General features: G+C 37.4%; 3 protein-coding genes and 1 non-coding gene across 5 annotated transcripts; 2 read left to right on the top strand and 2 right to left on the bottom strand.

The window, feature by feature from the left end:
* The first annotated feature begins 21,793 nt into the window (after positions 1 to 21,793).
* spg (dedicator of cytokinesis spg) lies at positions 21,794 to 143,708 on the top strand. 2 transcript variants are annotated; one of them, XM_089242571.1, is made up of 47 exons: positions 21,794 to 21,962; positions 28,184 to 28,267; positions 32,609 to 32,649; positions 32,786 to 32,841; positions 41,267 to 41,363; positions 44,573 to 44,721; positions 65,083 to 65,167; positions 66,865 to 66,900; positions 68,431 to 68,576; positions 68,688 to 68,763; positions 70,708 to 70,768; positions 73,391 to 73,456; positions 74,903 to 74,984; positions 75,670 to 75,761; positions 75,906 to 76,028; positions 76,542 to 76,666; positions 76,766 to 76,864; positions 79,141 to 79,204; positions 79,818 to 79,921; positions 80,271 to 80,490; positions 81,775 to 81,872; positions 84,285 to 84,377; positions 86,389 to 86,489; positions 86,617 to 86,751; positions 86,851 to 86,962; positions 87,102 to 87,288; positions 87,411 to 87,667; positions 91,062 to 91,273; positions 91,425 to 91,503; positions 91,642 to 91,742; positions 94,440 to 94,498; positions 94,579 to 94,727; positions 102,016 to 102,101; positions 103,450 to 103,467; positions 103,633 to 103,734; positions 104,538 to 104,598; positions 104,701 to 104,943; positions 105,042 to 105,131; positions 111,686 to 111,790; positions 111,945 to 112,086; positions 113,545 to 113,711; positions 116,593 to 116,940; positions 117,765 to 117,988; positions 123,417 to 123,681; positions 133,103 to 133,364; positions 141,570 to 141,658; positions 141,988 to 143,708. In XM_089242571.1, exons 1-47 carry the CDS (start codon positions 21,926 to 21,928, stop codon positions 142,342 to 142,344), a joined length of 5,985 nt encoding a protein of 1,994 aa, XP_089098697.1. In that variant the 5' UTR covers positions 21,794 to 21,925; the 3' UTR covers positions 142,345 to 143,708. The 2 variants fall into 2 exon arrangements, with proteins under 2 accessions (XP_089098697.1, XP_089098698.1); XM_089242572.1 differs by lacking the exon at positions 103,450 to 103,467.
* TRNAT-GGU (transfer RNA threonine (anticodon GGU)) lies at positions 127,899 to 127,972 on the bottom strand. The gene has a single exon. It is a non-coding gene; the product is annotated as a tRNA-Thr (tRNA).
* Positions 143,709 to 161,136: 17,428 nt separating the features above from the next.
* RpS23 (ribosomal protein S23) lies at positions 161,137 to 168,341 on the bottom strand. The gene is made up of 4 exons (XM_089242570.1): positions 168,241 to 168,341; positions 166,316 to 166,475; positions 164,943 to 165,063; positions 161,137 to 161,341 (listed from the first exon to the last, which is right to left on the bottom strand). The coding sequence occupies exons 1-4, from the start codon at positions 168,242 to 168,244 to the stop codon at positions 161,195 to 161,197; spliced, it is 432 nt and encodes a 143-aa protein (XP_089098696.1). The 5' UTR covers positions 168,245 to 168,341; the 3' UTR covers positions 161,137 to 161,194.
* A 20,137-nt stretch (positions 168,342 to 188,478) lies between these two features.
* LOC149075252 (dystroglycan 1-like) lies at positions 188,479 to 232,882 on the top strand. The gene is made up of 4 exons (XM_089242569.1): positions 188,479 to 188,614; positions 217,521 to 217,879; positions 219,572 to 219,710; positions 221,428 to 232,882. The coding sequence occupies exons 2-4, from the start codon at positions 217,664 to 217,666 to the stop codon at positions 224,409 to 224,411; spliced, it is 3,339 nt and encodes a 1,112-aa protein (XP_089098695.1). The 5' UTR covers positions 188,479 to 188,614; positions 217,521 to 217,663; the 3' UTR covers positions 224,412 to 232,882.
* Positions 232,883 to 233,381: the final 499 nt, after the last annotated feature.

The raw sequence follows: 233,381 nt of genomic DNA, 5'->3' as shown, positions 1-233,381 counted from the left end.
GCACATATTTTTTAATTAAAAAAAATTGCTCTTGTTTTTGTTGTGTGTTTTTCTTAAAATTATTTAATTTTTTCCTTTGATGTTTTCATTTTTTACCATATTTTTCACATATTATTTATTCTGTATTTTTTGTTTTATTAGCATAAATTAATAATTATAAATAATTAATATACTACACAATACATTAATTTGTTTCTTGTGTTATACATAATTTTTCAATTATCTGCCTCAAAATGATAAATATGTCTCACAATTTCTATTTTGTAACTTTTGTGCATACATGAAAATGAATAAATTTGATTGATAATACAAGTAAAAAAAATTAGTTACTTGTTAATTAACTTGTGAATTAATGTTATAATAACAGCTAGTAATCAGTGCTGTAGTGGTGGGTTGGTAACATGCTGGGTTAGAGATGGGTTTAGGTCACATGGGTTCAAACCCACCCACCTCCAAATAATTACACTTTTTTTTCCTTCCGAAAGGGTCAAAATTATTTGAATATATCTCATTCACGATATAGATCTATTTATCTCCGACTATGCCTTTTTTAGCCAGAACGATATCGTTTGGAAACTGAAATTTTACGATATAGATCTATATCTTTGTGCTACTTGGGCTGTTGCTAGCATTGGCGTACGGCGGGGGGGGGGTGGGGGGGGGTTTCTAACTCCCTCCCCCCTGAACCAAGATAAAGATTACAGTGTTGTTTTGCAGGAAAAAACATACCCCCCCCCCCCAGATGGAAAAAAAATCTGCGTACGCCTATGGTTGTTAACGACGTCATACGTCCAACTTGTGCAGAGAATATTATTCAAACGTTAAGCATTTTTTAAATTTAAACTATACCTATACAGTGGGCGGTTGATGAGATAAAGGCCGCATTATCACTTACAGGACACCGTGTATATAGGCTAGCAGAAATACCCGGCGCTTCCCGGGTTTTCTTCAATTATTGGGAGGATTGGAAAAGTGACAAACCGTTATAGAGGAATAAACAGTTATAATAACAGAATTAAAGGTGTGACAAACCATTGTAAAGGCATATATACACGTCTGAAACGCATTGTTGGAAACCACGGTAACCAAAGTAAACGTTCCGAAAGTAATTGTTGAGGCCCCAATACCATTGTTGCCCGACAGTTTTTCGCCCATTTCCGGCATTTGCCCAGCTCTGACGAACTTTTAAAGTAGCCTACGGTTCAATCCCGGACCTGTTTGGTATATATGCAAAATCTGGCGACGATCGGTCTAAATCTGTAGATTTGTATAAAGAGCATACATACATACATACTTTCACATTTATATATAAGACTAGCTGATACCCGGCGACGTTGCCCGCCCCGTAAAAAATTTATATATGTGTAGCTTATTAATTACTTCTTAATCAAAAAAATTTCTGCATCAAGTAAGAGAAAATTACTTTTATATTTAAATATTTTAATTAAAATCTTCAGGCAATCGCTTGTGGATACACAATATTTTTTCTTTTTCCATCTGGTGTGTAGATGTACAAATTTTTGCTATTACCAACACGCGAACAGGTGACTAAAAGGTGTGAAAAACAGGGCTCAAGTAAGTTGATACCTGCCACTGCTAACAACTGGCCTTGCACTTTGTTGATTGTCATGGCAAAAGCTAAACGAATCGGGAACTGTAATCGCTTGAAAGTGAATGGCATTTCTTCGGTGATGATTGGGATACGTGGAATGAAGACTTCTTTTTCTTTGTAACATCCAGTTAGAATCGTTGCTTCAATGATGCAATTGTGCAATTTCTTCACGCAGAGTCTGTTGCCATAGCAGAGTATCGGTGTCTCCAAATTTCTTAAAAGCATTACAGGTGCTCCGACTTTGAGGGTCAAATTGTGTGGTGGCACACCCGGAATATCCAAAGAGTTCAGAAATTCTGCAGGATACAGAACTGTCTGCGCTGTGTCTGTGACAGTGTCAACCGATTTGTAAGATGTGGAGTCTCCCGGAATAATTTTTAGATTTTTCCGTTGATCTTGTTCACACTCATTTTTCGGTGCCAGAATCGTACTCTCACAAAGCCACTCATGGTTTCGGTGATTTTGTTGAATGTTTGGGAAGACTTTGTCTGCAAGTTCTTGAACTGAGTTTAACAACTGGCAAAATATATTTGGGTACGTAATGAGTCCAGTGCTTGGGTCTCTACGGGAATTCTTCCATTGCCAAGTTTGATCAATTGACGTGAAAATGATAGCAGTGCTGAGTCATTTTGCAGTTGAACTAGCATGTTGGTGGATAATGATAATTTTTTAACTTCGTGCCAGAGTGTTGATGATTTGAGGCAAGCATTGAGTTCATCAGCTGGGGTTAAATATTTTTATCCCCAATTTTGTCGTCGTAGTAGTTGTCCTCTGTTGTTAGCGACGTCATACGTCCAGCTTGTGCAGCGAATATTATTCAAACGCCTTTTAAGCATTTTTTAAATTGAAACTATACGTATACGATGGGTGGTTGATGAGATAAAGGCCGCATTAGCAGTTACAGGATACCTGTATATAGGCTAGCAGAAATACCCGGCGCTCTTCCCGGGTTTTCTTCAATTACTGGGAGGATTGGAAAAGTGACAAACCGTTATAAAGGAATAAACTGTTATAATAACAGAATTAAAGGTGTGACAAACCATTGTAAAGGCATATATACACGTCTGAAACGCATTGTTGGAAACCACGGTAACCAAAGTAAACGTTCCGAAAGTGATTGTTGAGGCCCCAAAACCATTGTTGCCCGACAGTTTTTTTTGCCCATTTCGGGCATTTGCCCAGCTCTGACGAACTTTTAAAGTAGCCTACGGTTCAATCCCGGACCTGTTTGGTATATATGCAAAATCTGGCGACGATCGGTCGAAAACTGTAGATTTGTATAAAGAGCATACATACTTTCACATTTATATATAAGATATCATATCTTTTTTTTTTTTTTCAAACCGAGCACAACTGAGGTCTATCGCCATAGGCAATTTACTACCTAGTGAGTTGTGCCGGAAGTGTAAGTGTGTACCTAACAGTCTGCGTGCGTATCTAGTATATGTATGTATGATTTTCAGTGCTGCCATCTACATCTCAGAAGTGAAGTGAGTGATGTGTAGTGACTGAATATTTGTACCGTTTGTAGGACTGTTGCTCTCGGTGGCGAGACTTTGTAACAGGGAGATCGGCTCGCATTTGCGCCTTAAAGTTAGGAACCACAGAAAACCAACTTCAGCCGACCACCACTGTGGTGACGGTGGGGCTCGAACCCGGGTCCCCGCGATGCGAGTCCGTCACTATGACCACTCGACCACCACAGCGGCATCATATCAAATTGCATTTTTCATACGGGCGGCGTATTAATAAAAATCCGGTCGCTAAATTTTAGTCGAAGAACTGTAACAGTTTTATTTGATAGGTGGCGTAAGGGGTTCTAGCTCATTGATGTCTTTCTCACATGTAAAATATAATACTTTACTGAATAATTGTTTTCAATATTTTCTAGAAGGCATATTTTTGCTGATGAGATTTTGTTTTACCCGTTTATTGGTTGCGGACAAAAGTGTCTAAGAAATGCACCATTTACTTCATGGGGGAAAAAGTTTATCAAAAATGAATGTTTAGAGTCTGAGAATAAGTGAAGAATGCTCCCGCGCGCGTGTACATAGTTTTGCTGTGCAGAAAAATCTCCCATACTGTATAGGCAGCATGTTATTTTGTCATTCCACACAGATATCGAAATTTTTTGAGCAAAGAAACAGGCCTGTGCAAGTGAAATAAAAGTCAATGCGTCCCCCTATATATGGGAAAAACGTTAAAGGGTATATTTCACCTGCGCTTATTTATTCACTCTTGCTATTCCTTCAAAATTATTTCGATGTGTAAAAATTCGTGACGGGGAATAATAATAATTATAAGATTAATAAGATTAAAGATTATTAAGATTTATTACGACGGGACACCGTCGTAATAAATCTGTCATTTTTCTGTCATCTGTCTGTTCAAATTTCGTCCCTGTAATCACTCCGCCTTAAGACCTCGTCCACCTCGTCACTTCATGTCAGGCACCGGCCCTGCTCGAGGGCCTTGATCCAGGATGTGGGAGCCACAGTGGTCCTGATGCAAGATATGGGGAGGGCCATGCTCTCAATACTTCAAAGAGCCTTCAACCAGCACCTACACTGATGGTTTTGTCTATTAAGCCGGGTTTTCGCAGGAGCACGTTTTTCTGCGCCGCGTGACTCTTTTCCCATTGGTGAGTGGACGGCGTATCGCGCTGGGCGATTCACGTTTTACGCGACTCAAAACACCTGCTCCTAGAAAACCCAGCTTTAGCACAGGAATAGTTCAGAGCCGCCCATAAGGATGTGCGACAGAGTGGCCCCACTGTGGATAACCTATTCAATTTTTCACATTGAATGAATCAAGACCTCTCTCCCGGTCTATTCTGTCTATTTTCGAGAGAAAGCATAAAAATTTATGAGTAGGTAATTCCAGTTATTTAAAGGCCCGGAATATCACATTTCCCGGCACCCATAATGCTTATAATACGCCCTGACAATATGTAATATGTTTATGTAAATATTTCTTTAAAAAAAAATTTGCTTTTCGCGAAGGAATCTCACGATAATTTTCTGTTCAGGGTACCCCGCGGTCTGGTAATCCGTCCTAACTCCTACTGCTTTACCGCACACCAACTCAGTCACATCGCCATACAGCAATATACTCCCAAAAAACCAACCATTGCTCCTTTGCTCTGTCCACATACAATTTACTACTTATCGAGTTGGGTCGGAAATGATGGCGCCATCTATCGGTGTTCACCTCAGGTTCAATAGGAAAATAATTTGTTATATACACCAATGTTCAACCCCGGGGCAAAATCTAAGCCGTCTAGGAGTCGTTGACAGAACCCGCAGATGGTAGCGGTAGCCTTCACGGTATTAGGCGAGCATCTTACCACTGCAGCACTCCAGCGTTAATTCTTCCTAGCTGGCAGCTCTAGCAAGGAACCCACGGATAAATGAGCACTAGGGCAAGCCTTGAATTCTTGGGGGGGGGGGGGGCAAATCAAATCACTAAAGTTTTTGAAACCACTTGCCTCAAAAAGTAATCATTTTTCACAATTTCTTGCTATGTTTACAAAATGGGATCTTCCATTTTCCGCTTGAGGCACTGCCTGCCAAATATATTTTCCCCTGCGCTGACAGCATTGTTAACCAGCGACTGTGTTGGTAAATAAACATCATTCTCGACAACAATGCTTTCTTGATGACCTTGAGTAAGGTCAGCTTCCTTTTGACCCGGCATTAAACTTTATTTGTTTACATTATAACAGTGATTTTCAAAATTTTCCATGCATACCAGTTATTTTTTTCCAACAATGCCATTTATTGTAACAAGTCTTGACAGAAAATGTTCTTAGGATAATTAACAATTAATATCTTTCGAACAGAAACAGATAGAGGGACGCCAGTCGAGTTGTTAGGGAGTTGGCTTCTGACTATGCAGGTCTGGGTTCAAATCCCAGTCATGGATGTCTAGTAACACTTTAACAAATTCCCAGCTGGACAGATCATATTGTATAGATCTCCTCGGAATATGTAAGGACGGGTTTAGGTATTTTGCGGCCCAATGCAAAAACCAGCTTTGCGGCCCTCTAAAACGGGGATTCCCGATTCCCCAGTGCATAGGCAAATGGGGGTTTGGGGGCTCAACACCCTCAACTCCCCCCCCCCAGAGAGGAGGTAATTTTGTACTTTGCAGTAAGAAATTTCACTCCCCCCTTGTGATGGGAACCCCTTCAGAAAAATCCTACTTTCGCTACTGCCTCAGTGCCCATGAACATCCTGGTGATGCACCAGGGGCCTTAAACCCAGGGCTAAATACTCTTTCTATCAACAATGCATTATACCATCCCCCCAGATCCACCTACACCATTCTCTTGGCTTGGGGGAAGGTGAGTTCTGTTGAAACCCTAAGCCAGAGGGTTCGATGTCTGAATTTAAGAGGTTCTGGACAGAGTTTTAAGCTATTGTTTTTGTTTTTAATTTTAGTCAAAATGTAATCAGTCTTTTGTCCTGTTTAGCTGCCCAGTGTAGCGGCACCCTTAGGTACCCCGGAATCACCAAATATGGTTTCAATCACTGTATTAACACACGTTGTAAGTTTCGGTTTCTTTAATTACGCATTCCAAAATCAAAATTAGTTTCGGTTTTACTAAATTGCTACCGCGGGGAGTCCCCCATCGAGGGGTTAGTGTATTAACCTTAAAAATGATCGGTTTTACTAGAGGCATCCGTTGTCAGTTATTAGATAATATGTGTTTTATTTTTATGGCACGCGCGTGAACGATATTTTTTCTTTTATACATATATATAAAACACAATTTATTTTTTTTCTTCTCAAATATGCGCCTTGATTTATCATTTCAACAATATTTAAGGAAATTAAACACACTTACAACAAAATTGGATTCACCGAAACATCGGTTAATACGATTTTCTCTTGCAACTTCGTGAATCTTCAGCCACGAAACGCGCTGAGATGAAGTGGTTTTATTTTTCAACGTCATGTATCTTTGACTTTAAATGACACATTTTGATTTTTCACGCAGGAATTCTGGTGATATATATCTGCATACTTTCTATCGTTTCTTTTATCGAGAAAATAATTTCTCTAAAATTTACACGATACTTGATTATTTTGATAAGTCACGCCCACTTATGAAATAATCGGATAAAGTGAGATATCGGTTAATACGATGTCTCCTCCCCGATTAATCTCGGATGAAACGTGTTCTTACCTTCACCAACTATAGCATATTATAATAGGAAAAAAAAGGGGGAATGAACGACGCGCGCGCGCGTTACGCTTGCTGCCCGAGTAAAGATAATCTGGCTTAAGCAGTTTGAATAAAGAATTTACCTGCCATGTTAAGAAATTGGAGAGGGGGGGCAAACGACCTGTTTTTCCACAAATTGAGTGAGGGCAATCAACTAATTTTTTTCCCAAATGATTCATCGTGACCGCAATCGACCTACACCCAAGGTCGGATTTAGGCAAGAGCGAGGGATGCGATCGCACCGGGCCGCAAAACAGGATTTTAGTATATATATATATATATATATATTGTTTGTTTATTATATCTTCACTTTGCTCATTAAAATCATGACTTGTATATAAGTTTTATCGATCCATAGATGCTTCTTAGGAAAAATATGTGCTTTACGCCTAACTTATTAATCGGCACACATATTGACACGACCCATGGCTAGAGAGGGTCCTTGATTTTTGCTAGTACCCTGGACTAAAACTTTAATGGGCTAATCCTTATATTGATTTTCAAAAAAAAAATTATATATATATAGCGTAGTTTAAAGAATTGAAAATATCTAAGCTCTTTTACTAAAAGCCCCTTCTGCGCTGGTATCCTGTCAGCGTTCGAATGTGGTGGCCATGGTCTTGACAGTATAATGACCCCTCCCGGGGGAGGGAAGATTCTCTGCGGCCCTTACCAACAAACTTAAAATGCCAACCATCATAATTTAGAAAATTTACATCATGCATTGGGCATTTTCGCCTCGTTGACACGACCCGCCTCCATACACCTACATACCTGGTAGGCTCAAGCCTTAAGACCTGCATGCAGGATCCCCTCTCGGACAGGGTTTTGGACGAAGCTTCAAGCCAAAGCTTCTAGTGGGCCGTCATATACTAACTTGCGGTAGATGTATAAAACAAAGATAAAAAGTTAACTCAAGGTCTATGGCAGTGTTTCCCAAAGTGGGCAATATCGTCCCCCAGGGGGCGATGGAAAGGTCCAAGGGGGCGGTAGAAGCTTTGGATTTAGTATAGGATTCTATGGGTTAGCTTGATTTGGGGGGCGATGAGAAGAAAAAATTTTTGAAGAAAGGGGGCGATGGAACAAAAAGTTTGGGAAACTATGGTCTATGGGCTAGACAAGTGGTCATTAACCTTTCTAGAGTCGCGAGCACTGATTTACGGTCAGCATCAGAAAAAGCTCATCTTTTGGTAACTCAGACACATGCTTAAACTTAGGCCAACATAATGCAGCTTGAATGGGATGAACTAATTAAGTTGTTGTTGACCGAAGGCTCGTGGGAAACAGGTTCAAGATTAATGGACTAGAACAGTGTTTCTCAACCGGGGGCCATATAGCCCAATTGCGGTCCTGTGATGTTCTAAGGGTGCCACGGGTAAAAGTCAGATGAAAGGGGGAGCCGAAAAAAAATGCTGAGGGGTGGGGGTACAAAGGACTGTGAAGAAATAAAGCTTCCAAGTGAAATATGGTGGACAGAAATGGGACTACTTTCAGAATCTAGCAGAGGTGTCTTTGGTACCAAGGCAACCTTAACCCACATGTATCCATAACTCGGGGCTTCATGTCCATAGGGCCTACATGATGAGATATAGTGCTATGAATTTCTCAGCCACCTCGTTGGGCATTTTGCCTGTTGTGGCGTTGTATTTGTATTTGAATTTGAATTTCGAGTGAAGTATGCAAATATGCAAGCTTTTACCCAGCTAAGTATGGAACCAGAATATCCCTCTGCTTTGGCACCCATGATGTTGAGACTGCCATGCATAGAACCTCACGTGAAGGAAGCTTACTGAATCACGTGCCCAGGGTAGGCACGTATCCAGGGTGAGGACCCATCGGGTTGAAAAGTTTGATTTACTGCGTAGGTTTGTTGGATTGTTCCTATTTTACAGACACCTATTTTTCCCATACAATTCACCTATTCGGTGGAATGAAAAGTGGATCCGTGCTTGGCCTAGGGTTCCAGAGATCGCCTGTATTTACAAAATTTTGTTCATTACAAATTTAGTTCTGACTGAGTTCAAGTCAATAAGTAGAAAAAGTCTTAGATAAGGGTATGGGGGACAAGGGGAAGGGGGCTGTATAAGACTAGGGAGGCCACGAGAAGAAAATATTATCCAAAGGGGGCCACGCGCTGAGAAAGGTTGAGAAACACTGGACTAGAGCCTTGCCAAAATTCGTTATAGGAGCATGCAGTCACAACTCGTCTGGCGCAGAGAGGAAGCGCATATGCAGGGTGCATATTCATTGAGGCGTATGGCATTTTACTGGCGAACTATTGATCCTAGAGGCATACTTTCAATTAGAAAAAGTATCCAGACGATGTGTAGTACTCAGATACATCATGTTGCAAGGGGTTGTATAGTTAGTTATTAAAATTAAAAAAAAAAAACGTTTATACTGTCCCCGTGTGCCCCAAAACCCAATTAAAAAAGTTGTTGCCCTGTCTCTCCTGATGCCAACAAAAAATATTTCCACATTTCTAAGTGCAATATTTACTGAGATACTCGAATTCGAAAAAAAGGAGGAAAATTGAAAGAAAAAAAAAATGAGCATCAAATACGGAGAAAACGGTATGCATAATGCAATGCCCCATCACGCCTCCTACTTTCAAGCTTGAGTCCTACATATAAGGGACGAATGGCGATTTTCAGCCCCCCCCCCCCCACCTCAATGTTTCTTCATGTCGGTGCCTCTGTATACAAGCATGTGAGCAGCACCGTCTTAAAGCATGGGTCTACCCGGGCATGGTCCAAGGGCCTCAAGTGCATAAGGGGCCTCTTGGGAATGAGATTTGGGGCTATGATTTTCGAAAGAAAGCATAGCAGGTAAAAACAAAGCATTATAAGCAGGTATTTTCAGCTAATTAGGGACTCCAGCATATTACTTTGCCTGAGGGCCCATGGGGCTGTTAAAACGGCCCTGCATGTGAGTGACCAAAAGAGTAACCTAAACACAGGCGTATTACAGGGGGGACAAGCGGGTTAGAGCGCAGACTCGACCTCCTATATAACCCGGTTTTATAGGAGGTCGTGGCACAGGGCGACGAATTCGAGGAATGGGTAGTCAACAAAATCAGTCTAGACTGGGAGTAGGGCGGCGAAATTCGTGTAGCTCACAGGTAGTGAAATCATAAATTCGTCTCTCTGCATATCTGTATACGTGACTCATTTTTCGGGAAATAAAAAAGAATAAGTCATCACGACTTGCATTGAAATGACAAGGTAGGTTTGACAAATGTTTCACAACTACATACTACCGATACGCGCCTTTATTTAATAACTAAGTTGGAAGAGCGTGTGCGTACGTAGTGGTTGTTTTTCCGCAATTGAAACTATGAATGTATTTACAGTCACAATCCCGCTTATAACGTTTCCATTTAGAATGTTTTCCCGTTTAATAAGACTTATTTTCATGGTCCCAACTCAGGAGAATTCTCATTAAGATTTCCTGTTTAAAGCGTTTTCCCGCTTACAACGTTTTTTATGGCAGTTTTTCGAAAAACGTTATGCGAGATCTACTGTATATGAGAACTACGAATGATTCACAGAGAGCCAGGCGCGGATTTATGGGGAGGGATCATCCTGATCACCCCTCACCCACCAAGTGAAATGCGATATATAATTCTTTAACTTCTACTATATGATAATATTGCATTTTCAATCAATCCGTTGATTAAATGATAAATTCAAGAAATCTTCGATGTAATGATAACAAATGTAATGATAACAAATTTTGCTATCATACCCCGATGTAATGATAACAAATTTTGCTATCATACCCCGATGTAATGATAACAAATTTCGCTATCATACCACGATGTAATGATATAATGCATGTATGAATTATCATGTATACTATATCTTATAGTACGATTCATCATGTTTACCAACGATATGACGCTTGGGTATTATGCATAATCACCGGTAAAAGTGGTAAATTTAAGGAAATTTATCTCAATGAACATTTATTTCTCATAGTTGTGTCTCTCTTGGATAAAACAATTAGTAATCATGGTCAGAGGCGTAAAAAGTTGGAGGGGGGAGAAAGGGGCTCAGAGAGCCTCCCTCAAGCCTACCAAAAATGAAAAAAAAAGTGTATTTTCGTTTGATCATTTTTGTCGCACCAAGGTCGTTTTCTGTACACTAGGACTAATTAGACCGGGACCTACAATTTATTGTCGATTCCAAAAGGCATTTTTTTTACACTCACCGAGAGGTTGGTGCGTTAACCCCTCGGTGTGGGACTCCCTGCTGTGGCAATCTTTTTCTGTGGTCATGTCACCGTTGTACCTTTACGTCAGGAAAGTTTCTGACAAGGACGAACCAGGTAGTGAACTCGCGACACCTCAAAACATCCCTTGGTTTGGTACTTTAGGCGAGTATCTTATCGACCTGGGCTATCACGCCTTTTGTATTTTTGTAAAAAAAAAAAAAACTAAAATATTGAAAGAAAATACCTTTCATGTGGTCTTAATCAATTTCTGTTGATTTAAATGTTTTTTGAAGGGTGAAAATTCCGTAACTCAAAATTTCTCCGGAAGAAAATTTATGTCTCTAATAATCCAGTCTCCAATGCTGTTGAATTATAAGTAAGCAGAATTGAGTAAAAAAATCAAGTCTATCGTTCATTAAGAAAACAATTCGTACAACAGTGTTTCTCAACCTTTCTCAAACCAAGGACCAGTAAAATGTCTGAAACAATTCACTTGCGTCCCGTATTACGGGACATTTCTGTATTTTTAGTGGTTCTGAATTTCTTTTATACATACATTTGTCCCTTTTTTTCAATGATTGCTCAAATTTATAATGTTCACTAAAATCGTTAATAAACAGCGTTTTTATAACTCTTATGATAATTTTGGGTATAAATACAAATATTCTTCTCACATTGTCAAGTTAAACTGGTTTTTCCCTCAATTTTTCAGCAATTTTATCTACAACTGGGGATTTTGCTGACTTACGGCAACGTTTTTAAAGACAATTGGTGACGTCCATATTTTACAGTAATCAAGTCATTTGTATGTTTTTTCCGTCAAAATTTTGTTTACTGCGATTTGTAGCAACCTTTTATTACCCCCCCACAGTTAAACCCTTTCTCGCAGCAATTAGTAAATTTGTCATAAATTGCATTTTTGCGCTGCAAATTAGTGGTACCCCGTATTCAGGATCGCGATTTTCCTTGATGAACGTAAGTATGAAGGTACAATTTTTATTTGTGAATCCATATGTATATTACTATAATATCAATTACAACAACTGAATAATTTTCCATCCAGTTAGAATTGAATTATCAAGTCTGCCTGCGCGGACGACCTACACCATCGTCGCGGACCATAGGTTGAAAAACGCTGGTTTAGAACTTGTTTGCTTCCTCAATACCTTACACGTCCAACGTCATTGTACTGAACAGCGGTAAACAATAGCTTTTCGATTAGTACGTAGATGAATGATGTTTCTAGATTCCTAAGGGGTACCGATTACGTGATCTGCAATGAATTTAGCATGCGATTTATGGGCTTTAATGTAAATTTATAAATTTACGATAACGTAAGTAAGAAAAAAAAACAATTCGCAATAATTTTTATTAATTTGAAGATTATATATACAAGAAACACTCATAGAATAGAAGACTGTTGATTGTGAAAAAAACTGAAATCGTGAAACTCATTAATATTAAATTTTGTGACTTCTGAAAAGTTTCGGGGAAATGGAACGCACATTGGGGTCAATAAACGCTGGTGTTGAATAAACATAATATGCTTATTATTATATAATATTATAATTGAATAAAATATATTCATTTATTACTTTGAATTACTTTATAATTTTTACATATTATTACTTTGCCGTAAAAAGAAACAGTTTTATGTTTTGGATACAGAATTTTTAATTTTGTTCACTCGATTCGGGAAACAGATTTTTATGTTAGTTTCGAATTAACAAACTTTCATATTCCTTAAGATTAAAAAAACATCTGAAACAGGAATTTTTGGAAATTGGGGTGCCCTTCTCGGTGATCAATACTTGATTGTGCTAACATCTGATCTTTATGATTTTATGCTAGTTCTGCATCACCTTTTAAAGCAGATTTAGCTTTTTCAGCTTCGGCTAGGAGCTGTTCAAGTATTACGTCAGCAAATTTTTAACAACCATTTTTGATTCCCCCCCCCCCCCCCGTCAGCAAAATTTCGTCATCATCTCTGCCCTTCTGTATCCTGACGCATATTGGTAGGATCAGAGGCGTACACGGGGGGGGGGGGCATAGAGGAGCTCGTGATCCCCCCCCCCCGATGATAAAAAATTTATTTTTTAATGCACAAGTTTTTTTTAATTGAAATTTCGGAAGAAAATACCTTTATACGTTATTATAATCAATTTCTGTTATCTTTAATAAATTCATTGCGACTCACCCTCTAAGCTATATATGGTAAATCGCATGACAGCCCCATGGTCCTCGGGGTTATGTGATGCGGCCTGCCCTCCTCAAACCTAATTTTGTAAAAATGAACTAAGCGGCACATTTTTACAGATCACTTAAATGACCCGGGACACAGTTCCAGAACACTTAAGCGATCCGTCACACACTTAGAGAGCCCTTGAGTGACATGTGGCATAATAGCTTTAGAGCACTTAAGCGGCTCCCCAGTGCTGTTCTACATCACTCAAGTTACCCGCTGCACATTCTCAGATTATTTAAGTGATCCACGGCATATAATTATGAATGACTTGAGTGATGCTTGGCACAGTTCCAGAGCACTTAAGCGGCCCGAACACATTTCCAGATTACTTGGATCCGCGAAACATTTAGAGATCACTAAAATGGCTGTGTGTGTACGGCACTTATCAATAGCAAGGAATGTTACTTCAAAGCTCCGTTCACATGGGAAATAGAAAAAGCGGATTTAAAACCCACTTTTTTTTCTATTTCACGTGAGAGGGTTTAAAACCCGCTTCAAGAATTTTCATCGATGACTGCTCTCCATTTCTTCCCTTACGAAGAAAAAAGTCGTCAAGCGGGTGCTAGCACTCCTAATTTTACCGCAATATATGCATATGTGAACGGGGCTCAAGTTCTCACAAACTATCGAAAGGTTTTTCTTGTTTTTCGCGCAGCGAGTAAGATGCCATTAAGATTATTTCATATTTTCATAAAGGTTGGTTGATGACGTATAAGCATTATCAGGGCCGGTCTTAGACCTAGTGGCGCCCAGTGCAAAAACATTAGTCAGCACGCCCTCCCCCCCCCCAGGCGCGAATCCAGAGTGATGTGTCAGAGGAGGCAATTTTTGCTAGTCATTACTGTCCCGTAAAATACGGGACAGATTCATTCTACCATATTATCAGACTAGGTGTGGTGATCGTCCCCATCGCCCCCCCCCCCCCACCTCTTGATTGGATATTAAGTGGCAAAGAAGTCGGAGAAGCTTTTTGCCTAGAATGGGATTACTGCTATTTAATTTGTAAACATGCATAAACCCCCAACTTTTTTGATTTAATTATGAGATTTAAAAACATTAAAAAAGCAAAAAACGTCACACATTTATGCAGGATACTCATCACAAAGGATCTATTTTCATCATACTTATTTTAATTGAATTTTATGGTAAAATTCATGTAGTGCACGCATCACGGACGGGCAAAGCTGATAATAAAAGTGGTTAAATTAAAGTGATATTTCCGTAAACGATTTCTTTCATATTTATAAAACTCATATAAACTTCATTTGAAATTATCCCTTTCAGACCCAGTACTAAGAAACAGAAGGAGCAAGCAAACACCAGCTAAAGCACAGAGCCCTGCAACTTGGGCGGTGCTCCGAGCCGAATTGGGGGGGGGGGCGCTTGTAATTCCTCTTTTTTCTGAGCATAACCATTTCAAGGAGACTCCAAGAAAAGACTGCGCCCGAGAAAGCAGGCTACGGCCCTGGTGAAGGGGCAGAGAAGTCCTAAGAGCATCATGGGCCCCTGGGCCAAGTGATTTTTCTGAGGCCCTACCTATTAAATTCTAGAAAATTTTAACTAGATCTCATTTTCGTGAGGCCCCTCTACTCTTGAGGCTTCCGGGCCGCGCCCGGGTGGGCCCATACGTTAAGACGGCACTAGGAAGGGGTTGTTTTTTGTCTCTGTAGATTTTGTTTCTTAACCTCAGGGACTTGGGCTTTAATTTCAGCGATAACGCACAATTCTTGAAGTATGGGCTGAACATCCCTGATGTTAAAAAAATTATATCTAAAGTGAAAAGAAGCAACCCGCTCGTTTGTGCATACAGGGTCTAAAATGATTATGCATAATCACTGGTAAAAGTGATAAATGTTGCAAAATTTATCAAACTTATCGAGGCGATTGGTGTTTGTGAGACTTGTACAGAGCGACCTGTTCTGAAAAAGGAGTTAGATCTAGTTCTAGCATTTCGAATTTGCTCAGCTAATCGTAACTTCCAACTGTTCTTCCTACATCTTTTAATGGCAACAAAAGACCACTGAATCTGCTCCTGGAAAATCTCGCACTTCTCTCTTTCAGATGTTATCTTCCATTTCCTAAGAGCTTTTAGTTCTAGAACTTTTTTTTCTTGTTTCGCGGTGCCAATCCAAATGTTTTCCAATATGTTTTGTATCCAAATGTTTTCCAATATGTTTTGTATCCCACATGTTTTCCAATATGTTTTGTATCCAACATGTTTCCCGAATGTTTTCCACTGTGCCTCAAATCGTAATTAATATATAAGCTTACCTTACAGTTACAGGCAGCTAGATTAAGTTCACACTATGATTCGTATTCCCAAATAATGTATAACATAGTGGAAAAATAACATGTTTTAATAAACTAGCACACTATTTAATTAATAAATCTATTTAGTGAGACATATCATCGCTCTTATACCTAGTACCTTACCAAGGTGAAAAAAAATGCTGTGAAGCACATCTTAGGGACAACGATACCAATGGAATAAAGCAATACATATTTTGCACCTCAAACTTTTTTCTTAGTTTAAAAAACAGAATTGGGGGGGGGGGGTCATGATTGTGGAATATATGGTTTGCAAAGCTGTTTAAAAAAAATCAAATTGAATTTCCAACATATGTTCCTCATTAGTTTCTTGAAAGGGAAAAGACGTCTTTTTAGAGTCCCGTTGTGGCCACACCTTACCAAGGCCTCCTAGACATTACCTCTGTCTAGGAGGCCAAGCCTCATAGTATCTGGAACAAGATCCATGAAACTCCGAAAAGATATTCAGTTGTGTATATACGGTTTGTTACAATTTTCGACACACACATGCATTGCACTCGAGGACGGCTCGAGACAAAATCTCTACCCGAGCGGGACCTATTTTTGGCCCCCCCCTGACCTCCCCAATTAAAAAAAACTTTTGTTTTTGCCCTTTCACTTCGGATTAGACGCCCTTCTAGAGCACACCCTGTCCACCGAGCTGCTCCCGATTGAACAAATAGGAAAGGTTGGGAAGTCGGGAAACTGACCAGTGATCGGAGTCGCTAAAGTGCATGGGTTTTTTCGTGTGAGCACATTGTTTTTTTCTCCTCGTATGACAGGTAGGAACGAGGCCCAAGTGCAGGATCCCTATTTAAAATGGTCAGCAAATCATTGGTTTTTTTTAAATATTTATTCAATATTTTTTTTTCGAAATACTGTACTATATTGGTGATTCGATTCTGCGATTTTAATAAAAGTAATACAAGTCGGGAAAAAAGAGGAATGAAAGGCCTCTGGCTCAAAAATTTTTCCCACATCAGAAGACACCTTCAGTTCTTGTAATATTCCTCAAAACACAGGAAAACACTTTGGCTCTCGTTAGTAGAAAAATTGGGTGACCAAGGGTGATTCCTCCATTATTTTTTTTTTTACTGCACAATAAAAGAGAAAGAAATAACGTCTCCCCACACGCAAAATCTCCAGCAAACGAAAAGAGCTCGAGAGGGAAAGAGAGCGTGTATTTTTATCTGACTAATATGCACTGTACGTATATAGGTGCACTGCCCATCGATTCTTTTCTTTTGAAAAATAACCTTAATATTATATACACACAAACCTCCAATTTTTTTCTCATCTCGGTCATTTTTCATGTATATTTTATAGTTATTTTTTTAAATAAGTATCTTAAAGATATTTTCTAGTAATGTATATTTAACGCGTTTCGGCAACCCTTCTCATTTCGTGCCCGGTGCAACTGCCCTAAGACCGCCCCTGAGCATTATCCAAAAACCCCTCCCCTTTGTCATCAAAAGTCAGCAAGTCGGAAACCCCCCTCCCCCATTGATGCTGACGTAATACTTGAATGACCCCTAGGTGAATGTTGTGTTCAGTTTCTAAACTCTGCCTTTTGTTGCGCATCGTTTTCAATATTGGCAGCTTTGTTTGTACTTGACACAAATTTCGCAAAAATGTCTTAAGGCCTTCTATAATTCATCACCAGTCAGATACCTTTTCCTCGACATGGTTGCTGAGACTGGATTTTTACAACAACTACTAGTATCAACGTGGGCTAAATTAACTTAGGCCACAATAATTTCTAGGTTTCATTAACCGTTTGATTGATGGGTTTTTAATTTTTTTTCTGCACAGAAAAAGAAAATGTCAGGTTTTTTTTTTTACTTTTTCATTCTATTCATATGACTTTGGCTGGGAATAACAGACAATTGCAGAAAATCATACTTAATTTTCTAATTTAAAAATCTTAAAAAATTTTGATTTACTTATTACCTTTTTTTGAAATTATTTTTTTTCAAAAGCTGTTATTTGAATTTTTTTGGATGGAGGATATGAATACCTAATCTAGTTTTTAGATAGATTATGTAACACTGAACTAGATTATGTATCTATATGTAGATTACAAGGTATATGCGTACATCATTATTACTATTATATAAAGTAAATTGTGTTTCGTTTGTGCAAAATTTAGTCAAATTTTTACTTTTCGTTATCGCCGTCTGGGGACAAATATTGAGATGCCCGTGTTACACTCGGGCAAATTAGTTTCGGGAAGAAATGATCGAATGCACGTGTCTGACATGGGCAAGTCAGGCAAGTGGTTAAGTAAACAAATTGAGAGGTACTACCTGTTGAAATAAAATGGAACCACAGTTTTGACCTTTTTTGTACCTAACAGAAAATATGACCTCACGAATGTACGTGGTGTTAATCATTTCTGTAAAAAAGGAGTGACTAATTTATTTGACCACTTATTAGACCACTTTGACTTTCAACCCCTTAATTGTTTCTTATACAGAGCAGGGGCGTAGCCAGAAATTTCGTTCGGGGGGGGACCACTTTCATTTCGGGGGGGGGGACCAAAGTGACAGAACAATGGATTTGACCATCTTTTTCCCTTTTCTCGGTCATTTTCTCACATTTCGGGGGGGGACCAGACCCCCAAGTCCCCCCCCCCGGCTACGCCCTTGATACAGAGTGCATAACTAACCGCACGCACCGCAAATTACTGGCGCACTGTGATCCTAGGAGTTCATACTTCCAATTAGAAAAAGTATCCAAATAACGTGTATACATATAGATTACGCAGTAGTATCAGATAAATCATTCATATTCCGAGGGATGGTATATATGTAGTTAACAAAATAAAAAAAAATTACTTTTTATGCAGACAGTCTGTGCTCAAAAACTCGATTAGAAAGCTGTTGCCCTGTCTCTTCTCAGGAAAAAAAAAAAAAAAATCTACCTTTCTAAAATTGATAAGAAACACCATAAATGCGGTTAAAACGTGTTTTGCGAAGTGCTTGAGCAATGCTGATGATTATGCATAGGGTTACTAGATTCAAAAACTTAGAAACGAGGATGCTTTTTCACGCTCACTCTATAGTCTGTTTCAGGTTAACTTTGCAGTGAAGAGAAAGGTGGAGAGTGTATTCCTTCGCCGCAAAATATAGTTCTCATATATCGGAGGTTTAAGATGAACCTTTATACAGAATATTTCAATTTTTTCTATGATTTTGAAAAAAATACTGAAAAAACATCGTTTTGAACCGATGTTTACTCGTTTAAAATTTTTAAATTATAAACAATATTGGTTACCATTATCAAAAATCCATAGCAACGGCGACGACACTCTGGCGCAATATCCTAGAAATTTTCCCCGCCAATATCACTCGTGCTTTTTCCATTACACAATTGTATACTGTATATATATATTGTTTTCGTTATTTGGTTGAATTTTCCATAACGACACAATTTTTCATTCAGTTTTACATGCAGTTATAGGCTTACATAAAAACGAATATTCAATCAGTTTTATTTTCTCCCAAAAATAGGCTTCAGTGAGTTCAGATATTCACTCATAGATTACAAGAAGTGTTTTTCTTCCACGAGAGCACCGATATTGTTATGAGAGGCCCTCTATGGGTACAGAAGTTTTGGTTTTATGTCCTTTTTTTTAATTATTTATGACATGAATGTCGCTCTCCACTTGTTAATACAAGATATACAGAAGACTGGATGTTGTGAAGATATTTATTATTTGAGATGTTAATTTTTTAAGGAAGGAAAAATCTCATCTCTGCCTCTACCGGGAGTCGAACCCGGGTCCCCTGCAGAGCACTCGTCCGGCAATCGAGGGACCCGGGTTCGACTCCCGGTAGTATTTTTTGCCATGTTTATGAGATAGTTTTAGTTTCCGATCACGGAGAGTGTTGACAGAGTCGCGACTTCCACTCACACGAACGGACGCCATCTTCCATCCACCTGTTTCTCTCGATGCCCCTTGCTTTTAGTGTCTCTTCAGATAAAATAAATGAGGGGGGGGGTCCACAGTGGTTTGGGCTTTCATCTTTTATGTGACAGTTGTGTCTTTATTTTCACCAGAGATAGCCACGCACCACATCAACCGTAACAAAAGACTAAAGCTGTCGTGAAAACAAGTGGCATCGACGTATACCGTTCGGGGAAGGGGGGAGGTCGAGCGACGAAAATTTCGGCAAGAAAAGTGAGTAGAAAATAATGATACGGAAAAGTTTAGAATTTATTATTTGGTGCTATTCCTGCATTTACACGTGAAAACAGAGTTAATCTGTTTCTAATTTTTTTTTTTTTTTTTTTGATTGGCTTCAAAAATTTTATTTAACATTAATTTTTTCCATATGAATTGAAGAAAAAATTAAAAATCCCCAAGTTTTTGAGAGCCATGGTTAATATACAGTATTTTAACTATAGTCGTTGCTTTCATAATATTGTTTGGATTTTTTTTTGTAAATAAATTTCAGCTGAGGGAAGGGAAATATTGCAGAAACATATGACTGTTTTTTGAAATTTTTAGTGTTACTTACGGCACATCAATGAAGAGTAAGTGACACGCTGATAGAAGATAATTATTTTTTTAAAACACTTTCTAATCAAAAAACAAATGATTTCAAAAACCTCACTTTAATTTCTGCAAGTATCGGCAAGGGTTTTCTTTTAATTATATAATTATTACTAATTTAACTGCGCAATTACGTTACACGTAAAAAATATTTTTCTCAGTGAAATTGGCGAGAATCGGCTACACCTGGGATGACCATACGTCCCGTATTCCCCGGGACAGTCCCGGTATTTTGTTTTCTTGGCTGTCCCGCCTTTTTAGCAAAAGTGTCCCGGTTTTTCCCGTATTTTGCACGAAGCTTACTTGAATGTTTATTCTTTATTGAAGGCAAAGATTGAAATTATTTTCAACTTATAAATTATATTATGATAACTACAACTATAAATGAGTATATGAATCTCCCACATTTGTCTTAGTGAAAATTTTTTTTCGTGGAATTCATTTTAATCTACTGTGCAATTAGCAGTAATGCTGCATTTCTCGCCATCGTGATTTCTCCGTTGTTTCAACAATATTTGGCGACGTTGTTCGGTTTTGGCGTCATGTTTGGCAATAATTGGCAATGTCCCGTATTTCCCCGTATTTGGAATCCCAATGTCTCGTATTTCTCTCGAGGAAATATGGTCAGTCTAGCCATACCTTACAGAGGCCGCGCAATGATACATTGGTTAAGAGGCTTTCGTTCCCATAGCAACGAGTGATGCGGTTCCCTCGTAGCTTCAACTTCACTGCAAAGTTAACCTGAAACGGACTATAAGTAATATCACCTTTCCTAATTTCTCAACAGATGGTGCCACAATACTAAAAGAAAAACTGCCACCCTGATCATTTTTCCCAAAACAGAGACACCAAAAAAAAAGAAAAAACAAACACCTATCCATCGCACCTCCCGCTTTTAATGAATTTTTTCCCAAAGGCGGGTCAATTTTATTGCTTTGCCTAAAGCAGGGCGAGAAAATTTCTTTCTCTACCTCAGAAAATTTTTCTTTCGGGAGCGCTGCTTTTTTGACCGCGGCAATTTTGTCATAGTGATCCACCATTGAGTGTTGTTTGATTTATTCTGGGAATTCCGACGTGTTCAAAACGTGTAAAATTGTGTGAGAAAAAAATAATAGAGAAAGGTCTAGGAGTGAAAGAAAAAATTTCCCCGCGGAAAAAAAGAGAAATTCTGAAAATCTGAAAAGAAGGACAAAAGGGCAAATTTTCTAAAACGTAGCAGAACGTATGAAATGACATCAAAAAGGAGGACGTCCGGTGACCCTATTCATGCATGTTGTTTGTGGTGCCATCTAAAAATAAAGAAAACAGTTAACCCCGAAAAATACGTTCCGTATTTTAATTTATGAAATATGGCAACGCTAATTTCTCTGAATTTAAGTAATCTTTGTCGCATTCTAATCTTTTGCTAAAATAAGTGTTTTCCAAGCATGTTGTTTTTAGTTTTTTTGAACCGTTGTGCCAAGATCATCTACAAACGTAGTAGTTAGGCCTGTGTGGGGGGGGGGGGCGAACAAGCGGGAAATTCCCACATGGGATTTGAAAATATGTATGTCATCTCCGATAGGAGGCGTTTTACAAGTCATCAAAGCGCCATCTGTACGTAAGAGCGTAAAACAAAAATTAACGAAAAAAAGGGGCTGCAATATCTATGCCGATTGTGTGTGAGTGAGTGAGTGTGTGCGTGCGGGGCATGCAAAATGGCGTGTTTGTTAAAGGGGTGTTTGTTTATGAGACGAATAATTTAAAGGGCCGAGAAATATGTGGACTCCAACCAAAAATAAGAAATTGGGTGTTTGTAAGTATTGGAGAATCGGCGCATCTCATTTCATTTCAATTTATTCTCGATGTACAATAAATACCAAGAATCCACCTAGAAATTCACATCCCATTGAAAATTAAAAACCATCACATAATGTTAATAATGATGGGGGGTATAAGCTTAAAAAACGTCCACCGGCTACCGCATCATTAACATTGGTAAACGTCAATTTTACTCGGCTTTGGGAGAAAATATGGATGAAAATAGATCTCTTGAGTATGCAATAAACACAAAAGCCACAACAGGGCAAATTACCCAAAGAGGTAGCTGAAAAAATTATGCCCATGAAAAATATGGATGTCAATTATAACCAAAATATAGCACAACCCACTATAACAGCGTATATCATCAAATAGAATAATTATAAATAAAGATTATGGTTGTCTTATCAAGTATAGATAGCTTGATTTATCCCACCGTGTACTTTCTTTTCAAATGATTCATAACCTCCGGAGGTAGACTTTTCATTATTGACAACTCTATTCGGCAAAAACTCCTTGCAACACCACAATCTGGAATTGTCGCTTACTAAACGATACTGGTGTCCCCGCATTGATACAGTTGATTGATAGTGTATTAATAATGAAGTTCATACCTTTTGATCTGTTATGCTGTGTTCCAGGCTTCTTTAAAGCAGACTTTTCGTCCACTACTGTGGTGGACATTTTCAGTGCAGTTTTTGACGAGCGAAGAGATGAAACAAACTCCTTGGATGAGTTACTCTGGAGGGGTCAAACCTTGTCCTTGTGACTTCAAGCAAGTTACGTGTCTGTATTGGTGGGACGTGGCAGCTTCTGATTGGGTGGGTAGGGAACGGAGTATTCAAATTTTAATGGGAATTCAGAAGAGTTGATTTCCTAACTGTCTTGATCTTGGTTTTTTTTGCATTGTCGGGTTCTATGTCTTGCTCAATTGCATCTTTTCTTCCTTGCTGTTGAGATTATTTTGTTGTTTAACAAACTCTATAGTTTAGCAGCAGTTCAGTTAAGAGTAGAGTTCAGTTAGTAGTAGTAGTATCAATACGACCCATGGAAGGTTTCTTATATCCCTATGGGTCGAAAAGTGTTTGTTTTAATTTTTTTTTTTTTGTCTGTTTTGTCAATTGTGCTGTTTGTTCAATTAAAAAAAAAAAAAAAATGTGTTTTCAAGAGAGGATATCGGTGTCTTGAAAGTGGATGTCATGATCCTAGAAGAAGGCATGTTCAGCAACATGTATTAATAACGTTAAGTATTAACAATGATGTATGATTGTATATATGATGTATGATAACTCAGTTCATTTTATCCATCCCGTTAAAAATTTTAAACACTCGATCATATCCCTCCGACACCTATATTTCTCCAATGTAAACATATGCAAGAAATCAAGTCCCTCTTCATAGCTGAAGCCTTGTGTACCAACCTCAGCATGCGTAGCTCTTCTCTGCACCCTCTCAACTAAGTGTCTATGTCCCTCTGTAGATACGGTTTCCAAAACATTATGGCATATTCCAGTGCAAGATAAACTAAGTCTCTAAAAAGCAGAAGAATGACTTTAGGAGAATGGAAAGAGACCGTTTTAAGAATGAAGCCGAGCGTTCTATATTTTTTTGACAATGCTGAGCAATGTTCAGAAAATTTAAGCCACTCATCAGTGAGAATTCTAAAAACGGTGACCCTAGTTGCATCCAGGATAGTAATACCATTCAACATGTGGTGAAACGTTGGTTGTTTGAACCAAAATGAGTGACCCATATACTTTTCAATGCTAAAAATCATGCTGCAATAATATTCTAATTTATCTGGAGCCTCTTTCTATTGCTTTGATTCCTGACTACCCCCATTAGTTTTACGTCATATGTGATTTTTTTGACAATCCCATTGATACCCTCATCGAATTATCGATAAAATTGAGAAAAAGGAAAGGTAAGCTTAATTTTTTTTCAATGTACATAATCATTCATACATTTTTGACATTTGAATCCAATTATATCAAATTCATATTGAATAGTTTAATTTGTGTTCAACAGAACAAGGAAACAAAATGCATATGCAGTGGAAATTCTATACAAGATACCCTTTGCAACAATAGTTGCCTATATAACAATATTACTCTCTAGTCTGGATGCACTTTTTATAATATAGTATATATGGTGGCTGTGACCTGTTCTGCCAAATGAAAAGGGGCGATAGACAGACCCAAGTGGAAGATGAATTGCCCTACCAACCCTGACCTATCACAAACCGTTTTTGAGTTATGATGGATAAATCGATTATGGAAATGAAAGTTGTCATGTCTGAAAAACCCTAATTTTTTAAATTTCATATACTGAAACTAAGCACATATTTGGATAGAGCAGAAAAAATACTATAATGTTACACCAATTCCATCGAAATATCTGGATTCGATGGTGAGCTACAAGTGCTAAAAGATTCTAAAAGTTCAAAATTGAATTGTCGCCAAAAATTTTAATTGCCAAGTGAGCAAACATCCTTGTAGCTATAATTGGTCAAATTTTCAAAAAATTGGTCCATCACACCAGGTTTCAAAAGAGTCTACAATAACTGATATTGGTGTTCCGATTCAGGAGAATTCATCACTGAATCTCGGCATTTGTGGAATTAGATACTGTATTACGTGAAAATTTGTAATTGGCAATTACAGATTTCGACGACAATTTAATTTTGTCAAAAAACCGTATAAGGTTACATTATTTCTGTCTACAAGATATCTGTATTTAATAGCAAGCTAAAAGCGTTGAGAGATCGATGAAGTGGAAAATCGAATTGGCAACAATTCGATTTTTGACAAATGCAGGTTTCAGTAATGGGAAATCTGCATTTGTGAAATCAAAAGACTAAATTTTTCCTGAAGTAGATTACCGATATAGTTTATTATAAGCTCCTCTGAAAGCTGGTACGGTGGACAAGTTTTTTGGTAAATTTAATTGGTTGTAGCTAAAAGGGTGTTTGCGGAATCTGCGATTGAAATTTTTGGTGGCAATTTGATTTTGAACATTGGATTTTTTCTGCTTTTTCCAAATATGTGATTAGTTTTTGTGTAGGTCACAGTTTCCCAACCTTTTTTGCCCCATCGCCCCCCCCCCCTTCTGCAGAAATTTTATTTCCCCCCCCCCACACACACACACACACACACGCAATCTAACCCATAGGATCCTATGTTATACCCATAGCTTCTACCGCCCTCCTGGAACATTCCACGTTCGGAATCACTAGTGTAGGTGTTTCAGAAACTTCACAACATAACTTGAAAACAGTTTGAGATAAGACAGGAAAGGGATTTCATTTTCCACTTGGGCTCGTCTAATCAACCCCTTTTGTTTGGCAGAACAGGTTATGTTCACCCTGTACAACGATATTACTCATTGATCTGAGTGCACTTTTCACAACATTAATAGGCCTATGTTCCATCCATAACTGTAACTCCTGTATAACAATATATTTCTCCAGTCTATTGAATATCTTTACATAGGTGTTTTACTGTATTCACTTGTACAGCTAAATGTGTATTGATTTCATTGATTTATTACTAATATTTCTTGATCAACATCGCAATACTTTAGTTTTTAATTCCAATCTCATTCCAGTACAGCTCATTCCAGGGGAAACACCACTGATAATTGAAAATTACCTGGGTCTGGTGTTCTGGGTCCGACCTAGAGAGGGTGCAAATTTTACCCTTTAACCTTTCCTTCAATATTACAAGGAGGGGGTTAAAATGTGTGCTTGTCCCGGTTGACCAAGCATCTAGTTGTAGCCCTGACAATGTCTATTACTATGATGTGGTGCAACGGCTCTCAACCTTTTTTGACTCGCAGCAGAGTCTTTGCTGCATCTCAGCTTGCAAAACTGGCAATACTTTGGCTAGAAACTCTTGCCATCTCCCTTGTAATCAAGAGAGTATTTTCAAACTTTGGACAAGATTTTATACTGTAGCAAAATTAAATTACTGCCTAGCATCCTATAGGAGCAATACATAAATAATTTCACTCATTTATTCTTACTCATAATATATCTTAGAGCAAAAAATTTGAATACAAAATTAACATTTTGTTCTTGATAATTAAAATGAATAACAAAAAATAATGTTTATGGTCCAACATATATCTACTTGACAAAAAAAAATTTAATATATTTATTAGTTTTTTGACAGTTTAAACCGGTTTTTGATGCTTGTCATGTCAAAAACCCAACCTTGATTAAAAGGCTTAAAAAACTGAATGAAGCACTGTAGGCCTATAACAAAACTATCATTGACAAGACTGAGTGTGGTGGTCACTGCACTATACACACACAGACACATATAGGCTAGGCCTAATAAATATGGCTTGATTTTTCTTTTTTTTTAAATTCAGTGAAACTTTGGGAAACACTGATATAGAGTATCGTAGCAATATCACCCCCTGGGGGGGGGCCAATAAAAAAACGTTCTGAAAAAGGGGGGGGATTATGGATGGAAAAAGTTTAGGAACCGATGCTCTATATAATGACAGATTCTTCTATACAATAATGTTTATTAAAATCTTGTTTGGAATTGCCTATATTGTGATGTTAAACCCCTCTTGATACAACAATATCCTTTACTATGATAAATCCCTCTATGCCGATATTTTTTTAGGATATTTGAAACTGCTAAAACAATATTTTTTATATTTCACTCAAAATCATTTTCAGTTTATTTTCAAATTCTTCACCGGGATCATTCACATGAGATTGGACAAAAAATGAAAAAAAAGTTATGAAAAGAAATGTCAACCATATAAAATCCAAAAAAATTCTTAGGGACACCTCTTCACCTGCCAATAAATATAGTCTGCAGTAAAGTTTGCTAAACATTTGTGATGAAAAAAATTAAATTTAACCATGTTAAGGGATATACAAATCCGATGAGGCATTCTGCCTTTTTCAGCAATTTTATTGATATTTATTAATGCTTGAAAATTGCAGCATGTTCCATCTATTTTTGTAGCTCATTTTCAACTTGGATAAGCACTGATACTCTAGATAGGCTAACTTCTTTGTCAATTGTATTTTTCTTTCTTTTTTTATTTGTGTTTGTTGTTTTTTTGTAAAGTTTATGGGGGGGGGGACAACAGATTTTTAATTTGCCTTTCTTTTGTTAGAACACAAGATGCACCCTCGAGTCTTTAGATGAAACATTACAGCAGCTTGATGTTGCAACCTGGGAAATCTGAATTTTTTTAGTTTCATCCTCCCGCCCCTAACTTAGGATAAAACCTTCCTTTTGGTTACCTAATGCCAGGAGAAAGACATTTTTATATGTTTTGCAATGTTGATTAAAAAACTAAGCATGTTGAAAACGTGCTTTCCAGAAATATTAGATGTCTCTGAACTGAAACATGTGGTAAAATGAAAATAATTTTCAATTATGTATTTCTTTCACAAAAAATAGCGAGGAGAAGGACATTTAATAAAAACATTCACCTCTTTTTTTGAGTTTCGCAGGGGCAGTTGAATTTTCTCTCTTTCCAAAATATATCTTCACAACAGCCAGTTGTTAAAACCTTCGCAAGTTCTTATAACCATCTCATTTGCATATTTCCACCGAAGTCGCTCGTACCAGCGCCACCTATTGGCTGTTTTTTCCCGTCTTAAAAAAATTCATGTGACCTAGCAATGCTAACCCTGCAAACCCTTTTTTATTTCTTATTTTCCGGTTTTTATGCATTTTTAAATTTTCTACTGACTTTTTGCCCACCCAGTATATTCAATGTAAATTGCTGGGGACACAATTTAGGCCAATTTTGTCAGAATCACCCACCAGTGTTTTTTTCTTTTGACGGTTTTGAATACCATCAATGGCCATGCCATCAATAAAGGTAATGACTGTCAGCATTTCGCCTGTTGTGACTTTGTATTTGTATTTTTTATTTCCCACATTTTTCCTCATCTCTCTCATTTGTAAACTTTTGATTTTATGAACTAACTATCAGGTCTGTACAGGTTTATGAAAATGAGCATTGACTGGGATTATTTATTTCTGCAAAGAAATACTAGCAATTACTTAGAAAAAGTGTTTTGTTTTTATAAAGCAGTCTTCCAAACTTATTTGTCCATCACTTTTTTTACTAATCCAATACATAGGATCCCATATTGTATACCAGTCTTTGATAATTAGATATTTGGAAATACAAATGAAAGTCACTGCTGCTTATGAAATATATTTTTATTTGTAGGTGTATACAATTATGATGGAAACACCAGGTATGGACTTGCCCTTGAGATCGGGGAGACAGTACAAATCCTCGAAGAATGTGGAGGTATATTTTCAGTGTATTTCTTATGAATTTTTATCTTGAAAATTTGTAACAGTATTTTTTTAAAACAAAATTATAGTTTTCTCTCTCTTTGGTCGATTCAGTCTTTATTTTTAGAGTTCCAAATTTAAGAGTTTATTCTGAAAACAAACAATTTTTCCTTTAATATAATGCGCAGTGGCACAAGGAGTTACAAGTGTGAATAGTCCAAGCAAACCATACGAGAAAATCTCCATAGGCATCCAGTTCTGTTTTATGGCCAACCTTCAATTCGATCCAGTTTTTCTCAAAATGAGCAATGGGTTCCATAGATCCATAGACATTGGGCTAAAAGTAACTTAATTCTACTACTAATTTTACTTCTGGTCGGCAGCCAAATTACCCACTTTTATGAATTACAGCTGGGGAAAAAAATAAATGTCAAGTCCTTCTGAAGGGAAGGGGAAAAACAAGATGAATATCCTATCCAGTTCTGATTGTCTGATTGTCTGATTGTCTGATTTCTTAAGTCAGCCACCTCGTTGGGCAATTTGCCTGTTGTGGCGTTGTATTTGTATTGTATTTGTATTGTACTATCATGTATAATTAATTTTTGCTAAACAGGCAATAGAGGAGAAAAGTTGTGGTTTCATGGAAACTTTTATTGACATGGCTATGAAAATTGCACAGTTCCATAAATTCATAGAGGGAATAGCTGTAGCTGCATAGATCAGAGTGGTGAATGCTATAAAGAATAAGAATTCTAGTAGCCGAGATGAAATTTTCATCATCTGGGAAATGCTATATAATAGAGGACATGAGACATGACCCCCTAAACTTTGCTACAGAACTTATTGCAGAGATCTCTTCCAGAGCTGTAAAGAAAAACTTCTAGACAGAGAATAAAAGAGCTACATATCTACTTGATGCCTAAAAATAATGAAATAACATATATTGCCCCAAAAATAATGAATCTATATCATGAAATTAATCTTATAAATACTAAAATAAGATCCAATCACTATATGTTTACATCCTCAATAAACACTAGTCTGGGGAATCCATATTACAACAATAATAGATCATAAAAACACCACAACTACAGCAATTCATTTTAAAAATTTCAAAAATACAACCATACCTGTTTATAGAATGAACAATGCATATGAAAATATGATTGTACATGAATTCTCTGTATGTCAACAATATAATTTTATAGGTTTGCATTTATATATATATATATATATATATATACACTGCTGGCCACCCAAATTGCAACACCAAGAAAGACAAGAGATATCGCAACAATATTTATTTTGTAGATAACATGTTGACCAAGCATCAAATGATTAAATTTATAGACTTCTGTGAAGTGTGGTTCCCGCCAAAATCAGTAGCCAGAGTAGCCGCCATTGTTGGAGATCACCGCTGCCACACGCCTCGGCATTGATTCAAAGAGACTTTGGATGTGTTCTTGGGGTACAGCAGACCAAGCAGCTTCCACGCGTTGCCAAAGTTGATCTGGTGTGGCAGCTGGGGATGTAATCTGGGTCAATCGTTGAGCAACCATGGACCACATGTTTTCTATTGGCGAAAGATCCGGAGAGTGAGCTGGCCAGGGAAGCAATTCAATCTGGCGATTGACGAAGAACCTTTGGACAATGCGTGCCACGTGTGGTCGCGCATTATCCTGTTGAAATATGGCTGTGGGCAAGCCCTGAAGGTAAGGAAGGACAACTGGCTCCAACACCTCGGAGATGTAGCGCTGGCTTTTTAAAGTACCGGCAATGCGTACTAGAGGAGTGCGAGAGTGATATCCAATACCGCCCCATACCATAATACCCGGTGCAGGACCAGTGTGGCGGTGCATAACGCAGCTGTTCAGCATCCTCTCTCCACTGTGTCTCCAGACTCGAATCCGACCATCGTGGTGTTGCAGACAGAAGCGTGACTCGTCAGTAAAGACAATTTCATTCCATTGTGCCGTCCACATCCTTCTTTCATCGCACCATTTGCGGCGGAGACGTCTGTGGTTCTGCGTCAAGGGTAGACGAAGCAATGGATGTCTTGCGGACAGACCACTCTGCTGTAAACGGCGTCGAATGGTACGCAGACACTGGATGATGCGGTACAGACTGAATGTGCTGTGCTATGGTTCGTGATGTGGCTGAGCGATCCGTCACTGCCATACGCACAATACGCCTGTCATCACGTGAAGTGGTGCACTGAGGTGGATGCGATCGAACACGTCGGTCCGTCGTACCCTCCTGCATCCAACGATCACATATCCGCATTACAGTTGTTTGGTTTCGTCCAACACCACTATCGATTTCCCTGAAAGATAATCCACAATCTCGGTAGGCCACTATCCTTCCTCTGTCGAACTCGGATACTTGATCAAAAGATGATCGCTGTTTTCTACGAGGCATAATTGATCGTTTTTTTTGAAAAAACCACAAGAAAAACACAATTGCCGTACTTCAAATCGTCGAAATCTTCAAGCCTTAAATAGCGCTTTGAAGTGGCGCCACAGGCGCGCGTGATGTGCGTCTGCGCTGAAATTCTAATCATTTGCATATCTCACCTCCGCTAATGCATGTTGTAAATTTCATATTATTTGCATGCTTCCTTCAGGGTGTTGCATTTACGGTGGCCAGCAGTGTATATATATATATATATATGTGTGTGTGTGTGTGTTTTCTTTGTTAAGTTTAAATATACAGTCAGACCCACTTGTGTAATGAAATGGGGAAAAAACAGCAAAACTATTTGTTATATCTGTACCATGTTGAAAAATGATGCATTTAAGTAGAATAAAACATTTTATATGCATGATATGCACTTTTCAGTAATCTCAGCATTCTTAAAAAGAATAGATTAAAACAACATATTTCAATAAAGATTAAAAATGTAATTAAAATCTCACGTAATTGGATACATAAAAAATATGTGTCAATCATTGTTTTTAATCTTGATATTTTTGTGAACTTTGAACGTTTAAATCATTTTTGCCAAATAAACATTTCACATTTTTATTTGGCAAGTCTTGCTTAGTCTTTTCTTTTAGTAAGAACTGGAAATGAGACAAATTTTTCATCTGATTTTTTTTGAATCATTTAAAGAGAAAATAATGAACTTATAAATAATGATACTAATGAGTATTCCTGAATTTTTTTTGACACTTCATTTTTTTTCTATTTCTATTTTTGACTTTTAACCAACTGTATAACTACAATTTTTTAAGTAATGAGTACCTAGCGTTTTGCACTTTGACATTCTCAAAATTAGTTTGCAAACAATGAAACCATCAGAACCAATGTCCAAATCTAGTTCAAGAATATCAAATGTGCGCTGATGATAGTTTGGCGATTAGCTTCTTGGGAATAAATAACCTCAATCCATTTTTACTAATGAGGTTTTCTGCAAACAAAAGAATTATATAACTGAGAAAAATAGAAAAAAAAAAAAGCAAAACAGGATTTTACAGTGTCCAAAAAAGCTCTACTACAATGTTTTCTAGAAAAGATGCGTGTTGTAAAAAAAAGTTAATTTACAGATTTAGGTAAGATTACAAAAATAAACTTGTGATGAGATTCCATGTTTGAAAATTTTATGAAAATTGTTACAGGCATACTTTGCTGAAATTTGTGTTCATTATAAGCAATCAAAATAGCATAGATAAGCAATACAAAATAGCATAGATAAGCAATACAAAATAGCATAGATAAGCAATACAAAATAGCATAGATAAGCAATACAAAATAGCATAGATAAGCAATACAAAATAGCATAGATAAGCAATACAAAATAGCATAGATAAGCAATACAAAATTCACAGGACACAGAATAACTTTTGTATATGTAAAAGTCTTTAATATCTGGGATCGTTATAAGCGAATCCTACAGTTAAGGCCATAGGAAGGGGACTTGGGGGAGGGGAGGGGATCTGGTCCCCCAAATGTGAGAAAATGACCAAAAAGGGAAAAAGATAACCAAATCTATTGTTCTATCTCTTTGGTTTCCCTCTGAACAAAATTTCTGGCTATGGGCCTGCTGACAGTATGATTTTATTGCATATTAATCAGTACATTAACAAGGCTGTTATGTCTCAGCCACCTCGTTGGGCATTTTGCCTGTTATAGCATTGTATTTGTATTAATCAAATTAACTCTTAGATTGATTCATATTGACCCACTGGAAGGAATTTTAGTTCCCTGAAGGGTTTGCCAGCATGTGAATGAGGGGAAATGAATGAAAATAGATATGTTATGAATAAAAGTTTTTATTTTTGCTTTTTTTAACTTTTTTCATTTGTTATAATTATTGTATGTTTAATTCATTTGATATTTTTGTCCATATTTGTAGGGTGGTTCAGAGGTTTCTCCACCAGAAATAAATCATTGAAAGTAAGTGATTTTATTAATATTTCATGCCATTAAAGTTTTTTTACATGCATGTTTAAAATGGTAAATTTTCTCATAAACAAATTGGGGATCATGTTGAAAACCAATTCGATAATATCCATTTTGTTTTAAATTTTAGGGCATATTTCCAGTTTCATACATACACCTAAAAGCTTTCCACATTGACAATGAAGGGTATGTGTCAATCTTATTTGCACTTATGTATACATAAATTTCTGTGTTTCATATTTTTTATCTTTTAAATTAGACTGAATGACTTTGTTACTGAGTAGCTAACGTAGTGAACTTCAATTCATATTCTTGTTCCAACAGAACAAAAGTTCACTGTTGGAACAAGTGAACAAAAAACTTTCACTGTTGTTCAAATTGTCTCATTCCCCCTCAAATAATAGTCAAATTTTGAATCTAGATACAACAATATGTTGCGGGAAAAAGAAAAATATTGTTTGGAATAGCAGGTAAAGTTTGCCTAATAATACTCAGAAAAATCACCAACCAAAAAAGCAAACACATGGAAAATACAAAACTCTTTGTGTATTTTGATACACTGGGTGTCATCTTCACAGGATAAAAAATAATATGCTGACCGAGAATCCCACTTGCATTGATTGGTTGCTTGCGAACAGCCAATCAGGACATTACAGAAAACTTACATGCAGGCGCTCAGCTTCATTCTGGTCACGACATTTGACTTGGACAGACACATATTTTTTCTTTCCACTGAGCAACCAAGAGTTAAGTTTTGGTAATCAATCCATCAGCCTGATATTTTTTCCCCTCTGAAGATGACACCTATGGTGTGTCGAAATGCATAAGGAATTTTGTATTCAACTTGTATTTGGCTTTTTTGTTGGTGTTTTTTCTGAGTAAAAATATTATTATATGGAAAAATATAGCATCATCATCATGCACCACCGAATTCATGGTGCTGTTGATCTCTCTTCTAAATTACCATTATTGTCATTACAAAAATGCACTCTTGAGCATTTTTTGGCAGTGCAAAACTATATTTAATCAGTTAATAAAATTCAGTTAGGTGTTTTTCCATGTGAAAGAGTTTGCACTACATTTTTGTGCTTTACACAAAGAGCAACAACAGTAACATCTTCATTAATTGAAAATTTCAAGTCATTAATTTAATTCTTCAAATGGAATTGATACCAACTTACTACCATTGAATTTCTTCATTTTGCAAAAGAATTTGAAAAATTAGAAAAGAAATATTTTCGGAAGGCACTGATTAAAAAAAGTGTTCCATAAAGTGTGGGTCATACGTTCAAGGTTCGGCGGAGCCTTTCATGGAGGGAGTTCTGTATTATTCTTTCCTCTTCAGGCGCTTCCCGTCCTGCGCTGATATGAGATACCCTTATCACTCAGAAACATAAGAGAAGGGAGAAAGGGGATAGTTATCACAGGTTATTACGCTCATTTTTGGCCACTCTAAAAAACGGGCTGGGGATAATAATGCTGCCATCTATATTAAACCTTTTAAATCTAATTTTTTTTTTTTTTTAATTTATTTATTTTATCAGCCACCTCGTTGGGCATTTTGCCTGTTGTGCCGTTGTATTTGTATTGTATTCTTTGTATCTTTTAAGTTTGAATGTATTTGAGCTTAAAAAATAATATATATTTATAACTTTATCATTAAACTATACTACACCTTTTAAATTAGCATGTAATATTGAAAGAAGAATATGAATTTTCACAATTTGCAAAAAACCATTGCCGATGTCAACAGCTGAACTTGAATGATTTTCAACGGTGTTAAAATATTGATTAGGCTCACTGCGCAAATTATTTTCATTAATGTTACGTTGATAAAGCATTATTTTTGTACATCACCAATATGCAGATAATGTGAAAAACAATTTGATAAACAAAAATAAAAGTTTTGAATGCAGTGCAATACTTTTCTAATTGTAAATACTTGAATACTTGACTACATTCTTTCACCAATAAATGGCAGCGAATATTTCAAAATCTGTACCCCTCCCCCCCCCCTCCGCCCAGAATATCTGACCACGAGCCGCCACTCTGAAATTGGTAAAGGCAATTCTGAAGATTTGAAATACAGTATTATATATTTATGATATACAGTAAAACCTTGATAAGTCGTCACCTCAAGTTATCAAATAATTATGACGGCTTAAGCGGAGTGACAACTTAAGCGGGGTTCTGTCAGTTTTAATGTGCAATGTTATGAAAATCATATAAATTTAAAGTAATATGAAATTTATTAAAGTATGAATCAAAATAACAATATTAATAAAATTTATTGATTGCGAAAGAAATAATATAATAGCAATTTTTTATCTTTTTCATCTCTTATTACTTAAATTATTGTGGTAAAATGTACTGTACACTTTGATTTATACTTGAGTGATTTTTAATTTAGTCTAAAAGAGCAACTGCTACAATAGTTAGCTTTTCTTCATAATAGAACTCTCTATTGTACATTAATTTTAGATATGCATCAAATTTAATTTTAGTGTTTGAATTCTTCATCAGTAGTTCATGATGCAACTACAAAGTAATCTCGAACACTTTTGACTTGGTGGAGGGGCCCTGGGCAGGGAAAAGTAAACAGCAGACCTCAACTTGGGAAAGAATGTCTAATTTTTTTCAACGAAGATATTTTGTTTAAATTTCAAGCTCTAAATTAGTAGAGCCCATGCTTTCTATGATTATTTATTGCCCGTGTGCACGTTGCACTTTGACTTTAACTTGATTAATTTGATTCTTCGATTTACATAATTTTTTATTTCCTTGCACTATATGTAATCTTTGACGTATCAATAAATTTTGGTTTTGCCGGAGATCCCCTGCCCCCCCCCCCCTAGGGCGGTGAAGGGCTTACGTTGCTTTTTGCGCCAGAACGGGGGTATCTCGCAGTTTCTCCCGGAAGAACGGAAGAAGCCCAGGTAGAAATGAGATAAATGAGCCATAAAAATAGTCTGTTCCTCTTTCTCAAACGTTTTCAGTGACGACTTAACCGAAATTAGCGACGAGTAAACGAGGGTTTAATAACATTGTTGTCTATGAGAGCTGGAAGGGTCTGAAGAAAAATGATGACTTAACCGGAGTGACGACTTATTAGGGTGACGACTTAACGAGGTTTTACTGTATATGTATTTATCATCATATCAAAAATCATGGTAGCAAGGTCTCACTTTTTTTTTCAAAATTTTCATACCATAAGATTGTGCACACCTAGTAATAAAATCACTGTTGTGAATAATCTATAAAATACTTGTGATAGAGCATTACTGTGAAACCTCGATATAAAGATACTCTGCGGACCAAGAAAAAAATTGTAAAGAAAGGTTGTTATATCGAGAGGGAGCTTATCAGTCGGCACCAAATTTATGCTGTTGTTGATACCACCATAAAATGCATTTATAAGCACATTTATTCACAACAAAAAGTTATAATTGATTAATTTATTAATAAATTTCAGTTCCACACTCTAAAGTGGTTTCCACACAGTACTTTTATGTACACTCATGTCCATAAATTGAGGATAATGCCAGCTCCGGCAAATAAAGGTTCAGAAACAAAACAAACGTTACTTATTCATAAAGCCTATTTATTAAACAAAAGATAAAGAACAAAAACGATGGTGTATGTATGATACCATTCATAAAAACTATGATTTTTAGTCCCTGGAGCAATTGTAAAAAATATCTCCTTTACAAAAACGTACTATTACATGGTTGGAATGATGGTTAATACATTGTATGTCTCCCATGCGATGAAATACAGTCCGTACAAGGCCTAGGCAGGCTGAGTATCAAATTATCGATCTGATCTTGGTGAAGATCACTCCACTCAGCAAGCAATGCTCTCCGAAGTTCCGGTACACATGTAGGAGGTGGTTGACGGGCTGCAACTCGTTGGCCAAGCATGTCCCACACATGCTCTATCGGATTCAAGTCAGGTGAGAATGCTGGCCATTCCATACAGGTTATATCCTCAGATTCAAGGTATTCGTTTGCGATGTTTGCTCGGTGAGGACGGGCGTTGTCATCCATAAACACAAATTCTGCGCCCATGGCACCCCTAAACAAACTTAAATGTTGTTCCAGAATGATGTCTCGATAAATTTGGGCTTTCATGGTTCCGGTTTGAACATGCAGATCTGTTCTGGAACCCAGTATAATTCCACCCCAAACGAGCAATGCTGCACCACCGTAACGGTGTCGTTCAATGATGTTGTCTTGGTGGTAATGGGTACCTGGCGTTCTCCATATGAAAGTCCGACATGAATCAGACTGCAAGCTAAACCTGGACTCGTCAGGAAACATCACACAAGCCCACTGTGACGATGTCCACATTGCATGTTCTCTACTCCAGGCTAATCGCTGCTGACAGTGAGTTGCCGTGAGCGGAACACATCTGACAGGCCTGCGAGCATATAGACCAATATCTCCCAAACGTCTGTACACGGTTTGCCTTGAAACTGTGGTACCCGTGGCTGCAGATAGCTGACGAGACAGGTCGGATGCTGTGCTCCGTCTGCTTCTTTTGACAGTTACTGCCAAATACCGGTCTTCATTTGGCATTGTAACTCGGGGGCGACATGTACTGTAACGTCTACTGACATTTCCGTTACCTTGGAATCGTTGCCAAAGCCTAGAGATGACACTTTGGGCAATTTCAAGTTCCTCCGATACTTCCATCTGAGTACGCCCACATTCCAGGCAGCCGATAATTCTACCACATAAAAAATCATCCACATGTGTCCTCTGTGTCATACCTATTCGCTTATGGCACTGAGCGCCTTACAGAACTCTTGTGAACAATTTTACTTCTTTGCCACCATTCCTTATATACCCCCTCTTACACTCTCGTCATTGTGACGTACTATCGGCATCATCTGGTGGCTTCCTGAAATTTGCCTATCATTCATGCAGATGTGTGTGATAATTCTACAGGTGAAATTTTTACTTTAGATTTCGATTTCCGTCTGATTCTGAATTATCTTTAATTTATAGACATGAGGTAGTATACAGAAAGTAGCTTCACTGCAACTTCATTCACATTTTGGGAGGGTAGATGGTGCAAAATACTGATGTTATTAAACGCCCTAAAAAAAACAAACACTTATGAGGAATTCAAAAATACAGTAGACTCTGGACTATCTGACCTAATGTGGTGGAATGGCGGACAGGATAGCAGAAAAGCTGGATAGCCTGGAGTTCTATAAATTCTTACTTCCTTCTCCCACCCATAATATCAAAAATATTGTTTTACCAAAATCCCCTGTTATTCATATTTTCTGACCAAGTACAGGCGAGTACTTAATAAATGTTTGTTATGTACTTACTGAGAGAGAACTGTATGTTTCAAAAATTTGTTATAGAATAAATGGCACACATACGCACACGCACGAATAAATATTCATATTATTTATATATAAATAAAAATATAATTAATAATATAATATAAATAATAATAAATATTACACGAAAAAATATACGAAAAAATAAATTCTTTTGTCTACTCCAGTGGTTCCCAACCTTTTTCAGTCCGCGTACCCCCAGCCGGCTCGGTTCCTTTCCATGTACCCCCAACCTTTCGGGCTCCCCCCCCCAATCTGATTCACCCATTACAGTTTTCGGAAAACTTAAAAAAAAAGGTACATGTCGAATATTAAATTAAATGGTCTATTTTTTCATTATTTAGCTTTTTTTATTTTCCAAGTAAGCAAACAAATTAACACTAAGTTTGGGGGAAAAAAATTAATGTGATGTTTTGGACTGTATTGAATCACTAAGTTTTTTAAAAAATTAGGCTCAAAATAGAATAAATACAAACTCAAATCTGAGCATTCAATTTGCTTCTATATTTATTTTTTATGTAAGTATACGAGAAGAAAACGCCCGTTCAACAAGCTCAGTGCTAACAAACAGCAACAAAAATATTATGGCTTTTCTAGAAAGTTCAACATATTCGTCATCGCGGCAAGCCCAAAAACTCACTAGGTTCACCATCCCGTCATTGAAGAGGGTGTTCAGAGTGGTATCTGATTCGAGCTCCAGCGATTTATCTTTTTCTGGAATCGACAATCAAGCCGGTTGAAAATAGTCTTCTTTGAAAGGATTAGATATCCACCGATCACCCATTTTCGTCTCTGAAAAATATTTTTCAAACGAGGATTTTAATCCTTCCAAGTGGCTGACTGTTAAATTTAGCTTGGCTTGTGACAAGAAATCGTGAAGTGTTTTAAACACTTCCTAAAAAAAGGGCTACTTCATTCCGAAGTTCGAACAGCAACATTAGGACTTAACCCCGGGACAGTCACCTAACTTCGGTGTACAAAAGCAAAGCGTTGTGAAGGATGTCCATATCTTCCCACAACCAGGGCCGTCTTAAGAGTATCATGGGCCCCTGGGCCAAGTGGTTTTTCTGAGGCTCTACCAGGTACATTCTAGAAAATTTCAACCGGATCTCATTTTTATGAAGCCCCCCTCTTCTCCGTGCCCCCGGGCCGTGCGTTAAGACGGCACTGCCCATAACAATTTAAACACCTGTAGTTGATAGGATTCACCTTGACAAAATTGAAACCCTTGATCGCTTCATCAAGAACGTTTTGCAAATTTGGGGACCACGGTTTCGATGCAGGGATCTGTCTGTGAATATAGCAGTGAGTCCATTTTGTTTTGGGAGAGACTTCTGCCACGCGTGCATGATGGCCTGAGTAGCAACCTTCCATGGATTTTCCTCCATCTCTTGTGAGCCAAATGCATTTTGACCATTGAATTCTTTTTCAACGAGGTAATGATCAATTTCTTCAAATAAGTCTTAAACAGTCGTACGACCCCTTCAATGGGTGACAAATAAAAAGCTTTATTTCGAGTTCTCTTTCAAATACTTAGCAATTACAAGCAGCACAGAATATTGCGCAAAACGTCTGTACTTTCGTCGACTTGGATAGGAAAAAATTCACCTTTGACATGACTTATGATTGTGCTCTCAACATTGCCTGACATGTCCTGTATTTTTCGAGACATTACATTATTTGACAGAGATATTGAACTCATTATAAGAGAGCACTTCCCTCTTCAAACATGTATCTGACAGCATATTTTCACCAATAGTGTGATTTTTTCCTCATCTCGCAATACGATAACTAATGTAGTAGGAGATCTCGGTAGCTTTGATAGAATCACTTTTGGAAGATTCAAAATATGTTTTCATGTTTACAGGTGCACAGTATTTCATTTCAGTGTTTCAGTCCGCCTCTCACAGATCTAGTTTTTAGCCACTGATCCATAGCGCAAATCGCTTGAGTATTAGGTGCTTGGTAGAAAAGTTGACGTAGAGAAAATTGTGGGAATAATACACACACGCCTCAATACAAACGCCCACAACAAACGTTAAACACAACACAAATTAATTCTTCGCTTTTATGCACAGCCCCGCATGTGTCAACAATCAAATCTAAAACACAGAAGTAACGTGAGCCGAGAGGAAGGAGTTCACGAATGCCGATCATAGGTTGGGGGCGGGAGGGGGGAAGACAGACTCTTCCAGTGGACACAACCCCTCTGTTATTGATTTTATTGATAGGGAAGGCCAATATATTACAACTGACAATATTAATAAAAACCTCTACCTACTTTTAAAAAATTCGTTTTAATGTTTTTAATTATTTTGTTCTTTTTTTAGATGGATTGCCGCCATTACCATTTTCTTTTCACGTACCCCCAGTTGGGAACCAATGGTCTACTCGATTGCAGGAAACAAAATCATATCCACTGTACAGTATGACTCATACCACACACTTTAAAAATAAACAAACATGAACATAAGTTTAATTCTTACAAAAATTATTTAAACTTATTTCACTCTTCATTGATAAACGATAATGCTAATGTCAGAAAGTAAGCCTAAGATGAGTCAAAACTAAAGCCCAAGTCTAAGTCAAAACTTTGTTTTTAGTTTTTCAAGAGTCTGAGAGAGATGCACATGACTGAGGGCTTCTCCCTTTTGGCCCTTTTCCATGACACAATATCCCCCCAGGTACACTCTAACTTGCGCAAAAACCAGTTTTGAGGTGTGGCTAGCAGAGTGCAGGAGATTTTAATGGTCCATTTTGCGTAGTCACACCCCAAAATCAGTTTTTGTGCAGCTTGGAATCATGGAGGGGAGGAATTATTATGTATTAATTTTTTTAACTATGCCGGATAGTAGGGAGACTTGATAGTCGAAAGTCTACTGTATATCAAAGGTGATTTTGAGAAAAATATAAATAACATCATTGTAGTTTTGAAACATCATACAAAATATTGTTATAGAAGGGTTTGTCATAGTAAAGGGAATATCGTATCAAGAGGAGTTTAACATTATACTATAGATAATTTCAAACAATATTTGCAAAAATATTGTAGAGGAGTTTATCACTATTGAGTATTGTTATAACGAGGTTTTACTGTATTAAAATTTTATTAAAAATGAGAAAACCTGTATACATAAAATTGATTTTCTGTCTATGTGTATGTTCTCTATACAAATCTTCTATTTTAGATCGATCGTCACCAAATTTTAAATTTAATTTTTCAATTTTTTTTTTTTTAATTCTTTTTTTGACCAGGCTGTATGAAACTGTCACACCAGTTGAAGACTCTACTGTTAGAGAAGTCGCATGTGTTCTTCGTGAATGGCACACCATTTGGAAGAGGCTATATGTTGTAAGATTTGTTATTCAAACATTGTTGTTTTCACTGCATGATACATACAGTGCGCTGCAAAAAACACTTATGAAATTTACGAAGTACAGATGACTGGATACCGAAAAAATAGTCAGATTCCTCTGTGGGGAATCACACCACCAACCTCACACTGTCCCGTTCGCCCAAAGGAACAGTGTTCTTAGGAAAGAAAATGTCTGTCCTCTGTAGGTTAATGATAGTGCACACGTCCAGAAAGTGTGAGGTTGATGGTTTGATTCCACACAGAGGCATGTGGCTTTTCTTTGCAATTATCTTCACTTGGTATCTAGTCATCTTACAACGTCCCTTATGGGAGTTGCTTGCCCAGTTCAAAATATCCAGTAATTGTAGTGGCAAACGACAAGTAGAAAATTATTACAAATAAACTTTCTCATGAAAATATTATTTATTAGGTTCGAATGTATAAGTTAGACAATTTTAACAGTAGATTAATTCAACATAGGACCCTCTATTCGACATTGACAGAAAGATATGGTCTCACCGGTTTATGGTCATCAATAGTCAATCTTCTATGTCGATCGGACATCCAGCGTTGATAGTCACTTCGGTGTAGCGTATCCCAGTAAGTATCAGTGGAGGTCTCTCGGTTGAGAGCCGGATCGCTTCGATCAGCTCCAGGGGGGCCTCTCGGTTGAGAGTCGGATCTATTCCAGCAGTGGCCTCTCGGTTGAGGGCCGGACCACCTCGATCAGCTCCAGGGGGCCTCTCGGTTGAGGGCTGGATCTATTCCAGCAGGGGCGTCTCGGTTGAGAGCCGGATCTCCAAGATGTTACTTACTGCACGTAGCCTTGACAAGGCCATCTGCTACGTTACTTTCCGTCTATCATCAGCAATGAAGTATTTCGACTATGAAGATAAATTAATGCTTTCGATTCTGGACCTGCCAGGAAACAAATTCAGATACTATAAACTATTTCATTTTAAATAACTATTAGCTTATTTTCCCAGCCTAAGGCCAAATGATACAGTAGCAAGACGGAGAACCGTCCAACTAGAGGGCTTCAGTTGAATGAACAAAACAAAGGATGAGCACAGAGTCAGAGCTGTTACAACGTACGGCTGGTATTTAAAGGAAAAACTTCCGACCGCACGTGTCTAAACAAGCCAATCGGCTTCAAGGTCACCTCATTTGCATGTGATCGTAGGCGGACATCATCACGATTGGCCTTGATCGTCACCATACGATCACCGCTGCCAATGAATAGTAACAATATTTATGACAACAACAGATTTACGTAACGGCGACTATGGACTTTTACGCTGGGGGACCAACGGCACGTTACAATCTGTACTTTGTACAGTTAGCGGAGAGGTTCATCGTTTCATTAATTATGAAATTGGTTCTTAAATTAAAAAGAAGCCAAATTATTGAATAAAATATTATCAGGTACTTCTCTCTCTCTTTCTAAAAATATTATTCAAACATCTGAATATACCAAAAACAGTGTTGTAATGCATACAAAAAATAAGTTTTTGTTAAAAGAGTGAAATTTGGGAAAATTTAGACACAAAGAATTTTCACGATTGGTCATCGAAATATGCAAATTTGCCACTAATGATGTCACCACCATTCAGTATTTATGCTCTTCCCATGATAGCATCAATTATTTGAGTTGCGAGCTACTACGAGCAGTTCTGAAAAGGTATTCAATCATTACACTTCACTCACAATTTGAAATATAGATGGAATTTTTTCCTTTTGGGTGGAGAGAGCAGTTACCAGTGGCCTATCATCTCCAAATGCTTATAAAGAATAATCTTAGAGACAAGGATAATCAGAGCTATTTAAGGAAAAAAAGGGAAATTTCAGTACAACCTTGATGCTTGAACAAACATTGTTTTTGCTTCCTGCAATAAAAATTGGGAGAACTACTCACTGAGATTCGGATTACGGTATTTTACCACTCATGATGTCATTGTGCTTGTGAAAAATTAATTTTTTTACATTTATTTTTGAAAAAAAATAAAAAAACTTTCATTTTATTATACAAAAAGTAACTTTTTAGCAAAATAAATAGGCAAATGACATTTTTGCTAGCCAAATAAAAAACTGATTCACTTATTAAAGTGCACTCACATGAAAAAAGTAAAACTACTGCAGATGGTTGTACGAAAGGAATATAGGTGTTACATCAGAAGAAAAATCTGAATGAGATGAGGTATGATCTATTATATTCTCAAAACTATTGACCTCGATTAGTCACAATCCGTGGTTGAATTATAATATCACGTTTCAGAAAACTGCACAATTTGAACTGACCACAACTACTTTACCGTACATGCACCTCATGCACATTCCTCTATGGAATTTCTAGCGAATCGGCACATGCTGGAATGTGTTCTGCATGTATGTGTGGCTCTAACGTATTTATGTTGTTGAGTTGCATTTGTCTTGTGTTCATGCTACCATTTGTCTTCCATTTTCTGAAGTAAAGATGGAAATGAGTCATGTTATACCAGTATCGTGTTGTAGGTCTGCCTGCTCTCTATGAAGAGACTTTTCAAATGAAAGACCAGCTCCCATTTGCTCCTCAAAGCTGGAAAACCACAAAAAACCAAGTTCAAACCTAGATTTTCGGGATGAGAGTCCAGTTACTGGAATTGAGATAGGGTTACTTAACTTAATAATCATGTTGAAATATCATGTATAATGAATTTTGTGCTCCAATATATATATATATATATATAACTATGAATAAATAGTTATTTAATTCACATAAAAATAAACAGCTTCTCGTTACGCATATAATCCTCTGATAACCCACTCGAGTACAGTATGATAAATAATAATGAGGAGAAAGATGCCAGCACAACCATAAAGAAAAAAAATCTGAAATGCTTTTACTGGTGATTGGTGAGATGAAAGGAAAGATATTTCCCCCCTCCCCCCCCCCAATTATTGTATTTTCCTCCTTGATATCATGTGGCCTCAAACATAATTCTCAAAGGTTAACAGGGTTCCCTTTTAACTGTAATTTGTGGAACGATCATTGAGAACTGGAAATATGCGACAGCGTTAAAGCAGATGTTTTGGTGAGCCCAATTTTTTAAAAATGAAATTGCATTGTTTTGATTATTTTTTGTTAAAAATCATTTTCAACTGACTGTGATAATTATCATCATAGCGATGTTCCAGAGTAATTAATATTGCATTATTACCATTTCAGCAAAGAGATACAACTTTGTTTCTCCGACTACAAACTGTCATGCGAGAGCTGATTGAATGGAGAAGGCAGCTGATCAGTGGGACATTAACTCAGGACCAAATGCGTGAGCTTAAAGAACAAATAACCACCAAAATTGATTGGGGCAACAGGTAATTCAATTTCTGTTGTTCTTAAGTTTTGTCGACCTTGTCTTAGGTATTTATAATTCATTGTGACCATCTCTTACATTCAAGTTTATACATTTGTGCTGGGCATTTTGCCTGTTGTGGCGTTGTATTTGTATTTGTATAATATCAAGTATTTCAGCTCATATATTCAAAAGTTTTCATTCTAATATGGTTAGACTATTTTTATATGCTGAGATGTCTTTCCAGTTTGGAAAAATAAAAATATTTTTTATAGCTCTTAAGCAAATCCAGGTTAAGCAGTGTGTGTTTCATATATTTGTATCAATGTATATGATTATATTTATATACAGTGGAACTTTGGTTAACAAGAAAATTTTGAACAAATTTTGATTTGATTAACGAGCAATAATTGCATTGCAAGCAAAAATTTTGTAGTTTGTTTAGTTTCACTGGATCCAGCGGCGTTTGAAGTATTACTCCCCAGTGTAGGGTTACCAGGCATCCTCCTTTTTGATGTTATTTCAAGAGCTGTCCTAGGTTTCAGAAAATTTGCCATTTTGTCCTCCTTTCCAGGTTTTGGGAATTTTTCTTTTTTTCTGGAGATATTTTTTTCACTCTTGGAACATATATCTCTTCATTGATATGATTTTGTTTTTCATATGTGTTTTTTCTTTTCACACATATTTACTTGCTTTGACCGATCAACCTTGAAATTTCCAGAATATAAAAACCCAAGTTGCCTCCAAGCAGGATAAATGCTGTTTTATGGCCCAGCTTGCCAGATATGGAAAAAGATTGTCCGAGAAACAGCTTTGGAAGAAGAATATAATAATTTAAGAACATGCCAATTGCACGTTCACCAAATGCTGTGTACTGAAGGGAAAGGAGTTGTTGAGTTCCTATTCCATTCAGAAACAAAGAAAACAGGATTCAAACAAACTCAATGCTGATTCCCTGTGGCACCACCTGTTGTGAAAATTTGGAATGACATCATAAAGAGTCCTTGTACAGCTGTCCTCCTTTCTCAGTTTTTGAATCTGGTAACCCTACACCTGTGGGTGCTCTGCCTGAGCCTCATATGATATATTTTGATTTCTGAATGAATTCTGGGAGTGCTCAGAACAGTGGTACAGAATACTGTGGGGTTCACTGCACTTGATGCTACTGATGCTTTTTCTCTTTTGCTCCCCCACGTATGGGTAATATACTCTCTGATCATCTCCAGTCTGCGTGCCTCACCCTCAAAATGAACACAAGTGTTACTGTTTACGAGATTAGATGTAACATTGTAACCATGCACATGTGTGCTTAAAGTATTTTTTTTTAATTTCGTGTCAGTCTACATTCTTGATTTGCACAATATTGAAGAAAGAAATTAAGAGAACTAAATACAGCAAAAAAAGTTACAAGAGTATCAAAGCAACGGCCACATGTGCTGGAGGATATTGGAAAGTTGCTGCTCATGCGGATGAATGAAAAGCGACTAGCTGGGGATACTGTTACAACAATCCCCAGTTGCTTCAGAGAGAGTGACACAGATATCCAACATAGAGGAAATCTCCAACAAATCCCTAGCAAAGTTTTTACCAGTACAGCATTCATATTAAACTGTTCTCATCCATTTTAATAAACTGGAAAAAAAATCGCAGGAGTAGTATTTAAAACATTTTGATCCAATCAGATTCAAATAAATTAGTGCCTAGGATTTAGAAATTATCGTTACACATAAAAAATTTGCCCGCAGTAAATCGAATCATACTAGTAAGTGTGAGATTAGTGTTAAACTACTTAGAATGAAGAAATGTACATGTGCTCTTCTTATGACATATTTATGCACAACAGGAACAGGTTTGTTTTCAGCCCATTCGGACCATGCACATATTCAGTCGAGAGATGCGAAAAACTATGTCATCACTTCTTAATTTGTATAATCGTACACAACAATGAATTATCACATATCATATGTTTATTTATAGCATTATTGCAGTGTTTCTCAACCTCTGGGCCACGGTCTCTCACATCAGTCAAACTGGGACATGAATGATTCACCTTTTAGTTTTTTCCCCTTAGTTACTCATTAGTCATGTGTATGACCAGGTCGTTCACTCACAAAAAGAAATCATCTGGGCAGCTGGCTTCAAATGGTTAAGACCCACTGTGTTATTATATTATTTATTATACAGGTTGTCGTGTAAGTGCTAGCATTGCCTTTATCTCATCAACCGTCCATTGTAGAGGTATGATTTCAATCTAAAAAATACTCAACAGGCATTCAAAAATTACCCTGTACCAGTTTTGAGAGTGAAAATACAGTGTGCAACAAAATAAAAAAAATCTAAATTTTTTAAACAGTCCCTCTGTGCTCCAACTTCCAATGAAGAAGTAAGATGTTTTTCCTTCATTTAACGCTGTTCTTTCCCAAATTTACTTTTTTTTAAATTTGAATATCTCTGCGAATATTTATCTGAAACATGGAATTTTTTTTGTTGGCATGAGGATACAGGGCAAAAACTTTTTCATTGGAAGTTGGAGCACAGAGGGACTGCTTAAAAATTTCAATTTTTTTTATTTTGTTGCATACTGTATTTTCACTCTCAAAACTGGTACAGGGTAATTTTTGAATGCCTGTTGAGTATTTTTTAAATTGGAATCGTTCCTCTATGACAGATGGTCAATGAGTTTATTTTGGGATTGGATTAATATTTAGAGAGATAATGTTTTGAATTTTTATGGCATGTCATTTTTGTAATGGTCAGTTACAAACACACCAAGATAGTCAGTTACTATCACCTACAGAGGGATGGCAAAGCAATTGCTTTTTCATCAACCGTCCGACAGAAAAAGAAGTTTGAGCAATGTGTCATCAAACTCTGGACATGGCAAGAACTGTTATAAACTTAGTGACAGACCTCTCAACTCAGGAGCCAACGGTACTATCAAAAGGAGGAAAATTCGCAGTCATGCCTAAAACTGTGCCAATGGAGGACATCGTCATGAAGGTGGAAGCTGTAATCTGAAGCCTTCCTAATGAATAGGCCAAAGAAGTCAGGATTTAAACATCTCGCATTCTACAGAGAGCTAAAGTGCCTAGGCCAAACATGAAACTGGGAGAGCTATGAGCGATAAAATATTTTAATGCAGATAAGAACATCTTTGTGCTGCTGGCAGACAAGGGAAATACTCCGGTTATTATTAAATCTGAAGATTAAGAAGAAAAAATGCAGAACCTGTTGGACCCGGCCACATATAAAAAACTAAAGAGGAATCCGATGCAACAGATACTTTGTCAGATGAACCGCTATCATCAAATAAATCATTAAATCATTTTCTTTTATAGAAGACATCAAAAAGACTACCTGTAGATCAGAGGTAATTCCACCACGTATTTATGGATTCCCAAAAAGTGCACAAGCCAGAAGTTTCTCTACGCCCTATACTGAACAGCATTGGGTCTCCTACATATTCGCTTGCAAAACACCTGGTAACAATGCTAAGGACATACATCGGTGGAATGATCATCAGGGACTCCAAACATTTTACAGGAAGGATTGGTGATGTAGTGCTATAGCCCAACAAAATATTGGTTATTTTTGATGTCACATCAATCTTCACAAATGTACTGCTAAAAGATGTCATGGATCAGATTAACCAACTGTTCACGAAAGATATTGTGGACCTTTTCCACGCCTGTCTCACAACTGCATATTTCAGTTGGACTGGTGAATATTATGAACAAATTGAAGAGGTGGCGATAGGCAGCCCAATCAACCCGGTTGTGGCTAACTTTTATAAGGAAAGATTCGAGGCGCAAGCTTTGGTGACAGCACAATACCAGCCATCAACATGGTTTTGGTATGTGGATGACACATTTGTAATATGGGGTCATGGAAAGGAAAAACTTGAGTTCCTAGTTCATCTGAACAGTATACTACATCATAACATCAAATTTATAATGGAGAAAGAAAAAGAGAGGACCTTTCTGTTTCTAGATGTTCTGGTCATGAAGAAATGTAAATAGACTGTGGTCCATACGGTATACCGTAAAGAGACGCAGATGGACCGATACCTGCACCAGGAGTTCGATCACCATCCTGCCTAGAAGCAAGGTATGATAAAAGCTCTGGTAGAAAGGGCAAGAAGAACCTGAGCTAGAAAATTTTATTGAAGAAAAATTACACCTGATTAGGACCTTCTAGGCCAGTGGATACTCTATGGGGGGGATGTGATGAGAGCCATACATTCAAGAAACGCCTCCTTTTCTCCCTTACATTCTTTGAGTTACGGATAGAATTGGACAACATCTGAGAAAATTTGGCATTGAGACCATTTTCAAGCTAACCAAAAAGCTAAGTGAATGTCTCAGGTCAGCCAAATATCAACGGGACGTACTAAAAGCAGTTGGGGTTTACAGTATCCTGTGCAGTTGTGGAGAAGTGTATATAGGCACCACACACACACACACACAAAATCGATATCAACCAGATTATAGTCGAGCGCAAACAAAATTGTAGACTGGGTCAGGTTGACAAGTCAGCCGTAGCAGATCATGTCCTGACCAAGGATCACAAAATTCTATTCGTGAACATCCAAGTGCTATCCAATGACATAAGATATTTTTCACGCATATTTAGAGAAGCAATCGAGATGCAAAAGTGCAAGAACTGCAACAGAAAGGAAGAGAGGATGAAGATCAACAGTGCTTGGTTTCCCATCTCAAAAATGATGAGCAAATTAAAAAATGTTTTTCCAAAGATCTTAGGAACAACTTTGGCCAATGGGGAAAATCTGGCTCAAATGACCAATCCCGATGAAGCAATGTGACTCAAGCAGGGAGAAGACCTAAGTAGTAGCCTTTTGCCCGGAAACATAACAGAGAACACAGGTAATTTGAAATTAACACAGAAATAAAATAAAAAAAGATTGGATTCGGGTGACAGCTTTCAACGAGGTCGGACGTGTGCTATTTCTCTCCGCTGCCGTATCAAGAAATCGACTCGACGGGCGTTAGATGCATAACGCTACGAAGTTCCTGCGTTCGTCGATCTACGGATCTCCAGTCTTCGCCACCGTGCTACTTGGGAATCGCCTTGGATACGCACTCACAGTTGAAAATTGTGCTGCATCGAGGATTCTTCGAGCTGGTGTCTATGGATGTGACCTGTGCTTCGCCAGTGAATGAAGAAATGTGTTTCCCTGTCCCCAGTGTTACGTCTGCCCCTATTTCCCCCCCCCCTTGTGTTTTTCTTCTTGCTGGAATCTTCTAGGATCAAGGTAAGTGGTATTGTATGTGTGAAAAATGGGACGTACATGTCCATTTGCGAGTTCTGAAGTTGATGTTGTTAGGAATTTGTGTTCTTGGGCCTCTGAAGCCAACGAATCTAGCTCATATAGGGACAAATTTCAGTCCTTGTTATTGGACTTTGTTAAAAAAAAAAGGTTGAAAGTGATGATCTTGCTCACGTTGGGCAAAAATGCAAGCTTGCATGTGAGTTTGAACTCATTGTCATGAATGATTTTGTATTATGGGAAACCTCGAATATGGAGGAAAAGTCCCAAAAATTTGAGAATTTCATATTGCACTCTATTACTTATTTCGATGCACTCAATATTGAGTCTTGTAAGCATAAACAGGCTGCCCGGTTCAGAAAAAAATCTGATGCTGTTCCTCTAACCTCTACACCCAGGGAAAATTCTGACAGAATCAAGGAGCCTGGTGTTAGGAAAAAAAAGAAAAAATCCCCAGATAAGCAAAATGCTAAAAACGAATCCCCGACTGGTGCAAACTCTGATGTTACACATTCGCTACCCAATGATTGTTCATCAAGTATTGAGGATGAAGGCACGGTACATAGTGAAATTACTGACCAACTGTCCCGTATTTCAGACAATGTTGAGGAAAAGTCTTCTGTGGATGACCCTAACGGTTCAAATAGTGCTACAATGAGTAGTACTGATGACTCTTCGGGCTCTTCAACTTCAAATATCACTAGCAGTGATGGAACCTTAAATGGACTCAGTTCAAATAGCGAAGAGCATGACGGTAACCTCAGGCCATCTGTCCCGCACATAATTTCCCCAGAACCTAGTCCAACCAATCATGTTAATGGCATACAAACTGTGAATACAGATGCTAGCACCTCTGGAGCACACAGAGTTACACTAAATGCTAATGATATTGCTAACACAATTAATTCTGATGAATTACCTAATGACAAAGTGCAAACATTATCACAGAAGCCCCCCTTGACAAATAAGGATGAGGAAATGGACACTATTATACATAAGGACTTTATTACAGTTACCCACAGAAGGAAAAAAATTTCAAAACCCCCCATTGATGGAAGTAATGTAAACAATGTCTCGCATGGTGCCAATGGCATTGGGAATACGAGAAATAACAAACAGATGGGACACAAAAATATTCCTGCTATTGTCCTCTCTACGTGGGGGAATGATTGGCTCTCTGATTTCGCAGCAATTAAACGTCAATGTGCTGTACCCCCTCAATTTAAGACCACATCTAACACCTTAATCTTTCAAGTGTATACTGAACAGGACCACAGATTGGTCACTAAATTTTTCGATGAGAAAAAATTCAAATATTTCACCTACCACACACCTGGTGAAAGGACTATCAAATTTGTTATCAGAGGATTGCCGGCGAATGTAAACCCGGATGAAATCAAAAAAGACATTGAAATCAAAAACTTCAAACCTGTGAAGGTTACAAATATGAAAAACTTCCACACGGGTAGGGCCCTTCCTCTATTTCTGGTAGAGGTGCCGGTCACGGACAAAAGTTTTGCAAACACAACAGAAATCGCTGACATCACTATACAGGTTGGGAGGTACAGGGGGGTTCAGGGTCCTCTGCAATGTCGTTCCTGTCAAATGTACGAGCACAGCAGCTTTAGGTGCAGGAGAGACCCTGTGTGTGCTTTTTGTAGCGGCCCTCATGAGACAAGGAGCTGTGTTGACAAGGGCAATCAAAAAAAAATCAAATGCTATCACTGTGGGGGCCCCTCATACATCTACTTATTCTGGATGTCCATCCAGGCCCACAGTTGGACTGAATAAAGGAAGAACATTTATCCCCAAAATTCCCCCTGAACTGATGGATAATTCACACATGCAAAGGAATGTGCAGGCTACACAGGCTACTGACGGAAATCTTGATGAAAACACCATATTGTATAATGGATCAACTACAATCAGCCCCTCTACACAATCTAAGAGGTGGAAAATTATTGACACTGAAAAAATGGTGGATGTGAATCAGATTAAACTTAACATAGACAAACAAAAGGAACTTCATAGTGTCACTAGGCCTGGCACTCATCCACTTGCGCTAAAAAAAAACGTTAGTGCAATCGGTGTCTGAGGCCAAGCTGACCCTCACTGAAATACATGCCAGGATTTCATACAGAGAAGTCCTGCATCAACTTTTATTCTTTACGCACAGACATAATATATCTTCAATCTCTGATGTGGACACTGAAATTTCTAATCCCATTCTGACACCCTCGCGAACTCCCTCTTCAACAAATGAAGACAAGGATAAAACTGCTGGAGGGGTAAATCCTGTTGCATTATCCGATACAAATGCTGTATGTCTTGAAATTGAACAGGGAAATGCCCCTGTAACCAGTGTGTCACAAAAAATGCAAATTATGGACTCTGTCGAATACAAGCAGCTTAGTGTTTTTTTTACGAATTTTCTTAAGACTGCTGGATTCACTACTCACAAAATTAATTTAACACTACAAGCTCTGATTGAAATACTTCTTCTCCCCAACAATTAGTAATACACGAGATTCACTACCACGTCCTCTCATGGTAATGGCGTGGAATGCCAATGGCATAAAAAACAAAATTCACGAATTAAAAGAAGAGATATATAATAATCAGGTGGACATAATCTTAATAAGTGAAACATGGCTACTGCCTAGCCAATCCATTAAATTTAATGGATTTACAGGGGTCAGAAAAGACCGCACCTTGAATCGAGGAGGAGGTGTGGCAATTTTTGTGAGGAATACTTTCTCATTTCATGAAATTTCCCTCCCCTCATCTACACAAATGGAGGTAATTGCGATTAACCTGTACATCAACAGATCAACCATGACCTTTTGTGCAGTTTACAAGCCTCCAAGAAATAGTTTGGACATTACTCTTCTCGATCACATATTTAATACCCAGTTACCCACATTTATGGGGGGTGACTGGAACTGCAAGAATGGCATCTTCTACAGTATTGGATCCAATAGAGGGGGCAGGGTCCTCAGGCGCTACTGTCTGAATAATTTTCTCAATATACACTCTTCGGAAACACCCACCCATGTTCCGTCGCAAAGAAGATATAGGCCTGATGTTATTGACTTTGGCATATTGAAAAATTTCCTATTTGATATCAACACCTTTACAAAAAAAATTCTCAGTTCCCCGCATAACCCTGTCTTCTTTGTAATAAATTTCCTATGCCCTCGAAAAAGACATGTTGTGAGGAAGACAGACTGGAATAAGTTCCAGGAACTTTTACAAGTACAACCTACAGTAAACTATGATACAGATCAAATAACGGAATTGGACAGTGCGGTGTCCAATTTCACGGACACTATTTCTACTGCTCTGAGGAATTCATCCACGGAAGTCATTCGCCCCGAACATCAATTTGGTCTCCCGAGGGAAATCTTACAGAAAATTCGTCATAAAAACCGTATACGAGGACTATGGCAACGTTTTCGTCGCAGGTCTGATAAAATAGCTCTCAATAGACTTAACAGAGAGATTCACAATGAAACTCAACACCATGTGAACAGTAGATTCACAGAATTTATTGAGAATGCATCTACTGAGAACAACAACATCTGGAAGGCCTGGAAGTTGTGTAAACCCAAGGGTTTGAACAGTGTGAACAAGCTCATGGGGCCCCAGGGAATTGTTGTTTCGGCGGAGGATATTGCTGAGACGTTTGCTAGTGCATTCCAGAAACAATTTTCCCCCAACCATATACAACATATTGACACACAATACGAACTTAGAAGGAAAGCTGCCGAATACATCCATCATCACTTACATTCTAATCCCCAACATCTGCAACTTACTGATGTCATGGAGGTGTCTGATATTATCTCCAATCTCAATACAAAAAAAGCTTGTGGAGCAGATGGCATCAGTAACCTTACTCTTAAAAATCTTCCTAGTAACATGTTATTCAACTTGACGAACATTTTTAATGCAGCCATAAAAAAACATTACTTCCCAAAGCCGTGGAAGCATGCGATGATTAAAGCCATACACAAATCGGGCTCGGACCCCCCCAGCTTCTTTCCGACCCATAAGCCTGCTCTCCAATATCAGTAAAATTTTTGAAAGGGTCATTTCGACCCGATTGGAGACATACTTAACCACTAATAACATCATTAGACCCGAACAGCACGGCTTTCGCCATGAGCACTCTTGCGTAACGCAGCTCATGAGGGTCACTGATTTTATCACCACTGCAAAAAATAACTACGAGTTTGTCGCGGCGGCTTTCTTCGACATTAGCAAGGCTTTTGACCGATGTGATCACCCGACCCTTCTTGTTAAACTCATTGATCTTGGCTTCCCTCCTCATTATATACTTTTCTTTTATTATTACTTGACCGGGAGAACATTTCAAGTTAAACATGGTGATAGGGTATCCACAGTTAAAAAAATAACAGCATCGGTCCCTCAGGGTAGTGTGCTCGGCCCTCAGCTTTTCTTGATATACATCAACTCCTTTCCGGCACCACAGGTGGGCATACTTGCCCTTTTTGCAGATGACGCTGTGGTGCTGTGTAACGCCAGGAAAGCCTCGCAAGCCGTTAACAACCTGCAGGAGACAACTGATGAAATTATGGACTGGTGTGAAAAAAACGATCTAGTACTCAACCAGGAGAAATGTCAGTTTGCATGGTTTGCTAGTAGAACCAAGATCCCACCCTACAGACGATTATTTATTGGTGAGCACCCCTTGAGACCTGCACGAAAGGTGAAATATCTAGGGTGTATTTTGAATAAGACCATGACATTTACTCCTCATATTAAGTATGCCTGTAACAAGACCAATAGCATTTTGGGGGCTCTCAACAGGATTATTTTCCCTGAGGCGAAGCTCTCGATTAAGAATAAAATTTTACTCTTTAAGTCAATTCTTCGACCCACCCTCCTGTATGCCTCCCCTGTTTGGGCGCATGCCTCGATAACTAACATTCGAATTCTTCAACGATCTCAAAACAAAATCCTAAGGCGCTTTACCGGTGCCCCTTGGTACGTCAGGAATGAAAACATCCGCAGAGATCTTCAGTTAGACAAAATCTTTACCTACATTAAGCAGCTTAATAAAAAACAGTATGAGGCCATGGAAAGCTCAAATTTTGAACACATCAAAGAGTTGGTTAATTATAATGTGGCCCCTACCCCCAGAACTTCGGCCAGAAGAATCACCTTCCGTAGGCCTAAACAGATTTTCCATCTCCGATGGGAAAATCTTAGATAAATAACCGGCTAAGTTGACTATTGTACATAGCTCTTGTTTTGCATTATTGTAACTTATTCATATATCTGCATTTGCACTGTTTATCTTACTCGCATATACTCGCATTTACTCACATTACTCGCATTTATATGAAAAATTGAAAAAAAAACAAAAAAAAACTTCTCCCTTAATGAGGGGGACATGCTTTGAACTGGTGTAAATTATATTCTTTTTGATGTGGTGGACTTTTGTTTTTTGGAACTCGCAAATTTTTGTTTTTCACATGTACATGCTCACTGCCTCTTTCAGCTAACCTCCTTTGCTGGTGTGGGGTGCTTGTGACTGTTGGTTGTGGTGGCATATTTTTTGACTTCCTTACCTGGCAGAAAGATTTGATGACCATGACGCACGGATTTGTCCTCTTTATTCTACACATTCACACACTCTCACTACTAACAGACAAACTCTTCTCTCTTCATAGGCCTATCTTGGCCTGTTTGGACGTCCCACTATCAGCCCTTTGGAGCTGGGGATGGGGGTAAGCATCTGATGCTGGTCTGGTCTGGTGATCATAACGGATTCAGGTGACAGCCTTCGAGGAGAGAGGACGTGTTCTTCGTTGCTCCAGTTTTCGACGACGTTAGTATCATAACGCGTTGGCTCATCTATAGTAGTACGGACTTCACTTATCCTACGGTGTTAAGTGCGATCTGATTCTTCGGAGATAATGATTGGCTTCCAGCACATCTGCAGTGTGGAAAAACGGTCATCTTTGATCCTGAGTGTCCCATCGCTCTCAATATTGTGATATGTGTGTGTTCCCCCCCCCCCCAGTGCAAAGTCTGCCCCTTCTTTCTCCCCCCTTGTGTTTTTTATTGTGGATTTCAAGTTTTTCTTCATGAGTTTTCTCTTGGATACTTATTTCAGGTAAGTTCTGTTCATATTTGTGAGTGCTCATGGGGCTTATTTGTCCATTTGCAAATCCTGATAATATTTTGGTGGTTAAAAAATTGTGTTCACTTGTGGAAGAGTATCATGAATCACCTGATCAGGGTGAAAGATTTGAAAAGCTTGTGTTTCAATGGCTAAAAAATAGTTATGATGAGGGGAACTCACTTTCTAGAAATGATGAATGCGACACAGCTAAAAATTTAGAGGCTGTATTTTCTGTGTATGTACAGCTGCTTGAATCCACTGCTGAAGAAGAGGAAAAGTTGCATGAAATGGTGCTTAAGGCTGCAAAATCCTTTTTTGAGGATTTAAATGTTAGAACATGTATTCACAGCAGTAAACTTAGGTTCAAAACTGTAGTCCCTAAAGTCAGTGGAACCCCCTCAGTGGAACCTGTCACTAAGAAAAAGAAAAAAAAGGGATAAAAAAAAGATTAGGATGAAAAGGAGCTGTCTAAATGAAGCGAGAAATGGGGAACCTAATATGGCACCTCAAATTTGTGAATCACTTGATGCTAAAAATGATTTAATTAGGGAAAACTGTAAGAATAGTGTTAACAAGTTAAATAAAAAACTTGATTATGACTCGCTAACAACATCAGGGTCTAGTAGTGATTCATGTGATACTTGCACCACTAGCACAAGTAGTACTAGTAGTTCTACATATGAAACTTCAGGTGAAATGTCATCAAAAAACAACAATACTACTTTTGATTCGTTTGTCCCTAGTGATACTTCCTTACCCAATTTGGACATTCAAAATAGCACTTTGAACATTTCTGGAGATAATACAACTAAAAATATCTCCATATCCACTATTGAGGGGAAATCTAATTTAAGGGAAACTGCTTTGTTAGCAGAAAACAACACAGATGACTCTGGTGATAATGAACATAGTCAAATACTTGTTATGCACACTGATGTTAGTGATAACATGGAAAACTTAGCAAATAGGTCAAACTCAACTACACAATCTGGTGACATGACTAATAAAAAAGAACATAGTAATGATTCACAAGATGAAATTGCAGAGAGTACGGATGGATTTGCTGTAGTAATTTGCAATAAAAAAAGATAAGATAAATCTTCAGGACTGAAATTAAATCTTAATGAAGGTACAAAAGATAAACAAACTTGTGATCAGCAAAATAACTCTAACACAGGGAATAATGAGGAGGGATTTACAACAGTCACAAGGAATAGAAAGAAAGGTAATATTCCCCCCATAATTTTAACAGACTGGAGTAATAATTGGTTAAGTGACTTTAGTGAAATTAAGACAAAGTGCGAATTCCCTCCACAACAAAAACCTACGGGGGATAAGATGGCATTCCAGGTATTTTCGGAAAAAGATCATAGAGTAGTTACAAAGATATTTAATGAAAAGAGATTCAAGTATCATACCTATCAGATTAGGGGTGATCGAACTATAAAATTTGTTATAAGAGGGCTACCAGCCAACATAAAAACAATGGATATTGCAGAAGATCTTAAAAAACAGGGTATACAGACTGAAAAAGTAACAAACATGAAAAACTACTCTAGTGGTAGAATTTTACCACTATTTTTAGTGGAAGTAACTATTGAGTTCAAGAATTTTGCTAACATAACACACATAGGAGACATACCAATCAGTATTGAGAGATATAGGGGGAATCAGGTTCCCCTACAATGTAGAAACTGCATGATGATTGGTCACAGTTCGTATTTTTGTAAAAATATGCCCATCTGTTCATTCTGTTCGGGAAATCATGAAACCAGAAGTTGTGCTGTAAAGGGTGATAAAAAATTTTTGAAGTGTCATTTTTGTGGTGGCCCTCATACTGCTCGCTATCCTGGTTGTCGATCCAGACCGGGTTTTGTGACTAAAAATACTCGTACATTTCTGCCCTTGTTACCTACTGCACTTAAACCCCCTGTTGCAGAAGAATTTCCCTCATTAATTGGATCTAATGAGGATGAATTCAATATTGGAGGTTCCTCGCTTTTTGTGAGGTCCTCAAAAGGAATTTTAAACTCTGATGCTGACATGAAAAAACCCTCTCGTGAAGAACTTGAGAAGGAATTAAATGACCTCAAACAGAGGCAAGAAGAATTACACAATACTATACGTGCAGGTACCCACCCACTTGGTCGTGAAAAAAGTCACAAATCTTTAGAAGAGTTGCAAATTGATTTACAAAATCTGTTACATAGAGAAGTTTTGCATGATGTTATTACCCACACAGATGAAATTGATATGAGTGGTATTGACACTTCTCATGAAGAGACACTTCATGATTTTGAGGAAGGTAAAACAGCTATCCCAGTAAGAGACACTGAAATTACTAAAAACACATCAGTTTTGCACAATTCGGAAGTGCAAAATGAGGATGTTGAAAGGTGCTCTCCAACGGAGAACAACACACTTATCAAAAGTTTTGACAAATTACTTAAATCAGCTAGTATTGACCCTACTAAAGTACAGCTAATTATCGAAACTCTGATTAAAATTTTGGAAATTCCCAACAATTACACAATTAATTAATGCCCCCCCCCCAGGCCACTTTGTCTAATGGCCTGGAATGCTGGTAGCCTGAGAGGCTCAAAAGAACTTTTTAAACAAACTCTATGATTACCAGGTGGACATAGCACTTATTAGTGAAACTTGGCTCCTTCCGAGCAACAAATTTGATGTTAATGGTTATCAATGCATTAGAAATGATCGAACTCATAATCGTGGAGGAGGAGTTGCACTGTTTGTGAGAAATCATATCCCTTGTCAACAATTTCCTCTGCCAAACTCACATAACATTGAGGCTGTTGCAGCCACAATTTTTATAAACAGAGTCAAAATGAGATTCTGTGCTATCTATAAACCACCCAATAATCTTTTAGATCTGGAACTTTTGAGAGAAATCTTCAACACTTCCATTCCGGTAATGGCAATTGGTGATTGGAATTGCAAATCATCACTGTTCTACTCTAGAACTACTAACAGGCAAGGCAGGATTCTGAGGAAATTCTGTCTAGATAATTTTTTGGATGTCATCTCATCACCTGAACTAACGCACCATCCTCCACAAAATATTGGTCAACCTGATGTCATAGATTTTGGCATTGCAAAAAATTTTTTACATGATATCCAAATGCATGTAAAGCCTATTCTTTACTCAGCACACAATCCGCTTTTCGTGTCTATTAACTTTTTAATACCTAGGAAAAAACAAATTTTGAAACAAGTTGACTGGGCTAAATACACTGAAATTTTGGGAAACCTACCTACGTTAGAGCTAAATGAACCCAGTGCACATGACATTGATCAGGCAGTTGAACATATATCTGCACTTATCAAGAACACAATTAATGAGGTGAAAGAAGAGAAAGAGATATTAGCAATAAAAATTTTGGTATCCCCAAAGAAATTCTTGATAAAATCCAGTATAAGAATAGGGTGAGAAAGAGGTGGCAAACTTTTAGAGGTAACATTGATAAAATCATACTAAACAAGCTTCAAATGGAAATTAAAAAGGAAGTGGCTGCTCATGTAAATGAAAGATTCACGGATTTCATAAGTAACGTGACAGCTGAGAATGGACAATTGTGGCGTACTTGGAAATTGTGTAAACCAAAAGACATTAGGATTAATAAATTAAAAAATAATGCAGGGAATTTTGTCTATACAGATCAGGAAATAGCTGATTCCTTTGCTGAGGGATATGAAAGACAGTTCACTCATAACACAAATCAACCTTTAACAACTTCACAAAGAATTAGACACAGGGTTGCACAATATTTACATCATCATGGCAGTATCACAAACACTCTTATGGAACTTACTTCTACAAATGAGATTCGGGAAATAATAAACAAATTGGATGTCAAAAAAGCGACTGGAATTGATGGTATTAGTAATAAAGCACTTAAATGTCTTCCAGTCAATATTCTGAACTCTGTTAATAATATTTTCAATGCAGCAATTCAAAACAACTATTTTCCTACGCCTTGGAAAAAATCAATTATTAAAGCTATACACAAGATGAATACTGATCCCCTAATTGCTCAAAACTTTAGGCCTATCAGCCTCCTGAGTAATTTTAGTAAGGTCTTTGAGAGAATTATTGCCCCGAGACTAACACAATATATGCAAGTCAACAACATTATCAGACCTGAACAACATGGTTTCAGGGCAGAGCACTCATGTGTAACACAACTTATCAGGGTTACAGAGTTTATTACTGAGGCATTCAATCATTTTGACTTTGTGGCTTCAGCTTTTTTGGACATCTCAAAGGCGTTTGATCGCTGTGATCATGCTACATTTGCTGTCAAAAATGATTGATATAAAATTCCCGCCTCATTATATAATTTTCTTCTATAATTACCTCTTGGGAAGAACTTTTCAAGTGAGAATACAGGACAAATTGTCGGCTGTCAAAACCATACAAGCCTCTGTCCCACAGGGCAGTGTCTTGGGGCCACAACTATTTTTATTGTACATAAATGATATTCCTAGTCCACAAAATGGAACCATTGCATTATTTGCTGATGATTGCGCAATACTGTGTAGCAGCAGGGATGCCACACAGGCGTTAGATAACTTACAAGAAACTATTGATTACATTGAGACATGGTGTGACAAATCAGCCATTAAACTGAATTTCGACAAATGTAAATTTGTATGGTTTACGAGACGACGGAAACTCCCAAGACAACCACTCCTAATTGGAAACAGCATCTTGAGACCTGTCGGACAGGTCAAATACTTGGGGTGCATATTAAATAAAAATCTTTCGTTTACTTCGCACGTTGAATACGTCAAAAATAAAACCAATAGAGTTTCGGGGATGCTTAACAAGATCACATTTCCTCAAGCGAAACTTACGCTCAAAAACAAGGTAATTCTTTTCAAATCTATTATTAGACCAACTATGCTTTACGCGTCTCCTGCTTGGTCACACTCATGTAAGATGAATATAAGGAATATACAGACGGTGCAGAATAAATTTCTTAGAAGATATACCAGAGCACCTTGGTGTATTAGAGGAATTAACATCAGGAATGATCTTAATATTCCCCACATTTTTGATTATATTAAAAAAATAAATGGAGAACAGTTTGAAAGGATGAGGGAGTCAGAGCATCAGCACTTGAGAGATATTGTTGAATATGATATTCATGTGTTGGGGAAATACAGAAGACCTCAACAAATTTCACACTTGGACTGGAATCTATTGTAAAACTCATTTCTGGAACATTTTTGATAAATTGAAAAATTCTTGAATCTTCAGATTTCAATCCTCCTTCAGATGTTTTTGTTGTCATGATTAATATTTTCCAAATTCATTTTGTTAATTTCGATGAGCACTCACTGAACAGAACTGTGATTAGTGTTTTTTACTCTCATTTTCTTGTATGTGATGATACTATACATTGTATCTTTTGGAACTTCTTAATAACAACTGAGGTTTTTGCGCTGCGACACCCATGCAGTGTTTTTTGTCCTCTTTTTTTCCACCTTTGAACTTGAATAATTATTTGACTGATGTTGTTAGAATGTGTGCCTGCTTCTAGATTCAAAGATTTTGGTTGTGGTGGCGACTTACCCTGACTCAATTTTGTATTAGTCTGATGTTTAAATCCCATTTCTTTCCTCTTTTTTTCTTCTAAATTTTTTCATTTTTCTCTCTTCATAGGCCTTCTTGGCCAGTTCGTAAGCCGACAGTCATCCCTAAAAGGATGGGAATCGGCTCTAAATTCTATTCTGGTCTGGTCTGGTGGTGGCTGATCATAACAAAAATCAGTTTGTGCTGAAATTCAGAGTTTTTCATGTTGTCATACGTGAAATTTTTAACTATGACCGAGCACCAACTCCATGAATCTCGGCACGGAAAAAGACCTATAGAAGGCCACAGCAAATCTTTCATCTCCATTTGGGAGAACAAAAGATAGTATATGTGTGTAAATATTAAATATGATATCTACTTGACACCTATTTATCTAATTTTTCATTGCACCTATTTACTCAATTGTCTTTTTTTTTGCTTTTGATATGTATATTTTCATCATAATATTCTAACTATCTTGGCACCTATTATACTCTTTGTATTATCCTGTTAACTTATTTTTGTGATAAATATTACTCCATTTCTTCCTTGGCACCTATTTAATTGCATTTATATCAAAATATGTAAAAATTGAAAAAAAATTGATTGATGGTTAATTTGAGTGCCTTGTTTATACCATCTGATTACATGTGATATCGACTGGTAATAGTGAACTGTCTAAAATCAGTTTTTTGGTAAACATAAAATTTTGTGTAATAAAAATTTGAGGTTAAATTTAAATCCCTTGAAATCATTTACAGAGCTTGCTTTGGAATTCGCATGTGCATGTACATAACCACTGTACTGTTATTTTTTCTGAACTGTTTTTTCCTTTGGTAAAGAGAGAAAAAAAATTGTAAGAAGAAATGTTGTGGCAGCATTTCTCCAATTGAATCAACTGGGCACAAATTCTTTAGCAATGACCGACCAGGACCATTCCTCCCAAATATGACAAATTCTCCTTTTTTTTTTCACACATACATACACTGACATTAAAACAAACATTTTTTCCCTTCTTCATAGGCCCATCAGTAGTCCCACAGTCAGCCCTCACGGAGCTGGGAATGGGGGGAAAAACTTTGATTCTGGTCTGGTGGTGCATAATTCTTGAAAATGTTTGACACCTGTGCAAACAAAATGTTGAAAGACAAAAACGTCAGCCAAAAAACCCTGAACTGAAAACTTTCAAATTGAATTCTAATTTATGTTACTGTAATTAAGTTAAGTATAATTATGTTACTGTAATTAAGTTAAGTATAATTATGTTACTGTAATTAAGTTAAGTATAATTATGTTACTGTAATTAAGTTAAGTATAATTATGTTACTGTAATTAAGTTAAGTATAATTATGTCACTGTCAAATATTAATTAGATTCTTTTAAAAAATATATGCAAATATTCATTATGATTATGCTAAAAAATGGCTAACGGCCTCAATGATAATCAGTGAACAGGTTGTATTTGCAAAAAAACTATCAATGCTCTTTGCCAAAACCTAGTTCAGAACCAAAAAACAGTTGACTTACCACTTGGCTGCTGCGTGAAAAACACATTGAAAGTTCTTTGCCTGGGTTGTGGTGTAAGGATTGGTGCCCAGACATTTAAATCATAAATATAGATATCATTCCATTCCCACACTTCAATTAAATGAAATTAGAGTTGTTTTTGTAGCATAGAAATATCTCTTAGTTAAACTCACTTTCTATGCGGCTTTGCATGTATAAAGATTCGCATATAAGTAGTTCTCTGGGCTGCTCATAATTCTTTAGCAGGGACCCCCTTTTTAAAATATTCGAAATGTAATTCAAAACCCGTTTTGGCCTGACTCCAGCCGCAAGGTAAGATGGTGATGAGTAGTACCTTGGCAAGTCCAGTTTATTTTGTGTTTGTGGAATTGCAACAGTTCATATACTGATAATATATTCTTTTATATTTGTGAATCACTTGTTTTATTAATTGATCTAATTTTACCTCGGTACAAAATTGCAATTGAATATTTGGTTATAACCTTCTGCCTGAGTGCACCATATCCCTTGCACCTTTGTTTAAATAACCCTTGGATCAGGCTCAGGCTGAGAAGTCCAGTCTACCACGAGGATGCCTACCACAGATGTGGATGAAACATTTGGTAGTAATTCCTCTGGACCATCTCTTTAGTCCAGAATCTTTTGGTTGACTCAGATTGTGGAAACCTACATTCTTCTATTTCAAGTTTCTCATAAGATATCAACTTAGGTTCTGTCAAGTTTAAAAATATTCCAAATGTTATATTTCTTGTATTCTTCATTTTTTGTTTTTTGGGATTAAGATTTCCTGTGCTGTAATTAAGTGCTGCGTAAGTAATTTCCTGTGCTGATTAAGATGCTGTGAGATGTTCCATTGATAATATTTTATGTGTTGACCAAAGGGGGATGACTCTTCTCCCCTCACACAAATTTGGTTTCTTGAAGAGTACAGTCTATTTTTGACTATATTCAAGGCTGTGCTTTGGTTTTCATCTCTCTTGGAATCGCTACAAAATCAGTGTTCATGCATGTCATAATTAATGAACACCATCAGTCTCTTGGATCATAAAAGTCTTGGAAGAAATATCAATCCAATTATCCACCCAAATACTGGTCATACAGCAGGTGCTATGTTGTAGAACATATACATTTATTTTTCTATCTTTTTATCCTTCTCAGTCTTCAAGATTATTTTGAATTTTCAAGTTTTTCACTATTATTTTTAATTGTAAAACTGCCTAAAATTAGTTTTTGCTGACATAAGTATAAATACGTTTATGACATCTTAAACTAATTTTGAGGTCACTGCGATGATTTCATTCAGCTAAGTAGACTTTTTAAAGTGCGGTTTAGTGTCTCCCACAATTTAATTTCTTCACTTCAAAATATGGAAGACAGATGGGTGCACCAGTGAGAACACAGAGCAAGCTTAACTCTGACAATATATAGGTTAAATGCAACACACACTTGGAACACACATTTCGGCATGTAACGATTTGTCAGAAACTCTGGAGAGGAATGTGTACAAGGTCCATGTACAGTTAAGTATTAAGTGCCTCCTACAGGAAATACATAGTGAGGAGGTTATATAATAATCCTCCCCCCCCCCCTCCCAATCTCTTTTGGAGGCAAAAATTTGAGGAAAATCTTAGAAAAGAATATCATATGAACATGGTATATTTTTAGTTGATGTAATTTGAATTTCAAATTCAAATTTGTTTCACCTACACATTTGCACAAATACAGGAATTGATAATTGTTGATTCAATTCAAAACTCATGGAACAAATTTTGAAGAACTGAATTTGACTGAAAATGTTTTTTTGTTTTTTTCGCAGGCAGCTTGGACTCGATTTAGTTCCACGACTCAACAGTGAAGTTGTTGATTGTGAATCTTTAAGTCCAGTTGAGTTGCACCAAGTGGTACGTGATTCAAGTGTTTTGTTATTCTTTAACACAAATAAATGTATTAAAAGTACTTATATTTATTTCCCAATAAAATTATTAATAAAAAATTCTATGCTTATCATTAGAAAAAATAATAAAAATATATAAGTTTAATCTTCTCAGATATTTGACGTGGATTTTTACTTGGTATAAAAGTAAATACTAGAATGTCTCAGAATTTGTTCACTTCACAATCACAGTATCTATTCCAAGACCAAAACTAAGTACTCTAGGTACAGCTGGAGCTAACATGGATTTTGACATCCTTTATAATGTTGAGGTTTAAACAAGTTAAAGGGTATATTCATTGTCTCACCACCTCCATGGTTTTGGCCCTGGATAATATAGGTACAGTTGATGCCACTCATTAAAATCACTGATGTTATCATTTGGGTATTGTTATAACTTTGGCAAAGAACGAAACAAACCAATACCATGACATGGGAAAAATTTTGTTTATTGTTATCAGGACTTTTTTATGTTTTTTTATTTTTCATTGAAAATTTATTTCCACATTTTGAAGCTAAGGTTTAGCCAAAGTTATTTTTCCCCCTGTAAGTTATCATTATCATCCTGCAAGACTGTGAAAGAGGCACGAAGATGTCCTCGCTCCCTCCTGTCTTGTTGACAAACATTTTCACAATCAGTTCATTGTATTCGCAGTGACACATGTACCTGTTGAACTGCTTTTGCAATGGCTTTCCTATAGCGAAGGCAAACATATGAAGTCCTTTGCTTTAGTTCTTGATCAGTTTCTTTTAGTTGACCAGATTCAAATTTCTTTTTCCAAGAGACCCCTGGTAAGTCTAGATACGACTCTGACAGGTGACAGGTACGTAAGCATCCTGTCTGATCACCTGCACCCATTCATGTCCATTGTGCATTCTGACGGACTTGGGCAATTTCAGCAGGACAATGTGACACCCCACACGTTTAGAATTGCTACAAAGTGGCTCCAGGAACAGTCTTCTGGCTTTAGACACTTCCGCTGGCCACCTAAATCCCCAGACATGAACATTATTGAACATATCTGGGATGCCTTGCAACATGCTGTTCAGAAGAGATCTCCACCCCCTCTTACTCCTATGGATTTATGGACAGCCCTGCAGGATTCATGGTGTCAATTACCTCCAGCACTACTTCAGACATTAGTCGAGTCCATGCCACGTCGTGTTGCTGCACTTCTGCGGGCTTGCAGGGGCCCTACACGATATTAGGCAGGTGGACCAGTTTTTTTGGCTCTTCAGTGTATAATGCTAGTAGCTCAAAGCCCAAACAGTTTAGGTTGGGGTGACATGCAGAAAGTTGTACGCTTTCCTTGCCATCTTAGTTATAGTAGAGACCATTTTTATTTATGGTAATGATTTGGCAGCAACATCAGGGTGACATCATTCTTTGGCTGCCCCAGTTTGTAGAGGAAAAGAGGTCTTTTCCTCAAACTCTAGGATTAAACTTGTAGAATCTCACACTTCCTTTATGATGGGTAGCAGAGAGCTAAAATAATAATAATAGCATTTTTTTAACTAAGCGATAAAGTACTAAAGTCATTTTATTACGTGAAATTGTTTTTAGCATTTGAAATTTCAAGAATTTGCTTGATTTTTTCTCAAACAATGGGTGTAAAATATGCACATATTTATAGATTTTATATCATTTATGGTTTTTATTTTCAGCATTTGAGAAGCTCAGAAAATGTTGCAGGACCTTTAGTAAGTTATTTAATTTATTTGTGCATTTTAATTATTTTTTTCCATTAATTTATTTCTCACATCACTAGAAAGAAAATAAACATGTATTGAAGTAATTTGTCTTCAATTTAATTCAATGCCATTGTCTAATACAATTTAATTCAATGCCATTGTCTAATACAATTTAATTCAATGCAATTCAATACAATTTAATTCAATGCAATTCAATACAATTTAATTCAATGCAATTCAATACAATTTAATTCAATGCAATTCAATACAATTTAATTCAATGCAATTCAATACAATTTAATTCAATGCAATTCAATACAATTTAATTCAATGCAATTCAATACAATTTAATTCAATGCAATTCAATACAATTTAATTCAATGCAATTCAATACAATTTAATTCAATGCAATTCAATGCAATTTAATTCAATGCAATTCAATACAATTTAATTCAATGCAATTCAATACAATTTAATTCAATGCAATTCAATAAGAATGATTTTTATATTTGCTTTAAAGTTTTGTATAATTGTCAATTCTAATTGTTGATATGAATACAATTTTAATTTGTCAGTGACTCATGCAGAAATAAAAAACAAAGATGTGAAAAGTAATATAAAATGTGATATTGTTATTGATAATTAATGAATGCTTATTATAATGGATAAAAAAATTTTTTACCCACCATTCTATCATCAGTTTTAAGGTAGAAGATTTTCAAGCTCTTTGATAATCATGAACAAGTGCATAAATGATACTAAATGCATAAACTAAATTCAATTCATAATGAACACATCAGCTGTCTAATTAATTTCTTTTTTTTTCCCTTCTTTAAAAGTTTAAAGCTAATAAAATGAATTTTTCTGATAAAAAAATTTTATTAATACATTTAAACTGACTTCATGTTCTTGATTGTTTTTAAAATCACCCACAAAAAAAATTATGATAATTGAAATAATTACTAATTATTTTTAAAAAATTGAAATAATTAAATAAAAAATTGCTGTGATGGTAAATGCCATCGTAACCACCTGACTAGTTAACCAGTAATATATTTCTGTCAAATCAGACAATTGAATGTTATTTTCAGCACATCAAGATTTCAGTATACTGTTTTATGTAAGAATAATTTTACAGATGTATAATTTTTATTTAACCACTTCTCTGTTTAATTTGTTTTTTAAAAACTATCTATATGCTCATCCAAAATATATCTTATCGTTTTCCCCCAGAAATTACTAGATAATTGGCAAAATATGTGTGGAATATATCATTTATTGGCCAAAATAGTATATGAAACCAAATGTTCATTTTGAAGTTTGGTTACCTATCAATATCATCAAAATGTGATGATTGTAAACAGGAGTTTTGAATATGAGATATCCACATCACATGAATAACACATATGAATGTCTTGCACTCACTGTATACAAAACCAGTCGTTTGTTCCCTACAAGAGAGAAAATTTAGAGGAGTATTTTAATAGTTTTTTTTAATATTAATCATCTTTCACAATTTTTCTTTTATCTAAATTTTAGGGTAAAGGAACCACAAAAAGAAAAGAAGCAAAGAAAGCTGCAAATCATCATTTGTATCTTTGTTTGAGAGATTTTAGCTATAATTTAGGTGAAGATGTAGAAATTTTCTTCTCTCTGTATGATGCTCAGCTGGCTGAGTTCATAAGGTATACAATAGTTTATTACTATATTGAAAGTGTTATTTTGTTATAAGGTGGTTATGAAATTTAAATTTCTTTGAACATAATAATCAAATTTTCTAATTATTTTTTTTCCAGTGAAAGGTTTCTAGTCAGGTTTACGAGGTCTGGGATGTCTCACTTCATGTTGCATAACCATTGTACAGTTTTTACAGTAAGTCATTCTTTCTATTTTCCACTACCATTATTCTGAACAATATTCCCTCTAAGCTGTATGTCGGTGTGGTGAAAATATACTTTCACACAAACAAAATCATTGTATGTACTCCATTGTTGTGCCTAGCATATTGTAATTTTTTTGCACAAATAAAACAGGTCCACTCTGGTTAAAAAAAAGAACCAGAGATAACATTGATTTTGAAATAAAATTTTTCATATGAAAATCAGGCACTATATAGAGGTAGACATTTTCAAATCCGGCCACTGATAAATCTGGTTCCTTCAGATTTTCGGCATGAATCTCTGAGCACATTTTGTAAGTTTGAAACTGCACCAAGTTTTAATAACCTAGTTTAATCTTCATGTAATTTAATGTTACTCAACCATTAGTTCATGAATAGCTAGGATTGGTTAGTGGGAATATTCAGAAGGTTGGCTGTTTTTTTTTTCAAGTTGCGTTGTAACATGGTTTACAGTTTATTTTGAAGTTTGGGAAAATAAGCTTATCACAGATGAAGAGGCAACTTGCATATTTGTGGATTACTTTGCAAAGTTAATGATGAACATTTAAGTGCTAGACAAACTAGAATAAAATTTTATTTGCTTTCCATTTAATGTTTAGTTTTTTGTCTTCGAAATTATGCTACAGTTAGCATTTTTTATTATATACAGGGTGTCCACTCTTGTCGTTGTCCAATGACTATTTCCTGAAACGTTGGTTTTAGAGACAACTTTCAATAAGAAAAAATGTTTCAAATGATGTCATCCATCATCTTAAATGCCATTCAAATTAAAAAAATGATTCATAAAAACTTAAAAAATTTAAATTTTTAAACGGTCCCCTATCCTCTAACCTCCAATTAGAAAATTGTTGCACTTTCTCTCCTGAGGCCAACAAAAAAATTTCCATGTTTGTAAGGGCAATATTCATTGAGATATTTGAATTCAAAAACAAGGAAAAACAGCATAAAGTAATGTACACAATGTTCCTTTCCCCATTTATACTGTAATTTTCCTTTTTTTCTGAATTTTTAATTCAAATACATCGGTTATTTTTTTTTAGGAACGTGGAAATTTTTTGTTTTCCTCAAAATAGAATAATTGGAGATTAGAGGATGGGTAACCATATAAAAATTTAAATTTTGTAGATTTTTTTATTAATTTTCTTCATTTAAACAGCATTTCAGATGATGGGCAATATGTTTGGGGGCCGTTCAAGTATTACGTCATCATCGATGGGGGGGGGAGGGGGTTTCTGATTTGCTGACTTTTGATGACAAGGGGGAAGGGGGGTTTGGATAATGCTTACCTCAGCAACCACTCTTTATGAAAATATAAGTTAGAGAGAGGCAGAGCTGATGACGAAATTTTGCTGACAAGGGGGGGGGGTCAGTGTTTTGCTGACGGGGGGCTGGGGTCAAAAATGGCTAAAAATTTGCTTACGTAATACTTGAACACCCCCCCCCCCCCTGAAACATTTTTTCTTATTGAAAGTTGTCTCTAAAACCAACAGTTTAGAAAATATCCATTGGTCAACAATAAGAGTGAACACCCTGTATATAAACCACATATAACCATCGAAGATCTGCAGTTTTAAAAATCTGACAGTCTGTAGGTTTCTAGATTTTTTAATGTCATTCCGTATGTATACCAATAAAATCGAAATTTCTGCTGTGATTGATACTGATATTAAAAATATTCACATTATCATTAAAGAAACTAAAAAATTTGGGAAAATTATTTAAGTGGATTTAATTATTTATAAATTTGTAGAAGTTCTGTAATGTTAAAACACGAAAAATTCAGCATAATGCGTGTTTAATTATATAAATGAAAAAATTTATGTATTAACAAGTTATAATTTCCTTTTTTCTCTTTGTGTATGTGATTTATAATCAGAACGGTTGAGTTAAAAAGATTTTTTTTCTCTTGATTACAGGATCTCAGTTCAACAGATTTAAAGAAAGAATTGTATCTCTTGGCTCATATCATTAGAACTGGTTAGTGTATTTTTCAATACATTAACATCATTAGTTGATTAAAAATATAAATTTTAGTTTTTTAGTAATGTGGAAAATTTTCATTAGTTTATTTTTTTAGTTGCTGTACATTGTTTATTTTTAAAATGATTGTTTTTTAGTGAAATTTAAACCCTTTCATGGTTTTTTAAAAGGAATGAAAGTGTAGCACTTTTTTTACACTTCTTTGAAGTAAACATAACATGACAGCAGCAGTCTGTTGAAAAAAAAGTTTGTTGGCAATCCTATTTCTGGGTTGGACATAGGCATAGAGGTGGGTGGTTCCATGGAACCTAGCATTGTGACCAGAGGGCTGTTGTACTACAGAAGGACCTGTCTTAACAGACATTCCCCGTTAACAGACACTTTTAAAATTCTGTCAATGGCTTCGATGTATTTTACTACCAGTTGACGGATGTTACCTTTTAGTAGAAAAAATTTTCTACCCCACAGGTGTTCATTATTGAGAAGTTCTACTGTAATATGTTTGGCTTACACCTGTCAAAGTCAAGCTGGTCCAGTGTATTGATGTGCCTGGTAGATTGGAACAAAAAAAACTTTTTCTTGTAATTCATATTGCCCAAGTCATTAAACAGTTTCAAAATGGCTAGAGAAAATTTTCTCCAAATTTCAGCCCAACATTGCCATCTTGAGGTTCCACACCTGAAGGAAATATTTATATATTTATACTGCGACTTTTTTAAACGTTTTACGATTCAAAAAAATTCTTAATTATTATGTTACTTTATATGATAATTAATATCAATATTTATTTCTCGAAAATTGAATTGATTGATTATCAATCGAAAATTGAAGCTTATAAAAGAAAGACAACAAATGAGAGGAATATCGCTAAGCTAAATCAACAGAATACAAAGATAATGCTTTTCTGTCTGAGACTATTACAGATTTAGAAGTTTGTGCGGTCTCAAGATCTGATTCAGAATTAGACAATATCTGTATAGATAATGATTATATATATACATATATATATATACATACGATGGCCATGAAGCCAAATGTTTGGAAGCAACTGATTATGAAACTCCCTCAACCTCCCAGACAGGTCAGATGTGAATATCAGTCAAATTTAGCCCCTGCCTGTGTTAGAACAACAGTGTTGAATAAGTCTGCTGCTGTCATTGCATCCTCTGTGATTGATGGTATAGGGAAGCAGTTCTCAACAGTTGCTCTTCTGAACCCTAAGGGCTCTATGGCCACTCAAAGAAAATAACAAAAAGTAAATTTGAAAAAAATAATTATATTTTTAAATGGTAAAAATAAATCAGTCACTTTGTGGAATACATAAAAAATAGGCTTATGGGGCTCCATCATAAAAATTATATACTAGAAAGGGCTCTGCGAGTCAAAAAAGGTAAGAACCGCTAGTATAGGGGATTGTATCTAAACATACTCTGACTAACGTTATTGACAGGAGTAGGCTGAGGAGAGAACCTTTGAAAGTATGGTCCCAGCTTTACTCTACTGCAGTCTTTGTACGCCATCTACTTTGATGGAAGAAAGAAATTTCTTCCAGCAGGACTACAGCTGTGGAAGAGCATATTGTTCTCTTGTCAGAACATGTTTCTTTTTATATAGGTCATGTGACTGCACAGTCTGGGTTTAATGTAGATATTATATGAAGCATCATCTACTACTTCACACAGGAAGGGATTAAGCTTTCAAAACAGGTTGCTGTTGGGTGTGATGGAATGAATGTCAACATAAGGAAGAAAAATGATATTGTTATATGTCTTGAAATATTTGTTGGCCATTAGTTGCATTGGTTTGTATGCTTATTACATACCAAAAATCTACTTAAATCATTTTTTTCAAAAAGATTAATGGAAAGACATCTGGGCTACAACAGTTTTCCAGAACAATAGGAAAATCTCTGTAAATTTCATGAAATTCTTGTGGCAAAATTTATTCCAGTTGCTCTACCTGAAATTGACAAAACAGGGAGTGGCATCCAGATTTAGCAAACAGAAGCCCCGGGAAGATGGTTCACTTCAGCTTGTAGAGCAACTCATGGGGCACGTCACCTTCATGGAATGGTTAAGGAAAGTTAATTCTTGCCAGTAGAATTTAAGGCAATCATTCACAAAGTTATTCAGAGGAACTCTTATTTTGCTTGCTCTGAGAACATTGCACTGGCGATGCTTTTAAATGAAGGAGCATACATTCCAGACCTTGGCCTCAGTAGCATAATACTGCAAACAAGAAATACTGACTGGAATAGGAAAATCAATCTGATCTATACCACACTTAATACAAATAACTTTCTTCAGTTTCAAAAGATTCTATACTTTAAATACTTTTTATCAGGGGCGTAGCCAGAAATTTCGTTCAGGGGGGGGGGAACCAAAGTGACAGAACAATGGATTTGGCTATCTTTTTCCCTTTTTTTGGTCATTTTCTCACATTTCGGGGGGGGGGGGCAGACCCCCAAGTCCCTCCCCCTCGCTACGCCTTTGCTTTTTATAATTTAAATTGCTTTCTATACTGAAAAAAAAAAATTATGCTTATATTTCTGTGAAGGAAGAAAAAAAATTGTGAAGAAAATGACAAATTAATTAACAATTTTTTTTTCAATGTGTTCAGGTCGAATGCTAAATGATTCAAAGAAAACTGTAGCTCATTCATATCGTCGGCCTTATGGATGTTCAGGTATTTATTTGGAAAATATAATATTTTCACTATCACTTTATTTGTTTTTTTAAGAACTCTCAAAGTGTAATTTTTTTCAGTATAGTAAATGCTCATTATTGTGATCTCCTTTTTTTCCATGGGAAACAGTTGATATTGGGAGGTTGTTATATATAACTTTTTCAAAAAAATCATAAAATTTATCTTCTCCACATTTTCTAACTGTTGGAATTTCTTTTCCCATGATCGAGTATACAAGAAAAAGAAACCCCCAACTCTTTTGCTTTCATGATTCCTTCAGTTTTTAATTAGGTGCACAGTAATTGGGTACTCTTTGGAATATTCAAATGATATGGCTATTTTAACTTTCGACATCAATTTCTTCTTAACTTCCCCTAAAACTTTCAATTTGAGATCTAAAGTTTTTGTGCTCTGTTTATTTAAGACAGCCGTGTCAAATGAATAATTTTCAGAAGGAAAATATAAGTTTACTTGCCTGTATATTCTTTCATTAAGAATTTAAAATTGAGAAAAATCAAACCATGGGAGGGAGCCACCATTTTAGAAAAAAAGAATGGCAAACTGGGGAAAGGGGAGAAACATCAACATCATCCAGTAAAGTTGTGCGCCTTGCTATGGTTTGCCTGGTTTCCAGTGATGGCGCCACTTAACCACAGAGTTTTCCAAGAAGTGACAAAACACTATATTTTCTTCAAGCATCAAAGGTCATGGTCAAACCCACTCAATTACTATTGTCTGAAGCTTTCATGGCCAGCATTCAATGACTTGCAAACGATTTCCAGGCTATTAGGCCATGGTCTAAGAGATTTCCTTCCTGATGTTTCGCCCACATCTGTGGCAGGCATCATCTGAGGTTATTCGGACATAAGTCTCCGCTGCAAGGAAGAAAGGCTTTGTACATCGACTTGTTATCTATATGCACTTCCGAGACTTGATCGACCATAGAAGAACCGCATTGGTTGGCACGACACATTCACACAAGTCAACCAATGCAGTTCTTCTGTGGCCGATCAAGTCTCAGAAGTGCATATAGAGAACAAGTCTATGACAGTAGATGTACGAAGCCTTTCTCGCTTGCCGCGGAGACTTGCGTCCGAATAACCTCAGATGATGCCTGCCACAAATGTGGGCGAAACGTCAGAAAGGAAATCTCTCAGATCAAAATCACTGGATTGCTGAAAGTCAATTGAAAAAGCTCATTTAAATAATATAAAATTCTGCCGCTCTCAGACATATTGTGACATGTTTTCCTCTTCTATGCTCAAAGAAAACCTGCCTAAAAAATGCCGGATTATTGAATGGGCCAGATTATCAAAAGTCTACTGTACTAAAGTGTGGGCAAATTATTAAATGTCTCCATTATTTAGGGAAATGCAGTATGTTTTCATGTGTGGTCATATAATTTTAAATTCCAACATTTGTATTAATTCATTGTTATTATTTTAGTTATTAGCCTGAATGAAATAATGATGGAAAATAGTGAAGTAGCTTTAGAAGATGAAAAAGAATTGACTGCCAAAGTTTACAGGTATCCTTTCTTATTCCATTCATTCTAAAGAATGGGTTTATTGAATATTAAAAATTTTGTTCGTTCTCTGAATAAAAATTATATCATTCATACTGAATAAAAGTTACGTAAATTTTGTTGATATTACATTAAATCAAAGAGTATTGGTGTGATCATAATGAAAAAAAAAAATCACAGTTAATTTTTAAATAAGTGCAATTTTTTGTAGAGTCCTCATTACAACTGAAAATTATATTAAAATATTAAACTTTAACCAGCAGATAGAAAGCACGCTATCCACAACAATTTAAAATTACTTTAAGTTTTTAATCATTTCAAAAAAAGTTTCTATCCATTATATTTAATATGCAGGGACATCTCAGGAGCATCATGGGTCACCGGATAAGGTGATTTTTCTGAGGCCTTCCTGGCAAATGTACATGCTCACTCTCAAAAATTTCAACCAGACCTAATTTTTGTTAGGCTTTCGTGCCGTGCCCATGCGTTAAGATGTCACTGTTGATATGTATATAATCATTTAACATTTTCAGTCAGATAGTATCGTTGTGATCACTAATACATTATGTTATAAGAAATTGAAGGCTTTGGAATTGATAACTTCAAATTAATTTTTTTGCTGTAAGGTTCAATTCATTAAAGCTAAATAAAGTTCAGATTGAAAATCTATCAATCCATTTTGTTACAGCTGCAGTGAAGCAGATTTCAACCAATTGCATGAATTTATTATAAAAAAGCTCAGCAACAAGTTTAACTTGATATCTGGACAACAAAACTATGGTGAGAGGAATTTTATTACTCATTAGATTATCATTCAAAAAGCCATGCTTTATTTGTTAATAATGTTATTAAATGTTCTTCGAATGATTTTTATGGTTTTCCTAAAAGTATGGATTAAAATTGTTTTTTGTTTTTACTTTTCAGGTTTAGTACTCTCTCTGCGGATGTTGCATGGTGAATTATCCCAATTGCAACAAGAATCTGCCTTTTTGTTCAAAAACTTGACTATCACTCACAAGCAAGGCTTCTCAGATGTGATAATGCCTGGTACGTTCAATGTAGTTTGGTCAAAAATTTTTAATCATTTTTTAGATTATACCAGTTTTTGTGTTAGTTTCCATAAAGTTTTTTAGGGTTGTAGAACATTGCTTAATATAAGTATTCAACTTCAACAGTATTTTTTTTTTTTTGGTAACCCATGCCTTTGAGTTATTTGTTTAATTTTTATTTTATTGTAATATTTTACCAATGTCAACTGGGTTCTTACTTTCTATTAAGGGGGAAAAAAATTCAAGTCACTAATCAAGGTGTAATTTTGAGCAGGAATTCTCACCACATCTATTGCAGTATCAGTGATGCATGGTTTGCAAAGCATGAGATACTTTATTTATAAGTAGTAACAAATAGTCTAAAGATTTATTTCTTGAAATTCACTGCTAACATCCATTAACTTGGATAAATTTTATGTATTTTGATTTAAACACAAATTTCGCAAACTTTGAGATGTAATTACTTTTTTTTTTTTTCACTTATCAAACCTTGCTTCATTTATTAAATCAGGTGATGTGCGTAATGATTTGTACTTGACCTTGGAAAAAGGAGATTTTGAAAAAGGAGGAAAATCTACTGGAAAAAACATTGAAGCTACTGTTCTTGTAGTGAATCCTGAGGGACTGGTTCTCGAAGTATGTTTTCAGTGTTGAAAAGCAGTGTTGATTTCTTCTTGTATGAATGAAATAACAATAATGAGGACATAAAATGGATTTTTATGTGTTTTTTTTCAGAGATGTATAAGCACAGGTTCTAAACAAGAGAATGTTACAGAGTATCATTCAATAGTTTTATACCATAATAACATGCCACGCTGGGCAGAAACCATTAAAGTAAGTGTTTCCTATTTCCTCGATTATGAATACATAATTATTACCATTTACTTAAATCTCACTTGCTCCTAAATTTTCAAATTCAATGTCACTTGTTCTAATGCACAGCCAGATAAAATTACAGTTAAATGTTGTAAAAAGGTGGAAAAATGGTTTCTTCTAAGAAATTCAGAGAGTAAAAACATAAGAACTTTTTGTTATACAGTGATACTTCAACTAACAAAGATGATTCATTCCGAGATCATGTTTATTAGCTGAAATGTTTGTATGGAAAATCATCTGGTTCGTTCCAGGTTCTGCCCAAAATTTAAAGATAAGTTTTTTAACATACCAAAGAACACTGTAAAAAAGACAAAAGCTGATTAGAGGCCAAATGAACAACTTCAAAATTGAATAAATGAAAATCTACAGGATGATGAGAAACATTGCATATCTTTTTGTTTTACACTGACGTACACAACCAACACCAGCTTTAGTCTACTACACAGTTTGTAGGTGTCATCATTCATTAGTGATTTGGTCAGCTTATGTCTGTGTGTGATACATGCAGGTAGGAAAAAAAGCTCCTAGAATGTGCCCAGACTGTTCAGTTTGATGCTCAGAGTCTAGCACTGAAATAAAGCATTCTCTGAAAACATGCTGCTTTTTTTAATGCATTTTCTATTAGCTGGATTTTTTACATGAATTTACATTTTACATGAAATGGTTCAAAAAATTTCAGAAAGAGTAGTGTAGGTACCAGTGCCGTCTTAACGATTGGGCCCACCCGTGCGCGGCCCAGGGGGCCTCAAGAGAAGACAGGCCTCACAAAAATGAGATCTGGTTGAATTTTCTAAAATTTACCAAGTAGGGTCATAGAAAAAACACTTTGGCCCAGAGGCCCATGGTGCTCTTGAGATGGCCCTGGTAGGTACATCTGGAAAAAGATTCAAAGGTGAACAAGAATTATTCAGGCTTAAGTGACATTAATTCTGATTATGATTGGCACTAAAATTCAGCTCTTGACGTGCAACATCCCTTCGCATGACCCAGGTTCTGACTGTTGAATTTTGGTGCAAGAGGTACAGAGAGAGAGAGAGAGAGAAAGAGAAATAATTCAAGAAAGAGTGAATTTTAACAGAAGTAAACTTATTAACAATTTTAACACAAGTTATCTTGATTATGATTAACATTAAAAGACTTCAAAATTCATACTAGTCTTCATGTGAGTCCGATGAAATATCACAATGTGATCAGGCGGTTCGAACTTAACGGTGATACACGAACAACATGACCTGTGATGTCACTGACCTTGATGGGAGCAAGTGAAATCATGATCCGACGTGAGACTCCACGTTGCAGGGAGGCATGGTGGAAGCCTTAGGCCCAACAGCGAGAGCTGAGGTTATCATCCACACCAAGCGGAACAGCAGATAGCTAGGACCAGGAGCCGGGGTGACAATCAACACCAAGCAAGATGGTGGATGACTGGGACCAGAGACGAGCCAGGACGATAATCAACGTCAAGTGTAATAGCGGATGACTAGGAGTAACGAACATGAGAAGACATGATGGCCGAGAAGAAGAACCAGCCGGCAACGTGCTGAGCACCGGTGAAGTTGTTAGAGCATACTGCTAGCAGGATAGTCAGACGACTCACGAAGAGCTGATCACTTTACCGAAAGTGAAGTAGTAACTATTATTAAAACAAATGTGCCGTAACCATCAGGACTCAAGGTATTTATACCTGAAAAAGGAAGTGCAGTACGGCCCAACTCCAGGGACCAACCATCTCATAAAAAATATTAAAATATGATCAATAAAAAAACTGTATAACAAATTTGCATAACAAACCAGCATTGAATTTTATAGAAATTTTGCACTGTAAAGTGGCAACACAATAAACAATGGCTACGTTATCAATATCACTAATTTTTCCAGTCTATGGATAATGAAAATATCATTGATTTTAACCAACCATGCACGTTTATAAAAGGTAAGACAATATTTCACATCTTGTATGTAAAAAAATGACTAGAATAGGACACTTTCTGCCAGGGGGTCTATAGGTAATGTTACAGATGTGGCCATTTTATTTTTCTGCTTGCACCCATATTTAGCTGAGGCAGAAAAATCAGAAAAAATCGTAGTTAGCCAAAACATTTGTAAGCCAAGGTATCACTATATTCACAAACAAAACTGAGCAATCACATTTGTTTTTTAATATTTTTTTTTCTATTCATTTTCACAAAATGTAATATTTGAAATTTAGATATTCTAAATTTATTATTTTTCAGCTTGTTATTCCCATTGAAAAATTTGATGGTGCACATGTACGCATTGAATACAGACATTGCTCAAGTGAGTTTCTATAGGTCTCAGTATTTTTAAATATTACATTTTTGTTGTTTATTATATTTATATATTAACGAACATTCACAATCCTATCTAAATAACAGTGCACATGACTGTTTAGGCTGTTAAAATATATGATTGCTGCATGAGAGAAGAGAGCTCTTACTTCCCCCGCGGAGGGAAAAGATCCTCAGTATTTGCAAATGCTTAAATCTTTTAAAGATAGGTGACACTTCAAAATACATTAAATAAAGTGGAAATGAGAATATTGTATAACCTCTAAAAATCATCTGAAACTGCAGCCTCAATGTCATTTTCAAAATGAACATAATGACTATTTTCCATTATTTCAATTTTGAGGTGATTTAGGCATTACAAAAAATATCAGTTTTAATGTGATACTACTACTAGAGTAAATAAGAAGAACTTGAGAATAATTTTCAAGATTCCAATTATCTGTAAGTTTGAATTTACAAAGTTCCAGCGTAAATAGTCTACTTTTTTTCTCAATCCCAGTGAATATTTGTATTAGTAAGTGATTAGGCTAGTTTTATTTGACTATCAGTTTCTTTTGTCCAGAAATCATATTTTAACAAAAAAGCTTTTTTGTCATTATTAGCACGAGATAAAGAAAAAAAACTATTAGGATTCTCTTTCATTCAACTTATGGATGACAAAGGCACAATCATCAGAAACGGAACTCACGAGCTTTATGTTTATAAGGCGAGTATGGAATACCAAATTATTTTATAATGAAAGTAAAATAAAACCCTCCTCTTTCTAGAGTTACATGCATAAACATATAATAAAATGTGTACACACAATATTGTATAAGTTCATCATTGTCTTAAACTGAAAAAAAATCAAATTTTAAATAAATGAAATAATTAACCCATAAAAGTAATGAAGTTATTTTTATAAATAGTCTAGATTTTGCTTTGTTCCAAGTGTTGAATTTATTCCTAACACTACTGTGTGTGTGTGTGTCACAACACTTTATACATTTTTTAAACAACTGAGGTCTAATCATATATATAATTTTTTCCATTTGAAATTCTGTTCGACTTTCTAGTGCGAGGAAAGGCAAAAGCTTTCAGATCCTAAAAACTATATGAGTCTTCCAAGTGGACCCAAAGAAGGTGGTAGCATGACTCCAGGATATGCTAGTGGATCTGTACCACCATCTCCTCCTCCATTTCCTAGTCCAATTGCTGGCCAGTTTTTTGTTAGAAGTGTGAGAGAAACTGTGCATATCAAAACCCTTCTGTGCTCTACAAAACTTACTCAAAATGGTATGTATCTGTAACTTTCTGAACCCAATATAAGTTGACTTTAATCACCAGTAATAATAATTGTGTTATACAAGACTAATACTTGTAAAACAATTTTTATAAAGTATTATTAATGAGAGATAGACTCCCTTTTCCCTCAGCCCAAGATATCAAGGAAACATATTTTCTGGTTATAATACCAAGGTGAACTCAGAAAGAAAATATTTGTTTCCTTGCTTCAATGTTTACAAGGATTTTTCTAATAAAAACATTAAGATATATCTAAATATTCAGATTGATGTTAAAATTGAGCGTGTAAAAGAAACAAAATGCAGTAATTGTGCAGAATTTAATAAACTGAAAAAAAGTAAATGGGATACTTCACATTTTTGTATAGCAGTGAACTGTGAACTGTATGAAAGGGAGATTGATAAACTTAGAGAGGGAACAAATTATTAAATTTACTAATAATTCAGTTTAGTGAAATGAACTTTAATGTTGTCATTCCCATCATTGTTAAAATTGTGAAACCGATAATTGTAGATATGTAAATAATTAACTAGATTTTTTTCTTTTATGTTTACAAGTGCAAATTGTAACTTGTTCTTTTAATAAATATTGAAATTTGTTCCAGTCACTGGGTTGAGTGGGGACCCAAGATAGGGATAAATAGAAATGTAATGTAAATAACTTTGTTTTGAACTTAAAATAATTTTATGACACTGGCGCAAGTTGCCCCAGCCCAATTTCTCTCCTGTTGGGCTGGATTCATTCGCAATATCCTACCTTCAGAATTAACGCATGCCTTAGGGCGGGACACGTAAACTTGATGAGCATATCTTAATATTCAGATGATTGATTATGCATCACTTAAATGATCAAGTCTCAACAATATTAATTATAATCAAACATGGATTCAATTACTTGTAGAAAATTTGGTCATCTATAGCTTTACAGATGTATAACAAAGCTTTTTTAGCAGCATTATATTTCATGAACACCAATATTCTTGTTGACCCAACCAAGCAATTCCTCAAAAGCCTCATTCAAAGTCATTCCTGTTGCTTATGTGCTCTTTGTAGAGTCTCTTTGCCTATTTTAGTTTGATAGGAACAGAAAGACTTAAACACTTTCTACTTTAATTTTTGAATATCATTATGAACTCAAATGCTGAGCATTCTGCATTTTTATTGTTCCATATAACTTCTGAGGTTGTGAAAGCATCAATTTGAAAAATATTTCAGTAGTCTGACTTTTCTTGTATTCAATAATAATTGACATTTTCTTGTGCAATATTTTTTTAAGGTGATTTGTTAGCTCTGCTGAAATGGAAAGCTCATCCTGAACGAATTCAAGATACTCTTCATAAAGTCATGAAATTAGATGGTGAAGAAACTGTGAAGGTAATTTTCCTTAATAAAACATATTTTATTTATGTTACGTTAAATTTTTATTTAAATTTATCAAATTTTTTTTGTAAATGATGTGGAATAAATTTGTTATATAGTAAAACCTGTGTATAAAGGTGCTGTCTATAATGATAAACCTGCCTATAATGATATTTTCTTTGTTCCTGGCAGAATTCCTATTTAATAGGAAATAGTGAAAGTGCTCAAACTGTCTATAACAATATTTTTTCTAGATCCCTAGAGTATCGTTATAGACAAGTTTTACTTTTTTAAAAGAAATGTGTTTTGAAAAGAAAATATTAATCATCTCTGGTATTCCTATTCTAGTTGATACATGTTGTATTTTTTTCTTTGAATTTGTACAGTTTCAAAGTTTTTGTGGTATTTTACTATTTTTAGCCTATTTCACCATTTTTATACTATTTTAAGTTTTAATACCATTCTTAATTTCTATCTTTAATATAACTGTGGTGGTTTTGATTCACCATTGCAGCATTAGGTCACTGACTGTATTCAATGAAAGGCTTATCATTAGTTTTTATTTTATTGTTTTGATATAAATTAGATGAGAGAGTGGAAGAAAAACAATTTTTTTGTGCTTTATATTTCTATTTATTCAAAAACTATTCTGTTATTGATTTCCTGTAAGAAATGTATCATTATTTTAATTTTTTTTCTAATAAGATATGTTTACATATAAATGTTCTTAAAATGAGAATTCTTTAATATATTGATATAAAATGGATTAATTAAAAATGTAATTATAAAACCTAAAAACAATGTGTATACATGATAAAATTTACTTTCATATGTTCTTTTGATTTACTCTACATGGCTTGAATAGCTGGATAGGTAGTGTATTCAGTGAAATGATTACTACTGCTCATAATTTTTTTGTAAACTTGTGATTTGTAATTTTGGTGTTTTTCACTTTGTGTGGTTGAGGTACTTTAACCAAAGGTTTGAATTTAATTTGGTTGAGCTAGTTTGTCTTTTTGCAGAGAGCAGGCAGGCCTTCTACTTGATACTCACATAACATAAAAATTCAAGCATTTACTATCTTCATTTCAAAATAGGGAAGAAAAGGTCAGCACCAGCAATAACACAAAACAAGTGCAACTCAAAAAATGAATACATCAGGAGCCCAAACACACTCAGAATACACAAACTGACATGTACTGATTCCACAAAGGAATGTGTACGAGGTGCATGTGTGGTTAAGCAGTGGTAGTATTACTCTTTGAAAATAATTTAAGTTATTTACACAGATATTTTATATATTCCTGCAAAATAAATTTAAAGAATTAGAATGGTTATATAGATTATGATAAGCCTGTTTTGATCTAATTAAAATAGGATATTGAATTAATTTAAAATTTAGACCCCTGTTTACCCTTCAAGCGTCACAGCAGAGATCACTAAACCTCCGTCAAAAAGGTTTTTTTTTTGATTAAGTAGCCCCTTTTTCTGATTTTTAACAGGTGTAAGCCAAGGGGTGTAGAAAAAACAGTTTCATTGCAAATCACTTTACAAAATATCTGGGCTTGGCAGTGTTAAAATAAGAGGCTTTTAAGAGGCAATATATCTTGTCAATATGCCGCTTAAAGGGTTGGGTGCTAGGTGACTGTTATGGGAAAATGTAAAATTTTTCCAATATCCCTCTCATACTTAGAAGAGAAGTGTTGAGCAACCAGTCCATAAAGGGCTAATATCGTGGATTGTACTGGTAAATAAAACTTAATTTCTGATTGATTCAGGAATTGATAGATTCAATTCCTGAAACATTGTTAGGACAAGAAAAGTGTGCAAAATCTATATATATAAAATCTATTTTCTCTGTGTGTATCTGTCTGTGTGCATGTTCTGTATACAAATCTACAATGTTTGACTGATTGTCGTCAAATGTTGCAAATATACAAAACAGGACCCTACTTGAACTACTTTAAAAGTTCAGCAGAGCCAGGCAAATAGCCAGAATAGGAAAAAAAGTCATTGGGCAAAAGTGGTTCCTGGTCCACAACAGTGACTTTCAGAATGTTTACTTTGGTTACCATGGTTTCCAAACAACGAGATATAATATAAAATGTATAAATATGTGTAACTTTTAAATATATTTATGCCTTTACAATGGTTTGTTACTTTATCAGTGCACCCAGTATTTATAGAGAAAACACGGGCAGCACCGGTTATTATATCTAGTCTATACGTTTGTTGTCTTAATTGAGTTAACTATCTTATACTGTGCACATTTTTTACATGCATAAAAGGTACTATTGTTTGTGTTAACTGCTCTTACATTCACCTCATACACATTCCTCTGTGAAAATGTTTGTGTTAACTGAATGTAAATGAAGTTGGTACATTGATGAATTGAGAAAAATACCAATTTTGTTTTATGTCCTATAGTTCTTACAAGATATTCTCGATGCCTTGTTTGCCATGTTTTCCACAGGAGATGGTAGCTCTACATCACATTCTGGTCTAGTCTTCAAAGTTTTGGTATGCTGATTTCATATATATATTTATTATTTTACGAAAACCAGCACATTTTAAATGTACAGTGAAACCTTGATGTAACAATATGCTGCAGACCAAGAGAAAACATCATTATATCAAGAGGAAGCATTATCATTAGTCACCACGAAATTGATGCTGTTGTTGGCATCTCTTCTGAATTGTTGTTTGTGATGCTACCAATAAAGTACACTTATTCACAACTAAAATATATAATTGATTAATTTATTAATAAAATTCAGTTGGTTGTTCCACACTGTAAAGTGGTTTTTCCTCACAGCACTTTTGTATACTACACAAAAAGTAGCTTTGCAGTAACTCCATATATACCATATTCTTTGCATTAGCTGGCATGCGCCCCCCCCCCCCCCGAAAATTGGGGAACACCAGCTTTTTTTAATGTTAGTGTCTAATCCATTTTCGGTATGCTAGATAAAGAGAGGTTCAATAAGGACCACATGATACATTAAAAAAACAGATACCAATTCATATTACTGTACTTTAACATGTATGAGGAACCCTCATGTATAAGGAACGCTCTGATTTTTTAGGCTTAAAATTTGGAAAAAGTTTCATCAAAGATATAAAAAAAGATATTTTTATTCATCATGCTTCTCATCAGAATCAGCTACATAAACTAGTCATAATCATCATCATAGTTACTCTCATCATAAATTGCAAAGAATGGAGTGTGCTAATATGTATAATATTATTCATGTTTATGAGAAACCCTTTTATATTTGGGACAGAATTTTTGACAAAAAGGGGTTCCTTATACATGTTAAAGTACAGTAATTGCTGATAACTAAGCAAATAAGAACAAAAGGATAGTTTATCACTGCAGCAAACATTTTTTACATGGGACTTAGATAACTATAATAAAAGTACAGCGTTTACTTATTGCTCTAATAATTATGATATACCCAATACGACATACAGATACTGCATTTTGCATGTTTTTCTGCATGTTCATAGCTTGAAGAAATATGCTGTCTTTTTTTGTATTACAACATTATGTTCTGCTGCGCAGTTATTTAATTTTTCACTCTGCTTATTCCAACTTGACACACATGATCAAGTTTTTGACAAAAGCATTTCGCAGTATAAAAGTTTAAATACTTATGCTTCCATTTAACTGATCTTATTAATACTAACAAAGATGTGCTAAGTGTCTCGCATTTTCAATAAGTTAAGATTTGTTATAGCAAACAAAACTAGAACTATCTGGATAATTTATAAAACAGAAGGAATGCAGAGAACAGACAAGGTTCAAATCAACCGATTCTATTGATTCTTAAAGTCTAGATATTTGAGAATTATCCAGAATCTGTAACTCGACATGATAGTCTTCCTCAATGTTGCATGGCATGCTGGGGAATACATTATATGAATATTTTGTTATGAAGCTTTCTTCAATTTTTTTCCCGTAAAGAATATTTTTTTCCTTTGAGAATTGAAAGACAATTTTTATGCTCATCGCATGATTTATATGCTATCATGCTGCAAACTTTGGTAGAGACTTTTATCATTAAATGGAAGATAGCACTTATATTCATCCAGTGTTTGATAGCCACAAGATAAAAATTAACAATACAATTAAGATCATCATTATTTTCTGCTTCAAGGAGGAAGGGAAGAAGTTGATTGAAAATTTTTCAGCATTTTTTAATCCATTCATTAGATTTAATTTTGGAATAATTTTTTTTCAATATTCTAACTCCATTATTAAACTGGTTTTTTTAAATGTTTTCAGTTACCTTTTACGGAAGATAACTTATAATGGTTAAGATCAACATTTCCTCTAAATGTTTTCTGTGTATGGAAAAGCAGTATGCCATGCACAGTAATACATAAATTGTATATTTAATGGATTTGCATGTGTAGAAGAATTTTTACCATGTACGGCTGTGCACTTTTACAGCTCAGAGGGAACAGTGGTCATGTTATGAAATTTTTTGCACTCTTATAAATACTTTATTTAACATTTTCCTCCCAGGTTCATATTCTTAGTCTACTAGAGGACACAAAGTTTGAACAGTTTAAGCCAGTCATGGATGCTTATATAACAGGGCATTTTGCTGCTGCTTTGGTGTACAAGTGAGTTAGTTGTGCAAGCATCATTATACCATACTTATGATATAAAGTACTGTTCACGTTTGATTAATATTTTACTGCTGTTATACAGGGTTATGACTATACCATGAAATGTTTTTACATTTTTTAGAGGGCTCATCAGTTGCGTGAAACATTGTGCTGATCTCGTTCGAGATGCTGACAAACAAGATGCAATACAGAAGTGTTTTCGTTCCTTAGAATATATTTTCAAGTTTATTATCCAGTCAAGAATTCTGTTTGCTAGGTAAGAAATTTTTTTAAGCCAAAATTTATTTGATTTAATTTGAAAGAGCTTATTTTTCATATGTAACTAATGAAAAATTATTACTATTTGGTGTTCTAGAGCAACTGGTGACCAAAGTGAAGAAGCCTTCAAAGCTGATCTCTATTCCTTGTTTAGTTCCTTTAATAGAATGTTGTCCATAAATCATGATCTCATTATTCTCCCTACACAGGTATGTTATTTTTACAGGTTTCATCAATCAGTTGAACTGACTAATTATGCATGTTCATTTGTGTGTAATAGTATTGAAAAAGTTCAAATCTTTGGTGAGACTATCTGCAATCAGGACTGATATTTATTTATATTTTCAGATTGCACTAGTTAGCAGTTTTGGTCAAATTTATGAGCAGCTGCTTAAAGTTTTGCCAGTACAGGAAGTAGCCAAAATTGTGAAGTTGACTATTGACTGTTTGCCTCTTGATCCTCCAGTTTCATTGGTTCAAGCAAAACTGCAGTGCATACAAGACACTGTTAAAAGCAAAATTTTTCAGCATTCTGGTAAATATATAACTACTTTCATGTAGTTATGATGATTTTATTTACATGTAGTAATTTCAATAAGGTAAATTACAGTGTCATTTAAAAGTGGTTAATTCATCCTACATTGTTCTATCTTTCAGATTCTAGAGTTGAATTGCTTGATGTCTTTGCTCGCCATCTCAAAAACCACATGTATCCTCAACAAGAGCTTAACATGTGTGCCAATATATTAGGTGATATTTTGACTTTTCTACACCATGAAGGTGAAAAGCATAGGCATAAGCATTATCCTCCAGGTCATAGCTACATTTCAAGAGATATCGAAATATTGATTCTTGTCTTAGTAGAAACTCTCATTTGCTGTGTTAGAGATATTGAGAGAAACTCGCCCGTTGCTGTATGTTTATTTCAATTTACTTGAACACTTATTATATTGCTTTCTATGAAGCTTCTAATATGAAATGTATTTTTATTATGTAATAACTGTATGTTTAGAAAATATATCATTGAGCTTTTCCAACTGAGCCGGGGGACCAAATGTACAAGATTTATTTCTATGGTTTATCTATTCTTCTAGTCTGTATTGGCAAAATATACAATAATATTTCTTTGTTCAATTTATACATATTATTTTTATAAAAAGTTCTCTTTCTTCACTGAAACATTAAAAATTCCACCCACTGCCTCCTCCTCTGCCTAACCAAATAATGGCCTGCCACTCTGTCTCAATGAAGAGATATAAGCAGGTAGTCAAAAAAGATCTGGGCCATGCAAGAAAAAACCATCACCTGTCATACCTCTGCTTCCAAACCTATATCCTTCCAGTACACTCATACACTCTTTAATATAGACAAGTTAAAATCCATTCAAAATAAATCTGCCCTGTCATTTTAAACTGCTCGTCTTCCTCTGCTTCTACTGAACTTAAGCACCAACTCAATATCCAACTGCTTTCTACTTATAGACTCTCTTGGTTAATTTTTTTTTTTAAATCCTTCAGGGTCTTTTTAATATTCTAACCTCCATATTCCAACACTTCCCATATTCTAATTCAACCTTCACACTTTTGCAATAGACTTAACCATTCCCAAAAATTGAAACCCATCTTTTCATCCACAGGCTGTTTCAAATTTAGTTTCCTCTTCTCAAATAGTAACTGATTGGAACAACCTTCCATCAAACATTATTAATTGTACAGCAGCTTTCGATTTCATTTGTAACATACACCGTCACCTCTGTCAAATTTCACTGCACTCTCTTGTATAGGCCTCAGCCAAGCAATATTAAATAAATAAATGACCAATCACAATATTATGCAGACATATTTTTACCTAGAAATTTCTAATATAAACATGACTGTGGTTGAACATTAATTTTTAAATGGTAGGATACATTATAGGTATTAACACTATAATTATAGTTTGTTTCAAGTACAAGAAATATTCATTCGTCCCATTTATCCCATAAATCTAGAATCAAGAGGCTCAAATGTGTATGTTTTAATTATATACGGTATAAATGTAAGAAAAGAAAACTAAGACATAATGAACAAAAAATTTATGGGCTGTTGAAAATATGTTTAGTGTTTGTTTAAATGGCTCTACCAATTTTGGACAGGTGTTGATTAAAATAGATTGCTTTTGTTGCATAGCATCTAATTGGCTGGCATTAATCTTTCTCTGCATGAGAGTTGAGTTAATTTAAATTCACAAATACATTTTTCTCTTGAACTCAGTTTTGTATTGTAGGTTATAGGCTCATTAGACTTTGCCTTGCAGAGGGCCAAGTGAACAGTTAAAGGAATTCAAGTTAATATTTTTCTTACACACTTATGTGCTTGCTGCATCTGAATTATTTGTTTAATATTCAACATCTCATTAGCTCGCATATACAAAGCCACCCATACTTGGAACAAACAAAATCATTTTTAACATGTGCAGATTAAAACATGTATGTGGGCTGGGAGTTTATGCAAAGCAATCAGTGACCAAAGAAATAATGCAAATAATTTGAGCGCTAACTTAAATAGATGTATGTAAAAGTGTATAAATGAAACCTTAAATTATCATCTTATTTTGGGCTCTTTTAAAGTTCTACAGAGATATTCAATCATACATTTTTTTAAATTCCAAAACCAGTTCAGTCTTTTTCATTTCAAGTATGTAAGGTTTTACTATACTTGTTTATAAACCTAATATTACTTATTTTGTAATTATGTACTTCTATGAGCTAGGTTTCTTTTTGAAAAAGGCTGTATGTGCGATTTGACACCTGGCAGTCGAGTTGGGAGGATAAGCATTATCGCCCAGGTCATAGCCTCTGACTATGCAGGTCTGGGTTCAAATCTCCATTCAGGCATGAATGCTCTACTAACACCAACAAATTCTCTACACTTAGGATCATACGTCGTCTTTAGGATCATATAAATCCTTTAGGAGTATATGATCACATTTTTTCATAGGTGAAAATATTGTTCAACTAATAAAAATGTCTAAGATGATTCTTGAATTTTAGAAGCCATATTCTGTAGAATGTAGATATTTTTATCATTGAAAACTTCAAAAGAAATGTTATTTAAAAAATCTTCAACCCTTAGTACTAATTCTTATCAGAAAGCCTTCCTCCTGGCTCCATTTAACCCAAAATAGGAATAAGTGTGAGAGAGATAGGAAAATTGGTGTTAGGCATATAGAAGTGACAGACTTTTCATCTCTGCTATACATAGCTTTCAGATAACTATCAACATATCTTCAAATTCACATTAAGATTTTAAGAGCTCTAGAGACAAAAGTAACCCATGTAATTATAAAAAGCAGTGAATAAATTAGAAAGTTTGTTCTTCACAGGCTATACACATAACATGTCTTACTCATACATTACATATCATTGTAGATGAATAACTGACCATGGACAATGATGCATCAATCTACTGCTGTCCCAATACCCCATCAGTTGATGCTATGGCTCCAACAGGGTGGGGCTGGAGCTGACTGGAGCCCATGCTGTTTTGATTTTTTTGGCACCATAAATAAATGCAAATAAATTCTCTGCAAACAACTATGGCAAGTTATTTTAGATACACAAAAATCATCTCCACAGAATTTGAGAAATCCCCCCCCCCCAAATTGATGAAAACTGATAGAATACAAAGCTCTAAATTTTGAAAGAAATATGTCATTAGTATAAAAATATTTTTTAAATAATTCAATATGAAAATGTTACAGCTTTTATGTAATTCTTTAATTTAAGCTAGCACTATTTTGCCCATGTCAGAAAATTACATATTAAGTATTTAAATGAATTGAACACCAACCTAACTTTGAAGAAACGCAAACACTTTTGTTTGGGCATAATAATATTTACTTAGCTAATAATGCAAGTATTATAATCTATTGATGAAACAGTGGATTCAGTGAGTGCAATCAGTTTTTCAGCCAGTTTTCGGACCCTTAATATCATAGCTTTTAGTTAATTTTCCTTTTTTTTCCACTGAATATAAATGTTTTTTAATGTCTATCTATTTTGACCATTTTCAGTGCCTGAATTTCCGGGCACTACTCATTACAATCCTCTTTCAACTTGAATTTGCATGTCTTAATTTTCTTATTCACTTCATATTATTCTGAATAACATCTTAATCATCTTATGATTTCCATTCTCTAAGTTCCATTTTGAAAAATGTTGTTTGCCTTTTTTTTGCTATTTGTATTTTTCACATTAATAACTCAAGTTTTGTTTTTCAGTTTTTTTAGCTTGAACTTATATATGTATAATTTTTTCCTCCCTTCAAGGGCTTGTTAGTAGCTTGTTTAGTTGCTCTCCTTCGTTTAACAGAAGATCACCATTATGTTCGTCTTTGGGAAAAATTTGGAGATATTCGTCAAAAAAGAGACAAAAGGCAGCTGAAAGAGTTCCTATTGAATGTCTTCACAGTTTTTCTTGATTTAGTGAAACAGGATGTCTTCCCGCCAGACTGGGTTGTTATGAAAATGTTGACAAATCAGTGAGTACAATGTCTTTCCTACAATATATTAATATGGTCATTTCACAGTATAATTACACCACGTGGATGATTCCGAATTTCCACTTTCTAAAAAGAACAATCATGTTTGTGTGTATTTGAATATTCATTTATACATTTCTGTCTTGTACAGTGTGATTCTATGTGCCCTTCAAGAATTTGCTCAACCTCTTACTGTGGATTTCCTTGAGGGAAATTCTTTTGATGAGCAGGTAATTTACCATAAAACTACTTTGGTAAAATTATTTATGATTGCATTGAATTTTATTTTACACTTCATTTGACTCTTGACTGTGGAATTTTTGTAAAATTTCTTTATTGAAAAAGAGAAATGTATTTTCTTATTTCAGCTATGGAGCAACTATTTTACATTAGCTGTTTCATTTTTGACACAACCGTCACTGCAGCTAGAAACATTTTCAGATGTTAAAAGAGAAAAGATTGTAGAAAAGTTAGTGAATCACATTACTTTTGTTGGTACTATAGCATGTGAAATTAATAAATCATGTAAATCAACTGAAACAATTTATTTTTGAAATTTTTTAAATACAGGGTGATTATAAAAAAACTATCCCGACATATGGACCCCTAACTATCATACCATTCACAGAAACTGAATGAAATTTTGGCATAAGGTATTTTGAGGTATGCGCTCAAGAATGATATGGAAAACAACAGTGTCACTCTAACAGTTACGGTTGCAGTGAGAAAATTTCAAAAATATCAAATGGCAACACCAAGTTTTTTGTATTGGAATGTGATCTCCATTGTGAAAAACCCTAAATAGTGTTCGAACGGCAACTGTAGCATGAAAATCCCCGGCGGTAGATAGGCTAAAAGTGAGGACAACCAATAAGGACAGAGAAGCAGCATAAAATAAAGCATTTTATTGTGTTTCACAAATTTTCCACATGACCTTGTGGAAGACTAATCAGGCTGGGATCTCAACCGAAGAAACGGTGTGACGAATGAAACAAACATTAATGCTCTGGTGCACGGCAAAGTCCTTTTTACTTTTTCCTTGCCTAGCTCCGGGGATTTTCGTGCTACAGGTGCCATTCCAATGCTATTTATTGTTTTTCAGTATGGAGATCGCATTCCAATACAAAAAACTTGGTGTTACCATTCTATATTTTCGAAATTTTCTCACTGTAACCGTAACTGACACTGTTGTTTTCCATATCATTCTTGAGCGCATACCTCAAAATACCTTATGCCAAAATTTCATTCAGTTTCTGTGAATGGTATGATAGTTAGGGGCCCATATGTCGGGATAGTTTTTTTATAATCACCCCGTACTTTGAAATTGTGTTTATTTGAGCTATGGAAGTTTATGCTTGAAAAAAACTGAGAAAAAACAACCAATGAAATGAGTTAAATTTCTGCATTTTTTAAGTAATCTAATAGCACCTCAAAGAAAACAGATCGGGGAAATTTATAAATAAATCTGTTTATTTCAGATCAACTATGAAGGATTTATTGCATTTCTTGAAGTGATTGGCTCCTCATGGTTGTGTAGGGCAAATGAGAAGATCAGTGAAAGTAAGACTCTGGGACGTCGATATTAAGTTAAAGAACAAGAGTCAGGCAACATGTATATAGCTGTGTTTTGGTGGGAAAAAGATCATAATTTTGAATTTGATAAAGTTCAAAACACCAGTGTTGTGTGTTAGATAATTTTTAGAACATAGATTGGGGGGATAGGAGGCAACCACTTTTTCTAAAGAGCCAGACTGACAATGGAAAATGCAATGAACCCCATGTACAACAATACTGTCTATAATGATAAAAAATCTGCCCATTATAATATTTTCTTTAGTTCCCGGCAAAATTCCTATTTAATAGGAAATACCATAAATGCTCAAACTGCCTACAATGATAACCTGTCTTTATCAATATTTTTGCTAGGTCCAGTATTTTATTGTAATTGTACTGTCCGATAAAATTCAAAACCATATATACATACATTCACCATACATATGCCCTTTATTCTCATCAATTTTCCCACCCCCTATGTATTGCTCTGGGTCCCTGCATGGCCAGAAACTGGTGTATCTGTGTGTGCAGTTTTTTGTGTATTGATATCATTCTTTAAGAATATCTTTTGCATGCCCTGCTGAACCCCACCAGTCTGGCAATCGCACAACTCATATTTGTTTATCACTGATTAAAGTAAGAATCACCAAAATGAATTACTAAAACCATACGTGTTGTACTACTGACATGACATCAACTCTATAAATGAGAAATCACTCACTTAAAACAGTAAAATAAGCAGCTAAAATGTAAAATAAGCAGCTAAAATGTAAAATAAGTCACATTAATACAGCACAGCAAAAAGTATCAGAGCAGTGACATCACGTAATAGTCCAGAGATCACACCCACTAACCCAAGGCAGCAAGTATGTTTTCAAAAGGATGAAACAGCCCGTACTATATAGCCCTGATTAATGATATGACAATGAAAGCTAATTAGGAAACGACTTAGAAATCTTAAAAATCACAAGCAGAAACCGGTGACATATTTGCAGAGGGGACTGGCAGAGGGTGGTAAGTACATATGGGTAGTTAATTTGGAGGATCAAGTACATTTGGCTAGAATCATAGGCATACGCAGGATTTGCTCAAGGGAAGGGGAGGGTTTCAATTTCTTTTTTCTTCTGAAGGAAGACTAGTTATGTTTTTTCCTGCAAAATAACACTATAATGTTAGCTCAAGTGGGGGTGGTTATAACCACAAACCCCTCCCCTCCTTTCTTTGCTTATGCCAAAGGCTAGAACAAAGGGTAGGCTGCAAAATTTGAATAGCCCATTGGCAGTAAAACCCTAGATCCACCTCTGGCAAGGACTCCTCATTTCATTTTGACTTCATCATGCAATTTGATCATTCTATTTGCTGCTCAGAATTTCAAGGTCCCATTCATGCTATTACATTCTGCACACTATCCTTGATTCCTCTACATTAATATTGTTTTCTTATCTCTTATGCATTATATTAAATGTACTGAGCTATTTTCATTTTAATGGTATCACTTTTATACCAAATATTTAAATCAAATGCAGTTGAAAACAGGCTCGGTACAATATTTGATAATATTTACATTCATGTTTGTGTGTTAATATATTTTTCTTTTCTTTATTCATAATAGGTACGGTGACATGAGAGTTCTGATGGGGTTTCAGATATTGTCAATGTGGGATAAATTAGGTAGGAGTACTTTCATAATCATAAGGATTTGCTTTCAGATATTTAATGGACAAAAATTTTACTTTTAATTTATTTCACAGGTGATCACAAGATATGTTTCATTCCTGCTATGGTTGGTCCTTTTCTTGAAGTTACTCTTGTGCCTGAGATAGATCTGAGGAAAGCAACACTGCCTATCTTTTTTGACATGATGGATTGTGAACAGAAAGTTCGGGGAAATTTCAAGCAGGTTAAATAAATACAATAATGCATTTATATTATATGTTACATAATAGTATGTATCAATGGAGTAATATTTGAGATATAATTCATTTCAGATGTCAAAAAACTTAGTTATTTTTATTAGTTCTACTCATAAAACTTTGCATTGTTTAAAAGTCAATACTTAATGTAAATATCTCATGTTTAACTTTTTAATTCACCAAAAAGGTGTGTAAATGAAATAAATCTTCATTGAAATTTATCTCTTTCTTTGCAGACAACTTTGAACTCTTGGTGAAAAAATCCATTGACAATGTATTTTGGCACCTAACTTTGTTGAAACTAGTTTATGATATGGCTACATACTTGAATTTTTTAGTTTTCGCCATTTGTAAAATTCCCTGCATCAAAGAAGAACTAATATAAATTGACTCAAACAAAATTTCAATTCAGATTCTTGGCAAATTTTTTAGATACTTGTTAATTTATTGATATACATATGAAATAAATTATTCAATACCTCAATCTCTTTAGAAAGGTTAAATTTCTATTCTATTTACATTTGTTCTCAAAAGGGATTATCAAAAAGATTTGAAAGTTTGTGACTAAAGAAGAGAGAATTTAGTTTCATCAATAAAAATATTATTTGTCAATGTTTTATCAGTAATAAAATTTAGATTTTTGTTAAACATAATCTGTTGATGAAGGATATTTTAGAATGTTATACAGACAGTTGCAAATGATAATCCAGAGGTCTTCAAACTTTTTCTAATCAGGAGCAGTCTGCACCCATCATCAAAAGAAGGCATAGTTTGACATAGGAATGTATGAAGTCAGGATGATTTCAATCTTTGAAATCGATTTGTAAGATGTTTAATTGGAATGTTAACCAAGTGCTTGCAGGCACAAAGTCAGACATGAGCAACGAGCACTCTGGGTGCTTCAGGGAGCACAGTGATGTTGTGAGCAATGGGTTGAAGATGCCTGTTATAATCTAGTATTGTATCTGTGAAAATTTGTGACCGTGAAACAGTTAAACAGAGCGCCAGACCCATTTTTTAATAAATGGTCTACATCTCCATCATTGTGACCAGTATTGGCGTGGTCAATTAAAGAGCTTTGGGTTATAGCATTTTTTTTTTTTTTAGTATTAAAATACTGCAGTTTTGCAGTTCCCCAGGAAAAGCTCATTTAGTTATAATAACACTATTTTCTTACGCACTCTGTCATCGCATGCAGGATCCATGTTTGGCAAACTCGCAGTATCGTCTATTTTTTTTTTTTTTTTTGAAATCATTTTTGAAACCTTTTGGATTTTCTATCCAAATTCCCTTCTTATATCATTGGTTTTGCACTTTTTTTCATTCCTCTCTTCAATATCATTCAATATCATGATAGTTCTTATATTTTGTCTTTTCATTTTACCTTTTGCCTTCAAACCATTCTTCTTTTTTTTTTTTTTCTCATGAATTCTATCATGAAAATTATACAAATCATCTGCTAATTTATCCAAAATTACCAAATTATATATTCTCAAAAATACTAACATTGATTACGCGGCTAAATGCGGTTATGTAACATCTTTACTCTTCCATTGGATTATGCATAATATAATTAATCTAACTCTTACCTAGAATTAGATTTATTCAACTCTTTACCAATAAATTCTCTTAATTGGCAATACCAACTATTTACAAAATGAATATAATTAATGACACTGGTTATATATTTTTACTAATTTTTGCTATAGTCTAGAAAACCTTAAAATCCTATCACTACTTACCTATTTGCTGAGCTTTCCTAAATGTCTCTCTATTTATCCTCTTTTTTTCTTTTTTTTTTAAAAACTCACTTCTGTACTGAATCATTAGCACATTTTTTGGTCTTAGATGTCTCATTCTTGCTTCATGGTTGTATGCAACTAATTCTTGGAAATGTTCAATATTTGAATTTTCCAACCTATTGAAAAAATTCTCTGCTGTTCTTTTCACATGCTTGTATATAGATTCCACATTCAATTCCTTATGTAGGTCTATCACCTTAAAATACCTTGGCGCTCCTGTGAACCTTCTCAGAACTTTATTCTGAAAAACTTGTAGTGTATAAATATTTCCTTTTGAGGCATAAGCCCACGCCGGAGCAGCATACAGTAAGAATGGTCTAATTACCTGTGTATACATTAGTATTTTATTTTTTATGCTCAACTTTGTTCTGGGATTGCAGAATCTCAGAATTTTATCAATTTTTATCGTGGCATGTTTAATTCTGTTTGCCACATGCTTTTTGAAATTCAATCTATTGTCCATGTATACTCCAAGATATTTTATTCCTTCAGAAGGGAATATCATATGTCCCATGACGTTAACAAAAGTGTTTGTGGGTAGAATTCTAGAAGAAAACCATACCATTTCACACTTTTCTGGGTTTAACTTTGCTTTGTTGAAATAGTTTCATTGTTCTATTTTATATATTTCATCTTGAACCATTTTTAGTGCCTTTTGTGGATCATCGTCTGATGTCATCAGGATTACATCATCAGCATACATACCCAGGAGTCCATGGGCCATATTTGGGAAATCATTCATGAATATGTTGTGAATGTATGGACCCAAATTGGATCCCTGGTTAACTCCTGCTGTTATCTTTCCCACTCTTAATTTTTCTTCTCCAATTTGTACTTGAAAAATTCTATTTGAAAAATATGATGATAAAAATTTGATAATAACTGGTGGATATCCTCTGGTTAGCATTTTGTTAAGTAGGCTTGCCATATGCAATCAAAAGCCTTGCTATAATCCAGTGCCACTGCTACTGTATATTCTATTTTTATTCTTGCACTTTGAACATGTTCTATTACCCTAAGTAGTTGGTGGCGTGTTCCATGCATGGGCTTGAAACCAAATTGTTCTATACGACCTTGCTTGAGTCTGTTTGTAGTTTCCACAATTCTCGTTGCAATCGATTTTTCCAACAACTTGGATAAATGTGGTAACAAAGCTATTGGCCTGTACGAGCTAGCTTCTTCTTTGGGTTTCCCAGCTTTGTGTATTACTTTTGTTATTGCTTTTTTCCATATGCTTGGAAAGTATGCTATTCCCATGATTAGATTAAAGACATTTGCTATTGATACAATGACATTTGGTGTAAGTAATTTTATGGCTTTTGATGTGATGCCATCGTATCCAGGTGACTTCCTTGGTTTGATACTGGCCATATTTTCTTCTATCTCTTCTATTGTAATAGGTCTGAATGCTGTAATGTGTAATGGAATTTCATTTTCCTGAAAATCATGGACCTCTGATTCAATATTTTGGACAAAATTTTGATTTATAGTTCCATTTGGAGAAAACTTTTTTTCATAAATCTTGACAAATTCTTTAGCCTTCTCTGCGTTGTTATACACTAAAACACCTTCTGAGGTTTTGATTGGTGGTAGTTTATCTCTTTTATTTTTCATTTTGTAATAAACTTGGTATAATGTACCATCTTGTGGTGATGCTTCTTCAAGCCATTTTGAAAATCGGTTATTTGTATGTTCATCAATGTCTTTTTTGACTTGTTTAGCCTTTCTATTGTATTGTCTTTTAAATTCCAAATCCTTTGCCACATTTTACGCAATCTGTTTTTTTCCCTTATTTTATTTTTTATCCACATTGGAAGTCCAAGGGGATTTGGATGAGTAATTTTTTCTTTAGTAGCATATCTTACAGAATCTAAAATTTGTTTTGTTATTTTCTCAATCATATCCTCAGCTTCTTCTTTTGTATCTTGATTTGGTATGAGGGTTGGAGCCTGTTGTAGTTTTTCTTGGAATTTCTTCCAATTCGTAATTTTATTTATTACCATTTTGTGCAATATTGAAAAGTCCATAATTATTTCGACTGGCAGATGGTCCGAATCCAGTTCATTTAGCACTTTAGGTTCCACATAGATATTGAGTCTTTTGGATAACATGATATCCAGTATATCTGGTTGATTTGTAATAATTCTTGGAAAAAAAGTTGGTTCTTCTGTTGTATGCACTCTTATCCTTTCTGCCTCACAGAATCTTTGAGTATTTTTCCTTGTTGATTGTATTTTTTGCAGCCAAAAGAAATATCTTTACAATTAAGATCACCCATTATCAGGGGCGTAGCCAGAAATTTCGTTCGGGGGGGGGGACCAAAGTGACAGAACAATAGATTTGGCCATCTTTTTCCCTTTTTTCGGTCATTTTCTCACATTTCGGGGGGGGGGGGGACCAGACCCCCAAGTCCCCCCCCCCCCCCTGGCTACGCCCTTGCCCATTATAATACTTGTGTGGTTACAGTCCATAATTTCCTTTAAGAGACCAAGATCTACCTGGTGGTTTGTAAATGGCTGTAAATCTTATCAGTTTTTTATCATGGTACTCAATATCCGCTGTTATTGTCTCTGTGGTTGAAGAGTCTGTTGTGTCTATTTTTCCATAATTAAAATTGTTTTTGATATATATCGCCACACCTTTTTTCCTTCCATCTACTCTGTCTTTTCTCACACAATTATAGTTTGGGATATTTGCCTGCCATCCTGGTTTTAAGTGTGTTTCGCTAATGCAACAATCGTTTTCCTATCTGTGAGTAATTCTTTTAATTCTGCTATTTTATTTATTAGTACATCCACGTTCCAGTGTATGACCTCTAAAGGTCTGCTCTCGTTGTTCATTGTAAAAGTACTTCTGTAATTTGCTTAAATGCTTCTGCAAGTATTTCTTTTTTTGCTGCATGATTTTGTGTAGCCAAAAATTTCCATACATATTTCATGGCTACTTTGGATGTTTTTCCTATGATAAAGTTCAAACTGTTTGTATTTTCTCCATCATTTCTTTTTTCCTCCCATTCTCATCTCTCTCTTTCTTCATCTACTGTCCTTTCTTTTGATAATTCTGTATCCCTTGCTGCTAGTATATCAGCATTTTGTTTTTCTTTCCTGCGTTTCCAGAAATCTGCTCTACTGACTATTCTTTTTTCAACATTCACTGTATTCTCTTGCTTTTTTCCCTGTCTTGTCAAGATATTCTTTTTCTTTTGCCAATTAGGATTTATCCATACCTTGTCATTTTTTGTGTTTGTTACATCTTTTCGATTCTTTTCCCCTTGTTTAATTTGACTTTGTGCTTGAATATTGCTTGTTTTTGAACCCATCCATCCTGGAGCTTGATTAGTTCTTACTGAGATGCTTGTTATATTATTTGTGGAACTTCTCCAATCTCTTGTTGTATTGCTGTTTTCCACTTGATCATATATCCTCTGTCCTCTATTTCTTGGATTCATTTTGCATCCTGACCAAGCACTGATATGATTCTCTAGGCAATTTACACATGATCCCGGCCCATCCTTCTTCTTTTTTCTTGGAGCACTCATGTGACCATTGGTCATGTGACCTTGACCACATTTCATGCATCTATCTGCATTATTACAGCTGGCCTGGCTGTGATAAAACCGCTGGCATCGAAAACATTGCACGCCCACCACGCCTTTTAAATGTCTCCACTCGAACTGCCATGTTCAGAAGACTATCAAGTCTGAAAATTTTCTCATTGTTTTTGTTTTTTGGCATCTCAATGACGACCATTGGTAGTTCCTTTTTGCTCCTAAAACTAACCAATCTATTTATTGAGTCAATTTCAAAACCCAGAGATTCCAAGTTCTCTTGGATTATTTCTGTGGTACATGAAACATGTATATTCTTAATCACTTTTTTGATTGACTCTTTTTCCATCAATTTGAAGCTGTGAAACTCGTATCCATTTGTATTTAGAAACTGCTTGACTTTCGCCCAGTCCTTGGTACTCTCCACCTGCAGCACCCAGTCCCCCTCTCCTTTGAATTCCTTTAAAGCCTTTCTCACATATTTCATTAAGCTTATTTCTTAATGTGATCCAGTTTTCCAATTGAGTCAGATATATGTCTGGAGGTTTATATTTTCTCCTGTCAGCTTTTTTTGTTCCTCTCTTTAGCATAGCCTTGAACCCATTTTGTTCTTCTCCTTCAGTATTTTGATCACTTTCATTGCTTGAGGATTCTGCCTCATCCAACTGTTTGAAAGAAAATCCAAATTTGGCGCTACCCCTTGCATTTATTTACCTTCTGACTGTCATTTTCTTGAAAATCATTATTGCTATGATTTTTTCTAACACTGTACTCTCTTCATTTTGCTCTACTCCAGTTGTATCTGCAATCTCGTTCACTTTTGTTGACTCCGTCCCTGTTTTACTGGTTAAAGCAGTGTAGTTCCCCAAGATGTGTGTGTTTTCCACTATTTTTTCACTTTTTTCACTAATTGTGACACTTACCTCATTTTGATTACACTGAATATCAGTTAAAATCTGATTTTTTTTTCTTCTACGAGACACTCTTTAATTTTTTCACTGTTATTTCTTTGTACCATAGTATATGAGAAGCCCTTTGGGCTAAATACACCTTTAGACTTACCTGTTTCTCCCTCAGAGACTGCCTCTGAGCTTGAGAATTGTACCTCTGTAATTACATTATCATCCTTAACCACCTTGGTTTTTTTTCTATCTTTCTTACCTGAAGTTTTGTGACTACACTCATTTCTAAAAAATGTCACTACTTTGTTTACAAGGTCCATTTGTTTTTTTAACATACCTTTACTACTCTTAGATTCACTGCACTTATAATACAAATCAATCAACCTTCTGATCCTTACAGGATCACTGCATGTAGAACTTCCAATAGGCAATTGCTCTTTATATTGCCTATTTAATTCAACTACCAATGTTTGAAAAAAATCAAAAAAAATTTCATGGAAGTTATCTGCATTCTGGTTTGCGTATCTAGCAACGGTAATCAATTTTGACCAGGCGGCCTTAACATTTACAGACAGCGAATGACCGAATGCGCATACAAAATCCCTTTCCATTTTATACTATTTCCCGCCAAAATAGAGATAATCGTCGGGCGCTCTAAATAACTGTAACACTTACCCTTTCAAAGATTGTGGCCAGTCCACTCCCTCGATGTCCCACGGTCACTATTTCTCGTACCAGACGTCAATATGAAGCTTTCTCCCGGCGACGGCTTCCTTCGTTCCACGCCTCGTCCTTCCACTGCTATAGTTGCGGCTTGCATGCTTCTAACTTGAAAGCCCGGCCTTCCGCCTGAACTCTCTGACAATGGGATCTGAGGAATTTTCGTTTGAATTGAATTTGGCTTGTACTTTCGTGGGAGAAAAAAAAATTGCGACTTGATCAGTCCGCAATCATGACGAGGATGTGTGAAAATTTGTAGTGCTATCAATGTATTTCTAAAATATGTGTTTAAATATTTGATTAGGTGGAATCCGAACTCATTGACAAACTTGATATTCTTGTAAGCGATAACAAAGGTGATGATGAATATAGACAGCTGTTCAACACCATGTAAGCTAGTTATTTAATTGATACTATAAAACTGTTAATCAGACATGTATAAAGGTCTATTTACACACATCAGTTTAGTCTTCATTTTAGTTCCGACTTTGATGCATCCAAAATGCATTAGGATCTGATTCTGAACTGCCTCTGATGAGTACAAATGATTAGCAAAGAAAAAAAAAAATTTTTTTTAACTAAAGATGAGACAGATCTCTTAGAACAGAGATAATTTTTTTTTATATGAGATGTATTACATGTACAGAGATAATTTAAATTTATATATTGTTTTCAATTTTTGTTAATTGCATTTTTAATTGGGTTGCTATATTTCTGAAATATATGACATCCATATTTTTATGGGCATCTTTTTCTCAGCCACCTCGTTGAGCATTTTGCCTGTTGCGGCGTTGTATTTGTATAATGTGTGGGAATAGACCTTTAGTGAGATTAAAAATTAATGGAAATTGTTTACTTGAGTTTTCTATGTATGTTTTTTAAATTAATCATTGCAATGCTAAAGCTGATAAGAATATGCAACAATATTTACAACCCATTATAAAAATTTCATCGAGTAGTGTTACCAGATTTGAAAATTGAGAAAAGAGGATGGCTGTGTGCACTCCTTTTGACGTCACTTTTTCAAATTTTCACAATGGATGGTGTCACAAGGAATCAGCATTGAGTGTGCTTGAATCCTATTTTGTTCCTGAATGGAGTAGATAACACCCCCTCCTCCTTCAGTACACAGCATTAAATGTTAGTGAGCTATTCTTAAAATTGGAGATAGAGCGGTTTTCTTCTTCCAAAGCTTTTTTTAACTGTCTTTCTCATATTATCCTGAGGCAAGCTGGGCCATAGATGGCATGTCTTGCTTGGAGGCAACTTCAGTTGTATTCTGGGAATTTCAAGGGTGTTTGATCAAAGCTTGTAAACATGTATGAAAAAAACTCATATCAATGACGAGATATATGTTTCAGAGTGAAAAAAAAAATCCCAGAAACCCTGAAAAGGAGGAAAAAATGTGAATTTTCTGAAACTTAGGTGGATGCTTGAAATGTCAAAAAAGGAGGACATCTGGTAACCCTAATAGAGTGTAAATTCGGAAAAGTGGTGGGTCATTTTCAAAACTGGGTCTGTTCTTCAAGTTTTAAAAACCAGCTGTATATAGTACTGTGCTGTTCTATAGATGAATTATGAATGGTCATCTTGCAATTAGATATTTTTTGTAACAAAGTTGAACTTGATAAAATGAAATTGTACAAAGCTAGTATTACACACTCACCAACTTTCAACAAATTCATGTTTTTTTTTACCTTTTGAAATTATATTTTATTTTTCATGCTGCATATCACAGGGAGCACCTCAGCAGTGTGTGAGTATTATTGTTTTATTTCGAGGAAGTCAAAAGCAAAAATCAACTCTTCTTCAACTTTACCAAAACAAATTAGTAGTGAATGCTTTATTGTTGAAATTGTTCAGTGATTACTATTGAATTATTTACAAAATTACAGCAGATTTTATACGTATATTTCCATAGACTACTAGATCGTGTTCGCTCAAATGATCCTGTGTGGAAAGATAATGGTATTGCATTCATCAATTCTATCACTCGATTGCTGGAAAGGCTTCTAGATTATAGGTGAGAATTGGATCCACTTGTGTACCATGTGGATGTTTTGTCTCTTTTTTCACACTTTTTTATTTTTAATTAAAAATTTTTTTGAAAATAGAAATTTCCTGTTAATAAATATATATTTTTAAGATGGTGTCATATATAAGAAATATGTGTTTTTCAAGCACTCAACTAATCAAATTAAGTATTAAGAATACATTAGAAATTTTTAAGAAAAATTAATGCTTTGTGCCATGGGTGTATAAAGTATGGCACTGCAGGCCAATCTGGCATTTTTTGAGAATTGTTTTCAGGCTGCAAAGCAATTCTCAAAATATTCCGTCAGTTTATTTAAAATATGATATAGCACATGGAGTTAGATACAATATTCATGTATAAATTAATGATAATTATGCAGTAAGACCTCTGCACCAATCAAGATGAATGGGGTCATACTGATTTCATCAGTGCTTTTCATTTATATTTGGCTCTCGGAGAAGTGATTCAGCTCTAATTAGATTCATAAGAGTAATCCTGGGGTGAAATATTACTTATGAAAAGAAAAGTTTGTGTCTCATTGCCGTCCTAAGGCATCGGCCCACCCAGGCACCTCAAGAGAAGAGGGGCCTCACAAAAATGAGATCTGGTTGAAATTTTCAAGGATTTGCCTAGTAGGGCCTCAGAAAAATCACTTGGCCCAGGGACCCATGATGCTCTAAAGACGGCCCTGCCCCCTTTGCTTTATACAATGTGTTTTACATCTTTTTATCAATTTGTGTGAAACAAAAATTGATTCTTACCATATTACTTTAATTTTTTTTTCCGATAAGGAATGTAATGGATGGAGAAGAAAACAGAGATAAAAGAATGAGTTGTACGGTCAATTTATTGGTATGTCAACTTGTAACAGACATATAGTATTCATCTGAATAGTATTAAAAATGCTGGGTGCGTATCAGAGAAATTCATAAATGGTGTTTTGTTTTCCTGTAGAACTTCTACAAGAATGAGATAAATAGGAATGAAATGTATATACGTTACATTTACAAGCTATGTGAGCTCCACTTACCAGCAGAAAATTACACAGAAGCAGCATTCACATTGAAACTCCATGCTGACCTCTTGAGTTGGTCAAATTGTCTCTTGCCAGCAGATCAGCGTTACAATATGCAACCAGAATGGCAGAGGCGAGAGATGCTTTACCATAGGATAATTGATTATTTTGACAAAGGAAAGGTGGGTCTAATAATTTTAACAAAAACTTTGCCAAATATCATACTATTAATGAAACAATTTGTCTATATATCAAATGTATTTTTATACACATTTAATAGTGTTGGGAAGAAGGAATACCTCTGTGTAAAGAGCTTGCTGAATTGTATGAGAAGAAGTTGCTGGATTATGCTAAACTTAGTGTGGTTCTGGTTAGTATGATATTGTTCTTATTTGCCGATAAAATATTTTACCAATACAAATTCCTTACTGCACAGGCAAATCACTCAATAAGTTGGCTGATAGATGTATATGCACTAAAAGTCTATTATAACAACAGTTCACAATCATGAGGAAAATTTTCTCAATGCGCCATTTTGTGTCTTTCTTTGTGTTTTTCTTCGTTCTCATGAGTTTTACTTAGCGTGTTGTTTATTTTTGGGTCATATTCTGCGCCGTTTTTCTTTTTTTTAGCGCACGTTGGATTGCGAGATAAGTGGTTTTTTTTTTTATTATATTGCTCTAATTTTTTTTAAATTTTTGTTGTGTATTTTCGATTGACTGAAATTATTTTTCTCGTTCGCATTTCATTTTCATTGTTTTTTTGCCAGGTTTGTGTTTTCTCGCTTCTTTGATATAAATTCGTAGGTTTTTGGACGTTAGTGTTAGCAAACAGTGTATAATTTTTCCCGGGTACTCTCAATAACTTTGTTTTTCCTTCCATTTGGGCCTATTGTTGTAGTGTTAGTGATTTGAGATAGTTAGCTAATTCTAATAAGTATAAATTGTATTTCGTAGCTTAATACTTTTTTTAGAGGGTGCTGTATTCTTCATATACATATTTATGTTATTCTTCGTGATTTAGTGCTGAGCATTCTATTTTATGTAATTTTTTCGTATAATCTCTTACGTATATTTTGCGTAGTAATGTATTTTACATTATTTTAATTTCCTGTTAACATTTCTGGTTTTCCTATTTTTAAGTATTATTATTATCTAGCTTTAGCAATAGTGTTAGTATGCCTCGACCTCGGCTAGTGTTGTGTAGAGCTTGTGATGGGAGGTTTCCCTGGTCTAGGGATATAGTAGCTGATAGTTTCAATTGTAAAGGGTGCTTGGATAGGAAAAGGCTGGAACTCGAGGTCGAAGCTTAACGGGAAAAAGTTAGGGTGCTAGAGGGCCCGGTTATAACGAAGCCTCTGGTCGTCGAGCCACCTGTTGATGAAGAAGCAATCTCCACGAACAACAACAGTTTAGAGGGCGAATGGGTGGTCGTGGATGAGGTAGAGGGGGATAGTGATAGGGGGTTTAATCAGCGGCGATTCTATGGTTAGGGAACTTGGGAACCGAGTGTGTAGGGATTTTCAGGGTTTCGAGCGCTGTTGTCTTCCTGGGGGGAAGATTGGCAACATTCGAGACATTTTTCATCCCCGAAAGTTGCCCTTACAGGTGATTCTGTGGGTGGGAACAAATTAGGTAGGAGCGAATATTAGTGAGAGTCTGTCAGAATACCGGGATTTACTATTATCCAGTAGGGAGGGGGGTTCAGATGTGGCAGTGATTCCAGTGCTGCCAAGGGGTAGTAGGGGGTATAGGAATAGAATCCACCAATTCAATATAGGCCTGAAGGACATTTGCTCCTCACTTGGGGTCTGTTCTTGGAAATTCCCACATTTACCGATAGGTGGCTTTGTTCGGATGGGATCCATCTAAATAAGAGGGGGGGTCTGGGAGGTTTACGGTAGTCTTAGGTTTGGTTTTTTTACTCCCAGACCATGTAGTCGGGAATGCGGGTTAGTTAATGATAATCACAACAGTACTGACGGGGAATTACCCACCTCTGACTTGGATGGCTTCTCGATTGACACTAAACGGGCAAATTAAAATGTGTGTTAATAAATGCCAGGAGCTTGGATAATAAGAAATATTTTTTAGAAACTATGATAGTTGTGGAGGGCTTGGATCTTATAGCTATTACAGAATCTTGGTCAAACGATGGGGATGAATCTTTCTTACACTTCTCAGGATACGATACTTTTTTGAGAAATAGATCTGATAGGAAAGGGGGTGAAGTGTTGATATACGTGAAATCCTGTTTGAAGGCTAGAGAGTGGAACATGCAGAGAAGTGATATTGAAACCCTATGGGTTGAATTTGAGAACAAAAGACGTCATAAACTTATTGTTGGGGTTTGTTACAATCCACCGAATAGGGATCATAATTACATCGCCAAATTGCATGATGAAATTTCCTACATGTGTAAGCAAAAGAGGGTTCTCATACTAGGGGATTTCAATTACCCAGGTATTGATTAGGAGAACCTTTCATCTGGAAATCAGTATGAAAGAGACTTTCTTAAGTTGGTGCTCGAAAATTTTTTGTATCAGCATGTATCAGAAGCCACCAGGGGTACTGCTATTTTGGATTTAGTTCTTACTAGTTCTGAGGATCTAGTTGAACATTTTTCGGTGGGGGAAGAGTTTTCTTCCAGTGATCATCGTATCGTCAGATTTCACTGTAACTTTTCCTCGGGTAAGGTTGATAACAAAAGACTGGTTCCTTATTTTCGGAGAACTAACTTTGATGTTTTGAGAAGAAGGTTAGCGGAAGTTTTCAAACACCTGTTGGAATCAGTAGGGGTGTAAGTCAATGGGAAGAATTTAGTACGAAGCTGTCCTCTTTTTTGCACGCGGTCATACCCTTTGTTCGAAAAAAGCGTGTTTGTACATCGCACCCTCTATGGTTCACAGATAGCGTGCGGAATCTTTATCTTGAAAAGAAAAGAGTATTCAGAGAGTATAAAAGTGGACAAGGTGACCTATCATTGTTTACTGATAAAAGAAGACTGTTGAAGAAAGCGATAAGGGATAGTAAAAAGGAAGTTGAATCTAGGTTGGCAGATAACATTGGCTCTGACCCAAAATCATTTTTTCGATACGTCAATAATGGATGTAAGGGGACAGTTGGCCCCGTCTCGATCGGAGGCTCTAGGATAGAGAGCAATGTAGGCATGTGTAGTGCTTTCAATGACTTTTTCTCGTTGGTTTTTAATGGAGATAATGATATTCAATATACGGGTGTTGCATGGGGTAATAAAACCCTCAACGATATTCAAGTAGAAGACGTGGAGGTCCTAAATCTTCTAAGAAATGTATGTGCAAGCAAAGCACCAGGACCAGATGATATCTATCCCAGGGTCCTAAGGGAATGTGCTAATGAATTGTTGGGGCCAGTCGCACAGATATACAGGAGTAGTGTTGCTGAGGGTATCGTCCCGAGAGATTGGAAACAGGCTAACGTTGTTCCAGTATTTAAGAAGGGTAGTAGAGAAGTGGTGTCTAATTATCGTCCAGTGAGTTTGACGAGCTCCCTCTCGAAAACTTTGGAAATTATCATCAAAAGGCATTTAGTGAAGTGGATAGACGAGAATAATGTATTGTCAGATAATCAGCATGGGTTCAGGAAGGGGAAATCATGTGTAACTATCCTCCTTTGCTTCTATGATTACGTGACTAAGGCTTTGGGTAAGAGCAAAAATGTTGATGTTGTTTACCTTGATTTCCAGAAGGCAGTTGATTGGGTCCAACATGGCAAACTCTTGAAGCGTTTACACGAGATTGGAATAGGGGGCAACTTGCTGAATTGTATAGAATCATGGTTAAGAGATAGGTCGCAACGAGTTATGGTGAACGGGGAATTCTCTGGTTGGACAGACGTCACAAGTGGAGTTCCTCAGGGAAGTGTCCTTGGCCCCATACTTTTTTCACTTTTATCGACAAACTCTATCAGGGTATCGATGGGATTACTAGCAAATTCGCAGATGATGTGAAGCTAGTGGGTGGGGGGGGGGGGGGGAGTAATCGGGAATGAAAGCAATAGGGAGTTGCTCCAGACCAACTTAAACAGGATTGCAGCATGGGCAATTGAATGGAGCATGACGTTTAGCATTGATAAGTGCATGGTCGCTAATTTTGGTCCGAACAACCCATGGTTCTCTTACGAGTTGAATGGTGTCACTATCCCAGATGCAACTAGGGTCACCGATTTGGGAATTCTCATTGACGAGCGACTTAGGTTTTCTGAACATTGTTCAGCGGTGGTCAAAAACACGAATAGATTGCTTGGTCTCATTTTCAAAAAGGTCTCTTCGCGTTCTCCTAAAGTCATTCTTCCGCTTTTTCGAGGCTTAGTTCGTCCTGGACTGGAGTATGCTGTAAGGTTTTGGACACCATACCTACAAAGGGACATAGACTTGGTTGAAGGGGGGCAGAGAAGAGCTACGCATGTCCTTATTGGCACACAGGGCTTGAGTTATGAAGAGAGACTTCATTTTTTGAATATGTTTACATTGGATGAACGCAGGTGTCGAGGAGATATGATCGAAGTGTTCAAAATTTTCAATGGGATGTGCCATGAACTTTTAGTACACTGCCAATTGACTGCTTTTACAAGGGGACACCAGTATCGATTGGTGAGGGACAATGCAAGGTTATGGTTTCGCAGGGAATTTTTCTCTAATAGGGTTGTTAATAAATGGAATAACTTACCCCCGGAGGAAGTAAATTGTAACACAATTGACACATTTAAAAAGAAATTCGATAAACATGTTGGGGTAAATCGAGAAGCTATCCATTCTTAGAATAAGACAACCATAAGTATTCTTTATGGGCATCTTTTTATCAGCCACCTCGTTGGGCATTTTGCCTGTTGTGGCGTTGTATTTGTATTTTAGACTTTTCGTTATAAACAAATTCCCATTTTTTCCTCTATCAGGTCATAAAATTGTAAAAAATTGCTACTTTATCTGCATTCAAAGATCTTTTAGATAGTTTTTGTTCCAGTATTAATGAATGAACAGAACTCATATAGATAAAATGTTGTGAAATTTATTTTTTGTCTCACAGCAGTTAATTCTCTGAGATATTTTTACATAGAATTTTATATTATCAAAGCAGTTTAGTTAACCATATGAACAATTATAGTTCTCAATCATTATATCACTGCTCACTTCCATGGCGTATGGACTCTTCAACATTTTTTTGCTAATCTGAAAGTTTTTCCAGCAAGATTTTTTCAGTAATTTTCTGAAAATAGTATTAGTCATTCGAACAGACAAAATTCAAATAAAATCATCAGGTATTCCACGTGTACAGTGGAGAAGCGCAAGAAGAAGTGGTTAAAACAATTTTACTTTTCTGTGTATATTCTTCATTAGAAATATCTCAGTAATTAAGGAGTGTGTGCCATGATAAAAATCACCATATTCAATTCTTGAAGAGAGAGAAGGGAAAACTATCATCTCTCTTTCAGAATTATTTTAATGTTATAGCAAATGCTTTCTAATTTTCAACTTGCTATAACCAGATGTTTTTGTGTCTTTGTCATTAGCTACTTGGCCGCTGTGGTGGTCGAGTGGTTATAGTGACGGACTCGCGATGCGAGGATCCGGGTTCGAACCCCACAGTGGTGGTCGGCTGAAGTTGGTTTTCTGTGGTTCCCAACTTCAAGGCGCAAATGCGAGCCGATCTCCCCGTTAAAAAGTCTCGCCACAGAGAGCAACAGTCCTACAACGATAAATCATTCAATCATAATACTTCACTCATAGTTAGAAAAACTGGTGGCAGATGGCAGCACTACACATAACAAGCATTACAGAGAAACAACAAAAACTTCACGTCGGGTTTCACTACATGTACACGCACATACCCGCATGTACCGATTCGTTGGGGGGTTCCGCGGGGGGGAGGGGTGGGCGGAGTGCATGTGTGGAGTATTAGTAGTAGGCAGGGCCTCCAAAAATGGCTCGGGGATCCATGATGTTCTTAAGTCAGCCACCTCGTTGGGCAATTTGCCTGTTGTGGCGTTGTATTTATTTATTTATATTTATATTTATTTATTTATATTTATATTTATTTATTTATATTTACTTGACAATCACTTGCAAATCAGTCGTTATATTGAGATTCTCGTTATAACAGACTTTTACTGTACATATACATATGTATATAAAATATACATACACCCATAGACAATACCATGAATGCCAATAATAATTACAGTAACCCAAAGTAAGAAAATAGGTATAAAACTAATTTAATTACTAAAATTGTATTTTATTTGATGAAATTATTTTTGTTCATTGGAGGTGAAAAAATGTAAGGTTTTCTTATAAATAATTATAAAATTGCACAAGTTGTGGCTGAAGAAATCAGTTGGCGAGAATGTATTTGGGAAAAAATTTGAGTTAAATATAAAACAAAAACCCACATTTTGTTTTGGCATATTCATACATCTTTTTATTTACATTTATATGAAATGGACAGTCTTTTTGCTAGTCAATATTTTCATTATTCTATATCTAATTAAGAGAATAATATTTACTTCTTAGGAAGAGCTTCCTTAATCCAATAAAAATTAGCTGATGCTGTAGAAAATGACATTAATCTTTTCCCCCTTAGGATATTCAGCATGTAATTTTCAACATAATATTGCATAACACACAATTGCATTTTCATGCAATATTCAACATGCAATTGTCAAACTGTTCAAATTACTGTCATTTTCAGACTATTATTAAAATTTTATGGTTTGTAATTTATTTTTTTGTCAATTATCATTTGCTGGCATTCTTTTGCTCAAATTTATGGGAATAAAAAAAATTATTGAGGGATTTTGGAAAATATGAATTTTAAGAATTTGGCCAATTAAATGAAAATTTATTTTTTCAATTGGTTTAGTAATGTATTCCATTAAAATTAAATTACAGAAAACTCAAGCGAAGTTCTTTGACAACATATTGAATCAGATTCGTCCGGAACCTGAATATTTTCGAGTAGGCTTCTATGGTATTGGTTTTCCAATGTTCCTCAGGGTAAGTTACTTTACATTACTTAACTATTTACATACTCATACATCTTATTTATTGAACAAGTTATACATTTTTATTGTTAGTTAGTTCAATAACATTAATTTATCTAATTTTTTTTATATTTGGTGATTATTATTTGTAATATTTTTTTTCCCAGAATAAAGTGTTTGTGTATAGGGGCCTGGAATATGAAAGGATTGGGGCTTTCACTCAGCGCTTGCAGACCGAATTCCCCCAGGCTCAAATCTTAATGAAGAGCACTGCTCCTGATGACAGTATTATGAATTCTGAAGGCCAGTGTATCCTTATAAGATATATTATACAGTTTATAGTTTTTTTGAATGTTGAAACCATTGATCTCAACTGAATCGACAATTTGGAGCAGAAACCTGATCCTGAATTTCATATGCATTATATTGAATTTAATTAATTAATGATTTGTTGTGTATACATAAAATGATCTTGTATGGGATAGTAGAATTTTCATACCTGGATATTTTTAGGTTGATGCGAGTTGAATGTTACTCATATTAGTATTTTGCATGTGCGTAGTCATTTATGGTGTGACCAGAAATGAGTTCTGACATTTGCAAGCACATATTTACACACTGGGAATGCCAACATAAGGAGGAGGATCTGCTATGTGCACCATTCCACCTTTGGGGGGGGGGGGGGAAGAAAACTCTTGAGATTCTGGATTCCAAGCTTTCACCAATCAAGAACAGAAAAATATCGATCCCTGAATCAGGTGCATCCATTCATTTCCTCGTTTTAATTAAGGCACACCATGCTGAAAGTATAAGTTGATGATTTAGCATATCACTCCAACAAAGGGGGAAAGAGTGTTGAGATCTTATCTGAACTGATCAAAACATATTGCTAGAGAACCCTAGAACAAGTGCGAGCTCTTATTTAAATTGAGCTTTTTTTCTGCTGCATCTTTTATCTCATAGACATTCTTTTATTAACATATAGTGGTATTAGTATATATTTTCATGTAATTTGTGCTCTTATGTGTTTATGGTCACTTCTTGTTATGAAAGAATATGCCAGTGGTTATCAAACATTTGCCACCCGTGGTTCCCATGCCTATGTTCATCTGCAGCTCCTGAGAATAGTCTAAAAAAAAACTACTTCTCAAAGTACTGAACAGGCACACATCAATGTCGCCAGCTCACTGTGACACTCCTGACAAAGGTTGGTGATGCCCCTGGAAAAAGCTTTGATACACACTTTGAGCTTTGAGAACTACTCTATTACTCAACCGTATACATGCACCCCATACACATTCCTCTGCAAAATTTTTAATGAAAAAAAGTACATGCTAGAGCTTGTTTTGTGTCTGCTTATGTTGGCTGTAACATATTTATGTTGTCAGAGATGTGCTTGTTTCTTGTTCTTGCTCCTATCTGTCTTCCATACTTTGAAGTGGAGATGGTAAATGTATGAATATTTCATGTTATGTTTTTATCATGTTGGTCTAACTACTCTCTACAGAGAGACTTTTCAAATGAGAGACGGGCTCACATTTGTGCCTGTAAGTTGGAAAAACAATTTCAGCCAATCATCACTGCCATCAACAGGGCCCAAACCTGCATCCTCATGATGAGAGTCCAGCATGATGCCCATGTGACCATACATCAGCTTTTTTTTAGGCTCCATTGTGAACTACTGGAATATGCTTGAATTATCAATGTTTACTCTCCTGTACTTTTTTCATAAATATCCTATTATAAAATCCTTAATTTTATTCACAGATATTCAAATATGCAATGTGAAACCAATACCAAAAATAAAACCAGAGTTTGAAAACAGGGATGTTCCAGAAAAAATAATAAGTTATTATCTAGTCAATGATGTCTGTACATTCCAATTTGATAGGCCTGTGCAAAAAGGTCAAATTGACAAAGACAACGAATTCAAGGTTCTTTTTTTCTTCTGTCTTTCAATTTTTTTTCTTTATAATCTTACTCAAATTATATCACTTTTTTGAAGAATTTAACTTATCTTGTCAAACTTACCTAAGTAATGCATGCAAGTACAGTTGAACTTGATTAATTTGAAGCTCAAGAGGGGACAGCATAAAAGTTAAAATTATCCGAAATACAATGACTCTGTACTGCACCCATAAAATGACTGCAAACTGCAACTTAATCACCAATTTTTACATAGGATTAATAATTGATCTTAGTTGCTACATTTATTCCACTGTTCTGAGAAATCTTCACTACAGAATTTTTTGACCATGTTCAAAGTCTGATTTACAGAAACAGTTAATGACAGTTAAAAGTTTGAGAGCATTTTACTAGCTTTTAGCTACTGCTCTCTTCCCTGTTCCAGCTTTCTTCATCACATTATGAATTAACTGTTCGACCGTGTTCATTCAAACTTTTTTCTTTCTCTGCATTTTTTTTTTAAACATTGTAATATATGTAATTTAATTGTAAATTCTAATTTGTATAGCATTATTGTAATTGACTGGGGACAAATAAATTATGTTATTATGAAACTGTTTCTCAAATTTTGCTCATCATTTGTATGATATTAAAGAAGTCTATTTTCGTTAGAATTTGTTAGAATAAACTGTTCCAAAGAAATCTGTTTCCAGATGTTGAACAACACAATTTGTATGAAGTGGTACACAAATTTGATGGATTCTGGCTGAAAAATGTTAAACTAGGCATTAAGTTATTTTAAAAACACAATTTAGTACTTTGAATTCTTTTTATACAAAGTCATTTCTGAAATTTCTCACTGGTCATCCAAACCCTTTTGGCACATTAATTCATAATAAAAGGGCACATTAATTATTTATTGATAATCAGAAACCGTAAAAAAGGGTTTCTGATTATCAATAAAAACTATAAATCCAACGTGAAAAGTAAATCTGATGTACATTTTGGCATACAAAGGGTGACGTTTTCAAAGGAAGAAGTGCTTGTTTTGTAATACAAGTGTCGTAACACCTGAGGTTATCTTTAAGACTGGCCCAGTAATTTTTTACATACTGATCAGCAGGCAGAATGTTAGTTATCATGGCTATTCAAGGCAGAAGTTAAGGTAAAAAAAAACAGCACTGAACCTGTGCCCAAATTTAGAAATGTCAAAACTTGTTAACTTTTATTTCCAAAGCTTTACCATTTAACAAATTAGTTAGTAACCAATAGCCCTATAATTCATTAGAAGTTCCGCAGAAAAATATGGGTGAGGTGCATGTTTTGTGTAGTACTAGCCAATAGCCCTAAATAATGCAGATTGAACAAATTTGTCGAGAAAAGCAATGCCTGACTACTTGTGGATTTCCCCCAACTGTCTATATTTGTTTATACTAAAATCTTTCTTTTCTCCCCTCGAACTTCAAATTATCCAAATATTTGAAAAAAAATTGAATTAAACAAAAAAATTGTACGTTAAGTTAAACAAGGTAAAAAACTAATGGGAGGGGGGGAGAATTCCTAAAACTTTGTATTAATGAAGTTCCACTGTATATCCTGAGAAGAAATTATGTTCATTCTTTAGTATCATAATAAAATAAAATTTTTATTTGTATTTGGCAGTACAATCAGCCCTCTGTATTTGCAGATTTCATATTCACTGTCTCTTTCCCAGTTTTCTGGAAAACACTTGTGGGGATAGTGGATAGTGCTCATATCAGACAAAATATAAGTTTTACGTGCTAAATGTTTCAGAAATCTCTCCTAAAGGTTTTTCTAGTTGTTTCTGAAAATGTTTTGTATTTGTTTAAATGTTTTTAAAAGGGATAAACTTGCAAGAAAAGTTTGAAATATTGAATATGGTTAGCTTGTCTGCTGCAGTTACTTGTTATTACATCAATGAATCTACAGTCAAATATAGCAAGAAATGAAAACTTAAATTTGATCAGCCATTGCTGTAGCTGCACCTGTTACTGTATAGCCCTAGATCCATGTGTCTCTCTCATGTAGAAAGTTTGGTTTTTATCTTGGGTGCGATAAAAACTTGCATACTGTGACCATCATTATTGAATCTGCAAATTGTGAGCATCAAGGGAAATAAGTGATATGAACAGCAGAAAAACTTGGACTACGAAAACTTTTTGATTTTTAATGGAAATAGGTTCACTGATGTATGCATAGAAGAAAGTAAAAAATTAACAGCAATTCTGAAATCGACAGAGGAAGGATTAATCTAGCTGACATCTTTTCAAACCTAAGTGATACCCCCCCCCCCCATGAAGATGATCAAGATTGAGAATTAGAAAACAAGTTCATGATGAGCAACATAGTTTAAATCTGCAAGGATTGTGTCCATGAAATAGACTCATTCTACTGTAAGTTTTTCCCTCGTAGAAAAATTGGTAGAGGAAGCCTTGTTACCATACTATAACAGGTTAACTGAAATTCAGAAGAAACAACTAACTGACAGTATGTTGTTCTTTCAGAAAACATTGCTTAGAATCATTGTTGCTCCCCCCCCCTCCTGTCCTAATTCTCCCACACAAAGCAGATACTGTATAAATGAGATGCCTAAAAAACAAAAGTTAATGGTTTAGGTTATTCGCCGATTTTCTGAATTCGTTTTGACCCCCAGAATGTAACCCCCCCCTGCAAATACTGAGAGATGACTGTATATCACTAACTCTTTGCATTGAAGTAGAATTTATTATATAACTTTTTTACTTTCAATTGGTATTAATTTTTTAAATATCTCGAGGCTATGTGAGAAAAATATTTTCTGGTTGTACCGAATATAGTTGATTTTTTTTTGCTACATGAGTTTTCATTACTGTTTATGAACAAACTTACTTAAAATATGATTTTTATCAGAGCTTATGGATTGAGCGGACTACCCTTACTACTGCATCACATTTGCCTGGCATTCTCCGATGGTTTGAAGTTACAGATTCACATGTTGTCGAACTTTCACCAATTGCTCATGCTTGTGAGAGTGTGGAGCACATGAATAAAGAGCTCAGGAAACTGATTGCTCAGTACACAGCAGAGCCACGAAGATCAATCAGTCCTCTCAGTATGCGATTGCAAGGCGTCATAGAGGCTGCTGTTAATGGTGGTATTGCTAAATACCAGGAGGCTTTTTTTACATCAGAGTTTGGTACGCAAAACCCTGACCAAATCAACTACATAATGAAGCTGAAAGGCTTGATTATGGAAAAGGTAAGTAACATTTATACAGCTCAATTTTTTTTTTATTACTTAAATTCTTATTAAGGTTTTACTATGTTGTGAAAAAAATTGACCAATTTTATTGGGTTACTAGATGCTTGTATTTTGAAATTCCTGCCGATTTTCATATCATACTGTCACAAAATAGACAAAATGTCTGTATTTCGTGAAATATCACATGTGTAAACTGATTTCAAATGAGGAAACCTTATATGGTAACTAAGTTACTGTATAAATTTTTATAAACCAACAAAAAAACAGGGAATGGCTGTAATGTTATTTAGGTCCTGAATTGGCAATTTATACTTTTGTTGTGGCTCTGATTAGTAATTTAACCTATCTTTGGGCACCAATAAATGATAATATGCTGGAGTTCCTGCTTTTATTCCAGTCGAATATGGTCAGCCAGGAATCTTAGTATTTATCGGAGAGAGTTTAAAATTTTGTAACTCTACCAATAAGAATGTTTTTAGTTACATTCATTTACACGAAATGTTATGAATACAAAGGATGATTTTTTTTAAACCCATTTCAAGAAAAATGCTATTGAAATCACAACCATATCACTTTTCACAGGTAGCCTTGCAATGCTCATTAAAAAGGTGAAAGAAGTACGGAATAAAAAACAATTTTATTTTGTTAGTCTTTTCTTAGACCCTTTTAGCAAAAATAATTTTAAAACCCAATTTTGAGTTCATCTTTGTATCAACAACACCTCATGTACGTTACTTTTTCTGAGACATTTTGTTTCTCCTTTTGCTGTTGATTTTTCATGTAAAAAAAAAGACTTGAGAAAAAATGTTTACTTTTCAAAGGTTCAAATTTTGGAGGGTGGCTTGTCGCTTCATGGAAGATTGGCTCCAGCTGAAGTTATTCCCTTACATCGCAGACTTGTTGATAGATTTTCCATGATGAAGCAATCGATACGAGAAGTGGACTCTCCACTTTTGGCTTCCAGGCTCTCAATCGGTAGACATGGCAATGTTCAAATGCATCAGCATCTTGAAAATGTTGAATATAGAAGACCTTCAATAGTAAAGTATGTGCTTCTCATTTCAGTTTGTTCTGTCAGGAATTAATTTTCAGATTTAAAATTTTCAATCTTGGAATCACTAATGTTAAAATAACTTAATTTTTTTCAAAATTGTAAACTTTGATGGGACCAGGTCCAGCATGAATGTAAAAGTGATTTTAGGTTTAGACATGATCATGGGTGAAATTCATTTTGAACGTTCACAACTATCAAAAATCACAATTGTCTATATCAGCATTTCTCAACCTTTCTAAACCCAAGGACCAGTAAAATAGCTGAAAAAATTTGACGGGCCGCTTGTGTCCTTTATTATTTGACATTCAGTATTTTCAATTCCGAATTGTTTTATACATTTGTCTAGTTTTTCAATGACGCATATTTAAATTTGTAATGTTTACTAAAATTGTGAACAAACATTTTTTTTCATAATTATTATAATAATTATCTTACATATTTGTCAATTTCAATGTTTTTCCCCTTAGTTTTCAGTGATTCTAACTAACTAAAATTAAGGATTTTGTAGACTTATACTTATGGCATCGTTTTTGATGACAGTTGGTGACATCCCATATTTTACAGTGTTTAAGATCCCAGTTCACCTTATTTTTTCTCAATGAAATATGGTCATCTGTTCATTTGAACGCTTTTTTCATATTTGCTTACTGCAATTTGTAGCAACCCTTTATTCCCCCCTCCTTCATCCATTTTTGCGGTAATTTGCAAATTCGTCATAAATTTCATCTTTTGGCTACAATCAGTGATGTTTCATATTTGGGATCGTAGTTTCCTTGATGAGGTATAATGAACCTAAGTATGAAGGTACAATTCATATTTGAACCCATATGGATATTAGTAATATAAATTACAATTGAATAATTTTTAATTCAGTTAGAATCAAATTAACAAGTCTGCCTGTGAACCACTTATGCCATCGTCCCGAACTATAGGTTGAGAAACGCTGATCTATTTGTGACAGGGTTGTTTGGTTTTAACCAAAAGTGGTTTTTTTAAAAAACCAGTTCTGTTTTTTTCAAAAAGTCAAATAAAAGTTAGATGATAGTTTTCCTTGAAAAATATCATATTGGTTCATTTTTAGCCAAAATTTTTCATTTTTATCACATTTTATATTCTTGAGGTATATTTTGATGGTATATCTTTAAATGGCATAAGATGGTGTAAGTGGTTTTTTTTTCAAAAGTCTCATAAAAGTGGCCTGAGTATATATATTTTTCATATGAATTATCTTAGTTATTTAAAGTTATATACAGAAGCCAAAATTTCTCATTTTTACCACATTTTCTAACCTTTGGCTAAATTCTGATGCTCTATATTTATCAAATTCATGAATGACAATTGCATCACACATCTAAATGTAGTGGTGTATTATCTCCACAGGGTTTCTTTTTCTCTTCACAAAGAAGCAGCTACAGTAGTGACACCATCATGCTAGGGGCAGGTGGTCCTATAATCCAATAACGACACCAGCTGTCCTTAAAGGACAAAGACTAGTGTACTAGTTGTTACATTACCTCACATACATTTTCATTTTCTTTCCCATAAGAAGTAGCACATCTCCTACTGTATATCTCTCAGTCTTAATGTTCAATAGTTGTTTTTTTTATGCTTTCACTGTTAGGCCCAGTTAATCAAGGTTCTACTGTATAGTAGTAACAGATTTATGAAAAATAATCAGCTATATACAGGGTGATTATAATTAAAGTTTTGATTCAAAAACTATACAATAAGTACTGGTCAGACTGACTTGGAAATTTGCATAGATACTCCTGAAGCAATGGAATTTTCTTTGGCGAAAGAAAAAAAGTGCAAAATGTGCAAGTAGATAATGCTGTACTTGACCAGCAGTATAATCTATTCTGTGCAGCCACATCATTTCGGCACTTCCACAGCATCAGTGTGTGGATAGAACAACTTCTATCAAGATGCACATTGCAATACCAGCAAAGCAGCTGCTGAAGACCCATTTTGACAGTAACAGGATTGCACGACACCTGGCCGGCCATCAGTTCATTTGACCTTAACCCTTACAACTTCTGGCTGTGTGGGTATCTCAAAATGTTATAAACAGTAGTCGGATTGCAAACTTTGGTGAATTGCAAGCTTCAGTGCATCCCCTATATGTTAGAAAATCCTCAGGAATATTAACGTGGGGGCGAGTTTGGTTTAATAAAGGTGAATTGCAAAAGCGCATCCACATCATGACCATGGTATACTCTGATCTGTTGTTAAACAAGAATTTTTGTGCTTTCACCTCATAGCCAGAACACGGTGGACAACATATTTAACATTTCTTGAGTAGGTTGTAGTTATTTGTTCAATTACTTCACTCTTTTTGTGATGTTTCCATGAATTATGAAATCGTGTGATGCTATAATTAAGTTATCATTTTGCCATGACTGGCTAGTTTTCATTCTGCAAGCAAATTTCCCATGTGTTGGTTGATGTCATTAATTTTAAATTTTAAAGTCTTTTTTTCCCCCTTTACTTAATAAAATTATATTTCTTCAGGAATATTCATGTCAATTTTCAAGTCATTCTGACAATCTTTCTTTTTTTTACAGTGTTTTGAAATCAGAACCTTAGTTATAATCACCCTGCATATCGTAAATCATGGTTAATTAATTTGCATTATTTATGCTTCATTAAATACCTTATATTCTATTTTTCTATTTTCTATTCTGTGCAAATTTTTATTTTTACTGCAAGCTGTAATTAGGTTTAAACCTGTAGCTTTGTTTTATAAATAAATAAATAAAATATTCACCTAATTTTTATTATAGTTTTTAGCTTCCTAATTAAGCATACTGAAAGTAACTGGAGAAAAATCTTTATATATTATATGATTAATAATAACATTAAAAGAATTTTCAAACACGAAGTAAACCATTGAGTTAAGCAAAAAATAATTAAATTGCAAAAGTTGGTTTTTGTTGAAATATAAGAAATATTTATTGATTAATTAAATATGAGAATAGTGTAATTATATTAATAAACATTTTATTTTAATTAATTATTAGAAGTTTGAATAATTTTTCAGAAATTTTATTGTTTTTAATGTTAATACTATTTAAAACAAAAAAGCCAGTTTTTGGTTTTTTTACCAACCCTGGTTTGTGATCAAGATCAAGAAAAAATTTTCTGGATATTATGCTGAGGTGAACTCAGAAAGAAAAGTCATCTGGTCTTAAAGAACTTAAACCCAGGCACTCTTGCAAACCAGGAAAGCATGCTACCATCTAGACACGACTCTGCCTTCTTTATTGCATGCACTGTGGCCCGAGGTGCTGAAGTACAGGCATTAGTAGTGTCTTCAGCAAATGCCCCTCCCCATGTGGGACAGTAGAGAGAGATACATGGCTTTTTTCCTCAACCCAATGTATCAAGAAGCAGATTTTTTCTGACTATGAGGTGAATTCTAAAAGAAAAGTCCTCTGGCCTCCACCAGGACTCCAACCCAGACCTTCTTGTGCATGGGAATATCCAAAAGTTTAACATGAAATAATTTTTAATAGTGTGTTTTGGATAATTTAGTTCAGTTATTATTAAAACATTCAACCTCAGGCAATTTTCGCTAAAATTGTTGTAGAAAATGGAGTATTTTAATAATATAAATCATATTGCAAATCATATTGCAACATATGTGTATCAAAACTGTTTTTTAGTATGATATTTGATTAAGCATCTAACTTTGTATATAATGGTACTTAGCACAGAATTTTCGAAATGGGAATTCCTGTTTCTTGGTGACAACATTTTTAAAAAAAATAATTATTTCCTGATGCAGATGTGTCGGGAAATAACATAAGAGTGGAGAGCAACTGAAGGACTTATTCTCCTAGCCCAATTTTTCACAAGGCCACAACCTACTTGATACTGAAGCTCTTAAGTAGAGCCTGGATTATATGCATTAAAACTGTGGCAAAATATGCTCTTAAATATGCAAATATTCACTTAAAATTTCAAAATGTGCATTAAAAAAATAACCAAAAAGTCATTAAAAATTCCAAAACATATATCAAAACAGAGTTAATATGCGTTAAATACCCCACAAAAAAAGGAGCATGTGTTTTAAAATGCATATTTCTTAGTGCATACTCATTTACAAAAGCAATTCCCATGCAAATAAGTTCCATGTTGTTAATTCTGGATTTTTTAGTGAGTAGGCAAGCAGATGCTCACAAATAAGAATAAAATTTTACTCTAAAGAGAAATGAAGTAAGTGCACACCAGCAACAAAAGAGAAATACAGTCAGAAGTGGGTAATAAAATAGTGGGCTTATAAAAATAGCGGCTCTAAAAGTGGCAAATTTTTCACCTGAGATTTAACATTTGACACAAAAAAAAAACCACATGTGGTGAACAAATAAAGTACCCAGCCTTTAGCCCATTGTAGCAAAAAGTTTCTTAGAGTTGAGTGAATTGACCATACTTCAGCTCGTCACATTCCCCATCAAACTATTATTTAAAGTATCAAATTTTTCGTGCTGACATAAATGATTCAACATTGTATTCATAGTATTTTAATTTTGATGACAATAGTGCTAAAATTCACGTAAACGCAGAATTTCCTGGAAAGTAATAGTAAGCTGGTCACCTAGTAGTGATGTGCACTACAATTTATTATTTCCTTTGACTGTAATTGGTGCATCTTACATTAACTAAAAAAAACCTATCAAAAATTTTAATTGTAGCTCTCTCAAATAAGATCATTTTAAACCTGATCTCTATAGGCTGCCAGCTTAAGTAACAGATATCAACAAAGGATATGTACAAACATTTTTAGTAATTGACTAAATTTACTTCTCTCTAAATTTTGTTTATCTTTTATATAGGCAGGATACAAACACTTTCATTCCCGATCGTTGTTTATGTGTGGGGGAGGGGGAACGATGTTATGCACATATAATAAGAAATATTCATTTGAAAAGTAAAAATGTGTGATTTTTTTTGGTAAAACCTCAAAAATATGCACTTTTTCTGAAAATTCTTCCATTCTATGCATTAATACTGAAAAGGGCAAAATATGCAAATGCATACATGCATATGCATTTGCATATAATTCGTGTTCTACCAATAAGCAGTTTCAATGTTACAGGGGTTTTTATACTCCACTAAAAACAAGAGGCAAAACCCCAAATAATAAAAGGATTTTATATGATCAAAACTTTTTGTTTTTTGCAGTGATAACATTGAAAAAAATAGCTATGTTGATATATATATATATATATATATATATTTTTTTTTTTTAGATTATGATACAACAGACCTTTTGATTGAATTAGTCAACTTCCCAGCCCTTATTAAGGTTTTGCTTATAAATAAAACAAAATAATTTTCTTAATGTCTATTTTGATTATGTTTGTTTTGATGATTCATTGGGCAAATGAGTTTGTAAAGGATTTTTGATTTTCATTAGCACACCTCTGCCTCCTCTACCTTGTGAGTCAGTGAAGAAAATTGATCCTTGCAGTAGCAATCGGTCTTCATCATCTGGTTCTAGTATCTATGGCCATTTCTTCCCAGAAGCTTCTGACGAAGAAGATATTTACACACACCCTCAAGACCATGGTGGTGATGGCCCTAAAATGGTTTCTCTTAGTGAATCTCCAACTCTCCATGGACCTCCACCACTGCCGAGTAGGCCTCGCTCTGTTTCTCTTGGACCAGTTTGTGAAAATAAGGTAGATGAAGCTTATTCAATTGCGTTTTTTTTCGGTTCAGTCATTATTAATCACAGCAGTGATGATCTAAAAAGTAAATGAAAGCCTTAAAGTCATTATTAACAGTTTGATGGTTATACCTCTAGAGTAACACCAATGGTGGGCTTGAATCTGTGACGTTGATGACCGAAAATTGATGATATAATTTAGAAATATGCATCATATTATTTGGGAAAAGTGATAAAATAATGCAGAGATATAGAGATATATTAATAAAACTCTTATTTAAGAAATATCAACTTGAACAGGAAAAAAACATTCTTGAACAAAAACTTGAAAAATTACTTTTGAAAATGAAATTATATTTATAAAATGAAAACTGACATGAAAGTTATTGTGTGACACTAAAATGATCCTCACTTAATTGCTCTTGATATCAATTTTGAAAAAAAAACGAAATAATTGAAAATATTTACTTATTTGGTGGCAAGGGGAAACTTATAGATCCATCAACCTTTTAACGGTACAATACACACCATGTGGTGGTGACTGATGCATTATCAGGTGGCACTCCTAGTAAGAAGATGGCTTCACCATCCTTGATCTTGTGGAGTGGTCATAACAAAATGTGAATGTGGATCTCTCAGACCCAGTGCCAAAGTCTTAAATTTACTAAACTAATAGAATAATTATCCAAAGTATTTTGGACTCTAAGACTTTTGACTATAATTGATTAGTTGATGTAAGTTGCTAAGACTATAGTTGAAAACACCAGTCAAAGTCATGTATGTGTGTGGCGGAGTTTCGCCAGCGCTTGGCGTTAAAAGTGACTACGCAGATTACGCGCGCCAAGTGACCGGAAGAAGAAAAATATACAATTGTTGCAAGTCAGTGTAAATAACATGTTGATGTTTTTTCGTGTGTGTGAATTTTTGTAAATAAATTAATTTGGTGATTGTTGACAAGTCATCTTATAATCAGATCAGAGTGGAGTCAGATGTGTGTTATCAAATCAGCACGGTCAGAATCCCAAATGTGGAGACCCGGACGTGATGAAGCAAGAACGTTAATTGGCATGTGGCTGAATAGTAGGTAGGCCGGATTCGTATGTTCACTTTCTCGTGTGTCCTCTGGGGTGTTAACAGTGCAATTCCGTTCTTATTGGTATTGAAGCTAACACGCTCATAATGACAGATCCGAAATCTGGAAATTCAGGAGATGAGAAAGTTGAATCACAATGTGGTCGTGTGTCTGTCAAAGTACCAAATTTTTTGCCAAACAATGCGAAACTATTTTTTGTTCAACTAGAGTCCAGTTTCAGGGTGTCTGGTATTGCTGTTGAGCAGACAAAATTCGACGCATTAGTTGCTTCGTTAGACCCTGAAACACTGTCACATGTTACTGACGTAGTTTGCGACCCCCCCCCCTCCCCTTCAGATTATTATCGGCCTTATTCTCAGCTAAAAGCCTGTTTGCTTTCAGAATTTGAAATTTCTCACACGAAAAAAATTCAAACATTACTTGAGGATGTTGAGTTAGGGGATCGCTCACCCTCAATGTTGTTAAAACAAATGAGAAATCTCAGCGAAGGTCACGTTGTTGATAATTTTTTGAAAAATTTATGGTTGCGTAGATTGCCAATCACAGTGCAAACCGTCCTGGCCATTAGTTCCGAAAATTTGGACAAATTGGCACAGATGGCAGATAAAATTTGCGAATGCACTGCTGTCTCGGTTGCTTCCATAAATGCCTCCCATTTGACTGCTAGTAAAAGTGATGAAAGCGCAACACTAGTTGATCTCAAACATCAGGTAAATGAATTAACAAAACAAGTAGAGAATTTGACAGAGTTGAGTCACCATCGAACAAACAATAATCGAGGTCGATATCGCTCTAATTCTAGAAATCGTAATGCAGTAAAAAAAGAAAATTGGCTTTGTTGGTACCATTTTCGATTTGGAGAAAAGGCAACTAAGTGTGTTTCGCCCTGTTCCTATGGGTCACGAAACGAGTCAAGCCATCAGAAGTAGCTGCGGCTTCTGGGAATTTGGTTTTAAGTCGCAGGCTGTACGTGAAAGATCGCTTAAATAAGTCTGAATATTTGGTAGATACTGGTAGCGATGTTTCATGTTATCCCAGATCATTTATGAGTAAAGAAACTGCTGTTAGCACATTTAATCTCTATGCTGCGAATGGGACATGTATAAAAACATATGGTGTCAAATTGCTCACTTTAGATTTAGGATTACGCCGTACTTTGCAGTGGCCATTTATCGTTGCTGATGTCAGCAAACCCATTATAGGAGCTGATTTTTTACAGCATTTTGGTTTGCTTGTTGACATTAAAAAACGAAACTTAATTGACCCCTTGACAAATCTTGTCTCTCATGGTCGTGCTGGTTTATGTGACATTCAGGCAGTAAAAACAGTTTCGGACAAATCTGGGTATGCCGATCTTTTGCTCAAGTATAAAGAGATCACGCAGTTAAATACTGCACCTCAAAATACTGTAAAGCATAACACGTTACATTTTATACCTACCGTAGGCCCTCCTGTTTCAGCCAAAGCACGCAGGTTAAATCCTGCACAGTTGAATATAGCCAAGCGAGAATTTGATTATATGCTAGATTAGGGTATTTGCAGGCCTTCAAAAAGTAATTGGGCCAGCCCTTTGTACATGGTTCCCAAGGGTTCGTCTGACTGGCAACCCACGGGTGACTACAGAGCTCTGAACCACATTACTGTACCAGATAAGTACCCTGTACCACACATTCACGATTTCTTGCATATGCTCAATGGAAAGTGCATATTTTCTAAAATTGATTTGGTTCGTGCCTACCACCAAATTCCAGTTAATCCACCTGATATACCCAAGACTGCCATAATAACACCATTTGGGTTATTTGAATTTCCATTTCTAAATTTTGGCCTCTGTTCAGCAGCACAAACTTTCCAAAGATTTATCAATGAGGTTATGCGTGGTTTGGACTGTGTTTTTTTAATACATTGACGATATTTTGGTTGCTAGTGAGAATCCGGAGCAGCATAGGCAGCATTTGGAAGAAATTTTTAAACTTTTTTTGGAATATGGTATTGTCATTAGCGAATCTAAATGTGAATTTGGCAAAGAGCAAATTGAATTTTTAGGTCACTCAATCAATCAAATTGGTTGTTGTCCTACTAAAGAAAAAGTTGATGCAATCTTGAATTTTCCCAAACCTAGTGATATTAGCCAACTTAGACGATTTTTTGGGATGATAAATTTCTATCACTGTTTCATTCCAGACAGTGCTGTCATTCTTGCACCGTTAAATAAATTACTGGTTGGGGCAAAAAAGAATGACAAGCGGAAAATCGAATGGAATTCGGACTTAGACACAGCTTTCGAAAAAGCAAAAAATTCCATGGCTGAGGCAACTTTATTGTACCATCCTTGAGCAAATGCTAAAATGGCTTTGGTCACTGATTGCAGTGGTTTTGCGATGGGTGCTGTATTACTTGAAGTAACACCTGATGGTCCAAAACCTCTTGGTTATTTTTCAAAAAAGCTGTCGCCTGCACAATGCAATTATTCAGCTTATGATAGGGAATTGCTTGCTGCATATTCAGCAATTCAGTATTTTAGGTATTTGTTAGAGGCTAGGCCCTTTACTTTATTTGTTTACCATAAACCCGTCATATTTGCATTTCAGCAAAAACAGGATAAATGCTCACCTCGTAGGCTTAGGCAGCTTGACTTCATTTCACAGTTTACCACAGATATTCAGTATTTACCTGGTAAAAGTAATATTGTAGCGGATAGTTTATCCCGCATTTGTGAAATCCAATTCTCCTCATTAGCAGATATGCAGTTATAGAGCAAAAGAAGATGAGGAAATGAAAAATTTCCTGGATGGTAATATTGATTGTAGTGTAGAATTAACAAAACTGAGGATGCCTGCTTTCGATATTCACCTCTATTGTGATAGGTCTACTGGAAAAAATAGATTTTATGTCCCTCAAACCTTAAGAAAAAAAACTTTTCGAACAGGTCCATGGCTTATCTCATGCTGGCATCAAGGCCACTAAACAATTAATCGATAGCCATTATTTTTGGCCTAATCGAAACAAAGACATAACTGTTTGGTGTAGAGCATGTGTGTTATGTCAGAAAACCAAGGTGCATAAGCATACAAAGTCACGGAAACAGTTATTTTCCGGATATTATGCTGAGGTGAGCTCGGAAAGAAAAGTCATCACGTCTCCGCCGGGACTCGAACCCAGGCCCTCTTGCATACCAGGCAAGCATGCTACCATCTACACCACTGGAGACACATGAATCTGCCTTCCTAATTTCACGCACTGTGTCGTGAGGCGCTGAAGTAGAGGCATTAGTAGCCTCTCTTAACTTCAGGAAATGGCCCCCGGGTGGGACGGTTTAGAGAGATATAGATGGCTTTATTCTCAGCCAGAGATATCAAGGAAACAGTTATTTTCCGGATATTATGCTGAGGTGAGCTCGGAAAGAAAAGTCATCACGTCTCCGCCGGGACTCGAACCCAGGCCCTCTTGCATACCGGGCAAGCATGCTACCATCTACACCACTGGAGACACATGAATCTGCCTTCCTAATTTCACGCACTGTGTCGTGAGGCGCTGAAGTAGAGGCATTAGTAGCCTCTCTTAACTTCAGGAAATGGCCCCCGGGTGGGTGTAGATGGTAGCATGCTTGCCCGGTATGCAAGAGGGCCTGGGTTCGAGTCCCGGCGGAGACGTGATGACTTTTCTTTCCGAGCTCACCTCAGCATAATATCCGGAAAATAACTGTTTCCTTGATATCTCTGGCTGAGAAAAAAGCCATCTATATCTCTCTAAACCGTCCCACCCGGGGGCCATTTCCTGAAGTTAAGAGAGGCTATTAATGCCTCTACTTCAGCGCCTCACGACACAGTGCGTGAAATTAGGAAGGCAGATTCATGTGTCTCCAGTGGTGTAGATGGTAGCATGCTTGCCCGGTATGCAAGAGGGCCTGGGTTCGAGTCCCGGCGGAGACGTGATGACTTTTCTTTCCGAGCTCACCTCAGCATAATATCCGGAAAATAACTGTTTCCTTGATATCTCTGGCTGAGAAAAAAGCCATCTATATCTCTCTAAACCGTCCCACCCGGGGGCCATTTCCTGAAGTTAAGAGAGGCTATTAATGCCTCTACTTCAGCGCCTCACGACACAGTGCGTGAAATTAGGAAGGCAGATTCATGTGTCTCCAGTGGTGTAGATGGTAGCATGCTTGCCCGGTATGCAAGAGGGCCTGGGTTCGAGTCCCGGCGGAGACGTGATGACTTTTCTTTCCGAGCTCACCTCAGCATAATATCCGGAAAATAACTGTTTCCTTGATATCTCTGGCTGAGAAAAAAGCCACCTATATCTCTCTAAACCGTCCCACCCGGGGGCCATTTCCTGAAGTTAAGAGAGGCTACTAATGCCTCTACTTCAGCGCCTCACGACACAGTGCGTGAAATTAGGAAGGCAGATTCATGTGTCTCCAGTGGTGTAGATGGTAGCATGCTTGCCCGGTATGCAAGAGGGCCTGGGTTCGAGTCCCGGCGGAGACGTGATGACTTTTCTTTCCGAGCTCACCTCAGCATAATATCCGGAAAATAACTGTTTCCTTGATATCTCTGGCTGAGAAAAAAGCCATCTATATCTCTCTAAACCGTCCCACCCGGGGGCCATTTCCTGAAGTTAAGAGAGGCTATTAATGCCTCTACTTCAGCGCCTCACGACACAGTGCGTGAAATTAGGAAGGCAGATTCATGTGTCTCCAGTGGTGTAGATGGTAGCATGCTTGCCCGGTATGCAAGAGGGCCTGGGTTCGAGTCCCGGCGGAGACGTGATGACTTTTCTTTCCGAGCTCACCTCAGCATAATATCCGGAAAATAACTGTTTCCTTGATATCTCTGGCTGAGAAAAAAGCCATCTATATCTATACAAAGTCACCTTTGACAAAATTTTTAGTCCCAGATGAAAGTTTTTCACATGTTCATATAGACTTGATAGGACCACTTCCTGTGTGTCATGGTTTCCGTTACTGTCTAGCAATGGTAGATAGATGCACGAGATGGCCCGAGGTAGTGCCACTATCCGATATGATGGCTGAAAGTGTCACCAGAGCATTGGTACATGGGTGGATTGCACGGTTTGGTACACCTCAGAGGGTAACATGCGACAGGGGTGGACAATTTGAATCTGGTTTTTTTCAGGCTCTTTCCCGAATGCTTGGCATCCAAATTGCAAGGACCGCTGCATATACTCCACAGTGCAATGCAATGGTGGAAAGGTTCCACAGGCCACTCCAGAAAACATTGATGTGTCATATGCTAAAACAAGTCCCGGAAGGCCTCGACTCAGACTGGTATGAAGCTCTCCCATTGGTTCTTCTTGGGTTAAGGTCAGCATACAGGAGTGACCTTGATCCCTCAACAGCCCAGCTGACTTATGGTTCCTCACTTCGTCTTCCTGGTTAGCTGCACGACGATCAACCATTGTCTAACCCTCCCGACTACATTGCCCGATTGCAGAGGATCATCAGCTCTCTGAAATCAATGAATCCTGTGTGGCATGGACTTCCAAAGATCTACGTCCCGAAGGAGCTCACCACCTGCACTCATGTCTTCATCCGCCGTGGTCCCTTCAAGAAGTCTCTCCAGTGCCCGTACGAAGGTTCATTCCATGTTGTGCGTAGATTGACCTAGGACTTACGGACTGGTGGAAGTAAATGACGAAGAAAAGGTGGTCAACATCGACAGATTAAAGCCGGCATTTTTGCTGTTGGATGAAGCCGTTCAGGGTGACTCATCACGTTCCAGTGACAGTTCCAGTGATAAGAACAAAACTTACATCTCCCGATACGGTTGCAAAGTTCGGTTTCGTCTCACAAATGAAGTGTGAGGCTGGCGGGGGAGTTGTGTGGCGGAGTTTCGCCAACTCTTGGCGTTAAAAGTGACTACGCAGATTACGCGCAGCAAGCGACCGGAAGAAGAAAAATATACGTAATATATGTTGTGAGTCAGTGTAAATAATATGTTGATGTTTTTTCGTGTGTGTGTGAATTTTTGTAAATAAATTAATTTGGTGATTGTTGACAAGTCGTCTTATAATCAGATCAGAGTGAAGTCAGATGTGCGTTATCAAATCAACCCGTCAGAATCCCAAATGTGTTCATTGGCCACACTTTAGCAGATCTTGGTTTGAATCACAGAAATAGCTTGGACAAATAATCATTTAAATCATGTTTACCCTTTCCTTGGAGCTCTCACATGCTAATGACAGTGACTAAATGACTATAGTACAAGAAAGCTTATCAAACAGGATCACATACATCAACTGGTGTATAAAAAAAAGAGACAATAATTTCCTAAGATTAGTACAGTTTATGCTTGAAGGGAATTGCAACGTGAATACAGATAAAAATTAATTTCTTTTATTGAAATCATTCAGTAGTGTAACGATCTTCGCATGTTTTTGCTGCAAACTACTCAATTAGATAACATCTAGGGTGAACGTAGGAACTGTACTTTATGGGACACTCCTACATTTTACAGTAATTTTTTGCCTTAAGCTGGGTTTCCCTAGGGGAAACTTCTAGGGAAACCCGGCTTAACTAACATTTTTGTAAAATGCCCTTCTTTTCCTGCATCTTCAATTAAAGCTTACTTGAATTTTTATTTTCTACTGAAATCAAAGATGAAAATCGTTTTCATAACTTATAAATTAATGTAGTCAATGTTCATTATTATTATCCCAATTGTTCCATTGAAAACAGACATTATATCGATTGGTCATTATATTGAGAGGAAAACATAGAATAGTCATTATACAAGAACTTATGCAACTTTTCCTTCTCGTTGGTGTAATAGAATGGTCCCTATAATGTGGGGTCGTTATAACGAGAGTTGACTATTTTGGTTATAATAACTATAAAAATATCCATCTACTGAATTTGGCGCATTAAACTAAACTATTTTTTCATAAAATAAAGTAAATTTACTACTACTTCAAATATTGCTTCATTTCCTGCCACCAAATTTTTCGGTAATTTTATTGATGATTGCCAATGTTTTTTGTGTCCAATGATTGGTAATACTCTGTATTTACCCATATTTAGGATCCTGATTCCCTGTATTTTTCTCTAGGAAATATAGTCATCCTAATTTTATCTATATTTTTCATGTTGATCATTCAAAAACAAATCAAGCTCCCTGCATTTTTTTGAAACCAAAAAAAGTGAAAACTTATGAATATGTACATCAAAGTATTGAAGATTTTAATCACTTTGATTACAAAGACTAATAAACTCACACTGAGCTACTTGAAAGGATTGCATGCAAACTTTCATATGTGCACTCTGGCAGTAGAGGTAGGTTGGGAAAAATATTTTTTTTTCATTGCCATAATTTTTCTTATTTTCAATGGAGAATGTCAAACAACTTTTTCCTATTTAAAGTTCGTAACACTGAATAGAAAAATAAAGGATGATGAATGGCTTTCGACAACAAATTTGAACATCCTGCATCTTAGATATGTGATAAATATCAAAAACTTATTTCCTTGTTCACATGTTAGAAATACAAAGGGGAAAAAAGATGCATGGCAGTAGATTTCTCTTTTGCAATCAACCACATCCTTCATCCTCTCCCTATACATTATATTTCCCTCTCTTGTTCTAATGTAGAAATATACATTATATGTAGGGGTAAAAATCACTAAACAAGAGTATAGAAAGAGCAGGGAGGGGAAAAAACAACCTCAGTTCATAGGGTTTTCTGATTGCAATAACTGATAGGCCCAATATACAAATCGGTGCAGCTCTCACCTTCACAAGAGTAAGACCATAAATATACTGGCTTTCCGCTGGATGTTATTATGGTATTTCCTTCTTTACTTGGCTGATTGTTTTTGTTATTAGCTGTTTATTTTGGATGATCGCAAAAATTGGGACTTGTATAATGTGTTATTTGTATGATTTTGTTCAAATTTCATTTTTTTATGAGATGCTGCCTTAAAGGAATGAAATTAGTATTTCAATGAAATTCATTGTTTTTTACTCAGTTTAGTCGGCACATCCTGTCCTAAAAGTTACAACAAAGCCTCACGATGATGAGAAAAGAGGTAAAGAAAATAGGGAGAGCTGGAATGCATTTCTTCCATTTGCATTGGGCAGAGATATCTTGTTCTCTTGATTGTTAAAGAGTTGAAGATGGGGTGTTGGTCAATAACAAAAGAACAATCAAATTCACTCATTACTTTTCCTCAAATCCTCATGTGTAAATAATGATTCCAGTTTTAAGACTGAGAACCTTAACTGTACATCACCCAAATTTATATGTGAATATACGTGTAAAAAGTTATAAGATAAGCTTGTTGTTTTATAAATACCTATAACATTAGTTTTTGTTTCCCATAGATTACAAATGACAGAACACCTCATCTCCATGCCTCACCACAGAGAGAAAACTGTGAAGATTACTCACATCCTAGAGGTCACCCATGTAACCGACTTTTTAGCCCAAATATTCCTGTCAGATGGCCTCAGACACCCGAAGTTGCTCCTGATACCAATACTCCAGCGAAAAGTCCTTCAATAAGTTCTAAAAATTCAGCAAGAAATGGGTGGTCAGAACAGAGCCTGTTGCTGGAGGATGAGGCTCCTCCTCTGCCTCCTAGAGGTAAGACCATTCTTTTTTTTCAACTTCTACCATTTTAGAATCCTGTAGCCAAAATTTCCCTGACAAAAAATATACTCCTGATTGCTAACATTTTATTTTCTCAATCTTTTTCCCTACATGAAGATGATATCACTCTCCTGTATTCATACAAGGGCTTAGGCAAATTGTTTATGCATAGATGCATTTTCTATGTACATCACCGTCTGGTGGCCAATGCCAGTATATATGAGCTATTGGCTGAGTTTGGTCTGACTGTTCATTGTACAGTCCCTTTCAACATTATATGCAGTCAGCCCTGCGTATTCGCTGTTTTTTTCCTTTATTGGAATTTTTTTTGGAAACACTCAGCAATCATCATTCACGTGTTTTGTTTACAAAGTTTAAGTTGTGCATGTTTAGGATTTCCCATTTTTCTAGTGCTACTGATAATGCTTCGAAAATACAATAAAAAGTGAAAGGTTTACAAGAAAAATTGTGGATATATTGACTATGCTTGGTGAAAGTAAGTCAATTGCTGCTGTGGCCCACTATTACATAATCAATGAATCTACGGTGAAATATATCAAGAAAAAGTACAGTCGGCCCCCCGAATTCGCAGGGGTTACGTTCCGGGGGTGACCGTGAATACGGAAATCCGCGAATAACAGAAACCATAGGTTTTTTGTATATCTCGTTTACTGAACATTGTGAGAAAGAGCAGGATGACATAGAGGTAGAAGGGAATGTAAAAGAGGGTGCAGCGATTGTTGGCGATGATTTCTGAAAGAACATTGTGATTTCTGTTTGCTGTTTTTTTCTGTTGAAATACGTTGACAAGGCTTCCTCTACTAATTTTTCTACGTGTGAAGAGCGTAAAATAGAGGGATCTATGTCATGAAAATAATCTATTGCTGATTTGAGCTTGCGAAGCCCTTCCGCTATGTTACTTATGGTGAACTTGTCTTCTACTTCTTTATCTTGATCTTCATCTGGTACCGCTTCAGTTTCAGGACCATCAGCTATATTAATTCTTCCTCGATAAATCCAGTATCAAAAGAACTTTGAATAGCATGTATTCACTCTCTCAAGGTACCTCCTGACTTCTGGAACGAAACACAGTTTAAACCAATCCAGGAAAAGTGCTTTCATAGTCCAAGCCTTTTTATTGTTCGTCCAAAATACTGGGAGCTTTGGCTTATCCTTCCCTTCAATGCTCACTGATTCGCAGATCTGAAAACAATGGTGGGCTTTATCATGTACCCATATGCATTTTTGTACAAAACAACATAGTAAGTCTATCTCTACTTGCCTTAAAAAACCAGGAGCTTGCTTTTCTTCTCTTGCTTAACTTCTTTGTGGCATTTTTTTCTAAAATAGTGCAGTTTCGTCAGCGTTAAACACCTGCTGATGTGCATAACTCTTCTCTTCAATATAATTTTCTACAAAGTTTTTGGAAATTTTCTAGCTGTCTCCTAGTTGGCAGAGGCTTGATCACCAGTGATTTTTACATTGCTTGATCGGAATAGTTTCTTAAATCTATGAAACAACCTTTACTTGAATAAAATTCTGATGAAATAGACGTTTCACCAGCCTTTTCCTTATAGAATAGTAAAATTTTTTGCCTTTTCCGTTATATCAGTCTTGTGTTCACAAAAAAACAGCATTTTCTGTATGAGAAACACGTGGATCCCGTAGGTGCTGCTAAGTTTTGACTGCCATGGGTGCAGCTATGGCTGAATGAATTTCAGATTCCTTTTTCTTGATATATCTCATCATAGATTTGTTGATTCCGTAATGGCAGACCACAGAAGGTATTGACTTACTTTCACCAAGCATAGTTTTCATCAATATATCTAATTTTTCTTGTCAAAAGTTTTCACTTTTATTTGTTTCTTCAAAGCATTATCAGTAGCACTAGAGGAATGAGCCATGTTAAACAAGCACAACTAAAATTTTGTAAACAAAACACGTGAACGACGAATGCTGAGTTCTGTCAAAAAAAATTTCCCAATAAAGGAAAAAAGACCAAGAATACGAAAACTGTGAATATATGGCAAGCGCGAATATGGGGGATCGACTGTAATCTGAAATTCGTTCAGCCATGGCTGTAGTTGCACCTGTGGCAGCGAAAATTTTGCGTCACCTACGGGATCTATGTGTTTCTCGTACTGAAAATGTTGTTTTTTGTTTTGTGGGTACAAGACTACTGCAAAAAAGGTATTCCAATTGATAGCAGTATTATAACGGGAAATTCTATAAAGGGAAGGGCTGGTGAAACGTCTATTTCAGCAAAATTTTATGCAAGCAAAGGTTGGTTTCATACGTTTAAGAAACGATTTGGATTACGCAATGTAAAAATCGCTGGAGAACAAGCCTCTACTGACCAGGAAGCAGCTAGAAAATTATTGAAGAGAAGGGTTATGCACCTTAACAGGTGTTTAACGCTGATGAAACCACTATTTTGGAAGAAAATGCTGCAAAGAACATTTATCAATCGAGAAGGAAAACGAGCGCCTGGTTTTAAGGTAGACTTAGTATGTTGTTTTGTGCAAATGCGTATGGGTACATGATAAAGCCCACCATAATTTTCAAATCTGTGAGCATTGAAGAGAAAGGATGTCAAAGCTCCCATTATTTTGGATGAAAATAAAAGGGCTTGGACTATGAAAACACTTTTCCTGGATTGGTTCAAATGGTGTTTCGTTCCGGAACTCAGGAGGTACCTTGAGAGTGAAGACATATCATTCAAAGTTCTTTTGATACTGGATAATGCTCCTGGGCAATGAGATGTCAATGTGTTCAAAGCTGATGGTGAGGAAAGCCCTTAATATGCCTCCTAATAAAACATCTATCATTCAGCCCCATGATCAGGGGGTAAAGCGAACATTCAATACATGCCACTCAATTAAGATGATTGTGCACGCAATAGAAGATGCCAATGCATAAAATGTATTGAAGGTATGGAAGAATTACACTATCACTAATGCCATTACTGTCATAACTAAAGCCGTGGCAGCTCTTAAGTAGAAGACAAGTTCACCACGAGTAACATAGCCAAAGGGCTTCGCAAGTTCAAATCAGCAATAGATTATTTTCATGATATATGTACGTTCTTCACATGTAGGAAAATTAGTAGAGGAAGCCTTGTCAACATATTCCAACATACTTGATGATATGAAGAAGAAAAAACAGCAAACAGAAATCACAATGTTCTTTCAGAAAACATCGCCAACAACCACTGCACATTCTTTTACATTCCCTTCTACCTCTGTGCCACCCTGCTCTTCTCATGATGTTCAATAAACGAATAAACAAAAAAAACCTATACTTTTTGTTATTCACGGATTTCTGTATTCAAGGTCTGTAACATAACGGCCATCGTTACATCCCAGATTCTATTTTTATCTTTCCCAACATAAGGTTAGCCTTTGCAAATGACAACAGTGAAACAAACAATATTTTTTCCACTAATATTATTTATTAACATGAAAGTTTTTTACACTCCTTAAAGCTTTAACCAGTTAAAAGAATTAAACAATGATTTTTTAGAGTTTTAGCAAATATTGCACATCAAATGGATTTGGTCTCGTCAATCTGTCAGACAGAGTTCATTGCACCTACGCATCAGCTTCTCTAACGGCATGGACGTCACTGGCCAGTATCCCAAGTAGTCGAGTCTCGAGACAGTATCTGCTCAGCATCTCATGTGATGGAGGTTCTATGACGGCATCAGTCCTGCTCCGCTGTCCCCGTTGAGGTCTCCCTTCTCCATGTGAGGCACACAAGACCAGGTTTTAGTGAAGAGTCAATGTCCCGAAGATAAGGCTAATACTCCATCTCTCTCGCCCCACGATTGTTAGGAACAAGAGCCCCTAGATCATTGCGTTCAACCTAGTTAGACTGTAGACTCACCAGAACACAATGGCGTACTTTGCTCCACGCGCGACGCCCTACCAAGTGCTGAACTTTCCGTGTATTTTTAGATTTGCCTTTTTCTCTGCACAGTGGTGGCTTTTAAGGAAAAGCCTCCCATTCCAAGAACCAATAAGACAGCAGAATCAAGAAGAGAGGAAGGTAATACGACAAGCTCCAGGATCCTCCACACCAGTGGAAAATTTACGTGGGACATCAGTAGCCCGACTTCTGGTCCCGCTCTTGCCCGTCAGCCAGGAGAGCCCCTTCCCACGACTGCCAGACTTAGCGACTGACCCGAGCCGGTATGCCAGCGGGTACCTCGGGTGGTTTCCGGTAACTGAGAGGTCCTTGGGGCCTAAACTAGAATTAATTGAAATGAAGAAATTTGTGAAGGATCCCAGCAGGTCGTCATGTTACAGGTCACCCCAGGAACGTAACCCCCGTAAATACGGGGAGAGGCGCGGACTGTATATTCTCTAAGGATAGAAAATGTTTGTTTGCTTCTAGAGCATAGTGGTTCTCAACCATTTTTAGCCCATGGCCCCCTTTTGGGCAATATTTTCCTCTTGTGTCCCCATCTTACGTAGGCAGGGGTTGCATTAAGCAAGGGTGCAAGGTATGCAGTGCACCCAGGTAGCAAGTTGTAAGAGGTGGCAGCTTGAGCTTTAGGGCACCAAAGTTTGCAAACATTTTCAATAGTATAATCGTACATGATATGACAATGTTTTTGGAGCCACACTTTATCATTGCCTCGTTGGATGAGTGTTAGTAATGATCGTGACACTTATAAGAGCAGGGTTGACAGGGCTCCAGCCCGGGAGAGTTCTCATCATTAGCGCTATAAGCCTTTCCCCAAGGTTTTTGTTTTTAGGGATGGTATATGAGTCTTTGCACCCAGGTGACAGGTATGCGTGAGCCTCACCTGTACGTAGGGCCCTCTACTCTCATCGAGGAGCGACACCCATTCTACTTATTAAATTGAATTTACTCAAAACCTAATTTGTAATGAAGAAGAATTGTATAAATAAAATCAATCTCTGAAACCCTGGGAAAGGCACGGAACCAGAAGGGAGGTGATCAACTTTCCCCTGGTGAAGAATTATACGAGGAAAAATCGTTTTGGTTGAAATACAAGACAATCCAACAAACCTGTCTCTTTTCCCAACACATCACCATGTGTGTGCACTAACCTTGGGCTTTCTTTTTTTCAGACTGAGCACATAAGTCTGGTTTATCGCCATGGGCAATTTACTGCAGAATGAGTTGTATGAGTACAGCAATTTACTGCCAGAAGTATGAGTGTGGGTATACCTATCAGTCTGATGGTATATCTAGTGTTTAATTTTTCTGTGCTGCCATCTACATTTCAAATTGTAAGTGAAGTGTAATGTAAGTGAAGTGCAATGATTGAATATTTGTACTATTTTAGGCCTGTTGCTCTCTCGCAAATTTTTTTAACAGGGAGATCGGCTTGCATTTGTGCCTCTAAGTTGAGAACCAAAGAAAACCAACTTCAGCAGACCACCACTGTGGCAATGGTGGGGTTATATTCCAGGACTTCGGGGGGGGGGGGGTAATAAATAGATGTGGCCCCAAATTGAGAACCGCTGATTTAACGCACTCGCCCAGATTGGGAGGGGACAGTAATTTTATTCCCGGCAAAGGTAGTTTTTCTTTTTCTTTAATTCATGCATAATCCAGTTGCTTAATCCCTTGTCTTTTTACCCAGTTCACACAAAGCTAAAATACTGGTGTTCAACCCATGATTAGGGATTTACTCAGATACAATTAGCAACATTCTCTAATTTTTATGAACGTGCACAAATCGGTTTTTTCTATGCACAGGAAAGCAATATGTGATGTATACCATAATTGTATTTTGTGATTTTTCAAATTAGCCAGTGTGCTTCCCCCCCCCCCCCCGGAAAAAAAACTAGGTCTTGCTTACATCCTCCCTGTCCCCCTTTCCATGACATATAGTTTTTATTATTTGAAAAGGGAACTCCTATCTACAGTAGGAAATTCTCAAAAGACGATTAACCTAGTCTAAAGCAGGGATTTTAGACCTTTAAGACAGTGTGAGCCAAAAAAAAAAATTTCCATGAAACTCAATAACCAGCAAGTCATATACTGTGATTCATATGCTCTGATTCAAATAGGAAGCCCTAACTTCTTGTAGAATTTTATTTGTTCTGAGATTATTTTTACATTAAATATAAATTTTCGTTCATTCTGAAATTTTTCTTTCATTAATTCTTTTACAGCTGGTTTTTTTTCTCCTCAAAATAAACTCGTCCAAGTCTCAATCTTTTTCTATTTTTTCCTTCTCCTCACCCTACTATGAGACTATTTGACTTGTTTTTTAGGTTTCCACCTCTACGAGATCTTTTCATTTTCTTCCTCACCCTTTGCAAATCCAAAACAGCCATACCATCAGGACCATCCGAAATAATTTATCCATATAATATAAAGTTTTCATTAATTCTGAGAAACTAATTTTTCATCAAATATGAATTTTCATGAAGCCTAATTGCTCTTCCTAAAAATCAAATTGCCCCTGTGTGGGAATCTTTGGCTTAGCAGGAAGATTGCCAATTAAACCATTCTTCACTTTTAATACCAAGTAAGTTTTCTACTCTTAAGTACACTGCTCAAAACAATTAGGGGAGCACATGGTTTTAACAAAATTACGCAAAGATTTATTCCGATAAGTAACATAAAATGAATCATCCATAATTTAAAGCCTAGCAGGAAATGGAAGAAGAAAACTTCATATGCAAATCAAAGTTCATGACGTCAAAAACCAGAAAAAGGAGATAAGGGCAGAAACCGGGATGTTGCAGAAACGTCTGTTTTACTGCCGTAACTGTGAAATTTGATTGCGCAGTATTTTTTTTTTGAGACAAGATGACTTGAGGATGTCTCAACAACATGATTTACCGGAATCCATGGCATGGCTTGTTATAGGCAGACTGGAATCCGGGCAAACACAACGTAGTGTCGCGGACGCTGTTGGAGTCGCCAGAAGTGTTGTTGCAAGGCAAATCGATTCCAAGAAACAGGAAATGTTAGACGTCGACCAGGGCAAGGTCGGCCACGCGCCACTACAGCAACTGATGACCGGTATATACGGTTAACAGCCCGTCGAAACAGAACAAAGAACGCTACGCAGCTGCAAAGACGGTTGCTCTTGGCAACAGGACGAAGGGTGTCCAGCCAAACAGTACGTAATCGGCTTCATGAGGGAGGGCTCTATGCACGTAGGCCAATGGTCTGCATTCCGTTGACCCCACGCCACCGTGCGGCCTGAAGAAGATGGGCTGCTGAACATCGAGATTGGGAGCAACATGATTGGAGCCAAGTGCTGTTTACAGACGAGTCCCGATTCAGTCTGGAGTGTGACGCCCGACGTGTTCTGGTATGGAGGGACAGGGGCACTCGAAATAACCCCGCATTCGTTCGTGAAAGGTCACAATACAGACGAGCTGGTTGGATGGTATGGGGTGGAATCAGCATAGGCGGACGTACGGACCTGCATATCATTCGGAATGGCACTTTGACGGCCCGAAGGTATGCAGACGAGATATTGCGACCTCATGTCATCCCTTACGCTGGAGCCATTGGAGATTCCTTTGTTTTCCAGGATGATAATGCCCGACCGCATAGAGCTCGTCTGGTGGAGAACATGCTTGAAGCTGAAACAATACAGCGTATGGAATGGCCAGCGTGCTCTCCTGACCTGAATTCAATCGAGCATGTTTGGGACATGCTCGGACGATGCATTGCTGCGCGACCAAGGCCGCCTGTTACTGTCCGAGACTTGCAGATTGCACTTCTTGAGGAGTGGAACAGTATTCCCCAAAGTCTGATCGATAACCTCATCGCATCCATGGCAAACAGGTGTGCAGCAGTCTTAGCTGTTTGAGGAGACCACACGCCCTATTAAAACTCATGCATCATGTCTAAACAGTACTTTTTTTTAACGTTTACATGTAACCAAATTGTTGCCCTAAATCATCTTTTCATGTTTTTTCCATATTTTCAAAGAATTAAAGCTTAATTCCAAATTTTTTTATGTCTTTTTTCTGTATTGCGCATTAATACGCGTGTACTATCCATTGTATGCCAATACGTGGCTGTCTCACATGGTTTTCTTCACTTTTTTGCTTGCTCCCCTAATTGTTTTGAGCAGTGTATTTTAAAATTAAGCAGACAACTTCTGAAGAATTTTAAAGTTTTTAACCATTATTGATTTGTTGGTTCCTCTGTGTTATCAGGCTTTTTTTGTACATTTTTGTGTTTCATTCTTAGGTGGTGACAGGAAAAATGCATCGTCTTGGAATGGTGTTCCAACAGCTGAAGAACCCAAGCCTGCTCTTCCAAAACGAGTTGTTAAGAAGGTAATTATTTCGAAAATTGAAACAAGATTACATGATCATGCATACAACTTTTTTTTCTTTCTTATGATTAAACGAGATAAAAAGAATCATGGAAAAAATTGCTCGGTGACAGAAGCGCTGAAATGAAAAAAACCTCAAGTTGAAAGTTGCCAGTTGCGCTTGACTCAAACATTCAATGAAAAACTTCAAGAAACTCTTTGTCAGTCAAAAAATTTGTACCCTAAGGTGTATTACTTGTACTTTTATAATCTGCCACATTTATCATACATTAAATATAAGAGTTTTGTTTCTATTCAATTAAGCTATTTTCTTCACATCATACATTACAGACCTCTTCACTGAAAGAAATGCAACCTGTGCCAATTTATGTAGATTCCAAAGAGGCTTCTTCTCCAGTTACAACTCCTGTTACACCTATACCATCACCTTTCTCTGATGACTCCCCAGAAGAATCACCATTACAAGAACCAGCAGAGCCACCACCTCCCCTTCCCAATAAGATTGCTACAAACTCGCATGTTGCAAACAACGGGACTCTGAACAGTGATCCTTCGTCACCACCTGACACACCGGTTCATTCTCCTCTGCAGGCACCCGATGGTGGGTTCGGGACCTGCCAACAGGGTAGTGTAAATGAAAGTGACTGTAATGTTTCAATTGATGCTGATGATTCTACGAGCATCTGAAGGAACATGAAAAAAATTATGCATTCTCAAATGGTCACTGTGGAAAAATGTATATGAAAGAATGTTTTTTCTTTAGTCTTTGTTCATATCCTACATTGATTTTATGTGTATCAATATAGAACGTGGGTATATTGAAAGCGAGATTAATTGTGTGTGTATGTAAGTTTTGTGAGTCTTGTAAAGTGTAAGTATGCGACGTGTTGTTCTGAATAATTATGTAAATAGATTTTATCGTTCAGTTCAGGTAACTTTTTAGAATGTATTTATAATGTGGTTGAAAAACTATTCCCCCCCCTTCCCCCGCAGTATGACAGGCGGCATACTTATACTTTTGTTCCTTCCCTTCCCCTCTCGAAATGATTATACCTCATTTCTTCCTATTTCTGCAATTACATTTTATTGTAAATGATTATATGACAATCTATGTGAAGATTTATTATTATTATTATGTTGTAAAAATTAGACTTGTAGAGTAAGTATTGCATGAAGGGTTTTACATACTAGACCGATCTGTATATGGACGGTTGGTTCTCATTTTGAAAGTGCAATAATTTTTTTTATTTCTTATCGTTCCTTTTGGACTGATCGTAACAGCCTGACAGACGAGGAAAAAATATATAGTATATATATATATATGAGTATGTGTTTATGTATGTGTTTAAGAGCCAGAATTTTTTTTTTCAAATGGCCGTCTGCAAAATGATCTGTAGAAAAGAAAAAGTTATATACTATATTATTCTATAGCTATGATGAGCGTAACCTGTCTGACTCGTTATACTCTTTTTATCTTTTAATGTATTATTATTTTCAAATTCGAGCTTTGGTTATGAACTTTTATATTTGTTATGATTTGAATGTTTTTATCACAAATTTATTATACAAGATTGGGAGGAAAATCCTTTAAAAACTGTTTTTTGGTGTTTTTTTTTTTTTTCCTTGTCATTATGAATGAACACAATTATTTTTCGAGTTAATTCAGTGGTCCTTAAATGCTTTGCTACACAGGGTTCTGTTGCTCTTTTAAATTTTTAGTTCTGCATTGTCATTCTTTTACGTGTTAGTTTGAAAAATATATGCCATAACTTTCAGAATAACTATCTTTAAATACACACGTGTATTCTCGTGCAGCTGAGCTTGAAAAAATGGCTCCAAAATCATTTGCTTGCAATGCCCCCAGGAAAGGTTGACAACATCCCTAGGGAGAGGGATGTTGTCAACTACTGCTATTATACATTTTGAGACCCACAGCTTTAACTGAACCTCATCAGTGGCATAGCAGAGGGAGCGATGGCTCACATAATCAAAACTTTGCCTAAGTTGGCACTTATTCTTCTAAGTGATTTTTTATCTCTATCTCAAAAAAAAAAAAAAATATATATATATATATATATATATATATATATATATATATATATATATATATATATATATATATTGAATACTTCATTTTCTCTGTCTTCATCAAAAAAGGAATGAATACCGAAGCACAAGGGCAGATCAAGGGAAGTGGGGGCGATCGCTTCTCTCAAGAGCAGCAAATAACATGGGAAAAATTGGTCCATCCTTTAAAATATGCAACGATCTAACGAACCTACACAATGAAACATCCCTCCCAGCACATTACCCTGGATCTGCACCTGTGCCGAAGTGAAAATAAATTAACTTCATGAGTTCCTCTTGCAATTCGACTGTGATTGTGTTTATCCCAAGATGGTCTCTCTGGGCGGTCAGCGGTCATGTCTGTCTCTGTCTGTCTGTGATTGTGTTTGCACTATTCGTTTCAGAGGAAAAGTGGGAGAGAAAAGCAGATTTTTCTAAAATTTCTTTCAAGCTCTTTATCTGAGGGCACGTGTGTTTTTCATAGGCGCCTTGGCTAGAGTTAGAACACTTAGAAATACCACCTAAACTATGAGTGCCTTGGCTAAAATTTGAGCTCCTATACTATCTTATCTATCGCTGCAGTGGCATGTGCTACTACATGATGCCTAAAGTTCTGATGTTTCACAAAAAAAGACCAAGCCCTCATACTGCTTTTCTAATGAAATGTTTCAATTGACAAAAATTTGATCAAAATCGTTACTCAATACAGCTTAGATTCCAGACTGTCATAAAGCTGGGCTGAAAAGATCTGGGCAGCAGGATAAGTCCAGCGACAGTTCTGACATTTATTCATTCAGATGCAGGGCTGTCAAAACAGAAACCTGTCCCCCAGGCCAAGTAATGTTTAGGGCCCCTACCAGACTAGAAATATTTATGCACTACGAATTTCACTCTCAATTTGTTTATTACATGTTTCTGAGAATATGCAGATGCAGCGAGCCCCAAAGAAACAGGTTTAAATTATTTTGATGACCATATGTCCTTTCAGAATTTTTTTCTCCCAATATTTTTGCAATTATCTTGAGGGTAAAAAAGTCCATTGCAAGCACTTGGAGGGTATAGGTCTGCTGATAAGAGACATATACGGTACACATGCACAGTAATTTCTTTCGATCATTTCCTGTTGAATTTTCTTTTGTTGTGGTATTTTGCTTGCTGGGGCTGCCAAATCCACTGTTTGTAATGTCGAGAAAACAAAAAACGCTTTTTCTAAAAAATAGGAAATTTTGAAAGAATTTTAAATTAATGATGAAAAGTTGATCTTGCAAAACAATTGAAAATATCCCTGTATCAACTTTGAAGACTACTATAAAGTAGGGAAACAAAATCAAAGACCAAACCGCTGATTGCAAATCATCTGCCAATAGAATGAAAGTTCAAGATGAGAAATTTTCCCAAGTCGAAGATTTTGTTGTAATTTTTCACTCCAAAATCATGTCTGTGATTTGAGATGTGATTTAGTCCCCTCCCCAAGTATTAAAATATTTTTTTAAACAGAATTGGAGATGCAATTAAACACATTGAATTTTATAATATTTTGTATTATGTCTGTGGGGGGGGGGGAAAGTCAGTTATTCAAAAAATCTCAGTTATTTAACTTACACATTTATTCAACGTTTTTACTCGGCCTCTTGAACATTGCATAAACGAGGTTCCACCATGCCAAAATATGTAACTTTTTTTTAAAAAAAATTTCAAAAAAATTGAAGTTAATAAAATCAGTCAAAAAGTAATTAATTTCTAAAGACAAACTGAAAATAGAAAATAAATCCATTTTTTTATTGAAATTTGAAGTGCTTTCTAAATTTGCACCAAAATTAGGCACGGAAAAAAGGCACCATTCCCAACTTCAATCACCCAATGACAAAAACCTGGTTACGCCTCTGAACCTCTTCATTCTTATGGAGAATCTTCAATGAATGCAAAATTAAAAATTTCTCATTGAATTGGAACGTAATTTCATCATCCAAATCTGAATGAGCTCAAACACGTGGACTTTTAATCTCCCTTCGTCACGTCGATTGAATTTGGCATAATTTTTTCAGGTCTCCTTTTCATCAGAGTTTGTGAGGCTCTGTTGAATTGATTAGTCATATTTGCAGGTTTTTTTGCACTCAAGTCAATTTATGCACACGAGGGCTGATTAAACTAGGGGACAATCAGTTTAAAATCAATTTTGAAAATTATGTTCTACCATGTTTGTTTTTTTTATACCAAGAATGGAATTCCAGATTTGTAGCCCACTATTTGGGAAGGGGGGAAGTGATGAAAACACCTGAAATTAACTCAGAAATCAAAATCTCCTATATCGAGAAATCTCAAAACCTACAGGTCTGAAACACTTGCTGTTGATTCATGGTACCAAGCACATAGCTTCCTAATCTTCGTTGTTGGCTCTTCTGTTTTGGCAAGTTTCATTTTGAAGATGGTGTGGTTGACAACTTAAAAGCAGTTAATGGATATAAAGCAAAAGTTTAAAACTTTTTAGTAGAATCTCAACAACTGTCAACCCTGTTGGTGGCACAGTTGTGGTTGGCTGAAGTTAGTTTTGTGATTTTCCAGTTTTGAGGCTCAAATGCAAGCTGGTCTCTCATTCGAAGTGTCTATGCAGAGAGCAGGGAAACCTTCAATATGATCAATATGTAAAAATGCATGCATTTGCTGTTTTCACTTCAAAGCATGTAAAACATATGGCAGTATTAGTATAACACGAAAACATGTCGCCCCCCCCACACACACACATTCTGCAGCAGGGCCCTTAGGCTAAAGTCTTTGAGGAGGGGGACTTGTACAATGAATTTATAGCATGAAAAACGAAAAATGATAATTATTCTGTGTTCCCCAGGGTTAGAGTCCTGTTAGTCCCACTTTTTGGGGGGGGGGGGGCATGCACAGAACAAGCATAACTCGAATAACTAAATATGTTTTGCTGTTTGCATACTCAGAAGACACATTCTGACATGTACCAAGTCGTTAGAAATTCCCCAGGGGAATGAATGTGTATGGTTCAGTAATAGTAGAGATTTGAAAAATAATTTTATTTACATATTTTGATGTCTTAAATAGTTCCGATGCCTCTGTATGCGAATATTATACAGGGCATGAATGAATGAACGCCAGAACTTTGCCACTGGACTGATCCTGTTGCCGAGATCTCTTCCAGCCCAGCTTCGTGGCAGAGTCTGGAACAATTCATTAGAAAGTTCCAGTTAGTGGTAGAGCATTATACAGGGCAATTACATAATTCCCCTTGCTGCATTTCACTGGCGAACCGTTGGTTCTAGAGGCATATTTCCAATAATAAGTTACCAAATAACGTGTAAACTCAGATATGCCATTCATATTGTAAGTGGTTGTATAATTATTAAAATTAACTTTGTATCCAAACAGTCTGTGCTCAAAACCCCAATTAGAAAGTTGTTGCAGTGTCTCTCCTGATGCCAACAAAAAAAATTCCACGTTTCTCCAAGTGCAATATTCCCTTAGATACTGTATTTAAATTCAAAAGCTGAGAAGTTGGAAAAGAATGGCATAAATGAGGAAAAGGAGCATTGTTCTTTAGTTTATGACATTCTGCCCAGGGCCGGATTAAAACATGCCCTAAGCACTTGAATGGTTTTGGTGCTTGTCCTTAAAAGTGTATATCACTCGATATCAAATCTATAAAGAAAAAACATTAAATGAAATTTTATATTTCAGAATTAAAACTAATCTAAGGCAGAATTATATGATTTGAATATTTTTAGGCACGGACATAGGGAAAAAAAAGGGGGGGGGAAGAATATCAACTTGCAAATCGTTGATAATATCTCTTGGATCATTTTTGTTTATTTTTGGGACATCTTTGAAAGTTTTTGGAATTTTTCTTTCACATTTTCCAAAAAGACAGACCCTAAATTTTGACTTTTTTCTTTTTTAAAATATTTTAAAAGCATTTAAAGATATTTTCTTCCATCGACTGCTTGTTAGGATTTAACAAAGGGCTTCAAACGCAACCACTGAATCTTGGCATGGCTGATATTACATTATTTTTTGTGAACCATAATCATTGGGTACCTGTTCTTTCAGATGCATTTTCGAGTTGCAATCTGTTAGCATTTCTTTTACTTCTATGGTAGATCGAACTAAAGCATCTTCATGCCTATATTCTAGGAGTTCAAGATCGAACCACGAAAGGGCTTCTCTAGGCCTTGTAGCCTATGCAGATAATCAAAAAAAAAAAAAAAAATGATTTTTTTAAAAAATGTTTTTATCCAAAATTTCAAACCATGAATGTACCGCACTGAATGATTCACAGAGAAACCTGTGATTTTTTTTTTTTCAACAATTCTCACGCACTCCCAAGAGATCTGTAAGATCTGTTAGCAGACATCAAAGAACTGGGATCGAAACCCAGATTTGCATAATTGGAGGCTAACTCCCTAACCACTGGACTACCTGGCGACAATATTTGATGCATTTCATCTGTCTGGGAACACAGCAGCGAGTTTTCTGGATTTTTTACTGTTGCCACTTATAAGCCAGAGAGGTGCCGAAACTGTCTCACACTGGTAATAATTAACTATAAGATAAAAGCATTAAACCATGCCCCTGAAACCATGCAGTTTATCTGCTAATGACTTAGAAATTTAAGAATTTTTAAGTTCACGTCCTTATTCTGTAGAACATGGCTTACTCTTAAATTTGTCATTTTTGTAATTGGTTGGGAATGATAATGATTTGTTTATTAACGTGTGGGGGTCTCACCTGGACACAGCCGGACGACCTCGTGACAAGTAGCTCTGTTAACAATTTGCGATAGTTAGTATGCAAATTGGTAGGCAGGAATTTTTAGCTGGTAGAGAGGGCCCCCTCAGAAAAATTGGTTTGCCAGAGGATCCCCATGATGCTGTTAAAACAGCTCAAGCTAACTTTATAGAAATTGCATGAAATCTTATTCCAAAAACTCTGCATTAGCATGATATCTAGTTTGCAATAATCAGTTTTTCCGTATTTGTGCCATCCTTTTGATGAATGTCTTCAACTTTACAATTAATCAAAAATTTTATGATGTTTTGCCAGATGCTAGCTGGAAAAAAATTGTACATAAGAAAAACATTTTGGCTACTTTTTGAGGTGCCCTTTTTTTCTCTGGATGCTCTAAGCACGTTTATTTTGCTTAATGGGTAATCCGCCCCCAATTCTTCCCCAACTTTTATCTCATTTTTGAATTCAAGTGTGTACACGAATTTGAAATTTCACAATTTCATTCAAATTTCACTTAGAAACTTGTTTGTTTTCTTTTGTTGGCATCAGGAGAGACTGGGCAACAACTTTCTAATTGGGTTTTTGAGCACAGGGTATTCATATGAAAAGTTAATTATTTTATTTTGATAACTATATTCAACCCCTTTTAATATGAATGATGTATCTGAGTTTTACATGTTATTTGGATACCTTTTCCCACAATTGGAAGTGAGCCTCTAGGATCAATGGTTTGCCAGTAAAATACTGCAAGGGGAATTATGGAATCGCCATGAATACTTTTCAGTATTAGCAGATGTTTTCTTTCCTGTGGGCTATACATGAGAAATTATGGCAGTATTATTTTTACATTCAAAATTAAATTATTTGTGTTATAAAGCTGTAATCACAAAATGCTGTATATACTCATGTACAAGCCTAGTTTTTTTTGTTCAGGAAATCTCATTGTTTGAGAAAGCCAGCTTATACATGGATAAGTTTTTGAGGAAAAAAAATTGGCACGAGTTTTATCCTTTCTTCAGTAATGTGCTCTAGTCTGCAAAGCGATTTCGATTCTGCTCACGAAAACACAACCGTTTCAGCATCAAGGGGCTCCCCTCTGGCCTATCAATACACTGAGACTTACAAATTATACACATTTTATGGTAATTGCGAAGCAATGTCATCTAAGGCCCCTCATGCAGTGTTCAGTTGAGCTCCGCAGTAAAGCGATCCTATGTCAAAGGGGTTTCTAAAAACAAAAGTATCAATCCAACACAACAATTATAACAGTTTGTGACCCGCGAACAGTAGCCATCTCTTATATCCAGCCAGCAGACTGAACATTTTGTATAACCATGCCTTTATGCTCATGGTGTAGCCATTGACATGATGGAAAGCCTTTCAATGTGGTCTTGTAAAGTGTAGTGGAGAGAGAGTAAATGGGAGGAGAAAAATATTTGGATGATTTTCATCATTTTTCATTATAAAACAACTTTTATATCTTAGAAGTATGCAGTTTTTGCTCCAAAATGTGTAATTTTTTAGGATCGGCTTGTAAATGGGTTTCCGATTTTCTATCGTTTGGTAATCCTCAAGTTTGGGAGGGTCGGTTTATACACAAGTATACAGTAATTGTTTCAAATAAAACTATGATGAAACTTGTAACTCTGAATTGCTCTCTCGTAATTGCTGAATTTGTTCATGAAGATGAATTTGTGAAAGATGCTATTCAAAATAATGGTGTTGCAATGGGTTCATTTTCCTCCCTAGACAAAACCTATCGAAAGAAATTCTCTCATATTGATTTTTTATTCATATAACTGAGTTGTTTTGTTTTATTTCCAATTAATAATAGCCAGAATAAAAATGATGGTGCTATACATTAAATGATTATGCTAGTGTGAAAATACGTTATTTCATTCAGATTAGTCAAAAATAATATTTTCATTGTAAATTATAATTGTGTATGCCTAACCCCATCATTACTCTCAAGTATAAAAGCAGCGATGGTGACTCATGGGGAAAATTCTTAGGGTTTGTGGGACATTTTGAAAGAATTTCAAATGGTGGAATGCAGCTACATCCCTTTTTGCTCCTTTGTTTATTAAATAAAATTATTTGGAAAAAAAATACATTGCCTTTCTTTTGGTATGAAAATGTTTGTAAATTCATTTTCCCCAATAGATGACAGCGCATTGGTTTTGAATGTGTTGGAAACAATCTGCTCAAAAGGGAAAAATCTTGTTCAACAGGGTTATTATTACCATAAGCGAGGGCATTAAAGTTTCACCTGGAAAATAAATCGGATTGTTTTACAGCTTTCCGAGCTTTATTTACTCGTGAAACCAATCATTACAAGTACAAAATAACTTAAGGACCAAGCCAAGAATCGCAGCACATGCAGATCTCAAGGCCTAAATGCTAATCATTCATCCATAACCAGCCATTTGTTACTGCTAGTTTTCTATGTTTGGCCTTGTGCAATTATTGTGAAAATGCTGCTATAGAATCCAAATAAATATCGTTGCTGTAGGGAAAAATCTGAATTTAAATATTCATTTAAGAACAAAAAGATTCTAATCATGTATTAACCTTATATCAAGTGTTGATTCAAGGGCGTGGGGGGGGGGGGGGGTCTGCTCCCCCCCCGAAATGTGAGAAAATGGCCAAAAAAAGGGAAAAAGATGGCCAAATCTATTGTTCTATCACTTTGGTCCCCCCGAACGAAATTTCTGGCTATGCCCCTGTGTTGATCTGTTTCAATCCCGAAAACAAATTGCAGCTTATTAAAATGATCATCTGTACTATATTTTTTAAAGAGCGTCTATCTCATGATTATCAATGTGAATAATGAATTTTATTCTAAGGATGTGACTTACACATACCAGAACTTGACATATCCTAGGTGCCAAGTCAACTAAAGAATTGGGACTGGCACTTAAAACTTTGTATGTGTGATTGTTAAATTCGAGTCTGAAGATAACACTACATTTTTGAAATTCATGTCAGTGTGTTTACTATCACGTAATGGGGTTATCAAGTTTCCAAAAAGTGAAAAATATTTTGGCTGCTTTTCTCTGGATAAAAAAATTGCCTTTCGCAAGCGTTTGGCTGGTGTCTAAATTTTTTTCTCTGATTTGTCAAGCCCTGAGTTAGATTGTGTGCGAAAACATTCATTGCCAACATTCACAGAAAGGAAAACTCACAGCCACACGCAATTCACTGACATGAAAATGCTAGGAAAATTCACAACAAACAATTCACCTGTAGGAAATTTCTCAGGACAAACATTCGACATGAGTGAGTGAGCAAATGAGTCAGTGAATAAGCAACTAAGTGTGAATGAGCAATTGAGTCTATGAATGAGCGAAACAGTGATCAAATACGCAAGTCACTGACCAAGTGAGTAAATCAGTAAGTGAATGAGCAATTAAGTAACAAGGTGAGTGAGCATAGGGGGAAGGAAGATTTAAGCTGATTGAGTGAATGACCAAGTCAGTATGACTGAGCAAAGCCATTACCTCCTACGTAGATACTAGAATTTCTGTAGGAAGTAATGATAAAGCCAGCCTGTAACTAGAGCTAATAGCTCGCTCACTCACGAACAACTCTCATTACTTGCTCAATCACTCCTGTCAAACTGTTAGTCGATGAATTTCCCATCATTGAATTGCATGGTGGTGAATTTTCCGTAAATCATTCATCGTAAAGTGACATAGTGAGTGAGTGGATGATAGAGTGAGTCTCATGGAGTTTTCTTTATTTGCAAAAACAATCAAAATACATTTCAAAAACCACGTAGAAAGGACGAGACATGAACACAGTAATCTTATTGGGCCCCAAGGGACACAACGTCCTTCCAGACAGCTCTATGAATTGAATTATATTTTACCACCATTTTCCAAGAACAGTATGTTATGTTAATAAATGTTAAGTAATAAGATATATTTCAAAAAGTTATGCACTGTAAAGTTAGTGAACAAGCAGGTTAGTCACAGGAGTCTCGTTCCAGTCCATAGTCACTCACTCATTCACTTGATTGCTCTCTCACTTGTTAATTGATACAGTCACTGTCTGGTGATGAACTGTTGCCTGTGATTTTTCGGTAAATTGAGTTACACATGGAAATAGTCTGTGAAAATCGTAAAAATGTATCAAAACTGCATAAATTTGGAAAAAAAATTCAATGTGTGTATAGAATTTATTTGACACGTCCAACGGGAAGGTTAAACTTGTAATGATTGTGGTAAATGATCTCGTGTGAAACTCAAATTTAGATAATTGAGTACCATTTGTATTTTTCTCTGCATCTTTTGTTGGGAAATTGCCATTATTTAAATTAGTCGACTGTTTCCTTTCTTTCATGGAACTAATCCATCCTGATATGGAAAAAATAATAATCGAGGTCTGTTTCATTTGAATTTGGTGTAATCACAAATAGAAAAATATGTAAATGTGTTTTTTTGGCATCCCGAAAAAGATTTTATAACCTGTTTCTGAAAAGCCACGAAACTATTCACTTTTATATACAGAATTTTAAATATTTGTATTATAGGGGCATTTCAGGCGCAGAATTAATTGTCGAAATAGTAAGCCTGTAAAACTTTGAAACGCTTGACATTCCATCTGCTTTTAATGTCCTGGTCAAATCGTGTGTGTATGTTTGTTATACAAGAATAAAAATTTCAACGTCTCAAAGATGTCTTTCATTCGTGTTTTAAGTTTATATTTGTCGCAAAAATTTTTTTGCTCGAATATATGTGAGGAAGACAAATATTTTGAACTAATAGCTTGTCTCAAGTGAACATTAAATATTTACTTTAAGAAGAAAAAAAAATGTGTCAATTAAAAATGACTATTTAATCCAAGTGCCCATGGCAATTAAAAAATTGGTATATTTGCGCCTTAAATTTCCCATGTGTGATTTATTGTTTTGGTTGCCCTTCTCCCATTCTAGTCTGATTTACTCAACCACTCACTCCTGGAATTCTCCTTCCTGTGCTATAGCCCGCTTGGCTTCCCATGCCATGATTAAGCCTGTCTCTAAATCGCTCACACTCTTGCTAGGTCACTATTTTAATCATTCCCATGCTTGCTAACTATTTTGGATTCTCACGTGCTCGCACACACACAGTCTAGGTCAGTATTTTTCAACTGCAGGGCCGCAGCCTGATATCGGGCTCTGGCATGAGTTAAACCGAGCCGTAAGTGCTTCACTGATTTATTTTTACATTTATTTTCCATTAGTCATGTGTATGACTGGGTCATCCACTCACAAAAAAAGAGAGATCAACTGGGTCGCGGGCTTCAAATGGTTGAGAACAACTGCTTCAGGTCACTCCCTTGCTCACGCACATGTTCTTCACGTCTCTTTTGGTTATTCACATGCTTGTCCATGCTCCCCAAGTCACTTTTCTGGTTATTCACATGCTCATACACTCTCTAGGTCACTCGCATGCTCACCCACTTACTTACTGCGGTCCCTTGCACTCCAGGTTTCTCTTAGTATCCACATGCTGGCACATGAGCTAGGACATTCTTTTGTGCACGCACATGCCTCCAAAACTCTCTAGGCAGAGGCGGATTCATGGTTTTACTGCTTGTGGGCTGTATACATCCATATTTTTATGGGCATCTTTTTATCAGCCACCTGGTTGGGCATTTTGCCTGTTGTGGCGTTGTATTTGTATAAATTTTGCCGCACTTCTCTCATTCTACTAATTTTGCAAAAAATTATTTTATTCAAGTGTCAGCACATCCACCAACATGGAAAAGTTCAGTTCAGTAAAAAAAAAAAAGAATGCTTGTCTCACAAAATTTGGCCACCGGTGCCTGAATGTTTTTCCAGACTTGATAATCCCCATTATATTCTATGCTAATAATAAATGCTGTGATTCTGTAAGCGAGGTTGCTATGAAATTGGTGGTTTTCTTTCTATTGCACCTTGGCGGTTTGACTAAAATTTTTTCATTGACAACCAGAATGTTCTTCAGGCCAACATTTTTTTTAGCGAAGTTTTCAATTCTTATTATCATCAGCATTTCTCAGCTATCTTGCCTCCGCGCTCATTCCAAAAATGCATTTTTGTTCATTAACTTTTTCTTCAATGAGTATTCCCCAATCTGATGAGAAAACGCTTCAGTTTTTAACCAAGGTCATTCTTCTGTTCAGCAAAAGAAAGTCCAATTTCTTTCCCACAATGTGCCACTAAAATGCTGTCTAACAGTGTTAAACAGGTGTAATTTTTGTTGGTATATTCCCTCTGCATTACTTGGCATGCCACCAAACTCAAGGGACACCAGATTTTTGAACGTTGGGGTCTGGTCTGTTTCAACCATGCCAGGAAAAGCAAAGTTTAATAAGGATTACAGTATGTTATCAATGTATTTTTATAATTTTAGATGTATTTTTGAGAATTTTCCAGAATCTGCTATTCAAATTCTCTGGCATGCCAGAATACGGTAGTGCAAATTTTGAGGCATTTCAATTTTTGTTCGGCGGTCATCTTTAATTTCTATGATGATGTTTGGTGATTAAAAAAATTCTGGGTTGACAGAGGGTGAAAACTGGCTAAATTGGGAATATCTAAATCTTACGATCTTATCCTCAATGTGTTATGAAAAAGTGGGGAAAAAATTTTCTACTCAAAGCCTTCAAAGCGAATTGCAGCTGTTTTTGGTATTGGGTTCAACTCCTCAGTCAAACGTATGTAAACCATTTTTTTTGGGGGAACTTTCTTTCCCCATTTTGAAACACATATTTCTTCATTTATGTTTTCTTACCTCACATGCATTCACCAATAGCTGTTGAAAGTCCCAGAATTTTTTCTGTTTCTGCTTTTTTTAGAGATTCTATTTAAGATTTGGGAAAATCTTGTGGCAGCAATAGTGGCGTCATCTATTGGGGAAATTGGGATAAGCACTAAGGGTGTGTGCACAGGCATCCTTTTTTTCTCGGTCTTCGGATCTGGTAAACATACTTTAGCCAAATTAGTAATCACATATAGAAATGTTAAGGAGTCAGTACCAATTTTTCAGTCTCCACGGCGCCCTGGGATTTGTCAAGCCCTGACATATACATTATCTTTTATGTAAGTATCTGGAGATTCTGAAATTTTATGAAATCTGATCAATGACTATGCAGCTGTTTCTTCTAGTGTGAACTTGGCCCCTTGGTTCATGCAATACAGCTTCATATTGATATATTGTAGAAAACTCTGCTCTATCCACACTGTGACAATGGTTTGGTGAGGATGCGTTTCACCTTATCATCAGGCACCACCACACCCTTGCTTGTGCAGAATACCGCCGGTTTCCAAAAAGGGTGTTCAGAAATTTCCCCGACTCAAATCCTGCCAAGCATTTTTCAGTGAAATGAAGCCAAATGTTTTGCTGAGAACCAGAATAATGGCAAAAATCTGTATTAGTTTCAGCTCTTTAGCAAGATTGTAATGGTATCCTGACCCCCAAACACTAAAAAATTGGTGAATACTTTTTGTTTGGGAGTGTCCCTCATTTCTCATGACCCCTGTTTGGTCAAGTATCGGTGTTTCTCATACACATTCCTCCAGTGTCACGCACAGGCCTCAAGTGTATAAAAGGGGCTCGTGATAATGAGATCTGGTGCTATATAATTTTCAAGAAAGCATAAAAATTGGTGCGTACCAGAATGTGTGGCTCCAACATATTTATATAGTCAGAAAGATAAGCTAGTTTCATAGGGTTATCAGATTATGAAATGTGGTTGCATCTGTGTGCCCCCTTGGAAATGTTGTGTGTTTACAACAGGTGTTGCCAAAGCTGGTCGAAAATAGAATCACCAGGACTTTTTCCAGCTCCCACCCTAAGTCAATGGAGCTGCTTTCCTTCCCGATCTTCCACTCTGTCTGTCCACACATTGAACTCCAACAGTCACAACACACAGCATCCTGGAAGCAAATATTTTCCGAGGAACGTTGGACCATGCTGGGCCAGCGTACAGCCTGTCAGTGCTGCTAGTGTTTCATTGCAGGCAGGGGGGGGGGGGCGCAAACATAGGTAGCAAATTTTTGCAAATGACTATTGGGTCAGGCTGGACTCGAGTGTGAACCTCAGGTGTTTAACCAATCTGTAATGGTGCTGACTTGCAGAATCGGAAACCAGCGTGCAACCTAAGGCAGTGATTCAGTCACAAAAAAATATATATTGTTATTAATATCTCAATGCTGTGATTAATTGGTTCTACAAAATAGTCACTTAAAATGAGTTAAATTTAATATGGATAAGGGAGATACTGAAAGCAGTAGAAATTTGTTTGATAGAGACAAGCAGCATGCTTTGTCTCTTTATAAAAATGTAAGAAATAAAGATAAAGAGAATTCTGAATATCCTTCGCAAATCAGAAATTCGCAAAAAAACCACCATTTTCAGGAGTATAAAATCAAACAGACCAAATTTGGCAGGTCGTAATTTCTAACATTCACTTTCAAAATAACGTAAAGTGAAGGATACCCTGTAGTTAAACTTTTATACAATCGTTATGGCCCTAGGATGACAAGGAAGTTGTCATAAATTTGAGAACAGCTGGGATTTTTTTAGAGGGCTGGAAAAAAATACGTAGACGATTTAACAATTCATATATGTTAAAGTTGTATATTGAACCAAGCTTTTATTTCTACATATTTTTTATTAGGTTAAAAAATACTATTGCATACCTTCAAAAAAAACCTCAATCTCAGTTTTATGATGTCCCCAATTCAACTTGATTTGACTAAAAAAGTATATGGAGTCATGAGAATGCTTTAGAGCAGCGGTTCTCAACCAATGCACTTCCCAGGGACTCAGCCGCTGCTCGAGAAGAATAATATAAATCAGTAAATACAAATACAAGGAAACAACAGGCAAAATGCCCAGCGAGGTGGCTGAGGAAAAAGATGCCCATAATAAATATGGATTTCACATATTTTTCTCTAAAATACAGCAACCTAAGTAAAAATGCAATTACAGAAACTAGAAACAAAAAATATATACATATACAATATTATACATAGTGCCCATAAGAGATATATTTATGATTGTCTTATTCTAAGAAATGGATAGCTTTTCAATTGACAATTAGATATAATTAAAATAAATTTTGTAACTTTGATAGTTTACCTTGTTTTGATAAAAACGAGAGGCCTGTGAGGCTCCGCCAGAAATTATATACTAAAAAGGGCTCCACGAGTCACTAAAGGTAGAGAACTGCTGCTTTAGAGCAAATCTTTTTCAAACTTTTAGGCCAGCATTACACTACAGAAGTTTTAGAAAAACTCTTTGATCAAACTGAAGTTTTATAAGAACTTTTCAAAAACTTTTATAATGTAACCGAACCCTTATAGGAGTGAGAATGTCCGAATTTTTAAACAATCCATTAAGTCCATATCGTCGCTGTCCAAGCAAAATGTCATACATAAAAAAAAAATTCTAAATTTTTTAATACAACTTAAAAGCATCTTCACGTTTTTAAGTGTTCTGTAAAAATGTTATACTGGTCTTCCTATTGGTCAGAAACATGACACTTTTGCAAAGAGTCTCATCACCTGTCACTCTGACAGTTAAGACGAGAATGAGAACATGGAACCAAACGTGAAGATGCTTCTAAGTGGCATTAGAAAAAAATTTAAATTTTGACACATTTTTACACGATCAGAGTGACAATTTTGATTATTTGATCATTTTTGTCGTACCACTGTCATTTTCTGCACATGAGGGCTAATTAGACTGGGACCTACAATTTATTGCCAATTCTGAACAGCAGGCTTGTTTTTTTTATACTCAGAGAGGTTGGTGCGCTAACCCCTCGATGGGGGGGGGGGACTCCCTGCGGTAGCAATTTTTTTTATGTCAAGTTACCACTTTTCGTTGTACCCATGTCAGGAAAGTTTTCTGACAAGGACGAACCAGGTATCGAACTCGCAACACCTCTAAACATCCTTTGGTACTTTAGGCGAGTATCTTATCGACCGGGCTACCCCAGTGACGATTTCAGGGCTCCCACTCAAAAAATGAGAAAAAGTAGGAAAACGCAGGACTAAAAAGTAGGATGGGGGAGAGTAACCCCCTTAGACAACATAATCATAGCATAATGGAAAAAAATCCCTAAAACATTTAAAACCCCTAAAATTTTAAATAATTAAAAAAAAAATTTTTTTAATTTTGAATTAAATTTTTTTTTTTCCCCTAGCACTATTTCAGTCAAGCCAAAACAAAATGACTTGGTTACAAAACCAATTTTTGGCCAAAACAGTGCACTATCAACCACAGATAATTCTTTGCTCTCTGTCCTCATATATATTACATTTTTTTTGGAGTCGTCCAAAGTGACGAGCTTGTCAACTCTCTTTGACAAGGCACGGCAAGTTTCGAAGACATACATTTTTTAAGAATGATGCACCTTTGAGAGCACTTTCAAAAGCACAATGCAAAAAATGTGTAAATTACAAGATCCGATGTATATAAGGCAAGGTGAACCAGATAGTTTTACTGCGCTGCTCATAATTTTTTAAATTTTTCTGTTTTGGTCACATTTTACTGTTCAAAATGCCAGTGTAATCATTTTTGATAAATGAAGCACTTCAATTTCTAGCTCTTTGCTGAGCATTGTAAATATTGTTTATGCCTTAAAAATTCAGAAGACAACTGAATGCTATTGGGTAGCATCAGAATCACCAAACCTAGAATAGGCCTATGTATCCAACTGCTTTGAAATGCAAACTGCACTTATTGCACCATAATTCTGAATGATGAATGTTAGTTACTGTCCAAGACCATGAAGTAATAAATGCAAAATTATTTTTCCATCCAGAAGTTTTTAATGACTACTCTACTTTGTTGAACCCTCAAACTAAGCAAATGAAAAATTAATCAATCAAATGGTTCACATACACCCCCCCCCCCCCCCTCTAAATTACTTCAAAAATGATACAATTTCTGCTTTGGCAGAATCATTAATTGCATTCTCCAACATTTGTACTATATCAATAATTTCCTGCTCAATTAAAATCAATTACGCAAATTTTGTCGATAGGATTTGGTAAAAAAGTAGGACATTTTACCTAAAAGTAGGACGAATGGGAGCCCTGTGATTTCAACTTGTGATCGTGAGATAATATAAAGGGGCCCACGAGTAAAAATCAGATAAAAGTAAGGGGAATCGGAGAGAAAAGAATAAACTATTTTTCTGTTTTTTGCTATTGAATAAACCTTTTCAGTAAAATATAGTGGGAGAAAAATGTGACTATTTTCAGAATCCAGCAGACCAAATATCAATCCGTGGTCCCCTGTTGGCATGACTCAGGGACTTGCTCCAAAATCCTTCACAACGAGATCCGGTACTATGAGTTTCAAACGAAATTTTTCCCAGCTACATATAACCTCCATGAGAAGGAAGCTTGCTAAATTCTAGTCTTGCATAGAATGTAAGTCTCAGTTGGACTTCACAGACCTATTTTCCCATGTAATTCTGATCTTGGGAAGGATAATCACCCACCTTCTGTGGCCCAGGGTTCCAGAGATTGATCTTATTCATAAAATATTATGAATTTAGTTTTAACTTCTAATCGATATATATAAAGGGTGGCTCTTGCAGGGCCACAGTGTGCATTCTCGGAACATCCTTTCCCGTGAGGGGACCTAGAAAAGAACTTGTGCAAAATAAATGTACATTATTTGTGAGATGCCCTCCCCCATTTGGCTCGGGATCAATGTCCCAGCCTAGTTACAGCCATGGGCGAGGGTAAGGCCCTAGATAAGACGGGAAGCCACAAGAAAAAAGATTCAATCCAGGTTGGGAAACACAGTTTCAAAGTACCATCTTGATAGAACAAAAAGGAAAAGTTTAGATGCTCAGGAACAAGAGATTTCGATAGATCAAGAAAAACTGCTAGAGAGCAAAAAAAAACAAAAAACATACCCTTCGGGATGAACAAAATAGGTGCACACACACAAATCCCACTTTTACAGCAAATACCAAACTTGATATTACCTATAACCAAAAAGCTTACTTTCAAAAAGGAACATTTCCACTTTTATTAAATTTACGAGTGGAAATAAAAACATTTTTTAGAATGAACTGCTTTACAGAAGTAAAAAAATAACCCTACGAACAAGAGATCGTTCAGCCTAAATTTGGGTTCATTTTCTGGACCCTTAACAAAATAAGAATTAATGGAACCATAAATTTGACATTTCTTTAGTGATAGATTTTGCTTCCCACAAAAATTAACGGCCATTTTCAAAAAATAATTTTTTTCACAAAACAGAACCCTATGGAAAAGTGGACAGATCCCTGAAAAATATTCAAATAGTATATTTCTTGATCGACATCCAAAGGAGGTACCTTCCAGGTTTCACCTAGCCAAGGTACCTTTATTACCCCTCCCAAAAGCAGAATGTTTTGCATTGTTCTGCAGTAAAAATTCCTATAAGTGTTTTCAACAATTAAAATCCTTTCAAATTGTTCTGCAATGTATGAGTCATATTTTGTTACACCTTACTTTGGGACACTTACCCCTCTCGCATGCATAACAAAAAACACTTCTACAGCGGAACCTCCTACAAATGACTTTTTTAAAATAACATCGACTACTCCATGAATTTTATTGCCCATTAACAGACAAAATTTTCCCCCCACCTTCGGCATTATAAAATAAGATCCAAAAGAAAAATGTTTCTGATGTTTAATTATGAACATTTATTTCAAATCTCAATGATATACACGCACACCATTATGACCTAGGTCTTTCTTTCTTCTCTTTGTACAGCGCAAGAAGGGACACATTTGCTACTTTGACCACCTTGAAACGAACACCAGGAATGTCACCAACGGCATGACCCTTTCTGCCAAATCCAGCGACTAAAACCTCATCGTTTTCCTAAAAAAACAGTGAAACAATTTTAGTAAATGTTTCGAGCACAAATTAAAATCATGTTATACCGCTATAATCAAAAGTAACAATTTCAAATTAGATGAGATTAGAACAGTCCACTTTCTTTCATCGCCAATTGTGACGCCCAATGCTATGAAGGTTGTGTGTGTGGGGTCAGTCCCCAAAATGTGCGAAAATGACCGTAAAAAAGGAAAAGCTGGCCAAATCCTTTTTTTATCACTGCCCCCACCCGGAACGAAATTTCTGGCTATGGGCCTGAATGCTATGATTTTGTTATAGTAGCCCACCTTTACAGAAGCCTTTTCAGGTTTACGTCACTTCATCACAATCAACGCTGATATAAAAAAAAACTAATTTAAATATGTTTTCAATGAATTATCAGTTAATTATGTACGTATTTATTAATCAGGTAATTGTGTTAAATGACATTTTATACTTATGCAATTAAAAATATTGGGTATAACATAACATACGAATATAATGACTTCCAAAAATAACAGAAAACTAACTCCTAGGGTATCCCGGCACACTTTCCAAGGTGTCACAGCAGGGTTGAAATGTAAATCTATCGCAGTGATTCCCAACGTGGGCGTTAATGCCCCTGGGAGCAATGGAATGTTCCAGGGGGTGGTATAAGCTACGGGTACAACACAGGATCCTATAGGGTAGATTGCATTAGGGGGGGGGATGCGATGGGACAAAAAAGGTTGTCAAACTATGGTCTATTGGCACGTTTGAGTTGAGAATGATTAATTTCTATCTGATAATTAACCGTTAAAAAAATTGTGAATGCCCCACAAATTTTTTATCTTCACACTGGCTGCAGTAATAGACGTTTAAAAGACTTTTTGCGCATATGCAAAGCTATGCAGTTAAAGGTACACTTCGAAAGAGTACTGGGTTAATTCCCTATGCATTTAAGGGTTAATCTGAAGTGCACTGCACTCTGTTGTAACAGTCTATTCCTTCCCGACCCCCATAATATTTCTTCAGTCGATCGATGCACCGTCAGTTTCTCCACAGGTGCTATTTGTATTTTTGAGATAGGTGTGGCTATTCTGGTAAGTTTCATGTGGATCATATAGTTCAGCTATGAAATCTGCCACAAATTTATATGTTTAGAGCAGTGGTTTCCAACAGGGGGTGTGCCTCTAGGGGTGAGGGAGAGCAATTTTGGCAGTGGCGAGATGGAAAAAAAATTACATGTTGACTGATTATTCAGAATTAAAACGAGCATAAAAATTGAATTTTTCAATTCCAAAAAAAAATTGAATTTTACATAAGTATCTAGGAAATAAGAAACCTTTCATGTTGGTATAAAGGCCACACCTGCTGGAAGGTTGATGCAAAAAGCCATCAGGATTTACTCTGGGTCTTGCCAGTCTTTTCTATAATGGCCATGCTGACCAAGTAAGCTAACTTTATGACAATCGTGCTTCCTCTACTAAATGCCACCTGAGCATTTGACCCTCAAAACAGAATATGCGCGAAAACTACAATGCACATTATAGAATGATTAGTGTATTTGCAAAACAGGGTATTCAAAAAATTTGGGCCCCTTTTTAAGTGAAAGTGGGTCCCCCTTGAAAAAAACACCCCCCATAATTCACTGGTATCCTCTATGTATTTTTTCCAGCATGCCCCAGGCCTTTGATCAGCTGCTTATATAACTTGGTTTAGACAGAGCAGCAGGCCATGTTCTGAGTAAGAGAAGGATGTATCTGTGAATCAAATCACTAAAAACATGTTCTATCCAAAAGTTCATTTCACTTTCATTGTCTACTAGTAGGAAAAGCCTCTGAGAATTGAACATGTGCAATTTAGCATATGTAATAAATCTAACACTTACAGCTGATCCCGCTTATAATGTTTTTTCACTCAGTACAATTTATTTTCGTCATCCCAACTCTAAATAATTCTCATTAAGATTTCCCATTTAAAGTGTTTTTCCTGCTTACGGTTTTTACGAGTTTTTTGAAAAACGTTATAAACAGGATCCACTGTAATTAAAAATTAAAGGCACACATTTATAAATTTACTAATAAATCAATGGCCTTCAGATTGATTTTCAGTTCTGTTATAAAAACATTGGCTCTTTTGATGTCTTCTGATTAAATTTAAAGCAAATGATATTCTCTGACACTTATTTTTCGATTCCCTATTCACATAAATACTTGTGAAGTGATTTCCTGGTATAATGACTTTGTTTACCCTCCCTGACAGTCCACCCCTCTGATCTGTCGCCATTCAACTGTCATTCCTACACCACTATCTAGGGATGCAACTAGATACTTTCTCAAATGGGGCAAGTACACATTTTGACACATGTAATGTAAAAGAAACAGTTGTAAAGGTTGAATTCGACACCCCCTCTAGTCCAGGGGGGGGGGGGGGAAGGAGGAAGACCCACTTGCTCTCCCCTCAACCCTGCATCTTTCCTCCAAATTGATAATGCATTGGATTTCAAATTTAATGTATACATATGTGTGTTGTAGGTAGGTGTGGCAACCAGCTTTTTTTCAAAGGAATAGCCAACTCAAAATTGGAGGACCTTAGAAAATCGTAATTTTAGCCGATTACCACTGCACAATTATGGGTGCAAACCCGGATTTTCACCAAAAGGAAAATCGGGCATATCCCCCCCCAAGAAATAAAAAATTTGTAGAAAATTAAAATATTACAGAAAATAGTCTTATACTATGTTAATTTAAAATTCTTTTTGAGCATTAGCGGCTTACAATTTCTGTGTAAGAAATCCATCTGCTCTCCCAAATGCTGATTACGCACACACAGCGTGATTTTTGCGATGCGAAATGACTACAACATAGCTAGATGACAAAACTGGATATTCAAGGTAGAGTTTTTAGATTCCTTTTTATTTTTTTCTGAACGATCTCAAAAAATGCTTTACAGTTTGAACAGTCATTCTAAATCCTTTGCAATTTTTTAAAAAATGTGCATTCGCAATCTTGTAAGAACAATGAAAATTTCCTATGTATAAACGCTGTCTTTGAATGCTGGCAGATAGCTGGAAAATACAGTAATTTCTGGTATGTAACTGAAGGGGAGAAAATTAGCAGAGGAATAGAATAAATTTAAAAATTCTGTGCATGGTGTGGCACCTCATTCAGGGAAGCAACTAGATATTCATTTTATTCTTCAACAACCTGTGTATATCAATACACAGGTAGTAAATACAAAATAGTAAAACCACTTTTTAAGGTCGCACGATCATGATAGACTGTAAAAAGAAGTTGGAAAAGGTTTTTCCTCTTGGAACTAGGAAAAGATGTGTAACCAAAATTTCTATGCGTCCTTTCCAAAATTCCAGGTATTTGATGCGCTATGGTGCATCAACGTCATCTCTGTACACGGAACAGCAGAACATTTTCAGTCAGTCGAGGAATCATTGAAGAACAATGCAAACTATTCTGCTTTGGGACATATGACCATCCTTTGGAAGGCAACTGTTTCAGTAAAGGTTTGCCATCATGGAATTAATAACTAAAGTTCAAAACCAAATACAAAAAAGACAATATATATTTTGAAACCAAAGCGATATCCATATACCCAGAGAAAAACTCACCTCAATGAAATTCAGGCAACCATCCCTAGGTACAAAGGCCGTTATCTTCTTGCCATTCTTTATGAGCTGGACTCTCACACACTTCCTGATGGCAGAATTCGGCTGCTTAGCTTCAACACCCCTGAAAAAACAATTAAAACCATCATAAATATTGTAAAAGTTCCAATGTTTTAATTTAAAAAAAGTTGTGGAATAAATGCATTAAAACATTAGCTATTCCTCTAAATGCGAGATTATCATTTCGTTCAATGCTTTTCTCATTCTATTAGGAATTATTTGTGACAGATTTATCTGTTCAACATGTTTGTCTGGAACGTCCATAAAAAAATGGAAATAAAATGTTTTAGTTTCAACTTAGTTGACTCAGCAATTAGTTTGAAACATTGCCCTTGTTTTCGTCTGATTTTTACGTTTAACAGTTCGTAGCAATTGTTTGTTCATTGCCAAAGCAAAACATTACAAAAAAAGAATTATACCATAGCTCAGGTGGCTCACCTTTTCATCACTTTTTTGTGACAAATCATAGAACAATTGAGACACCAGCTAGATTTCTTAGGGAACAAGCATAGTTTTTTCCTTGAGAGGTAAAGTCCAGAATAATAATTAACCAATTTTTGAACTTTGATCACTGCTTTCCACGTTAAAAAATCCAATGCCAGAAAATTCTTTTTACCACCTTTTCTTTTTCTCTGCTGGCAATGTCTTTGGTTGTGACTGTTTCGTTCATCATGCTTTCAAACCCTTTTCTTACTAAAGAATTGACGACACATCAAAAAGAGTTTATAGCTGTTACAACAACACTGAAAGACTGGACACCCCCCCCCCCCACACATCACATCTCTTAGAGAAATCGAAGTGTACCCATAAAAGTGTTCCTGAAAATTTTATTAAACAAGCAACATAAAGCTGCTTTAAACAAAGGCAACAAAAGTAAATTGATTAGTGGCTACAATTATCATCGTACAACAATATCATGAGCTTTGAACTAAAGTTGAATCCCATTATAACGAACGCCAAGAGACCAGAGGAATCATTTCGTTAAAACGAAATTTTGTTATAAAGGAATTCTAGGTTACCTAGCATTGTTCTTATGTAAACTTATTTGGGGATTGGAAAAGTGTTCGTTAAAATAAGATTTCCGCTAAAACGGTATTCAACTGTATATAGATTTAAGGCAATTGAGCCCAATAATGTGAAGAAATCTCTCGTATAATACTCCATCGTTTCTCAGCGCTGGGTTCAGAATCCTGTGCTTACCGGTAACCACGGATGATGACATTCCACTCATGGTTATAGTCAGTTCATATTCTGAAAAGCAACTACAAAAATTGACATCACAATCTCAAAATGAATACAAAGAGAACTATACCCACACTTTTTCCAAGACTATGCCTTTGGCATGTGACGCACCCCCGAAAGGATTGGCCTTCCACCTGGTGCCTAAATGAGCTTTCTTGTAGTCTTTGTCGTGCCATCGTTGATCTCTGCGATGATTCCTATGCTTTCGAGCAGTTCGCAATCCACTTGGCTTACCTGCAATATTTGAAATAACACTGCCTCTAATCACTTTGACATCATATATATATATAAAGAATTAAAGAAATGGGTGGCATGGACTAGATACTATTCATAAAGTAACCAAATGCAACACCAGTTACGTTCATTTTCTCGGTGCTTGCTTGCTTAGACAGGACTTTACTGTCTCATTTGTCTTTTAAGACTTTTAACCTGCTTAATGAAACTATGAAGCACGAGTCCACTTCATTTTCATTTTTGACGAATTGGAAACTTTGCTCAGTTTGATATATTTGGTGACAATTGGGAATTTGGGTGGCATGCAGTTTAGCCCCCCCCCCTCTCCAGAAAGTTGCCAACTGTGGCACCTTGGGAATGTTTATTTCCGATGTGCTTGCCTGCTTCAACTAGAGGATTATACTGCCTTCTCTGTCCGCTAGGGCTTTAATCCTGCTTAGTGAAATATTTCCATGTTTCCGGTTGTGGTGAAAACCCAGTCGATATATTTATATTCAGTTGGGTACAGGGCCTCCTTTAATGGCTGAAGGGACATCCGAGCCAGAACAAAGTTCTGCCTACAGGTATAGATGCTAATCAAGTAGTTGGAAACTTGTTTGCATATATATTACATATATGCGTGAAAACATATATTTGCAATATACATTGTATTGCGGTATTAATTTTTTAAATCAATATTCGGAGTTCAGGCATCATGACAAAGACGTCAATCACATCTATGGTTATAGGGTGCAGGAATTTTACTACGTTCTCCATTACGTCTTATTTACATATTCGCATGCACACATAGCAATTGGACGAAACGCTTTCTGCACACTAATACATTGTTGAACTATGTGTTATTTCATTTCCATCGCGCGATATTGCAGGATATTCTGCTCACAGTTGCGTTTCAGCACAGATTTTTAAAATTCTTGACAGTGTTAAATAGCTTCTAATGGGCCAAAGCCCAGTAATTCGAAAACCCAGTGGAATTTATTTTTCTGCATTTATTTGCATTTTGAATTATTTCAGGTGTATGTGCCCTAAGGATTATTTCGATTTCCAACATGGATTATTGCTGTGCGGTGGAAGGAAAAAAACAGGCGAGCACTGAACTTTTTAAAAAAATTTCCCTTTCTCTTTCACGGGGTTACAGTAGACTCGGCACCAAGAAGGGTGCTTATGCTGCTTTTTCACCATCAGTAGTACAAATCTACTTTCACACATGGGACTCAAGCTATGGGTCACAACCCAAATTTGATTCGAAGGAACTTTGCAGATGGGTTGTTCAAATCCACTTAAAGCTAGATTCTTGAGCTTTAGGTTAGAACCTGAACCTGGTTTGTAAACGGCTTCCAGGTGAAAATGGGAGCCTATGTAAGGCAGGATGTATTCAGTTCAATTTATAAGTATATGCCCTTATTGTCAGTGGATTTCAACAACTTATGTCTGAGGGCTCCTGCGATTCAAATTTGGGTCGCGATCCTGCTCGAGGCCCCGGATGAGTGTGGATTTGTAGGACCCGTAGTTCAGGAATCCGACTGTAAATGAGGATTTGTACAACCCACGTCGAAAGCCCATGACCCCACGTCCTGGAGAAGGAACCCCCGTCAGCCAAACTTATCACGGGGCCCACGTAAGACAACCCCCCTGCTCAAACGGCGTCTCACGTCGAGTAAATGGTATTAGGAAATGAATGTCAATGTTAGATCTTGGACAACGAATACCAATAAACACGAGGTTAGCGAGGAATTAAATTGATTTTATGAAAGTAATCTCTTACCCATTATGTCGAAGAAACGCTCAAATACGGGGCGAACGCAAGCCTAATCCGCGGAATTAGTAAAACGTGGTGCCGACGAGGTGAGCTTAGAAGCTTATGTTGCCAGATTCCGATGAAAATCCAATATCTGAGACTTCTGCAGAAGCGACATCTTTTGTTCACTACTGTTACTATTGCAACGTGGGTGTAGTTGAAGCAGAGTCTATCACAGTGTTTCCCAACGTGCGCAGTATTGCCCCCCCGGGGGCGATGCAATGTTTCCGAAACCGCACTTAGGTGCGATGACAGGTGCGATTGCACCATGACCCGCGCTTTGTGAGGGCCCTCACATTCACGGTAAATAATTTGAGGCTTTCACCGATATTTCTTGCATTAATTATATATTTCTGGAATTTTTTCTTCCGTGAATTTTGAATTTTCATCAATTTTCTGGAATTTTTCTCTCATTGTTTCTAAACTTTCACTAATTCTGTAATTTTTTTTCTTCGTAAATTCCGATTTTTTCTATCAATTTTGGAATTTTTTCTCCCGTTGATTCTAAACTGTTATGTGAATTCTGTTATTTTTTTCCGTAAATGTTGAATCTCATCATCAACTCTGTAATTTTTTCTTCAGTTAATTCTAAACTTTCATCAATTCTGGAATTCTTTCCCTTCAATTGATTCTAAATTTTCATTAGTTCTTGAATTTTTTTGTTCCGTTGCCCCAACAGCAAAAAGTAGGATTTCGTACTGATACCGGTCCGACGTCGAATGAATATCGAACGTCGGAAAGAGTTCGGAAATTTTTAAGTGTCCGATATCGAACGATATGTATCCACTCAATAAATGCCAAAACATCTTTTATCTCCTAAATAGTTTTACTCTCATTTTTACAGCATTTCGTTTCGAAGGAGAATACCTTGCATGAAAGTCTCTTTTGAAATAATCCAAATTTCTCTGTGTCGAACTACGTCGACAAATGTATATCATTTCTACGTCGAACGGTATCGAAATCTTTACGTCGTTCTATATCAGTGTGCTACTATGGTAATTTTAAACTTTCATCAATTCTGGAATTTTTCTTCTTCCGTTTATTCTAAACTTTCATTTCCATTCTGGAATTTTTTCCTTCCGTAAATTCTGAAATTCCATCAATTCTGGAATTTTTTCTTTCGTAAATTCTTAATTTCCATCAATATATTCTGGATTTTTTTCCTTCCGTTAATTCTAAATTTTTATCAATTCTGGGATTTTTTTTCCCTTTGATTCTGAAATTTTATCAATTTTCTGGAATTTTTTCTTCATTAAATTCTGAATTTCCATCAATTCTGGAACAATATTTTATATCAATTTTGAATTTTCATTAGTGCTGAAAATCTCTCTATTTTTCTTTGAATAATTTTTATTTCATTCAAGTTTAGAATGTTCATCAGCTTCAGAAATTCTTTCTCTCATGAGTTTAAAATTACCTTCAGTGCTGAATTTTGATCAATTTTTTTGTGTAAATTAATTGTGTGTTCAAAATTGTTTGTGTAGATATTTTTCAGCATGCCTGTATATTCTAACATAATACATGACGATTTTCCTCCTCCACAAAATAAATAAATTCGAGGCAAAATGGATCCTAAAAATTTTTGGTGCCCTGAAATTGTTGAGACGCAGACATCACTACTATTTCCGCACCGGGTCTCGCGTCTGATAAGGGTGGCCCTGACTGTAGAACCAGACATGACCCAGGCTCTGTCCCATGAGGGATATAAACTCATTATCCCAAGGGGTTGGGCTACGCTGGAGAGGTGGCCCTGACTGGTCCCGTGAGGGCGGTAGAAGTTACGAGTATAACATAGAATGCTATGGGTTATTACAAGATTCATTAAAAAACTGGTTACTTGTGGAGATGAAGATTACAAGGAAGAAAATTCATCACTGCTCCCACGGGGACTCGAACCCCGGTCTCTCGCTTGCCGGATGAGTGCTCTACCATATCGTGAGGCAGTGGTGAATTTTCTTTCTTGTAATCTTCACAAATAACCAGTATTTCAATTAATCTTGTATTAACTAGTGGGGACGGAGGACATTTCTATATGCTATGGGTTAGCTTGCGTTGGGGGACGATAGGAGAAATGAATTTCTGAAGAAACAGGTCAATTGGAACAAAAAAGGTTGTGAAATTCTGATCCATTGCAGTAGGATCCCGATTAATGTCGAGTTTTGGGTTATCTGAAGAGTAATTTTTTCATAAAATCATCTCAAAAATTGAGTTGCGATAAAAAGACTTGCGTTGCCACAAGCTGATTCAGAGAATGCAAGAGGGTGTAACGAGAACAAAGGATTGTGCGGATTTAGTTTTGGAGAGTGTGGGTCATTTTTATGGTTCGAAGCGGACAACTTAAGTGATGTGGGATTGCACCGCGGGTCACTCAATGATTTGGAAATGTGCTGCGGATAATTGCTGGGGAATTTAAAGCAAGATTACGTGACAAGTCATATTTTCCTATAATTAGGGCCGTAGCGTGCTTTCTCGGGACCCCGGGGGCTGATATATTCTTGACCACTTAAAAGGAAAAAAATTGCCCCCCCCTCCTCCGGGGCACTCAACCTAGTTACGGCCTTGTTTATAATTCATATTAAAAATGGTACTGTTACTATAGCTGCAATGGATAAGATAAATACGAGCATGGCCATTGCTTGTATGATTTTTTCTTAACTAACAACTTTATCTTATTGAATGATTATTCGAGGAGAGAGGCATAAGGAGCGTTCACATATTATTCCTATAATGGTGCTAGCACGGTTGATTTACTTGCTATTTGATATGATTTATACACACACTTTTTTCATGACTGAAATTTTAGATGATTGTTTCTCCGAGATCATTTTCCAATTAGAGCTAAATTTATCTCAGCTACTGTCCCTGAAAACAAAGATCATTAACAAGCTACAAAAGATCATTCTGGAATTCCGATTACTCAGATGAGTTTGACACGAAAGTTAATAATTCTTTTTCTAGAATTCCCGATTTAGAAATATCACCCAACTTATTCGTTGAAACTCTCTTTAATGTTGCTACTGAACCGAACCTTATTCGTACCGTACACGCTCATGAGTTTTCTCCCAACAGACCGACACTGTTTGATGATGACTGCCGTAATTTAAAAAATAATAATATTCATAGAACTCTTCGCTCTCTCAGAAAATCTCACTCTCAAGAAATATTTATTACTTTCCGAGCTCTTAAACTAAGGGATAAAAAAACCTGTAAAACGAAAAAAAATGATTTTTTTTCTGACCAAAATAAATTGTTGGTTTCTGCCAAAAGCTCTTCTGAATTTTGGAAAATAATTAATAATATTAGACCCAGACATTCGAATCTCAATAATGTTCCAGCAACATGGTTTCAGTTTTATTCAAATCTGTTTTCACCGACTAATAACAATCAGGTAGAAATTTATCCCTCCAGTTCGAGTTGGCTTTTGCATATACAGATCCTATTTTGGAGAACCTGTTTTCTATGAAAGAACTTTTGTTTTCCCTCAAGAATAAGAAAAGTGGAAATGCTCACGGAAAAGTAATCTTATAAAGCCTAAATATTCGAAGAGACCTGTGAATCTTTCAGGGACTCTAAAAATCTTCAATGATATCTTTGAAAAATCATGTTTTCCGGTTTCCTGGATCGAGGCACAGGTCAATCCCATTTATAAAAAGGTGACCCTATCCAACCAGAGAACTACAGACCCATTTCTTTTATCTCAGTCGTGACCAAGTTATTTACCTCCATCTTGAACAATCGATTAAATATCTGGCTGAATGAAAAAGATATTATTCCAACGCAAAAAGCTGGATTTCGTTCTAATTTCTAAACCACTGATAAAATTTTTATTTTCAACTACCTCATTCGGAAATGTATTTTTAAACCAAGGGGGACAAACTTTATGCTATTTTTATTGATTTCAGGAAAGCTTTCGATAGTATTGAGCATTTCCTACTTTGGCATGCTCTGAGATCCGTAGGAATTAGTGATATCAAGATACTCTCTGACATGTAGGAGCGGGCGAGAGTGGAGGTTGGTGCACGAATTTTCCAAAAAACACATTTTCTAATGAAAGGTTTTCTGGATATTATGCCGAGGTGAACAGGTAAAAAGTGGCATATCTCTCCACCAGGACCCGAACCCACGACCTCTTGCATACCAGACAAGTACACTGACCATTATACCACAGTAAGACGATCGTTTTTTCCTTAAAACCCGCACAGAAGCGTTACTTGCTGATTAGAGACATTGCAGCCTCTATTCACCATCCATCACATTTTAAAATTTTTCAATTTCTAAATACTATAAAATTTTTTGCGTCTAACTGTGCCCAATTTTTTGTTCTATCTGTAATCTGTACTAAAAATATTTTTAAAACATTTTAATATAAACTGTTGGCAGGCATTACACATGCTAATGTTTTTCACTAAAATGCTTTTTTCTCAAAGCTTAAGTTTTTTATACAAACACAAATACAAATACAACGCCACAACAGACAAAATGCCAAACGAGGTGTCTGATAAAAAGATGCCCATAAAAATATGGTTGGCATATATTTCAAAAATACAGCAACCCAATTAAAAATGCAATTAACACAAATTATAAACAATATATACACATGATAAAATATTATACAATGTCCATATAGAATACTTATGGTTGTCTTATTCTAAGAATGGATAGCTTCTCGATTTACCCCAACATGTTTATCGTATTTATTTTTAAACGTATCAATTGTGTTACAATTTACTACCCCTGGGGGTAAACTATTCCATTTATTAACCAACCCTATTAGAGAAAAATTCCCTGCGACACCATAACCTTGCATTGTCCCTCACCAATCGATACTGGTGTCCCCTTGTAAAAGCAGTCAATTGGTGGTGTACTAAAAGTTCATGGTCCATCCTATCCATCCCATTGAAAATTTTGAACACTTTGATCATATCTCCTCGACAACTGCGTTCATCCAATGTAAACATATTCAAAAAATGAAGTCTCTCTTCATAACTCAAGCCCTGTGTGCCAATAAGGACATGCGTAGCTCTTCTCTGCCCCCCTTCAACCAAGTCTATGTCCCTCTGTAGGTATGGTCTCCAAAACCTTACAGCATACTCCAGTCCAGGACGAACTAAGCCTCGAAAAAGCGGAAGAATGACTTTAAGAGAACGCGAAGAGACCTTTTTGAAAATGAGACCAAGCATTGTATTCGCTTTTTTGACAACCGCTGAACAATGTTCAGAAAACTTAAGTCGCTCGTCAATGAGAATTCCCAAATCGGTGACCCTAGTTGCATCTGGGATAGTGACACCATTCAACTCGTAAGAGAACCATGGGTTGTTCGGACCAAAATTAGCGACCATGCACTTATCAACGCTAAACGTCATGCTCCATTCAATTGCCCATGCTGCAATCCTGTTTAAGTTGGTCTGGAGCAACTCCCTATTGCTTTCATTCCCGATTACCCCCCCACCCACTAGCTTCACATCATCTGCGAATTTGCTAGTAATCCCATCGATACCCTGATCGAGTTTGTCGATAAAAGTGAAAAAAGTATGGGGCCAAGGACACTTCCCTGAGGAACTCCACTTGTGACGTCTGTCCAACCAGAGAATTCCCCGTTCACCATAACTCGTTGCGACCTATCTCTTAACCATGATTCTATACAATTCAGCAAGTTGCCCCCTATTCCAATCTCGTGTAAACGCTTCAAGAGTTTGCCATGTTGGACCCAATCAACTGCCTTCTGGAAATCAAGGTAAACAACATCAACATTTTTGCTCTTACCCAAAGCCTTAGACACGTAATCGTAGAAGCAAAGAAGGTTAGTTACACATGACTTCCCCTTCCTGAACCCATGCTGATTATCCGACAATACATTATTCTCTTATATCCACTTCACTAACTGCCTTTTGATGATAATTTCCAAAGTTTTCGAGAGGGAGCTCATCAAACTCACTGGACGATAATTTGACACCGCTTCTCTACTACCCTTCTTAAATATCGGATTTTTTTAAGAAGTGGAAAAGTTTCCAATCTCTTGGGACGATACCCTCAGCAACACTACTCCTGTATATCTGTGCGACTGGCCCCAACAATTCATTAGCACATTCCCTTAGGACCCTGGGATAGATATCATCTGGTCCTGGTGCTTTGCTTGCACATATATTTCTTAGAAGATTTAGGACCTCCACGTCTTCTACTTGAATATCGTTGAGGGTTTTATTACCCCATGCAACACCAGTATATCGAATATCATTATCTCCATTAAAAACCGACGCGAAAAAGTCATTGAAAGCACTACACATGCCTACATTGCTCTCTACCCTAGAGCCTCCGATCGAGACGGGGCCAACTGTCCCCTTACATCCATTATTGACGTATCGAAAAAATGATTTTGTGTCAGAGCCAATGTTATCTGCCAACCTAGATTGAAGTTCCTTTTTACTATCCCTTATCGCTTTCTTCAACACTCTTCTTTTACCAGTAAACAATGATAGGTCACCTCGTCCACTTTTATACTCTCTGAATGCTCTTTTCTTTTCAAGATAAAGGTTCCGCACGCTACCCGTGAACCATAGAGGGTGTGATGATTGTACGATAAGGAACATTTTTTCGAACACCACTCATTCGAATGTGCTGAAACTTTGTGTGTCTATCAACATTATGGTGTTACATGCTTTAACACGAGGATTTTTTATTAAAATTATTTTACAAATTTTTACGTCATAAAATATAGGTAAATTTTGGTGATTTTTGAAGAAGTTGTATGTCGTTGGAGTGAAAATTCGATAAAAGATAACCAACTATTAAAACATTGGTTTTATTAAATATAGAATTGTGTGCCGTTTGCCAATCAATTTCTGCGAATTTAAAACGCTTTTTATGCTTTTTGAAGTTTAGAAACACAAAATTTCCAAGGAGAGATTCTCTAGGTTCTCCTCAAACATCAAATTAAAAAGTGTTCTTCTCCCCCCCCCCCCCCCAAAAAAAAAATTGTCCCTACTTATGCCCCTGTCCCCCTTTCCGGGGCTGAAAGTTGCCGGTTATCCCGTATGTACAGGACAACCGGATACTCCAACCATTGAGAATCTGGGGTTTCGACTGAATTCCATGCATTTCTACTGCTTTTAATTTTTTCTTTCATTTCTTGCTTTTTTGCCCGCTTAATATGAATGTTACCTATTATTCTTCGTCGGTATATTTATGATAATGTTTATTCTATGTGTTTATCATTCATTCATTTTTTCCACTTGCATTATATTAATTGTTTTGACATGATTCGTTATACAACCTCTGACAATAAAGTTCGGTGAATGAAGGCAGAATGGCCGATCTGGCAACACTGACGAAGCAAAACGCTGCACATGCGTAGAGGCAGGTGTTGACCATCTGCCGCCACCGTTGTTCAGTTGAGCGTCGTTTGTGTTCCGTGAAAGACTTGTTTTACAAAGTGCTTGTTTAGTGCGTTGGTTCTTAACTGAGAACAGGAAAGTGAACGAACAAAAGATCACTGAGGATGAGTCCTGGTGTCTCAGGTACGACCCTGAAACGAAACGGCAAAGCATGGAATGGCGCTCTCCTGCATCACCTCGTCGGAAAAAGGTCAGAGCAGAAAAATCACGCATCAAAACGATGCTAATCACCTTTTCTGATAGTCAAAACATTATCCACAAGGAATTTCTACCTGAGGGAACGACGATGAATGCTGCAAGGTACATTGAAATTTTGACCGTTTCATGAAACTTCTACGCAGGGTACGAGCTCAGTACGCACAACAAGGTTCATTGTTTCTTGTTCACGACAATGCTCGCCCTCACACAGCCAATATCGTCAAACAGTTCCTGGCAAAAAAGGGGGTGGTGCAAATTGAATATGCACCATACTCGCTAGATCTCAATCCTCCAGACTTCTTCCTATTCCCACGACTCAAACTCGCTTTGAAAGGAAAGAGATTTGACGATATTCCTGACATCCAAAGAAACGTGACGAGGCTTTTGAACTCCTTGCCAAAAGAAGACTTCTTGCAAAGTTTCCAGGACATGTATAGGAGATCTCAGCGGTGCATAGTAATGGGAGGTGACTATTTCGAAGGACAGTAAGGTAATTTTCATTAACATTTCATCTACGTTAATGTTACAGGACTATCCACCGAACTTTATTGTCAGAGGTTGTATTCCCAATGCATTGTGTATTTTGTAAATATGGCTGTAAAAACAGCAACAACGAATTGTCACTCATCGATGGACCTACTGGTCAAATCAATAAAATAATTTATTTATTTATTTATAGTTTCGGTGCAAGGCTCTGGGGAGGGCATGAGTTTATAAGTTCATGTTCCCGGGGTAACGCGTATGTATGTATGTACCCAACTAAGAGGATCGATTGGTTTATCTTTAGTCGAGACGATATTATGGCTAGAAGGAGATAATATCCACTACGAACGATGGGGAAGGGGGCGTTGTCTGACAAATAATGCTACTCGATGGAGTCGGCCAGCCATCGTGTGACGTGCGACCATCAATTACACACGTTCCTGCAATTTTTCGAAAATCCTGAGAACAAATCTATAGTTGCTTTATACTACTTACTCTCATTGAACAGGTTTTTTCTTTCGCTTTTGCGTGAATAGTCAACTCGATGCATTATGAATAATTATTCATCACCATTATTTGGCCTTCATAGCAATTTTCTAGATTGAACGCGAATCCCTCATTAATATTAAATCCTCAACAGGGATTGTTAATTTCCACGAGCCTAGTATCAGCGTTATGGCTTCTTTCTTTTTTTCCTCTCCTCACACGTCACAGTCATTTTTTACTCACTCGATGGCTAATCGGACCGGAACCTGATACGGAATGTCTGCCCAAATAATGTTTCGAAGCCAATAGTCGGTTTTAGCGTGTATCAATAGCTCAAAATACCAGCCAATACCTCCTAGACCAAAGACATCTTAACCTGGGGTTCAAAGACTGCTTGGGAATCTTTAAAGAGATTTCAGGGGAGTGAGAGACATATGGGCTTGGATGAGAAAATAATATCAAAGTCCTGTTTTATCCTGTGAATATTTTCATGTATATGGTGAGCTAAATGTGTATTTTAAAAACCGGTTATTATGTATAATAACCGTCGTTGGTAAATTTGATAAATATTGAAAATATTATCACTTTTACCGAGGCGATTATGCGTAAAAACTGTCATTGGTAAATTTGATAAATACCTGAAATTTATCGCCTTTTTCTATTATGAATAATACCTCAGTATATTATATATTTTATTTATTCAATATATCGCCATCTTCGATACGCAATATTCTTCATGGAACCCCTGATCTGTACCCATACAGATTGCAATCATTGCATGAACTTTTACCAGCGGCTACCGTACAGAGGGAAGCATTTGCGAGGTGGGCTTTCTCCAAAATCGAACAGAATCTACCAAGGTCTTTAACATCTTGTGGACAGATGAAGCTCATTTTTAGCTTCATAGCGACGTTAATACCCATAAATGTCGCATCTGGGCGACGTCTAATCTACGTGAGTACACGCAGAAACAATTGCATTCCCCAAGTGACAGTGTGGTCTGTGGTGTGGGTTCACAGGTTCGTTCATCATAGGACCCTTTTGCTTTGAAACTCACTGCCCAGTAAATGGGTGGAAAATGGCAATGGGGGATGGGCAGCGTTATTTAACGCTTCTGCGCGAGAACGTCATGCCATGTTTGCGTGAAAGAGATGCGCTTTCTACCGTCACGTTTATGCAAGATGGAGCAACTAACAGTCAGTCACACTGCTACTCCGGTCAAGGCATTCCTGATACAGACGTTCGGGGAAGACAAAATCATTAGCAGGCTTTGCAGGCTTCTGTGGCCTCCTCGGTCTCCAGATTCAACGCCGTCAGACTTCTGGTTATGGGGATATTTGAAATCCCGGGTGTATCGATCTAGTCCATCCAATCTGTCGGAACTGAAAGATGCGATCCGCCGAAGGTGTCGTATATACACTGCTCAAAACAATTACGGGAGCAAGCAAAAAAGTGAAGAAAACCGTGTGAGACAGCCACGTATTGGCATACAATGGATAGTACACGCGTATTAATGCGCAATACAGAAAAAAGACATAAAAAAATTTGGAATTAAGCTTTAATTCTTTGAAAATATGGAAAAAACATGAAAAGATGATTTAGGGCAACAATTTGGTTACATGTAAACGTTAAAAAAAAGTACTGTTTAGACATGATGCATGAGTTTTAATAGGGCGTGTGGTCTCCTCGAACAGCTAAGACTGCTGCACACCTGTTTGCCATGGATGCGATGAGGTTATCGATCAGACTTTGGGGAATACTGTTCCACTCCTCAAGAAGTGCAATCTGCAAGTCTCGGACAGTAACAGGCGGCCTTGGTCGCGCAGCAATGCGTCGTCCGAGCATGTCCCAAACATGCTCGATTGAATTCAGGTCAGGAGAGCACGCTGGCCATTCCATACGCTGTATTGTTTCAGCTTCAAGCATGTTCTCCACCAGACGAGCTCTATGCGGTCGGGCATTATCATCCTGGAAAACAAAGGAGTCTCCAATGACTCCAGCATAAAGGATGACATGAGGTCGCAGTATCTCGTCTGCATACCTTCGGGCCGTCAAAGTGCCATTCCGAATGATATGCAGGTCCGTACGTCCGCCTATGCTGATTCCACCCCATACCATCCAACCAGCTCGTCTGTATTGTGACCTTTCACGAACGAATGCGGGGTTATTTCGAGTGCCCCCGTCCCTCCATACCAGAACACGTCGGGTGTCACACTCCAGACTGAATCGGGACTCGTCTGTAAACAGCACTTGGCTCCAATCACGTTGCTCCCAATCTCGATGTTCAGCAGCCCATCTTCTTCGGGCCGCACGATGACGTGGGGTCAACGGAATGCAGACCATTGGCCTACGTGCATAGAGCCCTCCCTCATGAAGCCGATTACGTACTGTTTGGCTGGACACCCTTCGTCCTGTTGCCAAGAGCAACCGTCTTTGCAGCTGCGTAGCGTTCTTTGTTCTGTTTCGACGGGCTGTTAACCGTATATACCGGTCATCAGTTGCTGTAGTGGCACGTGGCCGACGTCTAACATTTCCTGTTTCTTGGAATCGATTCCACAGCCTTGCAACAACACTTCTGGTGACTCCAACAGCGTCCGCGACACTACGTTGTGTTTGCCCGGATTCCAGTCTGCCTATAACACGCCATGCCATGGATTCCGGTAAATCACGTTGTTGAGACATCCTCAAGTCACCTTGTCTCAAAAAAAAATACCGCGCAATCGAATTTCAAAGTTACGGCAGTAAAACAGACGTTTCTGCAACATCCCGATTTCTGCCCTTGTCTCCTTTTTCTGGTTTTTGACGATTTTGACTGGTTTTTTTTCATGAACTTTGATTTGCATATAAAGTTTTCTTCTTCCGTTTCCTGCTAGGCTTTAAATTATGGATGATTCATTTTATGTTACTTATCGGTATACATCTTTGCGTAATTTTGTTAAAACCATGTGCTCCCCTAATTGTTTTGAGCAGTGTACATCCGGACCTGCTGCACCATTACCTCCTAGAGTTCATACATTTTACTCTAGGAGGTAATGGCTGCACTCTGCCGTTGCTGGATTTGTGAGCCGAGAAGCAGATGGGTTGTGGTGGAGGTGGTGGGGGGATGACAATATAGATTCGGCCATAAGAAAATAAAGTTGGGGGAGGGGTTGGTTTGAACGGTTTGTGTTGGACAAAGACAGTTTATCCCTTTCCCCGTGACGCCCCACCCTCTGGCCACACGAGAGTATATTTCACACGCGAACGCAAGTTTTGTGATGTTTCAGTGCCAGCTCCTAATTGGCTGCGCTGTCATAACGCAGAACACAAAGAGCTCTCTTCACTTTTTCTTTTTCTTCTTTTTTCTTACTCTACACTCCTGTACTATACCACCCCACTACACTTGCACCACTGTGTAATCGATTGTTTTAGGCAGGGGCGTAGCCAGAAATTTCGTTCGGGGGGGGGGCAGACCCCAAGTCGTTCCCCTCCCCGCTACGCCCTTGGTTTTAGTAAACGTACAATAATGAATACCATTTCAATTGATAGAAAAGCAGTTGTAGCATGAGTAGGAAAGACTGACAGATCACTTTAATGATTACTTTTGCTCTCCTCATGAAAATCTGTGCCTTGGCAAAACCATTCTATCAACAATGACAATTAAATGAAGTGGGTCGAGTTTAAGGGGATGGGGGGTTCAAGAAAGATAAGCAGTCAACAAGATCAATCTTATATACAATTAAATTTAAAATTTCTAAATTCAATTTTAAATAAAGTTGAGTCAATGAAATCTCAATCTTTTGCTTCATTTCGCATGAATTGAACAATTTCTTTTATTTTGAATAAATTTTTATTCAATTACATTGATGTCGGGCTATTTTATCATGCGTGCAAGCTGTTTTTTAATGCATTTTTAGACTTTATTTTGCATAGGATAACGTACATGGCATAGAATAGCATGTACCATACAAAATATGGCTAAAAAAATTGAAATGAATCAATGGTTAAATAGTATTAATGGGGTATAAAAAGCCGCTCTCGTAAATTTCCATGTTCAAAAGTTATTCACCCAGTTTACTAGAATAGGCAATTGCTAATTCTGTGTTGTGTGTGACCAGTGCAATACAATCGCCAATTGTCCATTTTTCTGTACTTATTTCCCTCTCCCGCTTCATGCCCGTGTGTCCGTAGCCTTCAAGTATGATGGGCGATGCACACAGTTTAGAAAAAAGAAAATTGGGTCAGGGTGGAGTGTGTTCCGATGCTGAGATATCTGGCGATCAGATAAAAGGTAGATGTGAGGCGAGGTGAATCTATAGTCATGTCAAACTTTTAAGTTTCACTCTTATCGCGCGAGATTCTCACGTTGTCATTGAGGGAAAGGAAAGGTTACGTCGTTTCGGTTTCATTTTTTCTGACGTGCATTAGAAAATTCGCGCCCTAAACAGTTACAAAACTGTTTCGCAAATTTTAATAATTTAATAATATTGATCTTAGCTGCTATATTATTCCTCTCTCCTGGTATCAGCATCACTGTAGAATTTCTTGACCATGTTCAAAGTCTAATTTACAGAAACAATTCATGATCATCCGTTACGAAAAAAACTAGTTTAGAAAGAAATTTTCCAAACTAATCTTGCTCATACGAAAATCATGATTTTTCCCCAACTTTGAATTATCCAAAATGAGAATTAACGGTATTGTGAAACTTTCTACAAGTGCACCAACATCCATTTGCGAATTCAAGATGATACGTGTATCACCTAAATCTCGGTACACCGAAATCTTTTGACGAAATTCCACCGATTTCGGAGCAAAAAGGATTTGGAAAAAGAGGTGGTAGGAGAAAGAAAACAAACGTGGAGATGAGGATATTGTGTAGGCTAGGACACATGGAGCCGTCGGGTCCCGTTACCCAGAGCAACGAGCCCGGATTCGGCGTCGTCCGGGCGATGATCCCATTTTTCCCGGATTTGCGCCCCGGGAATTCGCCTGGAGGAGTATCTCTCTCTCCTCTTCGACACCTGCTCTTGTCCGACAAGCATTATCCCGGCCGAGGAGCTATCATTTCCCGCTCTTTTATGGTACAAACCGCAACCGGCTCTTTCATTCCCGTAAACGATCTGTTTTTATGTCGCCAGAAAGAATTCCGAGCTGAAAATCGTCCTTCCATCTTGTTGTTGTTCGAGATTCGGGGAAAAAAATATGAAAGATTTTTCGTATCACATAAAGCCATACATGTTCTGAAATCGCATCGACTGAAAAAGAAGAAACGTTAACAGGTGATGATCGCTCATACACATGCTTGAGGTGGAGCGGACTTTTAACGCGCTCAAGTTTCGCTAACTGACAGATGTCACCGTCAATTTCACTCGCATGATCAGAAAATAATATGTTCTCCCGTAATTTTATCGCGTCTTACAACATGCACCGTATCACAACTTCACTGATTCATTCGACCAGGTTTGTTTCCAAATGTATACAACAATAGCAAACCGACCATGACCACCGCTTTGTCCCCACAAGGGATACAAGTTGGTAATTAAAAAAATATGGATCATGAAAAGAAATGTTGAGGATGTCCACAGGCCCCTGACTCCCACTTCGAATGCGATATTACCGGTGACTTGAATATAATGCCAGGGCCGGCGACAGGCACGAGGTGACGTGGCAGCCGCCTAGGGCGGCATTTTTTTTATGACAGATATGTTATGATGGTGTTTTCATTCTCGCGCAGATTTTTATACATCAAAATCATTTTGTGGGGAAAGCACGAGTGGATAAATAAGCGCAAGCAAAGACAGTACTTTTGAAATGCTATTCAACTCTTTGCTATTCAATACCCAACTCGTCTCAATAACTTTCTTTTCTGCCCTTCCGAAAAGTGCCATGGGAGGACATAGCTTTTTTTTCCAGGACTACATCTTTTGTAGTTGCATCCATCCTTCGGGAAGTTTTGAAATCGCATTTAGTGATGGAAACTTGGGTGCGTCCGGTTCTTCAGGTTTAGGTCTGTCTCTCTCGCTCTCGGGTTTCTGAAAAATTGGTTTCCTTCTCTTCTCTGTAAACAATCTTTTCACTCTTTTACTCTATCAACTTTTTTTTTCCCCCCAGCTGACTTTCTTTTTGACCGAATACCTCAGAAAGTTTGGATTCCTTGTTCCTCGGGAGGCAATTTTAAGAACACCTTTATAAAATTATCGAATTTTAAAGTTGGGGGGGGGGGAGGTGGCAAAAATCCTAGTTATGGCCCTGCCCTGTTCATCTTCCGACAAATGCCCCTTTCGACCAACACCATACAAATACAAATACAACACCACAACAGGCAAAATGCCCCGAGGTGGCTGAGAAAAAGATGCCCATAACAAATATGGATGTCATATATTTCAAAAATAAAGCAACCCAATTAAAAATTTTGTATTTGTATTTGTATTAAAAACACTAAAAATTTGTATACTAGAGATAGGCCTCTGATGGACTTCTCTTCTTGCAAACAAGGTGCTATAAAAAGTCGCTAGCTTCATGCCATTTTTCTGCAGCAATCTTCAAAAAAATATTATTATACTTTGCTTGTTTTGATTCGACTTATCGCCATATTGTAATTTGACAGCCCAAAATATAGCCAGAAACGTCGACACACTGTACTAGTGCCAAATTTGTCTCGAACACCTTGAATTTTTTGGGTTGTTTGTTCCTGAATTTATTGTCTGTGTTTTTGCTATGGGATTGGATCAGTGTTCATCAGTGTGCTCCGCGGCTCCTAGGGGCGTTGCCAACCTTTGTCAAGGACATCGCAGTGAGCTATTGACATTAATTATGATTGCCTTTGACGTGGTTTTTTTAGACTATTCTGGGGAGCCGAGGATAAGCGTTGTCACGGCAAGGTAGTCACGGGTGGCAAAAGTCTGAGAACCACTGCTCTAAATCATCAGTGTGATCCGCCCCTCCCCAGAGGGTCGCGAACCACACTTTTGGAACCACTGTATTACGTGGAGAAAGAAAACTGTTTTCTGATAGTCGTATCTATATATACGGAGCGGCAAAATTTCCAGTACCGGTCCTGTATAATGTACTATATAAAAGTGTGCGTGTGGAACCGACCGTTGGTCCTCAGCTCTGTCTCAGACGCTAGTAGTTCGCCCAAATGGACATGAATCACAGTGGAGCATAAGCGGAGATTGAGTTGCAAGTCTGGGGGGGGGGGGCAAGGTCATTATTGCTGGGGGGGGCCACGATGATGATGTCATTTCATATATACATATATACATTAGATCAGTCGACTCCATCGCATCCCCTCCATCGATTAATTCCCTAACCTTAGCTGGCAATGCCCTTTCCAACAAACGGTCCTCAGAGACGCGACCTTGCGCTCCCGACCAGATATCATATCAAAATTTTACTGTGATTTGCAAACAGTTGTGGCATGGATGCAATTTTTGGTGTATCTTTTGTACTATAACATTTGCATATATATATATATATATATATATGCAAATATATATATATAATTATAAATACATTGAGTACATGTTCTTTGCCCACCCCTGGAAAAAGTTTGCCCCCCCCCCCTCTGTAAAAAGTTGAAATGACGGCCCTGGTTCCTGGCATGGCCCTCCACATGCTAGTGCCTGGCTTCCAGGCAGAATTTTTCACGGACCCAAGGAAACATTTTGCGCATCCCTCCCCCAAGCTAAGATTATGGTTTGTTTTTGCAGTAAAAAAAACTGAACCTCTTTCGGGAAGGAAAAAAAATGCCGAATAAATGTCCCCCCCCCCATGGGCAGAGATACGGAGGGGAGCAACCCCCCCCCCCCCCCCCGCAGCGTCAAAGGTGGAGTCGACTGATCTAATATATATAAGCATATATGAATTGACATCGTCATCATCATCATCATGCGCCCCCCCCCAGACTTCCAAGTCTATTTCCGCCTATGTCCCCCACGATGAGAAAATCCTACTTACGCTACGAAGTTTGTACAGTAAAACCTCGCTACAACGACACACGATGATAAATACCTTTACAATGATATTTTTTAAATCTTGTTTGGAATTGCCTAGTAAAATGTTCAACTATCGATACAGCGATAGCCTTCACTACAATAAATGCCCCTCTATAACGATATTGTTTTATAGAATTTGAAACCCAAACATATGCGAAGATATGTTTTTATATATTTCGCTGGAAATTACCCTGCTGTATATTTTTAAATTCTTCAATAGTTTTTGCTCTTTCGAGCGCGTTTGATAAACATTGTTATTTTGCGCTATCTACCTTTCGAAAGTATTTATTAAGTTGCCGCGAAGCTACTTTCTGTGTAGTACACAAAAGGGCTGTGCAGTAAATCATTTTATAGTATGGAAGTTTCCCGTGGTCCATGGTCACGGGGCCGTAAGTGGGGTGAGGAGAACAAGGGGGTGTGTCTCTTACCCCGGACCAGAAGGGGGCGCAAATTTAATCTTTTAACGTCTCGTTGAACATTAAATGAGGGTGATAAAATGTGTGCTTGCCTCAGCTGATCAAGCATCTAGTTGCGGCCCTGGTGGTCGGTATTCAATGTCAAAGTCTTTCAATTTAACGATAACAGCTCTACTATGATATTTTTCTTCGTCCACAGAATATCGTTATATCGAGATTTCACTTACTTTTTATTATGAATATACAGTCAGGGTCAAATTTATCCTTAGTTTCTCTCAGATAAGTCATCCACCGCATCTCATCAGTTTCTTTGCTCATCAAGCAAGTATACTCAGACTATTCTGCAATATTGTCGGAAATAATGTAATTTTATGAAATTATAAAAAAAAAAAAAAATATTTAGAAAAATTTACTTAACCACAGAAAAATCGATTTTTTTTCTTTTCGGAGTAATTTCATAGAACAATCTTTCAAACAATTTGTGAGTTCGGTACAGTGATCTCTCACCTAAATACCCTCTCACTTATGCATTTCTCTCGGTTATAAGAGAATTTTCTGCTCTCCCGGTCAAAGATATGCTATTCCATTATACGCTTCTCTCACTTATGCGTCTTTTTTTTCTTGTTCCCTTGCGCCGACGCTTAAGTGAGAGATCACTGCACATTTTATGTTTCAAAACTAAAAAGCAAAAAAAAAATATATATATATATTTTGTTGACAGTTTTGAAACAGAGATTTGCCGTTGCAAAAAAAAAAGGTTTCACGTCCTGAAACCTGGTGGCCCCTCACTAGTTAATGAATGAATTCAAATGAATGAAAAATAAATACTTAATTCAAGTTACTTATTTATTCCATATTCTTACTGCCCGCCGTCAAATTAATGGAAATTTTTTCGACATTTCAAAATGTCTGGGCTTGTCAATGCTACAATAAGAGGAAAGAGAGAGATTCACTATAGACATCTCGTCCAAATGGCGCAAAAAGGGTTAAATACACTGTGCGCCGGTATGCAAGAGGGCCTGGGTTTGAGACCCGGTGGAGGCAAGATGACTTTTCTTTTCGAGTTCACCTCAGCATAATATCCAGAAAATATGTTTCCTTGATATCTTGGGCTGAGAAGAGCTGTGTATCTCTTTCTACCGTTCCACCTGAGGGAGGAGGGGCATTTCCTGAAATTAAGACAGGCTGCTAATGCTTCTACTTCAGCGCCTCACGCCACAGTGCGTGAAATAAGGAAGGCAGGGTCGTGTCTCCAGTGGTGTAGACGATAGCATACTTTACCGGTATGCAAAAAGGGACTGGGTTCGCTTCCTGGTGGAGACAAGATGAATTTTCTTTCCGAGTTCTCATCATAATATCCAGAAAATGTTTCCCTGACACATAAATTTTATTAAAAATGTAATGATCGCAGCTTCTAAAATGCATGCTTCTGGTGATAAAAATTACTTATGTATTAGCTTTGTCGGCCGAAGTATCACTGTATATGTTTCGGTATGACAAACTTTTGGAGTAGGAGTGCTATCCCTTGGTGTAGCGGTTCCCTACAACATCCAAAAATTTATCTCGCCACCCTATGCCATATTTCTAATAGAGTGCTTAAATAAATAATTACAGTGAAATCTCGCTCCAACGATAATTCCCTCCACAGTATACAAAAATATTTTTGTACGACCCCCCGGTATCTAACTTCCAATTAGAAAGTTGTTGTTTTGTCTCTTCTGAAGCCAACAAATAAAATAACTTAATGTTTCCAAGTACAATATTCTCTTGGAAATTTGAATTCAAAAATCTGAGAAAAATTGAGAAAGAACATCACGAATGAGGGAAAGAAGCATTTTCCGTTAGTTTATACTGTTCCTCCCCAATTTTTTCCTTTTTTTCGAATTGAAATATCTCAGGGGCGCTTCGAAACGGGAAATGTTTTTGGTTGTCTCAAGAGATACAGTAAAGCGCTTTCTAAATATATGTTAGAGAACAAAAGAACAGCATAAAGAATTAGATTTCTTAGTTTATGACACACCGTATAGTCGCTGTCGAAGTGGTGCAAGTGATTCTTGAACCACTGCCGTTTTAACGCATGGGTCCACCCGGGCACGGCCCGGGGGCCTAAGAAAAATGAAAAGCAGTTGAATTTTTCAAGAATTTGCCTGGTAGGGCCTCAGAAAAATCACTTGGCCCGGGGACTCCATGAGGCTCTTGAGACGGCCCTGTGTTGAACACATTTTGAGCATTTTTTAAAATTAGAATCATATATCTACGAGGAAGGGTTGATGAGATGAAATCGGTTTAGGACTATCAGGTCACTGTTTTCAAAGCTTATTCAGAATGTACACTGATAGCGCCTATGCGTACAAGAGCGAAATATCTCATCTTAAAGAAGATGGTAAAATCATATTTGTGCTCCCTCTTTGTTTTTTCCACATCGAAAAGCTTTGTTGGTAATCCTATAATGCTAAACCACACATGCATCTCTTCCATATTCCTCTGCGGAACTTCTAACGAATTGGTACATGGTGGAAAGTGCATGCACATATTATGAATCGAACGTATTGGTTTGTTTCTGTGTAATGAGTTTGTTTAATAATGAGTGAATTGGAACCCGGGTACTCGCGATGTCTGTCACTATATATAGTCCGTCACTATGACCACTCAACCACTACAGCGCTTGTTGGTCACCCTATAAACGGGCGGCAAAATTTGTGCAGCTCACAGACGGCACAACAACCACAAATTCACCTCTGCCAATGAAATGCCGCGATTTCTTCACGTATAATCACATTTCGCAATATAGCAGGCAAAGTGTTCCCTTCGCTGATGACTCGACATCAGATCAGTTGCTGGTGGAGCCATGCTGCTGCTGCTCATCCCACGTGTTTCCGATGTAAAGCCAATCTGCCATCACGATCGCCACCGAACCTTCATCCGAAGTCGCCTATCCGTGAATCAGAATTTGTTTTGACGGTACGAAGTTGTTCTTTCCAACAAAATTTGAAGACGAACGATTTTCTTACGTTTCGTTCCGCGCGAGGCGCAAGTGCCAAAAAAAAAAACAACGCGAAAGTTGTTCGTGTTCAAAAAGGACGTTTCGAGTAGAAATTAGATTCCGGTCGATGATTGGAAGGAAAAAACGTGCTATTTATTCAAAAGTGGGGGGAAAACAAGAGCGGAGGGAATGAAATCTGCACGTAACGTGGGAACGGAGCGCCCCCTGGTGCATACTACGAGCGTAACTCTTGACGCAGTACCGGATAGGCAGCGTGCGTGGATGACACGGAGAGTAAAAGAATACGACTTGTGTCGTGGAGAAGACGGACATCGGCGTGGTGTGTGGAAGACTACAGAAGAGAGCGACTATACTCTGCAATTATGAGAAATCTCGTAACCATCGGTAAGTGAATCGTCGATTAATTGCTCATCGATTATCCGAGAAAAAAAAATTTTCCATTTTTTTTTTAATATATTAGATAAGACGAGCGTCTCTTCTTATGTGTGTGGAGGGCTTCCTTACACACACACGCACACACAAAGTGTTTCGGTCGGCACTCTATCGGGATATTTAGGCTGCATCGATCGGTGGGCGGGTGATTTGTCGTCTATCTCACCCATACTAGAGCTAGATCTAGTCTAGCCTAGGTCAAGAAGTACGAGTTCGATAATTTCTCTTCTTTGATGCTATCTTTAGATTGTAAATGACCGATTTCCACTCGCGGGAACAATGTTACATTCATTCTTTGAATATCGCGATGCATTTGAGAAATGCAACCTGTACAGGTCCCCAAGAAATTTGGAAAAAACTGTTGGATCCATTGTCGTGAATATTACAGTGTAATATGTTTTATCGCGTCTTTTTTATAATCTATGCAATATCCTATGCAATTTTTTTTTGCATCTGTTAAATAACAATAAGAAATTAGGACTCGCAACAAGATGGCTGAAAAAAATGGAAAAAGGTAAAAAAAAAAAATTAAGAAAAATCTAGAGAGGAAAAATAAATTTCTAAAAAAAATAAATACCGTATTCCCCCTTTTTAGCCGGCATGCCGGAAAACAGCGAGAGAGACCATCATACAAAGGTTTTTAACAGCTGGCTTATGCGAAGATATAGTGTGGAAAGAGAAAATTCAACTGCCCCTGCGGGAAATCGAACCCACGTCCTTTCACTTTCCGGGAGAACGCACTAGACTACAGAGGCAACGAATATCAATCTTTCCTTGGCGCTCGTGTGCGCTGAACGGGACTGTACATGGACGGTCGAACCTAACGCAGGCCAAAGATCACAATTGCTGACAATGCCAACCAGATGGCGACATATCCGATAAGTCGGATAAGTCGACCAGATAACGTCGATACGAATAAGTCGCCATCTGGTTGGCATTGTCAGCAATTGTGAGCTTTGGCCTGAGTAAGGTCCGACCGTCCATGTACGGTCCCGTTCAGCGCACACGATTGAATTATTCGTTGTCTCTGTTGTCTAGTGGTTTAGGACGTGGGTTCGATTCCCCGCAGCGGCACAGTTGAATTTCCCTCGCTTTCCAAAAGATATCTTCGCATCAGCCAGCTGTTAAAAACCTTTGTATGGATAGCGGAGAGTGACATCGTCCTCGGAGAGACCATCATGCCTCGTATATCCACATTTTCGCTTCGCCGGCAAATTTTAAGTCTCAGATTCTGGAATGTTCTTAAATATATTTATTGTAAAAATTCATTGGATTGGCTAAATGCATATTTTGAGCCTTGTTAAACCTCGCTTTACCCGGCATGCCAGGAGTGGACCATACCCCAACATTCAAAAACCTGGTGTACCTCGAGTTTTACGGTACGCCGGCTAATGCGGGGAAATACTGTAATATTGGAAAAAAGCCCACGAAAAAATGGATGTAATAGTCAAAATACTGCTACGCGGTGGGGGTCGAGTGGTCGCAACGGAAGGACCCGGGTTCGAAACCCCACCGACGTCATAGTGGTGGTAGGCTGAAGTTCGTTTTCTGTGGTTCCAAACTTCGAGGCGTGAATGCGGGCTGATCTTCCCGTTAACAAGTCTCGTCACTAAAATTCACACACCCACTCAGACTGTTAGGTACACATCTCACACTTCCGGCAAACTCAATCGGTAGCAAATTGCCCATGGCGATAGACCGGAGTTTTGCTCGGTTTGAAAGAAACAAAGTCACAAATACTGAAACCCAATAGACCAATGAAAAATCCTCAAAAAATCTAAATTACACTGCCCATGAAAATATGGTTGTCATTCACTCAAGTATGGATAGCTTCTCGATTGCTTCTGCCCAGGTTATCATTCTCTTGAAGGTGTCTATCGTGTGGGGAAGTCACGACAAACAAGGGTTCGATGCATTTAAGACCCTTCAGAAAAAAACTCTCTGCGGCACAATAACCTGGAATTGCCTCTAACCAACCAAAACTGGCTTCCCCGAGTCGGATAAGTTGAGTGACGGTGATCCAATATTTCATGATCAATCGTATCGTATCATTATGAAAATCTTAGATATTTTGATCATGTCTCCACGATTGCTACGTTGATTCAGGGAAAACATCTTCAACGAATCAAGTCTTTCTTCACAGTTCAAGCCTTGTTTTAAATCGATTGATTTTTGAAAAAAATCATTGAACTAATTCACAAAGTTTAAATCTTCTTTTTAATTTGATTATTAACTTCAATGACATTGAAGTAAGTATGGTATGCATGTAGTTGAAATGCCGTAAAGTTGTTGATTAAAAGAAATATAGAAGATCTGGTAAATATCGACTTGGATCTATGTATAATCTTTAGATACAGTGCAGAAAGACAGTTGTTCTATTTCTAGATTTTGCGCATGGGAAAAATTTGCAGAAAAATATAGGGAGCTAAACTTAGACCTAATTGCAATAAGTATTTGCAATGCATTACAGTCAGTCTCGAAAGTTTAGATAATGCACTTTTCTTGAAATAAAAAGAAAAATACGGCGAGTAAAATTAGCAATTTCTTAATGGGTAAAATACTCGAAGCATTTCTGCAGCTATAGGAAAAAAATTTATACGAAATAACATTTAGAATATTTATAGCATCGAAAATACAAAAAATGGCTTCCTCAAACGGTTAGAGAAAATTAAGATTTACAAAAATTACAGGCTGTTAATAGCTAATAGAGTTTTCATTTTTTTCTAAAACAAACCTCAAACACACTGCCCTCTATGGATCTAATTAAATTCTGTAGGGTTTCAACATCAAAACTGCACCCTGCTTCCTCGATAGAGCTCTACAAGTCATCAACAGTTGAAAATACTGTATTTCATTTTGCTAACACATTTATCGTAAGTATGCCCCATACCATAGGCGCTGGAACCTAGAGGCCTAGGCGTTTTCAACTCTCTCCCCTAATACATTTTGTAAGGGGACAGAGCCCCCCTAATAATTTTTGAAAAACAATGCAATGCCCCTTCCCCGTCCTGCGTACGCGCTTAAGACCCGTATATACAGGACGACCAGTAACTTTCAGCCCCCCAATGTTTTCTTCATGTCGACACCTCTGCCCCTTACATCCTAATAGGATTCAAGACAGCACTCATCGGAGACCAGTCTAAAACCGGTACATTTTCGCGATTAAAGGGTTTTTAATAGCAAAGAGTGACAGCAGATCTTTGAAGAGGCACGCTATAATGTTGAAATGTCAGGTTTAGTCGTCCTAAATCTTCAATCAGTAGCAAATTGTTCTCGAGGATCTCCTTTAAGCATCATCAGAGTTTTGACGACCAATTTCAAAATTTAGAGAAGCTTGACCATTAGAAGCAAATGCTGCCCATACCATTATCGAAGTCCCACCTTACTGTCTGCTGAAAACATCCGTCTGGAACATGCGAGTTCCATTTTTGTTTTGCAAAAATATGTAAATAATAATATGATAAATGTTACCGAGCTATTTATTTCCATAAAACACATGATTCGTGCCCATTTCAGTCTCTCTTCTCCAGCTCTCTTAGGTGCTTCCTTGTGACAGGCGATTTCCTAACCACTCATTTATGGATCTTTCATAATTTCATTCAAGGTCATTTTTTGCGTTGAAGCCAATCTTCCAACGGTTTTGTTTTCGCGTAAAGTTGTACTGCGTTGCCTGCCACAACCAAGATTTGGCTTTTGGGACACCCGTAGGATCAATACACGTCTGACACTTCATTTTGACCTTCTCAAAGCAATAGTAATGCCTTTTACAGCCTTTCTTTTTGTTTTCAAATGAAGTACTCGAGGGATTTTCATCGTACAAAATATGCAACGACTTCGGCAGTTTTTTTCTTAATGAAAACCAATCCGATAGCTTTACACTTTTGTACCATCACGTCTCAGATACGCCATATAGACGTAGTCTTCGAGATTTGCGTACAATCAATCGGAAGTTTTTCTAAACTTTCGAAACAGATATTTCTCGAAATTTTGAGTTTAAAAAATCCAAAACTTATTTTCCTCGACAACGACCAAAGTTTAAAGTAGTTTTTTGCATTCTGATCACAAACAAAAAGAAATTAAAATCAAAATTTGAAACGGTATCCATGGCACAGTTAAAAATCTATAATGTCTAAACTTTTGAGACGGATTGTACAATGGGGCACTAGAGTTCCCCCGATAAAAAAAACTGAAATTAGTTTTTGTAAAAAGCGTTGAATTCTATGATGCCCTAATTGCTGTTGTATTAACATAAATACCGTTCGACTTGAAATTTTAATACGCAAAGTGGAAAAAGTCTAGAGTTTGCACATTTTTTACCAAAAGTCTTTAAATCTGCGAAAGAATGAAAATGCGTAAATTATTAAGCAACATCGTGCAAGTCAGAAACACATCATAATAAATGCATCCACCAATTGCGCAAGAAACAATCTTGTCAATAGAATATATTTTTTCTTCATTTAGTTGTACAGTACATAGTACAGAGTGAATCGAGGAACCTTGCGCCATACGTGATACTGAATCGCCACCAGGCATTCGCTTTAAAGAGGAAGGGAATGAAAGCACTTTTCTCTGTACGCGGAGAGAAATGTTAATCCAAGAAGTTAATTTTTGGTCTCAATGACCTTTCATGTGGCATAAATGGATTTGTTGTTTAGTGTTCCTATTTTTTGCTTGTTGTTCGTTTTTCGTTTATTCATGAAGACTGAATTAAATTAGAGATTAGGGGAGAAAAATAATTAGGTGATATGAGAACATGAATTCTTAATGGTTTAACAAGATTTGTTTCGGTTTATAAGCAGTCAGTTAATTTTGATAAGAAAAATCCAATCTTCTTATGAAAAAAAACGTGATTTTTTCATGTCCTGGTTCTAGTGGCTCTTCTTTGCACCCCTTCAACCAAGTCTATGTCCCTCTGTAGGTATGGTCTCCAAAAGCATACTCTAGGCCTGGACGAACCAAGCCTCGTAAAAGCGGAAGGTTCACTAGGACAACGCGAAAACACACCTTTTAAGAATAAAACCGAGCATTCTGTTTGCTTTTTTTTTTTTTTGTACCACCGTGGAGCAATCAATGTTCGGAACATTTTAACTGGTCGTGTTACTCGAGAGTTTACAAGCTCGATGTGGCCATCAATTATGTATTTCACTGGAACTTGACCAAGACGAAATGTGCATGTTGTACTGCCTACGTATCGTTGACCATGCATTAATGCCGTTAACGTTAAATATACGTGTACTACAAGTCTTTTTTTTTTAGATGTACACGCGGATAGGGTTTCCATTAAAGATCTTCCATTAGAATCGCTTGGATTCAGAACCAAGAACAGGCACGTGAATTCCGTGTCTGGCACATTAATGGGTGCACACTGCATGAGTGTAAATTATTTAAAATGTTACCTGCGGAGAGAAGGATATTATATTTACATAACAGGGGTCTTCAACCTGTCAGACATTGCGAGCAAAAAATAAATTTCCATGAATACCAAGGGCCCGCAAGCCATATACTGCTGTATCTAGATTCAAATAGTAGTGTCTTAAAGAGTGGGCCGCGAGTCAAATAGGGAAGGGGGCGGCTTATGTAAGTGGAGAACTCTAATTATTGTGCGATTATTTTTTCCATTAAATAAGCGTTTTTCTTTGTTCTGAAATTATTTTTCATTAAATATGAATTTTTACTGAGATTCAGAAATATTTCTTAATTAACGTGAATTTTCATCGATTCTGAAATTACTTCCTGAAGTATTTTTCATTAATTGCTGCATGAATTTCTGTGAATTGCGAAATCGTACTTCATTCTACAAATTATGAAATTTTTTCTTTTTAAACTCGTTGAATAATTTCTGAATTTTTTTATAAAAGTAATTCTGAAAATTCTTTTTTTCACCACAATCCTTGTCAATACCAGATAAGGCTCGAGCACTGCCTCGTTAGGACAGGAGTTTCTTGACCTATGGGTCACTGGGGCTTTCGAGATGGATCGTTCAAATTCTAATAGCAAGGGGCTCTTGAGTTGTGGGTCACGACCCAAAACTGATTTGGCGGGGCTTCCGGACTTCATACAAATCCACTTACAGTCTTCGTATAGATGCACGTTTTGCGCCACTAATTTCGAAAGCAAACAGTCCCATGGGTTACCGATCTTGTTGTTTAAGTTTGGTTGTGGTTGAAAAGGTCAAGAACCCCTGTGTTTATAGAGATATAAGTGCTTTGTAATGGTGGATTGGGACATTTTTTCTGGAATACATTTTTTTTTTCATGTAGAATATTTTTTCCTATGTTTCTATATATATGGTTTCTAAACTGGGGGTCATGACAGCATTTCAGGGGGTCCGCGAGCTTGATTGAGAGAAAACTAAGTACATTTTTTCATACAATGAACGAAATTAAGTGTATTCATAATTTCATCGAGGATTTGACAGCGTCCTCGTATGCAGTTGGATGAAGCTACAAACATCTATCTCTCAATATTGCCAGCTTTTTGTTTTTGCTCGCTATGTGCATGTTGAAGTCATCAAAGAAGAATTCTCATTTTGAGAACGTCGTTCGGAAACTATAAAGGCTATCTATGTTTTTCAAATGTTGAAAGCATTTTTTTCGCAGACGAAATTTTGATTGAAAAGAGAAACTTCATTCAATTTGCACTGGCAGAACTCCTGCGATGCTTGGTAATAAATCTGGTTTCGCTACTTTGATGGAAAAAAGAAGCTCCCCTCAAGTCAATGTCTCTCATTACCTTTTGCACTGATATGCATTGGCAACAAAGACTCTTCAACCAGCTCTGAAAGAAATTTTGTCAACAGCTATAAAAATTGTTAACTATTTTATCAGAAGCAGGTTTTTGAATCATCGAATTTTAAAAGATTTTGTTTATGTAAAGAGAAAAGGTACTTAGCGGAAAGCATTTAAAATACACATATAACGTGGATTTAATATTTTATTTATCCCTTGTACACGCACATTTTTTGTTCTTCCGGAAATATCTGATTTCTTCACGAATTTTAATCCGAGAGCTCTCACCAACTGCTTTTCATTTATAAATGAATTTTGATAACGCAGAAACATGTTCAATTTTGAAAATATACCCGGTCCCTTGCGATTCGCTTTAGTTCGGCATTACACTATAAAAGTTTTGTAAAAGATCTTTCATCAAACTTTTATAATGAAATGCTACCCTCAAGCAAGTTTTCTGTGTGTTTCAAAGGTGGTGAAGAAGAAACACATACTCGTTATATGACTGTTTCGTAGTTTTTATTTTATTATATTTCCATATGCGTTTAAAAGTGCTTTTCAGAGAGTGAGTCCGTTGTCTTCATTCTACTGACACAAGGGGTCCATGCAAATAAAAAGGTTAAGAACCCCTGTTCTATAGATTCTATAACTGTATACGCCTCTTTTTGCCATTGCAAAAAATCTTCGAGGGTCATGCTTAAAGACCCCGATTTAGAAGGTAACCTTACATCAAATATGCTCAACCTATGACCCGCGGGCCGAATGTAGCCCTTGGAGTCATCTGATGTGGCCCGCGACCTCACGTAATTTTTAAAAATACATAAATTTCGCAAAAAAAAATCCGAAATTTCGTAAAAAAAAACTTAAAAATCATAAATTTCGCATTTATTCGCAAAAAAAATTGAGGTCAGAAATTTCGTATTTGTTCACAAAATTTTTTTGTTTTTTCATAATTTTTTTTTTTTTTTTTAAATAGTATATCATAGGCTCTCGGCTAAAATGATTTTTCTGAGGTTCCCTCCCCTTACCTTGCTAGAAATGCTTACTCTAGATAATTTGAACCAGATCTCATTTTCATGAGGCCCCTCTGCACTTGAGGTTTCTCGCCCGTGCTAGGTCGGACCCATGCATTAAGACGACGCTGGTTGGATGTCATGTGTAAAGTGAATTTATTTTAATACTTCTCTGCCGCTGTGTCTTCAGCAGAATACTATGCAATTCATCATTCATTCCGTATTATCTGACGTCCCACCACACACAAAAAAAGATCAAGCACCAACTGTTGAGCTTTCAGAATTTCACATAACGACGGAGTTGAGGCTCTAGAAACTGCAATTAAATACATTGAGCAACAAGAAGCTACAGGAATAGTGATGCTGCAAAGATGGCGAGATTTGGCAGCGAAGAAACAGCACTCGTCAGGGGAGAGAGAGAAAGCAGACTACGATCAAAACTTTTTTTTTTAAATCATCACAGGACTGAACTTTTTAAGTATTGCATTTAACTTCAAAATATTCTGTTAATATTCTTCGGATAACTTAAGTGACCTACGGCATATTTACATATCACTTGAATGATCCACGGCACACTTCCAGAGCACTTAAGTGATTCGTGGCACATTTACTGATCACATAATTCACCCGTAGAGCAATTTAAAATGACTCAGGCTTCCACGGCACTTGGTGACTCGCGATGTAGTTCCACATTACTTACGTCTGACCCGCTGCACAGTTTCATATTACTTGAGTGACCCGTGACACATTTTCAGATAACTTAAGTGACCTGCGGCAAATTTGCAGATCACTTGAGTCATCGCAGTTCCATACTACTTAGTTGGTCCGCGGCAAAGTTTTAAATCCTCAAGTGCACCGCGGCACATTTCATATCACACAAGTAACCTGCGGTTACAGATGACATTATTAATTGGCCCGCGGCACTTTTTTCAAATTAATGAAGTGACCCGCACTCTCCTAAAGGTTGAGCACCTTTGCCTTACGTAGTTCCCTGGATTTCCTCTTTACAGTAAAAATATGACCACTGCAGTGAAAACAACAGAGCAAAGTACCTTGAACTTGAATACTACCAAAGAGAGAAACCCCACTGATCACGTTCTGTGAAATGCGTAGTTGTGAAATGCCACCGTGTCCTTATCAGAAGGGTGACGCATGTTTTCAGAAAATTCATGATTTGCCAAAGTAAGTTTGAAGAAAAGAATAATACGAATGAATTTTGCACAAAAATGTTTATTGAACAATTTATAGATAACTTTCTGTACTGTATGATTTTAATTCTTACATATTTTAATGCTTAATGCTTAGTATTGGTTGATACAAAATCGTACGGAATAGAATCAGAATAAGTACCAGATTTGTCGTTATATTTTTTAATAACCTAAAACAGTGGTTCCAAACTGTGAGTCGCGACCCCCTTGGGGGCCGCGCAAATGAGTTGCGGTGAGGTGGCGAAAGGTGTTCCAAAATTTACACGTTTTAAAATAAATTTACTTTATTCTTTCCCAATTTAAGTATAGTCGATCCCGCTTATAACGTTCCCACTTACAACGTTTTTCCCGCTTAGTACGATTCATTTTCGTGGTCCCAAATCCAATAAATCTCCATCAAGATTTCCCGTTTAAAGCTTTTTTTCGCTTACAACGTCTTTTCATGACGATTTTTTGCAAACCATTATAAGCGGTATCCACTGTAAATACTGTATACGTCAAACCAAAAACAGCTTGATTCTTAGCTGAGCTACTCATTATCCATATACGTACTGACTAGTCAGAAGCAAAACTCACACTTAATAAATAAGAAACTACAGGGGTTGTCTGGAAAAGGAAACTTCCATATTAAAATCGAGTCTTCAAAGTGGTAAATGAAAAATAAAAAATCATGCTGGCAGACAGCCAAATACTGCAAAATTTTAATCATCAGGTTTGATGAAATCGTGTACTGTAGTTCCAGATCTCGACGATAGGAAGCGCTACAATCATTCAACTTTCATTGTTTGTCAGACACACCACCAAACCAGAACATGGCTCCCACTCTGTCCCAAAGAGGGATATAAGCGGTTAACGAAGCCACTCTGGAGAAAAAGAAAAGGAGGGGGAAAAAATAATAAAATAAAAATAAAACATGATTTAAAAAAAAGGAAGAAAATAAAATTGCAGTACTTCTTGCATACAAACACGCAAAGACACCCGCCCGCCACACCAGCGAGGAACCCAAGTCAAAAAAAGCCCACATTGCAACGGGTAGACAGCATCATAAGGACCCACATGGATCAAAACAGAATTAAACATATGTAGCAGAAATCAGTGGAAATCAGTTTGTCAGACACAGGTTGATGTATCCGCTGCATATACACACGCAAGCCGATATGGACGTCGAAATGTATATCTAAACTATCTCAAAAATACAGCAACCAAATAAGAGCAATAAAAAAACCAATAATTACGGTAAAATATAAATGTACTGCCCATAAAATAGTATGGTTGTCTCGTCTAAGAGCTTCTCGATTTATTCCAATATGTTTATCGCATTTCTTTTTAAATATATCAATCGTGTCTCCGGAGACGACTCTCCCGAGGTAAGCTATTCCAGTTATTCGCAACCTATTAGTCAAAGTGGCACTACAACCTAGAATTGCCCCTTACCAATCGATACTAGTGTTCCTTTGTCGAAGCAGTTGATTGACGATGTAGTCATGGTCCACTTTATTTATTCCAGTTGAAAATTTTGAATACTTCAATCATATCCCCCCCCCCCCCCCCGACATCTGCGCTCTTCCAATGTAAATATTTTCGAAAAAATCAGTCTCTTTTAGCAGCTCAAAGCCGGTGTGCAATCAAGAGCACCTCTCGATCAAGTCAATGTCCCTCTGTAAGTGTGGCCTCCAGATCCTGACGGCATACTCCGATCCAGGGCGAACTAAGCCTCGGAGAAGTGGAAGAACGACTTTAGGAGAACGCGAAGAGACCTTTTTGAAATGAAACCGAGCATTTCTATTCAGTTTTTTGACCACCGCTGAACAATGTTTACAAAACCTAAGCTGCTCATCAATAAGAATTTCCAGATCGGTGATCCTAGTTGCACATCCGGAATAATAACCCCATTCAACTCGTAAGACAAACGTGGGTTGTTCGAACAAAAATGAGCGACCATGCACTTGTCAACGCTAAAAGACACGCTCCATTCATTTTCTCGCTGCAATCCTGTTTAGGATTGTCTGAAGCAACTCCCTATCGCTTTAATTCCCGACTATCCCCGTTAGCTTCACGCCATCTGCGAATTGGCTAACAACCCCATCGGTACCCTCGATCTCAGAATGTCGATTTTTCAAAAAAGTCAAAACAATGCAGAGTAGCTTATGTACACACATGAATAGTATCGGTGCAGCGCCATTTATCAATCAAGTTTTTAACCGCAGTTGATAAAGGGTTAGGGGCCACTCACCAATAAAACTCTTATAGGGGGGGGGGTCGCACTTCAACAGTTTGGGAACCGTTGACCTAAAAGATTTTGAAAGTTTCATTTTTTTTAAATATGAAGGGATAAATATTTATCACAATATTTATCCTTTTAATGTAAAATTAATATCATTAATTAAAATTCATCAATATCATATTATAAAAGGGCGTTGGTTACGCCGCTTAACCACCCCTCACCCCTTCTCAGGAATGCAAAAAAGAAATTCTCATATCATATTTCACATTCGTAAGGCCCGGACATCTCATTTATAAAGTAATTTCAGTAAATTTTGTATAAAATGTAAAAAAGCCCCCCCTCAGAGGGTTAATATGCAGGCCTCCCACTCGTCCTACTTTTCCTACTTTTTGGTAAAATGTCCTACTTTTGTCCTACCTTCTCGGTTTTGTCCTACTTTCTAGTTTTTGTCCTACTTTCTCGGTTTTGTCCTACTTTCTAGTTTTTGTCCTACTTTTCCTACTTTTTTACCACAAATCCTATCGACAAAATTTGCGTAATTGATTTTAATTGAGCAGGAAATCATTGATATATTGCCGAATATTACAATTGTTGAAGAATGCAATTAATGATTCTGCCAAAGCAGAAATTTTTATCATTTTTAAGGTTATTTGGGGGGGGGGGTGTATGTGGACCATTTGGTTGATTAATTTTTCATTTGCTTAGTTTGAGGGTTCAACACGTATAGTAGTGATTAAAAACTTCTGTCTGGATGGGAAAAATAATTTTGTATTTATTACTTCATGGTCTTGGACAGTAACTTTCATCATTCAAAATTACGATGCAAATAGGTGAAACAACAGTTTGCATTCCAAAGCAGTTGGATACATAGGCCTATTCTAGGTTTGGTGATTCTGATGCTATCCAATAGCATTCAGTTGTTATCTGTATTTTTAAGGCATGAAGAGGCATAATCAATATTTACAATGCTCAACAAAGAGCTAGAAATTGAAGTGCTTCATTTGTCAAAAATGATTACACTGGCATTGAACAGTAAAATGTGAACAAATCCCTTTAAAAAATGATGGACAATGCTGTAAAACAGGTTCACCTTGCCTTATTTACATCGGATCTTGTAATCTACACATTTTGCACTGTGCTTTTGAAAATAGTCTTGAAGGAGCGTCATTCTTAAAAAACGTACGTCTTCAAAATATGATGTGCCTTGTCGAAGAGAGTTGACAAGCTCTGCACTTTGGAAGACTCCAAAAGAAGAATGTAATATAATTATATGAGGAGAGACAGCAAAGAATTATCTGTGGTTGCTAGTACACTGTTTTGGCCAAAAATTGGTTTTGTAAACAAGTCATTTGTCATCACAAAAAAATGAGTAACTTTGCCTGGTTTTAATTTATACAAAAATTGCCACGTTTTTAAGACAAATAAATTACACTGGTCGAATGGTCGACGCGTTTCGGCTCTTCAATGGAGAGCCGTCATCAGGACCTCGTGGTCAGAACTCACACGAATGAAGAGTGATGTTTACGTCTGGTCGTCCGAAGAGTTCGCCTTTGTATTTGCTGCGTCCGAGTGGTCTTTGGATGCGAATTGGGGAGCCATCTGTTGTAAAGTGTTGAAAGTTTTTTCACGACTGAGGTTAATAAAGCCTGTCCAAGCTGACGAAATAGGTGGTGTGTTTCTTCCATCATTAACGAGGAAATTCTGGCATGTTCTGATGAAGTATCCCTCGAGAAAATTCAATTCCGACAAAAAGCAACACACAATTCGGAATTGAATTTTCTCGAGGGATACTTCATCAGAACATGCCAGAATTTCCTCGTTAATGATGGAAGAAACACACCACCTATTTCGTCAGCTTGGACAGGCTTTATTAACCTCAGTCGTGAAAAAACTTTCAACACTTTACAACAGATGGCTCCCCAATTCGCATCCAAAGACCACTCGGACGCAGCAAATACAAAGGCGAACTCTTCGGACGACCAGACGTAAACATCACTCTTCATTCGTGTGAGTTCTGACCACGAGGTCCTGATGACGGCTCTCCATTGAAGAGCCGAAACGCGTCGACCATTCGACCAGTGTAATTTATTTGTCTTAAAAACGTGGCAATTTTTGTATAAAATAAAAGTCATTTGTCATTTTGCTTTGGCTTGAGTCAGTCTTATAGGAAACTGAAATAGTGCTATGAAAAAAGAAGTTAATTCAAACTTAATTTTTTTTTTTAATTTGAAATTTTTTTTTGAGGGATTTTTTTTCCATTATGCTATGATTATGTTGTCTAAGGGGGTTACCCTCCCCCATCCTACTTTTTAGTCCTGCGTTTTCCTAGTTTTTCTCATTTTTTTGAGTGGGAGCCCCGAATATGTTATCTTTTGCTATATTCGTTGATATTTAAAAAGCTTGCAAGTACACCTACCTCGATGCTCAGCTTCACGTCAAAATTCTGTCTGAGATTGGCACCAAGTCGAGCCTTGTATTTTGGTTTTCATCGGAAGTAACCAAAAAAATCCTTTCTCATAGAGTTAGGTTTTTGAAACTATTGCTTAACCGTAAATGATCCTCGTACATATTCTTGAGCGGAATTTTCTAACGAATCGGTACATGTGCCAGTTTCAATAGGGTGACCATACGTCCCGTATTTCCCGGGACAGTCCCGGTATTTTCTCTTTTTTTGGCCGTCCCGACTTTTTGGCAAAAGTGTCCCGGTTTTTCCCGTATTTCACACGAAGCCTACTTGAATTTTTATTCTTTATTGAAGTCGAAGATTCAAATTATTTTTCAACTCAAATTATTTTATGATAGTTACAACTATATATGGGAATATTAATCTCCCGCATTTGCCTTGGTAAATGTTTTTTTTTTCGTGGAATACATTTTAATCCACTGCAATTTGCAGTAATGCATCATTTCCCGCCATTGTGATTTTCCGTAATTTCAACAATATTTGGCAACTTTGTTTGGTTTTGGCGTAGTTTTTGGCAATAATTGGCGATGTCCCGTATTTTCCCGTATTTGGAATCCCGATATCCCGTATTTCTCTGGAGGAAATATGGTCAGCCTAAGCTTCAACGTATTTATGTCCTCAAGAGTTGTGCTTGCTTCGTGTCTCTCTCTTGCTGGTGCTGCCACCTCTCTTACATACAAATTTTGAAGTGAAGATGGTAAATTACTGAATTTTCATGTCATGTAAGTACATGTTGACTTGCCAGGTGTCAGTGGGAAGACTTTCTCAAATTGGAGACATGCTCACACTAGGTTTTTGGAAACAGCAAAAACAAACTACTACTATTTCTTTAATAAAGCCGGAAATAATAATAAGCTTTGGATAAGTGGCGAGTCCAGTGCGGCTCAAGCTTTCCTGCCACCAGGGTGCAAAGCCTCTTGTGCCGCCCCTAACGACGACCCTGGCGGGAGGTTGACAGGGCTTTAGCCTAGGTGACCTGGTCAAATCGGATTTCTCAAGTGCAAAGCCACACACCATTGTTTATCGAACAAATTGTCAATGACCGGCTTTTACAAAAACTGTCCAGCATTTTGGTCCAGGATTATTTTACCGTTCTTAATTACGACAGATAACTTCATCCCCGTTACAGATCTTACTGATGAGCCATTATTATCATAACCCCACAACCTGCAGCAGGTCCTCTAGGCTGGGACTCTTGGTGGACCCCTCTGTAGTGAATTTATAGCGTGAAAAACAGGAAAAAATGACGGAGTCCTGTCAGCCTCGCTCTTGTGAGTGTCATGATCATTACTTACCCTTAAGGCCGATAAAGAGGAAGTATAATGTGGGAAGACTTTTATTTAAAAAGTTATTTTAAATTCGTTTCTCGTGATCCAGAGCCGGACAAGTAAGAAGAGCTGAATTTTTCCTCAGCCTTTAATTTGACCTTTCCAGAAAAATTACTGGGGTGAGAGGGGGGGGGAACGCACCAAACTGCACGCTTGCTCCTTTATGAAAGAGTGCATTCTTGCTTCTGGTATTACGATTCCAGGTCCTGTCTGTTCCCTCAAGTTTTCTCAATATCTTCATAGTCAAAGTGTCTCAAAGTACCAGCGATAAATCTCTGAAACCAGTACCTTTATCTAACATTTAGGAGATCAAGAGAAAAAATGTGAGAGAAAAGCAGGTTCTCTTCTCTCTTCAGAGCAGGTCTCTCACAGCGACACCTTTTCCTATATATGTAATGCTATGCTTTTTTTTACTCGTCAAACCCTAACAAAGGAAAAAAATCAATTTCCGTTTATAGGGTTACCAATAAAACGGCTCAACGAGGGAAAAAAAAGGGAGGATTTCATGCGGTTTACAGTTAAACAATGTGCAAATTAGTTAAATTTGCAACTCTCAATTTTGTACCGAAACAAATTCACCCCGTAACATTTGAAGAAAATTTTGTATGTTATAAAATGTTAATAATTATGATGACTGAGCAGCGTTCGCCACATAGAGCAACAGACCTACAAACAGTACAAATGTAATTCACAACACATCACTCACTTCACTTCCGAAATATAGATGGCAGCACTGAAAAAAAAATCAAACACAACCCTACATACGCACTCAGACTGTAAGGTACACACACAGTTACTCTTCCGACACAACTCAGTAGGTAGTAAATCGCTCATAGATGGTGATAGACCTGCGCTGTGCTCGGTTTGAAGGAAAGAAAGAGCAGCGTTCGTGATTCACGCATCAAAATTCAATTTTATTCCTCCGAATTTCGTGAGGAGTCAAAATAATCATTCAAAAATTTTAGATAATTTTTTTAAATAGAGTTATTTCTCTGTTTTTCATTAAAAAAACCCCCCTTTTTAACACAAAATTACCCCTTACAATTCTGGAGAGGGGTGAAAAATTCTTCTTGAAAATTATTTTTTCGGATAATAGTGATTCTGAGTAAGCTTTATATACAGGATGATTCTAAATTCATGGGACAAACTTTAAGGGGTCATAGAACACACTTAAACAAGCATTTTTTGTCATGGGATGAGTGATCGAATATGAAAAGCTGAGGTGCAAAATCTTTAATAAAACACATCGGTAACATTAATGGCACTAATTTTGGCGATGAGGCTCCCCCCCCCCCCCAAAGGTTTCAATAGCAGTGCGTACAGAAGTCCAGGAAATGGACACATAAAAAGAATTTGAGAGAGAATTAGAGTTTGTGAGAGACGGTTGTCATGTAATAGGGGTGCCGTATTCAATTCGTTGAATACGGCTCCAGAAATGTAGTTTTTGGAGCTTGTGTAGTTTCGAGTTTCTCTACCAAAATGTGAATACTTTTTCACACGCTTCCTTACCGCGTGCATTCTCGGATGGTTGATAACACATATCACCGTAAATCCATCAAGAAAATATGGTATTTGCTACTGAGATGAAGTGCTATTGTGCACGATCTAAAAGCACCTCTAACGCCTTTGCTATTGCGATTAGGACGCGCACATTCTGTGGCCAAAAATGCTTACTTAGGTGCCTTATATCAACTCTTAAAGTTTGTCCCATGAATTTAGACTCACTCTGTGGTATCATCTCATAGAATAGAAATAGAATTTTACAAATTTAAGATGAGATTTTGTTCAAGCCCATTAATTTCTCAAGACAAGGTAAAAAAGTGCAAAAATTTTCCACCAGGTGTCATTTTGGGTGTTACTATCGTGTAGTGCATGTCCAATTTAGTATCCCCAGAAGCTTCTTCCATCGCTCTATCTCCATCCGTTCAAAAGTTATGACCAATAAAGATTGATTAAAGATTTCGTATACAGTGACGTATGCGCAGCCTCTTACAATCATTTTCAACCTCTAAGAATCATTTAGGGATGCCCGGGAGCAAAAAGGATAATGTTTGAGAGAAATAAAGAACATTGGAAATTTCACATAATCTTTAATAACTCGAAGATAGAATCGTGAAAGTAGCGTAGGGGTATAGCAATACGAGTGCGCGCAAAATGATAGGAAAGGTTAGAATGCCACCTGGTGGAAAATTTTGGAACTTTTTATGCTATCTTGGAATCTAAACAAGATAGACAAAACATTTCAGCAACCAGGTCGTGGAAAAGCATTTAGTGTTACTGAAAAAATCTTGCTTATGAATAGAGCCCGGAAATTCAGCAAAATATTATATATAAATGCCTATTTTTGAACTTTTTTGTAAAAACGCCTTTTTTGAATTATTCCTGCATATAAATGACTATTTTAACATTGTTTCAAGTTTGTTCATGAATTTCAGAGGCCATATTCAGTAGAACTTGAGTATTTTGAGCATAGAGAACTTCAAACGACTTGACTGCATTGTATATGTATAAGGTCATTAGAGTTGACGTCTTGGCTCATTCAGGCCGTGTAGGAGTTCCGAGGGGCTCTGGGGGCCATTATTGTATTGTATTGGCGGGGGGACATTTTATTTTCACACCACAAATGTACTGCAAACAATCATGGCAAGTTATTTTAGTACTCGATCGAATTCACCAGAGACTCTCTAAGGAGTGTTGGGCAGGTGCGGCCACACCCGGGCCGTGCCCTTGAAGTATATGTCCTCATATGTGGTAAGGGGCCATTCACGTATTACGTCAGCAGATTTTTAGCCAATTTTGACCCCCTTCCCCCCCCCCCCTTGTCAGCAAAATTTCGTTAGCAGCTTAGAATATTTCATGTCTTCAAAAACGGGTGGTTCATGACGTAAGCAACCTTCAAACCCCCCTCCCCTCCTTGTGATCAAAAGTCAGCAAATCCGAAACCCCTTTTCCCCCCCCCTCGATACTGACGTAATACTTTAATGACCCCTAATATGAATGAAAAAAAATTCTGCAATAATAAAACATTGTTGCTGTGTTTCAATTATGCAAATGATAATGAATTTTCCAAGTAATGCAGGAAATAAGTGAGAATCAACTCGAAAGAACCTTAGAATAATTTCCTCTACGGGCGTTGGTAATAGTGGCCCTTTAATCGACCTCATCCTGAAAGATCACACAAGCACTTTATTTTTTCATAAACTTTTAACTTTGAAAATAATGCAGTTATTATAAGCTATAATTGGACGAAGTGAGTGCAATCAATTTTTGGCCAGTTTTCAGATACTCAATATCTAAGGCATTTAGTTGTTTTTCCCTTTCTTCCATTAATTGCAAATGAATTTTTTTTAATGCCTATTTCAAGCATTTTTATTGCCTTTGCCTGCCTATTTTGACGAATTGTGCCTAAACTTTCGGGCTCTACTTGTGAATAATGTATATGAAGAATGGAGATGTGAAAACGTGAAGAATAATGTTGTGGTGGGTTGGTAAGACATGAAGTTTGAGATGGGAAGAGTTCAGGGTGCACGGGTTCAAACCCACCCACAGGAATTCTACCGACTTTTTCATAATATATGACATCCATACTTGTTCTGAGTTTTCTCAGCCACCTCGTTGGGCGTTTCGCCTGTTGTGGCCTTGTATTTGTACAGGGTGGGCAAAAAGTCCATAGAAACTTTAAAAATGAATAAAAACCGAAATAAAAAACCGTTTGCAGGGTTAGCATCACTAGGTCACAGTGCATTTTTTTAACACAGGAAAAAAAACAGCTGATAGATGGCACTGGTACGAGTGACTTCGGTGAAAATATGCAAATGAGCGGTTATAAGAACTTGCGCTCCTAATCCACAATCAGTTCACCGTTGTAAACCGTGTATGTGGACCTGCTGCACTCTGCCGTTGTGGGATTTGTGACTCGCCAGCAATGTGTTATCCCCTGTGGTGTTGGTCATGTGGAACACATACTGCTGTAATAAATGATTTGGAGGCATTCTGTTCGTTATTTGCGTATCTTTTCATTGACTTGTGTACGTCAGCGCCACCTATCGGCTGTTTTTTAGTTTTTTTTTTCCTGTCTTAAAAAAAATTCCGCGATCTAGTGATGCCAACAATGCAAACCGTTTTTTATTTCGGTTATTTTTCCGATTTTTATGAATTTTTAAATTTTCTACGGACTTTTTGCCCACCCTGTATTTGTAAGAAATGCAATGTATGAAGAAAAAATTAGTGTACCAAGTCACACAGGCGGGATCACTACTCAGTATTTTGCTGCTTATTCATGAGTTAATGAGTCTTTATAAGTCGTTGTTATGTAAGTGCAGTGTCATGTCGTGGGTCTTCCTGCAGTCTGCAGAGAGAGGGGGTGGTCCGTTTAAATCAACAGTCCCTACACGGAAAAAAAAATTAAGTTTTCTTTTTTACTGAAAAGTTGCAAAGCAAAACAAATTCCATACTATGTACGGTGGTCCCGCACAAAACAAGCTCACAAGGTCTATTTTTTACGTTGTGACAAAAGCAGAACCCACCCCATTGACAAAAGACTTTTTAATCTTTTTTTTCTGCTAAATCAAGAAGGACCATCATGACGAGGGGTATCGAGAAGCAAAAGAAGAGCGGTCCTTGGGACTAAATTGACATTTTGAACAGCATATCACTTGAAGAGCTTCGAAATACTTGCAGGAAGTGGTCTGAGGTGGGGGGGGGGGAGGAATGCAAAAGTGCAAAGCTTTAAAAAAATTTAAAATTTTTCTGAATACATACACGAAAATTAAGAGAGAAGAAATGAAAGGTAGTCTGCGTTCGGAAAAGCACCAACAAGTGTATTAAGTGAATAAATCTATTTCGTATTTTCCCTGCGCTCCATCCGAACATATTGAGGTGTTAAAGAAAGTTCGAGCACCAACATCTTCACGGAGCACCGAGAAATCTTTGGCGGTGCACTTAGTGAGTGCTTTGTGCTTTTGTCAACTACGGCATTAAGGCCATACGTGCACGGTGGCATGCAGTTACGGCGTGTACCAATTCGTTAGAAATTCTCCCTGAGCAATGTTTACGAGGTGCATGCAGAGGCGTGTTTACAGTTTTACACCACCTGTGGGTGCACAAAATTTGCCGCCCTTCTCTATTCTACTCTGATTTTCTTGACCATTCGTTCCTCAATTTTTACACCCTAGGCTATAGTACGCTTAATCCCCTCCTCCTGTAAATATGCCTCTGTATATAATTCACTCACGTGCTGGTACACTTTCTTGAGACAGCCCTATCTCTATCTTCTTTTCATTCATTCTCATGCTTCCACATCGTTTTGGTCACTCCCATGCTTGCGCACTCTACAGGTGACTGTATTGGTCACTCACTGACCTTTTCCTTTGCTCTCTAGGTCACTCTTTTGCTCACTCACGTGCTTGCACACTGTTTTGGTCATTCACATTCCTGCAAAATCTTTAGGTCACTTATTTGTTCGTTCACCGGCCTGTATCAATACCTCCTAGATACACGTATCCCGTGTGTCTCTGGGAGGTAATGCCTGTATCCGTACTATCTAGGTCACTCAAATGCTTGCACACTGTTTTTGTCACTCAAATGCGTGCAAACTCTTTAGATCACTCTTTTTGTGGTTCACCGACCGGTCCCTCATTTTCTTAGTCATTGTTTTGGTCACTCACGCGCCTGCAAACTTTCAAGGTTACTCATTGAAATAGAATCTCGCTTTCTTGGCAGAGTTGGATTTATGTTTTATTGCCTGTTGGTTATACAAATTTGAAACCCTTATCCCATTCTACGTTTTTTTTGACTCACTCCGACCTGGGCTATATAGCCCACTAAGCCCCCCCCCCCCCCCCTCCCACTGTAAATATGCTTCTGGGTGCATGTACGGTGAAGTAGTATCAGTAGTCCGCGAATATGGTAAGTGTGGTCACAGCCAGACTTGAAAATTGAATTCCTCAAATGATAATTACTCACAAAGAAATCAAGTTCGGCCCTTTGAAGTCGAAAGTGAGGTTTCGATGTTTGAAGCTGTAACGATATGAGATAGGCGTCCTGAAAAATAACTCTTCTTTTTTTGAATGGAGAATATCGATTCATTTATTGATCACGACCTTTTATCTGTTGGAGAAACTGTTTGTTAGATTCATGTGAGAAACAACATCTCTATCTGATCGATATCATTTATATATATATTTTTAAATTTAAGGCATCGATCGTGTTTTAACCGCACACCAGTTACTTCCACTATAATCGCAAGACTCGAGGTTTGAGAAGCTTGGCCACTTGTAACTTCATCCCCTACACCGGGCATCTTCAACCCGTTGCTCGAGAGCATGAGGGTGCTCCCTGAAGCACCCAAAGTGCTCGGTGCTCGTGTCCGATGTGGTGCTCGCGAGAACTTGATCAACGTTCCAATTAAACACCTTGTGCAAGTTGCATTCCAGGAGAGATTGAAATCATCCTGATTCCACGAATCCCTATGGTCAAACTTGCCGTAAGGGTGCTCTTCTTTTAGTGGTGTGTATAAAGACAGTGCTCGTGACTAGAAAAAGGTTGAAGCCCTATGCCCTATACTATCATTTAGCATACTGTATATACGGTCAACCGATGGCATGCGGCACAAATGTCTCCCCCAGCGACATCTGATGTGCCCCAAGACCTCGAACCTAATCAAAAAATAAACTACGCTGCACATTTCCAGATGACTTAAGTGACTTGCGGAGGTATTTCGTATCACTTAAATGTCCCGCAACAAATTTCTAGAGCACTGGAGTGACTCGTGGCACATTTCCAGACCATTTAAGTGTCTTGAGACGCTATTCCAGATCACGCATGTGAATCGCGACGCATATTCAGATCACTTAAGCGTCCCACGGCACATTTCTATATCACTTAAGTGACCTGTGGCTGTGGCACTATTTTATATCACTTAAACGCCCCCCGAGGCACATTTTTAGATCACTTAAATATTTCGCAGCATATTTTCAGATCACTCAAGCAGCCCGCGGTACAGTTCTAGATCACTTAAGTGACCCATGACACACATTTCCAGATCCCTTAATTGACCCGCGGAGCTATATTAGATCATTTAAGTGTTTCGAGGAACATTTATAGATTACTGAAGCGGCTCGCAATACATTTTCAGATCACTTAAGGGACTTGCGACGCTTTTCCAGATCATTTAAGTGTCTTGCAGATCACTAGCGTGACTGGCGGCACATTTACACATCACTAAAGTGACCCGCGGCATATTTGCGCATCATTTCAGTGACCAGCAACAGTTTTAGAGCAGTCAAGCTGCCCGCGGCACATTAACAGATCACTGAGGTGACCCACGGCAAAATTCCAAATCACTTAAGTGACCCCCGCAGCACATATACAGATCATTTAAGTAACACGCGGAGCTGTTCCAAGTCACTTATTTGAGTGCCCGCGACACGTCTTCAAATCAACGAAGTGGTCCACTCTCTCAAAAAAAATTGATTTAGCGTCACAGTGTGATCATAATTTATTTTCTGTTTACGTCATTTATTTTATTTTCAATCGCGTTTTTTTTCCCCATGTTTATAATAATATCGTTGGGAAGTTTCGACTTCCGGGCTGAGGGCAGCCTCGATGTCGCTAATAACGGGAACCCGAACCGAATCAAAGGAACGACTGTCTGTGTGACGCGCTTGTCACACATTCCTTTCCCCCTTCATTATTTTCTGCCTTAAATAGCTCGTTTGTATGTGTGTGTGTGTATTGAGCAATGTAGTGAAAGGATTATTTGTACGTAACGGGCACTCCTTGATTACTCTCTCGGGGGCACTGTTTGGGCTCGCATTCATTCCAAGTTGCGGATTGCGTTTCATTTGCTTCCAGCGAATAACTTTATTCTCATCATCATTATTATTATTATTGCTATGATTGAAATTAAAATCGGATGCAAGAAAAAGCAAAATCCGCGGATGAAAAAAGACCGAAAGAGAGAGAGAGAGAGAGAGAGAGCGAGTTGTTGTGGGGGAAACTGACGACGGATCGATTTCGTCGCATCCATTATCTGCGCCTCACCGTTGCCATTTCTTTTAACTCGAGACTTTTTGCCGTGATTTTTGTGTTTCGTTAAGTTCATTCATTGAAGGTCAACTTGTTTCGAAACGCCCACGCGTTATCCAATATATCACTTAAGATACGTTTCGTAAAGATTCTATATAGCAACGTAAACTACTATACACACACAGGGTGTCCTAACGAGACCTTTACCTCATCAAGCGTCCATCCTTGAGGTATAGTTTCAGTTTAAGAAATGCTCAAAAGGCGTAGAAAAATTACCCTGTACCAGTTTCGAGACTGCAAAATACAGTGTGCAACGAAATAAAAGAAATCTAAATTTTTATACGGCTCCCCGGTTCTCTAACCTCCAATTGAAAAGTTGTTAACCTGTCTCTCTTGAAAAAATTCTTGGGGATTTTTTTTCAAAAAAAAAATTCCACGACTCCATTTCCGAATTTTCAATTCAAATATCTCAGCGATTATTGCACTTGGAAACGTGGAATTTTTTTTTTTGGAAAAAATTCCACGTTTCCAAGTGCAATATTCGCTAGAGATATTTGAATTAAAAAATCGGAGAAAAGTTATGAAAGGACAGCATAAATGAGGGAAAGGAGCACTGTGTGTGTGTCCGTTAGTTCCTGCTGTTCTTTCGTAACTTTTCTCAGATTTTTGAATTCAAATATCTCTAGCGAATATTGCGCTTGGAAATATAGAGTTTTTTCTGTTGGCCTCAGGAGACACAGGGCAAAAACTTTCTGACTGCAAGTTGTAGGATAAGGGGACCATATAATTTTTTTATTTTGTTACACACTGTATTTCCACTCTCGAAACTGGTACAGGGTAATTTTTGAACGCCTTTTGAGCATTTTTTAATCTAGAATCATACCTCTACGACGGACGGTTGATGAAATAAATGCCGCATCAGCACTTATGAGGCACCCTTCATATAGGGGAGGCGGGATCTAGTTGGCGTAGTTTTTACTTATTGATTTGTTCCATTTTTTAAAAACTTTCGTAGAAGTTAGAATTTTAATCAAGTTCTACTGTACGTGCATAATAAGTGAAAGTGTGTGTAAATGCGGTGATATTTCGAACAATTGGTCTGATCCGATTGAAATAATCGCTCAAATCCGTGAGACAATTCTCCGAATATAAGAAAATCCAAATGCATTAAACAAAACAAGGTCACGCACGTTCTCTCTCTCGTCCTGCAGTGCACAGTGACGTAAGCAGAACACAACGCCCACGATCTTCTCCTGCTGATATTTTACGTCAATGAAGATACATGTGCGTATGTGCATTATAAGTATTTACTATGTACTCACTGTGTTTTTCGTGTGAGCGAACAGAATGATTCTCGTAGGTGGCGTAGGAGGAGAACCTTTCCCTCCCCCATCTGAGAAGTTCAGTATCAGCAGAGGATCATCGCTTTGTTCCGATCGATTCTTTCAAAAGATCTTTTTCTTTTAAAAAGAGAAGTAAACTACTTGTGCGGAGGAGCTGCTCTTAAATCTTAACTATTCAGCGTTTTTTCCTTGAAATATGTTTGTAATGGGAAATATCTTTGGATGTAATCCAGCCTCTCGAAATCTCTTTGGATACTCGACGATCGGAGTTGAAGTCTTTCGTTTGTCACACATGACGGATTATAGTGAAGTGTTTTATGTCTCTACGGGGCGGCTCGAGCTCACCTGCCAACAGTGCCATCTATGGGCTTAATCTTCCGTGATCTCCAGATGAAAGGGCGGGGGAAGGGGGGGGGGGGACGTTTCACAAAAATTATATGTAGTTGAAATTTTCGAGAATTTGCAACCTAGGGCCTTAGAAAAATCACTTGCCACGGGGGCCCATGAAGCCATGACCCCCACATCGGTGGGGCTGACAGGGCTCCAGCCCTGGTGCCCGGGACGATTTCCATTATTTTTTGCTTTTTCACGCTATTAATTAACTACGGAGGGGTCCGTGAAAAGTTTGGTCTAGGGGGCCCGGCTTCAGGATGTGAGGGCCATGCATGATGCTCTTAAGACGGCCCTGCCTGCCGCAGCTCATGATGATTATTACAGGATACTGACAGAGCTTTGGCCTAGCGCACCCCGGAATATAATCTTGATTTTCTTTAGAAAAAGCCACAAACCATTGTTTACTCAGCAAATTGTGCATGACCATATGTCTGTCCGTTACCTTACGAAACTGTCTCGTGCTTAAACCAGACCTCCTAGAGATAGAAGGCCTTCGCACGGGTTGCCAAGTTCATCTGTAACGTCATTAAGACTACCTCTTGCGCATCTTACAAACGTTAGTTTATACAAATACAAATACAAATACAACGCCACAACAGGCAAACCGCCCAACGAGGTGGCCGACTTAAGAACATCATGGATCCCCGAGCCCCTACCTACTACTGCTACACCACACATGCACCCCCCCCCCCCCGCGGAACCCCCCAACGAATCGGTACATGCGGGAATGTGCGTGTACGTGTAGTGCAACCTGACGTAAAGTTTGTTTCTGTGTAATGCTTGTTATGTGTAGTGCTGTCATCTGCCCCCAGTTTTACTAACTATGAGTGAAGTGTTATGGTGGAATGATTTACCGTTGTAGGACTGTTGCTCTCTGTGGCGAGACATTTTAACGGGGAGATCGGCTCGCATTTGCGCCTTGAAGTTGGGAACCACAGAAAACCAACTTCAGCCGATCATACATAAACAACTGTTAAAATTTTGAAGCAAACTTGACAATTCAACTAATAGTATTACTCAAAATGGGCTTGTCAATATCATACTATATTGACTTTTTAATGTAGCACGCTAGTCAAAAACCGGTCATCGTTTACACAACAGTTGTATTCTTTATTCGATAGGTGACAGACACTGAAGAGCCAAAAAAACTGGCACACCTGCCTAATATCTCGTAGGGCCCCCGCGAGCACGCAGAAGTGCCGCAACACGGCGTGGCATGGACTCGACTAATGTCTGAAGTAGTGCTGGAGGTAATTGACACCATGAATCCTGCAGGGCTGTCCATAAATCCGTAGGAGTAAGAGGGGGTGGAGATCTCTTCTGAACAGCACGTTGCAAGGCATCCCAGATATGTTCAATAATGTTCATGTCTGGGGATTTAGGGGGCCAGTCTAAAGTCAGAAGAGTGTTCCTGGAGCCACTTTGTAGCAATTCTGGACGTGTGGGGTGTCGCATTCCCCTGCTGAAATTGTCCAAGTCCTTCGGAATGCACAATGGACATAAATAGGTGCAGGTGATCAGAGTCGTATCTAGAGGTCCCATATCACGCCAACTGCACACGCCCCATACCATCACAGAGCCTCCACCAGCTTGAACAGTCCCCTGTTGACATGTAGGGTGCATGGATTCATGAGGTTGTCTCCATACTCGTACACGTCCATCAGCTAGAAGCAATTGGAACCCAGACTCGTCAGACCAGGCAACGTGTTTCCAGTCCTCAACAGTCCAATGTCGGTGTTGTCGGGTCCAGGCGAGGCGTAAAGCTTTGTGTCGTGCAGTCATCAAGGGTACACGAGTGGGCCTTCGGCTCACATCGAAAGCCCATATCGATTATGTGTCGTTGAATGGTTCGCACGCTGACACTTGTTGATGGCCCAGCATTGAAATCTGCAGCAATTTGCGGAAGGGTTGCACGTCTGTCACCTTTAATGATTCTCGTCAGTCCCGTTCTTGCATGATCTTTTTCCGGCCGCAGCGATGTCGTAGATTTAATTTTTTACCGGATTCCCGATATTCACGGTACACTCGTGAAATGGTCGTACGTGAAAATCCAAATTTCATCGCTACCTCGGAGATGCTATGTCCCATCTCTCGTGCGCCGACTATAACACCACGTTCAAACTCACTTAAATCTCGATAACCTGCCATTGTAGCAGCAGTAACCGATCTAAAAACTAAGCCAGACACTTGTTGTGTTATATAGGCGTTGCCAACCGCAGCGCCGTACTCTGATTGGTTCTATATCTCTTTATTTGCATACGCATGCCTGTACCAGGTTTTTTGGCTCTTCAGTTTATATACTGTGGGCTTATTTTCAAAATTTTCTAGAAGGCACATTTTTACTGATAAATTTTTATTTTTACTCGTTTATTGGTTATGGACAAAATGAACAAAGAAAGGCACCATTTTTGAATCAATTCGCAAAGTATGGACGTTTAGAGTCTAAGAATGATTGAGAATGCCACCCCGTAAACAGTTTTTTTTTTGCTGAGCAGAAAAAAATTCCCTATATTGTAGACAGGGTTCCAATCTAGTGCCAACGCATAAACTTTAGGGCCGTCGTAAGAGCATCATGGGCAGTAGTGTGTACAGGGGTGCTTAGCGGGCTTTATCCCAGGGCGGCAAGTTCAGGGGGATGGCAAATTTGAGGAATAAGTGGCCAAGAAAACTAGTAAAATGGGAGAAGGATGGCTAAATTTGTATAACCTTCAATAAATCCGCCTCTGTCCAGACAGCAGAGGTCAGTGAGTGACCAAAAGATTGAACTAGAGAATTTTCAAACACGTGAGTGAGCAAAAGAGTGACTTGCAGCGTGGGAAAGCCCGTGAATGACCGAAAGGGTGACCTAGAGAGTTTATGAGCATGCGAGTGAGCAAAAGAGTTACCTAGAGAGTTTGCAAGCACGTGAGTGAGCAAAAGAGTTACCTAGAGAGTTCGCAAGCACGTGAGTGAGCAAAAGAGTTACCTAGAGAGTTTGCAAGCACGTGAGTGAGCAAAAGGGTGACTTGCAGCGTGGGAAAGCCCGTGAATGACCGAAAGGGTGACCTAGAGAGTTTATAAGCATGCGAGTGAGCAAAAGAGTTACCTAGAGAGTTTGCAAGCACGTGAGTGAGCAAAAGAGTGACTTGCAGCGTGGGAAAGCCCGTGAATGACCGAAAGGGTGACCTAGAGAGTTTATAAGCATGCGAGTGAGCAAAAGAGTTACCTAGAGAGTTTGCAAGCACGTGAGTGAGCAAAAGAGTTACCTAGAGAGTTTGCAAGCACGTGAGTGAGCAAAAGAGTTACCTAGAGAGTTTGCAAGCACGTAAGTGAGCAAAAGGGTGACTTGCAGCGTGGGAAAGCACGTGAATGACCAAAAGAGTGACCTAGAGAGTTTGCAAACACGTGAGTGAGCAAAAAAGTGACTTGCGGCGTGAGAAAGCACGTGAATGACCAAAAGAGTGATCTAGAGAGTTTACAAGCATGCGAGAGTGAGAAAAAGAGTTACCTAGAGAGTTTGCAAGCCGAGGGTTTGTGAGTGAGCCGAAGAGTGACTTAGAGAGTGAGCAGGAATGTGCGACCGAAATAGTGTGCGAATATGTGAATGAGAGTAAAAGAGTGACTTAGAGAGCGTGTGAGCATGGGAGTGACCAGAAGAGTGGCTTAGAGACACGGGTGTACTTGCAGGAGGGGGGGGACCAAGCAGGCTATAGCACAGGGTGGTTAATTCAGGGAAAGACTAGTAAAAAAAAATTGGTCTAGAATGGGAGAAGGGCGCAGAACCATGAATGCTCCTCTTATCACAGGCATCCCGGGTAAGTGATGCTCATGTGCCCTATCCGGTTGAAACTTACCAGTTTTCATACTTTGTCTTGAAAGTCGTCATACTGCCGGATCTCAAACAATCATTAGACCCTCCTATGCATCCAAGGCTCCCAGTTGAGGCTCATGTGTTAAAAAAAGCACCGAGTGTCTCCACTCATCACTGTACAAAATGTCGTAAAAAAACAACAAAACACCCACACACACGCTCCTTTCTTTAGAAAATTCAAATTTTTGAACCAGAAGCTAGTGCTTGAAAATGCCATTTTCAATGCTGCCATTTGGGTTGTGTCTGGTTAGCGAAGTGTTTCATTGTTCGTTTTTGCAGATTGCTGAGAAGATGAACGAGGCGACAAAGGCAGGGGCCAGCGACTCTGCGACAGAGATAACTCACGCGGAGATTCGACCTGAAATGTTGCGGAGGGACGTAGGAACCACGTTGCGAGTATCCGTTGCATAGAAGTTTGGAAAATGGCCAGGAAGTCGCCGAGGAGCCGATTGTTGTTGCTGCCATTAGCTTGCTGTCTGCTGCTGGGAGTTTGTCGGGTGGCCGCAGCCAAACAGAAACGTGCCACGGCCTCCCCGACGGCGCTGGGCATCAGCGACGCGACGGCAGTCGTGGGAAGACTCTTCAACTTCTCGATTCCGCGTGAAGACTTGGCGGCAGACGACGTGCGACACTTTGAGGTGAGTCTGTCTTCGGGTGGAAAGAATTAATAACAGAAACGTCGACATTTTTTTATTTCTTTAGTTTTGACAGTCAATTTCCAAGCATATCGAGCGTTCACAGCAAGGGCGCAGGCGAATTTCATATGTAATGGTAAGTTTTATGTATATCGTTTCTTCTTGTTGCAGCACTGGCAGAGGCGGATTTAACGGCGGGCGCCCCGACTTCTAAAGGGCCCGAAAAGCGCAAACTTCGCACTTTTTTCTCATTTAAGTGGCCCAATATTTTCTTTTGCGCCCGGGGCCTCGACCGACTTTAATCCGCCACTGAGTATTGGCACAATATTATAAACCTCTGTCGCGACAAGATTTTCCCTCTCACACATCTTCATCTCGCGCATGCGTTCTTGCTTCCCCCCTCCCTCTGATCGGTAAGATGATATAGAGAGAGAGAAGTATACCCTGTGTCTATTATACCGGATGAACGTAAACTAATCTGCTGAACGAAAGGGGGTGATATACAAGCTCAAGTGGAACATGAAACTACCCACCCTGTCCTATCTCGAACCGTTTTCGAGTTATGGTGGGTAATGGATTATAGAAGATAAATGCGTCAAGTCTGAAAAAACTCAAATTTGTCTATGGAAGACATTCATGCAAATTAAGCGCATGTTTGAAAAGAGCAGAAAACATCCTATAAGATGACATTCATTTACATCAAAATATCTGGATTGATTGGTGAGCTACAAGTGTCTAAAGATTGTCAAAGTTCAAAATCGAATTGTCGCCAAATTCTGTAACCGCCAATACCGCGAACACCCTTCTAGGTACAATCGATCAAATGTACCAAAACTTGACCATTGCAACAGGTTTCGAAAGAGCCTACAATAAACCATATCGGTGATGTAGTCCAGGAGAAATTTAGCCTTTTGTTTGCAATATATCATTGAAATCAGTGTTTGTCGAAGTGCACATTTTAGTAGATTGTGATGACAATTCGATTTTGCACTCCGCCTATCTCTTAGCGCTTGTAGCTCGGCATTAAATTCAGATATCCCGATAGAGGTGGTGTCACCTTATAGAATTTTTTCTGCAAAATCAAACTTTGTTGCCAAAATCTGTAACTGCCAATTCCGAATTTTCGCCCAATATCTACTTCAACAAACGTAGATTTGCAAACAAAAGGCTAAATTTCTCCCCTGAACTAAAAAACTGAAATGATTCATTGTAGGCTCTTTCGAAAGCTGTTGCAATGGAAAAGTTTTGGCAAATTCGACCAATTCTAGCTAGAAAGTAGAATTAAGACTTTCACAATTTTTCTTTTCCCATAATTTTTGTCTGATAGCTATGGGCGGAGATACGGGGGGGGGGCCGTCAAAGTTGGAGTCGACTTATCTAATGTATATATGAATTGACATCATCATCTTCGTACCCCCCCCAAGCAATAATGACCGTGCCCCCCCCCCCCAGACTTCCAAGTATATCTCGGCTTATGCTTATAGCACTTCTAGATTATAATAATTTTTCTTTACCAATGAATGGCATAATCCTTACGCTTTACCAAGAGATCCGTGTTTGAAATTCTCAATATACGCTGATAAATAAATTGACTGGCAAAAAAATTTCAAAAATTTGGAAAATATCTTCCTAGATAATTTAACATGGAATTGTGACTGTAATTAATTAATTAATTAATGTTGTTCTTTCGTGCAGGTGTCCCAAGCTGGCAAGAAGAGTCTCCCTCCCTGGATACATTTCGATGACGTAACTCTGTCATTGGTCGGGGTGCCGTTGGCCGATGACGTTGGAAGGATATACCTGACAGTTAACGCAGCAGCCAAAGACGCTAACGGTAATTGGAGCAGTAACTATATTGTCCCGTATAGCAGTATTATGGACACCCCACCGTCGCCACAGTGGTGGTCGTCTAAAGTTGATTTTCTGTGGTTCCCAACTTCGAGGCACGAATGCGAGCCGATTTTAAAGGGAAGACCCTTTAAAAAGTCTCGCCACAGAGAGCAACAGGCCTACAACGATAAATCATCCAATCATTACACTTCACTCACAGTTATAAAAATTGATGCAAATGTACACTTAACTTGAAGTTCGTTACAGTGTAATGCTTATATGTATAAGAAGCATTACACTGTAACAAACTTCAAGTTTGGTTCACAAAACACGTACACGCACATTCCAACTTGTACCAATTCGTTAGAAATTCTGCAAAGGAATATTGTACGAGATGCATGTGTGGTTTAGTAGTAGTATTATGGACACACAATTACTGTTTATCCATGCATATTTCGATGGATACATTCGTTTAATGTTGCACTGGGATCATAGGCGTGCGCAGAATTTTCTCGGGAGGGGGGGTTAAGATTTTGTTTCCTTCTGGGGGGGGGGAGTTAGAATCCCAAAACCCCCCTTGCGTACGCCAATGACTGGGATCGAGGATATGACGGGTGATAGAATGCATTTGCTGAAAATGCGTGCTCGTAACACAAATTAAACTCATAACGTGGGTGGGGGGTCGGCAATCGATCGTGGAGACAAACCCTGGTGCTCATCATCATATGCATCGTCGTATATAGAATAAACTTACAAAAATCCATAGGCCTACATACATTTGTCTCGAGAAATTTTCTTCTTAGAGACTTATATACAGGGTGTCCCATAAATCGTAAATGATTTAAAAATTCATAAAAGTTGGAGGAATATGTACATTTTATTGCGGTTTGCGAAAAATTGTTCTCCCGAAGGTTTTTTTTTGGTACCAAAATCAGTTAAAGTTTTTTGTGGATAGAGGGAGCTGCACGAGAGCAAATGATTGGAAATACGCAAATCAGAGTCCTTTAAAACGCAGGGTGTACGATTAACAGCCCATTTCTGAATTTTTCTGTTACTGGCGCTTGCCCAAGGTTTTCATTGTGATCTTGACATTGGTGGATAAAGTGCTATTAGGGTGAAGTTGTTTTGCCTCAGCTACAAATCCCCAGCTGGAGTTTTACGAACGTTTCGGACACGGAAGGGGTTGAAGAAAGGTTCAGGTCAGTCCAATTACTAGCGCCCAGCGTAGTGATGACTACTACCACCGTGAAGGTTGCCGTCAGGTCCCAAGTTCGAACAGGGGGAAGAATGTAGGTAACAAGATATTTTCTCAAACGAGCTTGAGGCAACCACCGATAGATGGCGCCTTCATTTCCAACTCACCTAGTTAATGGCAGTAAATTGCAATATAGCGATATGGCCGAAGTTAGTGTTTGGTGAAGAAGGTCCAATCACTAATACCGAACTTTCGAGCAGCGCCCTCTATCGCCAAAAATTGAAATTATTATTATTTTTTTTCTGTATTAAAAAAATCCCCTTTAGTGAGAAAACATTTTTCGCAAATCTCATTCAAGTATGCCAACTCTTTTGGTTTTATTATGAATTTTTAAACTATTTACGAATTTTTGTGGGACAGCCTTTAAATAGAATTAGTTATGTTGATATGAAATGTGCATTTCACCGTTGAATCACTTTGTTCATATTGTGGTTCTTTTTCATTTTCCCCGTATATAATATCATAGGCGTGCCGTTCATCGAAAAAGACGTCTTCTCCATAGAAATCGGCGAGACTGGAGGGCCAACGACGTCCTGCAGATCGGGACAAGCCCCGGGTGAGATGACTGTGTCCATAGTCATCAACGCACCGCCTCCCGAATCCCTGGCGACGCTGCAGAGAGTGCATCTCCTGACGGCCACCGCCGAGTTCCTCCACCTAGATGTGAACCACCTAGAACTGTCCGGACTGGACGAGCAACAGAGTGCCTTGGACAGTGACGCGCTCAGAGCCGGACCGGGGAACGCGCGAAACAGGAACGCACAGGTCACGAGGATCCTCTTCTCGACTGGCTGCACCGCAACCGCCACTCCCACCGACACCGAAAACCTCATTTCCCTGATTGAGAAATCCGCCGCTGATGGTACCCTGGGCGACAGCCTGGGTTACCCCGTAGTAGGATGGCAAGCTACGGAAACCTCGGTAAAGCGGCAGAAGAGATACGTGACACCTTACCGAGGTACACCAATACTCGAAATGCACGCTACCATTTTCCCCAAAGTCACCGAGAGATTCTTCGAGAGGACGACGGAGACGACACCGGAATCGAGGATAGTGCCGACGATGTCGTCACCTCATCCGACGGGAGCCTCTTTCCGCCACCATCACAGGCACCACCACGGCCAAGATCCACTCAAGCGCGAGCAAATACCGTCTCCCGTAGAGGTCACAACCACTCCCGCTTGGCGTTACTACACCCTACCGCCAATTAGAGCTTCGACACCGATGCCCACTCCTGCGGTGTTTCCGGAGAGACCGACGGCAATATTCCCGAGTAGGATCACCGTCGACGACCCTACCTTAAGGCTCCAGTCGACTGTTCACCTACCGGAAGAAGTCATGACCCGCCGGTACGAAGTGACAACGGAGTACACGACGGTGGATATCGGACCAACCCGTAGCCGAGTGACCGTCGAACCGACGAGGACGATATCGCAAAGCACCAACTTCAAACCGACGATCAACAACAGGATGAAGAAACTTTCCCTGGTGTGCGGGAAGGCCTGGAGTTACACGGTGCCCAAAGACACTTTCCTCGACCTCGAAGACGGCAACACGAGGGCGCTGAAGCTGATGTTCATGTCCTCGGAACGCACCTCGATCCCCGCGTCTTCTTGGATCCAGTTCGACCCGGAAAATCAACTTCTTTACGCGTTGCCCCTAATCGAAAACATCGGGCAGCACGAGTATGTCCTCGAAGCCATGGACAGGGAGGGTGCTTCCACTTTCGATAGGGTCGAGTTGCACGTTTGGCCTCACCCATCTCAAGACATCCTCAACCACGCTTTCAGCATGACCGTGCGCTACAACAAGTGGCAGTACCCGGTCGGCATTGACTGGCAGACCGAGATACTCAATAGGCTGGCTCTGTTTTTCGGCGATCCCGACAACACCCGCTTGATGGTGATGAAGGTGACGCTGGAACCGGTCAGGATCACGTGGGCCAACGACAGCTTCCCGACGGAGTTGTGTCCGGTCGATGACATCAAGTACATCTACGAAGCCCTCTCGACCCCCGACCATCACCCCACCAGAGAGATGAAGAAGTTGATGATGCCGGAATTCCGGGTCCAGGAAATATCTGTAGATTACAAGGGAACGTGTGAGGGCGTCGTCACCTCGCCGATGCCACCCCCGAACTTCTCGCCGAAGGTGCGTTTGCCCATTGGACGCATAAACGTCACGGTGGGAGACGTGCTGCAGTACAGAATACACGAAGACACATTCTACGACTTCGAGGATGGCAACACCCGCCACCTGAGACTGTCCTTCCTGACTATCTCCAACATAGTGCCTCCGAGATCTTACTGGGTGCAGTTCGATCCTTACAAGCAAGAGCTGTTCGGCATACCGTCTAAAGATGACGTAGGGAAGCAGCAGTATCGCCTGATAGCTATGGATGCAGATGGCCAGGACGTCGTCGAGACGTTCGAAATTCGGGTTTACGACCTCTCCCCACTCAGCATACCACCTGTCGAGATCAGTCTGCACCTGACGGATGATTTCGATGAATTCGTGGCGGATTCTGCGAAGAAAACCTTGGTTGCTTTCAAAATCGCCCAACTGTACGGTGACCCCGGTCCACACAACGTTCTCGTGACGTCAGTGACTAGGGGGTCCGTAGTATACGCTTTCAGCAATAAGACACTGCCTCACGATTTCTGCCCGAAGGACCAGATCGACCGCCTCTACACCTACCTGGTGAACGACGACGGCTCCCTCGCAGCAGGACTCGTGAACGCCATGCAGCCGGAGTTCCGCGTCACCCGTGTGGTGCTCGTCCCGATAGGCGTGTGTTTCAAGGGCATAGCCCCTACGTCGTCGACCGTCACGACGACCGAGAAGACTGAGACGCCGGATCATCCGGACGCCACAGTCAAAACCATCTCCACGACGGAAGATCTGTACGTGACGACGGTGCTCCCGGCGGCCATAATCACGGCCGTGCTGCTCGTAACTATCATCCTGATAATATACTGCCTGTACTGTCGACGCACAGAAGTCAAGGACACCGCCGAACTGGACGTGGACAAGGATTTCGTGGGCGGAGGGGTGCCGGTGGTGTTCGCTGGTGAACTCGAGGAGATGAAACCGGACCCGGGCAAGGCGCCCGCGATAATGCCCAACGAGAAACCTCCCCTGACCACAGACTACCTCCTGAACCCGCTGCGACGCGGAGCCGCCGCGGTCAGGGAGTCGATGGCAGCCGCCAGCCAGATGCACCACCTGTACCAGCCACAGCAAGAGCAACAGGTGATGGCGATGCAGGAGGCGTCACCGAGCATGAGGGAACGCAGGTTCGTCTCGAGACACGAACAACACAGGAAAGAGACGCAGCTGTACCAGCCACCACATCCTCCTTACGCACACGGACACGTCCGGGAAGGGAAGAGCACCAGGCCCAAAGTCGCCCCGACCTACAGCAGGCATCCGACGTACGTTCCACCTTAACTTCCATCACAAAGAGAAAAAGAAATCAGACAAACGAACTTGAAGCGGTTTTCGTTCAGTTTTTAATTTATTTTTCACACGCGTCTTTCTTTTTCCTTCAGATAAAATTTCAACGTGGGGCCCAGACGTGACAAAGAAATAGAAGAACTTCGGTAACTGCACAGAATGACAAATACACACACACACACAGAGAGAGAGAAAGAGCTTATATGTGACTGGTGACCACGTGATGAGATATCGAAACAAAATCGACGGCGTCCACTTTATTCGTTCAGTTCACTTCTGCGCAACTGCGGCATCAAAGGGGAGATTTGAATCGATAGAACCTCTCTTTGTTTTGTGCCGAAAGAAAAAGAAAGACGCCGCGTGACCGAATGGAAGGTCGCGTCATCCGAAGGGTAAAAAAAAAACCTCTCTCGTGGACTGTTTTAGTTCGATTAGTTGTTGAACTGAGGCACGTCCATACACCACACTACATTAGCAATCGCTGGTCCGGAAGAATTCGCGATCTGTGGTGAAGTGCACACGCAGTTGTGACACACGTCAAACACCCAAGTTTTTCTTTCCGTTCGGATGTCGCAAAACGTTTATTTATTTGCTTATTATTATCATCAATCCGCTTATAGAAGTTAAGTCGTTATTTGGGATGGTGCGCCTCCATTGTCGACGTCTCGTTTAGCATTACATCAACAAGAAGAAACTATGTGACAAAAAAAGACTTTTTTTTGTTCCTGGGTAGAAGTTATTTCGTGTTTGCTTAGCCTGGATAATTACAAAAAATGCTAATTATTCCCCTTTAAACATTGCTTTTGTGGTTAGGGGATCTATATAGGTGAATCAGTCGTTAACCATTGGGTGATTCGATTATTGCAAACGACAAAAAATAAAACTTTTTGATAATCATTTTAAAAACTGCCCATATCACTTCCGGAATAAGTCCCACATCCAGACGATTCACAGAAAATAAAATTGGGAGTTACAGTGAATAATGTCAAATTTTTAAAAATGGTGTGGGAAGTTTCCCCATTTCATTCTCATGTACTTCATTTTCATGTTTTAGCTTTCAAACGTTATCCCCACGGTATTTTTGATTCGTTCTTCCTGAAATATAGATGCTCAAAGCCAAGAATTCCTTGGTGAAGGTGCTCTTCTTGTTTCTTTAAATTCGTTGAGATGAGCGTGGAGGATGTGATGTAGGCTAACACTTGGAGAAGATATTGAGGAATTCCATTTTTCTATTAGTTTTTACGTTTTTACAGCAGCTCAAGATCGTTTTTGGTCATGTGATTACCTAGGAAGCCGTTAAGTATGCCGCTAAGCAATGACATCCTAAGCTTCTTTTTTCAGTCTTTGAGTCTTTTGGGACGTTCCTTGTATTCCCCATTTGTTAGTTTTTTTTTGACATTGTAACATTGCATTACACAATGCCGAACAAATAGTGGCTTCGATTGCGATTATACCGTTAGACATATATCTGCAGTTTTTGGTCTGGAATCAGCTATTTTTTGTTTGGCCTAAAGTTGATTTTGGTAATGGGGGGGGGGGGGTATTGGTGACGATTGGCTGTATGTTTCGCTTTAGTTTCAATGAAATATGATCGCCCTTGGGTATTCATGATTTGTGAAATCAATAACTGGTAATCCTGGGGGAAAATCCGTCATTTACCGTATAATATTTTTGTAATAAATACTTCCTCACAACTTACATAATCCTACTTTTCAGATACTTTACCTCCAAAATAACAAAAATTCGAGTTTTAAAGCAAAGTTTAACACATAAAACTTCTATTTGATGCCCCTTTTATTCGCAAGTCATTCGGAAATGAGGCTGGTTACCCAGGAACAAAAATCAAATTACATAGTGTTGTCGACGAATGTCCCAGCAAGAACTGCCAACTACAAGCAAAAATGTCTTTCGAACAAACAACATATATATATATATATATATATAAAAGTGTGACATTTTTATAGTCAAGATTATGCACATAAAACTGATTCCTCTCCACTTATACGTACAGGTTCCTCGAAATTATCGTTTTGATCCAATTCCTCCTTCGAAAAATACTTTGATATATCCTATTTTTCAAGATCTTAGGTGTCTCTCGTCTTGTCCACTTCAGAAGAACAAGTTCAGCAATATACTGTATTAATAACAACATTGTGTTTTTTAATTCATAATGTTAAAATATTTATACGTTTGAGAAAAATGTTATTTCGAATGTTGGAAAATTTGTAGACAAGTTACCTCTATATTATAGTATTATAATGACATACGGAACATGCCTTTCAACTGGGAACAAAATCCCAAGCATTTACTGAATGATTCGCGGTGAATCGGTAAAATATCGGGGGAAAAAACAAGTGTGTGGGTGCAGTGAGTGTATGTGTATTCAATGAGCAAGTGACTTGTTTTCGCTGAGCGTATCGGACCTCATTCCTATTACACGGAAAGGGTCCCAAGGTGTCGTCCTTAAGGAATTATGAAAAAGTTTAAGCACATCCCTCGCACCCAGAAACAGATTTAAAAAAAAAATAGCGGAGGAATGCAATTATTAAAGCCACAAAAAATTATTAAAAATTATAACAGTTGGCTACTCATCACCTCTTTCGTTTCTTGGCGATATCTATAAAAAAACTTTTTATCACTTTCTTTTCTCCAGCTTCCATGTTTTTGAAACGAGATATTTCTTTTTCTCTGTCTGTGCTGTACTTGATTACGTGTTGTTTGAATGACGCCATTAACACTCTAGAGTTGCGGAATTTTTTTAAATAATTTTCCTGGCCTTTTTTTTTGGTGTTCAAAATATTAATATTTACAATTTTTTTTTTGAGTGACCTATAACAATTTTGCCGGTATTTTTTTATATTTTTGTGCATGTTTTAAATGAGTAGAATCAGTGGTAATTTTTTCAAAACTTTTTGAAGACGTCACCTTGGGACCAATTTTTTTGTGAGTGAAAAGTACGAACGACTTCATACCGGAACGTTTTTTATTCCCTAAATTATGAGGGTATGTTTTCTAAATCAAGCAAAATCCTGGTCGATGGAAAGTAAAATAGCTTTGTCGGTATACGAGTATGCCGAGTATTTGTCGGTCTTATCGCAAAAATCGACGAAGAAAAAAAAACAACAACAAAAAATCATCGAAATAATAGATGTTTTACAGTATGCGCCTTCAAGAATGAGACGAGAAACAAAAACTTAGCTGTAACGGTAACGGTCACAGCAGCAAAATTTCTAAGAATTCAAATGGCAACACTCACTTCATGCATTGCCAAGTTAAGAACCATGAATAGCGTTGGAACGGTACCCACAGCACCTTAAACGCCGGCCCAGGACGCAAACCCAGAATGAAGATTTCACCAGGGGGGGTTGATGTGTTAACCTCTCGGTGGAGGCCTTCCTGCGGTAGTAATGTGATCTGCGCAGTGGTTGTTTCCACATGTTTTTTTGTTTTTTTTTGGTTTTCAACGGTTATGTTTGTATTTGACTGACTTTCGTGTTCACACGAGTCTTTTCATTGTAAGTGCAGTCATGCCTTCTGGGGTTGTATGTAAATAAATAAATAAATGTCTCTTTTTGTCTGCATCTAGCGTTGGTTGGTGTTTATCATGCCAAAGGTACTGTTTCAACGCCGTTTATGTTTTTTATTGCACCGATCACTTTGCAATGCATAAAAGTGAGTGTTGCCATTTGTATTTTCCGAAATTTTGTTGCTGTGGCTGCAGCCGCGATAGCTAGGTTTTTTGTTTCTCTTTTATGAGTTTTCTCAAGCGCATACTCTGAAACACCTATATCTCGAGTTTCGTTCGCATTCGTTGATTTCTTGCGGCCGCCAGGGGCTCGTTATTTTATAGTCACCCTGCAAAAACTTGAAGTTTACGGGATTCGGTTCAATTCTGGATATATACTGACAGAGGTGGCTCTAAGGCTGCACGGGTTGTCAAATCAACGCCACTTATATAAGAAGCACAATCTATAATCTCTTAAAAAAATCTCGCCAAAACGAACAAAACAGACCTTCCAACATTTGAATTTCGCTGAAAAGAATATTCACCCATTGCCAGTTTCGTCTTCAGAAGGCCGATGGCAGCACCTGAACACGTACGTGAAGGAGATTCGCACTAAATGCACAGTTCGATACCTCAAAATTAATTCAGGCACACTCAACTTCTTCGGCGTTGAAAATAGTAGTAAACAGCATTAGCAGTATACGAAGGATTGACCTTTGGAGCAGGTACTGTACATGGAATCTCTTCAAAAGAAATTTTGAAATACTAACCCCTCATAAAAACAATTTGAATTGATAGAAATCTATTAAAACAGCGTATAAAGGTAATTTTATTTCAATGTTTTAATTTTTTTTAAGTTTTTTATCGCCTTGGAGGCGGCTCTTTAAGCCTCTCCCTGCATACTCCTCTGAATAACATACGTGGTGATTGACCAGGGTTATCTGTAGTTAGTAAAGTGTGTTCAGAGGTCAGGCGTGGGGGTCGTAATGAAAGCAAAGTGAATGAAAGGTTCTGAAAACAAACTCGCTGCTCACATTGAATAGCATCTTCCTGAAATAATAAACGCGTAAGTAATAATAGCTGTGAAAGAATTCAGATTATATATTCGAATAAAATATATTGCATGTGGTGATGAAGGATATATGGAACAAATATATAAATTATACGCATATATACTATATATTTTCCTGATTCATCGATCAAGGCATTTACCTGTTGCTAAGGTTGGTTATTGTTAAGGGAGAAGATTATAATCTAAAACACAATCATTCATTAAAACAGAGAGAAATTAATAGAAGAAAAAACAAGAAATATATATATATATAAATGAATAAATAAAGTTGCATATTGTATATTTAATTAAAATTCCATGTTACATATACATATAATATATATTTGTAAATATTCATTCCCTCAAATGATATTTTATTAGGGGAAAATTGTAACGATTCCCTGATTAACCATCCTGAATCCAAAATAACGAGTGAATGGAAAAGAAAGAAGGAAATGTGTCTGTGCTTATTTGTGTCGCATTAGTATTAATAGTGTTATGATGAGAATCGTGCTAATGCTGTCATGATATTTTTTTATGTGAAGTAATACATCCGACGAATATTTTATACGATTGAGACTCGATCGGAATGAAAAGATGTTCAAAAGCACGGCAGTTACAAGTATTGCGATGGTACCAAATAGTCCCTTAGCATACACGGGCAAGATATCTCGTATCTTTGTGAATAAAAGGAATACAAGATTTCCCCCCCCCCTTTCGAGATTCTTAATTTTGGTAACCCTATAAACAAAAATTGTCTTTTTGTTATTCTTTTCTTTAACCTCAACATCATTTTTTCATCTTTTCTCCCTCGACATCTATGGTTCCGCGATTAAGAAAAGGGTGGCTGAGAGGGAAAGGGAAGAATGAAAAACGTGCTCTTGTCTCATCTGTTTTTCCTCATTTCCTCTGTGTGTCAACAATGATATCACACTTTGTGATTTCTTTCTGCTAGTTTAACTGCGCATCGTCCAAATTTGTTGCCGAAAGCCTGTACATGAAGGGGTTAAAATACTTTCTTTCAACCGAGCACAACTCAGGTTTGTTGCCATCTATGATCAATTTACTACCTAGGGAGCTATGCCGGAAGTGTAAATGTGTGTACCTAACAATCTGAGTGCATATCTAGTGTTGTGTTTGATTTTAGCCAGTGAAAGAAGCTACTCAAAAGAATCGTGGGCCGCCAAGCAAGTAATGTTCAGGGGCCGCTAATCTGGCTGGAATTTAGGAGTTAATTCTGGCTGGTCTGCAAGTTCAAATACTTGCCCCCGAAAATCTTAGTGGCAGATCTCATAATCATGACACCCTTCTAAGAACCTGAGACCCACTAAGCAGCACCAAAATTAGGTGATATGCATTTCAGACCATGGAAACCAAAAAATAGTCCCAAAAGTAACCGATAGGGTTGTGGAAACAGTACTCATAAACAATGAATGTAAATTTCGTTGTTGCAAATGGTTTGGCGAAAACAACTGTCAAGCACCGCAGGATAACCATCGTCGAATAATGAATTTTACCCAACCATTTTGTGATGGTTTTTTGTGCCACGAATTGTAAACTCAAATGCCTTTATGCAAATGTTATCGTTATACGCAATTAATTGACGAATTTCCTCCAGTAAATAGGTTCTTTTCGAATTAATAATTGATTCCCCTCTTTGTAACACACTGAGGTGACTGAGGACCTCCCTTTTATATATGTATGTAATACCGTACTGAGTCACCAGAAATGTTTTGACACTCATACTTTATCTGCCAATACTGCAGGCTGGAAGAGAAGTCACGTGAGAACATTTCAAAAATTAATAACACATCAACCAATTTACATAAAAAGGTGCGGTTTGCATTAAACAACTTATCATGGCCTAAAGCTTCTTTTTTTTTTTTTTTTTTGGTAAATGGAAAAAAGTAAATTTCACTCACAGGTGGCGCTGTAAAACGGAAAACTCGTTATAGCACATAAAATGCAACACAAACATTGAATAATTAATATTCATGATGATTTCCGTTGCATGAAACTATCACATTTCAATTTGAGCGCCCTTTTTTAGCTCGGGCTACATCTAAATGAAGGAAAGGGTACTCGTGTTGGAATATGGGTAGTTTAATGTGTGTAACGCAAATTGTCAAAAACATTGATTATGCACTGTTTGTGTTGCATTTTATGTATGTCGATCTTTTTGTTTTATAGCACCATCTGTGAATGGAATTTAAACTTTTTTCCATTTATCAAAAAAAAAGCTCTATGCCATGATAAGTAGTATAAAACCGCACCTTTTTATGTCAATTGGTTGATTTGATATTAAATTTAAAATGTGCCCGGGACTTCTCGTCCACCCTTGATTCAGCCAGCTTATCACGTTTTGATAACTGACTAAGAAGTTGACGGAGATAGCTGATGAGCCTATGAGTAAAATTGGGACACTATCCGAGGTTCCCATGATATACCCTTTTAGTGTTTATAATCAATATTAGCAGGCTTATGGTGGGGGCTTCAGTTGCTCGGGGTCCCATGACGATGTTTAGATGGCGCTGCAGGTCGAATATATGTTGGCATTACAATATCCACACTTCTGAACATCTTTCCATTCCTAATTCTTGTCAATCAATCACTGATACAGAAAAGTTTCGTTCCTACATACTTGAAATATATTTCGTTTTCTGTGTAATTTAATTTCTCTTTAAACCAGTACATTGCGTTGTATTTTATTCAGCACTTCTCGAACATCCTCTTTTGTCAGTTGATAGAAGCAGCTGAGAAAAGAAATGTGGCGAGGGAAGAATAAACAATGAAATCGTAACTTAGCCATTGCTGAAAGTTTCAAAGTTATTTTCCTGAAATTTCAGGGGTTATTCCTCCCCCCCCCCACCCTCTAATTCACAGTTTGTCTCTAACAATTGGCAACAAGACAAAGAAGCCTACTGTATAGTCTAATGGCACGAGCATAGTGCACGCCGGTCTCACGTTCTGCAAGTCGGCAATGTTGCTAATCGGCCGATCCGTAACGGCACCGACTCGTAGAACCTGAAATCAGCTTGCACTATGCTCGTACCCAAAGAGATGAATATGAAACGTGTCGGTTCGACTCCATCGAAAGTCACAACTATTCGGTGATATCGCAAACTATTCGGGTGCATTGGAAAATCCTTTGATAGATATAATTACGGAGACCATTTTAGCTGAACTTTGTTGGCGAGCAATAAGAGGTCACAAAAGAAATCAAAGAGGACGACGATGATAATAATAATTTAATTTGGATCGTGATGTAAAATGTAGTTTATAGGTTCTTCCGGCAAGTCTTTTTTTTTTGTTGTTGATACAAACGCTCTGCTCGTAAAACCGTATATCTCGGACGTGAAATGTGAGGTACGATTTGCGTCCGAATGGGATACGTACGGGATCGCATAAAATTCCAAAACCAATCACAAATGCTGGCTTACACTGCCCTTTACTTCAGCTCGAACGCACCCTTAGTCATGGCAGGTTAACGCAAACTAACATCCCCAGTTAGAATTTCGTACAGTGACGATGAAGTTTGAGATACGATCCAAAGTGCCAAATGAAATATATATAAATATAAAATGAACATCAATTCGACATGATGATAGTACAGCCGAAGACATTGTCCAATGCCTTATATTCTTTCGCACTCGAGCAAAGAAAGAAATCTTATATATATAATATAAACAAGATAATCCATCTATTCGAACTTTATAATGAAGTTGTTACCGATATGATTATAAATAAATATATATTCAATAGTTTGTGAGAAATACTATATAAATATATATATCTATACAAAATACTGTGAATGTATAGAGAATCTATCCACTGTGCTATGTGCTTCTTCGCTTGTTATGAATTTTACTATGTTTTTTCCCTGGAACAAATGTCTATAAATAAATAATTTTATCTGAAATTTGTTGGCCATTCGTTGTATCTTCAACTGCAGTCGAATCTACGTGGGTTTACCGGGACGCACTTTGCCGTTCCATGCATAGGAAAATTAGCGAGATTGCCGTCATTGGTTTTGAACGAAGCCACATCGTAAAAAAGGCGGTGTTCAAGAGGCAGTGATGTTCCAGTATACAGGGTGATTCAGAAAAGATGGGAAAAACTCTAAGAGATGGTAGTACACACAAAAACAAACAATTTACATCAAAAAACGCAAGGTCTAAAATTAAATACAAAGGTGCTACTACAGGGCGCAGCGTGTCATGGATTAGGGCACACCAAGGCTACGGCCAACAGCTCGTGTGCTTGTAGTTGGCTGATCTGCCACCATCTCCAAAAACTCGTCTTCCACACCTGCTGTTCTGGCAGTCCTTGTACGACCTGCATCAGACCGGGAAGCAAGAAAGGATCCCGTTCTGCACAGCTGCCAACATAAAAGCGCAAATGTTTTGGT

The sequence above is a fragment of the Pholcus phalangioides genome, unplaced genomic scaffold, assembly GCF_987345545.1.
Source record: "Pholcus phalangioides strain wild (caught in Gottingen) unplaced genomic scaffold, Ppha-v1.0 ptg000015l_1, whole genome shotgun sequence".
NCBI classification, from domain to species: domain Eukaryota; kingdom Metazoa; phylum Arthropoda; class Arachnida; order Araneae; family Pholcidae; genus Pholcus; species Pholcus phalangioides.
Note: the sequence above shows the minus strand (reverse complement) of the source record. Positions and strands in the feature narration are given on the sequence as shown.

Bases quoted from the DNA above. Each gene is read 5' to 3' on its own strand.
- spg (XM_089242571.1), top strand. From the start codon at position 21,926: ATGTGGACTCCAACCAAAAATAAGAAATTGGGTGTTT. The intron at 75,762-75,905 runs GTGAGAGGAATT...TTTACTTTTCAG, and splicing joins ATCTGGACAACAAAACTATG to GTTTAGTACTCTCTCTGCGG. The intron at 76,865-79,140 runs GTAAGTGTTTCC...ATTATTTTTCAG, and splicing joins GCTGGGCAGAAACCATTAAA to CTTGTTATTCCCATTGAAAA.
- RpS23 (XM_089242570.1), bottom strand. The intron at 165,064-166,315 runs GTGGGTATAGTT...TTGTTTTTTCAG, and splicing joins GGCATAGTCTTGGAAAAAGT to GGGTGTTGAAGCTAAGCAGC. The intron at 161,342-164,942 runs GTGAGTTTTTCT...CTGTTTTTTTAG, and splicing joins GTTGCCTGAATTTCATTGAG to GAAAACGATGAGGTTTTAGT.
- LOC149075252 (XM_089242569.1), top strand. From the start codon at position 217,664: ATGGCCAGGAAGTCGCCGAGGAGCCGATTGTTGTTGCTGCCATTAGCT. The intron at 217,880-219,571 runs GTGAGTCTGTCT...TCTTTCGTGCAG, and splicing joins ACGACGTGCGACACTTTGAG to GTGTCCCAAGCTGGCAAGAA. The intron at 219,711-221,427 runs GTAATTGGAGCA...ATAATATCATAG, and splicing joins AGCAGCCAAAGACGCTAACG to GCGTGCCGTTCATCGAAAAA.